Source organism: Chlorocebus sabaeus, chromosome 16 (assembly GCF_047675955.1).
Source record: "Chlorocebus sabaeus isolate Y175 chromosome 16, mChlSab1.0.hap1, whole genome shotgun sequence".
Lineage (NCBI taxonomy): Eukaryota > Metazoa > Chordata > Mammalia > Primates > Cercopithecidae > Chlorocebus > Chlorocebus sabaeus.
This window is the reverse complement of record NC_132919.1, coordinates 30,355,908-30,590,744: the sequence shown is the minus strand read 5'-3', so window position 1 is coordinate 30,590,744 and position 234,837 is coordinate 30,355,908. Positions and strand designations below refer to the sequence as shown.

The 234,837-nt window shown below is 44.2% G+C and overlaps 4 protein-coding genes, 1 long non-coding RNA gene and 2 pseudogenes across 18 annotated transcripts; 3 read left to right on the top strand and 4 right to left on the bottom strand.

Moving 5' to 3' along the window:
- Positions 1 to 9,042: 9,042 nt before the first annotated feature.
- RHOT1 (ras homolog family member T1) lies at positions 9,043 to 121,290 on the bottom strand. 7 transcript variants are annotated; one of them, XM_037992532.2, is made up of 21 exons: positions 121,112 to 121,290; positions 91,393 to 91,451; positions 88,266 to 88,347; positions 86,498 to 86,541; positions 85,853 to 85,906; positions 85,655 to 85,707; positions 82,216 to 82,324; positions 81,803 to 81,904; positions 73,005 to 73,103; positions 72,075 to 72,183; positions 71,212 to 71,332; positions 68,513 to 68,597; positions 60,481 to 60,626; positions 58,497 to 58,597; positions 56,661 to 56,791; positions 55,243 to 55,326; positions 52,535 to 52,654; positions 51,320 to 51,522; positions 50,175 to 50,270; positions 48,370 to 48,492; positions 9,043 to 9,315 (listed from the first exon to the last, which is right to left on the bottom strand). In XM_037992532.2, exons 1-21 carry the CDS (start codon positions 121,185 to 121,187, stop codon positions 9,273 to 9,275), a joined length of 2,040 nt encoding a protein of 679 aa, XP_037848460.1. In that variant the 5' UTR covers positions 121,188 to 121,290; the 3' UTR covers positions 9,043 to 9,272. The 7 variants fall into 7 exon arrangements, with proteins under 7 accessions (XP_037848460.1, XP_072860941.1, XP_037848465.1 ...); XM_037992531.2 differs by lacking the exon at positions 9,043 to 9,315 and adding an exon at positions 33,546 to 34,655; XM_073004840.1 differs by lacking the exon at positions 48,370 to 48,492 and having other exon boundaries at positions 9,044 to 9,315.
- LOC140708761 (arginine-fifty homeobox-like) lies at positions 108,954 to 110,500 on the top strand (annotated as a pseudogene).
- LOC103242690 (uncharacterized) lies at positions 120,665 to 156,360 on the top strand. Of its 3 annotated transcripts, none has more exons than XR_012088778.1 (6): positions 120,665 to 120,820; positions 122,289 to 122,381; positions 126,705 to 126,772; positions 138,192 to 138,373; positions 141,184 to 141,324; positions 142,357 to 142,667. It is a non-coding gene; the product is annotated as an uncharacterized lncRNA (long non-coding RNA). The 3 variants fall into 3 exon arrangements; XR_005238503.2 differs by having other exon boundaries at positions 138,192 to 138,404; XR_500824.3 differs by lacking the exons at positions 138,192 to 138,373; positions 141,184 to 141,324; positions 142,357 to 142,667 and adding an exon at positions 156,070 to 156,360 and having other exon boundaries at positions 120,666 to 120,820.
- RNF135 (ring finger protein 135) lies at positions 141,615 to 171,728 on the bottom strand. 4 transcript variants are annotated; one of them, XM_008010979.3, is made up of 6 exons: positions 171,271 to 171,728; positions 159,505 to 159,648; positions 155,996 to 156,162; positions 149,298 to 149,361; positions 145,940 to 146,029; positions 142,751 to 142,859 (listed from the first exon to the last, which is right to left on the bottom strand). In XM_008010979.3, the coding sequence occupies exons 1-6, from the start codon at positions 171,649 to 171,651 to the stop codon at positions 142,833 to 142,835; spliced, it is 873 nt and encodes a 290-aa protein (XP_008009170.2). In that variant the 5' UTR covers positions 171,652 to 171,728; the 3' UTR covers positions 142,751 to 142,832. The 4 variants fall into 4 exon arrangements, with proteins under 4 accessions (XP_008009168.2, XP_008009167.2, XP_008009169.2 ...); XM_008010977.3 differs by lacking the exon at positions 149,298 to 149,361 and having other exon boundaries at positions 141,615 to 142,859; positions 156,000 to 156,162; positions 171,271 to 171,724; XM_008010976.3 differs by lacking the exons at positions 149,298 to 149,361; positions 171,271 to 171,728 and adding an exon at positions 170,969 to 171,264 and having other exon boundaries at positions 141,615 to 142,859; positions 156,000 to 156,162.
- Positions 161,319 to 170,951, bottom strand: LOC140708628 (divergent paired-related homeobox-like; annotated as a pseudogene).
- A 12,607-nt stretch (positions 171,729 to 184,335) lies between the features above and the next one.
- ADAP2 (ArfGAP with dual PH domains 2) lies at positions 184,336 to 224,819 on the bottom strand. Of its 3 annotated transcripts, XR_005238512.2 has the most exons (12): positions 224,384 to 224,819; positions 223,423 to 223,553; positions 219,531 to 219,622; positions 213,997 to 214,076; positions 211,632 to 211,744; positions 199,958 to 200,104; positions 195,498 to 195,581; positions 192,952 to 193,045; positions 191,524 to 191,586; positions 190,303 to 190,380; positions 188,391 to 188,619; positions 184,336 to 187,026 (listed from the first exon to the last, which is right to left on the bottom strand). XR_005238512.2 is itself a non-coding variant. In XM_008010974.3 (11 exons), exons 1-11 carry the CDS (start codon positions 224,475 to 224,477, stop codon positions 186,992 to 186,994), a joined length of 1,146 nt encoding a protein of 381 aa, XP_008009165.3. In that variant the 5' UTR covers positions 224,478 to 224,804; the 3' UTR covers positions 184,336 to 186,991. The 3 variants fall into 3 exon arrangements, 2 of the variants coding, with proteins under 2 accessions (XP_008009165.3, XP_037848469.2); XM_008010974.3 differs by lacking the exon at positions 192,952 to 193,045 and having other exon boundaries at positions 224,384 to 224,804; XM_037992541.2 differs by lacking the exons at positions 192,952 to 193,045; positions 195,498 to 195,581 and having other exon boundaries at positions 224,384 to 224,806.
- Positions 199,122 to 199,650, top strand: LOC119621889 (small ribosomal subunit protein eS27-like). The gene has a single exon (XM_037992544.2). The coding sequence runs from the start codon at positions 199,137 to 199,139 to the stop codon at positions 199,572 to 199,574; it is 438 nt and encodes a 145-aa protein (XP_037848472.2). The 5' UTR covers positions 199,122 to 199,136; the 3' UTR covers positions 199,575 to 199,650.
- Positions 224,820 to 234,837: the final 10,018 nt, after the last annotated feature.

Sequence of the window (234,837 nt, the reverse complement as noted above, 5' to 3'; positions counted from 1 at the left end):
CTGGGCCTATTGGCACTTCTCTGCTCTTCATTTTGTAAGAGCGCCACACCATGGCCTCTTTTAAGGTTCCTAACAAGACACTCGAAATCAACGCAGAGCAGGATAAAGGGCTGGGGAAGGGTGGATCAAACTCAGTTTAGAAGGGCAGGAGCATGATGTTGAGATGAGCCTTGAAAGGGGGCAAGCTTGTGGTAGAGAGTGTGGAAGGGTTTCTAGGTAGAGGGAACCGCTGAGGCAAAGACACAGAGATAGGAAAGCTGTTGACTGTGTTGGGAACCATGAAGTGGCTGAGCACAAAGTGAGGATGGCCGAGCAGGCGAGGAGCACTGTGTCGCCAGAGTCCCTGAGTGCCAGTCTGAGGAGGTTGGACCTTGCCCAATGGGGGATAGAGAAGTGGTGATGGCTTCTAACTGGAGCGGCATTTTAGGAAGATTAAGTTGGCGACAGCTCAGCAGTGCCATTCAGCTCACACGTGCTGAGTGTCCATTATGTGCCAGACCCTGGCCGAGGTGCTGAGAATACAAAAGGGATGAGACCCAGGCCCTGGCCTCCTGGGGGAAAATGAGGTCATCCTCTAATGACAGTCCGGTGGGATAATTGGGAGAAGACAGGAAAGAGGCTTTTGGGGGCTGAGTCTCTCGAATGCGCTCTCCAAGAGAGAAAGGAGGTTTTTTAAGGACCTGATGTTCTGGTCCTGGGAGCTGGGACATCGGCTGCCACAGAAAAGCCAGGAGTAGCTGCTGGAAGCAGGGAGAGGAAGGCAAAGGCGGCTGACCAGTTTGTTTGTGGACACCTTGAGCTAATGAGAAGCCAGGGAAGAAACATGAAGGGCTGTAATTATTGCCCAAAGCAATGGCAGTGCCCAGAAGGGGGGTAAACAGGGCTGATTTTTCTCCAGAACCTCTTTCACTTGGGGTTCGTTCTGACATCTCCCTCGGTCAGACCCACACTCTCCGAGCCCCTTCTCTCTCTGCAGCCAACTGAAACCTAACTTCAACCTAAACTGACCTTCGTGGCACCCTGTCCCCACCTGTAGCTCCAATCTTCTGAGAAACCAGCCCCGAGCTACCGCTGTTTGCCTGCCTGAGATGAAGACGTAAGTTATTTTTGACTGAGATCCAAGCCCCGGCCCTGAATTCTTTTGTCTTCCAGGAATCCCCCAGCCGTGTTTGAAGTCTGCAAGTCCAAACAGCAGACGTTGCTCAGGATGGTGGAATCCGACCACCCTCCACCTCCATCTCCAGCATTTTTCCATTATCACCCACTGTCTGCCAGATCAAACAGAGCAAGACTGCTCCATGGATTTCTTTCCCTTTCGTCTCTTCCTTTCACTCCAGGGCCCCCAGTTTTCTGAGTAACTTAAATCATTACTGAAAGATGTCTAGGTTCACAGACCAAACCCTTTCAAAGCAAGGCGTGGGCACCCAAAAGTTGAGCTCAGAAAAGCACAGAAAAAAACTTTCCCAGTTCCAAGATTTAGCCAATCACACATTCAGGGAAATAGTCAGCTACTTTGCCAGGTCTTACCTTCCTTTCCTGTCACCTTCTTGGGGCCTGGCTGGTCCTCAGGGTCCCATTTCTGAACTCTCTTTGGGCCCCAAGACTTCCGTATGACCTTCACTGTGCTATAGGCAGGTCCTATCCCCTCATTAACCCCCTGTTCCATCTTACCCATCAGCCAGTCGTGGTGGCTTACACCTATAATCCCAGCACTTTGGGAGGCCAAGGCAGGAGGATCACTTGAGTCCAGGAGTTCAAAACCAGCCTGGGCAACATAGCAAGACCCTTCCTCTGCAAAAGAATTTAAAAGCTAGCCAGGTGTGGTGGCATGGGACCTATAGCTACTTGGGAGGCTGAGGTGGGAGGATCCCTTGAGCCCAGGAGTACCAGGCTGCAGTGAGCTAGAATTTCATAGCTAGGAGACTTAAATAAATAAATAAATATAAATAAAGAAGAAAATCTTGGCCAGGTGCAGTGGCTCACGCCTATAATTCCAGCACTTTGGGAGGCCGAGGTGGGTGGATGACGAGGTCAGGAGATCGAGACCATCCTGGCTAACATGGTGAAACCTCGTCTCTATTAAAAATACAAAAAATTAGCTGGGCGTGGTGGCACACGCCTGTAGTCCCAGCTACTCGGGAGGCTGAGGCAGGAGAATGGCATGAACACGGGAGGCAGAGCTTGCAGAGAGTCGAGATGGCGCCACTGCACTCCAGCCTGGGCGACAGAGTGAGACTCTGTGTCAAAAAAGAAAAAAAAAAGAAAAAAAGAAAATCTTGCCCATCTCTCTGATGAATGCTCTCTCCTCCACGAAGCCGTTCCTCAACTCTCCAACCCAAATGAACCACTCCTTCCTCTGAATCCCTTTTTCCTTTTGACCTTGAATTATATCTTCTAAGTTTTATATTCCTGACACTAGAACATACATTCCTTGCAGGGAAGGATTATGGCTTATTCAGTTTTGCATCCTTCGCAGTGCACAACATTGCATACTGTAGAAACTGAACAAATGTCTGTTTAATGAAAAACAGAGGATGCCTCTCTTGATATGACACAAAGTCTAATTAAATAGTTATTACTCTCAGCCTGCAACAAGAGACAACTTTTATGGAGAAAAAAATTCTTCTGCATAATAATAACGCGCCTGTATGCTTGCTGCCCTTATTTAAAAATACTTCCGCATTTGCCATCGCATTTCGTCCTCAAAAAGCCAGCCTTTCTGAGGTCAGCAGAACAGATACAATTGCCTCCGTTTTACAAAAGGGGACACTAAAATCCCTGGGCCCAAGGGAGGTTTGATTCTCCATGCCTGTCACCAAAGTTCTCATTTAAAGAGTGAAATACAAAAGCCCCTGATGGTAGTGAGTGCCCTTGGCCCCAGCCGCTGACCACTGCCTACAGAGACTGCTTTCCCGGGGCAATTGGACAAGGCTGAATCCCAGCGCACAAACAGGGCTTGTCCAGCTGCAGGCTTGTATGAGTCAGAAACTTTGGGGGTTGTCCCTGGCTTTGTAGCTAAAGCTTCCATTGGTCTATTTATCTGCTTTGTTTCTCTCAACCTATGTGTGCAATCAGTGTCCCCAGAAAAAGAGGGAATGATCTGATTTTCTTCCCCACTGCACAGAACCAGGCACCAGAGGGTCCGACAGACTGTGGAGGGAAAGAAATGATGCGAGTCTGGTAGAGCCAAGGGTAATGAGCTGCAAGACCTGTGGCAAACCTTGACATTAGAGCTCACTGTCTACAAGCGGCAAGGATTTGGTTTTGTTAGTTTGCAGTATTATCTTTGTTTTTTGTTTTGTTTTGTTTTTTGGAGATGGAGTCTGGCTCTGTCAGCCAGGCTGGAGTGCGGTGGCATGATCTCAACTCACTGCCACCTCCGCCTCCCCGGTTCAAGCCATTCTCCTGCCTCAGCCTCCCAAGTAGCTGGAACTACATGCATGCGCCACCATGCCAAGCTAATTTTTGTATTTTTAGTAGAGACAGGATTTCACCATGTTGGCCAGGCTGGTCTCAAACTCCTGACCTGGAGTGATCCACCCACCTCAGACTCCCAAAGTGCTGGAATTACAGGCATACATCGCGCCCGGCCTGCAGTAGCATCTTTGACTCCTAGAATGATTCTTGGCACATAGAAGGTTCACAAAAAGTATTTGCTCAATGAATGAACCTGTCCTATTTATACTTCTCCAGGCCTAGAGAAGGCCTCCCTGAGGCCAGAATCCCTGGGAAGTCTGCCCAGCGTCTAGTCCCTTAGGACTTCGTTGGTCTCCTCTGGGGAAGAACATCAATTCAGCCCAGCACCTGCTCCAGCGAGGGGCTGCAGCGAAGAATGATGCGGGGTCCACGAGGCAGGCTTTTTGATGATGAGGCCGCGGCGGCAGCAGCAGCAGCAGCAACAGCAGCAGCAGGAAGACATCCTGGAGCTCCACATTCAGCACCGCAAGAGGCAACGGGCGCGAGGCAAGCAGCCCCGAACAGAAATGCAGGAGCAGCGGTAACAGCAGCAGCCACTGCCTGCGAGCATCAGGCAGGGGAGTGAGACAGTGGGCACTCAAATCCGTTTCCTCCATATCTCAGCCACACAGCCCAAGCAAGGCTGTGTGAGAACTTCTCAGTACACATTGTAAATACCATCTGTCACACTGCCTGCCCAGACGCGGCCTTCCTCCCTGCAAAGGAAGCATTCTTTATTATTTATGCAGAATGCACCCTACTTAAGTGTTGCACCACCAGGAGAGAGAAGAAAAAGCCTGGAAGAGTCAAGGACTCCAGGGATCTGCCCTTCGGATAGCAGCTGGCTGGGAGGGCTTGGTCATCCATCTTTCTGAGGTGGGAGGTTGATTCAGTCGGGCAAGAGCACAGCCCTAGGAATTAGGCGGCCTGCATTCTCAGCTTAGTTCTCTCACCAGCTTGCTGTGTGACCTTGGGTAGGCACCTCACCCCCATGGGCCTCCATTCTTTTTCCATCTGTAAATGCAGGGGTCAGACTAGGTGATCCATGACATCCCTTCCAGCTCTAAATTCAATTGGTGTCCCTCTAACCCTTCTCCATCCTGTGCGGGCCCAGAAGCCCGTTCATCACCATTAGTTCTCCTTCCCAGATGGCAGAGGAAATACAGGTCAGGATCTGATTTCTTTCTTTCTTTTTTTTTTCTTTTTTTTTTTTGAGACAGAGTTTCGTTCTTGTTGCCCAGGCACTGGAGTATAATGGCGTGATCTTGGCTCACTGCAACCTCCGCCTCCTGGGTTCAAGCCATTCTCCTGCCTCAGCCTCCTGAGTAGCTGGGATTACAGGAGTGCGTCACCATGACCGGCTAATTTTGTATTTTTAATAGAGACGGGGTTTCTCCATGTTGGTCAGGCTGGTCTTGAACTCCTGACTTCAGGTGATCCACCCACCTCGGCCTCCCAAAGTGCTGGGATTACAGGCGTGAGCCACCGCTCCCTGCAGGATCTGATTTCTTGGTCCCTGAGAGCAGGACAAGGGGCCAGCAGACCTAGGCTCTGTCACTGTTTAGCCTTGTGGCCCTGGGGAAGGCAGTTTCCTAAACTCAGTTTTGTCTTTTGTGAAACCAGTGGGAGGGACTAAGAGATTTCTGCCAGAGAATCCGTCTCTAAATTCCATAATCCCTGATTTTCCCTTCTAAAACACTGCTGAAAAACATGTTTACAGACTGAGTCTCTAGACATGGAGATTAGTGAGACATAGTTCTCTGCCCTCAGTGAGCTCCAAGTCAGGTGGAAAAGGCATGCTAAAAACAACTGTAAGTGCAATGTGACAGGTACTAAGTCAAGATGGGTGCAAAGGATGTGGTGGCATTAAGGGGTCCAAGTAGGTGATGCTGGAGCTGGATCTTAAAAGACTGAGGAGGAGTTCACCAGGTGGATGGGGCCTGATGTGTTCAAGACAGAAGGAACTGCATGTACTAAGGCAGGAAGGTGTGAATCTGCATTGGAACTGCCCACTTGTCCACTATTAGGCTGACAGTGACATTCTGGGAGTCTTTGCATTGACTGCTTCCTCTCCTACCCCCTTAGAACAATCCAGTACTCCCTGGGTTAGGGGAGAGGGGACTCATGGTTGATGGCTCCATATGGCTTCCCTGCCCATGAAGTGTATCACCAAGGAGATGAGTGACTTGAGTAAGTCTCCTCTTCCACCCGCCTGTATCTGTTCTCTGAATGAAAATCAGTGAAGCAGACTGAAACTGGGGGGCTGGTTCACAGGGTCTGAAGGTGACCCACAGCTCTCCAGCCTCGCCCACCATCAGGCTGAGTCAGAGGAGGAACATGGCACTGTGCAAAATGGGGCCCAGTGGCTGACGTGAGCCGTCTCGGTTTGTTGGGCATCCTCCCCTGGGCAGCCAAAGCACGTGATCTGTCCTATAGCTGGGGTGGCCTGTTGTGGCTCCTTGGGGAGCTGTCCAAGTCCTCTGCAGAGAGATGGAGTTAACCTGTCCCTTCTGCGTGAAGGACATCCTGCAACAGAAATGCACTTCCCCCCACGCCAGCTTCTCAATGTGGTCACTGCAGCTCTGGTCTGCAGCTCTGGGCTGCAGCTTACATGCCTGACTCTGCACACTCCAAAATACACAAGAACGGCAGAGGGGAGACATCGCATGCATCCGAGACATCGTTAGCTATGAGCAGCCTCATAGGCTGTGAGCCGTGGGGTTAGCCAGGCTCAGGGAAAGCCTGTGAAGCAGCAGTAAACATTCTTTTGGCTTGGCTTGCTGCAACAATTTATATCCCAGGAATAAAAGGGGCCAGAAGTCATGGAAATAACAGAAATGCTGAAGGAACTGGCACATTTGCCAGATGGTTCCTGGGGCACAATCATATTTGCAGACGGACAGTCTGCAGCGGAGGTCCTTTCATCAGAGAGCAAAGACGCTGGCTGGCCGCTCCTTCATTATCCCAGGACTCGTTTGGAGGAGGGTGGTGGCTGGAGCACACCCACGCTTGTCCTTCCTTCCCGGAACCTTGAAGCTGTGGTTGCCTGAAGCTGAAGTGGCATTCGGGATTGGGCCTCTCCAAACACCCACAGCTCTGCTTCTTTAGACACCTGCCACCTGTGTCTCTTTTTCCCAACTTACACCAGCCAGTCCGTTCTCCCAACTGCCAGCTGTCATTTTCTCCTTAGTGCAACTGGCCAGATTTTAGTAAATAACACAGCTTGGGCTCCGACAATATGAATTCAGTTGTGCTGCCAGGGCTGAACTATGAGGCAGTAGGGACAAGGCTGGGACAGGCTAAGTGGGCTTGAAAATATGTATAACTGGAAGGGCATTTAAAATTATTTGCTGCATTATCACAGAATTTTCAAGAACTCATTGCTTTGGTCCTGGTATTGCATATGTCTGTGTTTGTCTCCCTCCATTAAACTAGAGACTTTTTTTTTTTTTTGAGACAGACTTTCCCTCTATCACCCAGGCTAGAGTGCAGTGGTGCTATCTCAGCTCCCTGCAACCTTCACCTCCCGGGTTCAAGCAATTCTCCTGCCTCAACCTCCCGAGTAGCTGGAACTACAGGAGCATGCTATGACATCTAGCTAATTTTTTTTTTTTTTTTTTTTTTTTTTTTTGTATTTTTAGTGGAGACGGGGATTTACCATGTTGGCCAGGCTGATCTCAAACTCCTGGCCTCAAATGATCCACCTGCTTCAGCCTCCCAAAGCTGGGATTCCAGGCATAAGCTACTGCACCCAGCCTAAACTAGAGATTTTGAGCAGTAGGGACAATGTCTGTCTTGGCTTTGCTACATTCTCCAGGTGGATTGGTGGTTATAGCCTGAATCATGCTGATGCCCCCACAAACCTTGGTCATGGGGGTGATGGGGTGAGGGTGAGTGGACAGTCAACACAAAGGCATCACTACAAGCAGAGGCCCTATTCTTGGTGGTCAGCACCTGCCTCTGCATAAGGATAGTGTCACAGCGGCAGAGTGAGGCTGTGTGTGGTCAGCTACGTATTGAGAGGGTGCCCACCTATTAGAAATTCTATAATTGCTTGTCCATTTATTGTGACTTCTGTGTTATATCATGACCTCCTTAAGGACAGGATGTCTCTGTAATCATCTTACTTTCTCTACATCCTAGTACCATGCTTGTCAGTGTGGCATTGAGGGGTTTGGTGGAAAAGGTACATATTTATTCATTTAGACTTCCATTTGCATCTGGCGGGATAACCTTCAGCAGGCTGGTTAACCTCAATAAGCCTCAGTTTCCTTTGATTTAAATGACGCTAACATTACCCATCTTGTGAGGATGGAGGTAAAAAGGATGGGACAGTACTTGGCACAGAGTAGCTCTCAGTAAGCATTCGCTCCCCATTTCTTCCCCGCCCAGGATACTCAATACATGGAGTTGAATAAATGAATAAATTATTTCAGAGATGAATACACTTTGGCATCTTTCTTGGATATATTCACACTCCCCAAAGCCCAAATATTGCAGTTAAAAAAAAAACATCCAACGGCCGGGTGCGGTGGCTCATGCCTGTAATCTCAGCACTTTGGGAGGCCAAGGCAGGTGGATCATTTGAGGTCAGGAGTTTGAGACCAGCCTGGCCAACATGGTGACGCCCCATCTCTACTAAACATACAAAAGTTAGCCAGGTGTAGTGGTGCGTGCCTATAATCCCAGTTATTCAGGAGGCTGAGGCAGGAGAATCGCTTGAGCCTGGGAGCCGGAGGTTGCAATGAGCCAAGATTATACCAGTGCACCCAGTTTGGGCAACAGAGTGAGACCTTGTCTCAAAAAAAAAAAAAAAATCAACTAGGTAACCAAATTTGCAGGAGGCAGCCATTCTTTACCAGGGCCTAAAATGGTTTCCAGCAGATGGAGAAGCACCTCTGTTGTTTTCTAAAGGGAAATACATGCCTGAAATCCTAGCATTTTGGGAGGCTGAGGAGAGGATCATTTGAGCCCAGGAGTTTGAGACGAGCCTGGGCAACATAGTGATACTCCATCTTGACAAATGAAAACTTTAAAAATTAGCTGGGCACAGTGGCAGGCACCTGTAGTCCCAGCTACTCGGAAGGTGGAGATGGGAGGCTCGTCTGAACCCGGGAGTTCAAGGCTGCAGTGAGCTGTGTTTGCACCACGGCACTCCAGCCTGGGTAACACAGTAAGACCTTATCTCAAAAAATAAACAAACACATAAAATAAAATAATGCAAAGAAACTACGTCAGGAAACACGACCAGATGTGGTGACTCATGCCTGTAATCCCAGTACTTTGGGAGGCTGAGGCGGGTGGATCACCTGAGGTAAGGAGTTCAAGACCAGCCTGGCCAACATGGGGAAACTCTGACTCTACTAAAAATACAAGTATCAGCTGGGCGTGGTCGCGGGCGCCTGTAATCCCAGCTACTTGGGAGGCTGAGTAATGAGAATCGCTTGCGCCCAGGAGGCAGATGTTGCAGTGAGCCGAGATTGCGCCACTGCACTGCTGCCTGGGCGACAAGAGCGAGACTCCATCTCAAAAAAAAAAAAATGACATCAGGAAACAATGCCACAGGACCTTGTGTTTGACCTCTTTTATTTCTCTCCTTGATACAGAAAGCACCCAATTGGTGCCTAATACATGCACACTAAAGGCTTTGCCTCCTTTGAGGTGCTGGAGTAGCGAGACTGGCTGGGAGCCACATGAAGTCCTGGAGCCACAGTGTCCTCTAGTGGGAAACTGAGGCCATAGCACTCCACAGAGTTGACAGACACACAGTGCGGTGCCAGAGCTGGGCAGTTTCCCTAAAGTGACCCGGATTAGTCTCAGTGCAGGCGCCAGGGCAGACTTCCAGGGTTGTTTTCATGCCTGGAAAACAAAAAACAAACAAACAACACACTTTACAAGACGTGTTTTTCTGCACGTATTACTCAGAAAGCCATTGCAGCCACATTTGTTCCTTAAAATTCATTGTCAGTCAATTTACGGGTCTAGAAGATGATTATAGGCTAACATCACAGAAAGAAACCAGATATTTGCTGCCTCTGATGGAAGTATACAGCACCCCTTAAGTATTTTTGCTATAGAATAGAACCTGAATCTGTTTAAGTCTCTAGATCCAATTCACAGGAAATACATTGGTCATTAATGAATAAACACATTTAGAAGAATATGTTGAATGACACCACAGGGATATGATCAGGAAAATCCATACCATAGGAAACTACAGGACAAATCTCCTGGTTTCATCATATATATATATGCATATTTGATCCTGAGTTTAAAAAATCAAGTGAAAAAAAAAACTTGTTTAAAGAGTTGGGGTGATCCAAAACACTGTATATTTGATTTTAAGGAATTGTGTTTTTTTTTGAGACAGGGTCTTGTTCTGTTGCCAAGGTTGGAGTGCAATGGTGTCATCGTGTCTCACTGCAGCCTCGACATCCCAGGCTCAATCAATCCTCCCACCTCAGCCTTCTGGGTATCTGTCGCTACAGGCCTGCACCACCACGCCCAGCTAATTTTTGTATTTCTTTGTCGACATCGGGTCCTGCCATGTTGCCCAGGCTGGTCTTGAGCTCCTGAGCTCAAGCAATCTGCCCACCTTGACCTCCCAAAGTGCCAGGATGAGCCAACATGCTTGGCCAGTAGTTATTTTTAAAGTGTGAAGATGGTATTGTGGTTTGGTTTGGTTTTAAGATTCTTTATACTTTAGAGGTACACACTGAAGTATTTTCAGATGAAATAATGGGCTATCTGGGATTTGTTCAGCATAATTCCAGAGGGGGTGGGGGAACAATGAAACAGATAGACAATGTTGGGAAGTGTTGAAGTTTGGTGGTGGGTACGTGACAGATCATTATACTAGTCTACTTTTGTTTTTATTTGAACATTTTAAAAATATATATTTTAAAAAAATCCTTACTAAGGTAAGTTTTACTTTAATTCTCTTTGAGAGCCCATAGGTAACTCCTTTAAAAGCCTTATTTTGCTGCCTCTGTGAGAAAACTATTTGACATTCTGTAGGATGGTGTGTTACAGATTGCTTTCACCAAGCACATCTGAGAAGTATGGTCAGAATCGGGTGAATCGCTATGCTTTAAAACTTGAGGGTCAGGTACAGTGGCTCATGCCTGTAATCCCAGGACTTTGAGAGGCAGAGGTGGGAGGATCGCCCGAGCTTAGGATGTTCAAGTCCAGCTTGGGCAATATAAGGAGACCTCACCTCTACAAAAAAATTTAAAAAGCTGGGGGCAGGGGTGTGGGCCTCTAGTCCCAGCTACTCAGGAGGCTGAGGCAGGAAGATTGCTTGAGCCCAGGAGATGGAGGCTGCAGTGAGCCGTGATGGCGCCACTGAACTCCAGCTTGGGCGACAGAGACCCTTTCTCAAAAAAATAAATAAAACGGCACCATTTGAAAGAGCTTCTGTTCTTTTTTTTTTTTTTTTTTTTGAGACGGAGTCTTGCTCTGTCGCCCAGGCTGGAGTGCAGTGGCCGGATCTCAGCTCACTGCAAGCTCCGCCTCCCGGGTTCATGCCATTCTCCTGCCTCAGCCTCCCGAGTAGCTGGGACTACAGGCGCCCGCCACCTCACCCGGCTAGTTTTTTGTATTTTTTTAGTAGAGACGGGGTTTCACTGTGTTAGCCAGGCTGGTCTCGATCTCCTGACCTCGTGATCCGCCCGTCTCGGCCTCCCAAAGTGCTGGGATTACAGGCTTGAGCCACCGCGCCCGGCCTGTTCTTTTATTTACCCCTGGATCGTAGGGTGGGAAGAGGCCAAGAACCAGTGGACAGGTGGTTTAAGGGCGGCTTTGACAAATGCTGTGACTCGAGGAAGCCAGTCGCACCTATGCTCCAGGCAATCTCCAGACTGTCTGCATGACTCTCTCTCCTGAGCAGTAACTCCTGACCAGAACTTCCCAAGAAAACCTCAGCAAGTGTATAGGTGGATTAAGCACCTCCTGCGTCCTTTGCAACCATCATTCTCCCCTCTGCACCAGCTTATATAAACACAGCTGTATCAGCAGCCCGCCAGCTGCCAACTCTCCTAGAAGATATTCGGCATTTTCCTATTCTGGCTAAAAATAAGTCTCAGGCTCTCCTGGGCATCTGCAGGTGGAGTGCTCATTCTGCCATGCTGGAGTTTTCTTAAGATGCTGTAAGAAAGAAACATGGAATTACTTGTATCATGTTCATGGCAGAAGCTCTGCACCTTCCTTTGGGAAATGGTCACAAGCATAATTGAAGCTGAAAGGAGCCCTTCTGCCTGTCCCTAAAGGTCTTCACTAACTGGGTACTAACCTCGAACATGCCATCTGCAGACAGAGTCTGCAGTCCTGCTGCTTACCTAAGTCTGGGACAGGTTCCTTAAACTCCTTTAGCCTTAGTTCTTTTATAATGGGCATGATAGTAATATCTACACCTCTTGGTTATGATAAATGATATGTAAAAAGGGCTTTGGAAATAGCCCTATAAATGTGGTAATTTTTTTCCTTCTTTTTTTTTTTTTTTTTTTTTTTTTTTTTTTTGAGACGGAGTTTCACTCTTATTGCCCAGGTTGGAGTGCAATGGTGCGATCTAGGCTCATTGCAACCTTCGCCTCCCAGGTTCAAGTGATTCTCCCGCCTCAGCCTCTTGAGTGGCTGGAATTACAGACATGCGCCACCACACCTGGGTAATTTTGTATTTTTAGTAGAGACGGGGGTTTCTCCATGTTGGTCAGGCTGGTCTCAAACTCCCGACCTCAGGTGATCTGCTTGTCTTAGCCTCCCAAAGTGCTAAGATTACAGGTGTCAGCCACGGCACCCAGCCTATTTTTTCCTTCTTATTACACTCTCCCACCCACCCCCTTGGACCAACAGGCTCTCATTTATACACTCAACAAACACTTGATACATTTTAAGAAAAGAAAACTTCAGACCAATATCCCTCGTGAACATAAGTTCAGACATTCTTAAAATATTGGCAAGTCAACTCTAACATATATGAATAGAATAATACATCGTGACCAAATGGGGTTAATTTAGCACAGTAACTTGGTTTAACATTTGCACATCCATGTTGGCTGGGCATGGTGGCTCATGCCTGTAATCCCAGCACTTTGGGAGGCTGAGGCAGGAAGATTGCTTGAGCTCAGGAATTTGAGACCAGCCTGGGCAACATTATGAGACCTTATAATGAGACGTTGTTTCTAAAATGTCAGCTAGGCATCGTGGCACATGCCCATTGTACCAGCTACTTGGGAGATTGAGGTGGGAGGATTGCTTTAGCCTGGGTGATCGAGGTTGCAGTGAGGCGAGATCAAGGCTGCAGTGAGTCATGATTGCACCACTGCACTCCCGCCTGGGAGGCAGAGATCCTATCTAAAACAAAACCAAACCAAAACTATGTTATTTACCATATTAACAGACTGAAGAAGAAAAAACATACGATAATCTCAATAGATGTGGAAAATCATCTGACAAAATGCAACATCTATTTCTGATAGGAACTCTCAGGTGGTTGCTGCCCCGGCAACAGCCTGAAGGTGGGCAAAGGGGGAAGGAGGGGGACCAGTTAGAAGCCTATTCTATCAATCCCAGCTAGAGAAAGACTAGGGAGAGAATTGAATCATGACGGTGGTGAGAGGTGGTCACTCTCTGATTATCTTGAAGGTAGGCCCAACAGGATTTGCTAATAGAATGACTGTAGGGAGTGAGGGAAAGAAAGTATCCAATAAGGATGACTCAAATATTTTTGGACTGATCAACTGAAAAGCTAAAGTTGTGGTTAATAATGATGGGGAAGATGGTGGGTACAGCAGATTTTGGTGGAATAGATCAAAAGTTTAATTTTGGACATGTTGAGTTTGAGATATACATTGAGCATCCAAGGTAAGACGTCTAATAGGCAGAGGATATATGAATCCAACGATAGAGAGAGAGACCATATTTGGGCTCTAAATTTGGGAGGCTTCAGCATATAGCTGGTGTTTAAAGTTAGGAGAGAAATAAAATTACCAAAAATCTGAGAAGAGACAGAAAAATGGTGTCAAGTACTCAGCCCTGTGTCCCTTCACCATTAAGATATCTGATAGAGGAAGACAATACAGCAAAGAAGCCCGGAAAATAGTGGCCAGCGAGGCAGAAAAAACCTAGGAGATTGTGGAGGCCAGAAGCAGACAGTGCTCTGAGGAGAAAGGAAATGTGTCAGACACTGTTGCTGAGGGTAAGACGACGGCTGAGATCAGATGCTGTTGTTGAGGGTAAGATGGTGGCTGAGATCAGACGCTGTTGTTGAGGGTAAGACGGTGGCTGAGATCAGATGCTGTTGCTGAGGGTAAGACGGTGGCTGAGAACTGATTGTTGAATTTGGCAATGTGGAGGACATTGGAGACCTTTACAAGAGCAGTTTCGGTATGGTAGGGGAGGCAACAAGCTGGGAGGAGCGGCTCAAGACAGAATAGGAACATCAATCTCTTCAAAAACTCTTCCAAAAAATAGAAAAGGAGAGAACACTTCCCAACTCATTCTATGAGGCCAGTATTACCATGAAAAGTGTTACTTGGGGCCGGGCACAGTGGCTCATGCCTGTAATCCCAGCATTTTGAGAGGCCGAGGTGGGCGGATCACGAGGTCAGGAGATTGAGACCATCCTGGCTAACACAGTGAAACCCCATCTCTACTAAAAATACAAAAAATTAGCCGGGCGTGGTGGTGGGCACCTATAGTCCTAGCTACTTGGGAGGCTGAGGCAGGAAAATGGCGTGAACCCAGGAGAGGGAGGTTGCAGTGAGCTGAGATCGTGCCATTGCACTCCAGCCTGGGCGATAGAGCGAGACTCTGTCTCAAAAAAAAAAAAAAAGAAAAGTGTTACTTGGATAACAAAACTAGACAGAGACATCACAAGAAAACTATACAATGATACACCTTATGCTATAGATGCAAACGTCCTCAACAAAATACTAACAAACTGAATCCAACAACATATAAAAAGAAGTATATACCACGACCAAACAGGATTTTCCCAGAAATGCGAGAATGGTTCATCATACAAAAATCAATGTAATATATATACTGTATGAATGGAATAAAGGACAAAAAACAAATGATCATTTCAGTAAACAAAAAAAAGCACTTGATAAAATCCAATGTTGCTTCATTATAAAAACACTCAACAAACTAGGAGGAGAATTGGTTTAATCTGATGAAAGACATCTGTGAAAGACCCACAGCTCAGCCTGGGCAACATGGCGAAACCCTGTCTCTACTAAAACATACAAACATTAGCCGGAGGCTGGGTGTGGTGGCTTACCCCTATAATCCCAGCACTTTGGGAGGCCGAGGCGGGCAGAATGCTTGAGGTCAGGAGTTCAAGACCAGCCTGGCCAACATAGCAAAACACCATCTGTACTAAAAATACAAAAATTAGCTGGGCATGGTGGCACGTGCCTGTAATCCCAGCCATTCGGGAGACTGAGACAAGAGAATTGCTTGAACCCAGGAGGCGGAGGTTGCAGTGAGCTGAGATTGCGCCACTGTACTCCAGCCTGGGTGACACAGCAAGACTCTGTATCTGAAAAAAAAAAAAAAAAAAAAGGCTGGGCGCAGTGGCTCACGTCTGTGATTCCAGCACTTTGGGAGGCTGAGGCAGGTGAATCACGAGGTCAGGAGATCGAGACCATCCTGGCTAACATGGTGAAACTCCGTCTCTACTAAAAATACAAAAATATTAGCTGGGCTTGGTGGTGGGCACCTGTCGTCCCATGTACTCGGGAGGCTGAAGCAGGAGAATGATGCGAACCCGGGAGGCGGAGCTTGCAGTGAGCTGAGACTGGGCCACTGCACTCCAGCCTGGGTGACTGAGCAAGACTCCATCTCAAAACAAACAAACAAACAAACAAAAAACAGAATTAGCCAGGCGTGGTGGTGTGTGCCTGTGATCCCAGTCACTTGGGGGCTGGGAGGCTTGCTGGAGCCCAGGAGGCAGAGGTTGCAGTGAACCAAGATCATGCCACTGCACTACAGGCTGGATAAAAGAGCAAGACCCTGTCTCAAAAAATAAAAAAAAATAAAAAAGAGAAAACCCACAGCTAACCCGTAACTTACTACTGAAAAGACTGAATGCTTTCCCCCCTTAGAACAAAACAAGGATGTCTGCTCTTGTCATTTGTACTTAACATTGTACTGGGAGGTCTAGGCCGGGCAATTAAGAAAGAAAAATAAGTAGAAGACATACACTTTGGAAAGGAAGGAATAAAACTATCTCTAATTGCAGATGACATGATCTTATGTATAGAAAGTCCTAGGCCTGGTGTGGTGGCTCACGCCTAATTCCAGCACTTTGGGAGACCAAAGAGGGAGGATTGCTTGAACCCAGGAGTTGGAGATCAGCCTGGGCAACATGGCAAGACTGTGTTTCCACCAAAAAAAAAAAAAAAAAGGAAAAGAAAGAAAGAGTAGCCGGGCACAGTGGCTCACGTCTGTAATCCCAGTACTTTGGGAGGCTGAAGCGGGCCGATCACCTGAGGTCAGGAGTTCGAGACCAGCCTGACCAACATGGAGAAACTCTGTCTCTACTAAAAATACAAAAATAAATTAGCCTGGCATGGTGGCACATGCCTGTAATCCCAGCTACTCTGGAGGCTGAGGCAGGAGAATCACTTGAACTCGGGAGGCGGAGGTTTTGATGAGCCGAGATGGAGCCATTGCACTCCGGCCTGGGTAACAAGAGCAAAACTCTGGAAAAAAAAAAAAAAAAAAGAAAAGAAAAGAAAAGAAAGAAAGAAAGAGAAAAAGGCTGCATGTGGTGGCATGTGCCTGTGGTCTCAGCTACCGGGGAGGCTGAAGTGGGAGGATCACGTGAGCCTGGGAGGCAGAGGTTGCAGTGAGCCGAGATCATGCCACTGTACTCCAGCCTGGGCAACAGAATGAAACCCTGTCATAAAAAAAGAAAAGAAAATTGAAAACATATGCCCATACAAAACCTTGCATATGAATGTTTGTAGCATTACTGATAATAATGAAAAGGAGGAAACAACCCAAAATATCCATAATTTTTTTTTTTTTTTTTTGAGACAGAGTCTTGTTCTGTTGCCCAGGTGATCTCGGCTCACTGCAACTTCCACCTCCTGGGTTCAAGTGATTCTCATGTCTCAACTTCCCCAGTAGCTAGAATCACAGGCATGCACCACCACGCCCAGCTAATTTTTATATTTTCAGTAGAGATGGGGTTTCGCTATGTTGGCCAGGCTGGTCTTGAACTCCAGCCTCAAGTGATCCGCCTGCCTTGGTGGATCCACATATTGTATGATGCCATTTACATAAAATATTTAGAAGAGGCAAATTCGTAGAGACAGAAAGTAGATGAGTGATTACCAGGGGTTCGGAGAAAGCATTGGGGAGGGACTGCGAATGGGTACAGTTTCTTTCTGGAGTGATGAAATGAGATAGTGGTGATGGCTGCACAAGTCTGTGACTATACTAAAAAGCCACTGAATTGTACATGCTAAAAAGGTGAATTTTATGGAGTGTGAGCTATATCTCAGGTTCTGAAAAGAGACAGAATAGGAGACACTGAGGAAACTCAAGCAAGTTATAAAGGGAACAGAGAAATACGGACGAAGAGATTTTTTTTTTTCATATGGGAGAAATAACTTTGTTAGTAAATCCAGAGGAAACCAAATCAAAGATCCAAGAAAGACAGGGGGAACTGTTGAAGGATGCAGATGACAGAGGCCAGAATCTAGTGCTTAACCAAAGGAGCTGCCTAGGGACAGTTTCTCTGTAGTCACAGAAGGGAAAATACCGCAGATATGTGCAAGTCTAGGTAGGTGGGCGCGCACGGGATGAGAGCTGGATGAGATTCTCTTCCAAGTGCTCTCCTTCAGAGAGCTTGGTCTGTTTTCCTTCAACATCTTGCTTATAGCCTCCTATTTCAAAACGTGCCTGCCAAGAAAGCACACTTGCTTCCAAGAAAACAAGCAAGAAATCAAACAAACCAATCCCCTAAAATCATCTACCCTGAAAGCTTTATTCCTTTTCCTGAAGACAGCGTCTTGCTCTGTCATCCAGGCACAATTATAGCTCACTGCTGGCCCCAACAGCTTTAAAAAATGAATTCCAGCCAGGGACACAGTGGCTTATGCCTGTAATCCCAGCACTTTGGGAGGCCGAGGCAGGAGGACTGCTTTAACTCAGGAATTTGAGCCTGGGCAATCTAGCAAGACCTCACCTCTTCTAAAAAATGTTTTAAACTAGTCAGGTGTGGTGGCATGTGCCTGTAGTCCCAGGTTCTTGGTAGGTTGAGGTGGGAGGATTGCCTGAGCCCGAGAGGGCGAGGCTGCAGTGAACTATGATTGTCACTGTACTTCCTGATGGGCAAGAGTGAAACCCCAACTCAAAAAAAAAAAAAAAAAATTCCATCTCAAACTGGTCATTCTGAATTCTTTCAACAATGTTATTTATTTCTATGTTATTTTAATCTATTTTTGAAATTAAATTTTATTATTAAAGAGTGATACTTGCTCAAATGAAATCCAAAAGGTATAGAAAGCAAATCTCTTTCCCACCTGTCCCCAGCCCTCCTCCTTGAGGCCAGTTTATTGTATATCCTCTGAGAGGTAGTCTACGCATAATTGCGTATTTATCCCCCCTCCCTTTTTAATTTATTTATTTATTTATTTATTTATTTATTTTTGAGATGGAGTCTCGCTCTGTCGCATAGGCTGGAGTGCAGTGGCGCGATCTCAGCTCACTGCAAGCTCCGCCTCCTGAGTTCACGCCCTTCTGCCTCAGCCTCCTGAGTAGCTGGAACTACAGGTGCCCACCACCACACCCAGCTAATTTTTGTATTTTTTTCAGTAGAGACGGGGTTTCACCGTGTTAGCCAGGATGGTCTCAATCTCCTGACCTTGTGATCCACCCGATTCAGCCTCCCAAAGTGCTGGGATTACAGGCATGAGCCACCGCGTCCGGCTCCCTCCTCCCTTTTTAAAACCACAAATAGTATCCAGACTTATCTAGTATTCTGCATCATGCTGTTTTCACTGAAGATACATCTTGGAGACTGCTTCATATCAGTACATACAGCACTGATACATTCGTTTTCATAACTGCCATGACATGGTGGTCCTAAAACATGTTCACAGAGTCCTTGATACTTCTCCTTTCAAGAGGTGGCTTGATTCCCCTCCCCAAACATGTGTGCTGGACCTAGTGACATGCTTCTGTAGAACAGAATACAGCAGAAGCAATGATGTGTGCCCTCTGAGACTAGGTCAAACAAGACAGTGTAACTTCCTCCTGTTTTCTATCTCTTGGGTCACTTGCTCTTGGATCAGCCAACTGTCATGTCATTCAAGCAGCCGTGTGAAGAGAGGCCCATGTGGTGAGAAGCTGAGGCCTCCTGCCAATGGCTACTGTGCCATCTTGGAAAGGGATCTCCCAGCCCCAGTCAAGCCTTCAGGTGACTGCAGCCCTGGTTGACAGTCTGAATACAATCTAATTAGTGACCTGGAGCCAGAATCACCCAGCTAAATTGCTCCCAAATTCCCGACCCACAGAGACTGTGAGATAACACGTTTATTTTAAGCTGCCAAGTTTTGGGATAATTTGTTACACAGCTATATGTAATTTTATATATATATATATATACACACACACTTTTTTTTGAGATAGGGTCTTGCTGTGTCACTCAGGCTAGAGGGCAGTGGCATGATCTCAACTCACTGCAACCTCTGCTTCCTCAGCTCATGAGATCCTCTCACCTCAGCACCCTGAGTAGCTGGGACTATAGGCGTACAGTTCCATGCCTGGCAAATTTTTTAAATTTTTTTGTAAAAAGAGATGGGTAGAGACCATGTTGCTCAGGCTGGTCTCGAACTCCTGGACTCAAGCAATCTGCCTGCCTTGGCCTCCCAAAGTGCTGGGATTCCAGGTGTGAGCCACCACACCCCGCCAGCAATAGATAATTAAGACACGTGTTTAAGATAAATGTGTCCTATCTCCTCCATCATCCCATTTCAATATGAAAAGCCCTTGGCCAGCCATAAAGCGTGTCATGAATGTGAGGTAAAATGCTTCCTATCCCATTTTCTCTCCCCAGCTTTCTGATGGCGACCAGCACATACCTCTGAGTTTATTCAAACCTGTTGCTCTCCAGTAACACAGTATGGTCTGTGGGTCTTTGAGCCAAGTGTGTGCTGGCCCATCTCATGTGCTCCCAGTTGATGATTTCCCCCAGAGATGTTGGTGTTTTCATCAGTACTTCCACCAGCAATTCTCTGGGTCGGTGTCAGAACCATGTAATAATAAGTTTTTTGAAATGTTCAGGAAGTGAAGTCAGCTAAGAAACAAATTTGGCTTTCTGAGCCCTTTCCCATCTCGCTGATCTGGGCAGGCCTCCCTACAGTGTGGAGAGGACCTGTCAACTGTACTCTGAGAAGAAAGATTTCTTTTTTTAAAAAATCTCATCTTTTCCCTGGAGTGGAAAGGCAGCTAATAGCATTCAGATATTTTGAGATGAAACTGTTACCATGGGAATGTTTCCATATCTCTCCCTTAATAATGATGGGTAGAAACAATGAACAGTACAGCTCTTAGAATTCTAGAAATAAAGGAAACAAGGGGAGAAGAATGAAAGCTGGAAGAACAGGTCCCCCTAAAGGACTGATTATCTCACTCAAAACTCGGCTCTGGCTGCATTCTAGGTGAATGTGGGGAGTCTGTAGGTCAGCAGTTTTTCTCCAAGGGTCGGGGTTCCCATATAGGAGGGAGATCGGTGATCCCGAGGTGGGTGGGGGGTGATTCTTCAGTATTGCTGGTAAGGGGGTGAAGCTGGTCTCTCCTTCTGAGGCTCTGTGTGTGGGGTGGGGAGTGAAGGAGGAAAATTGAAGAGCTAACAAATCCAGATGCTTCTAAATACTTCTCCATCTTTGTCCTGTCAAGAGGTCAAAGCACTTGAGGAACTCCTCCTCCCTAGGGCCTCAGACTGTACCCTGAAAGTAGAAGCATGCTGGCACACATTTTCATCTTGCAGTTCCAGAATTTCCTATGCTGGACTGTCCTCTACAAGGGCTCAGGAATAATTTCTTAACCAGGAAGGCACCTCCTCCTCCACCCACTGCTTGAAACACTGTAGGGGTCCCCTCAGGTCATTGTCAGCTGAGGTCCTGTTTCTCTAGGACTTTGAGAAATCAAAGGACAGATGATTCATTAATGAGCAAAATAATTTATCTCCTGTGACAGGCATTTTACCTTGTCTGCCATAACCCCATACTCTCTCTTGGAAGGATTTGTTTGCCTTTATTGTTTCTACTTTTGAGAAGGGTCATCCAAATACAGCCATCCTGCCTCTAAAATGAACGGGGATCCAACCCATTAGCTGAGAATTTAAGAACTCATGTTGAGGCCGGGCACAGTGGCTCAAGCATGTAATCCCAGCACTTTGGGAGGCCGAGACGGGCGGATCACGATCAGGAGATTGAGACCATCCTGGCTAACACGGCGAAACCCCGTCTCTACTAAAAAATACAAAAAACTAGCTGGGTGAGTTGGCGGGCGCCTGTAGTCCCAGCTACTCGGGAGGCTGAGGCAGGAGAATGGCGTAAACTCGGGAGGTGGTGCTTACAGTGAGCTGAGATGCGACCACTGCACTCCAGCCTGGGTGACAGAGCGAGACTCCGTCTCAAAAAAAAAAAAAAGAAAAAAAGAAAGGAAAAAAAAAAGAACTCATGTTGAATGTGTCAAGATAGGCACATTGGCTATCCCCTTATTGTAGGCACCCCTTAAATATCTCAAAGATGAAAGAAGTGGATACCATCCCACCAAGCCCCCTGCACAGTGTGAACTCACCTAAGGTGAGAACTGCCTGCTCACCGAAATCTTTATCTGTCAATTCCCTGCCTCCACCCCTGACCTAAGTTTGCTTGGAATGTCAGCATCTAGGGATTTCTTTTTTGTTCCTGAGATCTTTAGTTAAAATACAATGTAAGCAGCACTTGAACTATTTCTTGGCGGTAGCAACTGAAAGCTAATCTTTACAGGAATGTAGCTTAAGGAGCAGAAACCATATTGGGTTGGGTGAACAACTAGAGAACTAAGTGTCTTCTTTCTCTGAAGCATCTACTGAAGCAACACATATGGTTGTCCCTGTCTCTCACACCCTCCAGAACCCACATTTTCTGTTCTAAAATTTATGATCCGCAAAGAGAAAAGCAGTTTAAACATTTGATCTAGCATAAATATAAGCTCAGCAGAGGGAGCGCGGCAAGAGGTTCTAAACATAGGTGGCTCCACAGCACAGAGAAACCAGCCAGGAGACACCCAGGCAAGCGTCCTTGGCTGACTTCCCAGGTCCCTTGGCTTTGGGCTTTCCATGGTCCTGGCCACATAAGGAAGGCTCTCTCTGCAGGTAACAGGCATCTCCTAATTCTTTCTCGCTGCCTGCTGCCCTGGTAGGGCCTCTTCATTTGGGCTGGGGAGGTCATTTTTGGCAAACAGTAACTCTTACTCCCAAAATGTGGATCCTAAAATGTGGAAGAATCCTGATAACAATGTAAGATGCTACAGCTGCACCTGGCTGGCGGCAGAGTTATAATCTGGTACATGTTTCAGCTGCCACTTATACATAACAGGTGAGCACAGCGTTCCTGCTGCTTGAAATGAACACCCATTCTGTTCCAAGCACATTATTACATGGCATATTTTTTAAAATTCAGCTGCACTTTGACAGTTTTTATAGAAAGTATGTGTCTCAATTTTTATATACCAAACTGGAGGAAATTTATCCAGAGGTGATTACTGATCCCCAGCCCCAGAACCCAGAAGCGTGAGGCACACAGGCACCTGAACTCTTTTAGGCCAAATGAAACTAACTAAACGCTCTTTTTTTTGGTTTTCTTTTGTTTTTTTTTTTTTTGAGATGGAGTCTCGCTCTGTCGCCCAGGCTGGAGCGCAGTGGCAAGATCTCAGCTCACTGCAAGCTCCGCCTCCCAGGTTCACACCATTCTCCTGCCTCAGCCTCCCGAGTATCTGGGACTACAGGTGCCCGCCACCTCGCCCGGCTAATTTTTTGTATTTTTAATAGAGACAGGGTTTCACCATGTTAGCCAGGATGGTCTTGATCTCCTGACCTTGTGATCCTCCCACCTTGGCCTCTCAAAGTGCTGGGATTACAGGTGTGAGCCACCACACCCGGCCTAAATATTCTTTATGTATGAATTGTTATGGTGCAAGGTGAACACTACCTCCTCCATAAAAGCTTTCTGGGAGCTCCTTAACAGGAGAAAATCCCCCCGCTGCTGGAATTCCCACTGCACTTGATTTTTTTTTTTTTTTTTTTGAGATGGAGTCTCGCTCTGTCGCCCAAGCTGTAGTGCAGTGGCGCAATCTCGGCTCACTGCAAGCTCCGCCTCCTGGGTTCAAGCGATTCTCCCACCTCAGCCTCCCGAGTAGCTGGGATTACAGGCATCTGCCATCATGCCTGGCTAATGTTTGTATTTTTGTAGAGATGAGGTTTCACCATGTTGGACAGGCTGGTCTTGAACTCCAGACCTCAGGTGATCCACCTGCCTCAGCCTCCCAAGGTGCTGGGATTACAGGCATGAGACACTGCGCCCAGCCCGCACTTGATTTTATCTCTTATAGTTCTTATTTTTCTACCTAAATACTTATTTACGTATTACTTCTCCCTATTGTATCAGAAGATCTTTGAATCAGGCACCTCCCCCATAACTATTTCATCTCTATTTCTCACAACATACAGCCCAGCACTTTATACAAAGGAGGCTCCAAGTACATATTTCTGAAGGAAAGAATGACCAAGCAGAACAGAATCCCTTGTGATAAACTAAGTGTAGCAGTAGAAGAGAGATCACTGAGCCCCGGCCAAGAGGCCTAGTTGACCAGACGACTTGAAGAAAGGCTCAGACCCCAAGTCTGAGGCCTGTGACCCCTGGCTCTGAATTGTGCAAGTTCCTGACATTCTGTCGTTGATTTTGTGGAAGCCCTTCCCCACAGCTCAGTTGTTTGAGCCAGCTCTGCAGGAAATATTTTGGTTGTCCTTTAGCTTTATTTCCTCACTCAGTCCAACAAGCTGCACTGACTTTCATAGAATTTTAAGGCAAATGGCTTAAAGTTCATTTATTTGTCCATTTACTCATTGATTCAAAACATATTTATTGAGCATCGACTATGTACCAAGTATTGTTCTAGGCCCTGAATATAAAGTGGTGATTAAGACAGTCAAAGCCCTACTCTTATAGAGCCTACGTTGAAGCAGCAGGGAGACCCTCGACAAATGAAGGAACACAGGTGGAAAAGGAAGGAAGGGAGGGAAAGAGGGAACGAGAGAGGGAGGGAGGGACAGAGGATAGTGGGGAGGGAGGGGAGAGGGAATGAGAGAGGGAGGGAGGAAGAAGTAAGGGAGGGAGGGAGGGAGGATGGAAGGGAGGGAGGGATGGAGGATGGGAATGAGACAGGGAGGGAGGATGGAAGGGAGGGAGGGATGGAGGATGGGAATGAGAGAGGGAGGGAGGGAGGATGGAAGGGAGGGAATGAGAGAGGATGAAAGGGAGGGAGGGAGGATGGCTGGTGGTGAGATGCTGACAATCAGGGTGATGTCAGATAGAGTTTTTGTTTGTTTGTTTTGAGACAGAGTCTCGCTTTGTCACCCAGGCTGGAGTTCAGTGGTGTGATCTCGGCTCACTGCAACCTCTGCCGCCTGGGTTCAAGGGATTCTCCTGCCTCAGCCTCCCAAGTGGCTGGGATTACAGGCACCCACCACCATGCCCAGCTAATTTCTGTATTTTTAGTAGAGAAGGGGTTTCACCATGTTGGTCAGGCTGGTCTTGAACTCCTGGCCTCAAGTGATCCACCCCCCTCAGCCTCCCAACATGTTGGGATTATAGGTGTGAGCCACCACACCTGACCGTCAGATTGAGTTTCTAGATGGTTTCTTTACACAGTCTGGAAAGGCTCCACTTTGAGGAGGTAACATTTAAATCGAGATGTAAGTGACAAGCATGAGGCAGCTTTGCAAAAAAAGACGGAAAAGCATTTCAAGCAGAGAATAGCCGGTGCAAAGGCTCTGAAGGAAGCAGGCAATAGGTCTGCAAACTGAGATCAGAGAAGCAGGCAAGGAACAGTGCAGTCAGGCTTTAAAAAGCAGGACAAGGGCCAGGCGTGGTGGCTCATGCCTGTAATCCCAGCACTTTGAGAGGCCGAGGCAGGCAGATCACGAGGTCCGGAGATCGAGACCATCCTGGCTAACATGGTGAAACCCCGTCTCTACTAAAAATACAAAAAATTAGCTGGGCCCACGTGGAGGTGGGTGCCTGTAATCCCAGTTACTTGGGGGGCTGAGGCAGGAGAATCGCTTGAACCCAGGAGGCAGAGGTTGCAGTGAGCTGAGATCGCGCCATTGCACTCCAGCCTGGGCGACAAGAGTGAGACTCCATCTCAAAAAAAAAAAAAAAAAAGTAAGAGGAAGTCAGGAAAAAGTGTAGTGAATGTGTGAAAACATATTCAGCCACTCATTCTCTAGATGGTATATAGAAGTGGCTGGATGGCACTGGAATTACGGAAATCCTCGAGGCAGATTACAGAAGCAGAGATGAAAAATATTAGTGACAAAACTTTATTCTAGGAGGTTCCCCCCATTAAAGCCCCTGACACAAGTACTTTTCCATTTATGAAATGTGAATAAATTTTAAGAGCATTTTTTCAAAATTAACAACTTAAGAACAATTAAAAATCATAAAAAGTGCTTTTCAGAGTAGTTATAGCCTTACTTCCCCTCAGTTATCTGTACCTGAAATAAACCTAACCACGTGTCTGCACTCCTCTCAATAAACACATCAATTACCTAGTGACAGCTAGCAGAAATGAAAGCAGAATGCCTCAGAGGAAATGAAAGTCTTCCAGAAAATTTGCTTTGCCAACTTTAACCCTTTTTAGTTAAAGAGATGTCAAAACTGTTTAGTGGGGTTTTTCTTTCTTTCTCTTTTTCCCCTTAGGCCTGTTTTTTTTTTGTTGTTTTTTGTTTTCACAGAATATACTGCAAATTTACCAAAGGTAGGAAAAAAAGGCCAGTCATTAGGTTGGCTCCTACAGTGGAAGGAGTACCAAACTGGGAAACAAGATACCCAGTTTCAGTCCTAGCTCGAGGACAAACTAATACTGTCACTTCTTGCTGTCACCTAGGCTGGAGTTCAGGGATCTAGGCTCACTGCAAGCTCCGCCTCCTGGGTTCAAGCAACTCTCCTGCCTCAGTCTCCTGAGTAGCTGGGACTACAGGCGCCCACCACCATGCCTGGCTAATTTTTTGTATTTTTAGTAGGGACGTGATTTCACTGTGTTAGCCAGGATGGTCTCGATCTCCCACTCGTGATCTGCCCGCCTCGGCCTCCCAAAGTGCTGGGATTACAGGCGTGAGAAACCGCACCCGGCCATCACTTCTCACCTTTTTGTGCTCCCTGTATGCTATGAAAGTATGGAGTTGGACAGATGACCTTTATACTATGTAAGCTATTTAAGCTCTGAAATATTGGCTTTAAAATTTAAAGAAATAAGAAGGATGATCACATGTTCATGCACACAAGGGGGTAAATTCCCCAGATAACTAGAGTTCAAACTAACCATTCTCATGGGATTCCTTTACTTTCCATGTATACCAGTTACACAACTGGACAACTGAAAACAAGCATGGATGAAGTGCCAAAAGAATAGTTCCACATGAGTCCTCAGAAGAAGTGGAACTGATGCTCCCTTTACCTTCTAAGCATCAAACTGCTCTTTGAGGTTAATCCCACGGTGGCGGGCGCACCGTGCTCTTATGAGCAATATGATCAGTAAAAGTGAAAAAAATCAAACACTCCTACATCCACTCTTAGTTTTCACACAAACAAAACATGACTACAGTATTTTTAAGTTCTTCCTAATATTGAACCTTTTCACATTCCAAAACAATCAGGTAATTTTTAAAAATCATTAGTAAATGCTGCTGTGCATTTACTACTATATTTTCATCAGTTACAGGGGGTGTTTATCAAATCTGGCTGTCAGTTTCTGTACAGCACGTGAATGGTTTCCACTTTTTTGTTGCTGTTGTTGTTGAGATGGAGTCTTGCTGGAGTGCAGTGATGCAACCTCTGCCTCCTGGAGTCAAGCTATTCTCCTGCCTCAGGCTCCCGAGTAGCTGGGATTATAGGCATGCACCACCACATCTGGCCAATTTTTGTATTTTTAGTAAAGAAGGGGTTTCACCACGTTGCACCGGCTGGTCTCAAACTCTTGACTTCAGGTGCCCGCCTCGGCCTCCCAAAGTGCTGGGATTACAGGCGTGAGCCACTGCGCCTGGCTAGTTTCCACATTTTTAGATGGTTAAGAAAATCAAAATAAGAATATTTTCTGGTACATAAAAATGACACAAAACTCACATCTCTGTGTCCATAAATGAAGTTTCATTAGAACGAAATCACTCATTGGCTTATATATTGTCTATGATTGTTTTTTTTTTTCTTTTTTTTTTTTTTTTTTTGGAGTCTGGCTCTGTCGCCCGGGCTGGAGTGCGGTGGCCAGATCTCAGCTCACTGCAAGCACCGCCTCCCGGGTTTACGCCATTCTCCTGCCTCAGCCTCCCAAGTAGCTGGGACTACAGGCGCCCGCCGCCTCGTCCGGCTAGTTTTTTGTATTTTTTAGTAGAGACGGGGTTTCACTGTGTTAGCCAGGATGGTCTCGATCTGCTGACCTCGTGATCCGCCCGTCTCGGCCTCCCAAAGTGCTGGGATTACAGGCTTGAGCCACCGCGCCCGGCCGTCTATGATTGTTTTCATGCTACAACAGAGTTAAGTAGTTATGAAAGTCTCAAATACTTCCAATCTGGCCCTTTGCAGAAAAAGTTTGCGACTTATAACTTAAACTGCAGCCTATACATTCATGTTATCCTAATAAAACTCCTAAGGGTTGATTATAATACACTTATATGGGCTGGGCATGATGGCTCCTGCCTGTAATCAATCCCAGCACTTTGAGAGGCCGAGGTGGCAGATCACCTGAGGTCAGGAGTTCCAGACCAGCCTGGCCAACATGGTGAAACCCCATCTCTACTAAAAATACAAAAATTAGGTGAGCATGGTGGCAGGCGCCTGTAATCCCAGCTACTCGGGAGGCTGAGGCAGGAGAATCGTTTGAACCTGGGAGGCGGAGGTTGCAGTGAGCCAAGATCATGCCATTGCACTCCAGCCTGGGCAACAAGAGCAAAACTCTGTCTCAGGAAAAAAAAAAAAAAAAGCTTGTATATAAACTATAAATAGCAAAATGCTGAAAGAGAAACACTGTTCTTGTGGAATTTGGAATTTTCAATGTATAAAAATAATATTGGCAATTCCTCCTTATGTGTACACAGCTGACATTCAGCTTTCAAACCCAGAAGGACTAACAATCTCTCGATTTCACCATTGGACCTCTGCAACTATCTATGCTAAAGAAGATAAAATTGGCCGGGCGTGGCAACAAAAATTAGCTGGGCATGGTGGCACATGCCTGTAATCCTGGCTACTCAGGAGGCTGAGGTGGGAGAATCACATGAAGCCGGGAGGCAGAGGTTTCAGTGAGCCGAGTGGTGCCACTGTGAGACTGTCTCAAATAAAATAAAATCTTACCTTCTGGGTAAGATACTTTCTGAACCCAAAATATCTGGGACAAATGGTCTGACAAGTCTGAGTGCCATGGGAGCAAGAGGATATTTTATGAAACTGAGATGCACTAGAGAAACCTAAAATACACAGCTGTGATATTCACAGGTCAGACTTCCACAGAGCTGAGGGCCAAGCAGGTTAACTAACAGACACTTGCTTTCACTGACAGCGACTTTTGATAAAAAGAGTTACAAAGACACGAATTACTGGTAACCTTAGGGGTTTAAATAAGTGTGTTATTGGACTGTGAATCTGGTGATAAAGGCATTGGAGAGGTCAAGCTGCCTGCATGGATCATTCTCATACTGTGAACATTAAATTTAGCATCTTGACATGTGGTATTTCTCAAAAAGTACCTAGTCTCAAATCAGTTTCCTAAAAACACGTGGACTGTGAAAGTATGATTCAGGAATCTGGTATGTTGGTTAAAAAAACAAATAAAAAATAAGAAGTATTAAAGTATGAAGTCAAACATGTTAATGGAACTAGATCACATACTTATTTTTAGGATTTGCACATATATTTTAAAGGCATCTTTGTATTGACTTTTACTGGTGCAATTCAGACAAAAGGGACATGAAAGCTAACCTAACAGCCAATGATGGGCCAAAAAAAAAAGCCAACCCAAGTTGCATTTTGAGGGCCTGTTTAGGAAAGATTTATGCTCTACCACAGAGGTCAGGCACTTACCTGTTTCCCTCTCTTCATTATTCAGCTGCCTTCACAGATTGGGAAAGTTCTCATTTCATTCAAGACTGGCTCATCAGTATAGTTCTTTTTTTCTTTGTTTTTTTGAGATGAGGTCTCGCTCTGTTGCCCAGGCTGAAGAGCTGTGGCGTGATCTCAGCTCACTGCAACCTCCACCTCCTGAGTTCAAGCGATTCTCCTGCCTCAGCCCGCTGGGTTGCTGAGATTACAGGCATGTGCTACCACACCCGGGTGTTTTTTTGTTTCTGTGTTTTTTTTTAATTAGAGACAGTGTTTCACCATGTTGGTCAGGCTGGTCTGAAACTCCTGATCTCAAATGATCTGCCCGCCTTGGCCTCCCAAAGTGCTGGGATTACAGGCATGAGCCACTGTGCTCGGCCTCATCAGTATATTTCTTCTTTGATGCCTTTCCCTGGCAGGTGATGTGCATATATGCACTGATACCCAAAGTCCTACCACTTTCATAGGCCATTTCAGAATGGTCATGTGCTCCCCAAATTCCTAACATCAGTGCCCACTCCTACCGTAGCATTATTAGTGCCAACAATGCGGGAAATTGCTCATTTTTTGGTCAAATGTGAAAGAGAAAGACATGAATAGCAAGAAGCAACAGACGCCTGATATACTAAATAAGGCTAAGTTACTACATTATGCTAGGACTACACACCTTCAAAGCAATGTTTCTTCACACAACTGCCTTATTATTCATTAAGACACTGTAGTAAACGGCCTCGAATTGTCCATTCGAAAGACAATGCTGAGGAGCTAGTGGTGTCGACAGGTTCGAGCTCCAGCTAGGACGATGGAGGTTGTTTGCAACGACCATCTGGGGAAGAAGGTCCATGCTAAATGCAACACGGATGATACCACTGGGGACCTTAAGAAACCGATTGCAGGCCGGGCGTGGTGGCTCACGCCTGTTATTCCAGCACTTTGGGAGGCCGAGGTGGGTGGATCACGAGGTCAGGAGATCGAGACCATCCTGGCTAACACGGTGAAACCCCATCTCTACTAAAAATACAAAAAATTAGCCAGGCGTGGTGGCGAGCGCCTGTAATCCCAGCCACTGGGAGGCTGAGGCAGGAGAATGGCATGAACCCAGGAGGTGGAGCTTGCAGTGAGCCCAGATTGCACCACTGCACTCCAGCCTGGGCAACAAGGCGAGACTCTGTCTCCAAAAAAAAAAAAAAAAAAAAAAAAAAAGGAAACCGATTGCAGCCTAAACTGGCACCCGTTGGAACAAGATTGTCCTGAAGAAGTGATACACGATTTTTAAGGACGATGTGTCTCTGGGGGACTAAGAAATCCACGATGGGATGAACCTGGAGCTTTATTATCAAAAAATGAGAATGCTCTTCTTCCTACTGCCCCACTCTCCTCTCCCATCCTCACCCCCACACTGGGATAGATGCTTGTTTGTACAAGCTCACCTTAATAGACTTAGATGTTGAAAAATAATAAAAAATAAAAGACAGGCCGGGCGCGGTGGCTCACGCCTGTAATCCCAGCACTTTGGGAGGCCGAGGCGGGCGGATCACAAGGTCAGGAGATCGAGACCATGGTGAAACCCCGTCTCTACTAAAAAATAGAAAAAAATTAACCGGGCGCAGTGGCGGGCGCCTGTAGTCCCAGCTACTCGGGAGGCTGAGGCAGGAGAATGGCGTGAACCCGGGAGGCGGAGCTTGCAGTGAGCCGAGATTGCGCCACTGCACTCCAGCCTGGGCGACAGAGCGAGACTCCGTCTCAAAAAAAAAAAAAAAAAAAAAAAAAAAAAAAAAAAAAAAGACAATGCTTTGGGAAGCTGAGGCAGGCAGATCACTTGAGGTCAGGAGTTTGAGACCAGCCTGGCCAACATGGTGAAACTCCGTCTCTACTAAAAATTAAAAAAAAAAAATTAGCCAGGCACGGTGGCTCACACCTGTAATCCCAGCACTTTGGGAGGCCGAAGTGGGTGGATCATCTGAAGTCAGGAGTTCAAGACCAGCCTAGCCAACATGGCAAAACCCCGTCTCTACTAAAGATACAAAAATTAGCCAGGTATAGTGGTGCGTGCCTGTAATCCCAGCTCCTCGGGTGGCTGAGGCAGGAGAACTGCTGGAACCTGGGAGGCGGAGGTTTCAGGGAGCCAAGATTGTGCCACTGCACCCCTGCCTATGGGTAACAGAGCAAGACTGTCTCAAACAAACAAACAAACAAATTAGCCGGGCATGGTGGTGGGCGCCTGTAGTCCCAGCTACTAGGGAGGCTGAGGTTGCCGTGAGCCATGATTGTGCCACTGCACTCTAGCCTGGGTAACAGAGCAAGACTCTGTCTCAGGAAGAAAAAAAAAAACAATGCAACTGGTGTAAAGTGAAAGATCTCCTTTCGACTCTCAAGTTCCTATTTTCTTCATTTCTCCTTAGTATTCTTAAAGCTTGCATCTCCTGAGCAAACTGTAAAAGCCAGAAGAAGCCTTTTCTTGTGTTCACATTATTTTCTCACATTCACTAGTCTCTAAAGTAGATGCAAAATGAAGAAAAATAGGCCAGCTCTGGTGGCTCATACCTATAATCCCAGCACTTTGGGAGGCTGAGGCAGAAGGATCACTTGAGCTCTGGAGTTTGAGACCAGCCTGTGCAACAGAGTGAGACCTCATCTCTACTAAAAGTATTTTTTTTTAATTTGCCAGGTGTGGTGGCACATGTCTGCAGTCCCAGCTACTTGGAGGCTGAGGAGGGTGGATCACTTGAGCACACAACGTCAAGGTTGCAGTGAGCTGTGATTACGCTCCTGCATTCCAGCCCTGGCAACAGAGCAAGACTCTGTCTCAAAAAGAAAGAAAAAACCGCTATGTGCCTGTAGGTTAAAGATGAGAAAACAGTGAGCATTCCCTCTACTAATCCACCCCACCTGGAGTGATTGACAAGCGAGGAAAGGGGCTAGCTTAGCAAGGGAGTGTGTCCAGAGCAAGTGCAAGATAGGGCAGCTGCTCCCTCCCTTCTTTTGAACCAAAGAAATGTAAGTTCCCCAAATGAAAAGATGGAGAGAGAGTATCTAAATATATAAACACACCACTCATTAACTCTTGGTAAGCTAGCTTCTTTCCTCTGCTTCTCACAAACGCAACAACCTATAAAGCATTTAAAGCAGTATTTCAGACAAACTAGAAAAGAGCTTGGAAAAAATTAACTGTCATTGCAAACTATACAACTGACATAAATTTGGTAAGTGGGAAATTCTCTGAAAATAATAAAAATGAGGAGTCAGGCCAGGTGTGGGGGCTCACACCTGTAATCCCAGTACTTTGGGAGGCTGAGATGGGAGGACTGCTTGAGCCCAGGAGTTCAAGGATGCGGTGAGCTATGATCCTGCCACTGCACTCCAGCCTGAGCAACAGAGTGAGACCTTGTCTTATTAAAAAAATAAATAAATAAAAATAAAAAATGAAGTGTCTATGTTATTTTGCAAGCTAGTAAGTGATACTGTTACTAGTTGCTCAAGAGGTGTGATCTTGTAAGAAAATGTCCCTTAGAACGGCAAAGGGGAAAAATCATGTTAAAGGAGAAAATAGGCCTGGCGCGGTGGCTCACGCCTGTAATCCCAGCACTTTGGGAGGCCGAGACGGGTGGATCACGAGGTCAGGAGATCGAGACCATCCTGGCTAACACGGTGAAACCCCGTCTCTACTAAAAAATACAAAAAACTAGCCGGGTGAGGTGGCGGGCGCCTGTAGTCCCAGCTACTCGGGAGGCTGAGGCAGGAGAATGGCGGGAACCCGGGAGGCGGAGCTTGCAGTGAGCCGAGATGGTACCACTGCACTCCAGCCTGGGCGACAGAGCGAGACTCCATCTCAAAAAAAAAAAAAAAAAAAAAAAGGAGAAAATAAACATGCAAACAATAGTAGAAACCACATTAATTAGCTATGTGAAGGGGAAAACAATTGGCCTTTTACCAGAATAACTTCTCTACAACTTTTAAATAAATATCCTCTTACATGTATACATCGTACTTGACTGTTTTCCTAATGATTTTTTTTTTTTTTTTTGAGATGAAGTCTTGCTCTGTTGCCCAGGTGGAGTGTAGTGGTATGATCTCGGTTGACTGCAACCTCTGCCTCCTGGATTCAAGAAATTCTCCTGCCTCAGCCTCCTGAGTAGCTGAGATTACAGGCATGCGCCACCACACCTGGCTAATTTCTTGTATTTTTAATGGAGACGGGTTTTTGCCGTGTTGGCCAGGCTGGTCTTGAACTCCTGACCTCAAGTGATCTGCCTGCCTCAGCCTCCCAAAGTGCTGGGATTACAGGCGTGAGGCATCACAACTGACTCAGCCTTTTTTTTTTTTTTTTTTTTTGAGATGTAGTTTCATTCTTGTTGCCCAGGCTGGAGTGCAATGGTGCGATCTCAGCTCACTGTAATCTACACCTCCCAGGTTCAAACGATCTCCTGCCTCAGCCTCCCAAGTAGCTGGGATTACAGGCATGTGCCACCATGCCCAGCTAATTTTTTGTATTTAGTAGAGACAGGTTTTCACCATGTTGGTCAGGCTAGTCTCAAACTCCTGATCTCAGGTGATCCACCCACCTCGGCCTCCCAAAGTGCCGGGATTACACGACTGAGCCACCACTCCCTACTGAGTATTCCTTTTACATAAACAATTCTCAATATGAGAGACAGAAACCAGAGGACTTCACTCACATCTGTACAGAAATACTTCAGAAGACAAAAGAACTCAAGATCACAGTACACAGCAGTTATTTATTTAAATACTTGAAAAGGCGGATGATGGAAAAAATAGGTTTATCATGAGAGTTTATATTCATTAGATTTATCATTTAAAAAATTACTGCCTCTAGGTTATCCTAGCCTGATATAGAACACTTGGTGACACATGCAGTTACTGTAATAGACTATAATAGACACAGCCATTATAGAATGATTTACACTTGGGAGGAAATTCAACAGTAGTAAGGGTGACTCTTTATTTAAACCAAAAACATTGGTAATATACAAATTGTTTTTTTTTTTTTCATTTCATTGAAAGGGCTATAAAATTCAACATACTGACAAAAGAAGCAACATAATCACATAGATAACGTCTCTGCTAATTGCTTTTACCTTACTTCACCTTTAAAGGTGAGCTGCACACTCAGCTACACAATTTTCTAGACTGCGATGGCTTCAAGGCTGGCCTACCACAACTGACTGAAAAAAAGTCATGTTGGTAAGCTGACACTGCTTATGTTTTTAAAAACGGAGAGAGAATGGCAAATTGTGCCTCATGTCCTTATAGAACCCAAAGGATCATTCTGAGTAAATGTGAAATAAATAAAGTGTTCCAAGAGTAAATACAATCTCTGGGCTAACTTAAACCTAGGAGAGTGAGCCAAGTGAGCACTAACAATACCATTTAGAAATGTCTAGAAACACCATTTCTAGAACTCAGCTTGGGAGACCATATCTTACCTGAATATGTACATATATTTACAAAATATTCCCTTTTGGCCTCTGGAATTTAGCCATTTTAGTTTGGCTGTTAGCTGTTTTCTTTCCATACGCTAGCCAATACTGCAGTTATAACTATCATTAAAATACTCTTATGCATGAATTACAAATATTAATAAAGTAACTCTGCATGTATAAATATCTCAATATTTCTAGCAGAACTTAAAGCATTCAGAATGTACATAAAAGTATTTGTTTTGGGTAGGGCCAGTATTTCTTTTTATATCATCGCTGTTTCAGTAATGCTTTGTACATAGCAAAGCCCAAAACTGCAAAAACAGTAGCACCAAAACTTGCTCGAAGCCAAAACGTGGAGCTCTTGAGGTCAGCTTGTGTCACGTGCCTGTAGTCAGAAAATATAATTATTACTTAAAACATGATTAGTATGAAAACCTATACCAGTTATTTAGCAGTCTACTTTTAGGTAAGTATTAGTACACTTGTCAAGCTAATTGCATACAGTAATGTTTATCAAAAACATTGATCAATATAGCCATGTATATAATTACTTAATCATTACTTTAAGACAATGACATAATGTAGACACTAATAAAGACAATTAGCTACTTTGTGGGAGTAGACATCCAAATTTGTAAACGTTTTTTTCACACGGGAAATAAAGAAGTTAGACAAATCAATCTAGCATTTTATAATACCATCATGGTCCTTCAAAATTAAAATTAAGGTGGTGTTCCCACAATTTTGAGGATCATATTAATGGTTAAATAATGTGCAATCTCCTATCCCCAGGAACTGAAAGCTATTTTGTAAGCAGTTAAGTGACAAGTGACAATACTTTTCTAAGAGAAATGATTAAAGTCAACTTTGGAAACACTGAGCCTCATAAAAATTTACAAAAAACACCACCCCAAAAAACCGAAAGGAGGAGGGGAAGATTTATCAGTTTGCATTAATTTGGTTACTGCTAATTAAAGAGAAAAAAAAAACAATCCCTGGTGTTAGACAGGCAGTGATAATGGTACCAACTAACGGACATAATGTAACGTGATGGATTGAAAGGCAATGACATAAAGGAAGCCATAGTATGCATGACAAGGGACAGCCTGTACCACAAACTGAGTTGTGAGCATGCTTAGTAAGTACCCTCAAGAGTCTCAAGTATGACAGCTTACCATGAAGAGGATAAAGCTCTAAAGAAAAGGTCAGAACATTTTATTTAAATGTCGCTGAAGTCTTAGTTACTAAGTGAACACAATTGAGATGATGTAGAAAACTTAAAAAATTGGCCGGGTGCAGTGGCTCATGCCTGTAATCCCAGCACTCTGGGAGGCCAAGACGGGTGGATCACCTGAGGTCAGGAGTTCGAGACCGGCCTGGCCAACATGGTGAAGCCCTGTCTCTACTAAAAATATAAAAATTAGCCGGGCATGGTGGTGGGTGCCTGTAATCCCAGCTACTTGGGAGGCTGAGGCAGGAAAATTGCTTGAACCTAGGAGACAGAGGCTGCAGTGAGCCGACATGATGCCACTGCACTCTAGCCTAGGTGACAGAGTGAGACTCCATCTCAAAAAAAAAAGAAAGAAAGAAAAGAAAACTTACAAAATTAAGAGCTTAGAGAGACTGTCTAGTTTAGATTATTTTATAACTAAGTTAAACAGATCTGAAGCAAAAGTCAGATATCATTAAAAGACCAAGGTACTGACATATGCAAAAGACTTAAGAGCCAAGAATTCAAACTGCACAAAACTACTTTACCTCAGTAACAGTCAAAGTGAACAGATTAGTTATCACAAAATAGAGTCTGTATATCCCCAGGACAAAAGTCTACAACACAAGCTAGAGTGCTCCATGCTTAACACCACAACAAAGCAAGACACAACACTCCAATTCTCACCCTCACCAGTTTCTATTTTTAAAAAAATCACTCCTCACATAATTATTTCTTACAAAGCAAAGTGATATCACAGATTCATTCCAGCTTGCAAGTTAGTTTTTCCAACAGGCAGTGTTTCATTAAAAAAAAAGTCAGAGAAGAAAACGCTTAGGTTTTTCAAGTTGGAAAAATTCCAACTAGACCAACCCATTGGAAATGTTACCTGGCTTCAAGAAAAAGTGGACCATGAGATGACTCCATGAAGATGGAATCTTCTACAGAGCTGACAGCGTGCACCTGGTGAGTAATACTGCCTTCGTCGTCTGCTAACAGCATGGCACCCCACTCAGCTACCCGGGCTCTTAACCTTTTATATACATGCATACAGTTTGCAGTTCACAGCAGAGCTCACAAAAAAGGGGACTCAAAATAACATCTCTCAATTATGCATCCCACACATAAACTGAGTTGCCACACTATATGATGGATCTCATGTTTTCTATATTTAAAATAAATGTATTCTATAGCAAATTGCCAAACTTAAAAAAAAATCTATCTGTATGTACTCTCTCAACAAACGCACACACACCCACCCCAGACAAGGAAACCTAAAGCTGTTATATATATTCTCTAAACATCCCTATGAGTCTGGTCTTGGTACATCTGAAATACCAAGTCCTCTAAACCAACACCATAAGCAGTACCTGTCAACATGTAGTAACCATAAGTATTCATCAGAAATGAGGTTAACGACTATTAGTCATGAAGTTTACAGATGATTATAACTTTGGATTATCAAAAACTACAAATATATATCTGTGAAAAAATTGAGTCCAACATCCCAAACTCATAGACCACCATGGATCTATGACAAGAGTAACAAAAGTTTACAACTCCTAGTCAATGCAGATGTATAGAATTTAAAGTCAGATCACAGGCTAAAGGTGCATTAGAGGTTTCTCTTCATCTTTGGTCTCCCTGTGATTATCACGCATCTGCACAGACGGATTTTTTTTATTTTATTTTAAAATTTTTACATTTATTTTTTAACTTAGGAGGGAAAAAGAATTAGGATTTAAGCTAGCTATAATCACATTGAAATCAATCAAAACGATTTCTCATAAATAGTCTTCAAATATGGATATCTGTTTCACAGAGCTCCCTGTGGTTTTCTGTTTGTTTGTTTATAGAGATGAAGTCTCACTATGTTATCCAGGCTGGTCTTGAACTCCTGAGCTCAAGCAATCCTTCCACCTTGGCCTCTCTAACTGCTGGAACTACAGGCTGGTCTCCCCTGTGTTTTAAGACACATGAAATAATATATTCTGACTGATCTTATTGCTTAGTTTTCTTTTGCATTTCAAGATTAATATAGATACATGTTCAGATACAGCTAGTTTAAAACTTAAGGTAACTATTAACTTATAAAATATATTTCAATGGCTCCATCAATGTTACAGTAGCTATTTAAGACACTTTTAGACATGGAAAGTTACTTACAGAACTATTTTACACCTTTACCACCTGCATTTAAAGGCTGCACTACCAGGTTCTATTTATAAAAGAGAAAGCATTTAAAATGAAGGGCACACTTATCATTGCTTAACTGATACCATTTCAATAGAGAATAGTGTGGTCTCGCATGTATTCCAAAAGTATCAAAAACTAACTCATGTTTGTCCTTTCAGTTCTCAAACAGAGGCAAGTAACAGTTTCATAAAGCTTCTGGCTCATTTCTTTCTTTCTTTCTTTTTATTTTTATTTTTTTGGAGACAGACGAATTCTCACTCTGTCACTAGGCTGGAGTGCAGTGGTGTGATCTCAGCTCACTGCAACCTCCGCCTCCCAGGTTCAAGTGATTCTCCTGCCTCAGCCTTCCGAGTAGCTGGGACTACAGGTGCATGCCACCACGCCCAACTAATTTTTGTATTTTTAGTAGAGACAGGGTTTCACCATGTTGGCCACGACGGTCTTGATCTCCCGACCTCAAGTGATCCACCCACCTTGGCTTCCCAAAGGGCTGAGATTACAGGCGTGAGCCACCATGCCCAGCTGCTTCTGGCTCACTTCTAAACTTAAGCAGAAACAATTCTTCCACAGTTCAAAAGCATAATTCTTTCAAAATGACTTACAGAAAATACCATCTTAGAATAACTTACAGTATCTTATTGCATAGTTTTCTTTCTTTCTAAAGTTTATTTTCAAAGATAAAAAAAGTTAATATACACTCATTAGAAAATAAGGCAAAGTAAGAAAAAAAATCATTTATGTTACCCAAGGCAACAAATTAAAATGTCAGGTATTTCCTTTTAGGCTTTTTTTTTTTTTTTTTTTGAGACAGAGTCTCACAATCTCAGCTCACTGCAACCTCCACCTCCCGGCTTCAAGTCATTTTTGTGCCTCAGGCTCCCGAGTAGCTGGGATTACAGGTGTGCACCACCATGCCCAGCTAATTTTTGGTATTTTTAGTAGAGATGGGTTTTTACCATGTTGACCAGGCTGGTCTCAAACTCCTGACCTCAAGTGATCCGCCTGCCTCAGCTTCCCAAAGTGCTGGGATTACAGGTGTGAGCCACTGTGACCAGCCCCTTTTAGACTTTTTCTATGTATTTTTTACATAGCTGCAAACACAGTGTGTGTATAATTCTATATATTTTTCACACTTGTTATAAGGCATGGACTTCTTCATCCATTATGGAAACATTCTAAATAGCTGGATTATATTCTATTATCCTATTGCTGGCTATCTCCTTTTGTTTTATTATTTTACTTTTCAGAGACAGCGTCTTGCTGTGTCACCCAGGCTGGATAGTGCAGTGGTACAATCCTAGCTCACCGCAGCCTTGAACTGCTGAGCTCAAGTGATCTTCCTGCTTCAGCCACATAAGTAGCTGGGACTACAGGTGTATGCTATCATGCCTGGATAATTTTCATTTTTCTTGTAGAGATAGGGTCTTGCTATGTTGCACAGGCTAGTCTTGAACTCCTGGCCTCAGCCTCCCAAAGTGCTGGGATTACAGGCATAAGCCACCATGCTCAACCTGGCTATCTCCATTTATTTGTGGCTACAAAAAAAAGACTATCTTTCTACATAAAATTTTTCTCCATATTTAGGATGTTTTCGTTAAGATAGACTTCCCAGAATTAAATGTTACAAGGTCAAAAACGTGTATGTGTGTCTATGTAAAAAGGGTTTTTTCTAACCTAGTGATATATCAAAATCACCAAACTTTCCTACTCTATGTGGAATAAGATCATTTAGTTAAGCAGTATGTCTTTTTACAACATTAGAAATAATGACTAAATGTTGAATATAACCCTGACTAATCATTCACAGTTTGTTAGAGCTTTCAAGTTCTTAGTTGAAAATTACTGTGTCTGGGATGTTGGCTTTCTGGCTTAGAAGTGCTGAAGGCCCATAAATATATCAGACGTCAAGTTCTCCTTGACATAGGTGTAGGAGCCAACCAACACATCTGGACTTCGGTTTTATTAAGGCCGCTACTTAATGCAGAGAGAAGAAAATGTTGCAAAAATTCAGGTAATAAAGAGTTAAATGAATAACTGTGTGAACAGTCACACAAGGCATATGCAGACTGGCCAAAATTCCTATGTACCTTTGCACTGAGTATCTTTAGTGCAAGGGCATACAAAATACTTTTAATTAACCCTGCAACTTAAGGTGAATATAAAAACATGAACTGGCTGGGCACAGAGGCTCACACTGTAATCCCAGATCTTTGGGGGGCTGAAGTTGGAGGACTGCTTGAGGCCAGGAGTTCAAGACCAGCCTGGGCAACACAGAGGAAGGGTAAGAATTCAGAAATTGTTACCCAGATATCAATTAACCTTGTCTTAGACTGTAAGCTGTTATGCAGATGAAAAGAAAAGTTCAGTAGAAAATACTCAAAGGGGCCGGGCGCGGTGGCTCAAGCCTGTAATCCCAGCACTTTGGGAGGCCGAGATGGGCGGATCACGAGGTCAGGAGATCAAGACCATCCTGGCTAACATGGTGAAACCCCGTCTCTAGTAAAAAATACAAAATATTAGCTGGGCGTGGTGGCGGGCGCCTGTAGTCCCAGTTACTCAGGAGGCTGAGGCAGGAGAATGGCGTGATCCCGGGAGTTGGAGCTTGCAGTGAGCTGAGATCCAGCCACTGCACTCTAGCCTGGACGACAGAGCGAGACTCCGTCTCAAAAAAAAAAAAAAAGAAAATACTCAAAGGAAGCAAAACTGAGAGACTTTACTCAGAGGAGCTCCAGAGAGTCATTTTTACCAGTCTTCCCCACAATTTCTCAGAAATGTATTTGAATTTCCTATTTTTCACTCCTCTTCTCTCCATCTTATTCTTTCCAAAATACAACTAAGAGATGTACAAATGCACTAATGTGAATGGTCTTCTAATTTTACAACTCTATCCATATATATATATCTCAGGTATAGATTTTTAAGATAATACTCTAAAACAACCAACATAACTGTAATGCGAGTGTATCTAAAGTTACCAGGGCACAGAGATATCATATTTAGCTTTTTCTTATTTGTAATTATGTATCTCAAGTTGAAAACTATACTGAGGTCACCAAACTACAGTAAATTTTTCTGTCTTTATTTATTTATTTAAACACAGGGTCTTGCTCTTATTCAGGCTGAAATGCAGTGGCATGAACACAGCTCACTACAGCCTCAACCTCCTGGGCTCAGGTGATCCTTCTGCCTTAGCCTCCCATGTAGCTGGGACCCCAAAAGCATGCTACCATATCTGGCTAATTTATGATTTTTTGTAGAGATGGGGGGTCTTAATACAACTTTGTTGCCCAGACTGGTCTGGAACTCCTGGGTTCACATAATCTTACTGCCTCAATCTCCAAAACTGCTGAAATTATGAGTGTGAAACACTGTGCCCAGCTCTATTTTTTTTTTTTTTCAGACAGAATCTCATTGTGTCACCTAGGCTAGAGTACAGTGGCACAAACACAGCTCACTACAGCCTTGACCTCCTGGACTCAAGCAAACCTCTCACCTCAACCTCCTATATAGCTGGGACCACAGGTGTGAGCCATCACACCCAGCTTTTTTTTTTTTTTTTTTTTACTTTTTGTAGAGACAGGATCTCACTTTGTGACCCAGGCTGGTCCCGAACTCCTGAGCTCAAGTGATCCTCCTGCCTTGACCTCCCAAAGCGCTGGGATTAGAAGCATGAGCCACTGCACTTGGCCCTTTTCTATTTTCAAATATTCCACTTAAAAAAAAGTCTTCTGAGGCTGGGCATGGTGGCCCATGCCTGTAATCTCAGCATTTGGGAGGCAGAAGAAGCCAGATCACTTGAGGTCAGGAGTTCAAGATCAGCCTGGCCAACACGGTGAAACCCATCTCTGCTAAAAATACAAAAAATTAGCCAGGTGTGGTGGTGCATACCTGTAATCCCAGCTACTTGGGAGCTGAGGCAGGAGAATCGCTTGAACCTGGGAGGTGGGGGTTGCAGTGAGCTCAGATAGGGCCACTGCACTCCAGCCTGGGCAACAAAGTCAGACTCTATCATAAAATAAAATTAAAAAATAAAAATTTTAAAATAAATAAATAAATAAATAAAATAAAATATTAGAAATTAAAAAAAAAAAGTCTTCTGAACTCTCTGCTTTTATTTCTCCAAATGTTTCAATCTGGTGAAGTATTTTCTTTCTTTCTTTCTTTTTTTGAGATGGAGTCTTTGCTCTGTCACCAGGTTGGAATGCAGTGGTGTGATCTCAGCTCACTGCAACCTCCGCCTCCTGGGTTCAAGCAATTCTCCTGCCTCAGCCTCCTGAGTAGCTGGGACTACAGGTGCGCACCACCACGCCCAGCTAATTTTTGTATTTTTAGTAGAGACGGGGTTTCACCATGTTGGCCAGGATGGTCTCAATCTCTTGACCTCATGATCTGCCCTCCTTGGCCTCCCAAAGTGCTGGGATTATAGGCGTGAGCCACAGTGCCTGGCCATATTTTCTATATCTACTTTTAATAATAATGCCACTATAGCTAATAACAATTTTAATAAGGACAATTCTCCTAACTGAGCCAATAGGCATAAAATATTTCAATAGGATATTTATTAGGATAAATATTTAATAGGATAAAATAGGTTAAGGAATCAATATACAGTGTCTAGCAGCTTCAACACAAACCATAAGCAAGCTGTTAACTGAGCATGCCTAAATAATAACACACTTTGGGAAAGGACACGGGTGTGTACTAATGTCAAGAAATGCTTCACCAAGCATTAGAAGCATCTGAGTTTACAGATGATCAGGAATACAAAGGAAATGCTCCAATATCTATATGTTAACTAGTGATACTTAAAGATCATGTAAGACAAACTTCACCTTGTCATGTCCTTTAATATATTAACCAAATGACAAAAAATTTAAAAATTATAAGAAGCAGCAGCCTACTTAATGAAATCTATTAAACTCTTGTATAACTTTAAATATATAACTATGTATACAAATTCACGAACAATCTTATAAGGACCTTCATACAAGGGAATAAATAAGTTTCATAAGAAACTAACGCAGCACTTCCTTGGATAAAATATTTTACTATAACGTAATATTCCAAGGACTCTTAGATTTCCAACATTTAACAACATTAAGATTTTTAGAAACCTATCCTCTTCATAAGGCAATCCTATGAAAAAGCAGTTCATTTTTGTCTGACAATATTAAAATCCTTTTTTCAACAAAGGACTCATATTAAGTAATGAATTCACGCTACATAAAGGAAGAACTTGGGTGATTATTAAAGCAATATGGGTGAATGAAGTAAGTCATTAATGAATGGCTTAAATGTCACACATATATTTAATCTAAAAATACATTATAAATAGGGTAAAAAATGCAATAGGTATGCTGTCCATCACGCTTTTGGGCCTCTGTAAATACTCAGTGTGAACTATGTGCTTGGTTGTCAAACTCTAATGCTGCCACTGAACTTAAGAAGCAGCACGAACCAACAATGTATATGGCTAATGCAAATAATAAAATAGAATGAAAGAAATCCTAAAACCAAAATATGCACAAAGGAAATCACGCCCAAATAACAAACTGTAAAATAAACAATATTTGATTAAATAACAGGTTGGAGGAAGTGATGGGATTATACACAAAAACCTAGCTGGGAAGGAGATTGAGAGTATTAAAAAATTACTAAGTGACACAAACAAACAAATGAAAACAAACATCTAAAAAAAAGGAAAAATTAAAGTTCACGACACACTACAATCTAGAAACATTCTCATGCAAAGCAGGAGTGTTCTCAAGTCAGAGTAATAAATACTTAATAAATAAAAATCCTGGGTAGTTCAAACCAACAATCAAGCTCATCTACATATAATCACTTTCAAATTTAAAAGATATTTAAAATTTAAAATATATTTAAAAGATCTTTTTCTCCAGTAATGTAATTTATACCACTTGAAATGAAAGTAGTCCCAAAGATTAAAATCATCTGACCACATGTTAATCATTCTCCAAATGTATTTAAATTTAAATAGTTCCAGTTATTCATAAATTAGTCTAAAGGAACACATAAACCTATCCAGATCTAAGAGTGAGATCATAATTACCAAGAGAAAGATTACATGTGAGATAGATGTGTGTTGAACACTACTCTCACATGTCAAAGTCAATATACATTCAATTAAATTGGAAATAATTTTTATTATTTCTATATTTAAAATATATAATGTTAGTAAATAAGTTCAAGAAAAAAGACATTTTTTTTTTCTCATAAAAGAAAAAACACTTGCAGAAATTAACCTCTTGAAACTGCCTAAATTCATTATCAGGTTATATAGCACTTTTCTTTTTAGCATGAAGGACTAACATCACTGAAAATATAAGCAAAGTTAAAAAATGTTTTTCTTAGAGACATAATATTTAGAAAGATGCGTAAAAGCAGGTTCCATATCTTCTTCATTTTCAAATTTTGCCCCAGTTCACAGCAGGTTCCTATTCAAAGCAGGTACTTAAGTACTCTGAATGAATAAACCAAATCAAGGTGGGGTTAGGAGAGAGTAGGGTAATAAGAGAATGTGGCCTCAATCAAACATGTATCATATCTGGTAGCAATTTGTATTTCAGTGACCAAAATTTTTACAAGCACTCTAAAACAACTGCTGATTTGAGACCAATACTTGTCTACTAATTTAATTCTCTGTAGACATTCAATGAAACTTTTTACTTAAATAAAAATGACGGCTGGGCGAGGTGGCACACATCTGTAATCCCAGCACTTTGGGAGCCTGAGGCGGGCAGATCACCTGAGGTCAGGAGTTTGAGACCAGTTTGAAACACGGCGAAACTAAAAATACAAAAGTTAGCCGGGCAAGGTGGCACCTGCCTGTGCTCCCAGCTACTCAGGAGGCTGAGGCACAAGAATCACTTGAACCTGGGAGGTGGAGGTTGCAGTGAGCTGAGATCATGCCACTGCACTCCAGCCTGGGTGGCAGAGTGAGACTCCATCTCAAAAAACAAACAAACAAACAAACAAACAAAAAAAGACAAGCCTTTTAGAACTGCTCTTTTACAATTCTAAATCAAACACTAAGCATGGTAGTTCTGATATCTAAAAACAAAGACTTAGGACCTAGTGGTAGGTGAGAACCCTCCCTATGAATAAACTACAGTGAAAAAGTTTTAAATGACTTTTACTTAATCAGTCTTTTTTGTGCTTAACATTAGGATATGTCTAACACAGGAAACCAATAGTGACCAACTAATAACAGCTGCCAAAACCTGAGAAGTTAACAGGGAAAAGTGGTTCCATTCTCATCCCACCACCCAATAACTTTTTCCAATTTTTCATGGGAAAGGAGTAAAATGGTGGTGGTGGTGATGGGACCAGAGACATTTTCATTCTGTAGGTGTCCTTTTCCTGGGCCTCCATTTTCACAATTAGGCCATACCTTAAGACTGAGGTTGCAAGCTGGTGGACCATAAGCATGCTTTGCTCTGATTAGTACTTTAAAAATTTGTTAATTAATTGCTAATCTCTAAATATCAGGAAATTTCACACCAAAGCCTTGATTTCCAGTCTCTCGTAAAACCAGAAAATCTGGCAACACCAGACCTGTACAACAACAAATGGCCAGAGCTGAGTGGTGGCTGCCTCTTTTAGACAGTGCCTGTCACAGTCCCCACCTCTCCTTGTTTCTTATACTTGGCCACCTTCATTCTTTTACATTATCCATCCAGGACCTGTGGGCACTGAGTTTTTGGCCCCCACCTACCTATCTTACTTACCTTTCATAAAGCAGAAGAAACTCCAGTATGCAGCCCCTAAAATTCCACTGTACTTCTCTTAAATAATTGAAATACTAACGGAGATAAGGAAGGAGCTGTTTGAAAAGTACACTGGATCCTCTACTTGTTGTTTTCATTCTTTCCATTCTTGATTACCAGATGTCAGGATGTGTGCTGACATTACCATTAAATTACTACCAGTTTATAAACAGGTATGACCAAAACTTACTGATTTCTCTTTGAGGGTCACTATATAATTTACTATGTGCAATTGTATTCATTTAATGCACAATCTATCCTATTTCATTTGAAAGCTAACTAAACCAATTTTATTTGAAAGCTAACTAAACCAATCTAGGAATAAAATTGTCACCAGGGACACAGACGATGAATCAATCTGTAATTAAGGACAATCAAGAGTTTCTAGAATAGGTAAAAAAAAAAAAAAAAAAAAAAAATAGGTGGTTTGTGATCAGCAATTATGGGGAGCCAAGGTAAGTCCACCAAAATAATATATCAAATAGATGTTGCTTGCTAATTAGATAAAATTATGATATTGGTAGATCAGAGGAATATGGAAGAAATTATATACTGATTTTAGAAAAATCCTTCATGAAATACCTGATAAGATAGGAAGATAAAATGTGGGCTGGATAATAACATATTTTTCATTGACTGAAAAATCCTTTCCCAAGAATTTTGAACCTGTCACTATACTATAGGGCTTGCTCAGTTTAGTACTCTCTCTCTTTCCAACCTCTGGGTATTCAACATCTTTTTTTTTCATCAGTAACTTGAAAGACAGTACATATCTACCAAATTTGCGAACAGCACAATGCTTAGAGAGATATATAATGGGACGAATGACAGAAATAATGTTCGAAATGATTGAACTAGAACAAATGGATCAAAAAGAATAATATGACATTTAATAGAGATATGTATGTATCTGCATTTAGATTTAAAGCATCAACTAAAAAATGCCAAATACACAATTAGAAAGGAGGAGACATCTGTCTCTTCATATGAAAAACATCTGACTTTAATTAACCCCAAGATAATATATGTCAACAGTGGGATGGGACTGCCAAAAAGTTAATTCATGCCCTAGACAGATGCTGTCCTAATTGTGAAACACAGCTGCCCACTGTTCTGGACTACTCACACTACAACTGCAACACTGCTTTCTATTCTTGGTGGCACCTTTTAAGAGGTACTGTGAAAACCTAAGGGGCTTTCAGATGAAGACAACCAGGAATGATGAGTTCACTAAACCATCTAATTTAAGAAAAGGCTGAAAGAAATGGGGATGTTCTACCTGGAGAAGAGAAAATTAGGGGAGACATGATGGCCGTCTTCAAATGCCTGAAGGATTGCTATGTTGAAGAGGGAGTAGAATAGTCGTATGTTGTTCTAAAGGGCAGAACTAAAACTAAAGAGAGAAAGTTATAGGGAAAACATTTAGTTAAAAAAAAATAATAAAAGCAAAAGCAAAAACGCTTTCCAATGAGGCAAGCCATCAGCAGATAAACAGCACTCTCTCAGGAAGGCTTGCAGGAAGGCATTCTAACAGGAGGTTAGGCCAGATGAATTCCAGAATCTCTTCCAACTCAACGATTCCCAAAACTGGAGCACCTGAGTGTTGTTTGGTTTGAACTAGCCTTGCATTTTCTGTCAGTCATCATGAGAGAATCTGTCTATGTTACTACTTTACAAGGTGCTGAAGCACAGAAGCAGAACTTTGCCACCAAATGAGTGTGGTGATCCCTTCAAAGCAGTCACCTGAGATGGTTGCATTCTTATTCCAGAGCTGCTAGTGCTCGAAACATCACTGAAACTCTTAGAATGCCTTCAAAATCAGTTTCTGACTCATAGAAGAAATAAACTCACTGTTTCACAGATACATCCACTATATTGCTGGTGGATACAAACTATGGTCATTTGATATAAAGTCTAGCCCTCAGTGAGTGTCCGAATGGTGAGCCAAATAACTGACCCATTTCTAACCAAAATTGAATATTTAGCTTGATCATCCATCTTAATCCAGCCCAGCTCCCAATGACTTTTAAATGATTTCAAAAACCTAATGCATACAAATATGACATCAGGTACAAATTAGTATTCAGCTCTTAAATGCTCAAAAAATGTAAAACTGTTTTGAACAAAGGTAGCATGATCAGAATAAGAATACAACCTTCCAAGATTATTGCTTTGAGGGAATATATGCATCCTTTTTTTTTTCTCTTTCTTTCTTAAAAGCGTATTACTTTATAGGATTACTTCATGCTTTTGGTTCAATTATAAAGACCTAAAAAACCAGTACTACAGATCTTTTTCTCTTTTCCATATTCCTTTGAGTTCTTAAAGCTGGTTATTATCCTCATGTCTAGAAACCATGTTCTTTCAAATAAACACTCCAGGTGCTTAAAAGTAAAAGTAGATTATAATTATAAATGGTTTCAAGAATAGAATATTTTTTCAAACCCAAAATACTGTTCGCATTACTATGGTTTTAATGAGATATATTATTTCAATGTAAGCTGAGTACAGTATAATATAATATCTTTCATTTAGGATCAATGTGTCTTGTCTTTACTACAAAAGTCCTAATCTATTTCTATTATTTCTATAAGTCACAGCCAAAAGATTTTAATTTCCCTATACATATTATCTTTTAATAGGAAAGATAATTTATCTTCCTTATGAAAAAAATCATCCAAAATCTTATTTTACAGTCCTCTAAATATACCTATTAATTTTAAAACATTATTAAGGATGCTTCCAAAACGAAACATTGTCATCACAGTGAGAATTTTAGTGGAAGTTAGTTGGGCATCAGTCAGCTTGTCTTTGTAGTGAGTATCTGTATAATAAATAGTTATCCACTTTTTTCTTTTGTATTTTAACAGAATGCCTGGTACCCAGTAAATAAAGTTAAGAACCTGTTAAGAACTGCAGTGAAGATTTTGTTCTTTACAGATTGCAGCAAGTCTGAGTTGAGGAAGTTCTGACAGATGCAAAATGTACACCTGTTGCAGGTGCACATACAGCGTAACCGGGCATGGCTGCGAAAACACACAGAAGGACAGGAGTTGAGTTCTTACTTACAAATATGGCACAAGTCAGGGCGTGCCAACTTAAAAAAAAAAAGACTTAGGCACAAGCAACACTCTTTGTAGAAAGGAAAAGGACAGTGTGGGGCATGCTAAAGTTGTGCAGAATTCCACATTTACCAAAAACATAATAAACAGTAATAGCTTCCTCCTCCCTCCCTGTAGAAAATCTAGGGAAAATTAGCTGACACTTTTGTTTTTTTTGGAGGGGGGATGGAATTATTATTACATGGATTTTTGTGGAATAAATATGCACAGCAATAGATGGCACCCTTGTCTAAATTAATAAAAAGAAAAACTGAGTAAGCCATAAGCACCCACCAAAAGGACAAAGTTTGCTAGCGTTTAAATAAGCATTCCCTCCTCCTCCTCCCTCAGCATACACACATGCCTGAAAACCAGGAAGGAGAAGAATGATAAATACACAAATGAGTCAAAAGACAAGTATATTCAACCCTGAGAAGATGTGAACAACAACGTCTTTACTTCATCAAGCACCCTGGCTCTCAAAGGAACTAAATCGAGGTGCTTTATAAATTTCTACTCAAATAAAATATAGGGTTGATTTCATCTGCTACCCAAACACAGAAGCTAAATATGACAGTATGAAACTCTGGGTAAGGATGTAAAAATCAACAATGGATCCAATTGAAATTAGATATGAAATTTAGGGAGGCTTTTTGACTCCTTTCTGGTTGAGTAGAGTTGTACTAGTTGGTGCAGGCACAAGGGACAACCCATTTCACCTCAGCTCTAACTACCAAAGTAGGGGGTCTCCAATGACTGTTCAGTGGTCAGAGCCACTCATTCATACAAAGCCATCACACCACCCATGAAGAGGTACTGGCTCAGAACCCACTCAGAAGAGCACCACCTGATGAATCAATGACATCAATTCCTGTAACACCTGAACATTTTTTTATAGGCTTCTCAGTCAAAGGACTGGCCCAATCTGACTTGGCTTAGCTTGTGAGATCTGATGAGACCACAGCACACGGTGGCATGGTTGTGGCGATTAGCAGCATTCCAATAATGCCTAATTCCCAACATGAAGAAAAACAAGAATTAATTTTTAAAAAAATCTTTATAGGCTCAAGACATTCCTTTTTCATTTTTTTTTCATTTTTTTTTGACTTGTGATGATGAACAAATCACTGCTACTAAGTCACTGCCAGCTGTCATACTGGAATCCATCTGTTATTTTATAAATCAAATCTGATTCTTTAACATACACAAGGCTCCACCCACCAAAAAGGAGAGATGCAAAGTATGCTTAGCAACAGGGAGATGCTTCATGAGAAGTAGTTTGGGATTAACCGTATAAACAAGTGGTCCATGTATGTACATTTATCATATAACACACATACACACATGCGCGCACACACACACACACAGATGTAAAAACACAGTGTAGATGTAAAAACACAGTTGCAGTTACTGTAACTACAAGATTAAAGAAGTACATTTATGTAGTAAGGAAGACAACGTAATATACAGTTAGGCAGCAAGCCTGACCAAGCAGTGCGTTTCTACATAATTACTAAATGTTAATTATGGCAAGAAAGGAGATTTGGTCATTCTCTAAGAAAATATCAACAAAATCCCACAGAAGTCATAAAGAAAAAGTAACTTACAAAGCAGTTTTTAGAAAGACCCAGATTTTTCTCAAATTCTCTATTCTATCAGTGTGGCCCATGTCTCGGGAGAGTCTGTCTCTGTAATGATCCTCTCTGTAGATAACATACATGAGAGTTTTAAAGCAAAGGTAAAACATAAATAAGGTTTTGGTTATTCTATAATAATAGGAATGACTTGTCTTCGAATACAAATAGAAATTCAAGGGTTTGTTGCATCTAAAAAAAGTATTAGGTAATAAAATAGCAGTAAAGTTAACTCTGACTTTAAAAATCTGTACAAATCAACACCTTTTTGAAAAATGTCAGTCTTGGTTTATAGCAATGTTTGATTATTACTCTATTTTACACTACAGTTTTCATAAGAAGAAAAATAATTTAGAGACTAACATAAGAATAAGTAGAATAAGCTATAAAGTCCTGAGAAACGCACTGCCTGAAAAACTATTTTGTTACAAAACAGAATTTATACAAACACACTACTTGAGGGAAATGCCATTAAGAACCATGCAATTTTAAGGCAGTTAGTAAACTACAGAGATGACCACAGTTATGTGCTTGTGCATATGCATGTATAGATATATAATAAATGTACATGAAATTTGTGGCTCATAACACTTAATGTAAAACATTTATACAGTAGAAATTCCAATTACAACTACTATTTACGGTACTTAAAAAAGATATATCCTGAACTCAAGCATACCCATAATTTCAACATAAATTAATAAAAGACTTTAGAAAACTTCATATACCTAAGGTCAATAACAGAAAAATGTAAAAATAAACTTTGTTCATATGAAAATGCTTTATAAGCATAAAATAACATGATGCCAACCCCATTTTATTCCAGTAAAACTATTTTTTAATGCTGGGTAGGGCGTTGTGTTTTATTGTACTATCCTATTAAGATAGTTAGAGCCTGCTCAAAAATATACAAATATTGCCAGAAGTACTGTTTATATTGTTCTATTGAGGCATTCAAACCAAACTTGCATTTACTCAAATTTGTACCTTCTCATTACAAAGTATCTTTCTGTTGCTGAACAATTCCTATGTGACAAAGATATTCCCTTCATGGCTAATAATGGCATGCAATGTTATGAACCATGCAACATGAAAATGAAGACAGAGCAAGTACTTACGGATACATGGCCATTGTTGTCAATTTAACAAAGATATCCTTACTGGGGGCATCAGCAGTATTGCAAGTGAAGGCTTGAGGTGGAGGCATTTTGTGTTTCCTGCAGAAATCAGTAGGTGAAATACTATATTCTTGTTTAACTTCATGCAGGTCTGACTTTGCAGCTACGATTAAGCAAGGTATTCTGCTGTCCATAAAGTGTTGCTATGGAATAAAAAATGAAATCAAAATCTGATAATAAGTTCAAAAATTACTATTTAATTAAATGTGAACCACACATTTCCTCCAGAGAGGCAAAGCAATAGTAGTTTCAAAGCGAAAAAATGAACCAAAAGGCAAAGATTAGCAGTGGTCTAGGTAAATTTCATATAATAAATAAGACCCAGACCACTTTTCCAATGTGGATGACAAAACAGACCTATACTGATTCTTTAGATTACAATTTAAAAAAATATGTAATTAAAAACACACATTAAACACATATTATTTTGAAATATAAAGAAATCCACCTAAATTCTTCTATAAAAACTACTTTCATTTTTTCATATCACCTCTAGTCCTTGAGCACATGCATTCATATGGTGTTTGTACAGTTACAGTCATGCTGGACATAATCACTTAAAAATGTAATAGTGTGTCCTCCATATTCTTCAGAATTCAAAACCATTTTTAATTTTCCATTTATTGTTCTTAATTTGTTTTTTAAATATTGTCTAATATTCCACTAGATTATTTTATCTTCAGTAAATCATCGTCCATTGTCAGCCATCTTGATTATTTCCAGTTTTTTGCTATTTCATAATCTCTAAGTGACTGATAGACTTCCTAAGCTTCAGGTTTATCCTTTTCCTCTGGCTGTTATTCTTGGTATATTTGGCAATATATAATCCATACGTACTACTCTTTTTTTTTCATCAGAGAGAAGGCAGACATATGTAACTTTAACAGCCAGGAAGACCTTGCATTAATGCAAAAGTTCTCAATCAAGAAGCACCTCAGAATCACACGTAGAAAACTTTTAGAAATATATAGGTCTGAGACTCTACCACTTTAGAACAAAACCAGAACCTTTAGGGATAGGGTAAAGATGTATGTATTTTTAAAAAGCTCCACACATGATTTTGTTGCATTTTTGTGATTAGGAAACACCACACTGCAATTCCATAAAAACTCCATATGAAGTTACATTTAGTCATAGTCTGTAGGAGCAACAAACCTTAAAAATCCTGGCACAGTATTCAAAGGATTTGGGATTGCTGACATCATATACCAGGCACACAACATCACAAATTATCTCAGCTTCAGTTAGAAATTCCGATTCTGAGATATCATGCAACTTGTAAAAGAAAAAGACAATGAAATATATAAGTATCATAATATTGATATATTAAGTCATGATAGCTTATTACTTCCTCCCCTGGACTTCCTAACTTTAAAAGTACTGGTTAAGCATAACTTTTCGGGCCATTTTTAAAAGTATAGACAAATAAGTATCTTCTGTTTCTGTAGACTAAAAATGGTGATTAAGATTCTGTGGAAGCTTAGCCAAGCACACTGACATGTGTCCCAGCTACTGGGGAGGCTAAGGCAGGAGAATCGCTTGAGCCTGGAAAGCAGAGGTTACAGTGAGCCGAGATCGTGCCACTGCACTCCAGCCTGGGTGACAGAAGTGAAACCCTGTCTCAAAAAAAAAAAAAAAAAAAAAGATTCAATGGCAGCTAGTATTAGTGAGTGACTAATGTGTGGCAGCAGGCCCTCTACATGCATCGTTTACATTCTACAGAAAAGGAGACGGGCTAGAAAGATTAAGTCAGCTGCCCATGATACACATCTAGGAAGTTATCAAATCAAAATTTGAACTCAGATATGATTCTCAAATCTATTTTCTTTCTACCACACCACCTTTTCTCCCCCACTAATCAAAAACAAAAAGCAAATAACTCTTTACAGTAAGGTCATTTTGCTCTGTTTCACTGCCACTCTTTGGTGTTTATAAAATTTCTTAAATATTCCATCTATGATATAATGATCTCCAACAAGAGTAAAATTCAGGGGTGGGCACTGTGGCTCACACCTGTAATCCCAGCACTTTGGGAGACTGAGGTAGGCAAACCGCTTGAGCCCAGGAGTTTGAGACCAGCCCAGGATAGGGTTTCTCCATGTTGGTCAGGCTGGGGTGATCCACCCGCCTCGGCCTCCCAAAGTTTGCTGGGATTACAGGCGTGAGCCACCACACCCGGCCCACATAACCGTCCTTCTACTGTATTTCATGGTATCTTTTCAGCCCTTCTTTTGTACTTTTTTTATTGTTTGTTTGATTTTATTGCTACTTGCAGAGCAGGGCTAACCCACAGGCAGTGTGCCTAGAGTAGCCTATACATTTTTAAGGCTAACATATTTGTTAAATGTTCCCTTCCCTGCTAAATAAACTTGATTCAGATTATAGGTAAACCACCAAGCATTAGCAGGATTTTCATATTAATTTCTAGTCAATAGTACAGGAAATAATTTAAAAAAAAATAGAAGTATGCAGCCATAAATAAGGAGTTCATGTCCTTTGCAGGGACATGGATGAAGTTGGAAGCCATCATTCTCAGCAAACTAACACAGGAACAGAAAACCAAACACTGCATGTTCTCACTCATAAGTGGGAGTTGAACAATGAGAATACATGGATACAGGGAGGGGCACATCACACACCGGGGCCTGTCGGGGGCTGAGGGGCAAGGGAAGGGAGAGCATTAGGACAAATACCTAGTGCATGTGGGTCTGAAAACCTAGATGATGGGTTGACCTATGCAACAAACCTGCACAAGTATCCCAGAACTTAAAGTTAAAAAAAAAAAAAAAAAAAAAAATAGAAGTAGAAGAAAGTAAAAGGGGAGTTCATTTTTTTCACCTTTTTTTGTTTTTGTTTTTGAGGCAGAGTCTCACTTTGTCGCCCAGGCTGGAACGCAGTGGCGCAATCTTGGCTCACTGCAACCTCCGCCTCCCAGGTTCACGCAATTCTCCTGCCTCAGCCTCCTAAGTACCTGGGATTACAGGCACGTGCCACCATGCCCAGCTAATTTTTGCATTTTTAGTAGAGATAAGCTTTCACCATGTTGGCCAGGCTGGTCTCGAACTCCTGACCTCAGGTGATCCACCTGACTCAGCCTCCCAAAGTGTCAGGATTACAGGTGTGAGCCACCACACCTGGCCCGTTTTTTTCCACTTTCTTATTGTGGTATAGCTAATGTGCAATTAAGCGTACCAACAGATGAATTTTTATTTATATCTATACCTATGCAATTATCACATAGATAACAAGACTTAAAATTCGTTTTTTTTTCCCCCCTGGAGATAGAGTTTCGCTCTTGCTGTCCAGGCAGGAGTGCAATGGCATTATCTCAGCTCACCACAACCTCTGCCTCCCGGGTTCAAGCGATTCTCCTGCCTCAGCCTCCCGAGTAGCTGGGATTACAGGCATGAGCCACCATGCCCAGCTAATTTTGTATTTTTAGTAGAGACGGGGTTTTTCCATGTTGGTCAGGCTGGTCTTGAACTCCTGACCTCAGGTGCTCCGCCTGCCTTGGCCTCCCAAAGTGCTGGGATTACAGGCATGAGCCACCTCGCCCAGCCAAAAGACTTAAAATTCTAATGAATAAACCAGATGAAAAAAAATAAAATCAAGCTTGGCATGGTGGCACATGCCTGTCATCCCAGCTCCTTGGGAGGCTGAGGTGGGAGATCCCTTGAGCCCAAGAGCTAGCCAGGACAACATAGTTAAGACTGTGTCTCTAAAGAAATTAAATATAAAAAAAAAAAAAAAATCACACACAAGTTCTATATAGAGTCATTCAATTGAAGCCAATTTGTTTTCAAAGAGCCATTTTAAAATGTACTCAGTAATTAGAAATTTTTGTATGCCACAGAATTTCTTACCAACAAGTATTTCTCTTGTCCATATACATAAACAGTGTTAATCGCATAGTAGGATTTATGATCTTCACGAATTTTCTTCTGCCTCTGAAAACAGAACACCGAAAATCTCAATATCTGCAGTAACTAGTTTTCAACAATACACAAACACCTCTGTGTATATGTGCAGGTGTGTTATAAATAAAAGGGCATTCTTCCCTACACTGTGTACTACTTATCAGTATAAAGGAGATACTGATTTTATGTTTCTTAGTTCTTAAGACCTAAAATAAAAAGATGTATTTGTTCTGCATAAAGTACAAGTAGTAGCTAAAAAGGAAGGAAACTATCCCTATTACTGCAAGTATATTCTAGAGCCACCTGCTGGCAATCTTCATTATACTATAATTTGGTCTGATCGAGATGAATACCCACCTAGAAATATGTCGGCAGGGTGTGGTGGCACATGCCTGTAATCTCAGCACTTTGGGAGGCCAAGGTGGGAGGATCACTTGAGCTCAGGAGTTCAAGACCACCCTGGGCAACATGGCAAAACCCCATCTCTACTGAAAATACAAAAATTAGCCGGGCACGGTGGCTCAAGCCTGTAATCCCAGCACTTTGGGAGGCCGAGACGGGCGGATCACGAGGTCAGGAGATCGAGACCATCCTGGCTAACACGGTGAAACCCCGTCTCTACTAAAAAATACAAAAAACTAGCCGGGCGAGGTGGCGGGCGCCTGTAGTCCCAGCTACTCGGGAGGCTGAGGCAGGAGAATGGCGTGAACCCGGGAGACAGAGCTTGCAGTGAGTTGAGATCCGGCCACTGCACTCCAGCCTGGGCGACAGAGCAAGACTCTGTCTCAAAAAAAAAAAAAAAAAAAAAAGAAAATACAAAAATTAGCTGGGCCTGGTGGTTCATGCCTGTAGTCCCAGCTGCTCTGGGGGCTGAGCTGGGAGGATCACCTAAGCCCAGATGGTTGAGGCTGCAGTGAGCCATGATCACGTCACTGAACTCTAGTCTAGCCAAGAGAACAACACCTTGCCTCAAAAAAAAAAAAAAAAAAAGAAGAAGAAGAAGAAAAGAAATACGTCTTCGTCTTCTTACTCAAGGGAGTAGTAAGAACTAGATAGCAATATTCAATTCAAAATATTTACTGTGCATTTCCTCCATGCCAAGAACTGTGTTAGGTGCTTTCATATCTGTAGTCGTTTAATGCCCATTTAAACACTGGTTAAAAAAAGACAAATGAACGAGCTAATATCAATGAAACAAAGATAAAGACAGTTCAACAGGATTATTGTTACATTTAGACTGTACTTGACTAATATAGGCCATTGAGTTCTAATAATTATCTAAAAATGTCAGTGGCTATGAAAACATATAAACTTGTAAATATAAAACTTTGTTGGATAAAATTGTATTTTACAAGAACTCTCACCATTAAGTTTCTTCCAAGAAGAGCCTGAAGAACTCCACTTTTCCCACAGTTTTTCACTCCAATTACATTACATCTGAACACATTTCTTTGAGTTTGTTTTTTCTGCAGGTCTATCTTTTTATCTCTTGTTACTAAAAATAATAATAATAATAAAAACCCACTAAATATATACCACTTAGATTCAATGAGCCTCCATTCCACCTTTTGCAAAATAGGGCATTGCTGCTTATCATTTTTATGAAGTAGTTGATCTATAAACAAACATATTGTACGACAGTCAAGCTGTATGTGAATGAAGTACATAGAATGCAGAAGGGCCCCAGTTAGTGGAAAAATGCATTTCTGAAAGTTGACTGGAGTGTGAATGTCATGTAACCAAACATTTATTTCATCATAAAATAGTGTATTTTCATAAGGAAAATATCCTACAAATGAATGAAAATTACTAAGAATGTAGCCAACATTATATTCCATCTAATTTTTTCTGAGATAAACTGTCACATATTATAAACTAAAAGATGCTATTTCAAATCTGCACTCTCTTGGAGCTGGATCCATAAAAGGAAAAGGGACACACACTTGGGGGTTAGCCATCCTTTCAAATGTAAACTGTAAAAGAGGCATGCCAGAAAACAATGCTGTATCATCAGGACAGCAGGTAACCCTTCCTGAGGTAAAGAGACCTCCTTAGAGCCTGGCGTGGTGGCTCACACCTGTAATCCCAGAACGGTGGGAGGCCAGGGTGGGCAGATCGCAAGGTCAAGAGATTGAGACCATCCTGGCCAACATGGTGAAACCCCATCTCTACTAAAAATACAAAAATCAGCTGGGTATGGTGGCACATGCCTGTAGTCCCAGCTATTTGGGAGGCTGAGGCAAGTGAATTGCTTGAACCCAGGAGGCGGAGGTTGCAGTGAGCCAAGATCTCATCACTGCACTCCAGCCTGGTGACAGAGAGAGACTCCGTCTCAAACAACAACAACAAAAAAACCAACAACCTCCTTAGGCTATACCTGAAGACTGAACTACAACAGACCTCACCAGAGATACTAGTGATAGTAGAAAAAAACCAAAAATGATAAAAATATATAATTATGGGATAGTTAAATAAGTTACAGAACATCCATATTGTGACACATTATTAACATTAAGATATATAAAGTATACTTACTGATACAGAAAGATGTAAACAATGTGCTGAGTGAAAGAACCTCATGGCTGGCCAGTGACTGTTTTCTTATTTTCTGGTGTTGAATTAAATACTGTCTAATTGGTTAAGTATTTTAAAGGGTACCTGCTCTGTCAATTTAAGAAAGGCTGTCTTCTTGTGCTAGGGCTTCCCGTAAGATATGGCACATTTTCCACCAACAGGGATATAAGAAACTCTTGAAATGATCAGTTCCTTAACTTGCTATTTCCATACATTGGTTTACTTTAAGTGGTGCACATTCCTTGGCAAGAATGCCTGGCTTACATTACAAGATTTGTGAAAGCTGTATTAATACAGAAAACAGTTAATAGGCATTATTTTTAATGTTTAAAGAAAATTAAAATGCAAGATCAACTGGTAAATCCTTTAATGCCCATAGCTCTTCTTCATTTTCATCAGTGGAGTAACCCCAGGGAGTAGACTTGAAGCTAAGTCTCTACTCTTCCTTTCTTTTCATAAATAGTAAAATCAAACACCTCAACACAAAAGAAATGATCAGATCACAAGGAAAACTAATCGAGTGTAGATGGAAGACTAATGAAGATGAATTTATTCTTACTCTTTGTTACGTTTGAAAATGGAGTGCAAATCTCTAATCATGAGCTGAACAGTATCTAGATACTTACCTGTAATAGCTGAAGCTTGAGACTCTTGCTCAGTCAATATTGAATAGCCAAGATAGCCCAAATACTCCAGGCACCGCTGTACATCTAAATAAGTTGTGAGCCTATGAAAGAAAAGAATTTAAAATGTGAAAATTCCTAAATGAATATTTATGGGAAAAAAATCCAATAGCTAAAAAACTTTATGCACCACACCTAGATAATTTTTGTCTAGACTACTTTAATTTCCTATGTGCCCAACCATAGTTTTTCCTACACTGCCATTCTTTTTTTTTTTTTTTTGAAAGACAGAGTCTTACTTTGTCATCCACGCTAGAGTGCAATGGCACAAACACGGCTCACTGTAGCCTCAACTCCCTGGGTGCAAGTGATCTTCCTGCATCAGCCCCCCAAGTAGCTGGGACTACAGGCATGTGCCCCCAAGCCTGGCTAATTTATTTTTTAATTTTTTAAAATGTTTTAGTAGAGACAGGGTTTCGCCACGTTGCCTAGGCTGGTCTCGAACTCCTGATCTCAAGTGATCCATCCGCCTTGGCCTCCCAAAGTGCTAGGATTATAGGTATGAGCCACGTTGCCTGGCCCTACACTGCCGTTCTTAAAGCAGAGAAGAAAAGGGAGAAGAATGCAAGATGGCGGGAAACTCCTCTCTCTACTCCATCTGCCCAGAAACACCAAGGCCACAAAGATAAGCAGTGAGTGGCTGGTAAAATCGTGATAGAGTGGGGATATTTTACGTGATCTACTTTCCAAGTTAATATAAAGTTAATATATTTTCAAATATTAGCCAGTTGAGGACTTAATAAAACACACATGAAAAAGTGACAAAGGTGGCCAGGCACAGTGGCTCATGACTGTAATCCCAGCACTTTGGGAGGCTGAAGTGAGTAGATCACCTGAGGTCAGGAGTTCCAGGCCAGCCTGACCAACATGGAGAAATCCCGTCTCTACTAAAAATACACAATTAGCCAGGTGTGGTGGCACATGCCTGTAATCCCAGCTACTCGGGAGGCTGAGGTAGGAGAATCGCTTGAATCCGGGAGGCTGAGGTTGCAGTGAGCTGAGATCACACCATTGCATTCCAGCCTGGGCAACAAGAGCGAAATTCTGTCTCAAAAAAAAAAAAAAGTGACAAAGGTTCAAAAATAATCTGAAATTAGCCTTTCTTACATATTTGAAAAAAGAAAAGATCCTAATGTTGAGTCAGTTAAGGCTAAAGCAATTATGTCACTATGCAAGACCAGAAGATTCCCTTAATACCCTAGGTATAATATCAACCATGCTATAACTAGGTTGTAGACAAATCCTCACAAAATCTTACTAAGAGTTCATTAAAGGCTAGGCGTGGTAGCTCATGCCTGTAATCCCAGCACTTTGGGAGGCTGAGGCGGGCAGATCACTTGAGGCCAGAAGTTCGAGACCAGCCTGGCCAACATGGTGAAACCCTGTCTCTACTAAAAATACATCATCCAAAAGAAAACAGTCCCTTTCTTTTTTTTTTTTTTTTTTTTTGAGACGGAGTCTCGCTCTGTCGCCCAGGCTGGAGTGCAGTGGCCGGATCTCAACTCACTGCAAGCTCCGCCTCCCGGGTTCATGCCATTCTCCTGCCTCAGCCTCCCAAGTAGCTGGGACTACAGGCGCCCGCCACCTCGCCCGGCTAGTTTTTTTGTAGTTTTAGTAGAGACGGGGTTTCACTGTGTTAGCCAGGATGGTCTCGATCTTCTGACCTCGTGATCCGCCCGTCTCGGCCTCCCAAAGTGCTGGGATTACAGGCTTGAGCCACCGCGCCCGGCCGAAAACAGTCCCTTTCTGATAAATTTATAGAACATTTATAGTTCATCTTAGAGACATCAGCAGCTAATCTTGCTTAGAGGCAATTATGATTGAAGCATTTCATAAGGTCTTACAAGCTTACAAAGTAACACATGTAATACATAATAACTTTAAACTATTTGCAACTCTAGAGGAAAGAGGTAAGCTCTATACTCACGTCCACTGGGAAAGGAATCCCTGGTAGGTTATCCAGCCTCTCTCATTGGTACAAACTGTATTATTCACATCTGGCCCCCAAGGTATGTAAGGGAAAACTTTAAATAAATCTTTAAGCTCATCAGGTGACAAAGCACAGTCTCTATCCTGAAGAAACACAAGGATACATAGTGTTTAGATAGCTAAGATACTAATTTCCAACACAAAAGTCCCCCAATCTAGTAAAGCTATGCTTTTTAAAACTACTTAACAAGTGACAAGAAATTTTACATTTTATCAAGAAAATTTCTCACGTGTATATAAGAAAACCTATAAGAGAGTCTATTAGAAATTAGACATTTTCATCTTGAGAAAACAACAAAGGTAAACAGCAGAAAATATTTTTGTGAATTTTACTTAGAGAGGTTAAGCAGTTTTTGGCTATGTGACGTACACATCCCATAGCTCAGGTGTCCGGAGCTGCGTGGCCCGGCCATAGCGATTATAACTGACGACTGACGCCTGAGCTCTATACATTTCCACTTTATGCCTCCTCCCTAGATTTACTTTCTTCCTTGTTCTGCTGTCTCATACGCCAGTACAAAATGGCGCTCTTCCGGGTTCTTCATCACCCATTTTCCCGCGCCTGGGAAAATGATCAACTTACAGCGCAGGCGCCATCCCGCGCCCGGGAAAATTACCAAGCGACGGCGCAGGCGCAACATGACATCCGACCGAAGAAACCAATACCTACCTGGCCATGCCCACTGCAGGGCCACCATCATCGCCCTGGCCCAACCTCCACCCTTGCTGGTCTATATAAGGCATTACATTGCCACCAATAAACGAGACTTGATCAGGATACTGTCTTGTCTCCATTTCTCGTGTCTCTTGTCCCCCCGAGTTCCCACTCCCTCTTCTAGGGCCTACATTGACGATCCCACGGGTCGGGACACGTGGCGCCTCAACGTGGAACCTGGAAGCGAGGGATTCCGTGAGGAAGAGGACGCGAAAGAACGGTCGACCCTCGTCAAGGTGAAACTAAACTCCTCCGATCACCGCAGGAACCTGCTGCGTCAGAATCGAAGGTAAGTGACGCGTCCGAAATGGGTCAAGAATTAAGTCAACATCAAATCTATGTAGGACAATTAAAAGAGGCTTTAAAGATACGAGGAGTAAAGGTTAAAAGTAATGATTTGTTTAAATTTTTCGATTTTGTAAAAGACACTTGCCCTTGGTTTCCACAGGAAGGAACTATTGATATTAAAAGATGGCATAGAGTAGGAGATTGTTTTCAAGATTATTATAATGCTTTTGGGCCAGAAAAAATTCCTGTGACCGCCTTCTCTTATTGGAATCTCATTAAAGATTTGATAGATAAAAAGGAAGCCGATCCACAAGTCATGGCCGCGGTCGCTCAAACAGAACATATTCTAAAGGTTAGTTCCCGCTCTAACCTCACAAAGCCTCCGCAAGATACGGAGGAGGATCTCATTTCCCTTGAGAGTGATGATGAGGGAGTCAAGTCTCCTTTTGTAACAGATAAAGAAATATTACACAAAAACAAACAAACAAAATATCCGGTTTTACAAACACCTCAAAAAGAGGAAGAAACTAATAAGCCTGATTAATTAAACATAAATTGGGATGATTTAGAGGAAGAGGCGGCTAAATATCATAACCCTGACTGGCCTTCCTTTACTTCACGCCCGCCCCCATATAATGGGACACGTAATGGGGCTTCTGCACCCACTGTTATGGCAGTAGTAGATCCCAAAGAAGAATTAAAACAAAAAATTGCTCAACTAGAAGAACAAATTAAACTTGAGGAGTTGCATCAATCATTGATAATTAGGCTCCAAAAATTAAAAACAGGAAATAAAAAGGTACCTAACCCAGAAGTTATGGAGGGTTCCCTGCGCCCACCTCAGTGGCCTGGACAGCATGTTCTAAGAGGAAGGTTAGTTGCTAGCCGACATAGAGAAGACTCCTCCCCCAAAGACATCTTCCCAGTTACGGAAACCACAGATGGGCAAGGACAAGCTTGGAGACATCATACTGGGTTTGATTTCACTATCATAAAAGAGTTAAAAACTGCTGCTTCTCAATATGGGGCTACTGCTCCATATACTCTCGCAATAGTGGAATCTGTAGCCGATAACTGGCTCACCCCTGCAGATTGGAATACCTTAGTTAGGGCAGTTCTCTCCGGGGGAGATTATTTAATTTGGAAGTCAGAGTTTTCTGAAAATTGTAGGGACACAGCTAAAAGAAACCAATAGGCAGGAAACGGCTGGGATTTTGATATGTTAACCGGTTCAGGTAACTATGCAGACACTCAGGCCCAAATGCTATATGATCCTGGCTTGTTTTCACAAATCCAGGCAGCTGCTACAAAAGCCTGGAGGAAACTCCCAGTTAAAGGAGACCCAGGGGCCTCACTCACGGCAGTCAAACAAGGAACGGATGAGCCGTTCTCAGATTTTGTACACAGACTCATGACTACGGCAGGTAGAATATTTGGAAATGCAGAAACGGGTGTAGATTATGTTAAACAGTTGGCATATGAAAACGCCAACCCCGCCTGCCAAGCGGCAATCAGACCTTATTGAAAGAAAACAGATTTAACAGGATATATTCGCCTTTGTTCAGATATTGGGCCCTCATATCAACAGGGTCTAGCAATGGCCGCCGCCTTTAGCGGTCAAACAGTAAGAGACTTCCTCAATAACAAAGGCAAAGATAAAGGGGGGTGCTTTAAATGCGGTAAAAAAGGACACTTTGCAAAAGATTGCCATGAAAATCAAAATAAAAATCCAGAAACAAAAATTCCAGGCCTTTGCCCAAGGTGTAAAAGAGGAAGGCACTGGGCCAACGAATGTAAATCTAAAATTGATAGTCAAGGAAATCCTTTATCGTCTCAGCAGGGAAACGGGGTGAGGGGCCAGCCCCAGGCCCCAAAACAAGCATATGGGGTGGTCAGCTTTGTTCCAGCCAGCAGCAACAATCCATTTCAAAACTTAGTAGAGCAACCCCAGGAAGTGCAGGACTGGACCTCAGTTCCACCTCCCACACAGTATTAACACCTGAGATGGGACCACAAACCTTAAATACAGGAATATATGGGCCTTTACCACCTGACACTTTTGGGCTACTCTTGGGAAGAAGTAGTGTCACCATGAAAGGTTTACAAGTCCTCCCTGGAGTTATCGATAATGATTATGAAGGAGAAATTAAAATCATGGCCAGAGCTATTAACAATATTATTACTGTCCCTCAAGGGGTTAGAATAGCACAGTTAGTTTTGCTACCCTTAGTTAAAACAGATAATAATATCCAACACTCTAACAGGAATACAAAAGGTTTTGGATCGTCAGATATATATTGGGTGCAACCAATTACCAATCAAAAACCCTCTCTAACCTTATGGTTAGATGGTAAGGCATTTACTGGGCTAATAGACACAGGGGCCGATGTAACTATCATTAAACAAGAAGATTGGCCCTCTCATTGGCCTACCACAGAGACTTTAACTCACCTGAGAGGAATTGGACAAAGCAGTAATCCTAAACAAAGTTCTAAATACCTAACATGGACAGATAAAGAAAACAATTCAGGCCTCATTAAGCCATTTATCATCCCTCACTTACCTGTTAATCTTTGGGGACGAGACCTGCTCTCCCAAATGAAAATTATAATGTGCAGCCCAAATGATATAGTTACTGCACAAATGCTAACTCAGGGATACACTCCTGGTAAAGGTCTTGGAAAAAAGGAAAACGGTATTCCACAGCCTATACCAGTCTCAGGACAACTTGATAAAAAAGGGTTTGGAAATTTTTAGCTCAGGCCACTGACATACCTGCACCCCAAAAGTGTGCTGACCCTATTACTTGGAAGTCAGATGAGCCCGTTTGGGTTGATCAGTGGCCTTTACTTAATGATAAGCTAAGTGCTGCCCAACAGTTAGTGCAGGAACAACTGCTAGCAGGACATTACAGAAAGTAATTCCCCTTGGAATACACCTATCTTTGTTATTAAGAAAAAGTCTGGCAAATGGAGACTCTTACAAGATTTAAGAGCCATAAATATCACTATGGTCCTTATGGGTGCCTTACAACCGGGACTGCCCTCACCAGTTGCGATTCCTCAAAAATATTTTAAAATCATTATTGACCTTAAAGATTGCTTCTTTACAATCCCCCTTCATCCTGCTGATCAGAAAAGGTTTGCCTTTAGTCTTCCATCTATAAATTTTAAGCAGCCAATGAAACGTTACCAATGGAAAGTCTTACCTCAGGGTATGGCCAATAGTCCTACCTTATGTCAAAAATATGTAGCTGCTGCTATAGAACCAGTCAGAAAAATATGGACACAAATGTATATTATACACTATATGGATGATATTTTAATAGCAGGACAGACTGGTGAACAAGTCTTACAGTGCTTTGCCCAACTCAAACAAGAGTTGACAACAGCCGGACTGCAAATAGCCCCGGAAAAAATACAACTACAAAATCCATATACCTATCTTGGTTTTCAAATTAATGGACCCAAAATAATTAATCAAAAGGCCGTTATACGCCGTGACCATCTAAAAACTTTAAATGATTTCCAAAAATTACTGGGAGACATAAATTGGCTTCGACCATACCTAAAACTTACCACAGGAGAGTTAAAACCTCTTTTCGATATATTGAAAGGAGACTCTAATCCAAAATCCCCCAGGTCCATTTCCAAAGAAGCATTAACGGCACTCCAACGGGTAGAAGATGCCATTACAACACAATTTGTTACCAGTATTGATTATTCTCAGCCATTAATATTCATTATTTTTAACACAGCAATAACCCCTACTGGTTTATTCTGGCAAAACAATCCCATTATGTGGGTACACCTGCCCTCCTCCCCCAAAAAGGTTTTGTTGCCTTATTATGATGCCAGCTGATCTAATTATCTTGGGAAGAGAAAACAGTAGAAAATACTTTGGAATAGAACCCTCTACCATTATACAGCCCTACACTCAATCACACATCCATTGGCTGTTACAAAATACAGAAGCCTGGCCAATTGCTTGCGCTTCTTACACTGGCACAATTGACAACCATTACCCACCTAACAAACTCATTCAATTTTGCAAACTTCATGCATTTGTATTTCCTCATATTACCAGTAAGGAACCTCTCAATGACGCATTACTAATTTTCACTGATGGATCTTCCACAGGACTCGCTGCTTACACCTACAATAATACAATTGTCAAATTCCAAACCACTTATACATCAGCTCAGCTAGTCGAATTACAAGCCATAATTGCAGTATTATCAGCTTTCCCTGGTCAGCCACTTAATATTTACACAGACAGCGCCTACCTGGCTCATTCAATACCCCTCTTAGAGACCGTGCCGCAAATTAAACATATTTCAGACACAGCTAACCTATTTCTACAATGTCAACAACTTATTCAAAAAAGGACTACTCCCTTTTTCCTTGGACATATTAGAGCACATTCAGGATTACCGGGACCTTTAGTACAAGGTAATTCAACAGCTGACATGGCAACAAAAACCATAGCCACAGTCACTACAGACAATTTACAACAAGCACAAAAAGCACATGCCGTACATCATTTAAATGCCCAGACCTTAAGACTTATGTTTAAAATTACTAGAGAACAAGCCCGACAAATAGTTAAACAATGTGCCAACTGCATAACTTATTTACCCGTTCCTCATCTAGGAGTTAACCCTCGAGGACTCATCCCCAACGAAATTTGGCAAATGGATGTTACACATCACTCAGAATTTGGCCAACTAAAATATATTCATGTATGCATAGACACCTATAGTGGGTTCATTATTGCAACTCTCCAGACAGGAGAGGCCACCAAACATGTCATAACTCATTTATTACATTGCTTTTCCATCTTAGGTATACCCAAACAAATTAAGACAGATAACGGTCCTGGTTACATAGCCAAAACTTTCTTACAATTCTGCAACACCCTACAAATTAAACATATCACAGGCATTCCCTACAATCCCCAAGGACAAGGTATAGTAGAAAGGGCCCATCTATCATTAAAAACTACTATCGAAAAAATAAAAGGGGGGAGCTGGTACCCCGTGAAGGGTACCCCCAGAAACATACTTAATCATGCCCTCTTTATCCTTAATTTTTAAAATTTGGACAGTTACGGAAAATCTGCTGCCGACCGTTTCTGGCATCCTGAATCTCAAAAACAGCTTGCAATGGTTAAATGGAAAGATCCACTCGATAATTCATGGCATGGCCCTGACCCAGTTTTAGTTTGGGGAAGAGGCTCAGTATGTATTTTCTCACAAAAAAATGATGCAGCCAGATGGCTGCCCAAAAGATTGGTAAGACAAATGAATCATAACCATTGTCAATCCAGGGAAAACAATCCTCCCTGAGAAGTTTCTTCCCTTTTGTTTTTCAGAAAATGAAGCCCAACATGAGATTGTTTTGGAAAATAATCATTTTATATAACATAGTGACAGTCTATGCAGGTTTTGATGACCCTCGTAAAGCAATAGAACTAATACGAAAACAACATGGCATATACTTATCTACCCACAAATTGGACAGGGCTTTGTGTTCTAGCCACTCTTCTCCCTGACATTGATATCATCCCTGGAGATGAACCTATCCCCATCCCCGCTGTTGAGCATTTTATATATAGACCAAAACGGGCCATACAATTTATTCCCTTGTTGGCCGGACTGGGAATCACCACTGCATTTACAACAGGAGCTACAGGCCTAGGAGTCTCACTAACGCAATATACTAAATTATCCAATCAATTAATTTCCGACGTACAAACCTTATCCAGTACTATACAAGATCTACAAGATCAGGTAGACTCATTAGCTGAAGTAGTTCTCCAAAATAGAAGAGGTCTAGACTTACTAACAGCAGAACAGGGAGGGATCTGTTTGGCTTTACAGGAAAGATGTTGTTTTTATGCTAACAAATCCGGGATCGTTAGAGACAAGATAAAGACCTTACAAGAAGAGCTAGAAAAATGCAGAAATGACCTGGCCGCCAATCCGCTTTGGACTGGACTCCACGGACTTCTCCCTTATCTCCTACCATTTTTAGGTCCTTTACTTACCCTTCTACTCTTTCTCACTCTTGGGCCTATAATCCTTAATAAGCTTATGGCATTCGTCAGACGACAAATCGAGGCCTTCCAGGCCAAGCCTATACAGGTCCATTATCATCGCCTTGAGATGTCTGAACATGGTGAGTCTTATCCGCCCTTATAAGACCACCTCCCCTGTGAGCTGAACTGGACAGTCAATGACGGGTAAGAGGACACCACCCCCAATTGAGCCTAAGACAGGAGGGCCGCCCTTGCTGCTGCCTAATCCCATGACGGGCTTAAAAGGTGGGGATGAGTTGACCCAACCTAAGACAGGCGCAGTTCCCGAGGGGCTATCTCTCATCATGAAATAATAAAAAAGGGGGACCTGTCCGGAGCTGCGTGGCCCGGCCATAGCGATTATAACTGACGACTGACGCCTGAGCTCTATACATTTCCACTTTATGCCTCCTCCCTAGATTTACTTTCTTCCTTGTTCTGCTGTCTCATACGCCAGTACAAAATGGCGCTCTTCCGGGTTCTTCATCACCCATTTTCCCGCGCCCGGGAAAATGATCAACTTACAGCGCAGGCGCCATCCCGCGCCCGGGAAAATTACCAAGCGACGGCGCAGGCGCAACATGACATCCGACCGAAGAAACCAATACCTACCTGGCCATGCCCACTGCAGGGCCACCATCATCGCCCTGGCCCAACCTCCACCCTTGCTGGTCTATATAAGGCATTACATTGCCACCAATAAACGAGACTTGATCAGGATACTGTCTTGTCTCCATTTCTCGTGTCTCTTGTCCCCCCGAGTTCCCACTCCCTCTTCTAGGGCCTACATTGACGATCCCGCGGGTCGGGACACTCAGGGAACAGAGTTACATCATTCACTGAAAAATATTTTGCTATATATTATGGAAAATTACAGCTAAAGGCTTACCAAATCATGCTTGTCAAAGGTGCTTTGGAGAAACAAATATGCATGATGATTTAATTCAGTAGTGCAATCAGGAGGTATTTTTAGCCTGTTGAAAAAATTCAAGAGTAAATAAATCATTACTCAAATTTTAAAATTTAAGAAATGAATATAAAATTGCAACAAGTCTTTTGTGAGGTAATACCATTTACAAGAATATCTTCACTTGGTATCATTTAGACTTCCCAAGGAAACTCTCTGGAGTGATTTTGCCACTCTTCAGAAGAGTCATAATAATGCTCATTCCAAAGTAACAACATTTTCTTTCTTTACCATTTTTAAATTCAGACAGGGTCTCACTGTTGCCCAGGCTACAGTACAGTGGCACGATCATAGCTCACTGTAGTCTCGACCTCCTGGGCTCAATCAATCTGCCCATCTCAGCCTCTTGAGTAGCTAGGACCACAGGCGCACACTACCATGCCTGGCTAATTTTTGTATTTTTGTAGAGATGGGGTCTCACCCCATTGCCCAGGCTGGCTTGAACTCCTGGGCTCAAACAATCCACCCACCTTGGCCTCCCAAAGTGTTGGGATTACAGGCACGAGCCACTGTACCAGGCCCATTTTCTTAAATATCAGAAAAGCAGGTTGAAGGGAAGTAACAGAGCCAAATTTTTATTTATTTATCCACTATTCTAGCAGCAATGTGAAGGACAGAGGAAGAAGGTTCCATAAGGATAGAGAGATTCATGTAGTAGCTCCAGGGAGTTATTTTGCAGAAAATTAAAGGCAAAGAGGATTAAAAAAACTGAAAGAGATGATTAGCGTAAGCCACAATGCCATAAAACAGGGAATTTCCCAACTGTCATACTTAAAGCAATAAGCAACCTCCCATAGAATTCATCTATTCACATAAATGACACAAGAAAAGAAAACCTTATGAGAGAGTCCTATAACAAATTCATTCATTCAGTATATATTTATTGAAAAATCTAGGAAATTAACTTGGGCCAAGATTTAGTAACTTAGTCAAAGGAAGTTTCAGTTTAGAACTGATTAATGGACTAGGAATCTAATCAGAAAGAACTTTGCTTCCTCAAAAATGGAGAAGTAAAAAATAACAGTCTTTCTGAACCATTACATAGATAGCTGGAGGTGCTATGCTAAAATAACAGAGCACCATGAAGGTAATGTGCCAATGAAAAAATGAAGAATGACTGAAAACTCTGAGGCCAGATCCTGGGAAGTCACCATCCCTGAAAAGCTCGCTTCCCTGGGATATAGAAGAGGGATCCTGCAACAAGGCAGTCTCTGGTTTGGGGATGGCACTGGGTCTATTTTTAAACAAACAGAACTTAAACATAGTATTATCAAAGGAAAATAACGGGCCAGGCATGGTGGCTCAGGCCTGTAATCCCAGCACCTTAGGAGGCTGAGGCAAGAAGATCATTTGAGGCCCCAAGATCAGCCTAGGAAATATAGTGAAACAAAGAAAGAAAACAAAGAAAAGAAAAGAAAAGAAAAAAGGAGGGGAGGGGACGGCATTGTGATGCACACCTATAGTCCCAGCTATTCGGAAAGCTCAGGTGGGAGGATTGCTTGAGCCATGGAGCTCAAGGTTGCAGTGAGCTAGCCAAAATGAGACGTCTCTTTAAAAAAAAAAAAAAAAAAAAAAGGCCGGGTGCGGTGGCTCACATCTGTAATCCCAGCACTTTGGGAGGCCAAGGCGGGCGGATCATGAGATCAGGAGATCGAGACCATCCTGGCTAACACGGTGAAACCCTGCCTCTCTAAAAATACCAAAAATTAACCAGGTGTGGTGGCGGGCGCCTATAGTCCCAGCTACTCAGGAGGCTGAGGCAGGAGAATGGCGTGAACCTGGGAGGCAGAGCTTGCGCCACTGCACTCCAGGCTGGGCAACAGAGCAAAATTCCCGTCTCAAAAAAAAAAAAAAAGAAAGAAAGAAGAAGAAAAAGAACCACAAATAGACCAGTCGTTTAGGAAAATACCTACTTCAACTTAAGCTGTTTAGGAAAATACCGACTTCAACTTAAGCTAAGAAGAACAGGCTATAAAACTAAGGGAGAAGAACAACGTAAGAAAAATGTTAACCAGCATATTTCTGAGATCTCTTGACTCCCAAAACAAGTTTATTGTCTAGCATCTTATTTTTCCTTCCTCAGTAAAATGAACAAAAAAAGATACTTGTAGTCTCCACAAGAAGAGGAAAAGTTTGAGTCATGAGGGAATCAGTGGTTCTCAACTGGGGATAATTTCACTTCAGAGGGCACATTTGGCAATTTCTCAACAGTTCTGGTTGTCACAACTGGAGGTATCACTGACTTCTACGGATGTGATAAACATCCTATACTGCACAGGACATCCACAACAAAAAATTGTCTGGTCCAAAATGTCAATAGTGCTGAGGTTGAGAAATCCTGCTATAAAGCTCTGCTATAATTCTAAAATATTCCCGATTAGCTTAAAGCCCACCTCCCCATGTGTGCTAAATCAACCTTAAAAATATTTAGCAAGTAAAATCAATTACAAGACCAAAGGTGACTAGGCATGGCTCAATGCCTGTAATCACAGCAATTTGGGAGGCCGAGGTGGGAGGATCACTTGAGCCCAGGAGTTCAAAACCAGCCTGGGCAACATAGTGAGATCCTGTCTCAATAAAAAATTTAAAAAACAAAACAAAACAAAACCAAAGGTACATACAGGGGGAACAAATATTCAGGTGTCAAATCCAGATCATCATCATAACCAAATCGTCGAAGCACAGTCCAAGTAGTTTCGTGTCTCCCTCTCTGGATAAAAAGTGTGTGTAAAAAGAGAAAACCTGAAATAAAGTAAATTAGTAAATAAAGGATACAGAATCACATAGGAGAAAAGCATGTAACATAATGGCAAGAACTAGATTCATGAACATATGGATGCTAGCTTTGCATCGTAAAGCTCAAAACAAAACAAAATTCACAAGTATCTCAATGAAACAGAGCTGATTTCAGAGTTGTTTCACATACACACCCAGCTCAGCAAGAGAGAGCACAGGAGGAAATGGCCAACATTACATCTCAAGGAATATACTGACATGCACAAAGTTATACAAGAGTAGTGTTCTACAGATCTTTGAGTTTATTTTTGTCATGGAAAATTCTGGTTTTCAATCTCATTAACTTCACTGTGCCTCTATAATATATTCTCCAGGGAACATTCTATACTGGTAAATTTGACCCATAGACAAAATTCCCTAAAAATAATGACTATTTAAAGGCTGTTTAGGAGTACGAAGAATTTTAAGACACTTTTTTTTTGTTCCAGATATCTCCTTCCCTCAGGTGGACCTCTGTATCCTTGAGATCCAACCAATTTCCCCACCTCTAATTTATACTGGTAGTAAAGATGATAATCCCCAACAATGGTCTGTCCCTCCCAACTCGTAAATATCCAAATCAGACTTTAGGCATACTAGTAAATATTAACATTTCCTTAAAGTATAAATAATGCAATAAAGACCTTCACCTTCTGCCAAATTTTGAAAATATTAAGTTTCAAAAGGGGGAAAAATACCATTCACCTACCTTTCAGGGTCAACCCACTGTCAGCCACACCATCACTTATATGTTTTCTGACTACATTCTTGACATCCTCCAGAGCTTGAGGAGCTAATGGAGTGTTGAAACAAATCCTCTAGCAAAAAACATAAAAATATATTTAAAAACAAACCAGCATTAAAACCACAAGTAATATAAAATGGTAATCTACAAAGCAACATTAAATCCAATAACTGCAACCAAAGAAACATATTCTACATTAGGAATAGTCTCCACTTTGTATTATTTAAGTAAAACATTGGCCGGGCGCAGTGGCTCACGCCTGTAATCCCAGCACTTTGGGAGGCTGAGGCAGGTGGATCATGAGGTCAGGAGATCGAGTCCACCCTGGCCAACATGGTGAAACCTCATCTTCACTAAAAATACAAAAATTAGCTGGGTGTGGTGGCACATGCCTGTAGTCTCAGCTACCTGGGAGGCTGAGGCAGGAGAATCACTTGAACCCAGGAGGTGGAGGTTGCAGTGAGCCAAGATTACACCATTGCACTCCAGCCTGGGTGACAGAGCGAGACTCTATCTCAAAAAACAAAAGTAAAACATGTCATACTTAGAAAGAAATATTTCCAACTCCCTCCATCCTGTATCTAAAACACAGGGCTATTTGTGTAGCTATGTTATTCAAAACTAAGAAAGCAAAATGATTCAGAGTTCAGACTCCAAGTCATCCTTAACACACCCACTTTATACCATAAAATGAAGCTACCAAATCCCCTCAATTCCTGGGCATAAGAGAGTTTTATAGCCTAAGTAAAGGCATATATAGGTTGATGTGATAGTTCTATGTGAAAGAAACTTATGTTTATAACATACTGTTCTTGTTTAAGCTAATACATTTTATAGCTTTCAGCAAAAAAAAAAAAAAAAGATATGCAAATATCTGAAATAAAGGACCATTACCTGAAAGAAGTTGAGTTCAGCATCATTGAGAGTACCATCATTATCTTGATCAGATATTTTAAATATACGAGTAAGGGCTTTTATACAAGCTGGTTTCATCTATAAATCATTGAGAAAAGAAATAATCATTTAAACTGTGATTTTCATAAGCAATGCTGAGAAAAATTCTGATTGTTTTTACACAGTATCAAATACAACCAACATGAAAAAACGAACTAAAGCAAAGCCATTTACTTTTACATGCAAACCTTTTTAAGTAAATGAGGCAATATTTGCTGGGACTGATAATTGGAATGGTCAAGCTCTCCCCTTATGACCACAAATCCTTTAAGAACAGGCAAAGGAGAAGTTCATCTTTAGGAGGGATTCATTTTCCTAGTCACATAAAGAAGAACTATTTATTTATCTATATCTTCTGTCATTCCATAGAGAATACAAACTGACTTATAAAACTACTAAGGACTTTCCCCTCAACTTCTGATTTCTGACCATCCACCTTCTGGTAGCAGAATGAGATTTGTTTTGATCTGTCCCCTGTGTGTATGTTAAAGCTGGGAAATAAAATACGCTCATTCACAAACAAGTGGCAAAATTATCATTGGTTAGTAAGTGTAAAAAATTTTTACTAACTTCCTAGTATAAGAATTTATACTTTAAAAAGAACTTTGCCTTTGGTGACTCTAAAACTGTTATGACTAATGCTGCTAGAAATATATTCTGACAATTTCCTTCATTTTTGTTTTATGATTCATCATGGATAGAATAAATAAATGACTATTTTAAAATAAGGCCCACATGCTTCTTCACTGTATAACCACTTTAGGGTAATCACTGTCAATAATTTTGAGAATAAAACTTCAAGGAGAGCTTTGAATTTTGTCTAAGCTTGGAAATAGATCTCCTATGGTTCTACCTAAATCAGAGAAATGACATGTCAAGCTGAGGAAATATAAACTTATTAACTTACAAAATGGTAATGATGACAGCTTTGATCATGCTATCAAACTCAAATGCAGAAAAGAAATTCTTTTAAAAATAGGAAAGAAAATAATTATCTTCCAAACATACACAGATAACCCCTTCTATTCTTGTTTTAAATGGGATCTTTGGGAGAGTAATTTGATATAGTGAGAAAAAGATAAAACTTAAGATACTAAGAGATTAGAAAGAAATGAGAAAAAGAAGTCAAACATTTAGAAAGCATTTGAGGCTGGGTGTGGTGGCTCACACTTGTAATCCCAGCACTTTGGGAGGCCGAGGAGTGCAGATCACGTGAGATCAGGAGTTTGAGACCAGCCTGGCCAACATGGCGAAATCCTGTCTCTACTAAAAATACAAAAGTTAGCTGTGTGTGGTGGCGCATGCCTGTAGTCCCAGTACTTGGGATGCTGAGGCAGGAGAATCGCTTGAACCTGGGAGGCAGAGGTTGCAGTGAGCCAAGATTGTACCACTGCACTCCAGTCTGGGAGACAAAGAAAGACTCCATCTCAAAAAAAAGAAAGCATCTAATGGGGCTTCCTTTATAAAAGAGTACTAAATGGACTATAACATCTACAATCACAGGTGATTTATTCTTTAAAATAATGAATGGTAAGATGATGCTTCTATAAATGTGATCCTAATGTTAGACATTAAAGATTAATAAAAACTACACTGTTATATTTCATTTACTCTCCTTTAAAATAAGTTGAATAATTTAAATGTTTCCAAAAGCAGCAACAGCAAGAATAATATACAAAACAGAACCTAAAGATAACCTTTTATTTTGTCTAAGTGATTTTTCCTCACATAATAAAGGGGTACATTTTCAAAAAGTAATTTTAAGAAAAATAAACAATGTACTTTTCTTCTTTTTTTTCCTTTTTGAGGCGGAATCTTGCTCTGTCGCCCAGGCTGGAGTGCAGTGGTGCGATCTTGGCTCACTGCAACCTCTGCCTCCCGGGTTCAAGCGATTCTCCTGCCTCAGCCTCCCGAGTAGCTGGGTCTACAGGCATGTGCCACCACACCCAGTTAATTTTTCGTATTTTTAGTAGAGATGGGGTTTCACCATGTTAGCCAGGATAGTCTCGCTCTCCCCACCTTGTGATCTGCCTGCCTCAGCCTTCCAAAGTGCTGGGATTATAGGCATGAGCCATCACACCCAGCCAACAATATACACACTTTTCACTAAAGCTTGAAAAGAACTCTAAGGTATTGGCCCAATGTCATATTTAAAAACTAACCACCTGAAAATGTAACATCAAAAAAAGGACTACTAAAAAGTATTAAAAATTCTACTTAATAAAGCTGTAAAAAATTATGGTATTTGGCTGGATGTGGTAGCTCACACACTTTGGGAGGCCAAGGCAGGCAGATCACTTGAGGCTAGAAGTTTTAGATCAGACTAGCCCACATGATGAAACCCCATCTCTGCTAAAAATACAAAAATTAGCCAGGCATGGTGGTGCACGCCTGTAATCCCAGCTACTTGGGAGGCTGTAAAAGGGAAGGGGAGGGGAAGGGGAGGGGAAGGGGAGGGGAGGGGAGGGGAGGTGGGGAGGGGAAGGGGAGGGGAGGGGAGGGGAGGCGGGGAGGGGAGGGGAGGCAGGGAGGGGAGGGGAGGGGAGGTGGGGAGGGGAGGGAAGGGAAGGGAAACGGGAAACGGGAAACGGGAAACGGGAAATGAAAAGATTGTTGTTTAAATAAAAGATTCCGTTATAGGCAATTTAAAGTTTGTACTTGTGTAAAACAAGGTATAGTCTAAAAGTTGAAAATTTTACCTCTCACTCAGGTCCACCTAAGAATTGAGTAACAGATGGTGGTAGATATTTTAACACTTATGGGATGGGGATGGGGATGGGGACGAGGGATTAACAGATTAGCAGAACAAATAACAGGCCTGAGAACAAAGTAGCAATTAAAAAATTGAGAACAAACTAATACAGGGGATTTCATATACTACTAGGCTAAGGCCTCAGAGGTAAATCCCTGTAACAGTTCCCACAGTATTAAGACTGTTTCCCAAATTTCCTTTATCATACATAAAATACCTAGCTGAATCAGAATGGAATCTATGTATTTCGTTTTTTTGTTTTGTTTTGTTTTGTTTTGTTTTCTTGACACAGAGTCTTCTCACTCCGTCGCCCAGGCTGGAGTACAGTGGCGCAATCCTGGCTCACTGCAAGCCTCTGCCTCCTGGGTTCACGCCATTCTCCTGCTTCAGCCTACTGAGTAGCTGGGACTACAGGCGTCTGCCATCACGCCCAGCTAATTTTTTTGTATTTTTAGTAGAGACAGGGTTTTACCATGTTAGCCAGGATAGTCTCGCTCTCCCCACCTTGTGATCTGCCTGCCTCAGCCTTCCAAAGTGCTGGGATTACAGGCGTGAGCCACCGCGCCCAGCCAGAATCTATGTTTTTAACAAGTAACACCTAGTGACTATTACGATGAGGTAAGTTTGGGAAATACTGGATTCAGAGTAAATTAGAAAGAAGAATCCTAACTAAGAAAAAGTAAACCAAGAATAAGAGTAAACTAGAATCAGATTAAGGGATAACTCAAATTAATTATTTATACTAGGAGTTGGCACTTTTTCTGTAAAGGGTCACACAGCAATTTTTTAGGCTTTGGGGCCAACAGGCAAAATTAAGCATGTCATTTAGGTACTTACATCGTAAGAAAGAAATCAAACTTCTACAAAGTTTTTTTGATAAAACTCAAAATACAACTGAGTACAGTTTTGCAATACAAATTTATTAATGAGAAGAATGAAATTGTTTTTTGGAAGGAAAACATTTTGCTTTGTTAGGGTTCAAAGTTAGTGTTGTCCACCATGAAAATTAATTGCAAATGTTTATATGTTAATGCTGATCTGTACTGACATTTTACATGTCCCATCTTTGAAAATGTCTTTTTGCACAAATATATACTGCCAATACTGGTACATATCCACAAACCTATGACTTCAATAGAACACAAGGTATTTATAAAATTATATTTGATTCTTTTCTTGATGTTTGCCTTTTAGCGTGTCATTACAATGCAGATTAATCAATTCCAGTTGAAGGTTAATGGAAACTCAATTGCATAGTTAAATGGATTACGAAATATGGAAATTTCCTTTGCATTTGCACCGATGTCTAAAAAAATGATGCTGGAACTGTAATTCGAACCTGGAAAATTTATCTGCTTTCCCATCTAAAAAAATACTTTATTATTATTTTCATGTTTTGGCATGATGGGTATGCAATGAATATAAATAAAAGGTCCTGGTACAGTGATATACATAGTACTTGAAATGCTGTCTAGGTGTGTCAGCGCAATTAGTAGTACACTCAGCAGCAGTGAGAAGAGATGAGAGTAGCACATATAAACTCTATTGAAACCACTAAACTTTGCCTTTGTAGCACGCAAACAGCCACAGATAACATAAAAGAATGACCATGGCTATGTTACAGTCAAACTATTTTTACGAAATCATAAAATCTGAATGTAACATAATTTTCACCTATCACAAAATATTATTTATTTTGACTTTTTTTCAACCATTTAAAAATATACGGCCAGGCACAGTGGTTCATGCCTGTAATCCCTGCACTGAGAGGCAGAGGCAGGCAGATCACCTGAGGTCAGGAGTTCGAGACCAGCCTGGCCAATGTGGTGAAACCCCCTTCTCTACCAAAAAATATAAAAATTAGCCAGATGTGGTGGCACATGCCTGTAGTCCCAACAACTTGGGAGGCTGAGGTGGGAGAATCACCTGAACTCAGTGAGCTGAGATCATACCACTGCACTCCAACCTGGGCAACACAGCAAGACTCCATCTCAAAAAATATATATATATAAATATATATATAAAATGTTTCCTTAGTGTACAGACTGTGTGAAAACAGGTGGTAGGCCAAATATGGCCCATGAGTCAGTTTGCTAACCACTCACTTATACTATAAACTTTTCCTGAAAGAGATCTGCAACTTTTTATTCTTAAAAACAATACCTCTCTTGACAAACAGAACCAAAGCAACCACCTCAAGCTGGGTGTGGTGGTGTGGTGGCTCATACTTGTAATCCCAGCTACTCAGGAGGCTGAGGCAGGAGGAGGCCAGGAGTTCAAGACCAGCTTGGGGAATATAGCAAAGACTTGTTTCTTTTTTTTTTTTTTTTTTTTTTTTTTTTTTGAGACAAAGTCTCAATCCGTAGCCCAGGCTGGAGTGCAGTGGTGCAATCTCAGCTCTCTGCAACCTCCACCTCCCAGATTCAAGCGATTCTCGTGAGTGGCTCGGATTACAGGTATGTGCCACTATGCCCAGCTAATTTTTATATTTTTAGTAGAAACAGCATTTTGCCACGTTGGCCACGCTGGTCTCGAACTCCTGGCCTCTAGTGATCCCCCTGCCTCAGCCTCTCAAAGTGCTGGGATTACAAGCATGAGTCACTGCACCTGGCCCCTGCTTCTTAAAAGAAAAATTAACTTAAAAAAAAAAAGACAACCCAACTAAAAAATGGGCAACGGCAGCTACTCAGGAAGCTGGGGCAGGAGGACTGTTTGAGGCTAGAGGTTCAAGACCACCTTGGGCAACTCAGCAAGACCCCATCTTTACAAAAAAAAAATTAAAAATTAGCTGTGTGTGGTGGCATGCACCTACAGCCCCAGTTACTCAGGAGGCTGAGTGGGAGGACTGCTTGGGTCCAGGAGGTTGAGGCTGCAGTGAGCCATGATCATGCCACTGTACTCCAGCCTAGATGACAGTTAGACCCTGTCTCTTTAAAACAAAAATGGGAAAGGACTTTGAATAGGCAATAGACATTTCTCCAAAGAAGATGGCCAATGAGCACATGAAAAATTACACAACATCAGGGAAATGCAAATCAAAACAATGAGATCCCAACCACATCTACTAGGATGGCTATAATAAACCAAAAAAGAAAAGTAAAATAACAAATGTGGCAAAGATGTGGAGAAACTGGAACCTTCATACACTGCTGGTGGGAATGTAAAATGGTCCAGTCATTGTGTAAAGTAGCTGCTGGTTCCTCAATATGTTAAATATACAATTACCATGTGACTCAGCAATTCAACTACTAAATGTATGCAAAAAACAGGCCAGGAGTGTTGGCTCAGGCCTGTAATCCTAGCACTTTGAGAGGCTAGATGGGAGAACTGTTTGAGGCCAGGAGTTTGAGACCAGTCTGGGCAACATAGTGAGATCTTGACTTTACAAGAAAATTTAAAAATTAGCTGGGCAAGGTGGCATGTGCCTGTAGTCCCAACTACTCAGGAGGCTGAGGTGGGAGGATGGCCTGAGCCTTGGAGTTTGAGGCTGCAGTGAGTTATGATCACACCACTGTGCTCCAGCCTGGGCCACAAAGCAAGATCTTGTCTCTAAATTAAAAAAAAAAAAAAAAAAGGCCAGGTATGGTGGTTCACACCTGTAATCCCAACACTTTGGGAGGCCAAGGCAGGTGGATTGTTTGAGCCTAGGAGTTTAAGACCAACCTGGGCAACATGGTGAAACCCCATCTTCTTCTAAAAATACAAAAATTAGTTGGGTGTGGTGGTACACACATGTAATCCCAACTATTTGGGAGGCTGAGGTGGGAGGATTGCCGAAGCCAGGAAGTTGAGGGGGCAGTGAGCTGTGAATGCACTACTGCACTCTAGCCTGGGCAACACAGTAAGTCCCTGACCCCCAAAAAAAAGAACAAGCCAGGAGCAGTGGCTCGTGCCTGTAATTCCAGCACTTTGGGAGGCCGAGGAAGGAGGATCACCTGAGGGTGGGTGTTCAAGACCAGCCTGACCAACATGGAGAAACCCCATAACTACTAAAAATACAAAATTAGTAGGGTGTAGTGGCCCTTGCCTGTAATTCCAGCTACTCGGGAGGCTGAGACAAGAGAATCACCTGAACCCAGGAGGCGGAGGTTGTGGTAAGCCAAGATTGCACCATTGTACTCCAGCCTGGGTGACAAGAGCAAAACTCTGTCTCAAAAAAAAAAAGAAAGAAAGATAAAAACTAGTCAGGTATGGGTAGTGTGTGCCTATACTTCCAGCTACTTGAGAGGTTTAGGTGGGATGACTGCTTGAGCCAGGATTTTGAGGTTATAGTAAGCTGTAATCATGCCACTGCACCCCCCAGCCTGGGTGACAGAGCAAGACCCTATCTTCAAAAAAAAAAAAACCAAACAAGTGTTCAAACAAAAACTTGTATCGAATGTTTACAACAGTCTATTCATAATAGCCTGAAAGTAGAAACTACTCAATATCCATCAACAGATATGGTGATAAACTAAATATGATGTATCCAGCTAGGTGTGGTGGCTCACACCTGTAATCCCAGCACTCTTGGAGGCAAAGGTGGAGGCGGGAAGATTGTTTGAGCCCAGGAGTTTGAGACCAGCCTGGGCAACATGGCGAAATCCTGTCTTTACAAAAAATAAAATGAAAAAAAAAAAAATCAGCTGGGCACAGTGGCGAACGCCTATAGTCCTAGCTACTCCGGAGGCTAAGGCGGGAGGATCACTTGAGCCCAGGAGCTTGCGGTTGCAATTTGCTGTGATCACACCACTGCTCTCCAGCCTGGGTGACAGAATGAGACTCTGTCTCAAAAAATAATAAAAATAAAAATAAAATAAAACCCACCAAAGACTTGGTGTATCCATAAAATGATTATCGGGCCATAAAAAAAAATGAAATACTGACACATGCTATAATGTGGATATACCTTGAAAATATTATGCTAAGTAAAAGAAGCCAGAAACAAAAGACCACATATTGTGTAAGTCCATTTATATAAAATGTCCAGAGAGGCAAATCCACAGAGACAGAAGGTAGATTGGTGCTGGCCAGGGGTTAAGTAAGGGGACAATGGGGAGTGACTGCTAATGGGTACAGGGTTTCTCTTCGGGGTGATGAAATGTTCTGAAATTAGAGCGTGGTGATGATTGCATAACTTTGTGAATATACTAAAAACCACGGAATTGTATAACTTTAAAAGGATGAATTTTAAGGTACTTGAAATATATCTCAAAAAAATTTAGTTTTTCAATGTCTATGGCAAAATATTAAATTTTGGATATTTCAATAAGGAGTTACTGTGTTTCTTAGCTATAAAACAAAAGCGGCTGGGCGCAGTGGCTCACGCCTGTAATCCCAGCACTTTGGGAGGCCCAGGCAGGCAGATCACTTGAGGTCAGGAGTTCAAGATCAGCCTGGGCAACATGTGAAACCCTGTCTCTATTAAAAATACAAAAATTAGCCGAGTATGGTGGCGCATGCCTGTGATCTCAGCTACTTTGGCAGGCTGAGGCATGAGAATCACTTGAACCCCAGAGGTGGAGGTTGCGGTGAGCCGAGATCCAGATCGTGCCACTGCACTCCAGCCTGAGTGACAGAGTGAGGCTCTGTCTCAAAAGAAAAAAAAACGAAAACAAAAGGAGTAGTCACATTGTATTACGTTGCGCCTATGTCAAAAAACTATATAAGATTTTTGTTTGTGTGTGTTTTTCAATTTGTAGATTTTATAGTAGCAAAACAAGAAGACCATTAGCTAAGTCTTTGGACTTTTTTGTTGTTACTGTTGCCAGTTCTTCTGTTTGTTTTAATGGCACTTCCTGAAGCAGTACTTGATTAGATTCCATGTGGAAAATACTATGAATATTTAATGTGAATGTCATTGAAGAAGAGTATCTGGTAAATGTAACCATTTAATAAGCAATAAATTTAAATTTTAGCAGTTTAATCTCTACACAAATACTGAAAATCACTACCATACTCGAGTTACTACATACACATTCCAGCCCCTATAAACATAGCCTGTTACCTCCTTCTCCTCTGGGCAGTACAGGGGCCCTGTAGGATGAAGAACAGCTTTCTGTGCATAATAAAAGAGCTCTGATATGTTCTTCAGGTTTTTCGCTGAACACTGAAAAAAATAAAATTAAAATTTTACACTCTGAAATCAATTAGGAGAGCTAAAAACAATTTTCAAACTATCACCATATGGCAAAAGAAAGATTCCTTGAAAAAAAATGAAAAATGCATCTTTGTGGACATCACAATATGAATGTCTAGAAAGAGCTCAGAGGCCAACTCCAACTTCTCTGTTTTATTTGGTTTACATGACTTTACAAAGAGCGGAAATTTATTCCTTTCCACATTGTCCCCCCTATTTAAAGCCCCAATTTAGTAAGAATTCATCAAAAATAAATTTTCAAATCAAATTATGAGGCATACCTCCACACAGGTTTCTATTTCTGTATACTGGTTCATAATAGGAAGGATGGTCTCCATACTACTATATTCCACCAGATCAGATTTGTTCCCAACCAATATTAAAGGCAACCTAAAATAAACAGGGCACATTGTAACAAGGAAGGCAAAAGACATTAGATTTATATTTTAATTTACATCATAACCCATTCTAACTAAAAAGTTTTTATTAAATCTTCTCAACAACATGAACCTTCCTCTACAGTCATGTCAAGCTCCCTAGATAACATGTATTTACTCAACATGTTATCTATTGAGCACCTATTATAAGCCACATACTGCTCCAAGTATTAAGGACACAAGACAGAAGGTCTCTACCCATTCTGTTTTGTTTTTTGTTTTCTTGAGACAGGGTCTAGCTCTGTTGTCCAGGCTGGAGTGCAGTGGCAGGAACACAGCTCACTGCAACCTCAAATTCCTATGCTCAAGTGATCCACTTGCCCTAGCCTCCCTAGTAGCTAGGACTATAGGTACAAGCCACTACACTCAGCTAATTAAAAAAAATTTTTTTGTAGAGAAGGGTCTGGCTACATTGCCTAGGCTAGTCTCAAACTTCTGGCCTCCCAAAGTGTTGGGATCATAGGCATGAGCTACCATACCTGGGCAGATCCAGAAACCTGACCATTCCAATAGTGAAAAACAGAAAATGAGCAATAAGCAAATAAAATAATTTCCAATTCAGTAAGTACTATGCAAGAAATAAACAGGGCGATAGAGTAGTGGGAAGGAGCTAGTTATGTATAATAATTAAGGAAAACCCCCTATGTAAAGGTGACATTTGAGCCAAGGGGTGAAGGATAAGATGAAATCTGCCATGTAAAGAGTCAGGGAAGAGCAAGCCAGGAGGAAGGAACAGCATGTGCAAAGGCCCCAAACTGAAAAAACATCCTGATGGGGCCAAACAACAAGAAAATGCCAGAATGGCTACAGAGTACTGAGTAAAGAGAAAAAGGTATACAATGGGGTTAGAAAGAGGATCAAAGGTCAGACACATAAGAACTTAACAAGCTGCAGTAAGGAGTGTAGGTTTTATTGTTAGTGTAAAATGGGAAGCCACTGAATGGTTCTAAGAAGGGGGTTAACATTTTTAAGTGCAGTGATTTTTAGAGCTATATACTGAAATATTTACAACATGAAAATAATATCTCTATTTGCTTCAAAATAATCTCAGCGGGAGGGGTAATAGATGAAACAAGACTGGCCATGAGTTAATTTTTGAAGCTGGATAACAGGTATGTACCTCAGTATATGTTACATTTTTTCACTAACAAATTTTTAAAAATATAATAGTAACTTGGATTACAGCAGTGACAGTAAAGATGAAAAGGAAAATATTCAAATTTCAGATATATTTTATAAGACAGAAACAGCTGATAGGTTAGATATGAAGATTGAGGGAAAAGCAGAATCCAAGAAAAATACTTAGGTTTTGGCTGGAAAAAAAATGGGTAAATCTCAAAAGATAGAGAAGATTGAGGATAATTTTTTGTTTCTGTTTTTAGCAGGGAGTAGACTGGGAATTAAAGATTCTGATCTTTAATTCCTAAAGATCTAAAGTTAAATCTGATAAGACTATGGGGGAAAATCTTAATGGGGATATTAAGGAGGACCAATCTAGTGGAGAACTGTTGTGAATCCTGCAAGAGAGCTTGGAGGGAAAGCAAATCACCCTGCTGGAACTCTAGACTGCAACAGAAGCACTTGAAAGCATTTAGCTTACCTAACCCTTGGTGTGCCATTATGCTTGAAAAGACCGACCACCATATAGCCCAAATATAAATTCCTAACAGAACCAGGAGGGTTTCCAAAAATGTAGTGGTTTGTAACCAAAGGTGTGCATCAGAGTAATTTATGGAGCTTAAAAAAAAAAAAAAAAAAAAAAAAATATATATATATATATATATATATATATATGCCTGGTACAGCAGCTCACGCCTGTAATCTCAGCACTTTGGGAGGCCAAGGCGGAAGGATTGCTTGAGTTCTGCCAGGAGCTTCAGACTATCCTGGATGACTTAGTGAGACCCTGTTTCTACAAAAGTTTTTTAAAAATTAGAAAGGTGTGGTGGCACACACTTGCAGTCCCAGCTACTTGGGAGGCTGTCATGGTAAAGCCAAAATTTTTTAATTCAGTGGTCCAAGGTGGTGCTTGATAGATCTTAGCAAAACTGCCCTCTCTTAAAGATTCCCTCCCAGAAATGGCTCAAGGAAGAGCAAGAAAAGCAGATATTAGGAGCATATGGGTATTGGATCCCCCAAGGCAGCTCTGTCCAATACAACATTCTATGATGGTGGAAATGCTCTTTATCTCTACTCTCCATTACTGTAACCATTAGTCACATGTGGCTATGTGCACCTGAAATGTGGCTAAGTGTATCCGAGGAACAAGTTTTAGTTTTATTAATTTTAATTAATTTAAAGTTAAATCACCACAACTGACGAGGTTACTACATTGGACAGCACAGTTGTAAAGGGTCATTCTTTCCTTTCCACCTTGTCAAATCATCACAAAGTTAAAACCATGATAAAAGACAAGCCATACAATGCCACAGCATTGTTCACATCACATATAATGTCATCTCAGTCTCCCTTCCAAAATATGTAAGACAGAGGGTTAATGATCATAGTCATATGTTTAGAACCAGATCTTTAGAGTTTCAAGGCACGAAAATGGCCAACTAAAAGATAAATCTAAAAAATTGAGAAAAGGACCAAATGTGTACAATACATAGGTATTAGTCTGATTTTCCTATTTAAAAAGATTCAGGCTGGGCACAGTAGCTCATGCCTGTAATCCCAGCACTTTGGGAGGCCAAGGTGAGCAGATCATTTGAGGTCATGAGTTCGAGACCAGACTGACCAATGTGCGAAACCCTCTCTACTAAAAAATACAAAAATTAGCCAGGCGTTAGTGGTACGTGCCTGTAGTGCCAGTTACTCAGGAGGCTGAAGCATGAGAATCACTTGAATCCGGGCGGTGGAGGCTGCAAGGAGCCAAGATTACGCCCCTACACTCCAGCCTGGGCAATAGAGCAAGACTCTACACTCCAGCCTGGGCAATAGAGCAAGACTCTGCCTCAAAATTAATTAATTAATTAATTAATCTGAGACTTTTCAAGCAGCAGTTTGACAAAGAGAAATGTAAGATTTATGACCAAAATAATCTGTCTGAAGTTGTGAATCATTATATCAGAGTTCTGTTTCTTGCTTTGCTCTGAAGTATATTTACTGCCTCAAATGAGTCCCCCCAGCAAAGGCATATGGGTGTGTGTATGAACAGACAGAAAAACTGACAGATAAGGCAAATATGGCAAAATCTTAACTAGTAAATTTAAATGAAAGATTTAGGGAAGGTCAGTGTACTACTTCCTGTACATAAAAAGTTTGAGAGAGGAAAACATACCTGCTGTCTTTGTCTGTTCTTTCATTTATGAGAGGAATCCATCGACTTGTTACCTAAAATGAAAATTAACAAGCGCTTAGCCATGATGAGGATCTTTACAAAACACTCTTACCTTAGACCCCTAAAATTCTAAACTGAGGATCAACTTTAGAAGTGCTCCACTGAAACCAACTATAGTGAAAAAAAGGTCACACCTACCTTATCAATAGAATGCTTGTTGTTAACGGCATACACTATACAGATGACATTAGCCTTGAAGAAAAATTAACAAATTAGCGGTATCTAAAAATAATAAAAATGGAGACAGCACTTAATTAGCAACTTGTTAATATATTTGGGAGAAAGGAAGAAAAAATTTAAAAGCTAAAACAAAAAAACAAAAAAATGAATTAGCTGGCCTCTAAGAGAAAATGTTCCTAAGGACTTAAAGCAAAAACACATACTCAGTAACAGCCATAACAACAAAGAACTGAAAAAGAACTCTTGGTAATTAAGAGAATGAAGAAGGGATGGGGTGGATCACTTGAGGCCAGGAGTTTGAGACCAGCCTGGTTAACATGGCAAAACCCTATCTCTACTAAAATACAAAAATTAGCTGGGCATGGTGGTGCATGCCTGTAATCTCAGCTACTCAGGAGGCTGAGGCATGAGAATCGCTTGAGCCTGCGAGATGGAGGTTGCAGTAAGGCAAAATTGCGCCGCTGCACTCCAGCCTGGGTGACCGTGAGACACGGTCCCAAAAAAACGAAAACAAAAAACAAAAAGAGAATGAAAAAGGTAGGCTCATAAAATCATCACTGTTTTTCTACACAAAAACCCATACCTCTGTTTTTTAAAGCTCACCTGTGATATTTCTTGATGAAGTTGTTCATCACTCTGTTCTGCTTCTACAAACGACAAAAAGTCAATGTTTCATATTGCAAACACTTTCATAAAAACTAATGGCCAAGCTAAATTCTATGCAACACCCATCTAACATCCCTCAAAATGACATGGTATAGCAAACACAAGGGAAAGCCAAGGGAAGTAAAGGTTGAACTATGATAAGGCAGCTGGCACTGAAAGACGAATCTATAAAAGGATAACTCAGGCATGGAACAGCAGAAGCACTGTGTAATAAATCTAGGCCAGCATCTGATTCAGAGTTGAAAAGGGTCAGGCAAAGGACCTCAGAAATCCAAGCTAGCAGACTGGGTGCTTAAGAGTCAAAAGCTCAGACAAAGAGTCTATACACACAGGATCAAAAGGCAGGTGAGATTCTGGGTAATACAAGCTTAAGATCTAGATAGCAAGTGGGAGTAATAATAACCAGGACCCAGAGGCAAAACTATAGCTTGATAGTGAAGTGATGAGAATTCCCTCTCTAGCATGTATCTTTAGCTAGGACTGGTCTCAATGGGTAGGTGTGCCTGTAACTCCACGGATGCGGGGATATGAATGATACAGCTAGGATAGAAAGCAAATAATTAAAGAGCAAAGCAATTACTGACATACTGATTTAGACCACCTTAGGTTACATATATCTTCCTCTAAAAATGCCTGTTACTTCTGACATATAAACTAATACCATACATGAATTCAATGGTATTTTATACTATGCTAAATAACAGGCCATATTTTTAGTATCTTTCCATGTTAAGTAATCAATGGGTTAAGGCTTCAATTCTAATACTGAAGTGAATCTAATTATATGGCTATACATATTGAAGAATAATTCTGTAAATAAATCTAGTTATGAGATTGATTGTAGCAGAAGGCATTCACCTCCCTCAGCTTCCAGTACAGTGCTGTCCAACATACAGACAACGCAAGTCACATATATAGTTTTCAATTTTTTTTGTTGTTGTTGTTGAGATGGAGTCTCGCTCTGTCGCCCAGGCTGGAGTGCTGTGGCTGGATCTCAGCTCACTGCAAGCTCCACCTTCCGGGTTCATGCCATTCTCCTGCCTCAGCCTCCAGAGTAGCTGGGACTACAGGTGCCCGCCACCTCGCCCGGCTAGTTTTTTGTATTTTTTTAGTAGAGACGGGGTTTCACTGTGTTCGCCAGGATGGTCTCGATCTCCTGACCTCGTGATCCGCTCGTCTCGGCCTCCCAAAGTGCTGGGATTACAGGCTTGAGCCACCGCGCCCGGCCCATAGTTTTCAATTTTTTAGTAGCAACCTTTAAAAAGGTAAGTAAAAAAAGGTAAAATTAAATTTGCATTTAACCCAAAATATCAAAAATATTTAAATTTCAACATGTACTCAACAGAAAAATTAATGAAATATTTTACATCCTTTTTTCATACTAAGTCTTCAAAATCCAGTTATATTTTACACTTAACAACACATTTTAATTTAGAATAGTCACATTTCAAGTGTTCAACAGCCACAGGTATTATGGAACCCAACTTTAGCAATCTGGGGACGAAGAACTGTCAGATGGAGGCACCCAGTGGGATATGGGGTAGAGGCTGACAGAGAGACATAAATGAGATAAGAATCGTAAAGGATCATTTACTGCTACAGAGAAAAGACCACCTCTCGGAACATTTGTAGAAGCTCAGTAAGTATCTTTTTTCAAGTCTATTAAATTAACCTACACCTTCACCTACAAGAGGATATTCATTACCTGAGTAATCTACAATGTGTGTTGGAACTCTCTCTGGGGTGACATCAGCTGGAATGGTGATTTCTTCTGCCCTGGGAGGAACCTTCATTTACAAACAAATATAGAAAGAAAAAAGAAAAAACCAACCTTTCAATATTATCACTCAAACTTGTAACAGATGATATAAATTTATCTACACAGGTTGAGTATTTCTTTTCTTTCTTTCTTTCTTCCTTTTTTTTTTGAGACGGAGTCTCACTTTGTCGCCCAGGCTGGAGTGCAGTGGTTGGATCTCAGCTCACTGCAAGCTTCGCTTCCTGGGTTTATGCCATTCTCCTGCCTCAGCCTCCCGAGCAGCTGGGTCTACAGGCGCCCGCCACCTCGCCCAGCTAGTTTTTTGTATTTTTTAGTAGAGACGGGGTTTCACCGTGTTAGCCAGGATGGTCTCAATCTCCTGACCTCGTGATCCACTGGTCTCGGCCTCCCAAAGTGCTGGGATTACAGGCTTGAGCCACCGCGCCTGGCCTCTTTTTTTTTTTTTTTTTTAACGGAGTCTCACTCTATGGCCCAGGCTGGAGTGCAGTGGTGCGATCTCAGCTCACTGCAACCTCTGCTGCCTCGGTTCAAGCGATTCTCCTGCCTCAGCCTCCCGAGTAGCTGGGATTACAGGCACCTGCCACTGCGCCCAGCTAATTATTGTATTTTTAGTAGAGATAGGGTTTCACCATCTTGGCCAGGCTGGTCTTGAACTCCTGACCTTGTGATCCACCTGCCTCGGCCTCCCAAAGTGCTGGGATCATAGGCTGAGTATCTCTAAGCCCAAAATTTGAAATCTGAAATGTTCCAAAATTTGAAACTTTTTAGCACTAACATGGTACTCAAAGCAAATGCTCATTGGAGTATTTCTGATTTTCAGATTAGGGAAATGCTCAACTGGTAAGTATAATGCTCATATTCCAAAATCTGAACAAATCTGAAATCTGAAACACTTCTGGTCCCAAGCATTTCAGATAAGGGATGCTCAACTTGTATTAGTCCCTCTCACCAATACCCATTTGTTGTACATGCAAGTGTTTATTTTTGTGCTTTACCACAGATGCAAATATATATTAAAACTGTATGATAAAAACATTTTTAATGCATATTTCTAACTACGTAGACACAACACATTCAGGATACTTCAGATCTGACACAGACTCAAATAATTATTGAATTAATTTGGTGTTTCAGTGTTATATATTTTAAATATGTTGTTTTCATTCTATTTTGTTGAAGGCTGAAGATACTCTGCAAATGAGGAGGTATTTTAATCCAAAACAAGCTGCAAATAAACCAACAGGTTATCAACATTCATTTCCTCTAGAAAATAATTGACTGGCTACATAAACCTTATGTTTGTTTGTTTTTTATTTATTTTTTGAGACAGGGTTTCGCTCTTGTTGCCTAGGCTGGAGTGCAATGGGACGATCTCAGCTCACTGCAACCTCTGCCTCTGGGTTCAAGCTATTTTCCTGCCTCAGCCTTCCAAGTAGCTGGGATTATAGGCATGCACCACCATGCCTGGCTAATTTTGTATTTTACTAGAGACGGGGTTTCACCATGTTGGCCAGGCTGGTCTTGAACTCCTGACCTCAAGTGATCCGCCCACCTCAGCCCCCCAAAGTGCTGGGATTACAGGCATGAGTCACCGCATCCAGTCAAGCCTTATGTTTAATGATTCCATTTTTCACAAGGACTGAATTTTTTTAAATTAATTAAAAACCCTTCTAGATTACTTATAATCGCTAAAAAAGTGAAAAGATAAATTTAAAAAAACCAAAAACACAAAACCCTTATCCACAATCAAGAGGACTATGCTAAAACAATTCTAAACTAAAACTCTCACAGAAAACTTTTAGATGTTATATCCAGAGTAATTATAAATTAATGTTACTGATTCTACAAATAATACATGAAAATATACTTCATTTCTTAAATTAAGTAATTACTTATTTAACCATCTTGTCTAAGAGAAAAAAGGCAAAAAATAATAATAAATAGTCTTTTGGCAGCTGTAAATGTTGAAAACACTACCACACGATACATCAAATTCTTATTTGAACAATGAAATTATACAGATATTCCTACCTAAACTAGAGTAAAAGAAGGATAAATGTAAACTGTGACACTAATGATACCTGCTATGCAAGAAAGAGGGTAATTTGAAATTATTTTCATCCCATTGTACAAATTTCATTCCCTCTAATTATATGCTAACTTTATGTAAAGTTTAGCCAACAGCTCCTCACTCTAGAACTTCCAAAATGTAAATTTATTGCCAGTAATAATAAAACCGCCTTACTACCTTTGGTGGCACTTCCCTGCTATTAAATTCATCTCATTTGAGACCCATAACAATCCCTTGAGGTAGGCAAAGGTAGAATGAGTTCGTTTCATCATTTGTGAAATGAAGCAGGTAGATCATATTAAGGGTTTTCAAATATATGTATCATAATTCTAGTGGTTCCGACAAAAACACCTCACAGACCAGGGAGCGTCAGGCAGAAGGCAAGAAGGGATTCACACCTTTCCCCTTAACTTCAACTTATGGAATGCTCATTATCTTTTTTATATTTTGGGTTTATGAGCAACATTTTATTTTTAAGAAAGGGTTATAGAGCTTATATTATATCTATATCCCTTTCAGCTTCCATTTTATAGATGAGACAACTGAGGCACAGAGAGTACAAAGGTCCTAGACAAAGTCAAAGGAAGAAAACGCAAAAGACTTAGGTGAACTTAGATATAGGTTGGTTATTTCTTCTATACTGTGCTTCACACACATAACTGATAAACAAATATTAGCTTTTTAAAAAGTCCCAACTGGCAGGGCACAGTGGTACATGCCTGTAATCCCAGCACTCTAGGAAGCTGAGACAGGAGGATTGCTTGAGTCCAAGAGTTGGAGGTTGCAGTGGGCTATGATGGCACCACTGCACTCCAGCCTGGGCAATAGAGTAAGACCCTGTCTCTAAACAAGGAAGAAAAAAAAGTCTCAACTGTCCAAAAGGAAGCACATAACACATGCCAAAAGAGACAGAGTTCAGTTCATTTTAATTGGATTTTGATAATTTTTTAAAAATTTAAATATGGAAATCAAAATGTTTACCTCTTCTGGAAATTCTTCACTGACCAGAGACATAATCAGTGATGTCTTCCCCACTCTAGCTGTGAAAAGAAAAATCGTTACTTTAATAAAGTGTTTAGGTTCTACATGAGCTCAAATTCGGCAACCACATAAGGAAGTTTGTTACTCATTAGCTAAAATCTAAGGCATCCAAATTATCAAGTTTTAGTATAATACTTAAAAGTATATCTTTATGTTTAGAAAAGTCACACATACTCCTTGTTTTTAAAAACTTGCCAAAATATATTCTGTAAAAGCACAAATCCCTCCTAATATCCTCTACTAACATTTTAATATTCTCCCAGATTTTTCCTATACTTATATTAACTTGCAATATTTTACCACAATGGAATCATAGTTATCACACTACTTTGCAATTTTCCTTTATCACTTAATTATGCATTTGGGCAGTATTTCATGTCAATACATAAAAACTCCTGGGAAAAGAGAAGACAAAAGTTACTGGTTAATGGGTACATAGTTTTTGTTGAGGATAATAAAAAAAAGTTTTAAGTACAGATAGTGGTGATGGTTACACAACATTATGAATAAATTTAATGTTGCTGAATTGTATACTTACAGTTAATAAGTTATATATATTTTAAACAATTTTTAAAAGCAGCAATAATAAACCCATTTTATATTTATATTTCTTAAAAAAAATTTTTTTTTTTTTGAGATGGAGTCTCACTGTGTTGCCTAGGCTAGAGTGCAGTGGCGCAATCTTGGCTCACTGCAATCTCCACCGCGTGGGTTCATTCAAGCGATTTTCGTGCCTTAGCCTCCCAAGTAGCTGGGATTATAGGCATGAGTCACCATGTCCAGCTAATTTTTGTATTTTTAGTAGAGACAGGGTTTCCCCATGTTGGCCAGGCTGGTCTCGAACTCCTGACCTCAGGTGATCCACCTGCCTCGGCCTCCCAAAGTGCTGGGATTACAGGTGTGAGCTACCGCGCCCAGACATCCTGCATTATTTTTGATAGTTGTATTAGAATCCACTGTATGATATATTATAATTTATTAAAATAAACTCTTAACAAGGAACATTGGAATGGTTTCCAAGTTTTAACTTTTTTTTTTTTTTTTTTTTTTTTTGATTCAGGGTCCCACTCTGATTGCCCAAGCTGGAGTGCAGTGGTATGATTTTTTTCGCTCACTGCAGCCTCGACCTCCCCAGGCTCAGGTGATTCTCCCAGCTCAGCCTCCCGAGTAGCTGGGACTACAGGCAGATGCCACTACAATCAGATAATTTTTTTGTATTTTTAATAGAGACAGAGTTTCGTTATGTTGCCCAGGCTGGTCTCAAAGTCCTGGACTCAAGCAATCCACCAACCTCAGCCTCACAAAGTGCTGGGATTACAGGTGTGAGTCACTGCACCTGGCCCTAAGTTTTCACTTTTATAAACAATGCAACAATTAGTATTTCTACAGAATAAATTCCTAGAAGTAGAACTCAAGTTAGTGCACAAGATCTTTTTTATTTTTAACTGACATTGTTAAACTATCTCCAAAAACGAAAAAACCAATTTACATCCTCGTAAACAGAATATCAGAGTGCCCATTTCTATGCATCTCTACATTCTTTCTTCCATAGAGCATCATATTTAAAGGGTTAGTAACAAGGTAAAAGCAAAGAAAGTCTCCTATTACATTTTCTATTCTAGCAATTTTTTTATACACAAACTTTAAAATCTTAACTTTTATTATGAAATTTGACTTCTATTCCTGTCACTTTCTGATCATATAATTACTACTGTTAGACATTCAACTCATCAACTAAATACTTTTGTGAATCTAGAGGAAAACAGTCCACATGCTTACTAATCTCTGCCATTATCAACAAATTATAGTTTCCAAAATTAAAGTCTAAATATAAAAGAAATAAAATTTTTTGAGTTAAGAAAAGTCCCATTCCCTTCTTAAACGATTAAAAGGAAGGGTGAACCCAAGTCAAGTCTCTGGGAAAAGAGTGAATGTCTAGAACACAGGAAGGACAGTGAAAACAGCTTAGAGAATGCTATGAACAACTGAGTACCGCTGATAGAGGGATAGATTAGATGATTTAACAGGTGTCTTCTAGCTCTGATTTCTACAGGCCTTTTCAATTGACTTATGTAAGGTTTGGGCCTTTTTCAAATGGCTGACCACAGGTCACATTTCACAGAGTTCTGATGATGTCCATGAATCCATCATCATAGAACCGCTAGAATCTAGTTAGCAATGTCAGTTTATTCAGCTCCCCAGAAAATTTTCAGATAAAGAACCTGGGATCTAGGACAGTCATTTTCTCCAAGTCTCACTAAAAGATTAGTTGCAGATTTAAGAGAATAACCCATCTCCTGATGGTCAAGTCAATGCTTTCTCTTTATTGTGCCATACTTAACATCAAAAGGGAATGGTGACCCCTAAAGCCATGCATCAGAATAATTTATGAGGCTTATATATATAATATATATAAATAAATATATTTTTATATATAAATATTTTATATATTTTGTGTGTGTGTGTGTGTATATATATATATACACACACACATGTCTGGTGCAGCGGCTCATGCCTGTAATCCCAGCACTTTGTGAGGCTGAAGTAGGAGGACTCTTTGAGGCCAGGAGTTCCAGACCAGCCTAGGTAACATAGTGAGACCCTGTCTCTACAAAACAGTTTTAAAAAAATTAGCCAGGTGTGGTGGCACACACTTGTAGTCCCAGTTATTTGGGAGGCTGAGGCGGGAGGACTGCTTGAGCACAGGAGTTGGAGAACACAGTGCTCCACGATCCTACCATTGTACTCCAGCTGGGGTGACAGGGTGAAACTCTGTCTGAAGGAAAAAATATATGCGTGTGTATGTGAGAGAGAGTGTGTGTGTGTGCACTTTTCCTTTGTTTTCCTTTGAGATGGGGGTCTCTGTCACCTAGGTTGGAGCATAGTGGGATGATCATAGCTCACTGTAGCCTCGAACTCTTGGGCTCAAGCAATCCTCCTGCCTTAGACTCCTGAATAGCTAGTACTACAGGCCACGCCGCCACATCCAGTGAATTTTTTAATTCTTTGTGGGGACAGGGTCTCACCATGTTGCCCAAGATGATCTTAAACTCCTGGTCTCAAGCAATCCTCCTGTCTTGGTCTCCCAAGTTGCTGGTATTATAGGACCCAACCAAGATTTTCAGTGTAGATGAAACAGCCTTATATCAGAAGAAGATGCCATCAATAGCTAGAGAGCAGACATCAACGCCTGGTTTCAAAGCTTAAACGGATAGGCTGACTCTTGTTAGGGGCTAATGCAGGTTGAAGCCAGTGGTCATTTGCCATTCTGAAAATCCTAGAGCCCTTAAAAATTATGCTCAATCTGGCCGGGCATGGTGGCTCACACCTGTAATCTCAGTTACTCAGGAGGCTCCACTAAAAATACAAAAATTAACCGGGCGTTGTGGCAGGCGCCTGTAGTCCCAGCTACTCAGGAGGCTGAGGCAGGAGAATGGCATGAACCCATGAGGCGGAGTTTGCAGTGAGCCGAGATTGCACCATTGCACTCCAGCCCGGGCAACACAGCGAGACTTCAACTCAAAAAAAAAAAAAAAAAATTATGCTCAATCTATTCTGCCTGCACTCTATAAATGGAATAACAAAGCCTGGATGACAACACATCTGTTTACAAAATGGTTTACTGAATATTTTAAGCCTACTACTGAGACCAACTCCTCAAAAAAAAGACTCCTTTCAAAATATTACTGCTCACTGACAATACACCTGTTCACACAAGAGCACTGATGGAGACGTACGAGATTATTTTTGTGCCTGCTAACAAGACATCCGGTCTGCCGTCCATGGTTCAAGGAGTAATTATAACTTTCAAGACTTATTATTTAGGCTTACTATTTACATTTTGTAAGCCTATATATAGCTGCCATAGACAGTGATTCCTCTGATGGACGTGGGCAAAGTAAACTAAAAACCTTCTGGAAATAATTCACTATTCTAGATGCCATTAAGAACATTCATGATTCATGGGAGGAGATCAAAGTAACATTATCAGGGGTCTGGAAGAAGTTGGTTCCAACCCTCACATGACTTTGAGGGATTCAAGACCTCAATGAAGGAATTGCAGATATGGTGGAAATAGCAAGAAAAGAGCTAGAATTAGAAGTGAAGCCTAAAAATGTGATTAAACTACTGCAATCTCATAATAAAACTTGAACAGATTAAGAGTTTATTATGGATGAGCAAAGAATGTGGTTTCTTGAGACAGAATCTAGTGGTGAAGATGCTGTGAGCAATACTGAAATGACAACAAATGACTTGGAATATTACAAACTTAGTTGATAAAGCAGCAGTAGGGTTTGAGGGGACTGACTCCAATTCTGAAAGAAGTTCCGCTGTGGGTAAAATGCTATTAAATGGCATCACATGCTACAGAGAAACCTTTAGTGAAAGGAAGAGTCAATCGATGCAGCAAACATCATAGTTGTCTTATTTTAAGAAACTGCCACAGTCACCCCAGCCTTCAGCAATCACCACCCTAAAGTCAGCAGCCATCAACCCTGAGGCAAGACTCTCCACCAGCAAAAAGGTTACAACTCATTGAAGGCTCAGATAATCATTAGCATTTTTTGACAATCAAGTATTTTTTAATTAAGGTATGTACATTTTTTAGACATTATATTACATACTTAACAGACTACGCATAGTATGAATATAACTTTTTTTTTTTTTTTTAAGATAGAGTCTCGCTCTGTCACCCAAGCTGGAGTGCAGTGGCACAATCTTGGCTCACTGCAACCTCTGCCACCCAGATTCAAGGAATTTTCATGCCTCAGCCACTTGAGTGATTGGGATTCCAAGCATGTGCCACTACGTCTGGCTAAATTTTTTTGTATTTTTAGTAGAGATGGGGTTTCACCTTGTTGGCCATGCAGCTCTTGAACTCCTGGTCTCAGGAGATCTGCCCATCTTGGCATCCCAAAGTGCTGGGATTACAGGCATGCACCACTGCACCCAGCCTGTAAACATAACTTTTATATGCACTGGGAAACCAAAAAAATTTGTAAGCCACTTTACTGTGGCAGTGTAGAACCAAACTCACAGTATCTCTGAAGTATGCCTGTTTATTTATTTATATATGAGTACAGACTAACAGACTCCTGTATTATCCTATTATTTTATGGTTTGTCATTATTTGGAGGCTGAAGTTCCATTTCATTTCTAAAAATGAAACTTATGCAGGTATAAGTCAACATGTGCAATATGATCCCATTTTAAAGATAAATATGTTTGTGCATAGAAAAAACCCTGGATGAATATATTATACTAACAGCGGTTATCTTGAAAAACCAACACAAAATTTTTGTAACTAGAAAAGATCAGTAACTTTTTTTTTTTTTTTTTTTTCAGACAGGGTCTCTCTCGATCACTCAGGCTGGAGTGTAGCGGCACGATCTTGGTTCACTGCAACTTCCACCTCCCAGGTTCAAGCCATTCTTGTGCCTCAGCCTCCCAAGTAGCTAGGATTACAGGTGTGTGCCACCATGCCTGGCTAATTTTTGTATTGTTGTTTTTGTTTTTGTTGTTGTTGTTGTTGTTGTTAGTAGAGAGGGAGTTTCACCATGTTGGCCAGGCTGGTCTTGAACTCCTGGCCTGAAGTGATCCACCCGCCTCGGCCTCCCTAAGTGCTGGGATTACAGGTGTGAGCCACCATGTCCAGCTTATTTATTTATTTTTGAGACAGGGTCTCACTCTGTCACCCAGGTTGAAGTGCAATTGCATCATCACAGCTCACTGTAGTTTTGACCTTCCAGGCTCAAATGATCCTCCCACCTCAGCCTCCTGGGTAGCTAGGACTACAAGTGTGCACTACTATACCTGGCTAATTTTCTGTATTTTTAGTAGAGACAGGGTTTCACTATGTTGCCCAGGCTGGTCTTGAATTCCTGGGCTCAAGCCATCTACCTGCCTCAACCTCCCAAAGTGCTGGAACTACAGGTGTGAGCCACCACACCCAGCCTCAATAAGTATTATTTTTAAAGTCCATTTTTGGTACTAAAAATTGGGATGTTAGGCTGGGCCCGGTGGCTCAAGCCCATAATCCCAGCACTTTGGGAGGCCAAGGCAGGCAGATCATGAGGTCAAGAGATCAAGACCATCCTGGTCAACATGGTGAAACCCCATCTCTATTAAAAATACAAATTAGCTGGGCATGGTGGCACACGCCTGTAGTCCCAGCTGCTTGGGAGGCTGAGGCAGGAGAATCGCTTGAACCTGGGAGGTGGAGGCTGTAGTAGCCAAGATCACACCACTGCACTCCAGCCTGGCGACAAAGTGAGACGCCGTCAAAAAAAAAAAAAAAAAAAAAAAAATTGGGATGTTAAAGATGACAACTAAAATTTACCCCAAAGTTGACAGGTTAAATGCATTCTTTCATCTTTTGATAAATACTTCTTGAGCAATTCTATAAGCCAGGCACTATTCTTGATCCTGGGGATACCACTGATCATGGCCACTAGGTCCTCTCTACTTTTACATTACATTGTAACAGATTTAGATAGTTATCACCAATATAGTTAACATTCTTTTTTTTTTTTTCCCTTTCTTTTTCTTTAAGATGGAGTCTTGCTCTGTCGCCTAGACTGGAGTGCAATGGCACAATCTCAGCTTATTGCAACCTCTGCCTCCCAGGTTCAAGTGATTCTCCTGCCTCAGCCTCCCAAGTAGCTGGGATTACAGGTGCACACCACCACACCGGCTACTTTTTGTACTTTTAGTAGAGACAGGATTTTACCATATTGGCCAGGCTGGTCTCGAACTCTTGACCTTGTGATCTGCCCACCTCGGCCTCCCAAAGTGCTGGGATTACCAGGTGTGAGCCACTATGCCCAGCCTTGGCTAACATTCTTTTCACATATCTGGATAAAAAGAAAAATTTTTTAAATGTACCATCTCCGATTCATCATTCCTCTGCATTTAGCAGTCAAGATCTGTCAAATTTTCCTTTGACATTTTTAATATTCTTTCCTTCCCTCGCTGTTCCCCTATTTCCCTAATTATGGTACTTTCACTGAAAAATCTCCCAGTCCCATATTTCCTATCCCTTTCTCCAGTCTCTCTCCTCATTAATCTACCAACAATACAAATGCTGGTCCATGTTTCTTACACGCTCTTTTCATTTTCTAACTCACCTGACCAAACACTTTCTTTGACTCTCAATTATCTACCACATCAAAATGAAATCATTCTACTGGCCTTTGAATATCATAGTCTATCCCTAGCTCAACTATCTAATCTCATTTCCCACTATCCCCCACTCACTTTGCTCAAATAAGGCCATTCTGCATTGTATAAGTCCAAACAAGCCACGATAAATCCTGCCCACCTCACAGTTTCCCTCATCTAAACATCATTCCTGCTCTCCCCTCTACTTTTCCAAATGTTATCAATAATTACCTTTCAAGGATGGTTCAAATTCTACCTATAGCTCTTATTTCCTCCACTTCCTCCTTTGAACTACTTCTGTGCCACATTCCTATTAAATCATAACTTAAATTTATACCCAAGATATATACTTATGAGTCTACGTTGACACAATAACCAAATATTTGGAAACACTTGGATAGTGAACAAAATTTTCCAATTTTACATGAATGGGAAAAGGCCCTCTAGCACATCAACCAGACTGAATCATCTGATTTGACTTTACCTGGCCCAAGCACAGCAGTACTGCTGTATTTTCAGCATCATCACTAAGGAAATTAGTCCCACCACCTGGAGATTCTGGAATTACCATTCAAATATTTTCTTAACAGCAACCGGAGAACTGGGAAAAACAGGTAACTGCTGAAGCAGTTAAAATATAAACATATGCTAAAATTACTTTGTTCAATTTGTTTTTAGTAAAAAATAAAATGTTAAAATTTCAAATAATATAAAGGAGGGTGTGATATAACATAGAATACATCTGGTCTTTGTCCCCAGCTCCTGGCACAGAGCATCAGAATCCTTTGGAATTTCCTGAATGATAGGAGTGTCTTTTATTATGAATAATGAGTCCCTTTCAACCATACTTGAGTTCATCCTAATGAGGTGACTCATGTGGGGAGAAGGAGGCAACAGAGCATGCTAGCAGGGTTTTCACCAGAAAAACCAACTACATGATTAGAGGGTCAGAACTCTCAGCCCCATCCCAAAACCTCCAATGGGGAAAGACCTGGAGTCAAGCACGTGGCCAATGACTTAATCGCGTCTACCTACTGAAAACCCATATAAAAACTCTGAACATCAAAGATCAGGAGTGCTTCCTGGTTAGTGAACAGGTCAATGTACCAGGAAGGTGGTGCACACTGACCCTACAGGGAAAGAAGCTCCTGAGCTCAGGACCCTTCCAGACCTTTCCCCACATACCTCTTCAATCTGGTTGTTCATTTGTATAATTGTGAATATAGCACTTTCCCGAGTTTTGTGACGCGCTCTAGTCTGAGGGGCAGTAGGAAGCCCTGAATTTGTAGTTGGTCAGGCCAAAGTGCACACTGCTAAAGTAAGAGCAATGTTGTTGGGAACTTAGCTCTTTAACTGGTGGTGAAACTGCCTTTGTAAAATTATGAATGGCAGTAAGAGAAATCTGACATAGTTGACTCCATCTTGCTTCTTTTTTTTTTTTTTCTTTTTCTTTTTTTGAGATGGAGTCTCGCTCTGTCGCCCAGGCTGGAGTGCAATGGCGCGATCTCAGCTCACTGCAAGCTCTGCCTCCCCAGTTCACGCCATTCTCCTGCCTCAGCCTCCCGAGCAGCTGGGATTACAGGTGCCCACCACACGCCCGGCTAATTTTTTGTATTTTTAGTAGAGACAGGGTTTCACTGTGTTAGCCAGGATGGGCTAGATCTCCTGACCTCGTGATCTGCCCGCCTTGGCCTCCCAAAGTGCTGGGATTACAGGCGTGAGCCACCGCGCCCGGCCTCCATCTTGCTTCTAACCTCCAAGCTGTCCTTGGTCATTCCTGGGAATAGGCCAAGATAACCTTGAGAGGAATTTAAGTTTACTGTTTAATCTTAAAGCAAGAATGATAACAGCACTTCCTAAAACTAAACCACCTTTGTAAAACTAATGAAAGGCCACAAGGTTAGGATTATGTGAGGGACCTGAATTCTGCTAAGATATAGGTGTAAACAATAACCAACCATTGTTCCGGAGGTCAGGAGATTTGTAACTTCCCCAGTGACTCCTGTGAATAACATCACTATAGCAGAGCCTACAAATGGCATTCTGAGATTTTTTTTGCATTTCTGGTGAAGGACTGACTCTACCAGGACCCACAACTTGTGACTCAATCGATCCTGTGGCCCCTAATCAGTGGCTGACTGAGCACATGAGGAACGTTTTCCGCATCCCTATGATTTAATCCTCAACCAGTCAAAACACCCTCCATTCTCTAGCCCCCTGCCCACCAAACTATCCTTGAAAAACCCAAACCTCTGAGCCTTCTGGGAGACTAATTTGAGTGATACATCTAGTTCTCCTGCATGGCCAGCCTTGTGTTAATTAAGTTATTTCTTTCCTACAATACTGTGGTCTCAGTGAATTGGTCTGTCTGTGTAGCAGGCAGAAGAACCCACTGGGCAACTATAGTGGATCTGAAGCTAACTCTGGGTGGTGTCAGTGTTACAGGATCCCTGGGGTGTCATTTCACCAACTGGAAACTTCTGTGGCCAGTGGTGCCTTTGCCCAAGTTTTGCTCTGGTCCACTGGGCTCGTTCCACCCACTCAGCCTTGCAGGCTGTGCTCAACTCACACGACCAGCCTGGATCCCATGCCTGCCAAAGGTGAGCCAGGCACAAAGTGGTGAGAGGTGTGTGAACAAGCAAGGGGTCTGACCACTGTGCACAGCCAGGCATGCCGGCTGCTGCTGCGAGGTGGGCAGCTCCAGGTGCCAGCTTGGGCACCACCTCCCTGCAAGGCTGCAGGTGGACCAGGCGCACCACAAGCAGCTTCCACAGCTGCAATGGAGAACACAGTGGTGCCCAGAAGCTTGGCAACTTCAGGAACCACAGGGCCCCAAAGAGGATGTCACAGCCCTGGCTAAGGGAGATCCCAGATCCAGGCTCCCTGAAGGGCTGCAGCTCTTCTCTCCTTCTCTACGTTCTCAAGGTAGCAAGCAAGGGGCATATTTCAGCCCTGTTTGTGTTACAGCTCTTTTAGCCCCACCATTCGGCAGGTCCTGAGTTCTTGTCCTGCATCTGGGAATAATGAAGTAACAGACAAGTGGAGCGTGAGTAAGACAAACAGGAGCTTTACTGAGCAACAGAACAGCTCAGAGGAAACCTACAGTGAGTAGCCTCTCTGTAGCCAGGGTGTCCCAACAAGTGTTCAGTTCTCAGCAGAGAGGATAGCTCCTCTCTGCCTAGCATGTTGTCCCGAAGAATGTTCAGCTCTCAGCAGAGAGGGTAGTTCCTCTCTGTAAGCAGGTCATCCCATCGTCTCTCTTTTGGTCTGGCAGAGTCCGGGGGGGCTTTTTATGGGCCTCAGAGGGGAGGAAGAGTGTGCCGATTGGTCCATGGGAAGCCATGGGAGGACCCGCGCCACAGGTTCCCACACTGGTCTGCGGGATCAGCAGCCCAGCCCCTGGGCTTCAGACCGTCCCCAGCCTGAAGGGGCGGACCTGCCCCCTTCTGCCCAGGAGCCTGTCTGCTTCCTGCTGGCATTCAAGGTGCCAAGACAGTGCCAAGGGGTACCTGCAGGCCTGCGCCAAGCTGCCCTCAGCCTCCCTCCCATGCTCGCCAGTGCCCAAAGTCTGGAGGGGGCCAAAGTGGCAGGGGTCTGGCATGTCACCACTGCCCCAAGCATGCGCACATCCGGCCAGGCTGCAACAGCACCTAGGCTTGGCCCCAACCTCACTCTGAGATCAGAATGGGTGCCAGGAGCAAGAAGAGGCCAGGCAGCAAGAGCAGACACCTCCAAGTCCACAGGCTTCCCAGGCCCCTGAGACTGCAGAGATGCCTGGGTCCACAGCCACGGCTGGGCAGCTGCAGCTGCGACTGGGAGGTGGGGCTTCTGCCTGCTTCCAGCTCCTGCCAGCTCCACGCAGCGCGGCACCGCTCAGGGCCCAGCTCCACCTCGGGGCCCCTCTCTGCCCACCCCTCCGTGCCTGACCAGACTGCTCCCCTGCCAGTGGGTGACTCGGCCCGGCCCCATCATGGTGGCTCTTAGGGTATCAGGCTCCAGGGGGCTCCCAGGGGTGGGCTCTGGGGACTGCACCTCTCCTCTCCACATTTCCCCTGCAACAGCAGCAGATGAGGTAAAGGTGGTATGGCAGCCCCGGCCAACGCCGCACAAACGAACCCGATGATCTTGAGGCTGGCCCCACGAGTCCCAGCTGCACCTTCAGCAGAGTGCTCATGGGCTCCTGAGACACAGTCGGGGGACAGGTTGAGGCCACAGTGGAGGCTCCGGGCCTGGAAGCAGGTCCTGCCCAGCCATGAGAGGTGGGAATGGTGCACTCAGTTGCCTCAGGGATGCAGAGCACAGGGGTCCCACCGCCACCACTGCTGCTCCAGCAGCTGCTCCTGCTGCCACCGCCTGCGCCTCCCTGCTGCAGCCAACGGCCACTCCGGATGGCTGCCACTGCCATCATTAGAATTGAATTGAATTGTATGACACTCAGTTGGTATAGGAAAATTGGTGTTGGAACTCAGAGGGTATGTGAGCTCTGTATTTATCAAAAGAACTTACAGCTAAAATATTCACGCCTGTAATCCCAGCACTTTGGGAGGCTAAGGTGGACAGATCATGAGGTCAAGAGATAGAGACCATCCTGGCCAACAAGGTGAAACCCCATCTCTACTAAAAATACAAAAATTAGCTGGGCGTGGTGGCATGCGCTTGTAGTCCCAGCTACTAGGGAGGCTGAGGCAGGAGAATCGTTTGAAACCGGGAGGCAGAGGTTGCAGTGAGCCGAAATTGCATTGCGTCCCCTACAGGCATGAGCCACTGCGCCCAGCCAACACATGTATTCTTAACTCTGATTCATGTGTGTAATATCTAGGCAACCTCCCAACATATCACCAGTGATCTCCTGAAGGACTTCTTAAACCTCCTTGATGAAAATGTGACATTTCCTGCCAGCTACTGAAGATCTCCAGAAAGACTAAGAAACAAATATTTCATTATCACCCATAGGAAACTCCTCAAGGGCAGAAAACATGTCTTTCTTATTTACTGTTGATTAACAGTAGCTCCAGCTCCCATGGCACTTAATAAATGCAGCTGTATAGCTTGGTGGTTAGGAGAACAAATTTGAAACTCAGGAAAGTGGATGATTACTTCGGAGGGAAAGAGAGGACAATGTAATGGGAAGGGAGCTTCAAATGATTGGTAATACTTTATTTCTTAAACTGGGTGTTGGGTATTTGTCATATTATTCTTTATTACCTTTTACATAAATATTTAATCAAAAAAGAAAAGAAGAAAAAAGAACACAGGCTTTGGAACTAGACAGAATTGGGCTGAAATCTTAGTTCCAGCACTTACTTGCTGTGCTTCCTCAGGCAAGTCATCAAGCCTGTTTATTCATCTATAAAGTACTGACCGGCCTCGTAGAATTGTTAAGAGCATTAATCAAGATGACAGCTATATAATGCTTAGCACAAGACCTGGCACACATTAAGTACACAAATGGTAAATGTCATGATGATGATCAGTTTGAATTAAAGATGTTAAAATGAGCACTGGCCTGGGTCAGAAAATCTGGATTCAGGAACCGGTTTTTGCCATTACAGTATGATCCTGAGTTACAACTCTCTGGGCCTCAATTTTTCTCACCAGTTAAATCAGTTAACAAAAGAAAAGGTGGGGATAGGTGGACTAGATGTTATCTAAATGCTTACAGCATATGCTTAAACTTCCATGGAGCACACCTAGAAAACTGGTCTGTAACATGAGAAAAAGTGCACATTAACATTAAGGGCTAGGCATGGCAGCTCATGCCCATAATCCCAGCACTTTGGGAGGCTGAGGTGAGGGGATCACTTGAGCCCAGGAGTTCAAAACCAGCCTGGGCAACACAGCGAGACCCCGTCTCTACTAAAAATAATTTTAAAAATTAGCCAGGCGTGGTGGCGTGTGCTTGTAGTTGCAGCTACTTGGGAGGCTGAGGTAGGAGGATCACCTGAGCCCAGGAGGTTGAGGCTGCAGTGAGCCATGATCACACCACTGCACACCAGGCTGGTCCAGGCTGGGTGACACAGTGAGACCCTGTCTCAAAACACACATTCACACAACACTAGGTAAGATATAGTACCCTAGAAATGGCAGAGAGATCTGCAAACTGTATCTGTTTTAACTGTGTGTGGGAAAGTGATTTGGCAGAAACATTCGTCTAGCTACAAGAACAAAGTAAAACTCACCAAGCCAATATTGGGTCCCGGAATTTTCAGGTCTTGCCAACTTACGTGCAACACTTCATAACCCTTTTTCCTTAAATAACTACATTCATCCTGCCCTTGCTTAAGGTTCCAGCAACCCCAAACCGTCAGCTAGCTCAAGGTAGTATTCCTGTCAAGATTCATAGTAGTTCATCCTGATTCCAGATGATTATGCACGACGGAAGCAAAACACAGATGCTCCTTCACTTATGATGGGATTTCTTCCCCATAAACCCATCACAAGTTGAAAATATAAGTTAAAAACACACTTAGACCAGATGCAGTGGCTCATGTCTGTAATCCCAGCAGTTTGGGCAGCTGAGGTGGGAGAATCACTTGAGCCCAAGAGTTCAAGATTAGCCTGAACAACAAAGTGAGACCCTATGTCTACAGAAAATAAAACATTAGCCAGGCATGGTGGTGCACACCCATAGTCTCAGGTATTTGGGAGGCTAAGGTGGGAGGATCCCTGGAGCCTGGGAAGTCGAAGCTGCAGTGAGCCATGATTGAGTCACTGCACTCCAGCTGGGGCAACAGAGTGAGACCTTGTCTCAAAAAAAATTTTTTTTAATGTGTTAGGATCCTCCCTGGCAACCAAAACTTTAAAAAAAAAAAAAAAAAAAAAGGAAGAAAGAAAATGTATTTAATGCTAGCAACACAGAAAGATAGTCCCTGACTTACCATACTTCTGTTTTTCTTTTTCTTTTCTTTTTTGAGACAGGATCTTGTTCTGTTGTCCAGGCCGCAGTGCATGGCACAATCTCGGCTTACTGCAACCTCTGCCTCCCAGGTTCAAGCAATTATCCTACCTCAGCCTCCCGAGTAGCTGAGATTACAGGCATGTGCCACCATGCCCAGCTAATTTTTTTGTATTTTTAGTAAAGACAGGGTTTCTCCATGTTGGCCAGGCTGGCCTCGAACTCCTGACCTCAAGTGATCCACCCACCTCAGCCTCCCAAAGTACCAGGTTTACAAGCATGAGCCACTGCACCCAGCCAATTTTTTTTTTTTTAATTTCTTATAGAGATGGGGTCTCCCTATGTTGCCCAGGCTGGCCTCAAACCCCTGAGCTCAAGTGAGTCTCTTGCCTTGGCCTCTCAAGTGCTGGGGTTACAGGCATGAACCATTGTGCCTGGCCTGTTTTCTTTTTTTTTTTTTTTAGAGACGAAGTCTCACTGTATTGTGCAGGCAAGAGTACAGTTGCATGATCACAGCTCACTGCAGCTTTGAACTCCTGGGTTCAAGTGATCCTCTTGCCTCAGCTTCCCAAGTAGCTGAGACTACAGGTGCATGCCACCATACCCAGCTAATTTTAAAAATTGTTTGTACAGATAGGTTCTCATTACGTTTCCCAGACTGGTCTCAAACTTCTGGCCTCAAGTTATTCTCCTGCATTGGCCTCCCAAAGTGCTGGCATTATAGGCATGAGCCACAGAGCCCAGCTACCTGGATATGTTAAATATCTCTATATTCTCATCCTTCATCTACTATATTAAGGATGGCAAAAATGAAGCTGACATTCAATAATTCAGTCCCACTCTAGGTCCTTAAGAAATGTGCCTACTTAATACGCTTAAGACCCTGATTCTTCTCATAATCCCCTTTTCAGAATTATCTTTTTAAAATTTTGCTCATGTTCTAGCACTCTAAGGCCCTCACCAGTTTCAGAAAGAAAAAAAAATCTACCTTTTAGTCCACAGTTCAAAAAACGTTAAACAGGCCAAGTGAGGTGGCTCTCGCCTGTAATCCCAGCACGCTGGGAGGCTGAGGCAGGCACATCACTCGAGCCCAGGAGTTCTAGACCAGCCTGGACAACACGGTGAAACTCCATCTCTACAAAAAATTTAAAACTTAGCCAGGCATGGCGATGCATGCCTATATTCAGGTATCTGGAAGGTTGAGATGGGAGAATCACCTGAGCCCAGGAAGTCGAAGCTACAGTGAGCCATGATCACACCACTGCACTCCAGCCTGGACAACAGGGTGAGGCCCTGTCTCAAAAAGAAAAAAAAAAAAAAAGATAAATAATGTGATCAAAATTAAGCCGATCCCCAAACACTGAAAGTCTACTGGTTTCCAAAAAAGCACTTGTTCCTTAATCCCAATCACACAGGATTTCTTAGCAAAATTCAGGCTTTTTTTTTTTTTTTGAGACAGAGTCTTGCTCTGTCACGCAGGCTGGAGTGCACTGGTGCAATCTCGGTTCACTGCACGCTCTGCCTCCCGGGTTCACGCCATTCTCCCGCCTCAGCCTCCCGAGTAGCTGGGACCACAGGCGCCCGCCATCACACCCGGTTAATTTATTTATTTATTTATTTTGTATTTTTAGTAGAGTCGGGGTTTCACCGTGTTAGCCAGGATGGTCTCCATCTCCTGACCTTGTGATCCACCCACCTCGGTCTCCCAAAGTGCTGGGATTACAGGCATAAGCCACCACGCCCAGCCCAGGCTTTCAAGATATGTTTTGTTCCCTTTGAAGTTCCCTCCCTCACCATGGCCCTTAAAACTCATCCATTCTTCCTCAACTCTCTTCTTTTTTTTTTTTCAGAGCAGGAGTGGAAATTTATTTTAAAAGGCTTTATAAGAGAAAATAAATGAAAAATTTGCTTGCTAGAAACCCACGTGGGGGCCTGAAGGTCCAAGAGAGAAAAGACCCTCATCTCTTCTTAAAACTCATTAGAACAACCTTTTTCCCAGTCGCAGTTCCCTTCTGCTTTTCCCATGGACTCCCTATATCTGCAGTGATACTTTCAGAACAGACAACAAACATTATGAGGAAATTCAGATTTCTTCACAGCTCTGCTCATTAGTCTGAAGGGCAGTTCTGGCTGCCTGTGTAGCAGCAGGCTCCTGCCAAAATACAAACCTGCCACCAGGTCTATTCCAGCAGGGCAGGCCTCAGAGACAGGAAAGAAAACACTTTGGCAGTCGTAAAGGCAACAACAATCAAGTAGCTTTACTCATGCTTGAACATACAGACACACAACACAGTAGTAACAAAGAGTGGGTGCAATTCTGTTTATTTATATCAGTCACTATCTTTTAAAGTGTGATTTAAAAAAATGTGTTCACATCCTGCTTCATCTAGAAAAGAATTTGAGGTAATTCAGCACTCAGTACATTATAAAAAATACCATCTAGTTTGTGAAGTAATTGTACAATAAAAGACCTTTTAAAAATCAAAGAACATGAATCTCTTCCATATTAAAATCCAAGAGTGATTTCCTTTTTTTTTTTTTTTTTTTTTTTGAGTCAGAGTCTTGCACTGTCGCGCAGGCTGGAGTGCAATGGCGTGATCTCGGCTCACTGCAACCTCCACCTCCCGGGTTCAAGCAATTCTCCTGCCTCAGCCTCCCGTGTAGCTGGGATTACAGCCGCCCACCACCATGCCCAGCTAATTTTTTGTATTTTTAGTAGGTATGGGGTTTCACTGTGTTGGCCAGGCTGGTCTTGAACTCCTGACCTCGTGATCTGCCCGCCTCGGCCTCCCAAAGTGCTGGGATTACAGGCACGAGGCACTGCGCCAGGCCGTGATTTCCTTTTTTAAAAAAGTTCATTGAGAGAGAGACATACCACGCAGGACTGAAAATGGTTCGTCTAAGGGGATTCATGACAGATTTCAGAAACCATGATGAACAGAATGGCCACAGAGAATCCCCAGCCAGACCCTTTCATCAACAGGAATGATTCCAACATGAAGGTGATACCACCACAGGATCCAGATAGTCCCAGTTTCACTCTGTCATCTAAGCTGGAGTGCAGTGGTGCAGTCTTGGCTCACTGCAGCCTCAACCTCCCAGGTTCAAGTGATCCTCCCACCTTAGCCTCCAAGAAGGTGGGACTACAGCAATATGGAGAAAGCATCAAGAACATATTTAATTCACCCGCCAACAGTATGAAGAGCTTAGGAAGTTCTGTTTAGCCAGACCATGTTCCCAGATAGAAATTTTCAGGAGAAACTAGCTTTGAAACTCAACCTACCAGAGTTAAAAGTAAAGAACACAGTGTCATGGTGAATTGGAGAGGACATGAAGATGATAACCTGGTTGTTTTCACTCAGGAGAAGCCTGGAATGCCTTCTCCAAGAACAGACCACAATCTCCTCTCTTCCCCCACTCCCCGGTTTGGTTTAGGAACCGGTGATTCAAACTGAAGCAGCAGCAGCAATCAGCAAAGCAACCAAACTAGATACCTTCCATCCAAGAAGAATGTGCCCACCTCCCCCAGAACATCCCCCAATCCTTATGCTTTTTCTCCTCTGGTTTCAGATTTCTACAGCTCCCTTCCACCTCAGCCCTTAGACTCTTTCAACTGGGCATGGAACTCTACTTTCACTGAGAGTCCCACAAGTGACTTCTAAATGCAAGATACTCAATGGGAGAGGCTGGTGGCCTCAGTTCCTACTTTGTACTCTGATGCCTATGACATATCCCAAATCACAGAACTGTACAATCTTCCTGATAAGAATGAGACATCCAGCTATTCTTTCCACTGTCTGTATCAGTATCTCTCACTCACAAAGTACCAGGTAGGAGGACAGGGTTCCTCTCTCGGCACCTTTGCTGGTCTAGCTGTAGGCCTATCTCCCACACAAACCTGGCCCAGTATGATAAAGCATCCAGAAAACCTCCAATATGGTAGACTTTGGATTTCTCTGACCAGAGTACTAATAAATACGGACCATTTAGAAAAGAGGTCTTCTTGCCTCTTATACATGGGAAAAAAAAAAAAGTTCATTAGCAGCAAAAGTTCAAAATTGGAGCAAGAGAGACAGATGACAGTCAATTTAGGGAAAAAAAAATAGCACATTTTCATCAGTATCATTTTTGTATTTCCTTTTGGAAGGGCAGTGAAACAACAGCTACTTTAATAAAGGATCAGACAAATGTGACTTGGTTAAAAAATGCTTCAGTGAATCTAAACTAGGGCTTTTTGCTCTCCTTAGGGCCTGCCTACCTAACCCTATGTGAGACTATCAAAGGAATAATAAAGCAGCAAGTGTAAAAGCCACTTTTAAGCTATTTTTAAAAAAATTAATGTTTTGGCCAGGTGCAGTAGCTCACACCTGTAATAACCAGCACTTTGGGAGGCTGAGGCCTCCCTGGATCAATTGAGGCCAGGAATTCAAGACCAGGTTGGCCAACATGGCAAAACCCATCTCTACTAAAAAAATACAAAAAATTAGCCAGGCCTGATGGCGCATGCCTATAATCCCAGCTACTAGGGAGGCTGAGGCAAGAGAATCACTTGAACCCTGGAGGTGGAGGTTACAGTGAGCCAAGATCATGCCACTGCACTCCAGCCTGGGCAACAAAGCAAGACACACACACACATATACACACTCTCTCTCTTTATATATATACACACACACACACGCACACGCACACACACACATATACTTTAGAGACGAGATTTCACTCTGTTGCCCAGGTTGGTCTGGAACTCCTGGGCTCAAGCGATTCACCTGCCTTGGCCTCCCAAAGCGCTGAGATTACAGGCATGAGCCACCACACCCAGACTACGCTAATTTTAACTGAGAAATAAATAAGAGTGCCTTAAAGATAACGAAACATTTTAGAATATTAAATTCTTAAAACTATTTAAATATGCTTAAAATCAAAAAGGTATCTTAATAATGGCAAATATGATATAAACACTATGTATTTTTAACTGCTTCAGAAAATAAAGATTGTTTATGAGGAGACAAAAATCCCAAGCTCTTCTTAAATTGTACTAATTAAACTTTATATTTATTATAAAAATTATAGGACAAATGCATATAAAACATTGTATTTTATAATAAAATTTGTAACAAATAATTACAAATAAAATTTATAATAAAATGTATAAAATGTAATATAAATACATTTGATGCAAACATTTAGTATGTTATTAATATGGAGGACACAAAAATTATCCTTTATTAGCCAACCGACTAATGGCCTCTATTCTATTTTGCCTGAGAAATATTGAAGTAATCTATAAAAACTAAAAGGAAGACCACAATTATCCGCAAGGACAGAAGGCCTTCTAATCCAGTTCAATAGAATATGCCACAGTTCTGAGACTCCATGCTTCTAAGTAGGTCATCCATGGAAAACATAATTCATCACTATAGAACAAATTATCTAGATTTATCCAGGCTACAAATTTGTCTTTTCATCACATCTTTTGAACATCTAGTTTCAAATGACAGCAAATTCCTAATATTCGTGAAGCAGAAATAACATTATCTGGTTCCAATTACCACTCTACCCCATACTGGCTATTTTTCTTGATAACAAACACCCCCTGCTTCAAGTGGCAAAGAGACTTACTCCTCATTTTTATGTTTCTTTAGTAAGAAGACTTGTTGGCTCTTCCTAAGTTATTGAAATTAGAATACACTGGGGGGAGGAGGGTAACTATGGAGTTACATTTTTAACTGGAAAACTTTAGCATTTGGTGAAATAGCTAAACACTGTTCCAGAGGACAATTTCATTGCCCATATGCAGATGATGTGGCCTGCAGAACAAAAGCTATTGCTCAGCTATCCCTCTCCTTCAACCGAGATCAACACTAGTAACCAACTGGTGCAGCAAAAAAAGGCAGCAGAGAATAGGTTTCAATACATATGTGAGGATGATATAGAAAAGACTCTGTATGTACAGAACGAACTCTTTATGCAGAATGGACTCTATGGCCAGGGATGTTTGAACTTCGGCTTTCTCTGCAAAAGACAGCCTAACTTCTTTTATCTAAGCACTAAATACTCATTAAGCAATTTGCATTAAAGCCTGCATGCATCAGAAGTGGGCCCAGAAAAGATCCATTTCACCACAATGGGTGTTTGAATATCCTTGGCTATAGAATATTACCTAGGTAGTAAACACAGTATAATTGAAACTGGAGCAGTTTAATCTTTTTTTTTTTTTTTTTGAGACGGAATCTCACTCTGTCGCCCAGGCTGGAGTGCAGTGGCACGATCTCAGCTCACCACAACCTCTGTCTCCTGGGTTCAAGTGATTTTCTGCCTCAGCCTCCTGAGTAGCTGGGATTATAGTCGCGCACCACCACGCCCAGCTAATTTTTGTATTTTTAGTAGAGACAGCTACTAGGGAGGCTGAGGCAAGAGAATCACTTGAACCCAGGAGGTGGAGGTTATAGTGAGCCGAGATCATGCCACTGCACTCCAGCCTGTTTCACCACGTCAGTTAGGCTGGTGTTGAACTCCTGACCTTGTGATCCACCCGCCTCAGCCTCCCAAAGTGCGGGATTACAGGCGTGAGCCACCGCACCTGGACAGTTTAATCTTTAAATATCATTCCAACAAAGACCAGAATGGAAAGCAATGTGGCTTTTTTTTTTTTAATAGGTTAAAAAAAAAAAAGTAGAGGCAGGGTCTCACTATGTTGCCCAGGTCAATCTCAAACTCCTGGGCTCAAGCAAGTCTCCTGCCTTGACCTCACGAGTGCTGGGATTAGCAATATGGCTTTAAAATGATCTTAGGCCAGGCACAGTGGCGCATGTCTGTGATCCCAGCACTTCAGGAGGCCAAGGTGGGTGGATCACTTGAGGTCAGGAGTTCAAGACCAGCCTGGCCAACATGGTATATTTTTGTATTCTACTAAAAATACAAAAATTAGCCAGGCATGGTGGCGTGCGCCTATAATCCCAGTTACTTGGGAGGCTGAAGCAGGAGAATCACTTGAAACCAAGAGGCTGACGCTGTAATGAGCCGAGACTGCACTACTGCACTGCAGCCTGGATGACAGGGTGAGACTGTCTCAAAAAAAAGAAAAAAGAGCAGGCCAGGCATGGTGGCTCACACCTATAATCCCAGCCTTTGGGAGGCCAAGGTGGGTGGATCACTTGAGGTTGACCAGCCTCGTCAACATAGTGAAACCCTGTCTCTACTAAGAAAACAACAACAACAACAACAACAACAACAACAAAAATTAGCCAGACATGGTGGCGCACGCCTGTCATTCCAGCTACTCAGGAGGCTGAGGTTACAGTGAGCCGAGATGGCACCACTGTACTCCAGCCTGGGAAACAAACAGCGTGGGAGCAAGACCCTGTCTCAAAAAAATAATAATAATAAAGAACGAAAAATGATCCCATTTTTATGACAGAGAGGAATGGCTGGAAAACAAGGAAAGTCTAAACAAACTGAACTAGCTTGAACTCATTCATTCTTTCAAGAAATACCTGAGTGCCTCTTTTGTGCCAGGTCTACTCTAGCCACTGGGGATACAGCAAGAAGGAAGAAATCCCCTGCCTTCATGACGATTCTTTTCTAGCCCCAGAGTCAGGACAACAAATGTACAAATATACATGGTTATGGGGATAATGCCTAGATCAGAGCCTTCTTATAGAGAGAGCAATGAAGGACAGAATAGCATAAAAGGGAAGGGCCAGATTGTGGAGGGCCTTATAGGACTGCATTAAGAAGTTTGGACTTGAGGGGGGCGGGGAGAGATAGCATTAGGAGATATACCTAATGTAAATGATGAGTTAATGGGTACAGCACACCAACATGGCACATGTATATATATGTACCAAACCTGCACATTGTGCACATGTACCCTAGAACTTAAAGTATAACAAAAAAAAAGAAGAAGTTTGGACTTTATTCTAAGTGAAAGTAGAAATCATTGGATGATACATATATTTTTTGAGACAGATTCTCACCCTGTCACCCAGGCTGGAGTGCAGGGGTGCAGTCATGGCTCACAGCAGCCTCAAACTCCTGGGCTCAGGTGATTTTCCCACCTCAGCCTCTCAAGTAGCTGGAACTGCAGGTGCATGCTACCTCACCCAGCTAATTTTTTGTATTTTTTGTAGAGATGAGGTTTCATCATGTTGCCCAGGCTGGTTTCAAAATCCTGGGCTCAATCGATCCTCCTGCCTCGGCTTCCCAAAGTGCGGAGATAATAGGCATGAGCCACCACACCTGGCACACTAGATGATTTTTAGGGGGCATAGCAGAATCTGAGATATTTTCTAAATATGAATCTGGGAGTATATATTCAGGACAGCTTGAATCTATACTCCAGGGCAAAAACATTAAAAATAAAAAAAATAAAGATGAATCTGTCTGCTCCGTGGAAAATGGAGGAAAGCAGGAACAGAAAGACTGGTTAAGGGAGATATTGCAAAATTCAAAGCCAAAGCCAATGGAAGTTTGAACTAGTTTGGCAGAGGTTGCAATGATAATCAGAGTTAGACAAACTAGTTAAAGAGCTGCCAGATCCATTTTAAAAGAAGATAACAGTTCCATTTTCTTAATGAACTTAACTAGTAGAAAACAAATATATCTCAATTTAATTTAAAAAGAAGACTCCATTAAAATGAAAACTATCTTGCTTACTATTTATTTTTATTTTTATATTTTGAGACAGAGTCTCACTCTGTCACCCAGGTTGGAGTGCAGTGGTGTGATCTCACCTCACTGTGACCTCCACCTTCTGGGTGCAAGTCATTCTCCTGCCTTAGCCTCCTGAGTAGCTGGGATTACAGGCGCATGCCACCACAGCTGACTAATTATTGTATTGTTAGTAGAGACTGGGTTTCGTCATGTTGGTCAGGCTGGTCTCAAACTCCTGACCTCAGGTGATCTGCCCACCTTGGCCTCCCAAAGTGTTGGGGTTACAGGCACGAGCAACTGCACGCAGCCATTAAAAATTAATTTTTTTTTTTTAAGAGACAGAGTCTTGCTCTGTCACCCAGGCTGAAGTACAGTGGTGTGATCATGGCTCACTGCAACCTCGACCTTCTGGGTTCAAGCAATTGTCTCACCTCAGCCTCCGCAGTAGCTAGGACTACAGGTGCAAACCACCTTGCCTAGCTAACAGTGTTGTGGTTTTGTTTTTTTTTTTTGAGGCGGGGTCTCACTATGTTGCCCAGGCTGGTCTCAAACTCCTGTGTTCAAGCAATCCTCCTGCCTCAGCCTCCCAAAGTGCTGGGATTACAGGAGCAAGTCACTGTGCCCAACCATTAATATTTAAATTTTCTGTAGAGACAGGATCTCATTACATTGCCCAGGTTAGTCTCGAACTCCTTGGCCTCAAGTGATCCTCCTGCTTCAGCCTCCTGGAGTGCTTGGAATACAGGTATGAGCCACCTCAGCCAGCTGTGTGGGTGCACTATTAAAGTATTTTTTTTTTAGACAGAGTCTTGCTCTGTTGCCCAGGCCAGCACGTCTAGGCTCACTGCAACCTCCTCCTCCTCCTCCAGGGTTCAAGCGATTCTCCTGCTTCAGCCTCCAGAGTAGCTGGGACTACAGGTGTGTGCCACCGCACCCAGCTAATTTTTGTGTTTTTAGTAGAGGCGGGGTTTCACCATGTTGGCCAGGTTCATCTCGAACTCCTGACCTCAAGTGATCTGCCTGCCTTGGCCTCCCAAAGTGCTGGGATTACAGGTATGAGCCACCATGCCCATCAGATTTTTAAAATTTTGTTTGTTTATTTATATTAGACAGAGTCTCACTCTGTCACTCAGGCTAGAGTCCAGTGGCATGATCTCAGTCACTGCAACCTCCACCTCTTGGGTTCAAGTAATTCTCCTGCCTCAGCCTCCCGAGTAGCTGGGATCACAGGCACACACCACCATGCCTGGCTAATTTTTGTATTTTTAGTAAAGACAAGGTTTCACCATGTTGGCCAGGCTGGTCTCGAACTCCTGACCTCAGGTGATCCACCTGCCTCGGCCTCCCAAAGTGCTGGCAGTACAGGCATGAGCCACCATGCCCAGTCTGTTTTTATTTTTTTGAGAGAGGTTATTGTTCTATTACCTAGGCTAGAGCACCATGGCACAATCTCATCTCACTGTAGCCTTGACCTCCCAGGCTCAAGCAATCCTCCCATTTCAGCCTCCTAAGTAGCTGGGACTAAAGGCATGTGCCACCATGCCGAGCTAATTTTTTCTATTTTCTGTAAAGACGAGGTCTTGCTATGTTGTCCAGGCTGGTCTCGAACTCCTCGGGCTCAAGCTATCCTCCGGCCTCGGCCTCCCAAAGTGCTGGGATTACAAGTGTGAGCCACCAGCCTGGCCTTGTTTTTTTTGTTGTTGTTGACACAGGGTCTTTACCCAGGCTGGAGTGTAGTGGCACAAACATGGCTCACCAAAGCCTCAACCTTCTGGGCCCAAGTAATCCTCTTGTCTCAACCTCCTAAGTAGCTGGAACCATAAGTGTGTGCCACCATGCCTAGCTAATTTTTTTAAATTTTATTTTATGTAGAGATGGAGAATCGCCATGTTGCCTAGGCTGATCTTTAACTCCCAGGCTCAAGCAATCCTCCCACCTTAGACTCTCAAAGTGTTAGGATAACAGGCGTTAGCCACTGCACCTGGCAAAATGTTGTTTTGTTTAAGGAATAGTAGCTGACTTTTGATTTGGCCTGATTTGTATTTGGTTTGTTCAATAATTAAGATGCGGGCCGGGCACGGTGGCTCATGCCTATAATCCCAGCACTTTGGGAGGCAGAGGTGGGCGGACCACCTGAGGTTGGGAGATCAAGACAATCCTGGCTAACATGGTGAAACCCTGTCTCTAGTAAAAATGCAAAAAATTAGCCAGGCGTGGTGAAATATGCCTGTGATCCCAGCTACTAAGGAGGCTGAGGCAGGAGAATCGCTTGAACCCAGGAGGTGGAGGTTGTGGTGAGCCCAGATCACGCCATTGCACTCCAGCCTGGGCAACAAGAGCGAAACTCCATCTAAAAATAAATAAATAAATAAGATGCAGATAATATTTAAAACACTTTGGCTTTCTTTGCAAATAAATACCTTTTTATATATATATATATAAAAATAAAAATAATAACTTCTTTGATCTAAGCACTAAACAATCATTAAGCAATTAGTTAGCATTAAAGCCTGGATAGATGAGAAGTGGGCCAAGAAAAGATCCATTTCACCTCAACAGTACAGCATAATGGTTTAGTCAACATAATGTTGAAACCATTCACAACTATTTCAGGGCTTTGGTGAATGATGCTGCTACTGTGGTTCAGAGAAAGACACTGACAGCAACAAAATATCACTGTGCAACTACTGAAGTGATAGTGAATGAATGAATAGGCTTTACAATAATACTTCTTTTTCTTTGCTTTTCCTGTTCCTCTCAATTAACCATGTTAAAACTACATCTGAAAACTAGACTCGCTCAAACAGGTAAGTAATAACTCAAATCACCACTACTTTTTTCTAATGTCAAAAGATAGTAGATATATTCCAGGTATACTAGAATATACCTAGCCTTTTTTTTTTTTTTTTTTGAGACAGAGTCTTACTCTGTCGCCCAGGCTGGAGTGCAGTGGCACGATCTCGGCTCACTGAAACCTCCACCTCCTGAGTTCACACCATTCTCTTGCCTCAGCCTCCCAAGTAGCTGGGATTATAGGCATGGGAAACCACACCCGGCTAGTTTGGTATTTTTAGTAGAGATGGGGTTTCATCATGTTAGTCACACTGGTCTTGAACTCCTGACCTCAGGTGATCCACCTGTGTTGGCCTCCCAAAGTGCTGGGATTACAGGCGTGAACCACCGCGCCCCGCCAAGACCTAGCATTTAAAAGTGATACACCTAGGCTAACAGCTGCCAAATACTTACATCAAATCTCACAAAGTAAAGCTTCTAACACTTCCTCCCAAAATATCAGCCTTTAAAATTAAAATTACATATTCTGATTAAGAGTAACTCTATTTCTAAAATTTTTAAATGTGAAAAATAACATGTATGATTGATGGCCTAAGGTTTTTGGTACCATTCTTTAAGAAAAGTGTCTTCGACCAGCCTGGCCAACATGCTGAAACCCCGTCTCTACTAAAAATACAAAAATTAGCCAAGCATGGTGGCACACACCTGTAATCCCAGCTACTCGGGAGGCTGAGGCAGGAGAATTGCTTGGACCTGGGAGGCAGAGGTTGCAGTGAGCCAAGATCACACCATTGCACTCCAGCCTGGGCATCAGAGTGAGACTCGATCTCAAAAAAAGAAAAAATAAGTGTCTTCCTGTGGCTGACCATGGTGGCCATCACCTGTAGTCTCAACTACTCTGCAGGCTGAGGTAGGAGGAATCACTTGAGCCCAACAGGTCGAGGCTGTGGTACGCTATGATCATTCCTGTGAACAGCTACTGAACTCTAGCCTGGGCAACATAGTGAGGACCCATCTCTTTAAAAACAAACAAACAAACAAAAAAACGGCCAGGCGCAGTGGCTCACGCCTGTAATCCCAGCACTGTAGGAGGCTGAGTCGGGCGGAACACGAGGTCAGGATTTCAAGAGCAGCCTGGCCAACATGGTGAAACTCTGTCTCAACTAAAAATATAAAAAATTAGCTGGGCGTGGTGGCACGTGCCTGTGTCCCCAGCTACTCGGGAGGTTGGGGCAGGAGAATCGCTTGAACCCAGGAGGCAGAGGTTGCAGTGAGCCAAGATCGCGCCACCACACTCCAGCCCAGAAGACTCTGTCTTGAAAGAAAGAAAAGAAAAGAAAAGAAAAGAAAAGAAAAGAAAAGAAAAGAAAGAAAAGAAAGAAAGAAAGGAAAAAGGAAAGAAAGGTTTCTTTCTCAAAAACTAATGCTTTCTCTTATGTCAAGTTGCTCACTAAAATCAGAAAACTCTAGCACATACATATAGTTTTACCAACTTTCTTATTGCTTTCTACAGAACGTGGATCATAAGTTTTCTAACAAATTTTGAATCCTTTCATGTATTCCTAAATAATACTGTTAATGTTTTTATTTATTTATTTATTTTTTTGAGACGGAGTCTCTCTCTGTTGCGCAGGCTGGAGTGCAGTGGCACGATCTTGGCTCACTGCAACCTCCGCCTCCCGGCTTTAAGCAATTCTCCTGCCTCAGCCTCCTGAGTAGCTGGGACTACAGGCGCACACCACCACGCCCAAATAATTTTTGTATTTTTAGTAGAGACAGGGTTTCACCATGTTGGCCAGGATTGTCTCTATCTCGACATCGTGATCCTCCCGCCTTGGGCTCCCAAAGTGCTGGGATTACAGGCGTGAGTCAGAACACCCGGCCCAAGTAATACTGCTAATGATTTAACCTACACGTCCTAAAGATGACATATTATTTGTATGTATAACACTTCTATTTAGATTTGTGTGTGTGTGTGTGTAAGACAGTCTCACTCTATCACCCAGGTTAGAATGCAGTGGTGCGATCTCAGCTCACTGCAACTTCCATCTTCTGGGTTCAAGTGATTCTCCTGCATTAGCCTCTCTAGCAGCTGGGATTACAGGAATCCACCACCACACCCAGCTAATATTTGTATTTTTAGTAGAGATGGGATTTCACCATGTTAGGCAGGCTGGTCTCCAACTCCTGACCTGAGGTGATCCACCTGCCTCAGTCTCCCAAAGTGCTGGGATTACAGATGTGAGCCATCATAACCAGCCTATTTAGATGTTTTACACACTAACGATATTCAAAATATTGATCCTATATTCAAAAATAAATCCAAAACATAGACTCTATTTTTTAAAAAATTAGTATTAAAAGTTATTATACTATAAAACTATTTCATGGCCAAGCAAGGTGGCTCACACCTGTAATCCCTGCACTTTGGGAGGCTGAGACAGATCACCTGAGGTCAGGAATTCGAGACCAGCTTGGCCAACATGGTAAAACCTCATCTCTACTAAAAATACAAAAAAAAAAAATTAGTCAGGTGTGGTGACATGTGCCTTTAGTCGCAGCTACTTGGGAGGCTGAAGTGGGAGAATCTCCTGAACCCGGGAGGCGGAAGTTGCAGTGAGCCAAGATCACGGCACTGAACTCCAGCCTCGGTGACAGAGCGAGACGCTGTCTCAAAGCAACAACAACAACAAACTATTTCATCATATATTTGAGGATCTGGTTTTTTAAGCAAGTCGTCTACTCACTTTCCCTACCTTGCTCCAAAGGCATAAGCAGGAATCATATGTTAAATAACACCTTCCTGAACTTTGTCAAGGAAGTCCGTGAAAAATACAGATTAAGATATAGTTATAAATAAAAATTAAAATTTACAACTGCAAATCAAAAAGTAAACTATGGCTGGCTAAGCTTACCCCTAAATTCTAATTCTAAAGGAAGATTTCTCCAAACAGCAGGTGGATGAAATTTCAATGAACATCAAAGAACGCTACAGAAGAGGGTAAAAAATGTGTTAACTTTCCTTGGGAGTCCATCATGGTGACCCTGAGGGGTTACTAAGAATGAAATAATGATTTAGAATAGAATGCTTCGAAACAGCAATGGCAGAGTATTAACAAATGTATTAACACTTTAAAACAAACAATCCAGTTGTCCCCGGCCCACTTTCTTATTTTAGTCCTAGCACATGAGTCACATAACTTGCAGAGTGATAACAAGAAGTCCCCGCTGTTGTGTCCTCATGTCAGTGACAGAGGTAACTCTCCTTTATTATATTTTCAAAAGGTGAAATGTATGAAATTTCTGGGTGGGGGGAGATACCAAATGTCTGTGTGCCTATAGTTATTAATAAGTTAACTACCAAGTAATTACGGAATAAATAATGCTTAAAAAGAGGGCAAAGATTAGGCTTTAGGGTAACAATAATTGGACCCTCCCCAGATAATTCTAATTCATTGAACGCTTGCATAACTCGAAGTTGAGAAAAAATTTTTGAGGAAATATCTCGAGTACTAGAAGTTAGTCCAATGCAAAGTACAAGTACTACTAAAAAAGGATCCGGCCCTTTCCACTACTCATATCTTAATGTAATGCATAAAGGGAGCGAAGACTGCGAGTGCCCAAAAAAATGCAGAAACCTGACCTTGCCCACAAGTCGAATAGTTCTGCACCCCTCCCCCAGCTTCCCCGGGAGCCGGTTCACGCAATCCCAATTGGTCAGTCTGCTTATTCCAGCACCTGCCTGGCAGTGACAAGGGAATCTCCAGGCGAAGACAAGAAGGTCTGAAAGGAGGCGGCCTGGGAAACTGTGAGGCCCAGAAGGACAGGGTTGGAAAAGGAAAACGAGAGAACCTTCGAAGGGATGAGGTCGGGCGATTAGGGGCTAATGGGAACATGGCTTGGGAGGACGGCTGGGGAACAGGGAAAGGAGATCTCTGGAGGGCCCAGGTGAGGTGACAGGATGAGGGCCGCCGGCGGGCAGCCAAAAGAGAAGAGCGAAGGGGCTGGAAGGCCTAGAAACACACGCGGAGAGAGGCGAGAGGAGCTGTGAGGCGCGAGAAGGGCCCAGGCTGCAAAGATTAGGGCTGCAGGGGCGACAGGGGCTGCAGGGGCAGGGAGGGCAGGGACTCAGGGGCCGGCCCTAGGGTGCGGACTCACGTTCTCCCACCAGCAGGATCCGCACGTCTTTCTTCATGTCGGCGGCTCTCGGGGGCCGGCCTCCGCCCGCACGCATGGAGTGGACTCCTCTCACCGGGAGCGCCCACCCCACGGCGCCACCTGCCAGCCTCTTCGGCCGCCGGGGCCCGCCGCGCCGCCCCCTCAGTTGCTTCCCTGCAAGAGAGCTGGGACAGCACCAGCTCCGCCTCCTCCGGCCCAGCGGGCGGCGGCGGCGGCGGCGGGGACGACGGCACGCGGTGAGGGACACGCGCTTTCGGAACGCGAACGCTCTCCGCGCCGGAACAGCGTTCCCGCGGCCAGGCAGCCGCAGCGCAGGCCCAGGGAGCCTCACCCACCCTCCTCTGGGCACCGCGACCCGGGAGACGTTTGGGCCTGGAATTTGAATGGCGGATTCCCTGGTTTAACCCCATTTATTTTATAGACAAGGACAGAAATTCCCTGTTCAAAGTCACATAGCTAGAGCTTGGCAGTGACTCAGAGCAGGGATCTTCTCACCAGACTCTAAACTCTGGGAGAGCAGCAATCTGCTTACATGGTTTTCAGTTGCGTCCCCACGTTATTGGACAGAGCCCTCAGAAAATGCTTGATCGAATAGGGCGACTGGCTCCCAGGATCTGGTTCTTTCCACTTTCGAAAGCCCGTCACCCTAGTTGTTTTTGCCTGTGATGCTTGTAAAATACGATTATAAGATTCGTGTTTATGCTGTGTGAACAGACTCCTTTCTTTATAACCAAATAAGTGACTTTTTTTTCTGTCTATGTAGTTTATTTTATGGCAGGGTTTTCGGATACTCTACTCAGGCTTACCCGGCGTAATGCTAGACACGGAGGTGGCACTGGATAATAAACTCTAAATGATTTTTCTAACATTGCCTTAATTTTCTCTTGACCCTTTCCATCTGAAGGAATTTGTTGCTACATGCTTAATGTTTGGTACACGATGAGAAATATATATATATATACACACACACACACACACGCCCGTGCGAATATGCGTCACATCCCTAATGCTTGGCACGCAGTGGGAAATATAAAACACATAAATTAATGAGAAGGCACTATCTGTGCATAATGTACCTTTTTCCTATCTTAAATATTACATAATGAACATTTAAAGGGAATGAAATGTGCCTAATACCAATCTCCCTTTCTCCTAGGAGAAGTCACGTGGTCTCTTGCAGCAGTTAAGAGTTGCTGGCAAATTTCCTGGGTTTGAATCTCGGCTCCACATAATAGCTCTGTGATCCTGAGTAAGTGCTTTTATTTTTACTTCTCTCAGCCACTGTTTCTTCTTCTGTAGCATGGAAATAATGATAATAATACCTTCCTCTTGAGATGGTTGTTAGTAATAAATACCATAATACTTGTCAAGCAGTTGATACAGTGCCAGACTCAGAGTGTGTGCCCTACTGATCTCAGCTATCATTATTATCATATTAAAAAGTTATTAAAAAGTTTTAATCCACAGGTTTTTTTGTTTTTTGTTTTTTGTTTTTTTTGAGACTGAGTCTTGCTCTGTTGCCCAGACTGGTGTGCAGTGGCGCCATCTCGGCTCACTGCAAGCTCCGCCTCCCGGGTTCATGCCATTCTCCCGCCTCAGCCTCCCAAGTAGCTGGACTGCAGGTGCCCGCCACCACACCCGGCTAATTTTTTTGTATTTTTAGTAGAGACGGGGTTTCACCATGTTAGCCAGGATGGTCTCGATCTCCTGAATGGAAATGTGAAATTCAGGAGGCTTGGTTACCTGATCTTTCAGGGAAAAGTAGCCCTCAGAATTTTAGTGTTACAAAATGTTTGAGTTGGAAGAACCCTGATAGAGCTCCTATTCCAATCCCATTAGTCTGTAGATAAGAAAAGCAAGGCCCACAGAGACACAGTGACCTGGCATAGATGGCATGGCTGAGGCTGAGCTTTGTTCTGCCATTCCTAGTGCATACTCTAGGGCAACTCATGTCACCTAGTTGTGACTCAGTTTCCTTTCTACCAAGTGAAGGCTATGATCTCTTCCTTATGAAGTTGTTTGGAGGAGCTCATAAAATAATGTATTTCATGTGAATAATGTATTTCATATGAGTAATGTAATGAACTATAAATCTTTTTCCTTAAAAAAAAAAAGTTATACAAATATCAGAGCACAGAGGACAAAAGCCTTTTACAGAGGGGCAAATTATTTAGGGCACTGCTTGCACCACACAGCTTTGTGAAGAATCTCGGAGCTAGCCTAGGAGCTCTCAATCAGCGTTGCCAGTTAATGACAATGTTGATTCATTGGGGCTTCTCCAGGAGGGTGAGCAGTAACAAGGTCTTCATGGGGTTGTAGATGTGTACTGGGTAATGTCTGGTAGGCAGGGGCTGGGAAAAAGCATTTATTTAGAGGGATATCACAGAGATAATATTGCAAAGAACTCGTTTGTAAATAAAACTTACTTAAAAATCCATATGCAGTCAGGTATGCTGTTTCAACACCTATAATCCCAAAGCTTGGGGTAGCTGAGGTAGGAGGAGCTCTTGAGGCCAGGAGTTCAAGACAAGAAACATCGAAACCCCATCTCTACAAAAAATAAACAAATTAGCTGGGCGTGGTGGCATGCACCTGTAGTTCTAGCTGGGAGGCTGAGGTGGGAGGATCACTGGAGACCAGGAGTTGGAGGCTGCAGTGGGCTATGATCGCACCATTGCACTCAAGCCTGGGTGACGGAGCCAGAGTCTGTCTCTAAATAAAAAATAAAAATAAAAATCTGACTAGGGCACAATAGCTCACACCTGTAATCCTAGCACTTTGGGAGGCCGAGGCGGGAGGATCACTTGCACTCAGGAGTTTGAGAGCAGCCTGGCCAACATCGCGAAAATCCGTCTCTACTAAAAATACAAAAGTTAGCTGGGTATGGTGGCGCATGCCTGTAATCCCAGCTATTCGAGAGGCTGAGGCAGGAGAATCGATTGAACCCAGGAGGTGGCGGTTGTAGTGAGCTGAGATCACACCACTGCAGTCCAGCCTGGGTGACAGAGTGAGACTCCATCTCAGAAAAAAAAAAAACACCTAACTCAATAACTGCAGAAAAGAGGCAACATCAAGCACTTTCAGCGAGCAATGGATATGGTTTGGTACAAACTGAGGCCAGCACTTGCTAAAGTTGGGGAGAGGGAGTCTGGTATGCCAGGGTTTACCTCCCCTGCAATGTAAGTTTCTTTCTACAGTCCGCAGCCATCTCCTAATCATCTATACGTCTGCCAGTTTGACTCCCTAACTTGCCTTGAACCTTATGCCCTCCTTATGATGTTAACAAACGTCCACTAGGGGTCACTCTGATGTTCTCCTGGAGACAGCACAGGTCGCTGGTTAAAGCAGGGAAGCTTGGCTGGGGATGAGAGGATTGCTTGAGCCCAGGAGTTCGAGACCTGCCTAAATAACACAGGGAGACCCTGTCTCTACAAAAGAATTTTAAAGAATTAAGCCGGGCGCCGTGGCTCACGCCTGTAATCCCAGCACTTTGGGAGACCGAGGTGGACAGATCACCTGAGGCCAGGAGTTCGAAACTAGCCTGGCCAACATGGCAAAATCCTGTCTTCACTAAAAATACAAAACTTAGCTGGATGTGGTGGTGGACGCCTGTAATCCCAGCTCCTTGGAAGGCTGAAGCATGAGAATCTCTTGAACCTGGGAGGCGGAGTTGCAGTGAGCCGACATCGCATCACTGCACTCCAGCCTGGAGTATAAAGTGAGACTCTGTCTCAAAAAAAGAAAAGAAAAGAAAAATTAAAGAATTAATTGGATGTGGTGGCACACACCTGTAGTCCCAGCCACATGGGAGGATTGCTTGAGCCTAGGAGGTCAAGACTGCAGTGAGTTGTGATCGTACCACTGCACTCCAGTCTGGGTGACAGAGTAAGACCCCATTTCTTAAAAACAACAACAACAAAGACTAAGGACGCTGCTAGGTCTGAACATCAGTCGTGCCTGTTACTAGCTGTGCATCATTGGACAGATTATTTAACTTCTCTGTGCCTCAACTGCCAAATGGGAATAACAATAGGACATACCTCATGAGATTGTTACAAAGATTAAATTAGTTAATGTAATAGGAAAGGCCAGGCACGGTGGCTCACGCCTGTAATCCCAGCACTTGGGAGGACGAGGTGGGAGGATCGCCTGAGGTCAGGAGTTCGAGACCAGCCTGGCCAACATGGTGAAACCCCATCTCTTCTAAAAATACAAAAATTAGCCAGGCATGGTGGTGGGCACCTGTAATCCCAGCTACTCAGGAGCTGAGGCAGAGAATCACTTAAACCCGGGAGGTGGAGGTTACAGTGAGCTGAGATCATGCCACTGCACTCCAGCCTGGGCAACACAGTGAAGACTCCATCTCAAAAAAAAAAAAAAAAAAAAACTTATTAGCCAGGCGTAATGGCATGCACCTGTAGTCCCAGCTACCTGGGATGCTGAGGTGGTCCATCACTTGAGCCTAGGAGGTCAAGGCTGCAGTGAGCTGTGATTGTGCCACTACACTCCAGATTGGGTGACAGAGCAAGACTCTGTCTCAAAAAAAAAAAAACATAGCTGAGGTGGGAGGATCTCTTGAGGCCAGGAGTTCAAGACCAGCCTGAGAAACATCGAAACCCCATCTCTACAAAAAACAAATTAGCTGGGCATGGTGGCACCTGTAGTTCCAGGTGGGAGGCTAAGGTGGGAGGATCACTGGAGACCAGGAGTTGGAGGCTGCAGTGAGCAATGATCGCACCACTGTACTCAAGCCTGGTGAGATATATATATATATATATATGGAAAACACTTAGATTTGTGCCTGGTGTGTGGTCAGTGATATATAAATGTTGGAAGAGGGAGATAGGAAAGACACACTCCTTGTTCATTGGCAGATAATGAAGAAATATTCCAGGGAGGATGCAAATAAGGAGGTTTAGTCTCCCCCTTCCCACCCACACATCAAATAAAATAAATTATAAGGGAAGTAGCTTCTGTACACCTCTCTGAGCCTGAGGACAGAGCTTCATGATGACACATACTGCAGCAAATCATAAGCCAAAGAATGGAGTTGTTGGCAGTGAATTTACTGTTGGGATATTGCAGATTGATTACAATGTATTAAATAGATTGGATAAGGTCAAGAGGACAGATTGGTATCTAGAAGGCACTGATGGAATTTTCCTCTAGAATGCCAGGAAGGAGCTCTACCCTCACAATACAGGCTTCATGCCTCCTCAACTGTGCAGGGGAGGAGGTCAGAGCAAAGTACTTTCACCAGGAGATAAGAGGATCCATCTTTATCCCTAGCAGCACAGCCTCTCTCTGAGTCCCAGGACAGCAGAACACCCAGGGCCGTGGGTAGGCCTGCTGGGAGAAGATAAAGTATGTGTTAAATGACTGACATTGGGTGGGAACAGGCGCCCCACCTCTGATTGGTGAGTTAGACACAGTCCTGGGCAGGAGACCAAATAAGACTTGGCTTGGCATCGGTCCCATGCTTCAGATGCATCTATCTTTGGTCTTTCAAGTTAAACCCAAAGCAACATCCATCATCTGTGCTTTCTTCACTTTCATGTCCCATTCCTTCCAGGATGCCTTCCTCCTTTTCCTGCCAGGCCCACTCTGGTGGAGTGGAAAAGTCCAATGCTTTGATACCAGGTAAATGCTGTATTTTATCTTGCCTTTTAACACACTCATTCTTGGTTCATTGTTCAAACATCCATGTCTTTGGCATAGTCAGTCACAAGGATCAGTCTCTAGAGGACATGGATCCTGCCTGTTTGCTTGATTTGGCTTGAAGGTACATCACTCAGCACAATTACTTATTAAAAGGTATTTGATTATAACTGTCAGTGTTGAAAGGAAATTTCCAGACAAGAGCTTCATCTGTTAATGAAGCTGCATCCAGTCTTCTTTTTAATTTTCTTGAGCTCCTTTCAGATAAATTGGAAAACAAATACCCTCAATTAAGACAATTGATATTGCAGGGCGCAGTGGCTCACGCCTGTAATCCCAGCACTTTGGGAGGCCAAGGCGGGTGGATCACGAGGTCAGGAGATCAAGACCATCCTGGCTAACATGGTGAAACCCCGTCTCTACTAAAAATACAAAAAATTAGCCAAGTGTGGTTGTGGGCGCCTGTAGTCCCAGCTACTCGGGAGGCTGAGGCAAGAGAATGGCACGAACCCGGAAGGTGGAGTTTGCAGTGAGCGGAGATAGCATCACTGTACTCCAGCCTGGGTGACAGAGCGAGACTCCATCTCAAAAAAAAAAAAAAAAAAAAAAAGACATAATTGATATTAAGAAGCCTACCCCCAAATGGCCTGAATTTCTATGGAGTGATTAAGAGCATGATTATCTCCAATACTTTACTAGCTGTGTAACACTGACTAGCAATGTTGGGCAAGTGACTGACATCTCTGAAAAACATAAACCTCATCTGCAAAATGGAGCTATTTCATAGGACTCTTCTGAGGATTAAATAAAATGATGCAGGTAAAGCATTCATCACATTGCTTAAAATGTAGTACATGCTCACATATTACCCTTAACAGCTACATTTTAAATTAGGAATTTATTTGCTGATTTACATCATCTTCCCAAGGGCAAATTGATTAGCCTGTCCACCAAACTGTAAACTCTGAAAGGCAAAAACGCATTTAATTTTTAATCACTTTAGAGACATTAAAAATTTTGCTGACTTCTCTTTTTGTTTGAGACAGAATCTCACTCTGTCACCCAGGATGGAGTACAGTGGTGCAATCTAAACTCACTGAAACCTCCACCCACCCCTACTCTTCCATCCCCCACCCCTGGGCTCAAGCAATCCTCCCACCTCTGCCTCCTGAGTAGCTGGGACTACAGGCATGCACCACTATGCCCAGCTAATTTTTTCTTTTTTTGTATTTTTTGTAGAGACAGGGTTTTTATCATGTTGCCCAGGCTGATCCTGAACTGGGCTCAAGTGATCCACCTGCCTTGGCCTCCCAAAGTGCTGGCATTACAGACATCAGCCACCTGGCCTGCTGACTTTTTAAAAAATCTTTTCTACATGCATACACACACAGAAATATATGTACATTCTCAAGATTTTTTTAGACCACAATCCATTTCTGCCAAACAAAAAAATTCCATGGAATGGTACATTTATAATTTATTTTCTTGCTCTTCTGTAAAGTGAGAAACAAATTATCATCTCTGTTTACCTCTGCAAAGAAATCACCAGAATTAAATATAAGAAAATAATTCAAAAGAAAAAATATAAATAGATAAATATGTACAGTCAGCCCTCCATATCCATGAGTTCTACCTCTGTGGATTCAACCAAATGGGGATGCAAAATACAATATTCTCAGAATGCAGAACCCATGGTTACAGAGGCTTACTTTTCACATCCGGGGTTTCAGCAGGGCCAACTACAGGACCTGAGCATCCTCAGATGTTGGTATTCAAGGGGATCCTGGAACTAATTCCCCTTCAGTATCGAGGGATGACCATGTATATATATATAGTCATGCACCGCACAACATTTTGGTCAGTGATGGACCACATATATGAAAGTGGTCCCATTAGATTATAAACTGTATTTTTTACTGTATCTTTTCTGTGTTTAGATACGTTTTGATACACAAATGCTCACCATTGTGTTACTGTTGCCTACAGTAGTCAGTGTAGTAACATGCTGTACAGGTTCATATGGTTTTATGGCATTGAGCACTTAACCTGTGGGATCGCCAGGTGTCAGAATTAAATTGAATTATAAGACATCCAGCCAATGTCTGTTACAGAATTGCTTGTTTTGTGTGTGAGGAAAAAAACTCACACATATCTGGTATCAAAAGTGTTGTGCTGAATGACTGTGTCAGAGAATAGGAAAAAGACACTTTGGGCTGGGTAGGGTGTCTCATGCCTCCAATCCTAGCATTTTGGGAGACCGAGGCGGGCAGATCACTTGAGGCTTGGAACTTGCAACCAGCCTGGGCAATATGATGAAATCCTATCTCTATAAAAGATACGATAATTATCCAGGCATGGTGGCACATGCCTGTAGTCCCAGGTACTCAGGAGGCTGAGGCAGGAGGATCTTTTGAGCCCAGGATGTGGAGGTTGCAGTGAGCTGAGATCATGCCATTGCACTCCAGCCTGGGTGACAGAGTAAGACTCTGTCTCAAAAAAAAAGACACTTTGGTTTTTTTTTTTTCCTTGATATCTCAAATACATATATTATGATATCTCAAATACATATATTATGTTTGTATCAACAGATATATATATAGATATAGATATTCTGTGTAAGCAACATTACACGCTTTAAAAATGTTAAAAAATTGAAAAATGTACAATTTTAGGGGAATAGCTAAATTAAGTATGACATAACATGATTGGAATTTATGCAGTCATTTAAATTAGTGACTGTGAGAGAGATGGAAAAGTATTTACAAAATAAATGAGAATATAGAAATATAAAACTATATACAATTATGACTATGTAAAAACCATGTGATCTATTCATTTATGCAAATTTAACCTTCTAGACTTTTTAAATTTTGAACTTTTACAAGCATGCTCCTGTGTTACTCAGATAATAAAAACTAATGGATTTACATAGATATTAGATAAGACCACAAATGAAGGAAAAAGTATGTTAAAGATCATAAATTAATTTTAGTACAACATCTTTTGTAAAATTTCAAAGTTTATTGATTTATTTTTATTTATTATCTTTTTTTTTTTTTTTTTTTGATAGAGTCTTGCTCTGTTGCCCACACTGGAGCGCAGTGGTGTGATCTCGGCTCACTGCAACCTCTGCCTCCTGGGTTCAAGCGATTCTCCTCCCTCAGCCTCCCAAGTAGCTGAGATTATAGGCATGCACCACCATGCCTGGCTAATTTTCGTATTTTTTAGTAGAGACGGGGTTTCGCCATGTTGGCCAGGCTGATCTTGAACACCTGACCTCAGGTGATCTGCCTGCCTCGGCCTCAGAAAGTGCTGGAATTACAGATGTGAGCCACTGCGTCCAGCCTTTTTTTTTTTTTGAGACGGAGTCTCTGTTGCCCAGGCTGGAGTGCAGTGGCATGATCTTGGCTCACTGCAACCTCTACCTCCCAGGTTCAAGCGATTCTCCTGCCTCGGCCTCCCGAGTAGCTGGAATTACAGGTGTCCACCACCACGCGCGGCTAATTTTTGCATTTTTAGTAGAGACAGGGTTTCACCATGTTGTCCAGGCTGGTCTCAAACTCCTGACCTCAGGTGATCTGCCCGCCTCAGCCTCCCAAAGTGCTGGGATTACAGGCATGAGCCACCGCGCCCGGCCCAGCCTTTTTACTGAGAGAGTCTCAAGTCTTGCTCTGTTGCCCAAGTTGGAGTGCAGAGGCGCAATCTCAGCTCACTACAGCCTCTGCCTCCCAGGTTCAAGTCATTCTCCTATCTCGGCCTCCCTAGTAGCTGGGATTACAGGTGCATGTTACCACACCTGGCTAATTTTTGTATTTTTAGGCTGGTCTCGAACTTCTCACCTCAAGTGATCCACCCGTCTCAGCCTCCCAAAGTGCTGGGATTGCAGGTGTGAGCCACCACACCCGGCCCAAAGTTAATTTAATAATTATGTATTTTAAACTAAGTAGAAATATTTAGAAGGATAGCAATGCTTTAAGTGAAATATTAATGTAGGATATCATGTTTATTAAGTCATTCAACTAAGTTACTAAGTTCCACTATGCTTAAGGCTCTATGCTAGGTGCTAGGGACATAGTAATGAACCACATAGATTTATCAAGGCAGGCAAGTTGTGAACAAGGAAGTTCATCTTTAGGCATCCATATTTCTTCTCACTAGAATCCTCCAAATCATTCCCTATTTGCCCTAACCACCCCTTCCAAAAACCTTCCCTGAGAGGTACATCTCATAATCTAAATCTCCTCTGCCTTCCTCCTCCCCACCCCATCGATAGCCCATGCTAGCCTGGCCTGTGTGACTGTGTCCCATTCCTTCTAGCAATCTGCTGTCCCTGCTTGGCTGTGTTAATAGATCACCCCAGGTGACGTAATGTTTTAACCAAGCAGAACCACAAATATCCCCAGAAAGCTCTTAGGAAAATGAGTGGCTTTCCTGTCCCTGCTCCTACTATTATGGGTCAGCTTTGATCTGATCTAAACTTGCTGTGCCCACGTCGTCATGTTAGACTCAGTAAGTGAAAGATGCCAGTTCTCCTAGCGGAAACCAGATCTGTATATGCACTCTGGGAAAACATAGCTTTCGACTATGTCTTCCTTCTGGACAAGAGGAGGGCACTCCAGGCAAAGCAAACTGCATGCAAAGGTACGTGGTGTGAGGCAAAGCAAGGGGGCTAGGGTGGAGGGTGTATGTGGGAGAATGGCAGGAAATGAGGGCTGGGGCAGATAAGAGTAGAGAGGTAGGGAAGTTGAACTGTAAGCACTGGTGGTCACAGTGGTGAATCTTAAGCAGAGAAGTGACATGATCTGATTTGTGTTTTGGAAAGCTCATAGTAGCAGAATTAGGAGGATGAATAGGGAAGGGGTTCTGACTGGAGTTACAAGGGCTCCGTGATATCATGAAATATATATATTTGGTCTTCCTCTTGTTTCCTGATATGGAGCTCCTAAAACCCTTGGCATCTCTGGACTGATGAGTGTCTTTTGGATACCAATTAAATGACTAGAGGCTGGGGGCCCTTAGAGAGCTTCAGGATGGGGACTGGTCACTGGAAAGATCAAGGCAAGATGAAAGTGTTGGGACTTTCAGCCCTACCTCTGGAGAGGAGAAGGGAGCTGAAGGTTAGTTGATCGCCAGTGGCCAATGATTTAATCAATTGTGCCTACAGAATGAAGCTTCCATAAACACTCCAAAGGAGTAAGTTTGGAGAGCTTCCAAATAGCTGAACATCTGGAGGTGCCTGGAGGGTGATGAGCCTGGAGACAGCATGGGAACTCTGTGCCCTTCCCACATGCCTTGCCATATGCATCTCTTCCATTTGCCAGTTCATTTGTTTCCTTCTTTTTTTTTTTTTTTTTTTGTTGAGACGGAATCTCGCTCTGTCGCTCAGGCTGGAGTGCCGTGGCCGGATCTCAGCTCACTGCAAGCTCCACCTCTCGGGTTTACACCATTCTCCTGCCTCAGCCTCCCGAGCAGCTGGGACTACAGGCGCCCGCCACCTCGCCTGGCTAGTTTTTGTATTTTTTTAGTAGAGACGGGGTTTCACTGTGTTAGCCAGGATGGTCTCGATCTCATGACCTCGTGATCCACCCGTCTCGGCCTCCCAAAGTGCTGGGATTACAGGCTTGAGCAACCGCGCCCGGCCCCTTGTTTTTTTTCTTTTTTTTTTTGAGACAGGATGTTGTTTCTGTCACCCAGTCTGGAGTGCAGTGGTGCACTCACGGCTCACTGCATTCTTAACCTCCTGGGCTCAAGTGATCCTCCTGCTTCAGCCTCCTGAAGAACTGGGACTACAGAACTGGGCACCACCATGCCTGGCTAATTCCTTAAAATTTTTTTGTAGAGATGATGTCTCACTGTGTTGCCCATGCTGGTCTCAAACTCCTGAGCTCAAGTGACCCTCCTGCCTCAGCCTCCCAAAGTGCTGGGATTGCAGGTGTGAGCCACTGTGCCCAGCCCATCTGCATCTTTTGTAATATCCTTTATAATACATGGGTAAACATAAGCATTTTCCTGAGTTCTGTGAGCTGCTGTAGCAATTTAATCTAACACAGAGAAGGGGTTGTGGGAACGCCAATTTATAGCTATCAATCACAAGCACAGACCACAACCTGGGGCTTGTGATTGGAATCTGAAGTAGGGACAGTCTTGTGGGACTGAGTCCTCAACCTATGGGATCTGACAGTATGTTCTGGTCGATAGTGTCAGAATTGAACTCAATTATAGGATACCTAGCTGGTCTCTGCTGTAGAATTGCTTGCTTGGTGTGTGGGGAAATAATTCCCATACATCTGGGTTGACAGAAGCATTCTATGTTGAGAAGAGAGTACAGAATAGGAAACACAGCACTTTGGCCGGATGCGGTGGCTCACACCTATAATCCTAGCACTTTGGGAGGCTGAGGTGGGCGGATCACCTGAGGTCAGGAGTTCGAGACCAGCCTGGCCAATATGGCAAAACCCCATCTCTACTAAAAATACAAAAAATTAGCTGGGCATGGTGGTGTGTGCCTATAATCCCAGCGACCCAGGAGGCTGAGGCAGTAGAAGAATCGCTTGAACCCAGGACGTGGAGGTTGCAGTGAGCTGAGATCATGCCACTGCACTTCAGCCTGGCCAACACAGCAAGACTGTCTCCAAATAAAATAATCCAGGAGAGGCTGGGCGCAGTGGCTCGTACCTGTAATCTCAGCAGTTTGGAAGGCTAAGGTGAGTGCATCGCTTGAATCCAGAAGTTTGAGACCAGCCTGGGCAACATGATGAAACCCCACCTCTATTAATACATACATACATATATACATAAAATCATCCAGGAGAGAAGAGATAAGAGTCTGAACCCAGAGTGTTGATAAACAGGGAAGAGCAGGGGCCAGAGCTGAGATGGTTTGAGGAGGCGGAATCAAGTGTCGGACCCTGGTGCCTAATTGATACGAAAAGCAGTCAAAGAAAAGAACCTACAGTTACTCCCAAACATGATATCCTGGAGACTGCCCCTGACTAAATCCATGAGGTTCTCTCCCACAGGGCATATTGATTTTGAAAAATAAAAGTGAAACACTTCAGTGGGGAAGGAGAGAAGATACAGTCCTTCATTGAGATAATACAGCCGTAAAAGAATGAGACCTCTGGTGAAAGTCATGTCTCTGGAGAGAAGAAGAAGGAACTATCGCTCCAGACCAATCTCTTAGAATCATGTTTCCCAAAGTGGTAAAACAAGAGATCACTGTAGATGGAGTGAGGACATTGAGAAACAGTGACTCTCGAGTCTAGGAAGTCTTTCTCTTTTCTCTTATCTTTGGATCCTAAGTCAAGATGAAAACAAGGGCTCCTGAGCAAGCCTCCGGTCCAGAGCCTCAGACAGAGGACAATAGTAAGCTAGTCACATTGTTGCCGTTTCCTAGAAACATGTTTAGAGTTGTCCCTGTACCTAAAACACATGACTCTGGTTTCCATCTATATAAGTTCAAATGTTTTTTGTGGTTTTTTTTTGAGATGGAGTCTTGCTCTGTCTCCCAGGCTGGAGTGCGGTGACGCAATCTCGGCTCACTGCAAGCTCCACCCTCCGGGTTCATGCCATTCTCCTACCTCAGCCTCCTGAGTAGCTGGGACTACAGGCGCCTGCCACCATGCCTGGCTAATTTTTTTTTGTATGTATTTTTAGTAGAGACGAGGTTTCACCATTTTAGCCAGGATGGTCTCGATCTCCTGACCTCGTGATCCGCCTGCCTCCGCCTCTCAAAGTGCTGGGATTACAGGTGTGAGCCACCGTGCCCGGCCTAAATGTTTATTTTTAAAATTGGCCAGACAGGGTAGCTTATGCCTGTAATCCTAGCACTTTGGGAGGCCTAGGCAGGTGGCTCAAGTGAGGTCAGGAGTTCGAGACCAGCCTAGCCAACATGGTAAAACCCCGTCTCTCCTAAAAATACAAAAATTAGCAAGGTGTGTTGGTGGGCAACTGTGATCCTAGCTACTTGGGAGGCTGAGGCAGGAGAATCGCTTGAACCTGGGAGGCGGAGGTTGCAGTGAGCCGAGATCACACCACTGCACTCCAATCTGGGCAACAGAGAGACTCTGTATCAAATAAATAAATAAAATAAAAGTATGTGAGGAGGGGAAAGTGAGTTGACTTAGGAAAAAATATTAAGTAAATTATGGTACAAGAGATCTGAAAAGCTGTTAAGAATCATCCAGTTGGCACATGAACAGCTGAAGACTGGGAAATGCTGTCCTTAAAAAAATCCTGTGGCTAATTAGGAAGGCAAATCCCAAATCAAAATAAATCTTCAGCATGATGTAAATACTACAATTAAAGAGGAAGTCTACAGTCTTTGAAAGGACAGTCATGCAGTGGTTAGGGTTTTCAGGAATCATGAATGAGGATGAATTTGGAGTCTGGGGCTAAGGGCTCAAGCAGAGTTAGGGGTGATGGAGCTAAGCATACACCAAGGAAGATCCTTAATTTCCTGTCAAAAGTCCCAAGTTCCCTGGGGAAGGCCTTTCTCCCTTAACCAGGGCAAGGGGGCCTGAGATGTCTCCTCAGATTTCTCAGGCATTGATTGATTTTGTGTTTTGTTGCTGAAATCAGCTGGAAAAAAAAGTCTTCAAATTAAACTTTTCCAGGAAAAAAAAAAGTAAGCCACACACAGTGGCTCACATCTATAAAAATCCAGCACTTTGGGAGGGTGAAGTGGAAGGATTGCTTGAGTCTAGGATTTTGAGACCAGCCTGGGCAACATAGGGAGAACACGTCTCTACAAAACATAAAAAAACTAGCTGGGTGTGGTGGCTCATGCCTGTAGTCCCAGCTACTTGGGAGGCTGAGGTAGGAGGATCACTTGAGCCCGGGAGGTCAAGGTTGCGGTGAGCCATAATGACACCACTGCACGCCAGCCTAGGTGACAAAGCAAGACACTGTCTCAAAAATAAAATAAAATAGGCTGGGTGCAGTGGCTCACACCTGTAATCCCTCCACTTTGGGAGGCCGAGGCAGGCGCATCACCTGAGGTCAGGAGTTCGAGACCAGCCTGGCCAACATGGCGAAACCCCCTCTCTACTAAAAATACAAAAATTAGCTGGGCATGGTGGCCCATGCCTGAAGTCCCAGCTACTTGGGAGGCTGAGGCAGGAGAATAGCTTGAACCCCGGAGGCAGAGGTCACAGTAAGCCGAGATCCCACCACTGCACTCCAACCTGGGCGACAGAGCGAGACTCTGTCTCAAAAAAATAATAATAACATAAAATTTGCTGGGCGCGGTGGCTTATGCGGGTGGATCACAAGGTCAGAAGATTGAGACCATCCTGGCTAACATAATGAAACCCCATCTCTACTAAAAATACAAAAAATTAGCCAGGCATGGTGGTGGGTACCTGTAGTCCCAGCTACTCATGAGGCTGAAGCAGGAGAATGGCATGAACCCAGGAGACAGAGCTTGCAGTGAGCTGAGATCGCGCCACTGCACTCCAGCCAGGGTGACAGAGCGAGACTCTGTCTAAAAAATAAATAACATAAAATAAAATAAAAATAAGGCCAGCACAGTGGCTCACCCCTGTAATCCCAGCACTCTGGGAGGCCAAGATGTGTGGATCACTTGAGGTCAGGAGTTCAAGACCAGCTTGGCCAACATTGCGAAACCCAGTCTCTACTAAAAGTATAAAAAATTAGCTAGGCGTGATGGCACGTGAGGCAGGAGAATCACTTCAACCTGAGAGACGGAGGTTGCAGTGAGCCAAGATTGTGCCACTGCACTCCAGCCTAGGCAACAGAGTGAGACTATCTCAAAAACAAAACAAAACAGTATTTGAGAGAGAAGCAAGGAACAGATAGATATAACTATTTTAGAAGTTTCCTCAAGCCTAACAAGATGGTGGCTTCCTGCTTAGCAGGTGGTCTTCCAGGAACCCAAAGCCCCAGATCCAATAGTGGGTTCGACAGAACTATCCAGCAGCTGCCTCACCAGAGTGTGTGAGTGGAAGAGAAGAGAGAAAGAGAGAAGCAGCCCACAGCACTGATGAGGACACTCCATTCTCCCCAAACCCCAGGAGAAAAAGCACTTAAGAGAGACAAGGCCTCACAGAAAATAAATTTTTTAGAGCAGTGTCCCCAGATAGCACAAGAAGCTGCCAAAGGAGTTCCTGGTGCTCTCCCATGAGGCTGTGTGTCTCTCCTACAGACTGAATGTTTGTGTTCTCCCAAAATTCATGTACTGAAATCCTAACCCCAAATGTGACAGTACTGGGAGGTGATTAGGTCATGAAGATAGAGGCTTCATGAATGAGATTAGTGACCTTCATGAATGAGATTAGTGACTGTAATCCCAGCACTTTGGGAGGCTGAGGTGGGTGGATCACCAGAGGTCAGGAGTTCAAGACCAGCCTAGCCAACACGGTGAAACCTTGTCTGTACTAAAAAATACAAAAATAAGCCAGGTGTGGTGGCAGGCACCTGTAATCCCAGCTACTCAGGAGGCTGTGGCAGAGAGAATTGCTTGAACCCGGGAGGCAGATGTTGCAGTAAGCCAAGATCACACCACTTCACTCCGTCCTGGGTGACAGAGTGAGACTCTGACTCAAAAAAAAAAAAAAAAAAAAAGGGAGGTGGGGGAACTCCTGAGAGCTCCCTCACTAGACACCAAATCTGTCAGCACCTTGATTTTGGACTTCCCAGCCTCCAGAACTGTGATAAATAAAATTCTTTTCTTTCTTTCTTTTTATTTTCTTTTCTCTTTTTTCTTATCCCCCCTCTCTCTTCCTCTCTCTTGCTCTCTCTCTCCCTCCCTCCTCTCTCTCTCTTTCTTTTAGACGGTCTTGCTCTGTCACCCAGGCTGGAGTGCAGTGGCATGATCACAGCTCACTACAGCCTTGACCTCCTGGGCCCATGCAGTCCTCCAGCCTCAGTCTCCAGAGTCGCTGAGATTCCAGACACATGCCATCACACTCAGCCAATATAAAGATTTTGTGGAGATGGGGTCTGTTTGTTGTCCAGGCTGGTCTCAAACTCCTGGGCTCAAGTGTTGCTCCTGCTTTGGCCTCCCAGAGTGCTGGGATTGCAGGAATGAGTCACCATACCCAGCTGAGAAATACATTTCTGGTTTTTGTAAGCCACCCAGTCTATGGGAGTCTGTTATAGTAGCCCGAATGGACTAAGACAGTCCCCAGGGAAAGTCTTTCTGGCTTGGTCCATGGGCAGATGATTTCCTCACCCCCACAGTGCAGACCCCAGTGACAGGTCCTCATCCACTGGCATTTCAGCTTTAGTTATTCTCCTTTGGAGATTTTATGTTTTGTTTGAGGGAAGGACACTATTTTCTACAGTGTCCTGGAAGAGATATGCTGACACAAAGTGCAAGCCAAAAGCAAAGGAATTAAAAGTGATAGCCTTCCTTCCTTTCCTATCTTTCTGATTCTAGTGCTCTGGCTCCAGTCTGGGGACGTCATGTGGCCAGCAGATAAAACCAACACTCGCAGAGGCCTCATTGCAATACATACTGTCTGAGAGGACAATATTTAACCAAAGAACCTCAAGAGGCTGAAACCCTGCACTCCAAACTCTGAATCTTGACTCAAAAGGCAAACATCAAAGTAACTCTGGGTGAGAAGATAAAAGCTCCATGATGCAGAAAGTGAGGGCCCATGGCTTCTTTTTATTTATTTATTTATGTATTTATTTTTGAGACAGAGTCTCGCTCTGTTGGCCAGGCTGGAGTGCAGATGCGCAATCTCGGCTCACTGCAACCCTCCATCTCCTGGGTTCAAGTGATTCTCCTGCCCCAGCCTCCCAAGTAGCTGGGACTACGGGTGCCCGCCATCATGCCCAGATAATTTTTGTATTTTTAGTAGAGACGGGGTTTCACCATATTGTCCAGGCTGGTCTTGAACTCTTGACCTTGTGGTCCGCCTGCCTCGGCCTCCCAAAGTGCCAGGATTACAGGCGTGAGCCACTGCGCCCAGCCTTATTTATTTATTTTTGAGACAGAGTCTTGATTATCACCCAGGCTGGAGTACAGTGGCACGATCATGGCTCACTGCAACCTCCGCCTCCCAGGCTCAAACGGTTCTCCTGCCTCAGTGTCCAAATAGCTGGGATTACAGGTGCATGCTACTATGCCCAGCTAATTTTTGTATTTTTAGTAGAGACAAGTTTTCACCATGTTAAGTAGGCTGGTCTCGAACTCCTGACCTCAGGTGAACCATCCACCTCAGCCTCCAAAAGTGCTGAGATTATAGGTGTGAGCCACCACACCTGGCCACCCATAGCTTCTTAGTGGTCACTTGGCACAAACAGGGAACCCCTGTCCCTGCTTAGACAACTCAAGGCCACTATATTAAGGACAACCACCAAAATCAGAAAGAAAGGGTACCTCATGACTTTAGGGCTAGCTGTGTCCCATCAAAGCGGAAGGCCAGGTCCTGGCCTTAGCATAGGACCTTATCGGAGAGTAACAAGGGGAGAGGCTTCAGAGTGAGAAAACCGGTCAGGCATGGTGGCTCAAACCTGTAATCCCAGCACTTTGGGAGGCCGAGGCGGGTGGATCACTTGAGGTCAGGAGTTTGAGACCAGGCTGGACAACATGGTAAAGCCCTGTCTCTCCTAAAAATACAAAAATTAGCCGAGTATGGGGGTGCACACCTATAATCCCACCTACTTGGGAGGCTGAGGCACGAGAATCACTTGAACCCTGGAGGCGTAAGTTGCAGTGAGCCGAGATCACACCACTGCACTCCAGCCTGAGCGACAGAGCAAGACTCTAAAAAAAAGAGGAAAGAAAAAAAGGTGAGAAAACTAGGCCTGGTTTCAGCTCTGCCATGACTGGCTGATCAACCCTGGACAAACCACCACGTCTGTCCCGGCCCCTGCTTCCTTATGCATCAATAAGAAGGTAATAATGCCCATCACACAGGGCAGTGGTGAGGCTCAGAAAGCATATTAGTAGACCATGTGGAAGAATTCTGCTTGCCCCTGTTTTGAAGGAGCGATTAATCATGTATAGAAATTAGGCATGAGTCTCAGGATGATAAAGGCCAAGGTGGGTGATACTAAGATGCAATTCCGTCATTGCTGCTGTGATTATCACCACCCTTGTATTCTTCCAATTTCCTCACCTCCTACTTTATTTAATGCTTTCAGCAACCCTGTGAGGAAGATAAGGAAGGGCAAATAATTATGATGTCCATTTTAGAGGGGAAAGAAAGGCAAGAAGAGTTTATACTGTCAAATGCTGCCTGGCTGGTTTGCATGACAGGGCTTTCTCTTCAACCTAGTTCAGGAGCTGAATGTCCCATCTCAGAATAGGTGCTAGTCAACAGTAGAGCTCTTATATGGATGAATTGTAAGACAAAAAAAAAAAAAAAAAAAAGAGAGAAAGAGAGACATGTATATTAGGAGATAAGAGACATCAAATAATGGGTATGAGGGTTCTTTCTGGGGGTGATGACAATATCCTAAAATTAGATTATGGTGATGGTTTTACAACTCTGTAAATACAGTAAAAAACATATATTTGTACACCTTAAGTGAATTTCATAGAATGTAAATTATATGTCAGCCAGGCGCAGTGGCTCACGCCTGTAATCCTAGCACTTTGGGAGGCTGAGGTAGGCTGATTGCTTGAGCTCAGGAGTTCGAGACTAGCCTGGGCAACATGGTGAAACCCCATCTCTACTAAAAATGCAAAAATTAGCTGGGAGTGGTGGCGGATGCCTGTAATCCCAGCTGCTCGGGAGGCTGAGGATCACTTGAACCCGGGAGGCAGAGGTTGCAGTGAGCCAAGATTCACACCACTGTACTCCAGCTTGGGTGACAATGTGAGACCCTGTCTCCAAAATAAAATAAATAAATAAATAATATTCCCAACAAAGCTGTTAAAGGAAAGAACATACCATTTTTTTTAATGGGCAAGATGAAACTACTGTGGCTATGGATGCCTATTTGAGTGATAAAACTCTAAAGAAATGCAAGGAAGTGATTAGTGTGAAAGTCAAGACTCCTTTCAGGCACAGGGAGGGTTTTGTGATTAGAATGGGGCACAGGAAGGAGCTTCTGGGGCGGGTGGTAGGTTCTATTTCTTGACCTGAATGATAGTTACAAGGGTATTTACCTTATAATAACTCATTAAGCTCCACATGTTTCATGTAGTTTTCTGTATCTGTTTTCTTATACAATAAAATGGTTGTTAAAAATAGGGGAAATCAAGTATGAAATAACACCCTGTGTCAGACATACTGTAGGGTGGCCCCCGTGAGCCCCACTTCCTGGCATTCATGTCCTTCTGTAATCCCCTCCCCTGGAGTGTGGGTGGTACCGTGACTTGCTTCTAATCAATAGAAGGCAAAGGCAATGGGATGTACATGATTACGTGTTTATGTGGTTATGCTATGTAAGATTTTGTGTCATCTGGCTAGGATACCCTCTCCCTTGTTGGCTTTGAGGAAGCAAGCAGCTATGGAGTAAGGAACTGAGGGTGGTCTCCAGCCAACAACCAGAAAGAAACTGAGGCCCTCAGTCCAGCAGCTCACAAGGAACTGAAGGCTGCCAACAACCATGTGAGTTTGGAGGCAGATCCTTCCCCATTCGAGCCTCTGATGACCCTGTGTCCCCAGATGACATGTTGATTGCAGCTTGTAAAACTCCGATGTAGGAGCCTCAGCTAAGCTATGCCCTGACTCCTGACTCACAGAAAGTGTGAAATAATATATATGTGTTATTTTAAACCATTAAATTTGTGGCAATATTCTTCATAGCGATTGATAAGTAGCAAATTGTGTTTAGAGATCCTCTGAGACTGTCCTCAGGTTCAGTGATTCACTAGAAGGATTCACAGAATTCAGCAAAGCTGTTGTACTCATGGTTACAGTTTATTACAGTGAAAGGCTACAGATTAAAATCAGCAATGAAGAAAGGCACAGGAGGCAAGGTCCAAGAGAACTTCCAATTATCCTCTCCTGGCAGAGTCTTCAGGATAATGCTTAATTCTCCCAGCAATGATGTGTGGCCACAATGATGTGTGCACAGAGTATTACCAACCAGGGTAGCTCACCCATGCCTTGATGTCTAGGGCTTTTACTGGGGATTGGTCACATAGGCATGCTTCGCTGCCCACATGGCTGACTTAGTCTCCTCAGCTTGACCTTGCAAGGTCAAGCTAATACTGCATGGCCCAAGGCCCACAGGTAAACAAAAACACTCTTATCAGGCAGGATATTCTAATGGCTTAGAGGTTATCTCCCAGGAGCCGGGCAGGGGCCTGTCCTTTATTTGGAATGTCCAGGGTTCAAACATCCCAAGTTCATCCTGTATCACACAAAAGGATTAACTTCAAAAGTGGTATTCTTGGCCAGGTGTTGTGGCTCACACCTGTAATCCAGTACCTTGGGAGGCTGAGGTGGGAGGACTGCTTAAGGCTAGGAATTCGACACCAGCCTGGGCAACCTAGGGAGATCCAATCTCTATTGTAATTTTTCTTAAAAGTGGTATTCTTAAGTTACTACCCTGATTGATGACAGGGAGAGAGACCAGGAAACCACTGTGTTGTAATCCCTGAGGAAACCTTATACCTTTACTTGCTTTATTATCAGGTAATTTCCAGGATGTAAGCCATACAGCCAGAAGGCAGGGTGCAGAGGAGAGGAGGCAGAGATGGTACACTCATACAGAAGCTTCTCCTGATTGTCCACCGAATAGAAGGCAAGCTTCCCCTCCTCAAGGTTCAGCCAGATGCCCACCACCCCAGGTCTGTCTGAGCCAAGGACAGTTTCCTTGACCATGTGCCATGCAGAGAGCTGGTTAGTCCCCTTCCATTCCACACAACAAGAGTCCATAGTCCTTCCCAGGACCTGATCACGGCTCATCTCCCAGGAAGCCACCCCAACTGCCCAGTGGCTGCAATTCCTAGTGTCCACTTCCCAGTAATGCTTTCCAGAAAAGAGGGCCTGGGAACACAAGACCTGGCTGGTAGAAAACCTCTCACAGCTCCAGCGATAGGGTTGTGAGCGGTGAGACACAGTCACTGTACGGGAATCGGTGGACACCTCCAGGCTGCAGGAAAGGCTCTTCAAGTTAAAGGTTGGATGGATGGCCCCTTTGGAAAAAAAAAAGAACACCAAGAACATGGCCAGTCATCTTTTGACCATCCATGCTAAGAAGTCTTCAAATAGCAAAAAGCAACTTTGTATCTTTTAGTGTGATGTTTCACTCACACTGGCATTAAAATTGGTACATCACCCAACAGGAAGAAATGATAAATGTTTCAGATGATAGATATGCTAACTACCTTGATCTGATCACTATGCATCATATGTATTGAAACATCACTATGTATCCCATAAATATGTACAATTATTACATTTATTTATTTTAAAAATTTATTTAGAAAAGAAGCAGGATTTTGCCATGTTTCCCAGGCTGGTGTTGAACTCCTGAGCTCCAGCAATCCTGCCATCTCAGCCTCCCAAAGTGCTGCGATTACAGGCATGAGCCACGGCACCCAGACTATACAATTATAATATGTCAATTTTAAAAATCAGGCCAGCCTGGCGTGGTGGCTCACGCCTCTAATCCCAGCACTTTGGGAGGCCGAGGCGGGCAGATCACAAGGTCAGGAGATCAAGACCATCCTGGCTAACACAGTGAAACCTCATCTCTACCAAAAAAAAAATACAAAAATTAGCTGGGCGTGGTGCTGGGCGCCTGTAGTCCCAGCTACTAGGAAGGCTGAGGCAGGAGAATGGCGTGAACCCAGAAGGCGGAGCCTGCAGTGAGCCGAGATTGCACCACTGCACTCCAGCCTGGGCAACAGAGCAAGACTCCGTCTCTTTAAAAAAACAAAAAATAAAAATAAAAATAAATAAATAAATAAAAATCAGGCCAGCTCCCTCAGCCAGGTGCACTGGCTTACTCCTGTAATCCCAGCACTTTGGGAGGCCAAGGCAGGTGGAACACTTGAGGCCAGGAGTTCAAGACCAGCCTGGCCATCATGGCCAAATCCTGTCTCTATTAAACATACCAAAATTAGCTGGGCGTAGGCCAGGTGTGGTGGCTCACACCTGTAATCCCAGCACTTTGGGAGGCCAAGGCGGGCAGATCACAAAGTCAGGAGATCAAGACCATCCTGACTAACACGGTGAAACCCCGTCTCTACTAAAAACACAAAAAATTAGCCAGGCATAGTGGTAGGCTCCTGTAGCAGAGCTTGCAGTGAGCCGAGATCACGCCACTGCACTCCAGCCTGGGTGACAGAGCGAGGCTCCATCTCAAAAAAAAAAAAAAAAAAAAAAATTAGCTGGGCATGGTAGCTCATGCCTGTAATCCCAGCTACTCGGGAGGCTGAGGCAGGAAAATTGCTTGAGCCTGGGAGGCAGAGGTTGCAGTGAGCCAAGATGTGCCACTGCACTCCAGCCTGGGGAACAGAGAAGATTTTGTCTCAAAAACAAAACAAAACAAACAAACAAACAAACGGTGGCCCACGCCTATTATCCCAGCACTTTGGGAGGCTGAGGCAGGCAGATCACGAGGTCAGGAGTTTGAGACCAGCCATGGCTAACCTGGTGAAACCCCATTTCTACTAAAAATACAAAAAATTAGCCAGGTATGGTAGCACATGCCTGTAATCCCAGCTACTCGGGAGGCTGAGGCAGGGGAATCATTTGAACCTAGGAGCCAGAGGTTGCAGTGAGCCGAGATCGTGCCATTGCACTCCAGCTTGGGCAACAAGAGCGAAACTCCTTCTCAAAAAAAAAAAAAAAAAAAAAAATTCAAGCCAGGCACAGTGGCTTATGCCTGTAATCCCAGCACTTTGAGAGGCTGAGGTGGGAGGATCACTTGAGGCGAGGAGTTCCAGACCAGCCTGGGCAACATAGAGAGACCCTGTCTCTACAAAAATAAACAAGCAAACAGCCAAAAATTGGTACATCAACTTGCAATTTTCTATACATACCTCTGATATTATTATATCAACAATACCCCTTTCCCATATTAATTTTTACTAACCCACTAGTCATCTTTTAGGAAGCCCTCTTGGCATCCCACCCAGCAAAGTCATCTCTTGCTTTTCTCAACACCTCTGGTGCTTTATGTGTTCTCTCATGATACTTACCAGCTTCTATCTATCTATCTATCTATCTATCTATCTATCTATCTACCTACCTACCTACCTACCTATATATATATATTTTTTGAGACAGAGTTTCGCTCTTGTTGCCCAGGCTGGAGTGCAATGGCATGATCTCAGCTCACCACAACCTCTGCCTCCCAGGTTCAAGCAATTCTCCTGCCTCGGCCTCCTGAGAAGCTGTGATTACAGACATGCACCACCATGCCTGGCTAATTTTGTATTTTTAGTAGAGACAGGGTTTCTCCATGTTGGCCAGGCTGGTCTCGAACTCCCGACCTCAAGTGATCCACCTGCCTCGGCCTCCCAAAGTGCTGGGATTATAGGCATGAGCCACCGTGCCTGGCCCATCTTCTATCTATCTAGCTGTTTATACCTTCCCAGTTAAACTGAAACTTCCTGACTAAGGACCATATCTTATTCACTTTGTATATTTCATACAGTTTCCTATTGAGTGAATAAATTGCTAACTCTTATAAAACATGACTACTCCAGGTGTTTTACTCATACTCACTCACTTAACCCTCATAGCAATCCCGCAAGAAAAGTACTATATTATCTCCGTTTTACAGATGAGGAAACCCAGGCTCTAGGAGCTTAAGTGACTTGTTCAAGATCACACAGCTAGTTAGTGGAGCTGCTGGGCGTCAAACCCAAGCAGTCTGGCTCCGGGATCCATGCTCTTAAGGACTGTCCCAGACTGAGATGGCAGAAATATCTCAGCAGGTTTAGGAAAAGGCAGTTGGTTGTAGTCGGTGGCCACAGCACAGATGCAGAAATACCTCAGCAGGTTTGGGTATTTGGCTGTAGTTGGTGGCCACAGCAGAGAGGCTCAAAGGTTGGCTGGACTCTTGAGTGCTCTTGGATCTAGAGTCTCAACCTGCTTTGCCTTTGCAATCAACTCCCCCCGTGGAGGGACCTGGTATAGGGAACACACCCATGTGCAGTAAGCCAAGGAGTGGCCCTAGCAGTAGGGAGATGGACATATGATGTTCTCGAAGCTCTGCTCCACAGCAAGCCAAACCCAGGTTTAAAGTGGACCACATACTTACACTGAGCAAACTGAGAAGCTCTCTTGAGTGCAGGGTGGCTCTGGTCAGGCAATGGGCATGAGGAGGAAGATGGGGCTTCCGGGAGTTCTCCTAAATAACAAAAAAATTAAGAGAGGAAAGTCCCATCAGAAAAAGGCAAACTGAAGGTATCCAAACATCATGATCAAGGCACATGGCTTGTCTTCTTATCATCTGCACATTTTTCAGTGTCAGGACTGGATCAGGCAGAGGCAGTGCCTGCAGCCCGGGTATGTGCACCTCCATGTTCTCACTGTGGACTTTCCACTCTTTCTTCACTAAGCTCTCAGCTCCTTGCTGGGAAAGATCTCGTCCATCTATGTGTTCTAAGCACCAAGCCCCATACCAGCCCCATAGATAGAAGGTGTTTTATGCACACTCATAAAATAAAAGTAACTAATACAGTTCCAGGGGATTGCAGCACCCTAACACCTAGAATATCCAGGACCCCCAAGTCAATGCTTTAAACAGGTGTTAAACTGGGTAACATGAGTTGGTGTGAGACTCATCACCACTGCTGACACCTCCTAATTCCCTCTCAATGTGCTAAAGTTTAATTATTAACTTAAAGCAGTCATGTGTGCTAGAGTGCAATGACCACGTCAGGCAGATGATAAGTAACGGAAGTCCTAGACTGCAGACTTTGAAGGCAAAGTCTTGTCCTATTTGTATCTTGAAGTGACAGCAGCTGAAGTGAATCTAAGACTCTGCTTGAGAAGAGACAAAAGACCTTGTCTAGGGTGTGCTTGTGATAACTTAGGTCATGAGAGCAAGACAGCTGCCTGTCAAGAGGTCATCCTCAAAGTTCAGGTGGGAACTGAAGCAATCCATGTGTCCATAGAAAGAGAAATGGATAAAGAAATGTGATGTATACATACAATGGAATATTATTTAACCTTAAAAAGTAACAAATTATGGCCAGGTGTGGTGGCTCACACCTGTAATCCCAGCACTTTGGGAGGCCAAGGCGGGCAGATCACAAGGTCAGGAGTTCAAGACCAGCCTGGCCAATATGGTGAAACCCCATCTCTACTAAAAATATAAAAATTAGCCAGGTGTGGTGGCACGCGGCTGCAGTTCCAGCTACTTGGGAAGCTGAGGCAGGAGAATCGCTTGAACCCGGGAGGCGGAGGTTGCAGTGAGCTGAGATCATGACACTGACTCCAGCCTGGGTGACAAAACGAGACTCCATCTCAAAAAAAAGGTAATGAATTCTGGCTGGACACGGTGGCTCATGCCTGTAATCCCAGCACTTTGGGAGGCTGAGATGGGCAGATCACCTGAGGTCAGGAGTTCGAGACCTCCCTGGCCAACATGGCAAAACCCTGTCGCTACTAAAAATACACACACACACACACACACACACACACACACACACAAAATTAGTCAGGCGTGGCAGCACATGCCTATAATCCCAGCTACTACTCAGGAGGCAGAGGTGGGAGAATCGCTTGAATCCAGGAGGCACAGGTTGCAGTGAGTTGAGATCGTGCCACTGTACTCCAGCCTGGATGATAGAGCAAGACTCCATCTCAAACAACAAAAAAAAGCAACAAATTCTGATATATGCTACAACACAGGTGAGCTTGGGGAACACTACACTAAGTGAAGTAAACCTCTCACACACAAATATTGTATGATTCCACTCACATGAGGTATCTAGAACAGTCAAATTCATAGACAGAAAGTGGAATAGTGGTTGCTGGGTGTGAGGGGGTTGAGGGAATTGTCGCTTAATGGATATAGAGTTTCAATTCTGCAACATGAAGCAAGGCATGGTGGCCCATGCTTATAGTCCCAGCTAGTTAGGAGGCTGAGGCAGGAGGATCACTTGAGGCCAGGAGTTCCAGACCAGCCTGGGCAACATAATGAGACCCTGTCTCTACAAAACAATTCTTTTTTTTTTTTTTTTTTTGAGATGGAGCGCTCTGTCGCCCAGGCTGGAGTGCAGTGGCGCAATCTCAGCTCACTGCAAGCTCCACCTCCCGGGTTCATGCCATTCTCCTGCCTCAGCCGCCCGAGTAGCTGGGACTACGGATGCCTGCTACCACGCCCGGCTAATTGTTTGTATTTTCAGTACAGACAGGGTTTCACCATGTTAGCCAGGATGGTCTCGATCTCCTGATCTTGTGATCCGACCACCTCGGCCTCCCAAAGTGCTGGGATTACAGACCAAACAATTCTTTAAATAGCTGAACATGGCGGTGTGAGCCTACAGTCCTGGCTACTGGGGAGGGTGAAGCAGGAGGACTGAGGTTACAGGGAGCCATGGTTGTGCCACCATACTCTAGCCTGGGCAACAAAGTAAGACCTATCCCTAAAATTAAAATAAAGTTACAGGCCAGGCACAGTGGCTCACACCTGTAATCCCAGCACTTTGGGAGGCCAAGACAAGTGGATCACCTGAGCCCAGGAGTTCAAGACCAGCCTGGCCAACATGGCTAAACCCTGTCTCCACTAAAAATACAAAACAAATTAGCTAGGTGTGGTGGTGGATGCCTGTAATGCCAGCTACTCGGGAGGCTGAGGCAGGAGAATTGTTTGAACCCAGGAGGTGGAGGTTGCAGTGAGCCAAGATCGTGCCATTGCACTCCAGCCTGGGCAACAAGAGTGAAACTCCATATCAAAAAAAAAAAATTAAAGTTACAAAAAAGAAAATGATCTGGAGATTGGTTATATGATAATGTAAGCACACTTAACAGTACTGAGCTCTGAGCTGCCTACTTTTTTGTTGTTGTAGCCAAGGCTGGAGTGCAGTGGCCCGATTTCAGCTCACTGCAACTTCTGCCTCCCAGGCTCAAGTGATACTCCCACTTCAGCCTCCCAAGTAGCTGGGACTACAGGCGTGCGCCACCACAGCAGGCTAGTTTTTGTATTTTTGGTAGAGAAGTGGGTCTCACTGTTACCCAGGCTGCTCTTGAACTCCTGGACTCAGGTGATCCGCCCACCTCAACCTCCCAAAGTGCTGTGATTACAGGTGTGAGCCACTGCACCTGACTGAGCTGCCTACTTGAAAACAGTAAATTTTATGTTATATATATTTTCACCACAATTTAGAAAAACACAAAATTCAGATGAATATCACTGTTCTCCTATTTAGCTGATAGGATTGTTACTTATTGTTAATTAGTGTTTTTAAAATGTTTGACTGGGCACCGTGGCTCACGCCTGTAATCCCAACAATTTTGGGAAGTTAAGTCAGGAGGATCACTTGAGCCCAAGGGTGGGAGACCAGCCTGGGCAACATGGCAAAACCCCATCTCTACAAAAAGTACAAAAAAATTAGCTGAGTGTGGTGGCACACTCCCAGCTACTTGGGAGTCTTCGGCGGGAAGATCACCTGAGCCTGGGAGATTGAGGCTGCAGTGACTGTGCCACTGCACTCCAGCCTGGGTAACAGAGAACTTGTCTCAAAATTTAAAAATTAATTAATTAATTAATTCAGCAGAATGCAGATTATAAACAAAAGAAAAAGAGAGGAAAAAAAATTTTATAGGCCGGGCGCGGTGGCTCAAGCCTGTAATCCCAGCACTTTGGGAGGCCGTGATGGGCGGATCACGAGGTCAGGAGATCAAGACCATCCTGGCTAACACAGTGAAACCCCGTCTCTACTAAAAAATACAAAAACCTAGCCGGGCGAGGTGGCGGGCGCCTGTAGTCCCAGCTACTCGGGAGGCTGAGGCAGGAGAATGGCGTAAACCCGGGAGGCGGAGCTTGCAGTGAGCTGAGATCCGGCCACTGCACTCCAGCCTGGGCGGCAGAGCGAGACTCCGTCTCAAAAAAAAAAAAAAAAAAAAAAAATTTTATAAACGTTTGCAAGACCTACTGAAGTTATTTACTTTCTTTTTAAATTAACACTCCCTAATACTTTTATCTCTATTGATGAGAGAAATAATCTACACTTAACCATGGAAACTGATATTTTTTTCCAAAGAATAATGGTTATCCAGTTAAGAGCAACATTTTAAGCAGAGCAACATCCTTAAACATGAAAATGCTATGAGATATGTCTATAAAGTGGCACTACGCAAATCTTATTTAAAATTCGCTAGGGGCTCAGTGTGGTGGTTCATGCCTGTAATCCCAGCGCTTTGGGAGCCAAAGCACAAGGAGTGCTGGAGGCTAGGAGATCAACACCAGCCTGGGCAATAAAGTGAGATCCCTGTCTCTATTTAAAAAATAAATAAGGCCAGGCGCAGTGGCTCACGCCTGTAATCCCAGCACTTTGGGAGGCTGAGGCAGGCGGATCACCTGAGGTCAGGAGTTTAAGACCAGCCCGGCCAACATGGTGAAACCCCGTCTCTACCAAAAATACAAAAATTAACCAGATGTGATGGCAGCAGCTTGTAATCCCAGCTGCTCAGGAGGCTGAGGTAGGAGAATCGCTTGAACCCGGGAGGCAGAGGCTGTGGTGAGCCGAGATCGTGCCACTGCACTCCAGCCTGGGCGACAGAGCGAGACTCTGCCTCAAAAAAAAAAAAAATAATAATAATAATAATAATAATAATAAACAAATAAAATAAAATGCACTAGGATACATGCTGAGATATACTTGAAATGGGTCAAAGTTTAAATGTAAAACATGAAACCACAGATTTAAATGTAAACTGTAAAAGTAAAAACACACACATATACCTGAGAAAATTCCTTTCTAAACTTCAGGGGGTTGAGTTTTCTAACTAAAACTTAAAATCTACAATGCATAAAAGAAAAAACGAATAAAATTTACTACATGAAAACAGAAGCAAGACCTCTTCTCCACAAAAAAATAAACAAAAAATTAACTGAGTGTGGTAGCGCCGCCTGCAGTCCCACCTACTCAAGGGGCTAAGATGAACGAAATGCTTGAGCCCAGGAGTTCCAGGCCAGCCTAGGCAACATAGCAAAACCCTGTCTCTCCCCAAAACACAAGAATCAGCCGGGCGCGCTGACATGCGCCTGCAGTCCCAGCTACTCAGGAGGCTAAGGAGGGAGGATCACTTGAGCCTGGGAGGTCAAGGCTGGGGTGAGCCATGATCGCACCACTGCACTCCAGCCTGGGCAACAAAGTAAAACCTTGTCTCAAAAAAATAAAAAAGAAATATTTAGAGCCCAGGAATTGCCACAGCACTCTAGTCAACCAGTCTAGGCAACAGAACAAGACCCTGTCTCCTGTCTCTAAAAAAAAAAAAAATTGAGGCCAGGCATGGTGGTTCACACCTGTAATCCCAGCACTTTGGCAGGCAGAGATAGAAGGATTACTTCAGCCTAGGAGTTTGAGACCAGCCTGGGCAAAACAGTGAGATTTCATCTCTATAAAAAATTATGTAAAGGCCAGGCGCGGTAGCTCATTCCTGTGTAATCCCAGCATGTTGGGAGGCCAAGGCAGGTGGATCACCTGAGGTCAGGAGTTTGAGACCAGCCTGACCAACATGGAGAAACCCTGTCTCTACTAAAAATATAAAAATTAGCCAGGTGTGGTGGCACAGGCCTGTAATCTCAGCTACTTGGGAGACTAAGGCAGGAGAATCGCTTGAACCCGGGAGACAGATGTTGCAGTGAGCCAGATCGCACCTTTGCACTCCAGCCTGGGCAACAAGAGCAAAACTCCTTTAAAAAAAAAAAAAAAAATGTAAATTTAAAAATGTCTATATGGCATTATAAAACCTGCAAAAGATACATAAAAAGACAAATGACATATTAAGAAACAAAATTTGCAATTCATATAACAGACAAAAGGTTAATCTCTTTAATTTACAAAGAGCTCCTAAATGTCAATTTTTAGAAGACCAATAACACAAGATATGAAAGACAATTCATGGAGAAGCACAAATTAAAAGTGTAGTATAGGCCGGGCGTGGTGGCTCATGCCTGTAATCCCAGCACTTTGGGAGACCAAGGCAAGCAGATCACCTGAGGTCAGGAGTTCGAGACCAGCCTGACCAACATGGCAAAACCCTGTCTCTACTAAAAGTACAAAAATTAGTCAGTCCTGGTGGTGGTGCCTGTAATCCCAGCTACTCAGGAGGCTGAGGCAGGAGAATCACTTGAACCTGGGAGACAGAGGTCGCAGTGTGCTGAGATCGCGCCACTGCACTCCAACCTGGACGACAAGAACACAATTCAGTCTCAAAAAAAACAAAATCCAAAAAAACAAAAACGTGCAGTATACTCTCACGTCAATATATTTTCTTGAGTCAGAGTTTCATTCTTATTGCCCAGGCTGGAGGACAATGGCACAGTCTTGGCTCACTACAACCTCTGCCTGCCGGGTTCAAGCGATTCTCCTGCCTCAACCTCCCAAGTATCTGGGATTACAGGCACCCACCACCAAGACTGGCTAATTTCACATCAATATTTTGACCCATGAGTTTGGTTTAAAAAAAAAGGCAAATGTCTGCCAACACACTCAGTTGGCAGGTTGGGGACACACACTTTTTCTGTGGGAGTGAAGACTGGTATAACCCAACTGGAGGGTGATTTGGCAATGTATATCAAAATGACAAATGAATTCACCCTAAGACCCAGCTACCTTCACTACAATTTGAGCTACAATTATATCTGCACCCATATGAAACAATGTACATGCAGTTATTGATTTCAGCATTATTTGTCACTGTAAACAATTGGAAACAATCATGCATTCACCTGTAGAGGACTGAGTAAATAAATGTTGGCATACCCAGATATTGGAATACTGAGCAGCTGTAAAAGGGAAAATGTGGTCGGTCCCAGTAGCTCATGCCTGTAATCCCAGCACTTTGGGAGGCCGAGGCAGGTGGATCACAAGGTCAGGAGATCGAGACCATCCTGGCTAACACGGTGAAACCCCATCTCTACTAAAAATAAAAAAAAACAGCTGGGCGTGGTGGCAGGCGCCTGTAGTCCCAGCTACTCAGGAGGCCGAGGCAGGAGAATGGTGTGAACCTGGGAGGCGGAGCTTGCAGTGAGTCAAGATGGCGCCACTGCACTCCAGCCTGGGCAACTAAGTGAGACTCCGTGTCAAAAAAAAAAAAAAAACGGGGGCCGGGCGCGGTGGCTCAAGCCTGTAATCCCAGCACTTTGGGAGGCCGAGACGGGCGGATCACGAGGTCAGGAGATCGAGACCATCCTGGCTAACACGGTGAAACCCTGTCTCTACTAAAAAGTGCAAAAAACTAGCCGGGCGAGGTGGCGGGCGCCTGTAGTCCTAACTACCTACTTGGGAGGCTGAGGCAGGAGAATGGCGTAAACCCGGGAGGCGGAGCTTGCAGTGAGCTGAGATCCGGCCACTGCACCCCAGCCTGGGCGACAGAGCAAGACTCCGTCTCAAAAAAAAAAAAAAAAAAAAACGGGGGGGGGGGCGGAAATGCTCTAGGTGCTAAAAAAAAAGCAAAGAAAAAATATCCTAAGTACTGTACTGTAAAATGAAGATGTATTAAGTAAAAGACAAAAGCAAAATGCAGGACAATATACATAATGTGCTATCTTTTATGTACAAAAAAAAGATTGGGAAAAAGAAGAATATAAATTCACATTCGCTGACATTTGCATAAATAACTTCTGAACACTCAAAACACTGTAATAAAAGTGGTACACTGAGATAAGAGAATGGGGCAATTGACAAGGATGGAAGAGAGATTGGGCTGTATGCCCTTTTTATACTGTTTGTTGTTTTGTTTTTTTTGAGACGGAGTTTCGCTCTTGTCACCCAGACTGGAGTGCAGTGGCTTACTGCAACCTCCGCCTTCCGGGTTCAAGCGATTTTCCTGCCTAAGCCTCTGGAGTAGCTGGCACTACTGGAGCGTGCCACCACGTCTGGCTAATTTTTTGTATTTTCAGTAGAGACGGGGTTTCACCATGTTGGCCAGGCTGGTCTTGAACTCCTGACTTCAGGTGATCCACCTGCCTCGGCCTCACAGAGTGCGGGGATTACAGGCATGAGCCACGGCGCCCAGTCCTGTTTTGATTTTTGAATGAGAAATTTTAAATGTAACCCCCCAAAATTTAAAAATTGATCTTAAATTTGTATAAATAAATAAAATCACTAAGGAACCCAACCTAAGTTTAGAAGCACACAGGATACGAAGGTGCTTCTTTCTCAGATAATTTTTGGAACAATAAACTGCTCTCTAATTGTTTTCCTTAAGAAACTTTTCCCAAGGAATCATGCTTCTCCATTTACATAAGAAATGATTCTTTCTTTTTTTCTTTTTTTTTTTTTTTTTTTGAGACAGAGTTTCATTCTTGTTGCCTAGGCTAGAGTACAATGGTGCAACCTCTGCCTCCCAGGTTCAAGTGATTCTTGTGCCTCCACCTCCTGAGTAGCTGGGATTACAGGCACCCGCCACCACGTCCAGCTAATTTTTGTGTTTTTAGTAGAGACAGGGTTTTGCCAGGTTGACCGGGCTGGTCTTGAACTCTTGACCTCAGGTGATCCACCTGCCTCAGCCTCCCAAAGTGCTCGGATTACAGGCATGAGCCACTGCGCCGGCCAGAAATGATTTTTAAAGTAGCATAAGATTGTTTCAATATGAAAATATAAAGGATATAAAAGCTATCAGAAGAGGAAAAGCTATAGAAGAAATGCCTCTAAAGCATATAAAGCTAGCAGTGGCCAGAATAGGAGGAAGAACCCTGGGAGACCAGACAGAGCTAACGTCTAATGTCTGACAAGAAGGTGTTAGTTATTTTTCAATAACTCTGGAAGAACAAGAGAAACTACAGGACCAGGACAGAAAGGTTCTTTTCTATATTGTACTATTTAATATTAACATTAACACACTCCCCAGAGATTATATCTTAATAGACTGTATCAAGAACTAGTTACAAAGTGGCATGCTGGTTTCCTTTGTTTGTAGACAAGATCTCCCTCTGTTGCCCAGGATGGAATGCAGTGGCATGATCACTCAGCCTTGAACCCCTGGCTCAAGTGATCCTCCAGCCTCAGCCTACGGAGTAGCTGGGACTACAGGTGTGCACCAACACATCTGGTTATTTTTTATTTTTTGTAGAGACAGGATCTCTCTCCATTGCCGAGGCTGGTCTCAAACTCCTGGCCTCAAGAGATCCTCTCACCTCAGCCTCCCAAAGCACTGGGATTACAGGCATGAGCCACTGCACTTGGCCTATATGCTTTGTTAAGAAAGACATTTACAGCCAGGTGCGGTGGCTCACACCTGTAATCCTAGCACTTTGGGAGGCTGAGGCGAGCCTTGAGGTCAGGAGTTCGAGATCAGCCTGTCCAACATGATGAAACTCTGTCTCTACTTAAAAAAGAAAAAGAAAAAAAAAAAAACTGTGAAAATTAGCCAGGCTTGGTGGCGCATGCCTGTAATTCCAGCCAAGATCGCACCATTGCACTCAAGCCTGGGTGACGGAGTGAGACTCTCTCAAAATAAAACAAAAACAAAAACAAAATAATTTAAAAAAAAAAAAAGGAAGACATTTACTAGTTAAAAATTTAAGGCTGGGCACGGTGGCTCACGCCTGTAATCCCAGCACTTTGGGAGGCTGAGGAGGGCAGATCATGAGGTCAGGAGATCGAGACCAGCCTGGCCAACATGGTGAAACCCCATCTCTACCAAAAACACAAAAAATTAGCCAAGCATGGTGGTGGCGCCTGTAGTCCCAGCTACTCGCGAGGCTGAGGCAAGAGAATGGCCCGAACCGGGAGGCGGAGCTTGCAGTGAGCCGAGATGGCACCACTGCACTCCAGCCTGCACGACACAGCGAGACTTCATCTCAAAAAAAAAAAGAAAAAAAGAAAAAAAAAATTTTTAAGTGGCCTTTTCAGAATCTCTGCAGTAAGATAACACACTTGATCAGTAAGGACCTGGGTGCATGAATCTTCAAAAATGAGTTTCTATCTATAAAGGACTTGTGATACATCACACCTTCAGTCATTGCCAAAAACATTCAGCCACAAAATCACTTCAGCCCACCCCTACCTGATTCATGACACCACAGTGGTAATATCGCTGGACTCTGGGATCCTGTCCCGAGAGAACAAAGCCATGGAGCACTTTGCCACTCCCCGCAACTTCCATATTTAATCCTCCTCCAATAAGTAAGATCAGCTCACCCTGCGTTTGTGCTTCAGGAGCCTCTTTCCGGGAGACGTTTTCTCGTAATTTTTCCTGAATTTCTTCTAGGTCTTGGAGAATATCTCTGATTCTCCCTGCAGCTGTGTCGGAAATCAACAGCTTTGGAGAAGTCATGGAAACATCCACCCCAGAAGAAAAAACCTATTGATGAATCATTTAAAACCGAATAAATGGAAGTCCCCTATGCAGTCGATCAACTATTATATTCAAGTTCTTTTATTCATCTATAATTTTCTATGTAATTCCCAGCAAGTTTTTAAAAACAAAATTAGGCCCTCAAAAAATATGCCTTGAAAACAATCTGGAATAATACATAACTACAGCAAAAATATCAAAGAGTGGTTATTTCTGGGTGATGGGGTTATGGAGCATTTTAATTTGCTTTATTTAATGCTATGTGTTTTCTAATATTTTGCACAATAAACATGGATTTCTTAGGTAATACCAAAAAAGTTTAACATTTTTAGGCATATCTTATAGGGGCTTTATAAAATAAATACTACAGATAGTTACTGAGATAAACCATGGAAGTCAGAATAACCTTTTCAGCTGGGTGTGGTGGCTCACACCTATAATCCCAGCTACATGGGAGGCTGAGGCAGGAGAATCACTTGAATCTGGAAGGTAGAGGTTGTAGTGAGCTGAGAAGATCATGCCACTGCACTACAGCCTGGGCGACAGAGCAAGACTCCATTTCAAAAAAAAAAAAAAACAACCTTTTCCCACCTCTATCATTATATCATGTCGCTTCCCAAGAGCTACCTCTCAAATTGCCTGCATCTAGGTCCTGCTTTCTGGGGCCTCTAACACATGCTCCCTGATTTTCTTTAGCCTCAGGTCCTGTTCTTCCCCAATACAGCCCTTTATCTGCTTACCAACTTCAACCCCTGACTTTCCTTCCCACCTTTGCATAATCCACTCCCCATTCTTTCCACCAATCAAAATATGGTAGTATTACACTTATTGAGTGTCTTCTACATGCTAGGTATTGCCCTTCTCTCATTTGCATAACAACCTCACAAAGTAGGTTTAGCAACCTGTAAAAAATCTCCATTTTACAAAAGAAGATGAAGTTCATGAAGGTTAACTAAATTGCCACAGTTAATTATAACATCCCACATTTTACCATTGCTCAAGCACTTTTTTATACCTCTTTTAATCCTCACAATAAACCAATGATGTGGCAGGCCCTGTATCATTATTTCTATATTACAGATAGGAACCTGAGACGCAGATGGATGAAGTGACTTGCCCAAGGTCCTAATACTAGTGAATGACAATGTCAAGTCTGAAAGTCAGACTTTCCTTTTTTTTTCCTGAGATGGAGTTTCACTCTGTCTCCCAGGCTGGAGGGCAGTGGCGCGATCTCGGCTCACTGTAAAAACTCCGCTTTCCAGGTTCACGCCATTCTCCTGCCTCAGCCTCCTTAGTAGCTGGGACTACAGGTGCCCGCCACCACGCCCAGCTAATTTTTTGTATTTTTAGTAGAGACAGGGTTTCACCACGTTAGCCAGGATGGTCTCAATCTCCTGACCTCGTGATCTGCCCGCCTCGGCCTCCCAAAGTGCTGGGATTACAGGTGTGAGCCACCGTGCCCGGCCGGACTCTCAGACTTTCTATCCCAACACGTGGCATCTCTGAAGATGCATTTATTCATACATTCAGTGGGTATTTGTTGAGCCCCTACTATAAGTGGGTACTTGGGTACTGTGCTAGTGCCTGGGGACACAATGGTGGACAAAAGAACAAAAGCATCAGCCAGGTGCAGTGGCACACGCCTGTAATCCCAGCACTTTGGGAGGCTGTGGCAGGTGGATCACAAGGTCAGGAGTTTGAGGCCAGCCTGGCCAATATGGTGAAACCCCATCTCTACTAAAAATACAAAAATTAACCAGGCGTGATGGCGGGCACCTGTAGTCCAAGCTACTCAGGAGGCTGAGGCAGGAGAATCACCTGAACCTGAGAGGTGGAGGTTGCAATGAGCTGAGATGGCACCACTGCGCTCCAGCCTGGCCACAGAGGAAGACTGTCTCAAAAAAAAAAAAAAAAAGCATCAAAGGTTCCTATTCTCATGAAGTTGAGAGTCCAGTGCAGGAAAAGGGAGGGGGACAGACATTAATATAGAGTATGGCACAAGTCATTACAAAGGTGCAATGGTGATAACTACTACAAATGAAAGGTACATGGAGTCCTCAGAGCCTCTAATGGGGGGATTTGATTTGTTCAAGGAAATCAGTGAAGGCTTCTCTCTGAAGAAATGATGTTCTAGCTAGGATCTGAAGGATGAACAAGTATTACCTAAGTGATGGAGGGAAAGGAGAGCATTCCATGAAGGGTGCCCTGTAGTGGGAAGACGCGAGACACATTGGAGGGACTGTGCAGAGAGTGCAGCTGGAGCTCACAGAGCCAGGCGGCATGAGCAGAGATGAGATTTGAGAGACAGACAGAGATGGAATCCTACAGGGCTTTGTTGGTCCTGTGAGGATTTGGGTCTTACTCCTGAGCAAACTGATGTAATTTGAATGTTTTAAGCAGATGAGTTACATTTTCAGATTGATGTTTGTGGTAGTCACTGTGACGACCATGAGGAAAACAGACTAGAAGAGGGAGAGTGGAGCATTTGGAAGGCAATGACAGCAATCCAGGCATAAAATTATCTGAGGCTGGGATTAGAGAAGTCTCAAAGGAGCTCAAGAATAAGTAAATAGATTTGAGAGGTAATTAGGCAGGTCTTAAAGCTACAATATGCTGCATATTAGGGTAAGGGAGAAGAAGGTAACATGATTTCCAGGTCTCTGGCTTGTGTACTTGGAAAGATAATGGGGCCAGCATTGAGACAAAAATCCCAGAAAAGGAGCAGCTTAGGACACATTAAGTGTGATGCTTTGAGATACCCAAGAAGAAAAGATGAGAAGGAAGACATAGCAGCCTAGTGCTCACAGAAGGCTCCAGCCTGGAGCTATTATTTGTGCATAGAGGTGGTCATTAAAGCCATGGATACAGGGAAGACTACCTGGAGGGGAGATAAAGGGACTTACAACTCAGCCTTGAGGAAGTCCAGCATTGAATTCCTGAGCAGAGGAGAGACGGCCTGTAAACAGACTGAGAAGGATCAGCCAGAGACAGGTGGGGGAAAGCCAAAAGACTCCTGTCCCAAAAGCTAAGAATGAAGGTGTGGTCCACTGTGTCAAAGGCTACTGAAAGGTCAATGAAGACAGGCACCAGAATGTCCATAGGATTTACACAGAGGTCATTTGTGATCTTAGAGATAGCTGGTTAGGTGGAGTGATCCTAGCCCACTTGAAGCTTCCCAACATTACCTCAAGCATCCCAAATGTCCAATCATCCATGTCTGGTAGTAAAGAGAACAATAAAAGATTGAGACTTGTTGCTTCAGCTTCAAACATATTCATGTTGTTCCTGTTGAAAGCAATCCCTAGCCCTATTCCCTCCCACATCCTTTCCTCTCCCAGTGGAGCCTACCTTGCCCAGGATGCTCAGTTCATTGTCTGGTCCAGATTCTGATAGGGGCCTCTGATTCTGCAGGCTCCTGACAGTGTCTACAAGATGTTCCACCAGCTCTGTCAGCTCCTGACCAACTTCTGTGATGCTCTTCTCTACTGCCACCTTTAAAACAGCAAAGTTCAGGTCCTGGGTTCTATGAAACCGGACCCGGGAACCACCACTAGACAGAGGGAGTCATAAATACTGTAGTAATGACATAAAAACAGACATACAGACCAATGGAATAGAACAGAGTACCCAGAAATAAACTCTCACATATACAGTTAAATGATTTTTGACAAAGGTGCCAAGACCATTCAATGGGGAAAGGACAGTTTTTTCAACAAATTGTACTGTGAAAATTGGATATATCTATATGCAAAAGAATATGGTTGGACCCTTACCTAACATCATATACAAAAACTAACTCCAAATGGATCAAAGACCTAAATGTAAGACCTAAAATAATACAAATGTTAGAAAAAAATATAGGGCAAAATTTATGACATTGGATTTGGCAATGATTTATTGTATATGACACTGAAAGCACACACAACAAAAGAAAAAAGGAGGCTAGGTGCGGTGGCTCACGCCAGTAATCCCAGCACTTTGGGAGGCCCAGGTGGGTAGATAACGAGGTCAGGAGATCGAGACCATCCTGGCTAACACGGTGAAACCCCATCTCTACTAAAAATACAAAACATTAGCCGGGCGTGGTGGCGGGCGCCTGTAGTCCCAGCTACTCAGGAGGCTGAGGCAGGAGAATGGCGTGAACCCGGGAGGTGGAGCTTGCAGTGAGCTGAGATCGAGCCGCTGCACTCCAGCCTGGGAGACAGCAAGACTCCGTCTCAAAAAAAAAAAAAAAAAAGAAAGAAAGAAAGAAAAAAAGAGACAAACTGGACTGCATGAAATGTTTAAACATTTGTGCATCAAAAGACACTAACAATAGAGTAAAAAGGCAATCCACAAAATGGAGAAAATATTTGCAAATCATACATCTGATAAGGCATTAATACCGAGAATATACAGAGAATGTCTAAAACCAACAATAAAAACATATCACTGCCGCTTGCTTGGTTGGTAAAACAAACAAACAAACAAACAAAAACCCATAAACAACTGAATTTTGAAATGGGCAAAGAACTTGAATAGACATTTCTCCAAAGAAGATATACAAATCACCAATAAGCACATGAATAGACACTCAAGATCACTAATCAGTAGGGAAATGCAAATCAAAACATACAGTGAGATACCACTTCCCACTCATTAGGTTGGCTACTATCAAAAAAAAAAAAAAAAAAAAAACAGAAAATAACAAATGTTGATGGTGTGGGAAGACTGGAACCCTCTGCACTGTTGGTGGGAATCATATATGGTACAGCCACTATGGAAGACAGAATGGTGCTTGCTCAAAATATTAAATATAGGCCGGGCGCAGTAGCTCATGGCTGTAATCCCAGCACTTTGGGAGGCTGAGGCTGGCAGATCACCTGAGGTCAAGAGTTCAAGATCATCCTGGCCAACCTAGTGAAACCCCATCTCTACTAAAAATACAAAAATTAGCCGGGCATGGTGGTGGGCATCTGTAATCCCAGCTACTTGGGAGGCTGAAGCAAGAAAATCACTTGAACCCAGGAGCTGGGGGTTGCAGTGAGCCGAGATCATGCCACTGCACTCAAGCCTGCGTGACAGAGCCAGACTCCATCTCAAAAAAAAAAAAAATATATATATATATATATATATATATCTTTTTTTTATATATATATATATATTTTTTAGGTCACATTAAGTGTGATGCTTTGAGATACCCAAGAAGAAAAGATGAGAAGGAAGACATAGCAGCCTAGTGCTCACAGAAGGCTCCAGCCTGGAGCTATTATTTGTGCATAGAGGTGGTCATTAAAGCCATGGATACAGGGAAGACTACCTGGAGGGGAGATAAAGGGACTTACAACTCAGCCTTGAGGAAGTCCAGCATTGAATTCCTGAGCAGAGGAGAGACGGCCTGTAAACAGACTGAGAAGGATCAGCCAGAGACAGGTGGGGGAAAGCCAAAAGACTCCTGTCCCAAAAGCTAAGAATGAAGGTGTGGTCCACTGTGTCAAAGGCTACTGAAAGGTCAATGAAGACAGGCACCAGAATATCCATAGGATTTACATAGAGGTCACTGGTGATCTTAGAGATAGCTGGCTAGGTGGAGTGATCCTATATATAGTGATCCCATATATATATATATATATATGTATATAAGAATTACCATATGATTTAGCCATTCAACTTCTGGATATATAAGAATTGAAAACAGGATCTCAAAGAGCTTCATAAACTGATGTCCATGGCAGCATTATTCCCACTAGCTAAAACATGGAAGCAACCCAAGTGTCTGCAGACGAATAAGCAAAAAGTGGCATACACATACAATAGAATATTACTCAGCCTTAAAAAGGAAGGGAACTCTGACATATGCTACAACATAAATAACCCTCGAAGACATTATGCTAAGTGAAATAAGCCAGTCACAAAAACACAGATACTGTATGATTCAACTTATATGAGGTATTTAGAGTAGTACAAATCAGAGACAGAAATTAGAATGATGGTTGCCAGAGGCTGGGGGAAGAGGAAATGGAGAATTTTAATGTGCTCCTACAATTCCACTTTTGCAAGATGAAAAGAGTTATGGTACCCTGAAGAGCCAGTCATGTTAATTTAACATGTTTTAGTTATGGAAATGATGGTAGTGATGGTTTCACAACATTATGAATGTATTTCATATCACCCAACTGTATACTTAAAAATGGTTTAGGGCCAGAGAGAAGTGGAGGAAAGCCAGAAGACTTAAGGGTGGAAAGGGGCAGAGCAAGAGAGCCAAATAGAAGGCTCCATTGAGCATCCCTCCCATAAGAACACCAAATTTAACAACTACACAAAAAAGCACCTTCATAAGAACCAGAAATCAGGGGTACTCACAGTACCTGGTTTTAACTTTACATATAGAAAGAGGCACTGAAGAGGGTAGGAAAAACAGTCTTGAATTACCAATGCCATCCACATCCCATGTGGCAGAGGCAACATGGCACAGAGAATCTGTGCACTCGGGAAAGGCAGAGCATGGTGATAAAGAGAATAGAGAGACTGCCCTGTCACATCACAAAGCAAAACTGGGCTGAACTCCGCTGACGCCTACCCACCGGGGGAGCATTTAGATCAGTCCTAGCCAGAGAGGAATCAAATCACCCACTTCAGTGATTGGAACCTGAGTCCTGGCAAGCCTCTCCACTGTGGGCTGAAGTGCTCTGGGGCTCTAAATAAACTTGAATGGCAGTCTAGGCCACAAGGACTGCAACTCCTAAGCAAGTTCCTAGTGTTGAGATGGGTCTCTGGACCTGCCCAGAGCCTGGGTGAATGTGCCACCATGAAGGGAAGGACACAAGCCTGGCTGGCTTTGCCATCTGCTGATTATAGAACCCTAGGTCCTTAAGTGAATATAGGTGGTAGCCAGATAGTGGTTACAAAGGGGCTTGGGTGAGACACAGTGCTGTGCTGGCTTTAGGTCTGACCCCGTGCAGTCCTAGTGGTCATGGCCACAAGGTGCTTGCGTCAGCCCACCTCCAGCTCCAGGCAGCTTAGCACACACACACACTGTTTTGGAGAAGTACGAGAAGAGAACAAGAATCTCTGCCTGGTAATCCAGAGAATTCTTCTGGATCTTATACAAGACCACCAAGGTGGCACCTCAGGTAGTCTGCAAGAGTCACAGCTTTACTGGGCTTGGGGTGCCCCCTAATGCAGATACAGATCACAACACCGAAGTCCTTTCAAATACCTGGAAAGCCTTCCCAAGAAGGACAGGTATAAACAAGCCCAGACTGTGAAGACTACAAAAACTAACTAACTCTTCAATGCCCAGGCACCGACAAACATCCACAAGCATCAAGACCATTCAGGAAAACATGACCCCACCAAACTAAGTAAGTCACCAAGAACCAATTCGGGAGAAACAGAGATATGTGACCTTTCAGATAGATAATTCAAAATAGCTGTTTTAAGAAAACTTGAAGAATTTCAAGATAACAGAGAAGGAATTCAGAATTCTATCAGATAATTTTAAATAATTGAAATAATTAAAAAGAATCAAGCAGAAATTCTGGAATCCAAAAATGCAACTGACATACTGAAGAATGCATCAGAGTCTGCATCAATAGCAAAATTGATCAAGTATTAGAAAGAACTAGTGAGTTTGAATTCAGGCTATTTGAAAATACACAGTAAGGGCTGGCGCAGTGGCTCACACCTGTAATCCCAGCACTTCGGGAGGCCGAGGCAGGCGGATCACAAGTTCAGGAGATCGAGACCACAGTGAAACCCCGTCTCTACTAAAAATACAAAAAATTAGCTGGGCGCGGTGGCGGGTGCCTGTAGTCCCAGCTACTCAGGAGGCTGAGGCAGGAGAATGGCATGAAACCAGGAGGCGGAGCTTGCAGTGAGCCAAGATTGCGCCACTGCACTCCAGCCAGGGTGACAGAGCAAGACTCCGTCTCAAAAATAAATACATAAATAAAATAAACATAATAAAAAAAGAAAATACACCATAAGAGGAGACAAAAGAAACAAGAAAAAAAAACAAAGAGAATGAAACATGCCTACAAGATCTAGAAAATAGCCTCAAAGGGGCAAATCTAAGAATTATTGGCCTTAAGAGGAGGTAAAGAAATAGTGGTAGAAAGTTTATTCAAAGAAATAATAGCACAGAACTTCCCAAATCTAGAGAAAGACATCAATATCTACATACAAGAAGGTTATAGAACACCAAGCAGATTCAACCCAAAGAAGACTACATGCAGGCATTTAATAATAAAACTCCCAAAGGTTAAGGATAACGAAAGGATCCTAAAGCAGCAAGAGAAAATAAATAACATATAATGGAGTTCCAATACATCTGGCAGTAGACCTTTCAGTGGAAACCTTATAGGCCAGTAAAGTGCTGAAGGAAAAAACTTTTACCCTAGAAAACTATAATTTGTGAAACTAGCTTTGAAACATGAAGGAGAAATACTCTCCCAGACAAACAAAAGCTGAGGGATTTTATCAACACCAGACCTGTCCTACAAGAAATGGTAAAGGGAATACTTCAATCAAATAGAAAAAGCCAGGCACAGTGTCTCACACTTGTAATCCCAGCACTCTGGGAGGCCGAGGCAGTTGGATCACCTGTGGTCAGGAGTTCCAGACTAGCCTTGCCAACATGGTGAAACCCCATCTCTACTAAAAATACAAAAATTAGCCGGGTGTGGTGGTGGGCACCTGTAATCCCAGCTACTCTAGAGGCTGCGGCAGGAGAATCACTTGAACCCAGGAGGTGGCCTGTAATCCCAGCACTTTGGGAGGCTAAGGTGGGCAGATCACTTGACGTCAGGAGTTCAAGACCAGCCTGGCCAACATGGTGAAATGCTGTCTCTACTAAAAATACAAAATTTAGCTGGGCATGATGGCACATGCCTGTAGTCCCAGCTACTCGGGAGGCTGAGGCAGGAGAATTGCTTGAACCCAGGAGGTGGAGGCTGCAGTGAGCTGAGATCATGCCACTGCACTCCAGCCTGGGCAACAGAATAAAACTCTGTCTCAAAACAAAACAAAACAAAAACCTCACTAGTAATAGTAAGGTCACAGAAAACCAATCAAAAACAATAACTACAACTTTCAAAGATATAGATAGTATAATGAGATATACACAGAAATAACAAAAAGTTAAATAGCAGGGGATGAATTTAAAGTGTAGAGCTTTTATTAGTTTTCTTTTTGCTTGTTAGGTAGTTTATGCAAGCAGTATCAAGTTGTTATCAGCTTAAAACAATAGGTTATAAGATACTACTTGCAAGCCTCATGGTAATCTCAAATCAAAAATCATATAATGGATACACAAAAAATAAAAAGCAAGAAATTAAATCATAGCACCAGAGAAAATCATATAAACGGTCAAAAATCTTCAATCAAAAGACATAGAGTGGTTGACTGGATTAAAAAAACAAGACCCAATGGTCTATTCCCTACAAGAAACACACTTCATCTATACACATATATAGACTGAAAATAAAGGGATGGAAAAATATATCCCATGGCAATGGAAGCCAAAAAAGAGCAGGATTAGCTATACATATATCAGACAAATAGGTTTCAAAACAAAATCTGTAAGAAGAGACAAAGAAAGTCATTTTATAATGATGGAGTCAATTCAGTAAGAAGATATAACAAGTGTAAATATATATGCACCAACACTAGAGCACCCAGACATATAAAGCAAATATGACTAGAGCTAAAGAGAAGACAGACTCCAATACAATAACAGCTGGAGACTTCAACAACCCACTTTCAGCACTGAACAAATTATTCAGACAGAAAAGTAACAAAAAAATATTGGACTTAATCTGTACTATAGATCAAATGGACCTAATAGATATTTACAGAACATTTACATTCATGCTGCAGAATACACATGGATCTTTTCCTCAGCTCATGATCATTCTCAAGGATAGGTCACAAAACCTAAGACCTAACATATGTCAGGTCAGAAAACAAGTCTTAAAACATTCAAAAACATTGAAATAGGCCGGGTGCGGTGGCTCATGCCTGTAATCCCAGCACTTTGGGAGGCCGAGGCGGGTGGATCATGAGGTCAGGAGATCAAGACCATCCTGGCCAACATGGTGAAACGCTGTCTCTACTAAAAATACAAAAATTAGCCAGGTGTGGTGGTATGCGCCTGTAATCCCAGTTGCTGGGGAGACTGAGGCAGGAGAATCGCTTGAACCCAGGAGGCAGAGGTTGCAAAGACTAGAGATGATGCTACTGCACTCCAGCCTGGCGACAGAGCAAGACTCCATCTCAAAAAAAAAAAAATTGAAATAATACCAAGTATCTTCTCTGACTATGGAGAAAACTAGTCAACGGAGTAAAACTAGAAATCAATAATGAGGAATTTTGAAAACTATACAAACCCAAGGAAATTAAACAATATGCTCCTGAATGACCAGTGGGTCAATGAAAAAATTAAGAAGGAAATTTAAAAATTTCTTTTAAAATGGGTGCAGTGGCTCATGCCTGTAATCCCAGCACTTTGGGAGGCCGAGGCCAGTGGATCAAAAGGTCAAGAGATCGAGACCATCCTGGCTAACATGGTGAAACCCCGTCTCTACTAAAAATACAAAAATTAGCTGGGCATGGTGGCGGGCACCTGTAGTCCCAGCTAATCGGAAGGCTGAGCCAAGAGAATCACTTGAACCCAGGAGGCGTAGGTTGCTGTGAGCCGAGATCGCGCCACTGCACTCCAGCCTGGCAACAGAGCGAGACTCTGTCTGAAAAACACAAAAATTTTTTTAGTATTCATTTTTTTTTGACATGTGACTTTTTGTATTTATCATCTCTCAACTTTGTAGGTATGAACAGGCAGAAGAGCCAGAATTGAAGCTTGGAGCCCAAACTTGGGATTCCAAAATGGGGTAGAAGTCATATACGTTAGGACCTTGGCAGCAGCCAAAATGGACTATTCTGTGGCCCACGAGGTCATTTGCAGGAACCCTGAGGGTACAGGATGGGTTGGAATGAGGGTACCCGATGACCCGTGTACACCAAGCCAATCAGATGAGCAGTGTTGGGCAATCTGGGTAGTGTGTCTGCATTTCTCAGGCCGACACTGGTGGTGACTCCACCCTCCAGTATTGGCGGTTGTGGAGTTTTTGCTTGTTTTTGCTGAATATGCTTTTATTTGGCTTTCTTGAGGTTTGCTCTGTGGTTCTTGAACCATACCTGGAGTACTATTGGGCGTATATCTATTTTCGAGGCCATTTATTTCTGAGGGCTGGGGTTTGGGTATGGGTTCTCATTGAACAAGATGTTCAGATCTTCCAGTTGCTTCTCAGTGAACATGGTTCGTTTCCTGTGTGAATGCATCTGGTCCTTGCCGTTAGAAAGATCCTCTGAGCCTGGCATCTTCTAATCCAGGTGTGCGCCTGGGCTCAGGTCCAGGGATAAGTAGTATCCATTTTTTAAGGGGAGACAGGATGTTGCTCTGTTGCCCATGCTGGAGTGCAGTGACATGAAAACAGCTCACAGCAGCCTCAACCTCCTGGGTTCAAGTGTTCCTCCCACCTCAGCCTTGAAAGTGGCTGGGACCACAGCCATGTGTCATCACACCTAGCTACTTTTTTCTTTTTTTTTTTCAGTGGGTCTCATAGTTTCTCTTTTCTTTTTTTTTTTTTTTATTGTGTCTGACCATGCTGCCCAGGCTGGTCTTGAACTCCTGGGCTTAAGCAATCCTCCTGCTTCTGCCTCCCAAAGTGCTAGGATTATAAGTGTGAGCCACAACAATCAGCCTGAAAAATTTCTTAAAATAAATTATAATGGGCCTAGTGTGGTGGCTCACACCTGTAATCCCAGCACTTTGGGAGGCCGAGGCAGGTGGATCACCTGAGGTCAGGAGTTTGAGACCAGCCTAGCCAACATGGTGAAACCTCGTCTCTAAAAAATACAAAAATAAGCCAGGGGTGGTGGTGGGCGCCTGTAACCCCAGCTACTCAGGAGGCTGAGGTAGGAGAATCGCTTGAACCCGGGAGATGGAGGTTGCAGTGAGCTGAGATCGTGCCACTGTACTCCAGCCTAGGTGACAGAACAAGAGTCTGTCTCAAAAAATAGAATAATAATAATAATAATAATAATAATAATAATAATAAAGGAATAACATAGCTAGGAATAAATTTAATGAAAGAGGTGAAAGACTCACACACTTAAAACTACAAAAAAATCACTGAAGGAATTATAGACCCAAATAAAAATAAATAAAAACACATTCTGTGTTTTAGGGAAAGAAGACTTAATATTGTTAAGATATCAATACTACCCAAAGTGATCTACAGATTCAACATAATCCCTATCAAAATTCCAACAGCCTATTTTGTAGAAATGGAAAAGCCAATCTTTAAATTCAGATGGAATTGCAAGGAGTTCTGAATAACAAAAACAACCTTGGAAAAAAAAAAAAAAGTCAAAGAACTCACACTTCCCAATTTTCTAAATTTACTAAAAAGTTGTAGTAATCAAAATAGTGTGGTACCAGCGTAAGTACAGACATATAGACCAATGGAATAAAATGGAATGTCCAGAAGTAAAACTATACATTTATTTTGAGACAGGGTCTCACTCCATCGCCCAGGCTAGAGTGCAGTGGTACAATCATGGCTCACTGCAGCCTCAAATTCTCAGCTTGGGTGATTTCTCCTACCTCAGCCTCCCAGACACCTGGGACTACAGGCACATGCCACCATGCCCAGATACTTTTTTGTATTTTTCTAGAGATGGGGTCTCACCATGTTGCCCAGGCTGGTCTGGAACTTCTGGGCTCAAGTAATCCCACCACCTTGGCCTCCCAAAGTGCTGGGATTACAGGTGTGAACCACACGTCTGGCCTGGCCAAACGATTTGTTGACAAGGATGCCAAGTCTAATCACTGGAGAATAGACTCTTCAACAAATGGTACCAAGACAATTGGATTTCCACATACAAAAGAATGAAGTTGGACCCCTAATTTACATCATATACAAAAATTAACTTAAAATTGACCAGTCACCTAAACGTAAGCTAAAACCATAAAACTCTTAGAAGAGGCTGGCCTGGTGGCTCATGCCTGTAATCCTAGCACTTTGGGAGGCCAAGGCGGGCAGATCACTTGAGGTCAGGAGTTCAAGACCAGCCTGGCCAAAATGGTGAAACCCTATCTCTACTAAAAATACAAAAAGTAGCCAGGTGTGGTGGCAGGCGCCTGTAATCCCAGGTACTTGGGAGGCTGAAGCAGGAGAATTGCTTGAACCTTGGAGGTGGAGGCTGCAGTGAGCTGAGATCGTGCAACTGCACTCCATCCCTGGGAACTGAGCGAGACACTGACTCAAAAAAAAAAAAAAAAACAAAAAAACAAAACAAAAAAAACTCTTAGGAGAAAACATAGGGGTAAATCTTCATGAACTGAGATTTGGCAATGAATCTGTAAATATGACAACAGAACCATAAGCAACAACAACAACAAAAAAAAACAAATAAAAATTAAATTTAAAACTTTTGCGCATCAAAGGATACCACTGAGAAAGTGACAACTCTTAGAATGGGAGAATATATATTTGATAATATATCTGTGAGTCATATCTAATTCGATATCCAGAATATAGAAGGAATCTCTAAAACTCAACAACAAAAAGATAAACCCAATTTTACAATGGTCAAAGGACTTGAATGGACATTTCTGCAATGAAGATCTACAAATGACCAACAAGAACAAGAAAAGATGGGCAACATCATTAGTCATTAAGGAAATCCAGATCAAAATCACAATGAGGCTGGGTGCGGTGGCTCACATCTGTAATTCCAGCACTTTGGGAGGCCAAGGAGGGCAGATCACAAGGTCAACAGATCGAGACCATCCTGGCCAACATGGTGAAAACCCATCTCTACTGAAAACACAAAAATTACCTGGGTGGGGTGGTGAGCACCTGTAGTCCCAGCTACTCCGGACGCTGAGGCAGGAGAATCACTTGAACCTGGGAGGCGGAGTCTGCAGTGAGCAGAGATCACCCCACTGCACTCCAGCCTGGCCACAGAGCAAGACTTCAGCTCAAAAAAGGAAATATATTTGTATGTGTATGTGTGTGTGTGTGTGTGTGTGTGTGTGTGTGTGTGTATATATATATATATATGGCACATCCACCCAATGGAATATGATTCAGCCCCATAAAAGGAATAATGTTCTAACACATGCTACAACATGAATGAACCTTGAAAACACTATGCTAAGTGAAAGAAACCTGGCACAAAGGGACAAACATTGAAAGATTCCAGTTATATGAAATATCTAGAACAGGCAAACTCAGAAACAGAAAGTAGCTTAGATGTGAGCAGGGGCTAGCGGGAGGGGAAATAAGGAGTTACTGCTTAATGAGTACAGAGTTTCTGTTTATGATGATTAAAGAGTTCTGGAAACAGCAGGGATAGTTGCACAACAGGAAATGTATCTGTCACTGAATTGTACACTTTAAAATGGTTAAAATGAGGCTGGACGCGGTGGCTCACGCCTGTAATCCCAGCACTTTGAGAGGCCAAGGCGGGTGGATCACCTGAGGTCAGGAGTTCGAGACCAGCCTGGCCAACACGGTGAAACCCTGTCTCTACTAAAAATACAAAAATTAGCCAGGCGTGATGGCTCACGCCCGTAGTACCAGCTACTCGGGAAGCTGAGGCAGGAGAATCGCTTGAACCTGGGAGTCGGAGGTTGCAGTGCGCCAATCACGCCACTGCACTCCATCCAGCCTGGGCGACAGAGCGAGATTCTGTCTCAAAAAAAAAAAAAAAAAAAAGAAGAAGAAGGTTAAAATTACAAGTTTTAATGTTATATACATCTTACCACAATTTTACAACTGTCAGAGAAAGAGACCGAAGATCGATTGGGAAGAAGTAGAAATATGCCAAGGCGTGTAGCAGCTAGGTTGACAGGCTTTCGGGAGATGGGGAATTTGTTCTTTTCCCGCTTCTTCATACTTTTATGAACTTTCCAAAGTTCCTCCCAAAAGCGGGAGTCGACTTTTAGACTGAGAAAAGGAACGTCAAAGTGGAACGGCTGGGGAAAGGGATTCGAGCCACAGGGGAAGAGGGCAGGCTGCGGGCAGCCGAGGGGCGCGAGGGGAGCTGCGGAACCGGCCTCCCTACCCGCGGCGGTGCCGGGCGGCGCCGGGGCCTGGGGGTCAGGCTGGAGCCGGGACTGGAGCCGGGGCCGGGGCAAGGGGTAGAGTCGGAGCCCGCCTCCAGCTCGCGTGCGGCGCGGCGGTACTTGTCGGCCAGGTCCTGCAGTAGCGTGTTCTTCCGCAGCCGCGGCTGCTGCGCTGCGCCCTCCCGGCAGGTGGGGCAGGCCCAGCGGCGCCCGGCGCCGCGCGCGCCCCACAGGCCCTCCAGGCAGTGGCGGCAGAAGCTGTGGCCGCAGGGCAGCGTGGCGGGCCAGTCCAGCAGCTCCTGGCAGATGATGCAGCCCAGGTCGTCCTCGGCTAGCCATACGGGGATGGCGGAGCCCGGGCCCTTGCCCAGGCCCGCCATGGCGACCAGGCGGCCGGGGCGCGGATGTCAGGGTTGAGCCGAGCCCGCCCGCGACCGCGTCTCCTCAGGCTCCTCCCTCGCCCTGCCTCTTCCCCTTTCCCTCCTCCTCTTCTCAGCAGCCTTTTCCTCTCCTTCCTTGGAGCCACCCCGTCTCCTTCCTCCGGTCCTGCTGAAAGCGGACTTAGAGCCTCCACTGCCCAGCTCGAAAGGCAGAGCTGATCTTAAGTGGCGGCCTCCTGCCCTGGGAAACCAACTTGCCGCGAGCCGCTAGGAACCCGCGGATGTCTCCAAGATTCCCTTTAGCTGGATGTCCCCCCATTAAGATGCAGCACCGTTGGATGTCTTCTAACGTTGGCTAATAAATAAATAAATAAACAACAAAAAGATGCAACACCGACAACTCTTGGGAGGAGAGGACTACATTCAGGAGCTCATTTATGAGAATGAGCCCACGAGGCGTCATTCAGCTCCTCTAACAAGTAGCAGGGGATTAAAGATCACCGATGCACAGCCACAGGGAGCGTCTTCAAAAATGTTGATGTTCGGGCCCCGCTCGCAGGGAGTCTGATTTCATTGTCTTGGGTGGAGCACGGATATTTTATAAAACCTACCTCAGGTGATTCTGACGTGCATTCAAGGTTCAGTGAGCGACCCCTGGACTTTTAAACTCGCGGTTATAATGCGCGCTGTGTCCTTACTGCCCTCTGCGGGATGTAAGAGCGTTCCCCAACAGACACGCGGACAAAATACTAGAAAGTGTTTTCCTGATATGGCACGCCTGGCACTTGTGGGTCTTGCGTTCTCTCCCAACTCATTCACTTCGCATCCCAGTCCTAAGCGCATTGCAACCAGAAAATGTTAGAGCTAAAAGAGCACCACGTCCTCCCAGATGACCTAAAGAGGTAAAAAAAAGAATTTCCAGGCTCTCATGGTGACAGTGAAGCGTCAGAGACTAAAACCCACAACTCCCCATCTGTTGAAATGAACTAACAATGTCTCATGCTTTACTTTATCCTTCCTTTCTCGCCTGGGCTCAAAGTAGGTATCAGATAATACAAGTTTGTAGCTGACCTTTGGATCACTTGAGGTCAGGAGTTCAAGACCAGCCTGGCCAACATGGTGAACCCCCATCTCTACTAAAAATACAAAAAAAACAAAAAACAAAAAAACAAAACAAAACAGAAAAAACAGAAAGAAAGAAAGCCAGGCGTCGTGGCACATGCCTGTAATCCCAGCTACTCGGGAGGCTGAGGCAGGATAATCACTTGAACCTGGGAGGTGGAGGTTTCAGTAAGCCAAGATTGCGCCACTGCACCCCCAGCCTGGGCGACATAGGGAGACACTTGTCTCACCAAAAAAAAAAAAAAAAAAAAAAAAAAATTATATATATATAGAAGAAGCATTTGTGGTTATTTTCAATACTGGAAGTGTCATGGAGTAGGCAGCACTGCTCATCAACATTTCCAGTGCTTTCCCTTTCTGGGCACATAGTAGGACTGGCACTGGCCTGACCCACTTGAAACACACAGAGGTAATAACATGTTACTTCCCACCAGCTTTAAAGGCGACTGAGCCAGCCATTGTATCGCTTTCTGACAGCTGCCCCAACTATGGAGATGAAACCATCATCCAGTGACCCGGGTCACTGATTGGCTAAGATGAGCAGACTCCTTGCCAATGCACCCTAGGATACATAGTAAGGGCAGAAGAAAACTAGGATGTATTCAGGTTACTGAGATTCAATGGGCGTGTGCTGCTGCAGCATAACCTAGCCTGTCCTGACTGATACATTACCTGGATCTTGTTCCAGAGTCTCTGCATTGAAGTAACATTGTAGCTTCTAAGAGCCTCTCTTTTTTTTTCTGTAAAACAGGCATGATACTAAACAATTAAACATGTTCAGATCTTCCAACTTAAAAAATAAAATCACTGGTGGGGCGTGGTGGCTCATGCCTGTAATCCCAGCACTTTGGGAGGCTGAGGCAGGTGGATTGCCTGAGCTCAGGAGTTCGAGACCTGCCTGAACAACATGGTAAAACCCTGTCTCTACAAAAAATATATATATACAAAAATTACCCAGACATGGTGGTGCAGGCCTGTGGTCCCAACTACTCAGGGGACTGAGGTGGGAGGATTGCTTGAGCTGGGGAGGTGGAAGCTGTAGTGAGCCATGAGAGCTCAGGAGGTCAAGACTGTGGTTAGCTGTGATCGCACCACTTCACTCCAGCCTGGGGAAGGAGCTAGACATAGTCTCAAAAAAATTAAAAATTAAAACATAAAATAAAATCACCTTTCACCTAAGCCTCCCTGGAGCCAGCTCTCCTCTTTTCCATTTCACAGCCAAGTTCCTGTAAAGAGTGAGTTAACCCGTAGTTTTCAAACTTTTTTTCTTGGACACTCCCTAAAAGTTTTATGCAAAATCATGCAATGGTTATAAGAAAGGGGGAAGGGGGAGAGTGGTCAGCTCTGGTAGTAAAGATATATTAGCAAATTCTTCATTTACAGCAGATTTTTTTTTTTTTTTTTTTTTTTTTTTTTTTTGAGATGGAGTCTCACTTTGTTGCCCAGGCTGGAGTGGAGTGGAGTGGTGCAATCTTGTCTCACTGCAACCTCCACCACACAGGTTCAAACCATTCTCCTGCCTCAGCCTCCAGAGTAGCTGGGATTACAGGCACTCACCACCATGCCCGGCTAATTTTGTATTTTTAGTGGAGATGGGGTTTCCCCATGTTGATGGGGTTTCTCCATGTTGGCCAGGCTTGTCTCGAACTCCTGACCTCAGGTGGTCCACCCACCTCATCCTCCCAAGTACTAGGATTACAGGCATGAGCCACCGTACCCAGCTACATCAGAAATTTTGTCATTTTTGGCCAGGTGTGGTGGCTCACGCCTGTAATCACAGGACTTTGGGAGGCCGAGGCAGGCAGATCATGAGGTCAGGAGTTCTAAAAATACAAAAAAAAAAAAAAAAAATTAGCTGGGCATGGTTGCGGGCACCTGTAATCTCAGCTATTCAGGAGGCTGAGGCAGGAGAATCGTTTGAACCCGGGAGGCGGAAGTTGCCATGAGCCGAGATGGCGCCAATACACTCCAAACTGGGCAACAGGGCGAGACTCTGTCTCAAAAAAAAAAACAAAGAAATGTTGTCATTCTTTTATCTTTCTGAACTTGTATTTCCATTCCATTTTCTCCACAGAATTACATTCCAAAGCAATATATTTCATGCATGAAAGTGTTTTTATCACTTTGTAATACTTCTCTGCAACAAAAGTATGTATATGTATTAAACTTCTAATTCTTTTTAACTTCCTATGACAAAAAGCCTCTCGTTAAATTTTTTCCCCTGGATTGAATTATCAATATAATTACTATTAGCAGTCAAACAAAAGAAAACTATGCTGCAATTTATATAAATACCTTTTTTTTTTTTTTTTTTTTTTTTTTTTGTTGAGACGGAATCTCGCTCTGTTGCCCAGGCTGGAGTGCAGTGGCCGGATCTCAGCTCAGTGCAAGCTCCGCCTCCCGGGTTTACGCCATTCTCCTGCCTCAGCCTCCTGAGTAGCTCGGACTACAGGCGCCCGCCACCTCGCCCGGCTAGTTTTTTGCATTTTTTAGTAGAGACGGGGTTTCACCATGTTAGCCAGGATGGTCTCAATCTCCTGACCTCATGATCCGCCCGTCTCGGCCTCCCAAAGTGCTGGGATTACAGGCTTGAGCCACCGTGCCCGGCCTGAAAAGGTGTTTTTATGTTATGTATTTGAAATATATATACACACATACATATATGTATACGTATATATATGTATTTTTTTGTTTTGTTTTGTTGTTTTTTTGTTTGTTTGTTTTTTGAGACAGGGTCTCTGTTGCCCAGGCTGGAGTGCAGTGGTGTGATCTCTGCTTACTGCAGCCTGGAGCTCCCAGGCTCAAGCCATCACTTCAGTCCCACAAATAGCTGGGACTACAAGCATATGCCACCATGCCCTGTTACTGTATTTTTTTTTGAGACGGAGTTTTGCTCTTGTTGCCCAGGCTGGAGTGCAACAGTGCGATCTCCGGCTCACCGCAACCTCCGCCTCCTGGGTTCAAGCAAGTCTCCTGCCTCAGCCTCCCGAGCAGCTGGGATTACAGGCATGTGCCACCATACCCAGCTAATTTTGTATTTTTAGTAGAGACGGGGTTTCTCCATGTTGGTAAGCGTGGTCTCGAACTCCCAACCTCAGGTGATCCGCCAGCCTCGGCCTCCCAAAGTGCTGGGATTACAGGCGTGAGCCACCGCGCCTGGCTCTGTTATTGTATTTTTTTTGTAGAGGCCAGGTTTTACCATGTTGCCTAGGCTGATCTCAAACTCCAAACTCAAGCAATTCTCCCACCTTGGCCTCCCAAAGGGCTGGGATTACAGGCTTGAGTCACCATGCCTAGCCCTGAAATTTTTCTATTCAAGTACATGTGTTAACACCCATCCCTGTGACACTAGGTTCCAATGCTAAATTAGATTAAAAAATTCAGAGCCAGGGGCAATGCCTCACACCTGTAATCCCAGCATTTTGGGAGGCTGAAGCGGACAGATCACCTGAGGCCAGGAGTTTAAGACCAGCCTGGCCAACATAGTGAAACCTCATCTCTACTAAAAACACAAAAATTAGCCGGGCGTGGTGGCACACACCTGTAATCCCAGCTACTTGGGAGGCTGAGGCAGGAGAATTGCTTGAACCTGGGAAGTGGAGGTTGCAGTGAGCCAAGACTGCACCACTGTACTCGAACCTGGGTGACAAAGCAAGACTCTGTCTAAAAAAAAAAAAAAAAAGAGGTAAGAAATGATGAGGCACTTGAGTTTGTGTGCTGGATGAAATAAGGCACACTGCCATTATCTTTTTATTTTTTTTATTTATTTATTTTTTTTGAGACGGAGTCTGGCTCTGTCGCCCAGGCTGGAGTGCTGTGGCTCAATCTCGGCTCACTGCAAGCTCCGCCTCCCGGGTTCACGCCATTCTCCTACCTCAGCGTCCCCAGTAGCTGGGACTACAGGCGCCCGCCACTGCGCCCGGCTAATTTTTTTCTATTTTTTAGTAGAGACGGGGTTTCACCATGGTCTCGATCTCCTGACCTTGTGATCCGCCCGCCTCGGCCTCCCAAAGTGCTGGGATTACAGGCGTGAGCCACCGCGCCCGGCCAAGGCACACTGCCATTAACATGTGTTTGTTTGTTTGTTTGTTTGTTTTGAGACCGTCTTGCTCTGTTGCCCAGGCTGGAGTGCACTGGCACAATCTTGGCTCACTGCAAACTCTGCCTCTTGGGCTTAAGCGGTCTTGTGGCTCAACTTTCCAAAGTGCTGGGATTACAGGCGTGGACCACTACGCTCAGCCTAACATGTCCTATCAGTTTCTTTTCTCTGTTTTTACTAAATATTTTCAGGGACAAAGCACTTTTTGTCAAGGGACAGAAGAGATCATTAACCTTCCATCATTCTTACTTCCACTCCACATCATAATAAATGAATTCAAATGCCCAATCATAAGCCGAAACACCACTTAAAACAATTTTTTTTGTAGAGACGATCTTGAATGCTATGCTGTCCAGGCTGGCCTCAAACTCCTGGCCTCAAGTGATCCTCCTTTCGTGGCCTCCAAAGTGCTGGGATTATAGATGTGAGCCATCACATCTGGCCTCACCCCATTTTTTTCTCACACCATTATTAATGCCAAACTTTGTCAGCAACCAAAGTCAGCAAAAAACAAAGAAAGTCATAAACCCTAACCTCAATGCCTTGATTAAAGAAGCCTTCACTGACACTGTTACAGAATGAAAAACTATGGACTGGGAGAAAATATTTGCAAATCCATGTCTGTATTCATAGTATCCAGGATATATGAAGAACTCTCAAAATTCAACAGTAGAAAAAACAAACCATCCAATTCTTTTTTTTTTTTTTTTGAGACAGAGTCTCTCTGTGTCACCCAGGCTGAAGTGCAGTGGCGCGATCTCAGCTCACTGTAAGCTCTGCCTCTCAGGTTCATGCCATTCTCCTGCCTCAGCCTCCCGAGTAGCTGAGACTACAGGCACACACCACCACGCCCGGCTAATTTTTTGCATTTTTAGTAGAGACGGTGTTTCACCATGTTAGCCAGGATGGTCTCAATCTCCTGACCTCATGATCCTCCCGCCTCAGCCTCCCAAAGTGCTGGGATTACAGGCATAAGCCACCGCGCCTGACTCAAACCACCCAATTTTTTAAAAAGGCAAGCAGGGCAACAGTGCCTGTTGCCCTGTAGCAACATGCCTGTAGTTCCAGCTATTCAGGAGGCTGAGGCAGAAGGATCTGTTGAGGCGAGGGGTCTGTGGATGTAGTATGCCATGATCACATCTGTGAATAGCCACTGTGCTCCAACCTGGGCAACATAGTGAGATCAGATCTCAAAAAAAAAAAAAAAAAAGTTAGAGAATTGAATGGTCACTTCATCAAAGAAGATATAAGATTGGCCAATAAGCACATAATAGGTCTTCGAGATTATCAACCACTAGGGAAATGCATATTAGAACCATAATAAAATACCACTCCATACCTATCAGAACAGTTAAAATAAAAAATACAACACCAACTGTTGGTGATAGAGTAACTGGAACTCTCATACATTGCTAGTGAAATGTAAAGTAGTACAGCCACCGGGAATGTTTGTTATAAAATTAAGCATGTATCTAACCAAATGTTGATGCCTATTGTGATACCTCGGTTCTTATCTTCTTAGTTTAAAATAATTTAGACCGGACACGGTGGCTCATGCCTGTAATCCCAGCACTTTGGGAGGCCGAGGCGGGCGGATCACAAGGTCAGGAGATCAAGACCATCCTGGCTAACACGGTGAAACCTCATCTCTACTAAAAATACAATAAATTAGCCAGGCATGGTGGCAGGCGCCTGTAGTCCCAGCTACACAGGGGGCTGAGGCAGAAGAATGGCATGAACCCAGGAGGCGGAGCTTGCAGTGAGCTGAGATTGTGCCACTGCATTCCAGCCTGGGTGACAGAGCGAGACTAGACTCTGTCTCAAAAAAAAAAAGAAAAGAAAAGAAAAGAAAAGAAAAGAAAAAGAATTTAAACAAGAGACACATAGCAAAAGAAGTGCAGCATAGGCTGGGCACAGTGGCTCATGCCTGTAATCCCAGCACTTTGGGAGGCCGAGGCGGGCAGATCATGAGGTCAGGAGTTCAAGATCATCCTGGCCAACGTGGTGAAACCCCGTCTCTACTAAAAACACAAAAAGTTAGCTGGACATGGTGGTAGGCGCCTGTAGTCCCAGCTACTTGGGAGGCTGAGGCAGGAGAATGGCATGAACCTCGGGGAAAAAAAACAGTGCAGCATAGAGTAAGAGCAATTTACTGTAAAGGAGAAAGAGTATTTTGAAAGTTAAGGGCAGAATGGGCAGCACACTCTGAGAGAGAGAGGATTCAGGGTAGGCTGCTCGTTTAAGGATGAGACAGCAAAAACTGGCACTAAGGACACTCCCTTTATGGGAGTCTTACATGATTATTCCTAAGGACGTGGAAAGAGGTGTAAGCACGTTCTGGGTGGTCTTCTGGGCGCACATGCACAGTAGTTTACATGCTTGTCCGTACATCACATGTTTCATTACCATCTTAAATGTCCACCTGGGGGTGTATTTTTTACGATTAAAATGAGCAAAGGGTCAGTTTGAGACCAGGTAAAATAAAAGTGTACATGCTCTCAGGGCCGAGTGCGGTGGCTCACACCTGTAATTCCAGCACTTTGGGAGGCCGAGGTGGGTGGATCACACAAGGTCAGGAGTTTGAGACCAGCCCAGCCAACGTGATGAAACCCCGTCTCTACTAAAAATACAAAAATTATCTGGACATGGTGGTGTGCGCCTGTGGACCCAGCTACCCAGGAGGCTGAGGCAGAAGAATTGCTTGAACCTGGGAGGCAGAGGTTGCAGTGAGCCGCACTCCAGCCTGGGTGACAGAGCAAGACTCCATCTCAGAAAAAGAAAAGAAAAGAAACACACAAAAAAACCCCCAAAGTGTTCATGCTGTCTACATGAGAAATTCCCTACTGCAGATAGCTTTGTTTGAATAAGCTCAATTACATTGCGAATGCTGAGGCTTATTGCATTGACTGAATAGTCACCACAATTGCTATGTCCCGAGAACATGGTTACTTCCTTGACTACCTACCCCGCATCAATATGAACCAGAAGTCCCATACCTGGAGACTGTGGTATGTATGAATAATTTGTTCCTTTTTAGTGCTAAGCAGCATTCCATTGGATAAACAAGCTATAGTACATTCATACAGTGGAATACTACTTAGCAATAAGGAAAGATGTATTGACACATGCAGTGACTTGGATGAATCTCAAAGGTATCATGTGCTGTGAAAGAATCCAGTCTTTAAAAATTACATATTAAATGATTCCATTTATATGGAATTTTCGAAAATACAGTCTTCCCCTGACCCACGGGGCAGGGGAAGGGTGTGGCTATAAGGGAGTTTTTGGGTGTGAAATAAACTGGTCTTTGCTGAAGCAGGGTCTCACTTTGTCACCCAGGTTGGAGTGCAGTGGTGAGACCATAGCTCACTGCAGCCTTGAATTCCCAGGCTTAAGTGGGAGTTCAGCCTCTTGAGTAGCTGGGACTACAGGCACATGCCACCATGCCTGGCTATTTTTATTTTTTATTTTTTTGAGACAGAGTCTCGCTCTGTCGCCAGGCTGGAGTGCAGTGGTGCAATCTCGGCTCACTGCAACTTCCGCCTCCTAGGTTCAAGTGATTCTCCTCCCTCAGCTTCCTGAGTAGCTGGGACTACAGGCATGGGCCACCACGCTCAGCTAATTTTTGTATTTTTAGTAGAGATGGGGTTTCACCATGTTGGCCAGGATAGTCTTGATTTCCTGACCTCGTGATCGCCACCGCACCTGGCCTTTTTTTGTTTTTTGTAGAGACGGGATCTCATTACATTACATTGCCCAGGCTGGTCTTAGCCTCAGGTGATCCTCCTGCCTTGGCCTCCCAAAGTGTTGGGATTACAGGTGTGAGCCACCGCGTCTGGCCTGTTCTTTACTCTGATTGTGGTGGTGATTATATGGATCCATATATGTGTTAAAACACAGAACAGTACAAAGAAAGAGAAACTCAACTACACTATATAATTTTAAAAATAAAAATTTAAAAAGAAGGCTTGTCATTAATATTTCAAATTACTTATTTACTTGACATCCCAGATATTTTTATGTCCTAATGTGATTTGAGATGGGTGAGAAGTATGCCTTTTTCTTCTAAATAGGTGAAGAATGTGTAGGAAAGCAATGGGAAAGGAAAGCTGGTATGATGCCTCTGATGTGGGCCTACAATTACATATTACTATGGCATCTGTGAGTTATTGAAATGACCTGTCAATTGGTGTGGTTCATACTTATACTCTAGATTGCTGCTTTTTAAAAAAAAAAAAAATCAAACCTGATTATGTCCCTCCCCTGTTTACTGCCTTCGTGCTGGAAATCTAAATACTTTAAAATAGTTTATAAAGGCGCAGTGGCTCACGCCTGTGATCCCAACACTTTGGGAGGCTGAGGTAGGCAGATCACCTGAGGCCAGGAGTTCCAGACAAGCCTGGCCAACGTGGCAAAACCTCATCTCTACTGAAAATACAAAAAATTAGCCGAGCACGGTGGTGGATGCCTGTAATCCCAGCTACTTGGGAGGCTGAGGCAGGAGAATTGCTTGAACCTGGGAGGCAGAGGTTGCAGTGAGCCGAGATCGTACCATTGCACTCCAGCCTGGGGGACAAGAGCGAAACTGTCTCAAAAAAAAAAAAAAATAGTTTATAAAGTCCTGCATGATCTGCTGCCAGTCACTTCAAGGTCATCTGTAACCCCATCCCTTCTCTCTTTTGTTTGATCAGTATAGCTAAGATCCTTTTTATTGATTAGAAAAAAAAAAAATACAACAGCTGGGCATGGTGGCTCACACCTGTAATCCTAGCACTTTGGGAGGCTAAGAAGGGTAGATCGCTTGAGCCCAGGAGTTTGAGACCAGCCTGGACAACAAGGCGAAACCCTATCTCTACAAAAAATACAAAAATTAGCTGGGCATGGTGGCGCACGCCTAGAGACCCAGCTACTTGGGAGGCTGAGATAGGAGGATCGCTGGAGCCCAGGAGGTAGAGGCTGTAGTGAGCTGTGATCATGCTGCTGCACTCCAGCCAGGGCAACAGAGCAAGACCTATCTCAAAAACAAAAGAAAACAAAACAAAACCCAAATAACAACAATAAAAAAACAAAAACTCACTCTGGCTTTGCTTATTTTTTCCTTTGCCGTTTTCTATGTCATTGATTTCTGCTTCTACTTACATTGGGCTTACTTTACCCTTTCTCTGCCTTATCAAAGTGGAACCTTAACTCAGTGCTACCCTATAGAAATATAATGTGGCACCATATTTGTAATTTAAAATTTTCAGTACCAGCCAGATGTGGTGGCTCATGCCTGTAATCCCGGAACTTTGGGAGGCCAAGGCAGGTGGATCACTTGAGGTCAGGAGTTCAAGACCAGCCTAGCAAACATGGTAAAATCCCATTAATTCTAACATCTGAAATATCTTAGAATCAGCCTCTATTCATTGATTTTTCTCTTGAGAATTGTAATGGTTAATTTTTGTGTCAGCTTGACTGGGCTGAGGGATGCCTATATAACCCATTATTTCTGGGTGTATCTGGGAGGGCTTTCTGGAAGAGATTGGCATTTGAATTGGTAGACAAGAAGATTGCCCTCACCAATGTGGGTGGGCATCATCTAATCCACTGAAGGTCCAAATAAGTTAAAATCGTGGGGAAGCGTGAATTCATTCCTTCTGCTTGAGCTAAGACATCCATGTCTAAAGACTACTTTAGACATTAGCACTCCTGGTTCAGGCTTGGACTGAAACTACACCACCAGTTTTCCTGGGCCTCCAGCTTGCAGACAGCAGATCATGGGACTTCTTAGCCTCCATAATCACCCAAGCCAATGCTTCATGATAAATTTCTTTCTATAGCTCTATCTAGCTAGCTAGCTAGCTCATGGGTTCTATTTCTCTGGAGAACCCTAATACAAGTGAAGTGTGATTCAAATTTTTTTTTCTTTTTTCTTTTCCTTTCTTTCTTTCTTTTTTTTTTTCTTTTGACAGAGTCTCACTCTGTCACCCAGGCAACCCGCCAGGCCCAAACAAGCCTCCCACCTCTGCCTCCTGAGTAACTGGGATTACAGGCATGCACTACAGTGCTCGTGCCTGGCCATTTTTTTTTTTTTTTTTTTTTTGAGACAGAGTTTCACTCTTGTTGCCCAGGTTGCCGTGCAATGGCTATTCACAGGCATGATCCCTCTACTGATCAGCATGGAAGTGCTTCATTTCTGATCTGGGCCAGTTCACCCCTCCTTAGGCAAACTAGTGGTTCCTCACTCCCTGGAGGTCACCATATGATGCAGAATTTAGCGTGGACACCCATTTAGCATAGTGCACTAAAGCCCAGAACTCCTGGACTCAAATGATCCTCCCACCTCACCCTCTCCAGTAGCTGAGATTACAGGCCCGTGCATGCCTGATATCTCTGAGCCTTTACACATGCTTCTTTCTCTGCCTCCTCCCACCCCAACCTAAGTATCTTCTACTCATTCTTCAGGATTCAGCAGAGGCATCATCTCTTTTACAGAACTTTTATCTGTCAGGACTGATTCAAGTAATAGAAACTTCCTTGCACTAACAAGCCAAAAAGGGAAAAAGGGATTTAATATAAGAGTATAGAAGTATACTCTTCCTTGAGGAAGAAATCATCCAAAACTAACCACTCCATTTCATTGGGACTTTATCTCTTGTGTCTGTTCTTTCCCACCCTTAGAATCCCAGTTTGCCTCTTCAAGTAGCTTTGTTACTGCCTGTCTACTTTTCATTCTTCACCTCTAGACCATAAGTTCCTTGAGGGCAGGACCGTGCCTTTATTAATTTCCTCATCCCCAGAACTTAGCAGAGTACACCCAACAGAGTTTACAGGTGGTGAAAGAGGAAGACAAGTAAACCGGCCCTTAATGCACAACCCAGCAAGTGTCCTTGAAAATGCACATTTTCAAGGTGCATCCAGAGCCAGAGGAGATAGAGAGGACTCACCTCCCTATCTGGGCAGTCGAGAAGCTTCAGGAAGGACACAGGCTGATGCATTGCTTATCCTTTGATTGGGAGATCCAAAGGGAAGTCCCATAAAATGCATATTTATTTATTTATTTATTTTTGAGACAGGATCTCACTCTGTCACCCAGGCTGAGTGCAGTGGTGCAATCAGGGGTCACTGTAGCCATGACCTCCCTGGCTCAAGTGATCCTTTCACATCAGTGTCCTGAGTAGCTGGGATTACAGGCATACACTACTATGTCCAGCTAATTTTTTTTTCTTTGTAGAGATGGGATCTCACTATGTTGCCCAGGCTGCTCTCGAACTCTGGGTCTCAATCCTCTTGCCTCAGCCTCCCAAAGGGCTGGGATTATGGGCATAAGCCATCACACCCAGCCACAGAGAGTCTCTTAGAGACCCTCCCAGCTCCTTGTGTCTCCACTGAAGCGGAGAGAGAACATCCAGTGTATTTCTGCGTGTTACTTGAAGACAGAGGAAAGGAACAACGAGTCACAGCGCAGGGGCCTTGGCACTCTGTTTCTCTAACATTTCAGCCATTTGAGATTTCGTTCAGTTCCTTTTTTTTTTTTTTTTTGATATGGAGTCTCGCTCTGTCACCCAGGCTGGAGTGCCATGGCACAATCTCGGCTCACTGCAACCTCCGCCTCCCACATTCAAGCAATTCTCCTGCCTCAGCCTCCTGAGTAGCTGGGATTACAGGCACCTACCACCATGCCCAGCTAATTTTTGTGTTTTTAGTAGAAAGGGGGTTTCACCATGTTGGTCAGGCTGGTCTTGAACTTCTGGCCTCATGATCCGCCTGCCTTGGCCTCCCAAAGTGCTGGGATTACAGGTGTGAGCCACCGCACCCGGCCTCAGTCAGTTCCTTTTTTCCATCTTGGGACCTTTGAGCATTTCATTTCCTCTGCTTAGAGTGCTTCCTCACCCTCTTTCTTTAGACTAACCTCTAAATAGCTTGAAGGTTTAAACTTACATGTCACTTTCAGGAGAGGAAGGAGGCTTCCCTCGCCCCCGAACTAGGCTAAGCTGCATCACCACACAGCCCCACAGCAGCCTGCTCTTCCCCAACACTCATTTCACTGTGCTGCCTGTTAAGAGGCTGCCTCTCCAGCACTCTGCGATCTGTCACAGCAGGGACCATGTCATCTCTTGCCTATTCACAGGGCCTGGCACAGAGCCTGGCACCTGAGAGGTAGTCAGAAATACTTGTTATTACTTTGAATTTCAATAGTTAGTGCAACTTCATTTTAAATAGAAAAATCAAGGCACAGAGGCGGGGAAGTGAATATTCCAGTGGCTTCGGGTTGGTTGCAGGGCCGCACTCAGAGCCTGGGCTGGATCCCTCTCTGCCCTGTATCCAATAGCACTGTGTCTTTTCAGTTTTTTGTTTTTGTTTTTGAGACAGGGTCTTGCTCTGTCACTTAGGTTGGATGCAGTGGCACGATCACAGTTCACTTTTTTTTTTTTTTTCCCCAGATGGAGTCTAGTTCTGTCACCCAGGCTGGAGTGAAGTGGCGTGATCTTGACTCACCACAACCTCCGTCTCCTCGGTTCAAGCAATTCTCCTGCCTCAGCCTCCCGAGTACCTGGGACTACAGGTGCGCGCCACCATGCCTGGCTAATTTTTGTATTTTTTTTAGTAGAGATGAAGTTTCACCATATTGGCCAGGCTGGTCTGGAACTCCTGTCCTCAAGTGATCCACCTGCCTCGGCCTCCCAAAGTGCTGGGATTACAGGAATGAACCTCCACACCCAGCCATTTTGCCCGCCTGGGCAAAAGAGCAAGACTCCATCTCAAAACAAACAAACAAAAAAAGAATCAATTACATTCACATTTTATCCCTAAATATTTCAGTGTGTATCTCCTAAGAAAAAGAACATTCTCCTATACAAATACAGCACAATTATCACAACATTACAATACTATTATCCACATTCATATTCAAATTTCCCAGTTATCTCAATTATGTCCTTTTCAGCTATTTTTTTTTTCCAGGACCAATCAAGAACCATGAATTGCTTTTGGTTGCCATATCTTAGTCTCCTTTTTTTCTTTTTTGGAGGCAGAGTCTCAAAAAAAGTACAGTGGCGTGATCTTGGCTCACTGCAACCTCAGCCTCCTAAGCTCAAACAATTCTCCTGCCTCAGCCTCCTGAGTAGCTGGGATTACAGGCATGCGCCACCAAGCCCAGCTAATTTTTGTATTTTTAGTAGAGACAGGGTTTCACCATGTTGGCCAGGCTGGTCTCGAACTCCTGACCTCTAGTGATTTGTCCAGCTAGGCCTCCCAAAATGCTGGGATTACAGGCTTGAGTCACTGCGCCTGGCCTAGTCTCCTTTAATATAGAACAGTTCTCAGACTACTTTATCTTTCACAATATTGACTACTTTCTTTTTTTTTTTTTTTGAGATGGAGTCTTGCTCTGTTACCGGGCCAGAGTGTAGTGGTGCAATCTTGGCTCACTGCAACCTCCACCCCCAGGTTCAAGCGATTCTCCTGCCTCAGCCTCCCAAGTAGCTGGGACTACAGGAGTGCACCACCACATCCAGCTCATTTTTGCATTTTCAGTAGAGATGGGGTTTCACCATGTTGGCCAGGATGGTCTCGATCTCCTGACCTCACAATCCATCCATCTCGGCCTCCCAAAGTGCTGGGATTGCAGATGTAAGCCATTGCACCTAGCCATTGAGTACTTTATCTTTCACTCTTCATTTTTGAAGAGTCTGGGTCAGATGTTTAGCAGAATGCCCCTAATGTGGATTTGTCTGATTATTTCCTCATGGTTAGATTCAGATTAAACTTTTTTTTTTTTTTTTTTTTTAACAAGATGCCACTTGCATGATGCTGTGGGTGCCTTTTCATTGCAATGCCTCCATTTCAGATGTGAGAAAGTTCTGGGCCTGTAGGGCATTTCAAGCCTGGGTGTATATGGGGGAGGAGGGGATAGATGTTCATTTATGTACCAGATCCTCAGATCCCTGGGGTGTGTTGGGGGGAAGGCTCAGGGAGCTGATGGATAAAGCCACAGCTTCAGTCCTGGCAGAGTTCACTGCCAGGGATGGCTGCTGACTGCGGGGCACTGATGGTGGGCAGCCAGGGTCGAGGTGCGAACTTCTCCTTCCTACAAGGCGCTCCAGGTGTTCAGTGGCAGCCAGTTCCTCAGTTAATGGGTCACCTGCTGCTGCGGCCACTCTCTGTTGATGCAGCTACAAGGGAAATGAAGAGGGCTGAGGGAGGTGGCCATGCCAATGCTGTTCTGTGGAGGAGAGGGACAGCAAAGGGACAGGTATACAAAGACAGAGGGAGCCATGGCCGGGCGCAGTGGCTCACGCCTGTAATCCTAGCACTTTGGGAGGCCGAGGCAGGTGGATCACTTGAGCTCAGGAGTTCGAGACCAGCCTGGGCAACATGGTGACACTCTGTCTCTACCAAAAATACAAAATAAATTAGCTGGACATGGTGTCACGAGCCTGTAGTCCCAGCTACTCGGGAGGCTGAGGTGAGAGGATTGCCTGAGCCCAGGAAGAGGAGATTGCAGTGAGCTGAGATCGCACCACTGCACTTCAGCCTGGGTGACAGTGCAAGATCCCGTCTCAAAAAAAGAAAATTAAAAAAAATAACATGAAGACAGAGGGAGCCTCTGAATAAAAAACAGAATGAAAGAGTAAGGGCCAGGGCATCAGAGGGGATGCACACACCAGCAAAGGAGAGAAAAGTGGAGGGACAGAGACAGAGAGAAACCAAGAGACTCATAAATGGCAGCCCACAGAGAAAAGAAAGCACCAGCTGATATGCCTCACTCACAATTTGCAAGTCCCTTTCTGAGGTTCTCTGGCTTTGGCCTTTGTGGGACAGTCAAGAGAGTCTGTGTTTATATCGGTCAGATTCAAAGGGCACAAGTGTTTCCCTCAAGGGGCTGTGCGGGGGTCACCTGCTCAGTCTGTACTTTTCCAAACACAGAAATTCTCCTTTGTGCCCCAGAAGCCAGGCCCTGGGCCAGCAGTTTCCTGCCAGAGCTCGGCATGTCTCCTCCTTTTTCACAGGGCTGTCAGCACTGAGGAAGGCCTACTGGTAAAGAGGAGCAGGAGAGAGGCAGACAGAAGGGAGGACTCAGAGAAAAGAAGCCACTAGAAATAGCCTTCCCTCTGGAGTGGGGAGGAATCCAAAAATCCCAGGAGCTGCCCAGCGGGTGTGACCTTAGCTAATAATAACAGGCCAGGGTTTTCTCACGAGAAAAAGGATCAGCATAGAGGAGGGTGGAGGGAAAGAGAAGCTGTTCAGCCCCCACACTGCGAGGGGTACAGACGGCACCCGGGGGTTCTGCCAGGGCCAAACTCCTCTAGAAGCTCCTGGGGAAGGGCTCTGTTACGGGAACCCAGGGTGGGCAGAGTAGACTTTTTGGCAATAATGGCATGTCTGTGCTTTTCTTTCTCAGGAAGAGAAGACAGTGAAAAGAGCATAGTCAGGAATCAGGAATCTTTTGTGGCATCACAGCTGAACCTAAGTGAAAAAGCACCTTTCTGCCCTCTGCCCTTGGCCAAAAGAACACCCTTCAGTTCCTGCTTCTTACTGAGGCGGTTGAGGAGCGTCAAGGGGCTGGACAGGACACCCCGCAAACTTTCCAGCCATTCCTGCTGCTCCTTCTCATTGGGGCAAGTGAGGACATATCTCCGCTCTGGGGTGACAATGGTGAGTCCGGCTTTCCAGCGATTTCCTCGGATGCCCTTGGGCAGGTCTTCATAGACTTCATATCCCTGCTCCTTGTTCCCAAGAAAAACCTGGCCCTGCTCGAAGGCATCCTGAAAATGGAGGGTACAGGGTCATCAGAGGGTGCCCCCAGGGCAGAGGGGCCCTGCAGCCCTGACAGCCTCCAACCTCTATTTTGGGAAGTGGGTGTGAGGTCCCTGCTGGGATTTCTGCTGAGTGGGACCCAGAATTTGAAAGATCAAAACCCTAAAATAAATCATACGCATCATCTGTTGAAAAGATACTGAGGGTGGGCCTGGTAGTTCATGCCTCTAATCCTAGCACTTTGGGAAGCCAAGGCAGAGGATTGTTTGAGGCCAGGAATATGAGACCAACCTGGGCAACATAGTGAGACCCCTTCTCTGCAAAAAAAATTTATTAATTATTATTATGAATTGTTTTTGGAGACAGGGTCTCACTCTGTCACCCAGGCTGGAAGTGCAGTGGCACAATCATGGCTCATCCCAGCCTCAACCTCCCAGGCTCAGGCAATCCTCCCACCTCAGCCTCCCAAGCAGCTAGGACTACAGGCATGCACCACCACACCTGGCCAATTTTTAAGATTCTTTTCTTTTCTTTTTCTTTTTCTTTTTTTGAGACAGAGTCTCGCTCTGCCCCCAGGCTTGAGTGCAATGGCGTGATCTCGGCTCATTGCACCCTCTGCCTCCAGGTTCAAGTGATTCTCCTGCCTCAGCCTCCTGAGTAACTGGGATTACAGGCAGGCACCACCATGTCCGACTAATTTTTGTATTTTTAGTAGAGACGGGGTTTCACCATGTTGGTCAGGCTGGTCTTGAACTCCTGACCTTGTGATCCGCCTGCCTCGGCCTCCCAAAGTGCTGGGTTTACAGACATGAGCCACCATGCCCGGCCTTAAGTTTCTTGTAGAGATGGGATCTCATTATATTGCGTAGGCTGGTCTCGAACTTCTGGGCTCAAGTGATCCTCCTGCCTCAGCCTCCCAAAGTACTGGGATTACAGGCAAGAGCCAGAGCACCCAGCCCTACTTTTTTTTAAATTAGCTGGGCATGGTGGTGAATGCCTGTATTCTGAGCTACTCGGGAGGCTGAGGCAGGAAGATAACTTGGGCCCAGAAGTTCAAGGTTGCAATGAGCTGTGATTGTGCCACTGCATTCCAGCCTGGGTGACAGAGAGAGACTCTGTCTCTAAAAAAATAAATAAGTGATACCTAACATTTATGGAGCACCTATTAAAATCAGCATCAGGAATTACAATGCTTTATAGTAACTTAAATAGCCATCATGGAAACCTCTGGGGAAGGCATTCTTATTAAGCCTGTTTTTCAGAGGAGGAAACTAAGGCACAGAGAGCTAAGTACTCGGCTCAAGGCAACACTACTACAAGTAGCAGGGCTGAGACCAGAGCCCAGACAGCCAGGTTCTAGAGTCCACCACACTCCTAACCACTACACATCACAGCCTCTTGGTTAGAAGTGAGCCCTGGAGACTAGAGGAAGAAATACACCTCATTTAACTACCATGGGCAGCATTTTGGATACTCATAATGGACTTCCTGAAAGCGAGGAGAAAGAAGCTTCATGCCACAGGAGATTACTTCAAGAGCAACAAAAACAAGGGGTAGAAGTTTTCCTCTCAGGGTTTCTCTAGCTCTGGGGCTCTGGGAGATGTGTTTATCCATAGCTTTCACATAGTTTCAGACAAGCACTACCCAGTTGTCTGAGCAAGCCCTGGGGAGGAAGCAGGAGTGGCTCTTACCAGTGGGTTCTTGTAATAGAGCAGCCTCCGCTCATGGCAATCCAGGGCGAACCACCTTTTCTTGAAAGGTTCTCTCTGCTGCAAAAGAGGGAACCTCTTACCATGGATGACCAAGTCAGTTTCTGAGGATAGAGATCAGGGGCCAGCCCAGGCCAGACCAAGGGAGCTGGCCAGTCCCACTGGTTCTCCAGCCCAGCCTCCTCAGTCAGACATCCTAGTGCTTCTCCCTGGGGCCTGGACAGGAGCCCTCAGGCATTGAAGGTTCTGCCCATTACCCTTCCAACCCCACCATACCCTCTACCAGCTTCACCCTGCTGCCTCCAGGTGCTGCCTTGACTTGGAAGAGGCACTTTCCTCTTTTTCAGGCGGTGGACAAAGAAGCCGGAGAAAAAGGAAGTTGGGGAAAATCAGAAGTGGCTACTGCTTGGCAAGGCTGAAAGTGCTGGCCTTGGCCAAATTCTAACCTAGGTCAGGGAGAGAAAGCCCGGCAACAAGAACCACGCGGAGGGGCTGCGCCTCTCTGAAAACAACGCTTTGACTACTTTTTCCGCCTGCCCAAGGCTTGCTTTCACGATTGCCTAACACAGGGGTATCCAATCTTTTGCCTTCCCTGGGCCACATTGGAAGAATTGTCTTGGGCCACACATAAAATACACTAAACTAATGATAGCTGATGAGCTTAAAACAAAAAAAATCGCAAAAATGTCTCATAATGTTTTAAGAAAGTTCACGAATTTGGCTGGGCGTGGTGACTCATGCCTGTAATCCCAGCCCTTTGGGAGGCTGAGGTGGGCAGATCGCTTGAGGTCGGGAGTTCGAGACCAGCCTGGCCAACATAGTGAAACCTCTTCTCTACTAAAATTACAAAAATTAGCCAGTCATGGCGGCGGGCACCTGTAATCCCAGCTATTCAGGAGTCTGAGGCAGGAGAATCCCTTGAATCCGGGAGGTGGAGGTTGCAGTGAGCCAAGATCACACCACCGCACTCCGCCTGGGTGACAGTGCAAGACTCTGTCTCAAAAAAATTTAAAAAAGAAAGTTTACGAAGTTGTGTTGGGCCTAATTCCAAGCTGTCCTGGGCAACAGGCGGCCCATGGGCTGTTCGTTGGACAAACTTGGCCTAACACCTTTCACTATTCTCTTAACAGTCATCCCATAAACACATTAAACCTTTTGTGTACATTGAACTACATAAGTCCCCCAGGGAGTGGTAGAAGGTACCTTTGGCCCAGTCTTTTCCATGAAGCCTTGTTTGAGGTAGCTCCTGGTGAGGAATGGCACGAGCTGTGGAAGAGAGACAGACACTCAGACACTGACCCCTAACTCACACCCCAAAGCTCCAGGTTCCCGCCTGGCTCCCGACAAAGGGGAAGTTTGAAATGGGGAAGGATGTGTGCTCATGGCTCATGGTATTATATTTGGAAAGTGCAATGGACATAATATTAATATTTCACAGAGCCAGTCAACAGCACCCCAGATGTTTGCAGAACTTAGTGGCACGGCCAAGTTTTGGTTTAAGGACTCCTTCAGTAACCCCAGGGTATGGACATAGGCAAGGCTCTGCAGAGACCCTCTTGGTGTCAGGGAACATGTTCTGAGGGTCCACTTTGCGTCAGGCTCTGGTTGCAATTCTCAATCACCCTGCGAGGTGGGTATCACCAGCCTCATTACACATCTGAAGAAACCAGGCCACAGAGAAGGGGCTGGGGATTTTCCTAAAGTCACATCACTGGTAGTGCGAAGACCTGAGATTCATGCCCAGGGCCGATGACACTAGACTGTACTCCTACCACTACACTAGGGTGCTAAAGTATAAACATGCCAGGGCCCTCTGAGCAGGACCTTGGGAAAGGCGTGGTCATTGGTCAGAGTGCTGACACAGAGCAACAAGAAAATGATGCCAGAGGCTGGGCGCGGTGGCTCACGTCTGTAATCCCAGCACTTTGGGAGGCCAAGGCAGGTGGATCACTTGAGGCCAGGAATTTGAGACTAGCCTGGCCAACATGGTGAAACCCCATCTCTACTATAAATACAAAAATTAGCTGGGCATGGTGGTGCGCACTTGTAATCCCAGCTACTCAGTAGGCGGAGGCAAAAGAATCCCTTGAACCCGGAAGGCAGAGGTTGCAGTGAGCTGAGATGGTGCCACTGCACTCCAGTCTGGGTGACAGAGGGAGACTCCATCTCAGAAAAAAAAAAGAAAAAAAGAAAGAAAAGAAAATGATGCCAGAGTGGACAGAGAAAGTTCTGAAGCAGAAGTCGGGAGACCTGGTTCTAACTCCAGTTCTGGCCTCCACCAGCTGCATTACCTTTGTAAGACCTTCTGTCTCATGAGGCCTTATGTCTCCCCTGTGTGAGAAACAACCTGGATCATGTGATCCCCAGAATCCCTTCCAGCCTGTCAGCCTATACTCAGAGATGTTTCCAGGGGTTGATGATGGCCTCCTATGCTCCCAGGCATCAACCTGGAAAGTCTAAAGCTTCAAATGACAGTCCAGGCTTCAAAGAACAGAGAGGCTTCTCCAGAGCTCCAGGGCCCAGGGCAGAGGCACAGGGGAAGTGAGGTCTGGGGAACAGCTACGGGAAGTTTAAAAGGGGGAAAGTTGTGAGCCAAAAATGAAAATATAGGTCAGATGCAGTGGCTCACACCTGTAGTCCCAGCACTTTGGGAGGCCGAGGTAGGAGGATTGCTTGAGACCAGAAGTTCGAGACCAGCCCGGGCAACATAAGTGAGATACCATCTCTACAAAAAATAAAAAAATTTTTTAAATGTAAGAAAGAAAATATAAACTGTACTACTCCCCTCCTCCTAAAATACATTCACTAGGCTTTAATTCTTCCATTTGGAGAAAACAGATGGAGTCCCGAACTGCTCAATCTTCTGAATTTGAGTCAGCACAGAGCAAGCAGAGGCCTAGGGAAACCATTGGGAGAAAAAGGAAAATCACATGGCTGGAGCACTGCTTCCTGTACTTCAGATGCCTTGGCTCGCTGGAGTCTCACAACAGCCCTAGAAAGGAGGTACTATCACCTAGGCAAGTCACCTCACCTCTCTGGGCCTGGATCATCTGTCACCATGGCAACAATACCTACTTTCTCTGAAGTCCAAAAGACCATATGCACTTATTACAGGACCACAGACCCCACCGGGATGCCCTGGATTTCCAACATGTGGATCCTAAAGCCTGAGCCAGGCCTGGTGATTGCTCAGAACCTCACACCATACACAGACATTAAATGGGAAGAAAGACACGGGATGGATATCGGGTACTGACAGTGGATGAGAGCGGCAGGGGAACACTGAGGATGTTGACCGAAGAGCAATTTCCTTTACACATGTCAGCAAAGATGGGCAACTTGCCCAGATTAAATAAGGCTGAGCATCTGCACTTTGTCCTCCTTCCTCATAGTCAGCAGACAGCACCCTCCACTCCCCAACCCATGGGAGCCAGCATTAACCAGTTCTGGGTGCAAACTCAGCAGACTGACTCAAGGGATCTGACTCGGGCCTTACTGGAATTGCTCCCAGACAGCTGCCATCTCAGCATATCGTTGGGCCTGGAGGGGACCCTATTCCAGACAACTGGCTCCCTACAAACCTTGGAATTAAGGAGCATTTAGGCTTTCAAGGACGCTCTAGGCTGGGCGCGGTGGCTCACGCCTGTAATCCCAGCACTTTGGGAGGCCGAGGCGGGCGGATCATGAGGTCAGGAGATCGAGACCATCCTGGCGAACACGGTGAAACCCCGTCTCTACTAAAAACACAAAAAAATTAGCCGGGCGTGATGGTGGGCGCCTGTAGTCCCAGCTTCTAGGGAGGCTGAGGTAGGAGAATGGCAGGAACCCGGGAGGCGGCGGAGCTTGCAGTGAGCGGAGATCGTGCCACTGCACTCCAGCCTGGGCGACACAGCAAGACTCCGTCTCAAAAAAAAAAAAAAAAAAAGGAAGCTCTAATGGTTGAGATTAAGAAAATCCCAGCATTAAAATGGTTTTCCACCCCCATCACTTATAAAATCCTCTTACAGGGGAGCCTCTTGAAGAGGACCAGAGTATAGAATCTCAGAGCCGGAAGGGACCCTGAAGATGACCTGGACTAACTGCCATCTTACCAATCTGGAAACAGAAGCTCAGAGAGGTGCCAGGACCTGCAGGGGTCACACAGAAAGTGAGCAATAGAGCATCCCTGAGAGCCCAGGCTTCCTGGCTCAAGGCAGCATCCACTGCCCCACACCATGCAGGCCTCCCTGGCCCAGCCTGAAATAGGGAGATGAAGGCCCCAGAAGTCTGGAGACAACCAAAATGCAGTTCTCGGCTCCCCATCATGTTGGCCACGAAGGGCATACCTGCTCCTGTTACAATTGTTATGGGGAGGATCCCAGGCTTTCCCAAGCCCAGAGCATCACAGGGCAAAGCGGGGATGTTACAAAGGGAAGCGCACCTTTGGTTATTCACCTGCCCTTCCTGGGACTGTATATCACATCAGTGAAATGGAAATAATCACCCCTGCCCGGCTGCCATTTCACAAGACAAAACGGGCTCAAAGCACTCTGTAAGCAGCATGTTAGGGATCATTTGTACATTTTAGAGGGAGAAGGGGTCAGAAAGAGATGACCAAATGCTGAGCCCCTTGACACTCCTCTGAAGGGGAGAAACTGACCTGCTTTTGGGAGGCTGCCTTGTCATATGTGAGGCTGTAACCCCCCAGGCTCCCCTGGAGAATGCCTTGGGTTTCCCTCTGAGCTACCCAGCCCTCAACCTCAAGGTCTTACCTGCAAACAAACCTAGTCTGGCTTCTTTGGTTTCTTTTTTTTTTTTTTGAGACGGAGTCTTGCTCTGTCACCCAGGCTGGAGTGTAGTGGTGCCATCTCGGCTCACTGCAAGCTCCGCCTCCCGGGTTCGTGCCATTCTCCTGCCTCAGCCTCCCAAGTAACTGGAATTATAGGCACCCGCCACCACACCCAGATAATTTTTTTGTATTTTTAGTAGATTCGGGGTTTCACCATGCTAGCCAGGATTGTCTCCATCTCCTGACCTCTTGATCCGCCGGCCTCGGCCTCCCAAAGTGCTGGGATTACCGGCGTGAGCCACCATGCCCAGCCCTAGTCTGGCTTCTGAGTGTCTTCGAGGTCAACAGACAAGGAAAGAAGGAGATGGCCGAGAGGAGATTCAGAAATTGGGGTCCACATTTAGCTCACCTCAGACTCTGGGAGTTCAGGAAAAGCCATTTTTAGATACTGCAGACGGGCTGCACGCAGGGCGTTGAACCAGTCCACTATCTCCTGCCGAGAGAAGTGCACAGGACACATACACAGCAGTGAGATGGGGTGGGTGGGAGGCTGCGTCTGGTGGCGGGAAGTTAGCTGGGCATTGCGTGTGGGGCGCATGTATTCAGCGCCTGCACACACCCCACAGCTTGGCTCAGGGGCATCCAGGCAGGACTGTGTCAGAGCCTCGTGGGCTAACCCTAGCAAACAGGAAGCCTCTGACAGGGATAACCCCAGAGCCCCGAAAAAGGATTGGGTGAACCGCACAGGAGTTCTGCAATGGCCTCAGACAGTGCTTTTCACTTTCTAATGTGTACAAAATCTCCTGAGGCTCTTGTTACAATGCAGAGGCATATGCAGTAGGTTTGGAATGGGGCCCAAGACTCTGCATTCCTAACACGCTCTCAGGTGATAAGATGCTGCTAGTCAGTGGAATACACTCTAAGGAGAAAGGTTCTAGGAAATCATTGTCCTCAGATGTCAAAGATTGGCATTTGGGTGGGGAGCAGGTGTGCCTGGGGATGCTCCTCTGATGAGGATGCTCATGGCAACTTAGGCCAAAGCTGGCTTGGTCCCTTCTGCTGTCACTCTGAGAGAACATGTCCCTCAGCAGCCTGGGCCACCTTCATCTCCCACCTAGACAACCACATATCTAGCTGGCCTTGATCGGCTGTTCTCCGATTGACCCTCTCATGGCAACCAGAGTGAATTTTTTTTTTTTTTTTTTTTTTTAGACAGAGTCTCGCTCTGTTGCCCAGGCTGGAGTGCAGTGGCGCGATCTCAGCTCACTGTGACCTCTGCCTCCCAGGTTCACGCCATTCTCCTGCCTCAGCCTCCTGAGTAGCTGGGACTACAGGCACCTGCCACCATGTCCAGCTAATTTTTGTATTTTTAGTAGAGACGGGGTTTCACTGTGTTAGCCAGGATGGTCTCAATCTCCTCACCTCGTGATCCGCCTGCCTTGGCCTCCCAAAGTGCTGGGATAACAGGCGTGAGCCACCACGGCTGGCCTGCAGATTTTCTAATTACAAATCTAATCAGTCTGACTTGGAGTCCTGTCTACTACCCTCAGAAAAAAAAAAAAAGTCTTAAGTTCTTTACTATGACTGCTGTCTGAGCTCCTTCCATGCAAAACTATATGTAATTCTCCCAACACCTACTGCTCCTTCGTCTTGGGACATTCTGCTTAGCCCACTCCATCCCACACACACTTTTTACGTAAAACATTCTACTTCTCCCACAGGTTAGTTTTGATGTTGTAATAGATTTTCAGTGCTTGCTCAGCCCAAGCCCTGCTTCTGTGAGAACTACCCCGCCTATCTTCACCCAACCCCAGTGGCAGCCCCATTTACGGCTGTGATCCTGCCCCTGCTTAACCACAGCAGCTGGACCAGGCCTGGACCAATACAGAGGCTGGACTGGGCTTATCAGATTCCTTCTCCCAGGAATTTGGAATTGGAAGACTAAAAGGCTTGTTCAAATAGTGGTAGTTTGTGACTTTGATATAATATGATGATTGAGAAAGTCATTTGAATATGGTTTCAAAGGAATGAAACCATTTCCCTTTCTCTCTCATAGGCGAAGCACACAGGCCTAGGATTCCAGGGGTCTGTGCTCTCTTGTCCTGGGGTTCACTAAGGACCCTCTGGCCAGGTGCGGTGACTCATGCCTGTAATCCCAGCAGTCTGGGAGGCTGAGGCGGGTGGATCACCTGAGGTCAGGAGTTTGAGACCAGCCTGACCAACATGGTGAAACCCCATCTCTACTAAAAATACAAAATTAGCCAGGTATGGTGGTGCATGCCTGTAATCCCAGCAACTCGAGAGGTTGAGGCTGGAGAATTGCTTGAACCTGGTAGGCAGAGGTTGCAGTGAGCTGAGATTGAGATTGTGCCACTGCACTCCAATCTGGGCGACAGAGCAAGACTCCTCCTCAAAAAAAAAAAAGAAAAAGAAAAGAACCTTCTTAGGTCTCAGGCACTAAGGGAATGGGGCCAGCCCAGAAAAGACACGCCTAGGCCTTCACGTTGGAAGGTCTCTCCAGTCACAATCTGGTGATCCTGGTGCCAAGTCCAACCTGCATACCTGTTTGGCTCCTGAAGTTTTGTTTGCTTCAATCCTCCATGCAGGTTTTCCTGTTTGCCACAGCCCCCTCCCCAACGCTTATGCCCGTCCACTTAGTTTTTAAATCACCCCCTGACTCCTGCAGGCAGGGATCTGGAGTACTCATTTATGCCCATCTAACAGACAGGCTGGGGCATCAAGCACAAGAGAAGAACGGCCAGACCCAGGTTGTCAGATGCACCATACTGGGCAGATAGGAGGGAGCTGGGTATCCTAAGTGCCAGAGACCTTGGGTGCCTCAGTAAAAGTCCTTGTGACAGTGGTTGGCATGGAGAGGGGGCTAGGGCCGTGGTGCTAGGGCCCCTTGGGAAGTTCTAGTCCCTGCCTCTGGTTCCTGGCTCCTGCTGCCAAGGTTCCTCCCTACAGCAGAGGCACATGGCAGGTAAAGTGGGTGCAGGGCTCGGGAACCACTGGCTGTGACCCGAGCAAGTTACTAACATGTCCATGACTCAGTAACGGGGGCTTATTTTGAGGATTAAGAAATGATGGACAGCAATCACCAAAAGCAGTGCCCAGGGGAGTTAACAGATGGTCACAAAATGTCAGCACCCACCTTCATCCACTCCCACTTAGCATCTCTGTCCCCTGCCTAGTCCTGAGACCCTGCTCAGGACCTGACCCAGCTTATTCTCTTATACTGGCCTGCTCATCTCTGACTGGGCTGATTTCCTGGACTATTAAATAGTGCTTCTCAGTGGCTCACCCCTGTAATTCCAGCACTTTGGGAGGCCGAGGTGGGCTGATCACTTGAGGTCAGGAATTCAAGACCAGCCCGGCCAACATGGTGAAACCCTGTGTCTACTAAAAATACAAAAAAAAAAAAAAAAAAAAGAAAAGAAAAAAATTAGCTGAGTATGATCTCAGCTACTCGGGAGGCTGAGGCAGGAGGATCGCTTGAACCCTGAAGGTGGAGGTTGCAGTGAGCCGAATCGCGCCACTGCACTCCAGCCTGGGCAACAGAGCGAGTTCTGTCTCCAAAGGAAAAAAAATAGTGCTTCTCAAACTTAAATGTGCACAAGACTCACCTGGGATCCTGTTAAAATGCAGTTTCTTTTTCTTTTTTCTTTTTTCTTTTTTTTTTTTTTTTGAGGCGGAGTCTTGCTCTGTCACCCAGGCTGGAGTGCAGTGGCGCCATCTCGGCTCACTGCAAGCTCCATCTCCTGGGTTCATTGCCATTCTCCTGCCTCAGCCTCCCGAGTAGCTGGGACTACAGGCGCCCGCCCCCACGCCCAGCTAATTTTTTTGTATTTTTAGTAGAGACTGGGTTTCACCGTGTTCGCCAGGATGGTCTCGATCTCCTGACCTCATGATCCGCCCACCTCGGCCTCCCAAAGTGCTGGGATTACAGCCCCCTCCCCACCAGTTGAGGCTGGTCTCAAACTCCTGGGTTCAAGTGATCCACCTGCCTTGGCCTCCCAAAGTTCTGGGATTACAGGCAAAAGCTACCATGCTCAGCCTTGAGACTATTTTTAACAAACTCCTGGGTGATGCCAATGCTGTTGGACCAGGACCACATGTTGAGAAGCAGCGTCCCGGGGCGCACTGCCGCCTGACTGTCTATCAGTTCCTCCCCCGTATTCAAAACCTCTGGCCTGCCTTTCCGGCGGTGATGACCTACCCACATGAGAACATGCCTCTCGCAAAGGATCTCCTTCATCCCTCCCCAGAAGAGGAGAAGAGGAAACACAAGAAGAAACGCCTGGTGCAGAGCACCATTTCCTACTTCACGGATGTGAAATGCCCAGGATGCTATAAAATCACCACGGTCTTTAGCCGTGCACAAACGGTAGTTTTGTGTGTTGGCTGCTCCACTGTCCTCTGCCAGCCTACAGGAGGAAAAGCAAGGCTTACAGAAGGATGTTCCTTTAGGAGGAAGCAGCACTAAAGGCACTCTGAATCAAGATGAGTGGGAAACCATCTCAATAAACACATTTTGGATAAAAATAAATAAATAAATAAAATAACCTCTGGCCCTACCTGGCTTTGCATTCCTGGGCATAGTCACTTCTGTAACTGGACTTTCATTGGTGGCTGTGCACTGTTCAGATACAGCCATGGTACTTGCCAGGTTCCTCTCCCTGATCTCACCCTGCCCTCCTCATATCTTTGTCTCAGACTGGGAAGTGATGATAAATTAAGGCAAATGGTAGCAGAAAATCTCTAGAGGCAGCTGAGCACAGCACCAGTGAGCAGGGGAGGTGGTGAGCTGCACCTGCCGAGTCCTGGGGTGCGAGCTGGAGGTGGAGGTGGCAACTCCAGTCGTCTCACCTTCCCACTTTCATGATACACAAACAGGTTCCTGATGTGGCCATCTCTCCTGTAGGTGATCTGCAGCCCGTGGGGGTGCCCTATCTTCTCTGTCTGGAAGGTGGCATTCAAGTCCTTAATGCTGATGACAGCTTTGGGGTTTTTACCCTGAAAGAGAGAGAGAGAAAGAAAGATGTTGACAGTCCACAGGGTGACTTTTGGTCAACTTTCACCAAGGCCTTCATGCAAACAAACATCAATTTGTAAATATACGGGTTTTAAATGTTCTTGCTCTCATATCAAAATTCACAGATACTGGCCAGATGCGGTGGCTCACGCCTGTAATCCCAGTACTTTGGGAGACCAAGGCGGGTGGATCACGAGGTCAGGAGTTCGAGACCAGCCTGGCCAACTTGGTAAAACCCTGTCTCTGCTAAAAATACAGAAATTAGCTAGGCATGGTGGCAGGCGCCTGCAATCCCAGTGACTCGGGAGACTGAGGCAAGAGAGTGGTTTGAACCTGGGAGGCGGAGGTTGCAGTGAGCTGAGATTGTGCCACTGCACTCTAGCCACCACACCTGGCTAATTTTTGTATTTTTAAGTAGAGATGGGTTTTCGCTATGTTGGCCAGACTGCTCATGAACTCCTGACCTCAGGTGATCCACCCGCCTTGGCCTACCAAAGTGCTGGAATCATAGGTATGAGCCACTGCGCCTAGTCTATCGTTCTCTTCTTTGTGTCCATGGGTACTCAACGTTTAGCTTCCATTTATAAGTTAGAACATTTGGTTTTCTGTTCCTTTGTTAGTTACTTAAGATAATATTATCCAGATCAATCCATGTTGCTGCAAAGAACATGACCTCATTCTTTTCTTTGTTTTTATCTTTGTTTTGTTTCACTCTTGTTGCCCAGGCTGGAGTGCAGTGGCATGATCTTGGCTCACTGCAATCTCTGTCTCCCAGGTTCAAGGGATTCTCGCAGCCTCCCAAGTAGCTGGGATTACAGACACGTGCCACCATATCCAGCTAATTTTTTGTATTTTTAGTAGAAACGGGGTTTCACTATGTTAGCCAGGCTGGTCTCAAACTCCTGATCTCAGGTGATCTGCCCGCCTCAGCCTCCCAAAGTGCTGGGATTACAGGCGTGAGCCATCACCCCTAACCAATCTCGTTCTTTTTTTTAATTTTTGAGATAGAATCTCGCTCTGTTGCTCAGGTTGAAGTGCAAAGGCATGATCTCAGCTCATTGCAACCTCCACCTCCCAGATTCTAACCATTCTCCTGCCTCAGCCTCCTGAGTAGCTGGGATTATAGGCGTGCGCCACCACATCTGGCTAATTTTTGTATTTTTAATAGAGATGGGGTTTGACCATGTTGGTCAGGCTGGTCTCGAACTCCTGACCTTGTGATCTACCTGCCTCGGCCTCCCAAATGCTGGGATTACAGGCATGACCCACCGTGCCTGGCCAATCTCATTCTTTTTTATGGCTGTGTAGTATTCTATGTACCACATTTCCATTATCCAGTCCACCACTGATGGGCACCTAGGCTGATTCCATGTTTCTGTTATTGTAAATAGTGCTGCAATGAGCATATGTGTACATGTGTCTTTATAGTAGAATTATCTCTTTTTTCTTTTCTTTATTTTTTTTTTTTTGAGACGGAGTTTCACTGTTGTTGCCCAGGCTGGAGTACAATGGAGCGATCTTGGCTCACTGCAACCTCCACCTCCCAGGTTCAAGCGATTCTCCTGCCTCAGCCTCCCAAGTCACTGAGATTACAGAGATGTGCCACCATGCCTGGCTAATTTTGTATTTTTAGTAGAGACAGGGTTTCTCCATGTTGGTCAGGGTGATCTCGAACTCCCGACCTCAGGTGACCCACTGGCCTCTGCCTCCCAAATTGCTAGGATTACAGGCGTGAGCCACTGCATCTGGCCTATAGTAGAATTATTTCTATTGCTTTGGGTATATACCCAGTAATGGGACTGCTGGGTCAAATGTTAGTTCTGTTTTAAGTTCTTTGAGAAATCTCCAAACTGCTTTCCACAGTGGCTGAACTAATTTACATCCCTGCCACAAATGTGTAAACATTTCCTTTTCTCTACAACCTCACCAGTATCTGTTACTTTTTTACTTTTTGATAATAGCCATTCTGACTGGTATAAATGGTATCTCAGTGTGGTTTTGACTTACATTTCTCTGATTAGTGAGGTTGAACATTTTTTCATTTGCTTGTTGGCCACGTGTATGTCTTCTTGGGAGAAGTGTCTGTACACATCTTTTGCCCATTTTAATGAGGTTGTTTTTTGCTTTCAACATTATATTTTTGAGGTCTACCCATGCTGAGATACACCAGTCTAGTTTTCTCTTATAAATGACTATACCAAAAGTTATCAATCTATCTTCTGTTAATAGATACATTGAGATTGTTCCTGATTTTTTGCTATCATAAGTAATGTTGCAGTCAGTTTGTGCCCTGGTACACATATGTGAGTGTATCTGTGGGTCACAGTGTATGCTTAGAAATGGAATTGCTAGATTACAGTTATATACATCTTCACTTACTAGAGACTGACAAATTATTCTGCTGAATGGCTCAACAGTGATTGTACCAATATTTGCTTCCATCAATGAAACAGAATAATTCCCCTTTCCCCATACACTCACCAACACTTGACACTACCAGATTACAAAATTTTTGCCAATATGATAGGTATGGAATTGTATCTCATTATTAATTTTCACTTAATCAACATTTATTGAGGTGGTTTAGAAACAATAAACTGTACTTATATTAAGAATATAGTTTGAATCCCAGCACTTTGGGAGGCTGAGGTGGGTGGATCACGAGGTCAGGAGATCGAGACCATCCTGGCTAACACAGTGAAACCCCATCTCCACTAAAAATACAAAAAATTAGCTGGGCATAGTGGCGGGCACCTGTAGTCCCATCCACTCGGGAGGCTGGGGCAGGAGAACGGCGTGAACCTGGGAGGTGGAGCTTGCAGTGAGCCGAGATCATGCCACTGCACTCCAGCCTGGGCGACAGAGCAAGACTCCATCTCAAAAAAAAAAAAAAAAAAGGAGTATAGTTTGAGCCAGGCACAGTGGCTCACACCTGTTATCCCAGCACTTTGGGAGGCTGAGGTAAGTGAATCATGAGGTTAAGAGATGGAGACCATCCTGGCCAACAGGGTGAAGCTCTGTCTCTACTAAAAATACAAAAATTCGCTGGGCGTGGTGGCACATGCCTGTAGTCCCAGCTACTAGTGAGGCTGAGGAAGGAGAATCCTTGAACCCAGAAGGCAGAGGTTGCAGTGAGCCAAGATCGTTCCACTGCACTCTAGCCTGGTGACAGAGCAAGACTCCATCTCGGGGAAAAAAAAAATATATATATATATAGAGAGAGAGAGAGAGAGAGAGTTTGATTTTTGACAAATGTATATACCCATGTATCCACAACAATCAAGATATAAAACACTATTAATCATCCTAAATACCCCAAAATAGTTCACTCATCCCCCTTCGCAGAATCTCTACCCCATTCCAACACCAGATAACCACTTACTTGTCTTCTATCAGTATAGTTTTGCCTGTTCTAAAATTTCATATAAATGAGATCATATAATACTCTTATACAAGGGGACTTAGAAAAGTTCATGGAAAACACATAGTATGAAAACACTATGCATGAATTTCAAATTGTTTTGCACCAAAATAAACTCATACTAACTTTTTATAACATGTCTGAATGGGATTTCGTTTGAGGCACTAAGAACGGTAAGACATCAACTTGAAAACAGTCCCTTTCAGAGCAATGTGAATTCTGCTAAAATTGAAGCGAGAAGAAACATCAACATTTATGGTGAAGCTTAGATGGAAGAATGGTGAAATCACTGATGCTTTCGGAAAAGTTTATGGGGACAAATCCCCAAAGAAATTAGCAGTTTACAAATGGATAACTTGTTAAGGAGGGACAAGATGATGTGGAAGATGGCGCCTGCAGCAGCAGACCATCTACATCAATTTGCAAGGAAAAAAATCATCTTGTTCATGCCCTAATTGAAGAGAAGCAAAAATTAACAGCAGAAACAATAGCTAACACCACAGATATCTCAACTGGTGCAGCTCACACAAATCTGACTGAAAAATTAAAGTTGGACAAACTTTCCACTCAATGGGTGCCAATGCCATTGCACCCAGATCAGTTGCAGACAAGAGCAGAGTTTTCAATGGAAATTTTAAACAAGTGAGATCAAGATCCTGAGGCATTTCTTTGAAGAATTGTAACAGGAGATGAAAAATGGCTTTACCAGTATGATCCTGAAGACAAAGCACAATCAAAGCAGTGGTTACCAAGAGGTGGAAGTGGTCCTGTCATAGCAAAAGCAGACCAGTCAAGAACAAAGGCCATGGCAACAGTTTTCTGGGGGATGCTCAAGGCATTTTGCTTGTTGACTTTCTAGGGGGCCAAAGAACAGTAACATCTGCTCATTATGAGAGTGTTTTGAGAAAGTTAGCCAAAGCTTCAGCAGAAAAACATCTGAGAAAGCTTCACCAGAGAGTCCTTCTCCCCCACGACAATGCTTTAGCTACATTTCTCTCATCAAACCAGAGCAATTTTGTGAGAGCTTCAATGGGAAGTCATTACGCATCCATCTTACCATCCAAATTCGGCTTCTTCTAACTTTTTTTCGTTTTCTAGTCTTAAAAAATCTGTAAAGGCGGCCGAGTGTGGTGGCTCATGCCTATAATCCCAGCACTCTGGGAGACCAAGGTGGGTGAATCACTTGAGGTCAGGAGTTCAAGTCCAGCCTGGCCAACGTGGTGAAACCCCGTCTCTACTAAAAATACAAAAATTAGCCCAGCGTGGTGGTGGATGTCTGTAATCCCAGCTGCTGGGGAGGCTGAGGCAGGACAATCACTTGAACCTGGGAGGCAAAGGTTGCAGTAAGCCAAGATCGTGCCACTGTACTCCAGCCCGGGTGACGAAGTGAGACCCCATCTCAAAAAAAAAAAAAAAAAAAAAATCTGTGAAGGGTACCCACCTTTCTTCAGTTAATAGTGTAAAAAAAAAAGGCCAGGCGTGGTGGCTCATGTCTGTTATCCTAGCACTTCGGGAGGCTAAGGCTGGTAGATTAGATTGCTTGAGTTCAGGAGTTCAAGACTAACCTGGGCAACATGACGAAACCCTGTCTCTGCCAAAAAATACAAAAATTAGCCAGGCATGGTGGTATGTGCCTGAAATCCCAGCTACTCAGGAGGCTGAGGTGGAAGGATCGCTTGAGCCTGGGAGGTTGAGGCTGCAGTGAGCTAGAATTGCACTGCACTCCAGCCTTGGTGAAAGAGCAAGACCCTGTCTCAAACAACGGCAGAAAAAAACAAAATGTAAAAAAGACTGCATTGGCATGGTTAAATTTCCAGGACCCTCAATTGCTTGGGGATGGACTAAATGGCTGGTGTCATCACTTATAAAAGTGTCTTGACCTTGATGGAGCTTATGTTGAGAAATAAAGTTTATATATTTATTTATTTTTATTATTATTTTTATTTATTTATTTTGAGACAGAATCTTGCTCTGTCACCCAGGCTGAGTGCAGTGGTGCGATCTCTGCTCACTGCAAGCTCCGCCTCCCGGGTTCACGCCATTCTCCTGCCTCAGCCTCCAGAGTAGCTGGGATTACAGGGGCCCACCACCACGCCTGGCTAATTTTTTGTATTTTTAGTAGAGACGGGGTTTCATCATGTTAGCCAAGATGGTCTCGATCTCCTGACCTTGTGATCTGCCCACCTCAACCTCCCAAAGTGCTGGGATTACAGGTGCGAGCCACCGCGCCCGGCCAATTTTTTTTTTTTTTTTTTTTTAAGATGGAATCTTGCTCTTTCACCCAGGCTGGAGTGCAGTGGCGCAATCTTAGCTCACCACAACCTCCAGCCTCCCAGGTTCAAGCAATTCTTGTGCCTCAGCTTCTCCAGTAGCTGGGATTACAGACATGCACCACCACACCCAGCAAAGCTTTGTATTTTTAGTAGAGATGGGGTTTCATCATGTTGGCCAGGCTGCTCATGAACTCCGGACCTCAATTGATCCAACCGACTCAGTCTCTCAAAGTGCTGGGATTACAGGCATGAGCCACTGAGCCCGGCCTCCAAGGACTTTTTTAAGTGCTTTGTATAGAGCTTCAGGCTTTTTTTTTTTTTTTTTTTTTTTTTGAGTTTCACTTTCTTTATACTTCATTTCCTTTTTTGTATTACCCAAAAGTTTTACCTTAAAATTAGTTACCTTTATGATTTTAAAATATCCACCCTGGGAAATAAATAAATAAGAACACAGGGAGCCTATCCTATTTTTGGACTATTCTGGACTGAACTGGTGTAGGACTGAAAACCAGACCAACTTTTTTCAACCAGTGATGAGGCCCTGTCCGAGAGGCCAGCTCACAGCAGCTGCTGGGGTTTGGTGACCTTTCCTAACTGCAGTAGCGCTTTCTCTTCCTGCCTTTTGTACCATTTCAGCAAAAATGTTGAAAAAGCCACATTCTTCAGTGCTTTACATTGAAGACTGAGAAAAAATTCTTCCTCTAACTTGGAAGGTAAAGATTCTTCATCCCTTAACATTTTTCACTTGGTCCTAGACTGTGGCCACATTGGACAGATTTTTTTATTATTATTTGTGCAAATTTATGGGGTACATGTGAAATTTTGCCACATGTATATAATGTGTAGTGATCAAGTCAGGATATTTGGGTGTTGGTCACCCGAGTATTTTTGTTAAATATAGTTATCCCACTCTGGCATCAAATATTAAATTTATTCCTTCCACCTTACAATATGTTTGTACCCTTTAACCTACTTCTTTTCATCCTCCCTTCTCCTCCCCATAAACAGACCTTTTAGCATTACTCTGGTCTGCCTAGAAAAGCAACAGGGGAAATATATAATTCTACATATAGGAAATAGAGTAAGGTGAAGGCTAAAGTGCTCAGAGCTTATCCTTCACTTACTTTGTTGGCCACAATTTCACATTCTCTTTGCTGAAAACTTTTTTTTTTTTTTTTTTTTTTGAGACAGAGTCTGGCTCTATCCTCCAGGCTGAACTGCAGTGGCCGGATCTCAGCTCACTGCAAGCTCCGCCTCCCGGGTTTACGCCATTCTCCTGCCTCAGCCTCCCGAGTAGCTGGGACTACAGGCGCCCGCCACCTCACCTGGCTAGTTTTTTGTATTTTTTAGTAGAGACGGGGTTTCACCGTGTTAGCCAGGATGGTCTCGATCTCCTGACCTAGTGATTCGCCCGTCTCGGCCTCCCAAAGTGCTGGGATTACAGGCTTGATGCTGAAAACTTCTTATCTTTCTGTCCTTTAAATACTGGAATGCCCCAGGGCTCAATGGGCTAGATGGTCTCCAAAGATGGCGTTCACCAAGTCTTTCCCTCCCAGTGTGTACATGACACTCTATCCATGAAGAAGTTGAATCTATTTCCCCTCCCCTTGAATCAGGGCTTGTTGCATGCCTTGCTTTGACCAATAGAATGCAGCTCCTGGTTAGCCTTCCAGAGGTCTGGTAGCATTTACTTTTGTTTAGGGAAGTCAGCAGCCAAACCACAAGAAAGCTTGAGCTAGACTCCTGAATGAGGAAGAGAAAGCAACCATATAGAGCACACCAAGGCACCAGACATTAGTGAAAGCTTCTTTGGATCTCTGGCCAGCTAAGGGCAGCAGAGTAGCCCAGCTGATGCCACATGGAGTACACCAGAACAGGTGAGGCCTGCTCAAATTCCTGACCCATAGGATTGTGAGAAATAGTAAATTGATATTTTAAGCCATTAAGTTTTAGGATGGTTTGTTACTCAGCAACAAATAACCAAAATACTTAGTCCTTGAACACCTTTTTCCTGCTTAGGTGATCCTAGCCAGTCCCATTACTAAACCAGTCTACATGCTGACGACTCCAGTTCCAAATTTTCTCCAAGCCTCCAAATCATACATCCAACTTCTGTCACTTGGATTTAGAATTCAGGAAACATACATCCAACTTCTTTCCCCATGTCTCTACTGGATGACTAATAGGCATCTCAAAATAAAAAGGCGCTAACTGCAGTAGCGCTTTCTCTTCCTGCCTTTTGCACCATTTCGGCAAAAATGTTGAAATAAAATCTCCTTAGGGGTCTAAGTCTTTGCCACCTTAGTAAATAGCAAATCTCTGCCGGGCGCGGTGGCTCAAGCCTGTAATCCCAGCACTTTGGGAGGCCGAGACGGGCGGATCACGAGGTCAGGAGATCGAGACCATCCTGGCGAACACGGTGAAACCCCGTCTCTACTAAAAAATACAAAAAACTAGCCGGGCGAGGTGGCGGGCGCCTGTAGTCCCAGCTACTCGGGAGGCTGAGGCAGGAGAATGGCGTAAACCCGGGAGGCGGAGCTTGCAGTGAGCTGAGATCCGGCCACTGAACTCCAGCCTGGGCGACAGACCCAGACTCCATCTCAAAAAAAAAAAAAAAAAAAGCAAATCTATTCCTGTAGTTTTGTAGAGCAAAAATCTGGGAATCATCCTTGATTCCTCTTACTCTCACACCCCACATCCAATCCTTCAATAAATTCTATTGCCTCTACTTCCAAAATATATCCAGAATCTGACCACTTCTAACCATCCTGGTCAGATCCACCACTCTTCTTCATGTTGGGTTATTGCAACAGCTTCCTGACTAATTTCTCTGCCTCCACTCTGGCCTCCTTCCTTCCTACTCACCCTAGCAGCAGCCAGCGTGCTGCTTTTAAAAAGCTTAAGTCAGGCTGGGCGCAGTGGCTCATGCCTGTAATCCCAGCATTTTGGGAGGCTGAGGCAGGCAGATCACATGAGGTCAGGAGTTCTAAATCAGCCTGGTAAACATGGTGAAACTCTGTCTCTACTAAAAATACAAAAATTAGCCAGGTGTGGTGGTGCACGCCTGTAGTCCCAGCTACTGGGGAGGCAGGAGAATCGCTTGAACCCAGGAGGCAGAGGTCACAGTGAGCAGAGATCACACCATTGCACTCCAATCTGAGTGACAGAGTGAAATCCCATCTCAAAAAATAAATAAATAGGCCGGGCGCGGCGGCTCAAGCCTGTAATCCCAGCACTTTGGGAGGGTAAGGCGGGTGGATCATGAGGTCAAGAATTCAAGACCAGCCTGGCCAAGATGGTGGAACCCTGTGTAGTAAAAATACAAAAACTAGCTTGGAATCGTGGCAGGCGCCTGTAATCCCAGCTACTCAAGAGGCTGAGGCAAAGAATTGCTTGAACCCGGGAGGCACAGGTTGCAGTGAGCCGAGATTGCGCCACTGCACTCTGCACTAGGCGACAAAGCGAGACTCCATCTCAAATCAATCAATTAATCAATCAAAAGCTTAAGTCAAATAATATCACTTCTTAGCTCAAAATCCTCCAATTGTTTCCCATTTCACTCAGTAAAATCCAAAAGCCCAAAGTTTTGCAAATCATACATGTGTAAGTGACTTGTATCTAGAATATATGAAGAACTATTACAATTTAATAATAAAGAGGCAAATAACCTAATTAAAATATGGGGAAAGGATCTGTGTTGGCTAGGACGGTCTCGATCTCTTGACCTCGTGATCCGCCCACTTTGGCCTCCAAAAGTGCTGGAATTACAGGCGTGAGCCACCGTGCCCGACCAATATGGGGAAAGGATCTGAATAGACATTTCTACAAATAAGATATACAAATGGCCAATAAGCACATTAAAAAGATGCTCAACATCATTTGCCATGTGGGAAACACCAATCAAAACCACAGTGAGATACGACTTCGTACCAACGAAGATGGCTATAATAAAAAAAACAGATGGGGCCTGGTGCAGCAGCTTACATCTATAATCCTAGTACTTTGGGAGGCTGAGGCGGAGGATTGCTTGAAGCCAGGAGTTTGAGAACAGCCGAGGCAACAAAGCAAAACCCTATCTCTACAAAAATAAATAAGTAAATAAAAATTAGCTGGGTGGAGTGGTATGCATCTGCAATCCCGGTGCTTTGAGAGCCCAGAGCAGGAGGAGAGCTTGAGGCCAATAATTTAAGGTTGCAGTGAGCTATGATTGCACCACTGCACTCCAGCCTGGCCAACAGAGGAAGACCCTGTCTCTAAAAAAATAAATAAAATAAAATAAAAAAATAAAATAAAATAAACCAGATTAGGCAAATCCATAGAGACAGAAAGTAGGTTGTTGGTTGCCTAGGGCTAGTGGTGGGGTGAGGCAGGGGATTACAGCTAAGGGATAAGGGGTTTAAAGTTTTTAACTGAATTGTGGTGATAGTTGTACTACTCTGTGAATATACTAAAAGTCAATTGACTGCATACTTTAAATGAGTGAATTATATGGTACGTGAATTATATCTCAATAAACTGTTACCAAAAGAGATCCCGTCTTGCTGTGACCTACAAGGCCCTCCACCATGTGACTTCATCTCCCTCCACCCTTTTCCTTGCTCACTCTGCACAAGTTACTCTGCCCTCCTTGATGCCCTATACCCAACAAACACACTTCTAGCTCAGGGCCGGGGCTGCAGCTTATGGTTAAGTAGTTTGTGCACTGTGTAAAAAGCTCCTAGCTGACTGGTCACTGCAAACCAGGCTTCTGATTTTTGAGACTGGGCCCCAGGGGCTGCACCCTCTTAGAGGGATCATCTTTCTCAAATCGGTGCAAAGGTGTAGGTGTTTGACCCTACCCGTGCTCAGGGCTTCTGCACATACTGTTGCTCCCACTTCTACTCCTCCCCCACATAGCCATGTCACTCAATGCTCACATTTGTTCAGTTATCTGTTCAAATGTCACCAGAGAGGCCTTCCGTGATCACTCTGCCACAGCACTCCCTGACTCCGACACATTCTCATTGTTCTCTATCTTCTCACTCTCTGCTTTTTTACCTTTTTTTTTTTTTTTTTTTCTTTTTGAGACAGGGTGTCACTCTGTCACCCAAGCTAGAGTAGTGGCACAGTCTCAGCTCAATGCAGCCTCGACCTCCCATGCTCAAGCAATTCTCCCACCTCAGACTCCCTAGTAGCTGGGACTACAGGCATGCGCCACCATGCAAAAGTGCATGTGCTTGACCCAGCTAATGTTTGTATTTTTTGTAGAGATGGGGTTTCACCATGTTGCCCAGGCTGATCTCAAACTCCTGAACTCAAGCAATCCCCCTGCCTCAACCTCTTCCTAAAGTGCTGGGATTACAGGTGTGAGCTACTGTGCGCAGCCGCTTCTATTTTACTTTATAAAACTATTGCCTCCTGGTATATTATATATTGATGTGTTGATTATGGAGTTCTTTCCTTTCACTAGACTGAAAGCTCCCTGCGAACGAGAGTTTTGTTTAGTTCCCTGCTGTATCCTCAGTGCCTAGAATAATGTCTAGCACACAGTAGATACTCAATAAATGTTTCTTAAGTGAATGAATAAATGAAGCAAAACCAAGTGGTCATCAAAGGCTTAAACATGGACCTGTCTAAGCCGATTCTAGGTGGACAGAAATTGTGATTTTTAGTGGGCTGGTTTACTGTATAACCATGGAAAAGTAGCCAAATGTTGTGCCCAACTCTCAGGGGCTGAGATGATCTACAAGAAAAGGCACCACTGATTAGAATGTAGACCTTAGTTGAGTGAGAGTGCTCAGGAAGGCACCTGCTCTCGTTGGTCTGGCATCTTACCCCTTCTTTTGTGTAGTACTTCAGGAGGCCTTCTCTTGCCAGAAGTACAAACCTCCGTCTCAGAAACTGTGAGTTGTCCCTTCCTCGCTTCCACAGGAATCCTTCTCGGTTACCTTAAGCAGCAAGGATGACAAAGAGTGAACACATGTGACCTTAAGATGCACAAGCAGCTCAGGATCTCTGAGGTTCTCAAGGGTGGAATGAGCCTTCCATCCTGCTGCCAAAATATCTCCACTCAAACTTCCCTATTTCAGCTGCAGTACACGAGGATCCCTTCTGGGGCCAATTTTGTGATGTCTTCTCACTTCAGGGGCACTTCCCACTGCCTAAAACCTTCCTTCCTTGACCTTCTGTGTATCAGGCTGTCTCATAAGAAGACCCTTAAGAAGCCAAAGTCCTGAGATACTGGACTGATTCTGAAAGACACCTAAATACATACTCAATACATATGGTCCTGCCAAACTTCTTGTTGACATCAACCTAATGAGACTTTAGAAATAAGGCCGGGCAGTGGCTCGCGCCTGTAATCCCAGCACTTTGGGAGGCCGAGGTGGGCGGATCACGAAGTCAGGAGTTCAAGACCAGCCTGACCAACATGGTGAAACCCTGTCTCTACTAAAAATACAAAAATTAGCTGGGCATGGTGGCACATGCCTGTAATCCCAGCTACTCAGGAGACTGAGGCAGGAGAATCACTTGAACCCAGGAGGGGGAGATTGCAGTGAGCCAAGATTGCGCCACTGCACTCTAGTCTGGGTGCCAGAGTGAGACTCCATCTCGGGGGGGGGGAGGGGGGGGCGGGAAGAAAAGAAAGAAACAATGAGTGCCCTCCAGGCATCTGCTGGTTTGAAGAATAATTTATGGGCTGGGTGCAACGGCTCACGCCTGTAATCTTGACACTTTGGGAGGCCAAGGCAGACAGATCATTTGAAGTTGGAGTTCGAGATCAGCCTGGCCAACATGGCAAAACCCTGTCTCTCCTAAAAATATAAAAATTAGCCAGGTGTGGTGGTGCATGCCTGTAATCCCAGCTACTCGGGAGACTGAGGCACGAGAATCACTTGAACCTGGGATGTGGAAGTTGCAGTGAGCCGAGATCATGCCACTGCACTCCAGCCTGGGTAACAGAGTGAGACTCCGGCTCAATAAATAAATACATAATAAATAGAATCATTTGTGGTCCTGGTAGCCAGGAGAGCTGAGCACTGCCTTTGGCCCTCTAAGAATGGTTTTGTATACTTTACTGTCTGGGTCAGAGTCAGCTTGGACTCAGGACAGGAGGGGTGAAACTGCCACAGATCCAGGGCCACAGAAGAGGTTGTACCCTGCACAATGGTCGAAAAGGAGGCTGAATTTAAGCCCATGCTCCTCACCAAGCCTTGAGCTGCACAAGGAACAAAGTTCACCAGGAGCAGGGACATCTTTTCCTAATTGGTTTATCCAGTGGAGGAGTCTTCCTGCAATTTATATTAAGAGTCTGACACTGGGCGCGGTGGCTCACACCTGTAATCCCAGAACTTTGGGAGGCAGAGGTGGGCAGATCATGAGGTCAGGAGTTCAAGACCAGCCTGGCCAACATGGTGAAACCCCATCTCTACTAAAAATACAAAAACTAGCCAAGCATGATGCTGTAATCCCAGCTACTCAGGAGGTTGAGGCAGGAGAATCACTTGAATCCGGGAGGCAGAGGCTGCAGTGAGCTAAGATCATGCCACTGCACTCCACCCTGGGCAACAAGAGCATGACTCCATCTCAAAAAAAAAAAAAAAGAAAGAAAGAAAGAAAAGAAAAAGAGTCTGGCTGGGCACAGTGGCTCACGCCTGTAATCTCAGCACTTTGGGAGGCCAAAGTGGGAGGATCACTTGAGTTTAGGAGTTCAAGACCAGCCTGGGCAACATGGTGAAACCCCATCTCTACCAAAAAAAAAAAAAAAAAAACCCACAAAAATTTACCAGGTATGGTGGCATGTGCCTGTAGTCCCAGCTAGTTGGGAGGCTGAGGTGGGAGGATCATGTGAGCCTGGGAGACTGAAGCTGCAGTGAGCTGTGATCGTGCCACTGCACTCCAGGCTGGACAACAGAGTAAGACCCTGTCTCAAAAAAAAAGGAAAAAAAAAAGAGTCTGTACACACTTGTGACCCTGCAAAGACCTGAGACAAATATGCTTCTTTGCTACTCAGAGCATAAAGCCCCATGAGCTGATGTGTTGTTATTTCAAAGTCAGAAGAACCCACAGCTTGGCCTCTGTGGCCAGAGTGAGAACAGCAGGCATCTCTTGGATGGATCCTGCTCCTAATATTGAGGCACTTGGTCTTTCTAGAGCTCATTAAAACATAGATTTCAAAAGATGATGGAAATAACTTTACCTGGGAGTGAGATGGTTTCCCCGTCAGCCATAAATTCCCGTCTCTCATACTTAGCTCGAATCCATTGTTCCTTTAAGACCCTAAAAAGAGAGAGCCTGTGGTCAGCTGTGTTTGATGCATTCTCTTTTTTTTTGAGACAGGGTCTCACTCTGTTGCCCAGGCTGGAGTGCAGTGGTGTGATCATGGCTCACTGCAGCCTAGACCTCCTAGACCCAGGTGATCCTCCCACCTCAGCCTCTTAAGTAGCTGGGACCACAAGCATGCGCCACCACACCTGGCTAATTTTTAAATTTTTGTAGAGATGGGGGTCTCCCTCTATTGCCTAAGCTGGTCTTGTACTCCAGGGCTCAAGTGATCCTCCTGCCTCAGCCTCCCAAAGTGCTGGGATGACCACCATGCCTGGATTGATGCATTCTTTTCCAAGACCTTGCAGTTGAGGGTGGGTACATCACAGCAGTGCCTCACTGCCTGCTCCAGCTACCTAGGATTCCTCAGTCTCCGTACTATTAATATTCAGGGTTGGAGAATTCCTTGTTGTGCTGTCCTGTGGGTTGTCCCATGCTCCATTAGAATGTTTAGCAGCATTTCTGGCCTCCACCCGTTAGATGCCAGTAGAACCCCTCCCCAGCTGTGGTACCCAAAAATGTCTTCAGGCATTGCCAAATGTCCTCTGGGGGAATTATTTCTCCCAGTGGGCTATATGAGAACCTCTGAGCTGTTCCAACCCCAGTGTCAGCTCTCTAGGTCAATGAAACAGATACTGGCTCCCCTGGACCATCGACACCACCTGCTCCCACTGCGTGTTCATGAGCTTAGGCAGGAGAGTCCAGGAGCCTCTTCCTGTGCCTGCCCATGAAGTCTGGGCAGGCTACACTGGACAGAGCAGTCGTCTTAGGATCCGACCACCTGGGACCTGGTCTCACTCTATCATTTATCCACCATGTGACCATGAGCAAGTTACCCAACTCCTCTGAATTTGGGGAATGGGCCACTATTGTTATACTCACTTAGCCCTCGAGGTTGTTGAGAGGTTTAAATGTATATAAAGGGCCTAGCACCTACTCAGCACATAGTAGGTGTTTAATGTGACCTCCATCAGAAATTGTCATCCATGAGTCCTGCAGAAAAACAGTGCATCTGAGAGTGGAGTTATGTTAATTGTTTGGTTCCTGCTCACTTTTTCCAGGGAAACGTTCCAAGGTGTAGATGACCTTACCCCATAACCACAAGAATGACCTAGAGCTGGGCATCTGGCCCAACCTGGTAGGTCAGAGCTCTTTGCAGCTCTGGGCTGTGTGGACCGACAGAGTCAAAAGTGAAGGAGACATTGATGGAGCTTTCTCCAGAGCCACGCTGGAAGGTATAGCCTGGCACCTGCTTGTGGCCTTGCTGCCAGCTGTGTGAAGGAAGCCTGGCTGAGAGGAGGGAAGAGAGCCAGAGACAGTGTGAGAGACCTGAAGGTGTTTGAGCTCCTGGCTCGGTCCTTCCTGAGGCCAGCTCCACCACTGTCCTTCTGGTAGTCTCATCTCCAGAACCCATAAAATCATCGTTTTCTTATGCTGGTTTAAATTGGGTTTCTGGCTGGGTGCAGTGGCTCACACTTGTAATCCCAGCACTTTGGGAGGCCAAGGCGGGCAGATCACTTGAGGTCAGGAGTTCAAGACCAGCCTGGCCAACATAGTGAAACCCCGGCTCTACCAAAAATATAAAAATTAGCCGGGCATGGTGGCACGTGCCTGTAATCCCAGCTACTTGGGAAGCTGACACAGGAGAACTGCTTGAACCTACAAGGCAGAGGTTGCAGTAAGCTGAGACTGTGCCACTGCACTCCAGCCTGGGTGAAAGAGCAAGACTTTGTCTCAAAAATAAATAAGTACATAAAAAAATAAAGTTTCTGATACTTATAATCAAGAGTCCAGGCTGGGCATGGTAACTCATGCCTGTAATCCCAGCACTTTGGGAGGCCAAGGCAGGCAGATGGCTTGAGCTCAGCTCAGGAGTTTGAGACCAGTCTGGGCAACATGATGAAACTTCATCTCTACAAAAATAAAAACAAACAAAAATACAAAAATTAACCGGGCATGGTGGCATGCACCTGTAGTCCCAGCTACTTGGATGGCTGAGGTGGGAGGAGCACTTGAGCCGAGGAGGTCGGGGCTGCAGTGAGCCATGATTGTGCCACTGAACTCCAGCCTGGGCAACAGAGTGAAACCTTGTCTCTATATTAAAAAAAAAAAAAAAGAAAAAAGAAAGAAAGAAAGGAAGGAAGGAAGGAAGGAAGGAAGGAAGGGAAAGAAAAGAAAGAAAGAAAGAAAGAAAGAAAGAAAGAAAGAAAGAAAGAAAGAAAGAAAGAAAGAAGAGAAAGAAAGAAAGAAAGGAAGGAAGGAAGAAGGAAGGAAGGAAGGAAGGAAGGAAGGAAGGAAGGAAAAGAAAGAAAGAAAGAAAGAAAGAAAGAAAGAAAGAAAGAAAGAAAGAAAGAAAGAAAGAAAGAAAAAAAGAAAGAAGGAAGGAAGGAAGGAAGGAAGGAGGGAGGGAGGAAAGGAAAGAAAGAAAGAAAGAAAGAAAGAAAGAAAGAAAGAAAGAAAGAAAGAAAGAAAGAAAGAAAGGAAGGAAGGAAGGAAAGAAAGGAAGGAAAGAAAGAAAGAGAAAAAAGGAAGGAAAGAAAGAAAGAAAGAAAGAAAGAAAGAAATTAAGAAAAAGAAAGGAAGGAAGGAAGGAAGGGAGAAAGAGAGAAAGAGAAAGAAAGAGAGAGAGTCCTTCCTAGTGCACAGCCCACAGATCATTGAGGAGAATCACCTGGCCCACCATGAGGGTGGAAACCTGGACACCAGATCAGAGCTGAGAGAAGGAATGGAGACCAAGGGCCACCCATCTTGGTCCTGGAGGTGGCCATTAGTACTCAGATAAAAAGGGTTAAAGTGCAGGGCTGCTGCTGGAGTCATGGCGAGTAATGTCTGTGTAGTGCCGGCAGGGAGCCTAGCACAGAGCAGGTGTTTACTGAGCGGTTGGAGCAAAGGGCAGAGTGGCAGCAGCGAGCCAAGATGAAACAGGCCCTCTCAAGTTGAGCCAGCACACCCCACAACTGGGCATGGACAGGTAGCATTCTGAAGCAGACACGGTGAAATGGATTCAAACCAGTGTGTCAGGTGGCATGTGAAAGGTTCTATGTAAGTTATCTCATGTCATCTCTACAACTATGCTATGATGCAGGCATCATTGTCTACATTTCAGAGATGAGGATGTTGACAATCAGGGAGATCTGCTGACTTGCCCACGTCCTCACAGCTAGGTCACAGTAGAGCTGGGAAACAAAACTGAGGTCTTCCAGGTAGAAAGCTGTTCTTCTCCAGCCACTCCAGAGGACGTTACTAGCTCTTAATTGTCTAAGCACTGAGAAATTACAAGACTACTAGGTATGGTTATATAGCCTGTGTGCTGCCCAAAAGCACCTTGCTGAGGCTCGGCAGCTGAAATGCAGCTGCTTTCTGTTTGCCAGACATACCCACTGTGAGGCTGGGTCAGCCTAAAGGGATTCCTTCTCCCCATTTACACAAAGCACTGTCTAGCAGCCCTGGTGGCGAGTCTAAGTCCCTGGGAAGGAGTCTCAGGCTCAGGCAGTCAGATCTGCAGAGGTCCAGGGCGACTAGGTACCAGTGCCACACTAACCCTCACCTCCAGGGGACCTGAACCCTCCTGCTGCTTCAAAGTGCCCCTCTTATATTGAATTCTCCCAATGCCATGACATAGTCACCCAGGCCCTGGTGTCAGACAGGCTAGACCAGTTCTGCCTCCAGAAACCTCAGGTTTTTTCATCTATAGCATAAGGATAATAGCAGTACTTGTAGGGTTGTTGAGAGAATTAAACAAACACATGCACATAAGCATTTTGCACAGGACCTAGTGCTTAAGCAAAGCTCAATAATATTAGTAGCTTTTTTTTCTTTTGAGACAAAGTCTCACTCTGTTGCCCAAGCTGGACTGCAGTGGAGTGATCTCTGCTCACTGCAACCTCCACCTCCCGGATTCAAGCGATTCTCCTGCCTTAGCCTCCCGAGTAGCTGCGACTATAGGCACACGCCACCATGTCCAGTTAATTTTTTTATTTTTAGTGGAGACGGGGTTTCACTATGTTGGCCAGGCTGTTCTTGAACTCCTGGCCTCAAGCGATCCGCCTGCCTTGGCCTCCCAAAGTGCTGGGATTACAGGCGTGAGCCACCACACCTGGCCTTTTTTTTTTTTTTTTTTTTTTTTTTTTTCCTGAGACAGAGTCTCGTTCTGTTGCCCAGGCTGGAGTGCAGTGGAGCGATCTTGGCTCAATGCACCCTCCGCCCCCGGGTTCAAACAATTCTCGTGCCTTAGCCTCCCGAGTAGCTGGGACTACAGGCATGAGACACTGCATCCAGCCAGTAGCTACTTTTTTTTTTTAATGCTAGGTCTCACTCTGTCACTCATACTAGAGGGCAGTGACACATGCGATCCTAGCTCACTGCAATCTGGGCTCAAGCAATCCCTCTACCTCAGTCTTCTTAGTAGCTCAGACTATAGGCATGTGCCACTATGCCCCGGCTAAGTTTATTTTATTTTATTTTTTGTAGAGACAGGGTCTTGTTATGTTGCTCAGGCTGGCATTGAACTCCTGTCTTCAAGCGATCCTCCCACCTTAGCCTCCCAAAGTGCTAGGATTACAGGCACTGGCCATTGTGCATGGCTATTATTCTTATTTTTGGGTTATTATTTAGGGATCTGCAGCTCAGGCAAGTTGTTCAGAGCCAACCCGAGCTGAGGTGATAGAGCCCTGGACATATTTCTCACTTTTTTTTTTGAGATGGGGTCTCGCTGTGTTGCCCAGACTAGAGTACAGTGGTGCTATCTTGGCTCACTGCAAGCTCTGCCTCCTGGGTTCACAGCATTCTCCTGCCTCAGCCTCCCAGTAGCTGGGACTATGGGCGCCTGCCACCACACCCAGCTAAAATTTTTTTGTATTTTTAGTAGAGACAGGGTTTCACCGTGTTAGCCAGGATGGTCTCTATCCCTTGACCTTGTGATCCGCCCGCCTCGGCCTCCCAAAGTGCTGGGATTACAGGCTTGAGCCACTGTGCCTGACCAGCGCTAGACATATTTCTCTAAAGAAAGCAGCTGAAACACTAGTAAGATATTACTAAAACACTAGTAAGATATTGGTCTAGTAAGATATTAGTGTTTATCCCCTCTATCAAGTTAGCCACCATCTGTAAGCTACAAGAATGTCACCGGCAGAGATCATAGAGATCATAGAGAAAAATCCTCCATTTAAGAGCTGTGGAAACTGAGACCCAGAGAAAGGAAGAGACACGCCCAAGCAATAGAGGCAGAAAGAGGCTTATACCAGTCTTCCCATGTGCTCTCTGTGATGGTATCCAGTGCTTTCCTGCATCGACCTTCGCACCAGGCCCATAGAAGAGACCACCACAGATGAAGACATCAAAGATGGAGAGGGGGAGGAGGTGGAACCAGGACAGCCCTCTCACCCAGTCCCTAAGGAATCACCCACTCACAGGCAGTCGTTGGCCTGGGGGATGTAGTAGAAAGCTGGGACTCTGGCTTCGAACTTGGCCTTCACACGGAGGTTCCCATTGTGGGTCATAAACTGCAAGACAACAGCAACTTGAGGTAATATTAGACCTTGAAAAAATGTGAAATGAAACTATGAGGCTGCTGACTTAGGCTGAGTCAGAAGAAACTGCCTCCAAGAAGGAGATGTCGCACTGGGCTTGGTCATCCATACTGCCGGGAAGCCCCAGCCTGTAACAATCACGGGCAGATATAACCGTGCCTCTTATGGGCAGGACTCCACAGTGCTCACACATCAGCTCACTGGGTCCTCTCAGCCGTTTTCATATCACTGTACCCATTTTACAGATAAGTCAACTGAGGCTCAGACAGGTTCAGTTACTTGTTCAAGGAAACACAGCTATAAGTGGAGAACTGGGATTTGAACCCAGACCTGACTCCAAAGCTCACATTCTTCCTATCATGCCTTCCACAGATGGCTAGGACCCATAGCAGCCCTGAAAGTCTACATGAGATAAATGTACCTGGAGGACAGAAGAAGTGGGTGCTGGGTTCACAGAGTGCATAGGTCAGGATGATTAGTAGGGCCCTTTGGCACCCAAGAGACCCAGAGGCTGATGCACCAAAAGTGACCCTGGCAGCAGTGGCATAGCTAGTATGAGGGCAGAAGTGGGAAGAAACACCAGGTATTTAATTCACATGGCTTGGGCATCTCCTTTGCAGGAGAGGAGCATTGCTCCTCTTTTCCTCTGCAGGGGCTGCAAGGCTGTATCACCAGCTTTGGATCCCAACAGAGCAGGATTCAAATCCTGACTGCCATTTATTTGATAAGTGACCCTGAGAATCTCACCTGTAAAAATGAAGAAAACGGCCAGGTAGAGTGGCTCACACCTGTAATCCCAGCACTGTGGGAGGCCAAGGCTGGGGATCACTTGAGGTCAGCAGTTTGAGACTAGCCTGACCAACATGGTGAAACCTTGTCTCCACTAAAAAAATACAAAAATTAGCCAGGACACAGAAGGGTGAGGCAGGATACTTGCTTGAACCCGGGAGGCAGAGGTTGCAATGAGCCAAAACTGTGGTACTGCCCTCAAGCCTAGGCATGTCACTGCCCTCAAGCCGAGACTCTGTCTCAAATAAATAAATAAACTAGCCAGGTGTGGTGGTGCACACCTGTAATCCTAGCTATTCGGGAGGCTGAGGCACAAGAATCGCTTGAACCTGGGAGGAGGAGGTTGCAGTGAGCCAAGATCACACCACTGCACTCCAACCTGGGCAACAGAGTGAGTAAAACTCCATCTCAAAAAAAAAAAGAAAAAAAGAAGAAAGAAAGAGAGAAAGAGAGGAAGGAAGGAAGGAAGGAAGGAAGGAAGGAAGGAAGGAAGGAAGGAAGGAAGGAAGGAAGGAAGGAAGGAGAAGGAGGAAGAAGAAGAAGAAAATATAACAGGGAGTTGGGTGCTGTGGCTCACACCTGTAATCCCAGAACTTTGGGAGGCTGAGGCAGGTCGATCACCTCAGGTCAGGAGTTCGAGACCAGTCTGGCCAACATGGTGAAAACCCATCTCTACTAAAAATACAAAAAATTAGCTGTGCATGGTGGCAGGTGCCTGTAATCCCAGCTACTCAGGAGGCTGAGGCAGAAGAATCGCTTGAACCCAGGAGGTGGAGATTGCAGTGAGCTGAGATTGAGCCATGCACTGCACTCCAGCCTGGGTGACAGAGTGAGACGCCATCTCAAAAAACAAAACAAAACAAAACAAAACAAAATGCTGGGCGCGGTGGCTCATGCCTGTAATCCCAGCACTTTGGGAGGCCAAAGCAGGCGGATCACCTAAGGTCATGAGTTTGAGACCAACCTGACCAACAGGGTGAAACCCTGTCTCTAGTAAAAATTCTACCAAAAATACAAAATTAGCCAAGCGTGGTAGTGCATGCCTATAATCCTAGCTAGCTACTCGGGAGGCTGAGGCACAACAATCACTTGAACCCCAGAGGCAGAGGTTGCAGTGAGCCAAGATCGCACCATTGCACTCCAGCCTGGGCAACAAGAGTGAAACTCCGTCTCGAAAAAAAAAGAAAGAAAGAAAAAAGAAAATGTAACATGGGAGTTATAAGGTGCAAATAAAATCCTTCAGGTTTATGTGCTGGTTTACTGGTTTCCAGCCTTTCTCCCACACTAGAATGTAAGCTCTGTATGGCCAGGGACCTTATCTTGTTCATTGTTCTCTCCCAAGACCCAGTACATAGTAAGGTCACGCTAAAGCCTCCAGTCCAATGCTGTCTAGCACAGTACCTGGCACAGAGTGGGCACTCAGTAAACGTCAGCCTGCTTCCCCAATAGTCCTGGAAACCCTCAGCCAGCCCGCACAGTGCAAAACTGCCTGCTCTCTGGAGGTTTTCTGACCAAAATGGAATTCCCATGCAGGCTGAGGGTATCTTCCACCCCCAGAGGGCAGAAGAGCAAAGTGGTCCTCTTTCTGCCTAGGGGGAAAGGAGGAGGACTTTAGACCACGAATCAGGTTATTTCCCTTCCCCCAGTGCAAGACTTCACTAATCATAACTTTTTTGTTTGTTTGTTTGTTTGTTTGTTTTGAGGCAGGGTCTCACTCTCACCCAGGCTGGAGTGCAGTGGTGTGATCCTGGCTCATTGCAGCCACACCCTCATAGGCTCAGGTGATCTTCCCACCCCAGCCTCCCAAGTACCTGGGATGACAGGCACATGCCACCACACCCAGCTAGTTTTTATATTTTTTGTAAAGACAAAGTTTCACCATGTTGCCCAGGCTGCCCTTGAACTTCTGGGCTCAAGCGATCAACCAGCCTCAGCCTCCAAAATGCTGGGATTATAGGTGTGAGCCACCACACCCGTCCAACAGCAACTGTTAACTGACTACTTTTTTTGTGTCTGGACTGAGCCTACAATCATCTTCACAGCAGTGTTGTGAAATTGGTGGTGGTGGCCAGGCGCAGTGGCTCATGCCTGTAATCCCAGCACTTTGGGAGGCCGAGGTGGGTGGATTACCCAAGGTCAGGAGTTCGAGACCAGCCTGACTAACATGGCAAAACCCCCATCTCTACTAAAAATTAATACAAAAATTAGCTGGGCGTGGTGGTGGGTGCCTGTAATCCCAGCTACTCAGGAGGCTGAGGCAGGAGAATTGCTTGAACCCCAGAGGCAGAGGTTGCATTGAGCCGAGATTGCGCCATTGCACTCCAGCCTGGGCGACAAGAGCAAAACTCCGTCTCAAAAAAAAAAAAAGGAAGAAAGAAAAAAAGAGAAATGGTGGTGGTATCCCTTGAATACAGATGTGGAAACTGAGAGTCCACAGCTAGGTCTAAGTGCCTAGCTCAGGGCCTCCCAGTTTATAGGTAAGCAAATGATGGCCAGGAACAGTGGCTCAGGCCTGTAATCCCTGCACTTTGGGAGGCCGGGGTGGTGGATCACCTGAGGTCAGGAGTTCTAGACCAGCATGACCAACATGGTGAAACCCCGTCTCTACTAAATACAAAAAAATTAGCCGGGCGTGGTGGCACGCGCCTGTAATACCAGCTGCTTGAGAAGCTGAGGCAGGAGAATTACTTGAACCCGGGAGGCGGCAGTTGCAGGGAGCCAAGATTGCTCCACTGCACTCCAGCCTGGACAACACAGCAAAACTCCGTCTCAAAAAAAAAAGAAAAAAAAGTAAGCACATGATGGAGCCAGAATTTGAACTCAGGGCCTCTGTCTAAGCTGCCATCTTATAGGCTGTGTTTCCTCTGGTTAGATTTGCCCCTCTCTGGGTCTCAGTTTCCCCCTCTGTAGAACGGGAGCCCCCTGCCCATTGGCTCCACTCCAGCTCCGCAGTTCCAAGGCTCTCCACGGGCATGCCTTTCTACCTCCACAATACTGTCGTCCCAGAAGTCAAGTCGCACGGATTTAACTCTGCTGATGTCAGGGAAGTTACGGTGGACACCGCAGCAGTTGAGACAGATGAAGATCCCCAGCTTGTAAGAGGCCCAGTCGGGATCTGCAGGGGGAGAGGTAGGAGAGGAGCTGAGCGGAAAGCGCGGTGAAGAAACCAGGGCTGGGCTCGGGGCGCTGGGGCAGGCGGGGTGCCCCTTCTCCCACCTAAGGCGAACTAAGTGGCCAGCCTGACACTTTCTGGTTAGACCACCGGCCGCTGCGCGGCGACCGGGGTGAAGATCCTGGAAGCAGTCCAGGGTGCGGGGAGAGAGTCTGAGGTGGCGCGACGTGGAAGTGACGGGACTCAGAGGGAACCGAGAGGAGGGCGCGGGGGGCGCACCGCGGGACTCGGCGCGGAGCTGCAGGTTGGGAGGCTGAGTCAGGGGGCCCTCGGCGTCAGCCGGGTGGGGCGCTGGGGAGCCCTTCGGGGGGCGTCCGGGAGCGGGCAGGGGGTACAGGGCTGTAGGGGGCCTGGGCCCGACCTCTAGCTCTAGCTGGGATGTCTGAGTCCGAGGGCTGGGGGCGCGCCTGGGTGCGCAGACACGGAGAGCCCGGACCCAGGTGGTCGGGTGCCTGGCCAGGGAAGAGAGCGGGACCAGCAGGGCTCCCGGCTGCCGGCTGTCGTGTCGGGGTCCAAGCACGTGGGAAGATCCGCGTCTGGTCCCGCGAGGCGAGCAGAGCCTGGGCTCGGAGGGGCCGGGGCCGGGTGCGGAGAAGGCCCTCGGGGCTCGGGTGAGAGGTTCACGATGTGGGTGGGAGGGGTCCGGGCCCGCAGGTCCCACGTCTGGGTCCAGCGGGGGCCGAGGGCAGGACCCGGTGGTGCCGAGGGGAGGAGTCGGGTGGGCCAGGGGTCCGGCCGGGGGTCTCACGCTACCCGCGCTGCCGCGCCCTTACCTGCCGCCCCGCAGTCGGCGCAGTACGCGTTGCCTGTGTCCGGCGCCCGCAGCAGCTCCAGCAGCCGCTTCTTGTTGGGCTCGCGGTCGCCCATGTCCGGCCCGGCGGGCTCAGCGGGGCTCAGCCCATGGCCCGTGCGCTCGGCCCGGCAGGTGGAGAGGGACCCGGCCGCAGCGCCTCAGCCAGGCCTGGGAGGCCGCCAGCCCCGCCCCGCCCCGTCAGGACAGTCCGCCCCTCCCTCGGCGGGTCCAGTCCAGCCCCGAGCTCCGCCGACGCGCGGGGAGGGACAGGAGCACGCAACTTGGAGTCTAACACACTGGCCCGAGATCAAATCGTGGCTTGTCACTTGGTAGCTGCGAGACTGTGGACAACCTATTCAACCTCTCTGGGTCTCAGTTTCCACGTCTAGGAAAGAGGAACAAGGGCATATGTCTGCATCTCAGCGCTTCTTGGAAACCAGAATCTAACTTCTGTTAAAACGTTCTGTTAATGTAAGATCTTACATCTATTTGGAGACGTATTTATATGCAAATGCCACCTCCTCAGGAAGCCCTCTGTGATACCCAGCCTGGAGTAATCTCTCTAGCCTCTGGGCCTCCAATAATACTGTTGTAGTATCTGTCAATTTCTTTTAGCCCTGAGCACTTTCTATCTACCTTGCATCACGGTTATTTATATACTTGTGTTAATTCCACTCTCTGAACCCAGACACATACACATGCCTACACCAGGGAGTTTGACGTCCGCAGTTTTATGTCTGTATTCCATATAGCTCCTATAAATGATACCTGCACATTTTTAGAAGTCCAACTAATAGTTGCATGATTTTGTTCACCAGAAAAGTGTGGTTTCACCAAGGTGGACACAGCCAGGCACTTTAACCTGTGAAGTTCCATCACCGTGAGGCTAAGGCAGGGTATAGGTGGTCTTAAATCCCAGCATTTCATTAATCCTCTTTCCCTCTCCCCCATCTTTGTTAATCCTTGACATCATCTTCAGTGACTCATGGGCCTCCTGGTGAAATACATACTGCACATACTTGCCATCACCTCTGTAGGTTAATACCTGTCTATCATAGGCATATGGCTTAATGCATCTGTGTCTTATGCATCTGATAGACAGGTGTTAACCTTCAGCATAAAATCAGGTTTCCATCCTGGTGAATTGCAGCTGATGTTCTAGCTGACCTGCCCACACTCCCATTCAACATACATGCGGGCACAAGCACACACGTGCACACACACGCATAGCAGTATGGTGTAATGGAATGAATTCAGGAATCCAGAAATTCAGGCTTTAAACGTTGACTCCTTCATTTCCACATTTCCCAATTGTTCGTTTCTGGGCAAGTTCCTTCACTTCTCTGAGCCTCCGAACCCTCAACCGTAAAATGAAGACTATAAGATCCACTAATAGGGTCATTGAGATGGCACAAAGAAACCCTCCAAACATGGTGGCCTCCTTGCTTCCCCTGCCCCTATGGGCAGCTCGTGCAGTTGTCACTTGGAATGCTGTGTGTGATTCCCGTCATCCCTGGGGTGGAGGAGGTCAAGCTGCCAGGACTGAGTGGGAAGGGAGGGTGGAGAACATTACCAAGAATAGCCAGCCATGAGGGGGCCTTGCCTGTGAGGGGGTGAGGCCTAGCCCAGGAGCAGCCACAGAGGAACCAGTGAGAGAGTCAACTGGGGTCAGGGGGCATGGAGCTGTTTATTAAACAGGCTGAAAGATGATTCATTTCCGTTGCTTTAGATGAAAAAAGGGACAGAAATAAAACTCCCAGGAGAAAGATGGGAAAGGCAACTTAAGGTATGAAGGCAGAGGAAAGAGGGAGAGAGGGGGAAGAGGAGACAAGCTAAGGACATTTCTCCTCTGCCCAACACTGGGGCAAAATTGTGATGTTGGGGGTGCTTCCTCGGCACCCCAGCCTTCCCCAGTCTGTGCTCCTCTGACACCTTAAGTCTCACTGCCACCTCCCTGCAGGTCCCACAAAAGCCAACCCAGTTCTAAGTAGGCTCTGGTTGAATTTTAGAAATTAAAAAAAAAAAAAAAGAAAAAGAAAAAGAAAAAAATAGCCAGTCCAAGAGAAAATACAGTATCTCATTCATGGTGAGGAGCCAGAGATTGAGAGATTCCTTTAGTTTCTCTTCTTCCTTTCCTTATTTCTGGAGGTTCCCATCAAACAGCCTTAATGTGGCATTTCAGGCATCCTCAGAGCAACACAACGTACTCTGGTAGTTTGTTTATAATGCTTTCTTTTCTTTTCCTTTCTTTCTTTTTTCCTTTTTTTCTTTTTTTTTTCCTTTTTTTTTTTTTTCTCTTTGATAGTGGTGGTAGGACAATGCTAATGAACAACTACTGAGTTTTTTTTTTACAAAAGAGTTTCACACATTTGATCATATTTGAGCTTCATGACACCCTCAGAGGGCAGCATCATATCAGGCCACTTTGCAGAAGAGAAAGCTGAGCCTCAGAAGAGTTAAGTTACCCAAGGTCATGGAGCCAAAGAAGAAGCGGAACAGGGCCTAAATCCAGATCTCCTACTGTGTCTCAGTCAGTCCCAGGTGATTTCATGAAACCTTCTCCCTTTAGTGCATTCTGGACTTTTTTTTTCTTCTTTTTTTACTTAAATTGTGGTTCAGTTAATAAGGTTGCTCCAAAAAAGAAAGAAAGGCCGGGCGCGGTGGCTCAAGCCTGTAATCCCAGCACTTTGGGAGGCCGAGACGGGCGGATCACGAGGTCAGGAGATCGAGACCATCCTGGCTAACACGGTGAAACCCGTCTCTACTAAAAATACAAAAAACTAGCCGGGCGAGGTGGCGGGCGCCTGTAGTCCCAGCTACTCCGGAGGCTGAGGCAGGAGAATGGCGTAAACCCGGGAGGCGGAGCTTGCAGTGAGCTGAGATCGGGCCATTGCAGTCCAGCCCGGGCTACAGAGCAAGACTCCGTCTCAAAAAAAAAAAAAAAAAAAGAAAGAAAGAAAGAAAGAGAGAGAGAGAGAGAGAGAAAGAAAGAAAGAGAGAGAGAAAGAAAGAAAGAAAAGAAAAATATAAATTAAAACATTGTGAAAAAATCTTAACACAAAAGTTGCCATTTTAACCATTTTTTTCTTTAGGGACAAGGGTGTCACTTTGTCACTCAGACTTGAGTGCAGTAGTGCAATCAGAGCTCACTGCAGCCTTGAATGCCTGGGCTCAAGTGATCCTCCTGCTTCAGCCTCCTGAGTAGCTGGGACTATGGGAGCGTACCACCAAACCTGGCTAATTTTTATTTTTCTATTTTTACAGAGATAGAGGCTTGCTTTGTTGCCCAAGCTGGACCCCAACTTCTGGCTTCAAACAATCCTCCAACCTCAGTCTCCCAAAGCTTTGGGATTACAGGCATGAGCCACCATGCCCCACCCATCTTCATCATTTGTAAGTATACATTACTATGTCATCGATTGCATTCAATTACATTCACAATGTTGTGCAATTATCCCCACTATTTTAACAGATATTTAATTGACAAAGAAAAGATTGTATATATTCAATGTGTACATGATTTGACATATGTGCACATTGTGCAATGATTCCCACAATCGCATTAATGAACACATCCGTCACCATCCGTACTGCACCTTAGATCCCCAGAATTCTTATAACTGAAAGTTTGTACCCTATATTTCCTCCACTATTTATTTCCAAAACTTTTGCATCATCCTAAACAGAAACTGTAGTCCCAGCCTGGGCAACATGGTGAAACCCTGTCTCTACAAAAATTACCAAAATTAGCTGGCTGTGGTGGCGCATGCCTGTAGTCCCAGCTACTCAGAAGGCTGAGGTGGAATGATCGCTTGAGTCCAGGAGGCAGAGGTTGCAGTGAGCCACAATCGCGCCATTGCACTCCAGCCTGCGCGACAAAGCGAGACTCTGTCTCAAAAACAAAACAAAACTCTGTAGCCCACTCCTGGTACTGGACATTATGAAAATTGAGCTCAGCTTCTGTGCTTAGGACCCAGAAGCTGCTTCTAAGTAAAGAGGACCATGCCAAAGGCTGTCATGACCAAGGCGGACACTGAGCACTGTGACCCAGGGTTTGAGGGACAGGATGGGTCAAAGCAGCCTCTCTGAAGGGTTCAGTCAATACAGCAGATGCTGGAGTGAGGGAGCAGTTTGGGCCATGGGACAGAGTGTCCTTTGTAAATAAAGTTCCCAGGGTCCCACCAAGCAGAAACTTCTAGCCCTGTTCTCAGGTCACTGTCTTTGTCCAGCCAAGCCAAGCCACAGCAGGGCTGGAAAAAAGCCCTCAACCACATTCCCAGGAACAGACTCAAGATCCCCACTCAAGATCTTCAGGGAATAGAGAACAATTCCTTTGAAAATTAAATAATTGCCTGGGCATGGTGGTTCACGCCTGTAATCCCAGCACTTTGGGAAGCTGAGGTGGGCAGATCACCTGAGGTTAGGAGTTCAAGACCAGCATGGCCAACATAGTGAAACTCCGTCTCTACTAAAAATACAAATATCAGCCAGGCGTGGTGGTGGGTGCCTAAAATCCCAGCTACTTCGGAGGCTGAGGCAGGAGAATTGCTTGAACCCAGGAGGTAGAGGTGGCAGTGAACCGAGATTGTGCCACTGCACTCCAACCTAGGTGACAGAGCAAGACGCCATCTCAAAAAACAAAAACAAACAAAAAAATTAAATAATTATGTTTATTAGCTTTAGAATTAAAAAAAAACTATATTATAGGAAATTTGAAAAATACAGTAAAGAAAGAAAAAACCACCACCCACAATTATGGCCACCATTTATTCTGGGATTGCAGTGTGCCAGACCCCTTACTTGCATTATTCCATTTAATTTCAGCCATAACCCTGAGTTACAGACTCTGTTTATGCCCATTTTACAGATGAGACTACTGTGGCTCAGAGAGAGGGTAAGTACATTTGTCCAAGGTTACACAACTGAGATGTTGTATACTGAATCATGCATACTGAAGCTGGGATTTGAATCCAAGTTTGCCTCGGACTCTTTTCACCAATATATTAGGTTGAACCATATGAAATTAATTTATAAAAATGGCGATAGAAATGTCATAAAGTTCAACCTAATATTATGTTTCTTTTTTTTTTTTTTTTTTTTTTGAGAGAGAGAGAGAGAGAGAGAGAGAGTCTCTGTCTATCTCCCAGACTGGAGTGCAGTGGTACGATCTTGGTTCACTGCAGCCTCTGCTTCCCAGGTTCAAGCAATTCTCGTGCCTCAGCCTCCCAAATAGCTGGGATTACAGGCATGTGCCACCACACCCAGCTAATTTTTGTATTTTCAGTAGAGATGAGGTTTTACCATGTTGGTCAGGCTGGTCTCAAATTCTTGGCCTCAAGTGATCTGCCGGCCTCAGCCTCCCAAAGCGCTGGGATTATAGGCGTAAGACACCGTGCCCGGCCCTAACATTATGCTTTTTAATAATACTGCTGCTGACCATCATGAACATTTTTGTGAATAGCCTTCAGATCTTTTATGCATATTTAAATATGATTGGAACCACATTTTTCATACAACTCTTTATACCCAATTTTTGCTTTCTTTTTTTTTTTGAGACTGAGTCTTGCTGTGTCGCCCAGGCTATAGTGCAGTGGCATGATCTCGGCTCACTGCAACCTCTGCCTCCCTGGTTCAAGTGATTCTCTTGCCTCCACCTCCCAAGTAGCTGGGACTACAGGCGCATGTCACCACACCCGGCTAATTTTTGTGTTTTTAGTAGAGATGGGGGTCTCAAAAACAAAAACAAACAAACAAACAAAAAACAAGCCAGGCATGGTGGCTTATGCCTGTAATCCCAGAAATTTGGGAGTTTGAGGCAGGCAGATCACCTGAGGCTAGGAGTTCAAGATCAGCCTGGCCAACATGGTGAAACCTGGTCTCCACTGAAAAAAAAAAAATACAAAGAAAATTAGCTGGGCATGGTGGCGTGTGCCTGTAATCCCAGCTACTTGGGAGGCTGAGGCAGGAGAATCGCTTGAACCTGGGAGGCAGAGGTTGCAGTGAGCTGAGGTCACGCCACTGCACTCCAGCCTAGGCAACAGAGTGAGACTCTGTCTCAAAAACCAAAACAAACTAAAACAAAAAAACTGTATTTTCAAGCATTATACTCTACTACTCTACTGTAATTGCTTGCTGGTTTACTGGTCTGTCACACTTCTACACTTCATGAGGACAGGGCTTGGGTCAGTTGTGTTCTCTGTTATATCCCTGCATGCCACATAGCAGGGATTCAACAAGTGTTTGCTAAATAAATAAAGAAATGAGGATCGGTAAAAAGATAATAATCAATAAAGTGAGAGGACTTGGGATCACAAAGTATTTTCCTTTTTGAAGGAAAGCAGTAATTCCTTTTGAAGGCAAGTGAAACAGCTGACAAGCAGCCATGCAGAGTAAATAAGGTGATTGAGCTGACCAACATATTTATGTGTTTAATATTACCTTGTCTTCAGCAACTGGAACCACTCCGATCTCAAAGGGACTCCCTACTGCAGTACTGCCTCAGGGTTTGCTCATTCATTATTTGCGTGGCACCTACTATGTGCCAGATACCGTTATGGGTGCTGAGATATGGCCACATAGCTGGGGAAATAGCTGCCTTTGTGGAGCTTACCTTCAAGTTAGGGAGACAGGAAATGAACAGAGAAACAAATATACATATATACAATACAGTGCAAGAGTGATACGCGCTATAAAGAAAAAGAAACAGAGTGAGGGGATAAAGAGGAATGAAAGTTGCTATTTTGATAGAGAGGTCAAGGAAGTCCTCTCTGAGCGGGTAACATTTAAGCAAAGATCTGCAGGAAGGGGTCAAGCCAACCAGCAGCGATCTGAGAGAGGAGTGTCCTAGGGGAAGGGAACAACCAGGGCAAAGGCCCTGCCATGTGCTTGGTGTGTGCTCTGTCCACATCCTTTGAACACAGAGCTATCCAACTCCATGCCATTGTATCTCGCTCATGCTGCCCCCTCTCCTACCCCAGCTCTCTCCTCTACACCATCCTCCAGCCCAACCTCCGTTGGTTGGTGGAACAAACTCCTGCCTCCATGCCTAAATTCAAGTCTTACTTTTGACCAGGTGCAGTGGTTCACGCCTGTAATCCCAACACTTTGGGAGGTCAAAGTGGACTGATCACCTGAGGTCAGAAGTTCGAGACCAGCCTGGCCAACATTGCGAGACCCTGTCTCTACTAAAAATAGAAAAATTAGCTGGGCCTGGTGGCGGGTGCCTGTAGTCCCAGCTACTTGAGAGGTTGAGGCATGAGAATCACTTGAACACGGAAGGTGGAGGTTGCAGTGGGCTGAGATTACTTCACTGCATTCCAGCCCGGGCGACAGAGTGAGACTCCTCAAAAAAATCTTACTTTTTCCGGCTTGCCCTCGTCCCCCTGAACTATGTTCCCAAAATGTTCATATTTCCATTACAATAATCATCACCTTGGACTATGTTTTTTTTTTTAACTTGCTTTATCCCAGTCAGCAGTGATTTGGTTAATAGCAGATTGTCATATTCATCCTTGTATCTTTGGTGCCTAGCAAATGCTGGGCCTGAAAAATTTTGGTTGATCCAGTTTTATGAAATGTCCAGAACAGACAAATCCATAGAGACAGAAAGCAGAGTAGTGGTTGCCAGGGGCTGGAGGGAGTGGGGTTGGGGGCAGAGGGACTAGAGAGAGACTGTAATGGGTGAGGTTTCCTTTTAGGGTGTTAAAAGTGTTCTGGAACTAGGGCTGGGCGTGGTGGCTAATACCTGTAATCCCAACACTTTGGGAGGCCGAGGCAGGCAGATCACTTGAGCTCAGGAGTTTGAGACCAGCCTGGCCAACGTGATGAAACCCCATCTCTACTGAAAACACAAAAATTAGCAAGGCATGGTAGCGCATGCCTATAATCCCAGCTACTCGGGTGGCTGAAGCAGGAGAATCGCTTGTACCCAGGAGGTGGATCGTGCCACTGTGCTCCAGCTTGGGCGACTGAGTGAGACCCTGTCTCAAAAAAAAAAAAAAAAAAAGATCTGGAACTAGATCATGGTGATAGTTACGCAACATTGTGAATGTACTAAATGTCACTGAATCGAACCCTAAAATTATGAATTTTTTGTTATGTGGATTTTATAACAATGTGTTTTAAATGGTGGTGAACTGAGTGGAGTTGAGACCCTATTACACAGGCAGTCCAGGAGTTTGTAGGAGTTTGCATTCTGAATAAAATGCAATTACCCAATAGAGATCCAGAGAGATGAAGTATCCATTTGTGAAACCTGAAGAGCCAGAAAAGAGGTCCTAAATAGACCCAAGATAATTATTTGCATTTTACATCATTACCTGCAACACTAAATGAGAAGTTAGTTATAGAGGTTTAGGCACAACTATAATTGAAGGGGTTAGAGTGACACCTGTTGGAAATTGGATTTGAACACTGGGGTGCTCCTTTATGGAACTAGAATTTTAAAACTGGGTTAAAAATACAAAAGTTTGACTGGGCATGGTGGCTCATACCTGTGATCTCAGCACTTTGGGAGACCAGGGAGGGAGGATCTCTTGATCCCAGGAGTTCCAGACCAGCCTGGGCAACATGGTAAAACTCTGTTTCTATTAAAAATAAATAAATAAGTAAGTAAATAAAAATAAAAACACAAAATCCAAAAGTTCTTTAGTTATACCTAAAAGTAATCATCTAAGGGACTGTCTTATCAAGCACTGGGTATTTTCCTCTTAGACAATGACTTTTTTTTTTTTTTTTTAAAGACAAAGTCTTGCTCTGAGGTCCAGGCTGTAGTGCAATGGCGTGATCTCAGCTCACTGCAATCTCCGCCTCCTGGGTTCAAGCAATTCTCCTGCCTCAACCTCCGGGAGTAGCTGGAATTGCAGGCGTGCACCACCATGCCTGGCTTATTTTTGTATTTTTAGTAGAGACAGGGTTTCACCATGTTGGCCAGGCTGATCTTGAACTCCTGACCTCAGGTGATGCACCCACCTCGGCCTTCCAAAGTACTGGGATTACAGGCATAAGCCACCGCACCTGGCCAATCACACCTCATTTTAATATATAGAATCAATTTGCCAATTAACAATATCTCTTGCCCAGGAACCGTGGCTCATGCCTGTAATCCCAGCACTTTGGGAGGCTGAGGCGGGCGGATCACAAGGTCAGGAGTTCAAGACCAGCCTGGCCAATATGGTAAAATCCCATCTCTACTAAAAATACAAAAATTAGCCAGGGCATTGTGGCAGGCTCCTGTAGTCCCAGCTACTTGGGAGGCTGAGGCAGGAGAATCGCTTGAACCTGGGAGGCAGAGGTTGCAATAAGCTGAGATAGTGTCACTGCACTCCAGCCTGGGTGACAGAGTAAGACTCTGTGTCAAAAAAAAAAACAAAACAAAACCAAAAAAAAACTCTCATTGTGTAAGAGTTTCTATTTTACATCATTTTATTTCCACAACAACCTGGTAAGAGTGGTACTTTGAATTTTGTCTTGCAAAAGAGAAAACTATTCTTATAGAAATAAACTGAGATACATAGGAAATATGTAGCAACATTGGAGCATGAGCCAAGTTTTCTGATTCTGGGTCTCAAATTGTGAGAGAGGTCTTTTATTTTGATCATTTGCCTAATAATTTTAATTGTGTACAATACTGAAAAAATAATTTAAAAATGTAACATAAAAGCAGGAAAAAAATCCAAACCTTTCCCCAGACGAAGATTAGTAGGACAATTATCTTTCCTTTACAAAATATCCCTGAGATTTGCGGGTGGAGCAGTCAGAGAAATACATCATGTACTCCCTACTCCAAATTATCCATTCAAGAATCAGCAGCCCTTTTCTCGAGAGTCTGTATATAAGGTGATTAATGACTTTGAGGACTAAATAGACTATGTCACTAAATAAACATTCAAACCTTATCTGATGCATATCTAATTCAAAATAATTTGAAGACAACTTTTTAATTTTATTTTCATTTTTTTGAGATAGGGTCTTGCTCCATTACCCAAGCTGGAGTGCAGTAGCGCAGTCTCGGTTCACTACAGCCTCCATCTCCTGGGCTCAAGCAATCCTCCCACCTCAGCCTCCTGAGTAGCTGGGACTATAGGCGAGCACCATCATGCCTGGGTAATTTTTGTATTTTTAGTAGAGATGGTGTTTCACCATGTTGGCCAGGTTGGTCTCAAACGATCCACCCACCTCGGCCTCCCAAAGTGCTGGGATTACAGGCGTGACCCACTGTACCAAGCCCCAGACAACTTTTTTACTTTTTATTTTTGGAAACAGGGTCTCACTCTGTCACCCAGGCTAGAGTGCAGTGGCATAGTCAGGCTCACTATAACCTCAAATCCTGGGCTTAGGTATCTTCTCACCTCAGCCTCCCAAGTAGGTAGGACTACAGGTATGTGCTACTACACCTGGCCTTTTTTTTTTTTTTTTTTTTTAGACGGAGTATCG

Excerpts from the sequence above, each read along its gene's own strand:
- RHOT1 (XM_037992531.2), bottom strand. The coding sequence starts at position 121,187 with ATGCGTGCGGGCGGAGGCCGGCCCCCGAGAGCCGCCGACATGAAGAAA. Across the intron at positions 52,655-55,242 it reads GACAAGAGAAATACTTGTTG|TTGCATGATATCTCAGAATC; the intron begins GTAAGAAATTCT and ends TTCTTTTACAAG. Across the intron at positions 51,523-52,534 it reads ACTGTGCCAGGATTTTTAAG|CAACACTTTATGGACAGCAG; the intron begins GTTTGTTGCTCC and ends TTTATTCCATAG.
- RNF135 (XM_008010977.3), bottom strand. The coding sequence starts at position 171,651 with ATGGCGGGCCTGGGCAAGGGCCCGGGCTCCGCCATCCCCGTATGGCTA. Across the intron at positions 159,649-171,270 it reads GCCGCCCGGCACCGCCGCGG|GTGGCAGTAGAGAAGAGCAT; the intron begins GTAGGGAGGCCG and ends GCTGTTTTAAAG. Across the intron at positions 146,030-155,999 it reads TCCTGAAGCACAAACGCAGG|GAGAACTCCCGGAAGCCCCA; the intron begins GTGAGCTGATCT and ends TTTGTTATTTAG.
- LOC119621889 (XM_037992544.2), top strand. The coding sequence starts at position 199,137 with ATGCTCAGCCTTGAGACTATTTTTAACAAACTCCTGGGTGATGCCAAT.
- ADAP2 (XM_008010974.3), bottom strand. The coding sequence starts at position 224,477 with ATGGGCGACCGCGAGCCCAACAAGAAGCGGCTGCTGGAGCTGCTGCGG. Across the intron at positions 219,623-223,422 it reads GGGACGACAGTATTGTGGAG|TTTATGACCCACAATGGGAA; the intron begins GTAGAAAGGCAT and ends GTTGTCTTGCAG. Across the intron at positions 188,620-190,302 it reads TCTATTACAAGAACCCACTG|GATGCCTTCGAGCAGGGCCA; the intron begins GTAAGAGCCACT and ends CTCCATTTTCAG.